Source organism: Geotrypetes seraphini, chromosome 5 (assembly GCF_902459505.1).
Source record: "Geotrypetes seraphini chromosome 5, aGeoSer1.1, whole genome shotgun sequence".
NCBI classification, from domain to species: domain Eukaryota; kingdom Metazoa; phylum Chordata; class Amphibia; order Gymnophiona; family Dermophiidae; genus Geotrypetes; species Geotrypetes seraphini.
Genome location: NC_047088.1, coordinates 208,535,406 through 208,785,854, shown reverse-complemented (window position 1 = coordinate 208,785,854; position 250,449 = coordinate 208,535,406). Strand labels below are relative to the sequence as shown.

At 43.8% G+C, this 250,449-nt stretch overlaps 1 protein-coding gene across 7 annotated transcripts; it reads right to left on the bottom strand.

Moving 5' to 3' along the window:
- Window positions 1–45,722: 45,722 nt before the first annotated feature.
- On the bottom strand, window positions 45,723–249,893 carry COBLL1 (cordon-bleu WH2 repeat protein like 1). Of its 7 annotated transcripts, XM_033945070.1 has the most exons (16): window positions 249,433–249,893; window positions 249,207–249,291; window positions 249,021–249,122; window positions 134,678–134,866; window positions 115,890–116,097; window positions 115,115–115,343; window positions 114,181–114,216; window positions 110,474–110,574; window positions 110,139–110,378; window positions 100,496–100,652; window positions 93,037–93,099; window positions 83,884–84,103; window positions 80,875–80,963; window positions 76,329–77,941; window positions 62,411–62,587; window positions 45,723–47,022 (listed from the first exon to the last, which is right to left on the bottom strand). In XM_033945070.1, the coding sequence occupies exons 3-16, from the start codon at window positions 249,065–249,067 to the stop codon at window positions 46,936–46,938; spliced, it is 3,456 nt and encodes a 1,151-aa protein (XP_033800961.1). In that variant the 5' UTR covers window positions 249,068–249,122; window positions 249,207–249,291; window positions 249,433–249,893; the 3' UTR covers window positions 45,723–46,935. The 7 variants fall into 7 exon arrangements, with proteins under 7 accessions (XP_033800961.1, XP_033800960.1, XP_033800957.1 ...); XM_033945069.1 differs by lacking the exon at window positions 249,207–249,291; XM_033945066.1 differs by lacking the exons at window positions 249,021–249,122; window positions 249,207–249,291; window positions 249,433–249,893 and adding an exon at window positions 224,319–224,408.
- Between the last annotated feature and the right edge of the window lie 556 nt (window positions 249,894–250,449).

Genomic DNA, 250,449 nt, shown 5'->3' with positions numbered 1-250,449 from the left:
TAATTCAAGTCTCTACAGACCTGTACTGGGGACAATTCTGTATAGATCGCCCAAAGTTAGGCATGCACAATTGCCTTTATAGAATGCTAGTGTATGGCTGATGTAAATACAAAGGTCACTTAATCTCCCCCCCCCCCCCATTGCCCAAGGTACATTGTTTGAGTACCTGAATAAATTAATGTAAACCGTTCTGAGCTCCCTTGGGAGAACGGTATAGAAAATTGAATAAATAAATAAATGTAGGAAGTTAGGTGCATATTTGCTAGTATTCTATAACCCACATCGATAACTGCAAGGTGTGTTCCTGACCCAACTATGTCCTCCCAGGTACAAACCCTTGCAGTTCTACTTTCTCGATTATGCACATATAATTTATAGAATTCCAACTAATGGCTGTTATGTGAACAATCAATGCCAGTTAGCAGCTAATTAAATAATAATAATAATAATTTATTTTCTTGTATACCGCCCAACCAGTAGTTCTGGGCGGTTCACAACAGGAGAATACTGAGACATTTCAGCACATGATACAGTTTCATAGAACACACTATCTACGTACAATCTAAAATTATATAATAAAAGTAATACAATTGTTAAAAACATTCAAGTACAATGTTAATAATCATTAAAAAATTAAAACATACTATGACAATAAGAATAGAAACAAAAGACCTCATTTAAATATATCAAAATTAATATTCTTATTTGTCAAATAAATAGGTCTTTAATGATTTCCTAAATGTGAAGTGAGAATTAGATTGAACTTAGTCAGGAGTTCATCCTCCCAGGATACTCCAAAGTCCTGTCTAAAAAAGTCTTAAAACGACAGGCCTTTGGAGTAGGGAAGATGAACTTTCCAGAATTTCTAGTTCCTTTTGTTGAATAAGAAAGTTTCAGATAGGGGGACAAATATGAGGGAGATAATCCAAAAAGCACCTTATAACAAATGCATCCGAACTTAAAAAGCACTCTGGCCCCAAAAGGCAACCAATGCAACTTGGTATAAAAAGGGCTAACATGATTAAAAATCAGGCGAACTGCAGCATTTTGCACCAACCGAAGTCTTAATATAATCTTTTTTAGGTAACCCCAAATAAATTACATTACAATAGTCTAAAGTTGATAATACAATAGATTGAACCAGTAACCAAAAAGATTCGCTGTCAAAAACCCTTTTACTTTGTTAGGTGCCAAACACATACTGAATGCAGTTAAAATACCTTATTTCAGAATGTGTTCCCTCTGAACTGGGCAGGAGTCCTCCAACCGCATTGCTGCCAGTGGGGGGTGATGTTTCAATTGTCAGTCCTATTGGAAATGCACCTCCACAATGGCAGAACCGTAGGAGGAGGACTCACACACAGTTTAGATGGAACAGTGGTGCTATAAGCATCCTGTGTTACTTTTGACATTTGTGCTCTCTAAGCCTATATCTGTAGGGTTTTTTGTTGTTTTTTTTTAGGGGGGGATTTTTTTTTAGGAATGCATGGCAGGGGTGGAGAGTTTGTGTGAAAGCATAAACCAGTGAGCATGTACACATTAGCATGCTAGGAAAGGTCTTTAGCATTAATGTGTATTTTTTTTTAATGGCCACATAGGTAGCAGTAGGGAAGTGTAGCCAATGCTGAACAAATTTCTATGGTCTGTCTAGATGGCAAAATGGATCAGGATGGGCTGGAGTTAGTTTTGACGGTAAGTCCAGCAGGGAGGAAGTTAAGCCAATGCCAGAAGGTCTTCTACAGTCTGTGTTCCATATCCGGCAAGATAGATCAGAATGGGCTGGAGTAGGTTCTGACAGCACCTCAGTGGCTTGAAAGGGCAGACTTATTTACAGTCTGAGCCCTGAAGATGGCAAGCATGGCATGACATTCATATTCATATTGTCAGAGTCCAGGTCTTGCATATCTTGGTTGGGAGGGAGGGGAAGCTTGCCGAGGCTGCGTTTGATTCACACGTTTTCTGTTTGTGTCCACACAAGCATTTATAAGAACACAGAACAGCTATTATAGACTCTTGACAAAGTCAGGATTGCCGAAATACTGCCACAGGCGAGTCCAGTCCACTTGTTTGATTCTCCAATAAAGTACACTGTGGAACAACCCATCGCTGGGTGCTCATCCATTGCCTCACGACTTCTCCTTTTCGGGGAGGGGAAGGCATCATATAATGAAACTTAGAAAGTAAAATGTAAATAATGCATCGGGTTGTTGGTTCAACATTGCCTTGATAATGACTATGACTGTTAGGCAGACTGGATGGACTATGCTGGTCTTTATCTGCCATCATTTACTATGTTATTATGTAACATTAATGAACGTTCATAAATGATACAAACACAAAAAAGGCTGTCCCACAGTCGTGCAAGAAATGACCTGCATAAGGGCATGCTAAGCCCATTTCCTAAGAACATAAGAATTGCCGCTGTTGGGTCAGACCAGTGGTCCATCGTGCCCCAGCAGTCCGCTCCCTAACTGAGTCTAGCCTTACCTGCGTACGTTCTGGTTCAGCAGGAACTTGTTTAACTTTGTCTTGAATCCCTGAAGGGTGTTTTCCCGTATAACAGCCTCCAGAAGAGCATTCTAGTTTTCAACCACTCTCTGGGTGAAGAAGAACTTCCTTACGTTATTAAGTTATGCATACAAGTGACCTTATTCTCTAACTTGCTTGTGCGTCTTTACACACTAAGGGGGCCCTTTTTCAAAAGCTTTTAGTGTGCATGCTACAGGAAATGCTAAGAAGTCCATTTTGTTCCTATAAGTTTCCTATCACTTAGCATGAGCTAAAAGAATTAGCACTCACTAAGCTTTCACAAAAGGGACCTTAAATGTAAAATTGTGTATGCAGATTTATAGAATTAGAGGGATGGTGCAAGTCTATAACTTGTTATCTCCTATTAGGCACTTGCAGATAATGTGGCAGGAGCCCATTCCATGACGGACTACTTTGGGTTCTTACTATTTGGAGGATCAGTGGTGCTTTAGCAAGCTTGTTTTTATTCCACTGCTAGTTTACCAATTGTGGGCCTACTGGGATTCCTGAGGAAACACGGACCATGTCGGGTTCTCTGTGTTGGCTTTACCAGCTACATTGGATTTCCTTGCATTGAAGGATTGTTTTTATACATTAGACACTGTATTAATAAAGGCCCCCTTTTATGAAGCCACATTGCCGGCCACGGTGGTATTAGCTCTAATGCTCATAGGAATTCTAGGAGCATCAGAGTTTTTACCGCCATAGCCAGTGATTAAAAAGCCTAATGTAGCTTTATAAAAAAAATAAAAAAAAAGGGGGGGGGGATTTTTTGTATCTATCCAGATATGCTTTTCCCACTGAGATCTGTTGGTTTTTCATCTTAAGTGGGTTTTTAACAGACCCCCTTTTTTTTTTTTCTTGTGACTGTTATTAAATGAGTATTTATGGATGTAGTTTCTAAGCTACACAAATAACTGCTAATAGTATTCTAAACATTTCCATGTGCAATACATCCATAAATGTGTACACCTCAATCACAGAAAACCATTTTTGCGAAGAATATGAAAAATGATTTTAAAAAAATGCCAAGATTACATTGTGCAGGAGAAACTGTTCTTTTCCTTGAGACATGGCGATGTTTCGATGTCATGCTTTTTACAAATCTCAGCCCCAAGGAAATATAAGATAACACAATCACCTTGAACTTTTTCTTTGGAATTAAATGATTTGGGCTTGTCCTTGAGTCCTTGTTAGTCACTGAAGCACTGCAAGCACAAGTTATTTCTCATAAGAGCAAAACATAGTGACATATTTAGATTTACGTGCAATTTTGGAAGCTAAATAAAAAGATATTTCTGTGATTTTAATTTTCCATTACTCCTGTGACTTCTAAAAAGACTTCATATAGGTGTTCTTTTACTAAGGCACGCTAGCCGTTTTTTGTCTGCGCTAAATATTAGTGTGTGCTAAATGCTAATGCGTCCTTTATAGTCCATGGACATGTTAGCAAGTGCTAAAAAGGCTAGCGTGCCTTAGTAAAAGGACCCCATAGCTAGGCGAAATCATCTATAAAAGAACAAATATTCATATAGGCAGCCAAGAAGAAGTGTCTGTGAGAGTACGCCAGAGGTGTGTGATTGGATTTTGTGTTAAACTTGGTAAGAGTGGTAATGAAACTCTTAAGAACATAAGCAGTGCCTCTGCTAGATCAGACCAGAGGTCCATCATGCCCAGCAGTCCGCTCACACGGCGGCCCATCAGGTCCAGGACCTGTATAGTAATCCTCTATCTATACCCTTCTATACCTTTTTCTTCAGGAAATCATCCAATCCCCTCTTGAACCCCTATCACACCCTCTGGAAGCGCATTCCAGTTGTCCACCACCCTTTGGGTGAAGAAGAACTTCCTAGCATTGGTTCTGAATCTGTCCCCTTTTAATTTTGCCGAATGCCCTGTTGTTCTTGTAGTTTTCGAAAGTTTGAAGAATCTATCCCTCTCCACTTTCTCTATGCTCTTCATGATCTTGTAAGTCTCTATCATGTTCCCTCTAAGTCTCCGCTTTTCCAGGGAAAAGAGCCCCAGTTTATCTAATCTTTCAGCATATGAAAGGTTTTCCATACCTTTTATCAATTGCATCACTCTTTTCTGAACCCTCTCGAGTAACGCCATAGCCTTCTTAAGGTATGGCGACCAATATTGTTATGGCAAGTATATGGTGGTGAAACAATTAGCTATGCTGGTGTACTCTCACAGGACATCTTCCTCATCTTCCTTCCTCTTGCTTTGACCCAGCTATGAAGACTACGGCAATCCAACTGCAGATTCAGAAACATTGATGTATGAGCTTCACGATAGCCTGCGTAGCATTCAATCAGCCCTCATTTACATATAAAGAAATCCCCTCCTTTGCCACATTGATGAAAGCTCCCTTAAAACACATAACTTTCCAATTACTCCTCTCTTCATCAAAACATGATAAAATGCAACCAATCAAAAAAAAACAAACTCAGATTAGATAAACTGTGTTTTAAGTGGTATAGAACCTATATTTCTAACTTACTAGTTTTTAGCCATTGTGTCTGCTGATTAGGTGGAGAAGGGAGGGGCTCTGTTTTACTTCTAAGGCTAACTGCATTATCTTTGGGACAGTGCTGTGAACAAAGCTGCCCTGTGAACTTCAAAATGCTAAGTTGCTCAACATTTCATATTCTGCTCTTTTCACTGGTTTTCAGCATTATATCTGCTTAATTTCTCTCCTCCCTGTTTCTTACTTTAAAAAAAACCAAAAAAGCACAAAAAATAAAAACTTCTCTATCCTCTGTTAAATCTTATTTCCTCTTCCTCTTCATAGGAATAAGGGTAAGACTTTATTAACTCTAATTAAATCCTGGTGCCTGTGGCTCAGGGTGACTAAAGTAGGGAAAATCCTGTTATAAATCCTGTGTTTTAGGGTAGCCACTGATTTGTTATAGAACCTGCATTTTTGTTTAAAATACTGTGTTTTAGGTGGTATAGAGCCTATATTTCTGACTTACTAGTTTTTAGCCATTGTGTCTGCTGATTAGGTGGAGAAGGGAGGAGCTCTGTTTTACTTCTAAGGTTAACTGCATTATCTTTGGGACAGTGCTGTGAACAAGGCTGCCCTGTGAACTTCAATAAGATAAGTTGCTCAACATTTCATATTCTGCTCTTTTCACTGGTTTTCAGCATTATATCTGCTTAATTTCTCTTCTCCTCCCTGTTTCTTACTTAAAAAAAAAACAAGCACAAAAAAATTAACCCTTGTCTTTCCTTTGTTAAATTGTATTTCCTCTTTCCCTTTCCCTTCATAGGAATAAGGGTAAGAATTATAGTCCCACCAATCCCAGGGACCACTTTCCATATATAGAGACCCAAATAATCAGGACTACTCAAATCAAGTCACTTCACAACCAATCAAGATGACCTTTATTCTATGCAATCACTGCGGTGCTTTATTTCCAAGACATACTATTTGGAGGCTTAAGGCTTGCCCCATCTGTCTTCAACTTGCTAGTATTAAGGAGGAGCTCTGCAAACTTAAACAGGAATTGAATACAATTAAAGCAGCTTCCATCACTCCACAAAATCATACCAACTTACCACCTCTACCTCAAAGAATAAAACAGCCCAGGAATAAATGGGTCACAGTAGGCTCAGGAAGACTGCGACATGTAACACAGAAACATCCACCTTCACAAATATTATCTCTACAGAATTCCTTCGCTCCACTAGTGCACTGCGATACTCAAGAACACAGAAGGGAGTTGGGACTGGAACCAATGAAGGTAACTCAAGAGAGCAAGCACACCCTAAGCACAAATAAAAAGGCCAAAAACAGAAAACTATTACTGTTGGGGGATTCCATCATCAGAAGCATTAACCTTGGAACACAAGGCGAGGAGACCAAAATAGTGAAATGTCTTCCAGGATCCTCAGCTACCAGGAGTTCCAGGCAAATACAGACTATAATTAAGGAAGAAACTAAGGATTTTAACACTGATGTTGTTATCCATCTGGGAACAAATGACCTGGCCAACAACTCCACACTTGCAGCACAGAAAGCTTTTCGGAAGCTTGGTGAGGGAGTGAAACCTTTTGTAAAGACTTTAGCTTTTTCTGAAATACTGCCTGCATATGGAAAGGGAGAGCAAAGAGTGAAAAACACAGAGGACTTTAATAGATGGCTCAAAGCCTGGTGTCATCAAGAAGGCTTCAGGTACATAGGAGGATGGGGAAATACATGGAAGGACAAGAAGCTACATTGCACTGATGGGCTACATATTACTACAGCAGGAAAAAGAAACCTTGCAGAGAAATTTAGACAATATTTTTCTAGGCATTTAAACTAGAAGGTGGGGGTGGTGTATATACGAAGGACAATTATAGAGACCACCCACGGCAAAAGAAAAGATGTGATAGTAATAAAGACTGCAACATAAGCAATATCAGCAACTCATTTCTTAGTATTGCAACAGAAAGTAAAACGAAACAAAAACCATACGAAAAAGGAGATTATCACTGAAAAACACCTGGAAAGCAATGACCACAAATGCTCGCAGTCTAAGCAACAAAGTTCATGATCTGCAAGCCCTGATGTTAGAGGCAGATCTAGATATTGTCGCTATCACAGAGACATGGTTCAGTGAATCACATGGATGGGATGCAAACATACCAGGATATAATCTTTTTAGAAAGGACAGAGATGGTCAAAAAGGTGGAGGAGTAGCTCTCTCTGTAAAGATCAATATCCAAGCGACCGAAATGCAAGGGACCTGGGGAGAGGAAGAAGCGATATGGATTGCTCTGAAAAGAGAAGATGGAACTTCTATCTATGTGGGTGTAGTCTACAGACCTCCAACTCAATCACAGCAAATTGATAAGGATCTGATTGTGGATATCCAAAAGTTTGGAAGGAAAGAGGAGGTTCTATTGTTGGAAGATTTCAACCTGCCGGATGCGGTCTGGAATGTTCCGTCTGCAGAATCGGAAAGAAGTAGGGAGATTGTGGATGCCTTTCAAGAGGCTCTGCTCAGACAAATGGTGACAGAACCCACAATGGAAAAAGCGATATTGGATCTGGTCCTCACAAATGGAGAGAGTATCTCTAATGTTCGAGTGGGTGCTCACCTGGGAAGTAGCGATCATCAAACGGTTTGGTTTGATATAACGGCTAAAGTGGAGAGCGGCCGCACGATACTTAAAGTCCTAGATTTCAAACGTACGGACTTTAATGCTATGGGAGAGTACCTGAAGAAACAGCTGTTAGGATGGGAGGACATAAGAGAAGTGGAAAGACAGTGGTCTAAGCTGAAAGAAGCAATAAAAATGGTTACGGACCTTTATGTGAAGAAAATCAATAAAAACAAGAGAAAAAGGTTCTCCATCCTAGTGGCTGAGAAAATAAAGGCGAAAGAGTTGGCGTTCGTGAAATATAAAAAAAACCAAGAAGAGGAGAGCAGAAAGGACTACAGGGTGAAACTGAAAGAAGCCAAGAGAGAGATACGTCTGGCGAAAGCACAGGCGGAAGAACAAATGGCTAAAAATGTAAAAAAGGGAGACAAAAATTTTTTCAGATATATTAGTGCAGTGTTTTTCAACCGCTGTTCCGCGGCACACTAGTGTGCCGCGAGATGTTGCCTGGTGTGCCGTACTGTCAGGGCCGCCATCAGGGCAGTACCACCAGTCTAGGGAGAGGGGCGGTCCGCCCCACGTGGACAGGAGAGAGCTGGACGGGGGACCCGCGGAGTTCAATACATCTCCAGCCGCGAGGCTCGTCTTCTGTTCCTGCCTGCCCTGCAGCTAACATATAGCCAATCGCAAGCGTTCCCCGATGTCAGCGCTGACGTCGGAGGGAGGGCTTAAGCAAAGCCTGCCCTCCGACGTCAGCGCTGACGTCGGAGAATACTTCCGTTCGGCTATTTGTGTGCGGCAGGGCAGGCAGGAAGCAGAAGACAAGCCTCGCGGCTTGAACTTCGTTTTGCTGAGAAAGTTGCAAAGATGGGCTGGGAGGCAAACACGGAACACAAAAGGGGGGAGGGAGTGCGTTTTGGACACAAGGCATGAACTTGGGAGAGAGGAAGGGAGGGAAAGAGATGCTGAGGTGGGGGAGGGAATGGGTTTTTGGACACAGAAGGCATGGACTTGGGAGAGAGGAAGGGAGGGAAAGAGATGCTGAGGTGGGGGAGGGAATGCGTTTTTGGACACAGAAGAAATGGACTTGGGAGAGAGGAAGGGAGGGAAAGAGATGCTGAGGTGGGGGAGGGAATGAGTGTTTGGACACAGAAGGCATGGACTTTGGAGAGAGGAAGGGAGGGAAAGAGATGGTTGTGTACACGGGGAATAGAAGAAAGGAGAACTTTTGGTCATAGGGAGGGAGTGAGGTACAGATAGTGGCATACCAGGGTGGGGGGGGGCGGTCTGCCCCACCCCGGGTTTACGTCCCAAGGGGGTGCACAGCTGGCCACCCTCCAGTGTTGTCCCTAGGCCGGCAAACTGCGGCTCTTTAGCCATTGAGTGCCACCGCCGCCAACGGTGTTGTTGGCGGTGGCAGCATTATAAAATACTTTCTTTGTGTTTATTTGATTCCTATTCAAGAGAATTACTTTATATATAGTCAATATAGGCACAGAGTTAAATTTTTTAACATTTTCTAATGGTGGTGTGCCTCGTGATTTTTTTCATGAAACAAGTGTGCCTTTGCCCAAAAAAGGTTGAAAAACACTGTATTAGTGAAAGGAGGAAGATGAAAAATGGAATTGCTTGGCTAAAAGATGTTGGGAACCAATATGTGAAAAGTGATGAGGAGAAAGCGAATGTGCTAAACAAATACTTCTGTTCTGTGTTCACAGAAGAAAATCCTGGAGAAGGACTGAGATTGTCTAGCAAAGTTACACGAGAAAATGGAGTAGATTCTGCGCCGTTCACGGAGGAGGGTGTTTATGAGCAACTTGAAAAACTGAAGGTGGACAAAGCGATGGGACCAGACGGGATCCATCCCAGGATACTAAGGGAGCTCAGAGAGGTTCTGGCGAGTCCTATTAAAGACTTGTTCAACAAATCTCTGGAGACGGGAGTGATTCCTGGGGTTTGGAGGAGAGCAGATGTGGTCCCTATTCATAATAGTGGTCACAGGGATGAAGCAGGAAACTACAGGCCAGTGAGCCTCACTTCAGTTGTTGGAAAAATAATGGAAGTTTTGCTGAAAGAAAGGATAGTGTACTTCCTTGAATCTAAAGGGTTACAGGATCCGAGGCAGCATGGCTTTACACAAGGTAAATCGTGCCAAACGAACCTGATTGAATTTTTTGATTGGGTGACCAGAGAGCTGGATCGAGGACATATGCTAGATGTAATTTACTTGGATTTCAGCAAAGCCTTTGATACAGTTCCTCATAGGAGGCTGTTGAACAAACTTTAAGGGCTGAAGTTAGGACCCAAAGTGGTGAACTGGGTCAGAAACTGGCTGTCGGACAGAAGCCAGAGCGTGGTGGTTAATGGAAGTTGCTCGAAGGAAGGAAAGGTGAGTAATGGAGTCCCTCAGGGATCGGTGCTGGGGCCAATCCTGTTCAATATGTTTGTGAGTGACATTGCTGAAGGGTTAGAAGGAAAAGTGTGCCTTTTTGCAGATGATACCAAGATTTGTAACAGAGTAGACACCGAAGAGGGAGTGGAAAATATGAAAAAGGATCTGCAAAAGTTAGAGGAATGGTCTAATGCCTGGCAACTAAAATTCAATGCAAAGAAATGCAGAGTAATGCATTTGGGGATTAATAATAGGAAGGAACCGTATATGCTGGGAGGAGAGAAGCTGATATGCACGGACGGGGAGAGGGACCTTGGGGTGATAGTGTCCGAAGATCTAAAGGTGAAAAAACAGTGTGATAAGACAGTGGCTGCTGCCAAACGGATGCTGGGCTGTATAAGAGAGGCGTAGTCAGTAGAAGGAAGAAGGTGTTGATGCCCCTGTATAGGTTATTGGTAAGGCCCCACTTTGAGTATTGTGTTCAATTTTGGAGACCATATCTGGCGAAGGACGTAAGAAGACTTGAGGCGGTCCAGAGGAGGGCAACGAAAATGATAGGAGGCTTGTGCCAGAAGACGTATGAGGAGAGACTGGAAGCCCTGAATATGTATACCCTAGAGCAGTGTTTTTCAACCGATGTTCCGCGGCACACTAGTGTGCCGCGAGATGTTGCCTGGTGTGCCGCAGGGCCGCCATCAGGGCAGTACTACCAGTCCTGCATTCAGGGGCCCGGAGCTGACACGGGGCCCGAGGCAGGGGTGCCAGTAGCTCGCCAAGGCAAAGTGAGTCGATCACCCAGGACTCACTTTGTCTTGGCGATCTAATCTATCGAGCCGATAAGTCTTCTTCTCCCCGACGTCAATTCTGCAGTCGGAGAGGAAGTTCGGGCCAGCCAATCGCTGCCTGGCTGGGCAGAACTTCCTCTCCGATTGCAGAATTGACGTCAGGGAGAGCATGCGTCGGCGTCGGCTTTGGGGCCTGTTATCCATTGGTGGGTCCTGTTCCCCGATGGCAGCGGCAGTGGCAGTGGCTTGGGGAACGGCAGGGAGAAAGAAAGAAAGGGGCAGGCAGGGAAACAGAAGGAAAGAAGAGAAACAGAAAAAAAGAAAGAAAGGTCAGGGAGAGAGGAAGAAAAAGTTGAGGGAGGGAATGAGGTGTGGAGGAGAGAAAGCATACAGGCTGATAGAAGGGAAGAAAGATTGGATGCACAGTCAGAAGAAGAAAGTGCAACCAGAAATCACCAGACAAGGTAGGAAAAATGATTTTATTTTAAATTTAGCAAAGTGGAGGCAGTATTACCACAGTTTTCAAAGGAATTTGCCCAAATAACTTAATAGTTAACTGGGTAAATTCCCAGAGATGAAAACTTCCCTTCACTTACTATGCACAGTTCTGAATTTATATCTGCTGTCTATATTTTACAATATGGTCACCTTTTACTAAACCGCAATAGTGGTTTTTAGCGCAGGGAGCCTATGAGCGTCAAGAGCAGCGCTGGGCATTCAGCGCAGCTCCATGCGCTAAAAACTGCTATTGTGGTTTAATAAAAAGGATGGAGGGTATATTTGTCTATTTTTGTATGCTATAAAAACCAAATACAGAGAGAGACTGAGAGCTGTTGACGAAGAGCTACGTGTGTGTCTTTCTTCGATTCCAGCCAGAATATCAGCTTTGTGTTCAGCCAAACAGGCCCAGGTTTCGCACTGAATAAAGTATTTTATAATTTTTCACTATTCTGTTTACTTAATGTTTCATAATAAAGTAATTATAAAATACTTTCTTTGTGTTTATTTGATTCCTATTCAAGAGAATTACTTTATATAAAGTCAATATAGGCACAGAGTTAAATTTTTTAACATTTTCTAATGGTGGTGTGCCTCATGATTTTTTTCATGAAACAAGTGTGCCTTTGCCCAAAAAAGGTTGAAAAACACTGCCCTAGAGGAAAAGAGAGACAGGGGAGATATGATTCAGACGTTCAAATACTTGAAGGGTATTAACGTAGAACAAAATCTTTTTCAGAAAAAGGAAAATGGTAAAACCAGAGGACATAATTTGAGGTTGAGGGGTGGTAGATTCAAAGGCAATGTTAGGAAATTCTACTTTACGGAGAGGGTGGTGGATGCCTGGAATGCGCTCCCGAGAGAGGTGGTGGAGAGTAAAACTGTGACTGAGTTCAAAGAAGCATGGGATGAATACAAAGGATCTAGAATCAGAAAATAAGATTAAATATTGAACTAAGGCCAGTACTGGGCAGACTTGCACGGTCTGTGTCTGTATATGGCCGTTTGGTGGAGGATGGGCTGGGGAGGGCTTCAATGGCTGGGAGGGTGTAGATGGGCTGGAGTAAGTCTTAACAGAGATTTTGGCAGTGCAGGGTAAAGCTTTGGATTCTTGCCCAGAAATAGCTAAGAAGAAAAAATTAAAAATTTAAATTGAATCAGGTTGGGCAGACTGGATGGACCATTTGGGTCTTTATCTGCCGTCATCTACTATGTTACTATGTTATGTTATTGGAAATGTTGCATAGTTTAACAATGTTCTGATTTAGTTGAGTGTTATCAATTGATATCTCAGAACTGTTCCAGTACAGAACAACACATGACTGACCTCTGTTATCACCACTAAAGAGAATTTCAAACTCCTTAATTGTTATTTTACCACGTTTCTAAATTTGTATTTAGTCATGCTTGTGTTAAATTCTTCTGTGTGAAACTACTACTACTTAACAATTGTGCTTTCAATTCCTCATTTGGTTCCTTTTACCTTTTATAAAAATCTAATTTACCCCCCTTTTACTAAGCCATAGTAGAGGTTTCTATTGCAGCCTAGAGCACTAGATTCTCCAACGTTGCTCCGATGCTCAAAGTATTCCTATGAGCATCAGAGCCTTTTGTGTCCCAGGCTGTGGTAGAAACCTCTATCATAGCTTAGTAAAAGAAGGCATTAGTTTTTCCCAATATAAACATAAGAAATCCTCTATGAATAAATTGTTATTGGATTTGGCAAGGTATATACATATATACACTTTTGAAATGTTAATATATGGCACAAGATAACACAGGAGAATCAAATCCACAAACAGAACACTCAGAAGTGAAGGAGTGGAAAAGTCCAAACGAGGCTGGTGAACTCAAGATATTTTACACAACTTTTCCACTCCTTCGCTTCTGAATATATGGCACAACACACACATATTTTTTAGACAGGGCTTGATTTTATTACAGGATGCCAATGTGAGAAGTCCGAAAAGGATCCTTGTGGCAGAGGAGGGATTTCCTCTCTTTGGGACTGCTGTTATGCTATTGGGCAGCAGAGGGCACCATATATTTGAGAAGGACTACAGGTCCCAGAGTGGGTGAGTCTCAGGGAGGAGTGTTTCTGCCCAGGCTTGACTCAGTTAGGGAAGGTCCAAGGAGAAAGGAGAGGTCTGAGGTAGAAACAAGTTGGCTGAGGTAAGCCAAGCTTTATTATAATGTGTGAAGCAAATGAACAGAATAAAAGTTATTGCATAGAATTGTGTATGGTTATGTCATGACCCTCCTAAAAATACAAGCCAGCCTGCACCATCAGGTGGTCTGTTACATATGGTGTTTCTGACTATTTTTATTTTAGCTTCTGCTGCAGAGAAGCTGACCAGGTAACTCCAGAAGGAGTGGGACCTCAGGAAGCGAACAAGTTTTATTATAAAATAAGGCCTAAGAAGGATAGCTTCAGCCTAGGCAGGGACTGGAAGAAGTCTAGTAAGGGCCGGAAAGGCATGTTTTTTGTTTCCTTTTATTTTAATTTTCTGAAAAGTAAAACCCAAGATGGGAATCTGGGAACAGGAGTGGCATGCAACATGGCTAGCCATGCAGAGAAATCCTCCAAGGATAGAAGACTGCCATCCTGGGAGGAAAGACACAGGGAAGGCTTCAGAAAAAAAAATAAATAAATAAAAAAAAGAAGTCTCCACAAGGGAGGAAGCCATGTAATTTGCCAGCAGCCAGTGCACTTAAGGAGTGCAAAGAGCTGAAAAAACTGTTTGAGGGAGTCTGTCAGCATAAGGAGGACCTCAAATGGGAACTGAGCAAGGCTCAGTAGGCAAGACGCTGCAGGAAAGCATGAGAGAAAGGCAGCACCAAAGCTTAAGACCAAATACCCCAGGAAGGAGGGAAAACAAGGGCATAAACACCAGTCTGCAAAATAAAGACACTGAATGTCGCTTTATTCAATGGCCTGCTTGAGAGCTAGACTGAAGGACTGCTGGAGGCAGGTACAGGCCTTGTAGGCCCAGTTGTAGAACAGTGCTCCCATGAAGCAGTACAATAAGAACATAATAAATGCCATACTAGGACAGACTGAAGGTCCATCAAGTCCAGTATCCTGTTTCCAACAGTGGCCAACCCAGGTCCCAAGTACCTAGCAGTTGGCTGTGAGGTCCAAGAATGGATGGAGCAAGCCAACGTGTTGTCAGCCTAGAGAGTGGACTACCAAGCTCAACAGGAGCGTGCCAGGCTTGCAGAAGCAAACAGGGTGTTAACCCAGCTGATGACCACTCTGCAAGGGGAGTTGTGGGCCACATCTGCCAGAGAGCGTAAGCATCAGTGCTGAGAGCACAGTTAAAGCCAAAGAGAGCCTCTAAGGAAGAGGTCTTAAAGAACTGGAAAGTATGGCTATCGAGCGCAAAAGGAGTTCATGGATAAGGGTTCAGCTGGAGTGCCAGCTTCAGGATATGGAAAAGAGTGTAACCCAGAAGTGGCAAATGCTAGGGAGATGTCCCTACATATGAAAAAATTAATGAAGCAGCTGGAAAAGCAGGCTGAAGAAAAGGAGGCCATGCCCTGACCAGTCAAGAACAAGAGAGAGTTCAGCCAGAATTACAGACCAGAAATGACTGCTAGGGAGCATTAGTGAGAGCCATTATCGAGATGGCTCAGGGACAACCCAGCCCACCATCAAAGGAACTACCGGAACCCAAATAACCACAACTGGGACAGGGTGACTGGATTCTCAGGAGCGAAAGTGCCCATCTTCAGGTCCCAGAGTTCTGGAGAACTTTCACGGAGAAGACTGATACCCTGAAGGAGCTGCTAAAAGCCTATGAGGCTGCCACTGGAAAAAAAGATAATGGACATTAACTAACTCACTGGGACACAGGAGAGGCTGGCATTTTTAGCAGACTGATCACACATATACATCCCAGCAGAACAGTGGGGCATCCTAGGGGACACGACTATGAATGTCACATAAAAGGTCCAAAGTACACATCTCACCATATCCCCTTATATTATATGGTAAGCCCTCCAAACTCACTCACAACCTACTGTACCCGACGGTGCACAACAATAATCCTTCTGCCTGCATGTCACCTACTGTATGTGTTGGTACTGTAGGTTTTGGTTGGGCTCACAATTTTCACGAAAAGTGTACTAGAATAGGATATGAGCCAGGTCACTGACCACCAGGCTACTCCTGAGACCTGCTTGCTGTTCTAATAGGACTGAAGCTGTCATGCAGGCTGGTATTGTTTCAGTGATCATCTGATCAGTTTGGCCACCTTTTGGCACTTATTCGTTATTGAAACAGATCTAGCCTAAAATGTCCAAGTTTTGCCCTGGACGTTTTCTTCGATGTTCCATTAATGCAGAATATGTACATATCATAAGTCCACCTTAATCCTGCCTAAAATATGACCAACACACACCCTCTTGAAATTTAGATGCATTTCAGACAAACAGTACAGAAAAAAGTTTTTTTTAAAAAAATGTGCTTCAAAAATGGCAATTTGGACATTTTAGCAAATAAAACATCCAAATGCCACTTTAAGCCATTTTCAGATGTTTTTGTCTTTTGAAAATGAGCCCCATAGATAATAAAGAGTAACAGGAGTAAGAAAATAAGGAGGACAATTTATAGAAAGTTGTACATGAAGTTAGATAGGTGCTTGAATATTATCTTACCTAAGGCAGAAGTAGATTAACATGTTCTGCTATGCCGATGACATCCTCGTCCTCCTCGAGACTGACTCGAACCTCACCAACCTTTCCGGGAACATAGCCTCCTGCATAACGAACTTCCAATCCTGGGCCCACACTGTTCAAATGAAACTGAACGAGTCCAAAACTAGACCAACTACCCTCCTCCATCTCACTGTCCTCTGGCTCCACTCTGCAGCTTGAGTTCTCAAGCAATGTTCTGAGCATCATCATTGATTCTACATTGTCCTTCAACGACCACCTCAATTCCTTGGTAAAAAAAAAATGCTTTTTCAGCCTTCACATGCTGAGGAAAGTCAGATCCTGCTTTCATCAAAATCACTTTACCGTCCTTGTCCAATCCATCATACTTTCCAGATTGGACTATTGCAACTCTATTTACTTAAGCCTAACTAAGAAAAACCTCCATAGACTCCAGCGGATACAGAATGCTGCGGCCAAGCTTATCTTCGTAAAAAATAAATTTGACCACGTCTCTCCACTTCTGTCCAAGCTTCACTGGCTTCTGATAATCACCAGGGTCCACTTTAAATGTGCCTGCCTAGCTTTCAAAATCCTACACGGCATCCTCCCTCTCTGTATCCCTCTTTCTTGGAACTCCTCTAACCCTAATACCACCAGATCTACCCACAAATTTCAACTATCCTTCCCCTCATTAAGAGGCATTTCCCATACAGGAAAACTAGGGACCTCCCTCCCCTTCAGAGTCACCGAACTCTGGAACAAATTTTCCTCCCCTCTTCGGAACCTGAGCTCTCTCCAACTTTTCCGCAAACATCTGAAGACCTGGCTATTCTCAAAAATCTGATACCTATTCCATCTCTGGCACTCTAAGCCCTCTAAAAACCCTTCATACTTGTTAGTTCTTTTCTATCCCATCTCCTGTAAACCGTGCAGAGCTCTACGAATGTGGAGATGATGCGGTATACAAACCTAAGGTTTAGTTTAGTTTAGTTTAGTTTGGTGTCACACCTTGCATGTGTGCAACTAGCAAGTTAGTTACTACTTCCATTAAAGTGAAGAGGTAAGCTTTACCTGCTTCCACATAAAAGTAGGTGCAGTGGTGTAGTGAGGGAGGTTGGCGCCCAGGCTAGTGGCACCCAGCATCGCCACACCGTGCACCTCGCACCCTTCTCCGCTGCTTCAGCACCCCACCCCCCAGCGTACCTCTTGAAATGTTTACTGGTGCAAGCAGCATCTTCCACCTGCTGCTCGTACTGACCTTGGCTCCCATCCAATGACACAATGTATTGGGAGGGGCAAGGCCCGCCATTCGCAGCATGCAGCCCTATAGACAGGAGGGAGTTGGCTTCCCTCCTACCGATCTGCAGGTATGAGGGGGGGGGGGTTGGGGATGTGGGTCCAACAAAGTTGAGGGATGTGGGAGGAAGTTGAGGGTCCAGCAATGTTGAAGGATGTGGGGTGATATTGGCGAGGATCTAGGGATGTTGTGGAGGTCTACAAATATTGGGGTTTGTGGGGGGATGTAGAGAAGTCAGGGGGAGGGGTTTAGGATTTCACGGCTTAGCTGATCATGGCAGGGTGAATCCCCGTCAGCTGTGCCAGCAGGAATACCCGAAACCAGCTCAGACATAGATGTCCTTTTGAAAATGCCCCTCCATGCATCTAAATTTGCATGCATAAGTTTTTATTAAAACCAATTATTACCAATAATTGCTCATTAAAGATCCCAATTATCAGGACTAATTGTCTTTTTAGACAATTAAATTGTACATGCAAATTGGGTATGTGCCTGAACTTGCACATGCAATTTTTAGTGCTTTTTATAGAATTTGGGGATAGATGTCCAGATCTGAAATGATCAATCCACAATGATTAATTTGTCTGATAAAGACTTGACTTCAACTCAGATTTTATCTTTTAAATAAAGGCTTACCTTTTTTACCTATCAGTTATTTGGATGTTTATGCACATCTGTTTAAATTATATACACCTTGAAAGTTAAATATCTTTTTGCATTGCATGGGTCAAGTGCTGACATTTCAGTAATTAGCAAGTGATTCTTTTGGTCTCCTCCAGGACAAACAGATCTCATTATTTATACTTTTCAGCAATTGGTTTTGCATGAACTGCCAGGTCTAGAACAACATGTGAAATATAAATACCATAATATTTATAGAGTTGAAAAATGAGCATTGAAGCACAATTTGTCTTTCGCTATTAAACCAGCTGATAAGCGTGACTCTGTCATCATGATGAATACTTTGGATTATGTACATGAAATGAGACACCAATTTTCAGTCTTTTTATTTGAAGAGAGAGCTTATGACCCTATTAGTATCCAATCGATAAGGTTTCTTGACTTCCAGGGGATGTGAATTTTCCATGTAAAAACAAGCAAGGATATCTAGTCTTTATATTTTGCCTAAAGTCTACCATATTCCCCCCTCCCCATATTTCAGCCAAGAATTCATTGTTAAAATCCCTGTTTGTGGATGTTTTTACATATCTTTTCTAAATGACTCACCTCATCTTGTTACTATACTAATTTTCTGATACCTGCTGTAGCTTGATTCACTTGCATCGCTGAAAGCATAATTTTAGAAAGGACATCCAGCTCAGAATATGGATGGCCAAGTCTGTACATCAGCTATGGACATCGATGTCTCATATTTTAAAACAAGATCTGCTGACATACAGTTTGTTATAAAATTAATGAGTAATGGGCATCCATGTGCTAGTTATATCCAGCAGTGGCGTACCTAGCATATGTAACACCCGGGGCCCATCATTTTTTGACCCCCCCCCCATCTATATGAAAAATATTATTTTTAGTAACAATCCACATATCGCACAAGAGTGTACCTAGGAAAAGGCAGCATCTTAAACACTGCACTGAACACCAACACATACATTGTAAAACTAAACAAGCCAGATCCCGCACAGTCAATTGATCCTGCAGTCAATGCCAACTGAAAACTATGTTCTTTTCATACACACAGAACAGAGATACCCTCGCCCAATATAGAATAATCACAAACTAAAAATAGAAATATGTAGACAAAAGTTAAACTGAACCGCCAAGAAACCAGACTCTGCATACAATGCAACACCACAAAAACAGTAACACATGTCTTCTAATACTGTGCAAAATATAAAGACAGTAGATGTAAATTTTAAAAAACTGATACATAACAATCACCACTTTACAAATTAACAAATAAAAATAAAACAAATAATGAGCAATAAGAAAATTGGACTAATCCCTGTAAGCTCGGTCCCCATTCCCGCAAACCACCTGATTCCATCCACACAAGCCTTGAATTGTTTTATATTGAACTTATTATAGTAAAGTATAAAAAGAAACAATATTCTGTACAATTGTCAATTTATAAATCAGCGTCTTCTCCCCACTCTCTCGTCCCCATTTCCCTTCAGCGTCCTCAGCCCACTCTCTCTCCACTTTCCTTCAGCGCACGCACATAAAAACAAGCAAGTAATTGTATATCATTTTCATTCTATTCATTCATAGAAATTAAATAATGCCAGTCACATAACAAAACATGATTTTACAAAAATAATTCCTTGCACAGTCAAGCCTGCAAGGATTACTAGATGTCTTTCAGCAGCTCCCCTCCCTCCCTCCCTCCCCTTTAACTTTGTAGCCAAGTCAAAATGATCTACCAACAATAAAAATTTAAAAACACAAAGCACACTGTACACAGAGAAAATGTGAATTATCATTTATATTCGGCGGGTTTTCAAAGAGGTCAAGGCAGATGACTTTATGCAATGTCACCTCAGTAACAACTATATAAAAATAGACAAATATACCCCCTCCCATTTTACTAAACTGTGATAGTGGTTTTTAGCACAGGGAGCTGCTCTTGACGCTCATAGGCTCCCTGTGCTAAAAACCGCTATTGCGGTTTAGTAAAAGGGGGTCATAGTGCAAAATATAGACAGCATATATAAATTCTCAAAATGGACACATTTTGATCACTAAATTGAAAATAAAATTATTTTTCCTACCTTTGTTTGGTAATTTCATCAGTCTCTGGTTGCACTTTATTCTTCTGACTGTGCATCCAATATTTCTTCCCTTCTTTCAGTCTCCTGTATCCTTCCTCTCCTCCAGACCTCATTCCCTCCCTTGTTTTCTTTGTTTCATTCTGCCCCCTTCTTTCTTTCTCTCTCTATGCCCCCTTTCTTTCTGTATGTCTGTCTTTCTCTCTCTCTCTGCCCCATTTCTTTCTTTCTTTCACCCTGCCCCCTTCTTTCTTTCTCTCTCCATGCCCCCTTTCTTTCTCTATGTCTGTCTTTCTCTCTCTCCAGGCCCCCTTTCTTTCTTTCTTTCTCCCTGCCCTCCCCCATGCCACCACCATTGGGAAACATGCTGCTGCCACTGCCACCGGGGAAAGGCTGCCACTGCAGCCATCGGGAACAGGCCAGCGCCCAGTTCTCCCTCCCTGCTTTTCTTCCCCGCGGGGCCGACCAACTCTCGCCGCCCGACGTCAATTCTAACGTTGGAGAGGACGTTCCGGGCTAGCCAGGCAGCGATTGGCTGGCCCAGAATGTCCTCTCCAATGTCAGAATTGACGTTGGGTGGCGAGAGTTGGTCAGCCCCGCGGGGAAGAAAAGCAGGGAGGGAGAACTCGGCGCTGGCCTGTTCCCGATGGCGGCAGTGGTAGCCTTTCCCCGGCGGCAGCCTATTTCCCGGTGGGTGGCCAGTTGTGCACCCCCTTGGGGCAAAGCAGAGGACATGGATGTACTGTCTTCTCTCAAATTTCTACAAATTTTCTATTTCATTTTAAGCACAATGCTAATAATGAACAAATAAAAAACCATAGTGTTAGTTTGGACATAGGCTTCTTCTCCAAAATTGCCTATCATCTGAAGGGCCACAAAAATTTATATCCAAGTGAGTGTCCGATGGTGGTGTAAATTTGTTCTTTCATGGGCATTTAAAATTCACCAAATTTGGAGTTCTTATAATTTATGCCTATACTTTGTGACTTCACCCGTGTTTTGCCCAAACTACATCCTTAAACATGCCTACAACTAAGTTACATACAACTACAGGCCTACTTATATAGGGGGGTAGATGGATATGGAGGTAATGTTATTAAAGGGCTTTTAGTTAGTTAGTTAGTTAGGTACCATTGACTTGTGTTAGAGTCCTAGAAGTGACTCGATGAATTACAGATCTAAAAAGAAATCCGTTTTGTGCTAGTCTGGTAAGGTCCTCCAATGTCATTCCCGTGGCTGCTTTCAATGTGTCCAGTCATCTAGTTTCAGGTTGCCCTCTTTGTCTGGTTCCTTCAATTTTCCCACACATGATGTCCTTCTCCAATGATCTTTCTCTTCTGACGGTATGACCAAAATAAGATAGCTGTAACTTCATCATTTGGGCTTCAAGCGACATAACCAGTTTGATCTGTTCCAGAATTGATTTGTTAGTTCTCCTCGCAGTCCATGGCATGCATAAAATCCTTCTCCAGCACCAAAGCTCAAATGAGTCAAACTTCTATCTTGTTTCCGTACTGTCCAGCTTTCATATCCATAATTGGGCACTGAGAAAATGAGTGTGGGGACAAGTCTCATCCTCATTTGGAGTGTTATTTCCTTGCCTTTATAAAATCATCTCATTTTTCCTCATAAAGAAAATGAAAGAAAAAAATGTTAGTCCTGGCTGTTCATGTCACTATTGTTCTGCTCTACTTTTGGAGACCTGCTGCCTGGCATGATCAACTGTCCGGCCATTCTCTTGTTTATATTGGAGTGCTTTGTTTACTATGGCAGGGGTGCTATCTCTCCCCCCCTCCACCTCAAAAGTATCCCCATAACTCTTGGAACAGCTGGGGCTGGGAACATGACTGACCTGTCCCCAGAGTCATGCTACTGCAGATCACTCCTATTTCCTTCTAAAGCAAGGGTAAGAACTTTGCTTGCCCTTCTATCCTTGAGCCACAAGTCCCTCCTGCCTTGTTTGTTGGCAGAGAGTTGGAACCACACCCACACATCTGCCAGCATGTGTAGATTGTTTCCAATTCTTACGGGATTAACTTGCATTAACATGTCAATGTGCATAAATTCAAGTTGAGTGCATAGATAGCAAATAGACCCCACTGTCATATTGGTAAATAAACATGGTGAAGGAGGCATCAAGAGAGAAAAGGGGAATACAGTCAAACCTTGGTTTGCAAGCATAATTCGTTCCAGAAGCATGCTTGTAATCCAAAGCACTCATATATGAAAGCGAATTTCCCCATAGGAAATAATGGAAACTCAGACGATTCGTTCCACAACCCTAAAACCCTATACTTGTATTGCAAGACCTCACTCATTTAGAACAGTCACTATACTCCTGCAGCGTCAGAGAGAGATGAACCACCAGGTCAGTTGTGACGAAGTGACACATGTTTACTGTATGTACTCGTATTGCAAGAGTTTGCTTGTTTGGAACAGTCACTACACTCTTGCAGTGTCAGAGAGAGAAGAGCTATCGACTCAGTTGTGATATGTGTATATGGTATGTATTTGTATTGCATGACAGTGTTTGTATATCAAGTTAAAATTTAATCAAATGTTTTGCTTGGCTTGCAAAACACTTACAAACCAAGTTACTTGCAATCCAAGATTTTACTGTATATAATTTACCACTAAACAACCAAGGAGTTCTTACACAGTGTGGTGGGGAGGAGGGGGGAGATAGAGAGTGCCATCTCATACCTGTGTGGCCAGGGAACACAGAATATTCCGGGTTGCATGAATACATGCAAAATTACCATGTGATTTACTAATCTGTAGTACTCATATTCAACCTGGTAGTACTCCTCATGTAGTTTTAATAAATGGGCTTTGTTGTAGCTTATTTGTTTGTCACAAGTGCACTGAGAGATTTGTGGAAAAAGCACAGTTACTTACCGTAACAGGTGTTATCCAGGGACAGCAGGCAGATATTCTTTACGCAAGGGTGACGTCACCGACGGAGCCCTCGGTACGGACCTTTTTACTAGAAAGTTCTAGTTGGCCGCACCGCGCGTGCGCGAGTGCCTTCCCGCCCGACGGAGGAGTGCGTGGTCCCCAGTTAGTATAAGCCAGCTAAGAAGCCAACCCGGGGAGGAGGGTGGGACGTAAGAATATCTGCCTGCTGTCCCTGGATAACACCTGTTACGGTAAGTAACTGTGCTTTATCCCAGGACAAGCAGGCAGCATATTCTTTACGCATGGGTGACCTCCAAGCTAACAAAGAGGGAGGAGGGATGGTTGGCCATTAGGAAAATAAATTCTGAAGTACAGATTGGCCGAAGAGCCCATCCCGTCTGGAGAAAACATCCAGACAGTAGTGAGTAGTGAATGTGTGAACTGAGGACCAGGTGGCCGCTTTGCAGATCTCCTCAATGGGTGTGGAACGGAGGAAAGCAACAGAAGCGGCCATAGCTCTCACTCTGTGGGCCGTGACAGCACCGTCCAGTGACAGACCGGCCCGAGCATAACAGAACGCGATGCAAGCTGCAAGCCAGTTGGATAGCGTTCGTTTAGAGACCGGTCGACCCAAACGATTCGGGTCAAAGGTCAGGAAGAGCTGAGGGGACAAGCGGTGAGCCCTTGTACGATCAAGATAGTAAGCCAGGGCACGCTTGCAGTCAAGAGTGTGCAGTGCCTGTTCCCCGGGGTGGGAATGGGGTTTCGGGAAGAAAACAGGCAACACTATGGATTGGTTAAGGTGAAAGGCCGAGACCACCTTGGGGAGGAACTTTGGATGGGTACGCAGAACCACCTTGTCATGATGAAAGATAGTGAACGGTGGATCAGCTACCAGTGCATGAAGCTCACTGACCCTCCTGGCAGAGGTGATGGCAATGAGGAAAAGCACCTTCCAGGTTAGAAATTTGAGCGAAGTTGTGGCAAGAGGCTCAAAAGGAGGTTTCATGAGGGCAGACAAAACCACATTCAGGTCCCAGACGACCGGAGGAGGTTGTAGAGGTGGTTTGATGTTGAAGAGACCCCTCATGAATCGGGAAACCAGAGGGTGAGCCGTGAGGGGTTTTCCTAGGACAGGTTCATGAAAAGCCGTGATGGCACTGAGATGGACTCTGATTGAGGTAGACTTGAGGCCTGCGTTGGACAGGGAGAGCAAGTAGTCCAGAACAGGTTCCACCGCTAAGGAGGTGGGATTGTGATGATGCCGGAGACACCAAGAGGAGAACCTGGTCCACTTCTGATGGTAGCATTGAAGGGTGGCTGGTTTCCTGGAGGCGTCTAAAACGAGACGAACAGGCTGAGACAGATTTCCTGGAGAGGTCAGCCCGAGAGAAACCAAGCTGTCAGGTGGAGTGAAGACAGATTGGGATGTAGTAGAGACTGATGCTGCTGTGTAAGTAGAGTAGGAAACACAGGTAGAGGAATGGGCTCCCTGGAGCTGAGTTGAAGCAGGAGGGAGAACCAGTGTTGACGAGGCCACCGGGGGGCTATGAGGATCATGGTGGCTCTGTCCCTGCGGAGTTTGAATAAAGTCCGCAACATCAGAGGTAGTGGAGGAAAGGCATAGAGGAACCGATCCGTCCAGTCGAGTAGGAATGCATCCGGGGCCAGACGGCGAGGAGAGAAGAGTCTGGAGCAGAACTGGGGCAGCTGATGGTTGTGAGGAGCTGCGAATAAGTCCACTTGCGGAGTGCCCCAGCGAGCAAAGATGGAGTGGAGCGTGGGAGGATCTAAAGTCCACTCGTGAGGTTGAAGGATGCGGCTGAGATTGTCGGCCAGGGAGTTCTGTTCGCCCTGGATATAGACCGCCTTGAGGAAGAGACTGCGGGCCGTGGCCCAGGTCCAAATACGAAGAGCCTCCTGACAAAGGAGGCGAGATCCTGTGCCGCCCTGTTTGTTTATGTAGTACATGGCGACTTGGTTGTCCGTGCACAGGAGCAGAACCTGAGGACAAAGAAGGTGCTGGAAGGCCTTGAGAGCATAGAACATGGCTCGTAGTTCTAGAAAATTGATGTGATGTCGACGCTCCTGTGGGGTCCAAAGACCCTGGGTGCGTAGGTCTCCCAGGTGAGCTCCCCATGCATAAGGGGAGGCATCCGTGGTGATGATCATGGAATGTGGGGGCAGATGCAACAGAAGGCCCCTGGAAAGATTTGAGGAGTTCAACCACCATTGTAGAGATCGCTGAAGAGATGATGTCACAGAGATGGGATGAGAAAGAAGATTCGAGGTCTGTGACCACTGGTCGGCCAGAGTCCATTGAGGTGTCCTGAGGTGGAGTCGTGCTAAGGGAAGCACATGCACCGTTGATGCCATGTGTCCCAGGAGGACCATCATCTGTCGAGCTGGGATGGTGTGATGAAGGAGCACCTGATGACAGAGGTGGAGCAGAGTCCGTCGACGATCGGAGGGGAGGAATGCCCTCATTAGTGTGGTATCGAGAACTGCTCCGATGAACTGAAGGCGCTGTGTGGGAAGCAGATGCGACTTGGGGTAGTTGATCTCGAACCCCAGTAGATGGAGAAGAGAGATGGTATGTTGAGTGGCTTGTAGCACAAGAGGAGACGTAGGAGCTTTCACTAACCAATCGTCCAAGTAGGGAAACACTTGGAGGTTGTGAGACCTGAGGAAGGCCGCCGCCACAATGAGGCATTTGGTGAACACCCTGGGTGATGAAGCGAGGCCAAAAGGTAGCACCTTGTACTGATAATGGCGATGGTGCACCTGGAATCGCAGGTAGCGACGTGAAGTTGGATTGATTGGTATGTGAGTGTAGGCCTCTTTGAGGTCCAGGGAACATAGCCAGTCGTTGTGAGAGAGATGAGGGTAAAGCGTGGCAAGGGAGAGCATTCTGAACTTCTCCTTGACTAGACACTTGTTGAGGTCCCTGAGATCGAGAATGGGACGAAGGTCTCCTGTCTTTTTGGGTACCAGGAAGTAGCGGGAGTAGAATCCCTGACCCCTTTGATCTGGAGGTACTTCTTCGATGGCATTGAGAAGGAGGAGGGATTGAACCTCCCTCAGGAGGAGGGGGGTTTGAGTTGAGAGAGAAGCAGACTCGACGGGAGGATTGTCTGGCGGAAGAGTCTGGAAGTTGAGGGAGTAGCCGTGGCGGATGATGTTGAGGACCCACTGGTCCGATGTGATGACCTCCCAACGGCTGAAGAAAATGTGGAGCCTGCCTCCGATTGGCTGAGGAAGAGGCAATGAGGGTGGAAGACTGGCTAAGCCCTGGAGAGAGGAGTCAAAAGGGCTGAGAAGGTTTGGCAGGAGGAAGAGGCTTTGCAGGTTGATTAGGCTGGGCACGAGCCTGGGTGTGTTGGTGCTGGCGGGCCCGCCTAGGTTGCTGTGCAGGTGGGTTGAGCGGTCTGGCAGAGAACCTGCGTTGATATGATGTCTGCGGTCTATAAGGACGAGCAGGAGGAGTCTTTTTCTTTGGTTTAATGAGAGTATCCCATCTGGTCTCATGGGCGGAGAGCTTCTGAGTGGTGGTATCCAGGGACTCTCCGAATAGTTCATCTCCCAGACATGGGGCGTTGGCTAGACGGTCCTGATGGTTGACGTCTAGATCAGAGACCCTGAGCCAGGCCAGGCGGCGCATAGCCACAGCGATGGCAGATGCACGGGAGGATAGCTCAAAGGAGTCATAGACAGAGCGCACCATGAACTTCCTCAGTTGAAGCAGGCTGGAGATGTGCTGCTGGAAAAGAGGGACCTTGTGCTCCGGCATGTATTTTTGCATGGAGGAGAGTTGCATTACCAGATGTTTCAGGTAGAAGGAAAAATGGAAGGAGTAGTTGTTTGCCCTATTGGCAAGCATGGCATTTTGGTAGAGCCGTTTGCCAAATTTGTCCATAGTTTTTCCTTCTCTGCCAGGAGGGGTGGAGGCATACACACTGGTGCCCTGAGTCTTTTTCAAGGTGGATTCTACCAGGAGAGACTCGTGGGGCAGTTGGGGTTTATCAAAACCTGGGATTGGTATGACCCTATAGAGACTGTCCAATTTACGGGGGGCCCCAGGGACAGTTAGCGGGTTCTCCCAATTTTTATAAAAAGTTTCCCGTAGGATATCGTGAACAGGTAACTTTAGGAACTCCTTGGGAGGTTGATCGAAATCCAGAGCCTCCAGGAAAGCTTGTGACTTTTTGGAGTCAGATTCCAATGGCAAAGACAAAGCCCCTGACAACTCCCTGAGAAATTTAGAGAAGGAAGATTGTTCAGGTTTGGAAGTGGTCTCGGGTGCGGAAGGCTCTTCGTCCGACGACGATGCATCCTCCTCGGTACCGGGGGGGGATTCTTCCCATAGGTCCGGGTCTCTGACATCGGTGGTTGCGTGTCGAGAGACCGGAGTGGACGGGTCGGCATGGTGAGTCTTAGACAAAGACTTGCCTGAGCGTACCGAGACATTTCCTGGCGATGTAGACCTGTGTCTGTCCCGATCCCGGGAAGAACGGTGCCGGTCCGGGTCTTGGGAAGACCGGTGCCGGTCCGGGTCATGGGAAGACCGGTGTCCTGCTCGGTCCCGAGGAGGATCCGTCGTCGTTAAGGCGACTGGCTCGGTATGGGAATGGAGATGCGGTGCCGAGAGAATGGGCATGGAAGAGTCCATAGGTACCAATGGAGTGGATACCGGTTGGACGGTGCGGGGCTCGGGCCGGTCTGGTACCGAGAGCAGCGGTGCCAAGATAGATGGTAAGAGCTGCTGAAGTTGCTGGTGGAGTTGCTCTTGCAACTTGTCCTGGAGGATGGCCGCAATGCGGTCATCCAGGGGAGGCACCGGAACCACTTTTTTCTTTTTTGGTTCCTTGGGTGCCGCTCTACACTCCGGCGATGAGGGTGCCGATGACGAGGCACTCACCGATATCGGAGTGGAGCGTTTCTTGGCCCGGCGTGGAGCCGAGAGGACTGGTGCCGTCCCCGAGGTGGGAGGGCGCTCAAGGGTGGAAGGCTTCTTAGCCGGCTTACCTGGCGCCGGAGGCGCCGACGTCGTCTCAGGCGGCGTCGAAGTGGTCGGTGTCGATTTCGACGGTGCCGCAGATGAAGATGTCGAATCCATAGACGGGCCGGTGCCGAAAAGTAAATTTTGTTGGATTTGACGATTCTTCAACGTGCGCTTTTTGAGAGTGGCACAGCGGGTGCAGGAGTCCGCCCGATGCTCTGGTCCCAGACACTGCAAGCACCAATTGTGTGGGTCAGTGAGGGAGATCGGGCGTGCACACCGCTGGCACTTCTTAAAACCTGGCTGCGGGGGCATGAATGGAAACACGGCCTCCGCAAAATCAAACCCCGAGGCCTGGATCGTGGCAATAGGCCCCGCCGGGGTAGGAACGAAAAAATAAAACAAAAGAAAGATTTTTTTTTTTTTTTTTTGGAATTGGGAAGAAAAAAGTACCCGAAGGTGAAAAACCGAAAAAAATAACGCGAGCGGGAAGGCAAAAGGAGGATTTCAACTCTGTTGAAAAAACACACGTCTTCTTCGCTCCGCGGAAACGAAGAAACTGGGGACCACGCACTCCTCCGTCGGGCGGGAAGGCACTCGCGCACGCGCGGTGCGGCCAACTAGAACTTTCTAGTAAAAAGGTCCGTACCGAGGGCTCCGTCGGTGACGTCACCCTTGCGTAAAGAATATGCTGCCTGCTTGTCCTGGGATAATAGTCAAAACAGTCTAAAGTTGCAATAGAGAAGGAAGAACTACCTGGGAACAGAGGGCAAACTATGGTAAGTTCTTTCACAGAACTTGCAGACACATTATTTAAGGCTGTAGTGAATATGTGAATGATTGTGGTTGCATGTGTTTATCCTTGGCTGTAAATGATTTTACATGCTGTCTGTCTTATGCATGGTCACATTTTCTTGAGTTATAAGACTCCAGTTTTTATTTTCTGTTTTGGCTGGCTATAGGAGGTTAATTAATATTTCTGCTTTTTCTATATTTTGACTTCTGTTTCTCTGATATTTTTCCCAGTTCCTGAAATGGAATGTATTACACATAAGTGTCAACCCTGCTAAGAGGTGTGGGTGCTAGAGCATCCCCAACATGTGACTTGCCTCCCTTGCCCCTCCCCCCCAACTCAATCACCCATACCCACCGCAGTGGAAAATAGAAGAGACTGAGGTGACAAGTGAGGAAGATCAAGACAGTTATCTGATGCTGGGGCTCTTTGATACTCACAGCTGGCATCTATGAAGAATCAAGCACTGACATTTTGAAAAAGGGATATTTCAGTACCACGTGCCACATCAATGTATGACATAAAGGCTATTGCTTTAGAAACTTATCAATGTGTAACTTTATAGCCCTAGTGCATAGTGTCCTGCTGGAAGTTGCACATTAACATCTAAATTCTATATATGGTGCCCAAAAAGCGCTATTCTATAAGTAGTGCTTAAAGTTATAATTACACGCATAACTTAAAAGTAACGACCCTGGACCACCCATGACCCACTCATTTCTGCGTACCTTTTTTTTTCACTCGTGCCTAAATTTACACATTGAATTAGATTGATTTTAATTGGCATCAATAATTGCTTGTTAAAAAGCCAATTATTGGCACTAATTAGCTTATTATACAATTAGATTGTGTGCATAATTTTTAGCACTTTTTTTATAGAATTTGGGGGAAGAGTATACTTTTACAGGTAAGAGCTAATTCTCTGTACATACATTCCAATTTCCAGCTCTGTCAATCTAAGCTGTGCCGGATTATTTGGAGGGTCACAGCGCAGTCCAGCAGTTCCTGAAGAAGGGGGTGTGCACCCCCGAAACGGAGTCCCGTTGGACGAATTAAGAATCAAGATCTTTGCTGGCTGTTTGTTTCCACTGAGAAGCTAAGTACTTCCTGTTGGCTTTTTCACTTTGCTGGTTTTGGACGTTTGTATTTGACCCCCCGGACAAGGGGCAGAGACTATTGCTGTTTATGGTGGAACGAGTGTGTGTGTTTTTTTGATTTATTATCTTTTTTCACACCGAGTACTGTTGGGTACACTTTATTATAAATTATACACAGAGTAAAAGCCCAGGGATGTTTCACAGTTAACACCCTGTTGGGTGTAAGCCAGTGACAGCCTGTTCCGCTGGATTTCCAGTGAGTGGCTGTGTGACTGAGGGCTTTCCTGTGTTTATCACTCATTCATTAGAGATAGTTATATACTAGTCATTCCACCTGCTCCGCTCTAGTCTCTCCCCCCTATCTGGTTCCAGTTCTTGGGGTCCGGGAGGTTCACTTTTTTTGACGTACAATATAGTGTAACATTAAACAGTATCTTTTATCATGACAAATAATATTTGATTTTAAAAATATGCATGCACATGCATAGAGAAGAAATGATATTTCTTTAAATCTATTTAAAAGGTAGTTTTGTTGAAAGGTGTCAAATGGTATAAAAATCTATAACTTTGCACCGTCACCAGCTATACATGGTCCAAGGGTTCAGCTGAGCTTGGTTTCAAGGAAAACTATCCCCTTCTTCAGGCCACCAGCAGTGTGAGTGACACAACAGACTGAAATGGTAATATATTCTGTTACTGATATGAGATAAGACACATTTTATAATGGCAGTAAACTGTGTCTTATCTCATTTGAAAGCCTTAGAGCTTCAGCCATTTTGGTGTTGTGCTCTCATAGCTTATGACTATACACAACAAATATATAATTCTTTCACACTAGTGATTTTGAAGTGGTTATAGGTTACTGGATGTGCCCCTTGTGAAATTGGTATTGTCTGAACTTGTGAAGAATTTTTGGTTTTATTACATTCATCTTTGTCATTAACTTTTAATATTTAACTTTCTTCAATTTTTCTGCTTCCATATCAAATCTATCTACTTTTCCATGTCTTCCCTTCCCATGTATCCATGTTCCTCCATATATCTGCCTTTCCCCTCTCCTCCATCCGTGTATACCATCTGCTCTCTCTTTCTCCCCTGTTCCCATCTTTTCTAAAAAAACATTTTCCATCTCTCTTCCCTTCTTCATCACTCCCATCTTTGTAAACCACCTCCTCCCTCCCTCTCCCCTTCTTCTCTATCCCTGTGCAGCATCTCCTCCCTCTTTCTCCCTTTGGTGGTCTGACATCTTTCTCCTCTCCTTCCTACAGTCTGGCATCTCTCTTTATTTCCCTCCCCATTCCAGTAGTCTGGCATGTCTCTCTTTCCCTTTCTCCCTTCTTGTGGTCTGTTATCTCTCTCCTTCCCTTCCCCTCCAGTAGTCCAACATCTCTCTCCATTCCTTTCCCCCGTCTTGTGGTCTGTTATCTCTCTCCTATCCTTCTTCCTCCCTTAGTCTGGAATCTCAATCTCTCTCTCCTTCCCTCCTCCTTCCAGTAGTCTGACATTTCTCTCCTTCCCTTTCTCCCTTCTTGTGGTCTGGTATCTCCTCTTCTCTCCTTCCTACCATAGTCTTTCATCTCTGTCCTCCTACGGAGGTCTGGCATGTCTTTTTCCTCCACATCCCCACAGGCCAGCATCTCTTAACCACCTCCCTTCAAACCCCCCCTCCCCCACTGGATCCAGTAGTTCCTCACCCTTTTCCTTCCTGGCAATCGCTCTTTCACTCTTTGGGCCACCACCAGCATGAGTGAAGTAAACATGCTGCCTTTGGTGGCCCAGAAGCTTTCCCTCTGCTACCGCTTCCCGCCTATTTGGGGACAGGAAGTAGTAGCAAAGGGAAAGCTTCTGGGTTGCCGAAGGCAGTGTGTTTACCTCACTTACACTGCTGGTGGCCTGAAGAGTGAAAGAGCCTCTGCTGGGAAGGAGAACTGTTGGATCCCACCGTGGAGGAAGGGGGAAGGAACCCTGGACTGTATTGCAGGCTGCTCAGATCTCTGTGGGTCTTCAATGAAGACCACTGGCTGAAAGCATCAGGGTCCAGTTTCAGCTGATTTATTTAGCAGGTCAGGTTGTTACCAGCTTCCCCCCCCCCAAAAAAAAAAAAAAAAAAAAAAGGCAAAACCTGGACAAAAAAAAGAGAGCTACAGAAAAAGCTGCCCAGATACCTGATGGGGCGCCAAAAAGAGGGCATGTCTGGGGAAATCCAAACATATGGCAACCCTACACCAGTCACAACTTCTGATCCACTCTGAATGCCCAATGGATCACTTAAAAAATAGCCTAGTCAAGGGCTTACAAGAGTGTCTTTATTTTAATTCAGTCTATGATTTTTCATGGATAAGAAATGAGACTCCTCTTTCCATTTTCCTCGTTAACCCTTTAATTGGCAGATTGTGAAATGGCTGCTTTATGTAACTTGATGTTGAACGAGAGCAACAGTGCCAAGTAACAGCCATTTGGAGATACAGATCTCCCATAACAGCCATAGAAAACACATGTTGGTTCTGAGCAACATTGCCAAATACAGGATTAAAGATGAGTATTGAGGACAAGATGGCGTCTGGAGCAGGACGCTGAGAGAAGCACTCCCGTTCTGAAGGGAAAATTTCTTCATTTTCACGTCTTAATAAAGATATTTCTATGCCTAAAAGAAGAGGGAAACCGAGGGGTATCCCTCCACCTACCCCGGGCTTCTCGACGCCGAGGCAGACTGTGATGACAGCTTACACAGTCCCTATTTCCACATCGGGTGTTTCCGCTGCTGTGGAACGGGAAATCCACAGCTTGGACGGAGAGATGTCGCTCTCTCTGAGCCCGCGAGGACCGCACACCCCTCCCATTCCCGGAGAATCTGCGTTGCAGCGGAGCTGGCGGGAGGGCTCCCCCGGAGTATGGGGTGAGGCTTGCTCTCTCTCCGTAGTTGACCCGGAAGTCGAACACGCAGCAGATACGCTGATCCCGACGTTGGAAAGGCAGCGTTCTGGGGGAGAGGAGCCGTCGGTGACCAGCGGTGGGGAGGTTGCAGGAGCCCAGATTTCCAACGCTGGAGCAGGAGCCGTGCTTGGGTCGGCTGATGTCCCCCTCCTTGGACCGTTGGTGAAACCACAGGCTGTTACCCTGGATTCCATCTGGTCTGCAATTGAGAATCTTCACCTGGTATGTTCTAACTTTGTTACTATGACTCAGAATTCTACCTCCAGGATAAGCTCCTTAGAGACTATTACCCAGCAACACCAAGTTGAATTAAAAAATTTGGATAAAGTAACAATAGAGACTAAGAATTTGATTACCAAACAAACAACAGAAAAGATAATGATTTTGAGGAAGATTGAAAACCTGGAAAATCAGCAGAAAAACTTAAATTTGAGGATTCTTAATTTTCCGGTTGCCAAGTTTATGTCTCCTCAAGAACTCTTTAAGAACTTTATGTTGAATGTTTTAAAGGTACCTGAAGTAAGTCTTCCCCCGATACAAAGAATTTACTATATAAAACAAATGCAGAAAGAAAAAGCTACAGCGGATGAAAATGTTCAATTAGATGTTTCTGCTATCCTGCAGTCTTCTGATATTGAAATTCAGGGAAGAGCAACTTTATTGGTCTCATTGGTATTTCTTCAGGATAAAGAGATGTTGCTGAAATTATATTTCAATTTAAAGCAGATTTCCTATTTGGGGGAAAGGATATATATATTTCCTGATGTTTCGAGGTGGACGCAGTCCAGAAGGAAAGAATTTCTGTTATATAGATCAAAGGTGATTGCTTTGGGGGCAAGTTTTCAGTTGCGATTTCCTTGTAAATGTTTTATTTCTTATCAGGGAAGTAAATATATTTTCTTTGAACCTGCCCAATTAGGTTTTTTCCTTGAAGGTAAAGGTATCTCTACACAGACCGGATGATACAGGTTAATAATATTGCGGTTAATTTTATTTTGGATAGGTAAGATCTGACTGCTCCATTTCTTAAAGTTTTTTGTTTCCTTTGTATATTCCCCTTTCCCGAGGGGTGTTACTTTCATCTTGTCTCTTCTCCACAAGTTGTGGACTGTATTATATGATTTATATGGATGTTTAAATTTCAATTCTTGGTATGTAAAATGACTAAGAGAATTATATATTTCTGTATTTCTTAAACATCTTGTATAGGATGCATTAAAATGATAAATAAATAAATTAAAAAAAAAAAAAAAAAAAGATGAGTATTGAAAACTATATAACATAAAACATTTTGATGAAAAAAAAGAGAGATGTACAAATAAAAGCATACAATTGAAAGTTTATTGAGACCAATGATGAGAAAGGTGCAATAAGTCCGTATGTGGAAAGTTTGTTTATACAGCTACATCACCGAGGTCTGAACTCTCAGTTCAGAGTACAGTGTGTGTGAATGCCTTTCATGGATAACAGCACAATTGCATTCCATGCTCTTAACATACCAAGGTCACATTGGACATTACATCATGCATTTGAAAACAGACTGGTATAAATTAAGTGGCAATCCTCTTCATTTCCCTGACACACACACACACACTTTTCTCTGTTGCTCTCTATCATATTGTTATTCCCATGTCACAAACACTCTTTTACAGTAGTTGTTCTGACTACCTGACATTGCCACTTTCCTCCATTAAAAAGACTCTTCTGCACTATGAATAATCTTGATCACAGTCAGGTATACCAGTTGGCCAAACTTCCTCGGAGTTCCTTCATCAGTACTGGCTTTATATTGTCTTCCTGTACTACAATTCCCAGCATCCTTCTCTTCTCTGTCCATCTCTTTCTTAAAGTAACATGGTTTCTTTTACTAAAGATCTTTATCATCTGTCATTTCCTATACAATGCTATCTAGCTTTCTGGTTAGCTACTTTCTGCCCAAGTCTGGTCTGTTTATGAGTGGTGATATCTCCAAATGGTTAGGTTTTGCACATATCAAATCAGTAATGAACCTCACTCCTAAGCCAGGGTATGTGGGATATGATCCCAGTCTCAAGTTTACTGCTAATGCTGGCTTTAGAACTCACATTGTGTGTCTTGCTATTGGAGGTACTCACCTGATCAGGCACAGCTGATAGTAGATGAGACTGGAAAACTCCAGTAACCAGTTGTCAAAGTCCCTCCTTGAGAGCTGCAATCCAGTCGGGTTTTCAGGATTTCCCCCACTGAATATGTATTGAAAGCAGTGCATGCAAATAGATCTCATGCATATTCATTGGGGAAATCCTGAAAACCCGACTGGATTGTGGCCCTTGAGGATCGACTTTGACACCTCATTCCCTCAGCTGCCAGACTCAGTGAGGACAGGGCATTATATGCAGCTGCAACATGACCTTGTTCATGCTATTAGAGAGTTGAGTTTTGCTTTGGTTTTTTTTTGGAGGGGAAGGTTAACTGAAAATTTGGCTGCAATGTGGTAGATTTGTGTTTGTCATATTGTTATGGCTGGCTTGGATCCTTGTCAAGTGTTTAGAAAGTAAAAATTGCAATGCTATCACTTTTAAATTATATGTTTTTATTCCTTTGGGGACTAGTCAAGATGCCATTTTGGGGGTAAATTGGGATATGAGCAAGAGGAAGTCAAGAAAGTCCTAGCTGCCCAGTTTTGCATGCTGTAATATAAATGAACCTAAAATATCATGCATATTTTTTTAAATAAAAGAAACATGTCTACAACTCACATTGTAGAAGAAAAATGAAAGATAAGTGGAAAAGCAAAGATCAAAGGAATGAAAAATATATTATGAATTGTGGAGGCTAAAAAGTCCCTGTTCTCAAACAATTAAGAAAAACAATAAATGTTGACTTGTGCTCATGTCAAAAATATACTCTGTGAAAAAATATTATTATATTCTCTAACTATTGGAAATGGAATCCAAAATGACTAATGAGAAAGGTTCTCACGACCAATCTCAAACAGTTCATAACATAGCAAACAACAGTTGCCAAGTACCAACCTGCTTATGCTGTATTGAGCTACTTAATACTACTGTGTTTGTACACTTTATGTAGGAGACCTAAAGGGTGGCAAGCGTTAGATGCAAAACTTAAGCTGCAAAGCCTGCATGGTAAATTATTTTATCATTTTATTTAATTTCTTATATAACATAACATTTATATACCGCATTATCCTTCAGATCTATGTGGTTTAACAACAGTAAAATTCTGCTACAACACAGAACGAAATACATTTTCAATCTTTCAAAAATGTCCTGCATAAATAAGCCTTTAATAGTTTCCTAAAATTTTTGACATTGTAGATGTAAAGAATAATTGATGAAAATCAGTATCCTTAGTAGCTGCTTGAAATGACAGTAGACGATTATGATATCTTTTATAGCGGCAACATTTGGGTGATGGAAAACCAAAAGAGGAAGCTATCCAAGTAGAACGTCTATGATGGGAAAAAAATTAATTGATTAACTAAATAGGCCACAGTCATACCAGATATTACTTTGTAACACAGGCAGCTGAACTTAAACTGCACTCTAGCTTCCATGCGGAGCCAATGCAGCTCCCTGTAATAAAGCATTATGTGGTCTGATTTTTTGAATTTAAAAATCAGATGCTATCAAAGTGGTGGCCATGCACGTAATCTAGGCATTTTCCTGTTCTCCAGAGAATGTACAGTCTAATGGAGTCCTTTTACTAAAGCTTAGTATGTGCCAAATGATAAGAAGCCCATTTTATACATATGGGCTTCTTAGCATTTAGGCTCTGATTCTATAAAAACCGCCTGTTAGACACCTAGATCAGTGCGCCTAGACGATCTAGGTGCCTAACTTACCGTATTTTTCACTCCTTAAGATGCACCCACCTGTAGAAGAGGAAAAGCCAAGAAAAAAAATCTGAACTAAATGGTGTGCCCTGTAACTTATCCCCCTCTGGTGGTCTAGTGGTAGGCCGGGACAGGGTACAGGGCACATCTAGTGGTGGGCACGTCTAACGGTAGCCAGCCATCCAGACCACCCCCCGGTACCTTTTTAAATCCCTCTCTCCCTCCCTAGACAGCTGTCTCAGTATTTTTATCATCCCCCAGGTACCTTTCTAAAACACCCCCCTCCCCCCGCAGGTACAATTTTTTTAACAGCCCCCTTACCATTTAAAAAATACCCTCCTGTCACAAACCCCCTTTTAAAATATCCCCCTTCACATGCCTGCCACCACACCTTTTTAAAACATCCCTCCTGCAAACACCCACCGCTGCACCTTTTTTACACACACACCCCTGCAAACACCCATCACCGCACCTTTTTAAAACATTCCCCCCCCTCGCAAACACCCGCTGCTGTCATACCTTGTTAAAAACATCTTGATGTTTCTTCCCTGGCTAACCGTCTCCTATTTCCCAGACAGGAGCAGCAGAGGCCAGGCGTGAGAACTGACGGAAACAATCAGAAAGCAGCGCAGGGCCAGGCAGGAGTGTGGAAAGCTCTCGCCTGACCTCCGCTGCTCTGGTCCGGCAAATAGGAGACGGCTAGTGAGGGAGGAATCACGCTAGACCACCAGGATGTTTTTAACAAGGTACGACGGCGGTGGTGGGTGTTTGCTGAGGGGGAGATGTTTTTAAAAGGTGCAGTGGCGGGTGTATGTGGAGGGGTGTGTGTGTAAAAAAGGTGCGGTGGTGGGTGTTTACTGGGGGCGGTTTTAAAAAGGTGCAGCGGCAGGCATATGGGGGGTGTTTTAGAAAGGGGCATGCAGCGGGGGGATTTTTAAACGGTATGGGGGGGGTAAAAATTATACCTTTGCTCTATAAGACGCACCGAATTTCCACCCACTTTTGGGTGGAAAAAAGTGCATCTTATGGAGCGAAAAATACAATAATTTTTAATTGGTTCAATTGGTGCTGTTAATTGAATAGTGCCATTAAAAAGCAATTAGAAAAAATGTTTTTAAAATTAATTTACCAGTAGGCACCATGTAGGTGTCTACACTGAGACATCTAGTGGCACCTACTTGAAAAGTAGGGGTGATTAGGGGTGGAGTTTGGGCATGGGTTGAGTTAGACCAAGAAAACCCTGGCCTAATATACCAACGCCTAACTCGACAGGCACTGGTAGGCACAGTTCTATAAATGGCACCTAACTTTAATTGATAAGTTAGGTGCCACTTTTAGAATTGGGCCCTTAGAGCAGACTACATTTCATCAGTGCACACTAAGCAAAACTAAAAGGGCTCCTAGGTTTGTACCTTTAATTGTTGGGGGTGTAGCCAGCATCTGCCCTACATATACTGCACAAGGAAGACACGTGGAGCGGCATAATAATAATAAAACAAACCAACATCTAAGTCCGTTTTGGGCCTAGGGCATAGTAGTCCAAAGCTGGCAGCATCTAAAGTCTATTCTTGAAAAATATGTCCAAAATTTTTTTCCCCAAGAATCGTATCCTTATATGTCCAGCCGTTTGCAGCCAAGTCATCTATCTTTATAACACATTCTCACCCAAAAATTTGTCCATGTCCCAAATGCCCAGAACAAGACCTTTTGGAAATGGAAGGGCCAACAAAGTGATGGAGTGGACACCCAGACATAGCAAGAGTAGTGGTGCACCTTACAGGGCACTGCTGTGAACTTCACAAAAAGGTGCCACATAAACATCTCACAACTCCCTTGCAGGTCATGGTGAGCCCTCCAAAACCCACTATATCCAACTGTCTACAACTCCAATAACCCTTATGGCTGAAGGTGGCACTTGTATGGCAGTACAGTAGGGTTTTGGTGGGCTATTTTCTACCATGAATGCAGTGGCTATAGTGGCTTATGGGCCTGGGTCTTCCTCTCTATGGTTCAATAGCCCACCCCTCAGACTATTTAAGCCACTTCTGTGCAGCTCTACTAGGCTTTCCTATGCCAGGTGCCGATGTTCTGGAGGTAGGTTTGTAAGCTTTTAATTCCGATTTTTATGGCACTGTATGGGGGTCAGTAATCACTGGGGGAGTGTGTGGGGTTCTGTACTTTGTTCATGCAGTGGTTATCTGAAACATAGAAACATAGAATATGACGGCAGAAAAAGGGACTTTGGCCCAACAAATCTGCCCACTCAAAGAACCCTCCCTCCTAGGTTCTTCCTTGAAGAGAACCCACATGTTGATCCCATTTGTTCTTAAAGTCAGTCACATTATTGGCCTCAACTACCTGAAGTGGAAGATCATTCCAACAGTCAACCACCCTTTCAGTGAAGAAGTACTTCCTAGTGTCACTATAAAATCTCCTGCCCATGATTTTTAGCGGATGCCCTCTTGTCGCCATAGGTCATGTAAGGAAAAAGATGTCTTCTTCCACCTCAATACGGCCAGTAACGTATTTGTACGTCTCTATCATGTCACCCCTCTCTGCATTCCTCGAAAGTATAGCCGCAATTTACCTAGACATTCTTCATATGGGATATCTTTGAGTCCTGAGACCATCCTGTTGGCCAACCGTTGAACCGATTTTATTCTCAGAACCTCCTTCTGATAATGCGTCCTCCAAAATTGTACACAGTATTCCAAATGTGGTCTCACCATGGACCTGTATAGCAGCATTACCACTTTGGGCTTTCGGCTGACAAAACTTCTTCGGATGCAACCCAGCATCTGTCTAGCCTTGGATGAGGCTTTCTCCACTTGATTGGCTCTGGTCACTTTGATTACCATCTGGGCACTTGATTACCTTCTGGGCACTTGATTGATCTGGTCACTTTGATTACCTTCTGGGCACTTATACCTGTTTTTAGATTGCCTAAGTCACAACATATAAGTTCCGTCCAGGCAGTTTCGTTAAACTTTCGATTATCCCTGCAGGATGACTAAGTCTAGGTCTGCCCACCTCCCACCCTAACCATTCCTTGAAAAATGCCCCTTTGAGCTCTGGACACACAGCGGCACTCAGAAGCCCAAAATGCCTCTAGATGTGTCTAAAAACCCATTTCGATTATCGGGACTTGGACGACCTGTCTTTTAGGTTGTCCAAGTGCTGATTTAGGCAGGTTTTTAGACATATTTGTTTCGATTTATGAACCTCTTAGCTATCAACTTCTCTGTAACTTTTTGTAATTATTACTATATTGTAAACCACTCAGACATTTCTCTGAGTGGCATAGCAAATTTAAACAACATTTGAAAACTTAGCACATGATAAATGCTTTCTTCCAATTTATGTACCATAGTCATGTAGATGCATTTCTATGAGATAAAAAGTTCCAGCTTCTGTAACATAGACACTTAGAGGGAAAGGTAACAATCAGAGAACAGGGCAAGGCAGTTTAGATGGAATTCCTATTCTTCCAACCCTCCAGGCTACACCTTCCCCCATTGTAAGTGCCACAATTCTAAAATTGTTCACCTAAACTGCCACACCACCTCACATACTGCCCAATTGCCAAAACCTAGCCTTGGAATTGCAACACTACCCTATAAACTACCCCCCACTCTCAAAAAAATGTCCACTGCAATTGCTCTACTACCTTGCAAATTGCCATCCCCAAAATATACAACCCTTCCATTGTCTCTCACTCAGAAACCACCCCAACTCCCTCATCCCCAAAACTTACCTCTACAAATGCTCCATCATCCTGCAAACTACCCCATCCCCAAAACTACCCTTACCTACAGCTGAAATGACACCTCTTAAACTGCCCAACACCAAAAGCTAACTCCTGCAAATGCCCCACCACTCCAACTGCCCCATTCCTGACCTAGTCCCCTACAACTACCTCTACATGCTCCAAACTGACTCTACCCATAAACTGTGCCTCCCTACATATGCTCTTCCCCAGACACAACAAATGCCCAGCACACATAGGATGCATATATACACACAAACACATGCAGACTCCACAGCTACACACACACAGGGAATTTAAATAATGTCCTATCCTTTTTTCATCATTATTGTTAATTCCACTGGGAAAACTAGTTCAAGAATCATATAGTTATGGTTGCTATTATATTGCCAGGTAACATCAATTCCTGTGGGTTGGGCCAGATTAAGCTACCCTTTCCCATTATCTGTGTTAACTTTCTGACTCAAAGTCTTCAGTTTTTTTCCTCCTTCCATGCACCAATACATACCCTACTACACCTAAAAATTAGAAGTAATGGTCCAACCATGACATTTTTTTGCCCATCCCTGGTTGCAAACCTACAAGTGATCCAAAATTCTGCAGCAAGGATTATGGGTAGTGCTAAATCTGAACTTGCAACACCAGTTCTAAAACAGCTACACTGGTTACCATTTGTGCAGCGATTACAATATAAGGTGCCAACATTGATCCATCAGGCATTACATCAAACAGTGCCTTGGTATTTATCATAGATGGTGAAGTTATATTGATCTCCACATCAGTTGAGATCAGAGTATATGAGATATCTTTCTGTGGCAGTATCAAGTGCTTTGAATTATGCTGATAACAAAAGCAAGTATTTTTTCAATAGAAGATATTGCTATGGAATAAGCTCCCTTGACACGTGTCTTTGTTTTAATTTGTTAGTTTAAAAGATTTTTAAACTTGCTTTTGCAAGCATTTTCCAGTACATGATTTTACAGCTGCTGCATTAATGTCAGATCTGAAGGATTGTTGGTTTGTTTTATGCAGAACATTTTTATGTATGTTTTTATTGTGTCACTTAGTTTTAAGCGGGATATAAATTTTATACAGCTACATTTTGATTAAAATTTTTAATTGTGATTAATCACACAAGGTGTATTTATTTATTTCCCACTGCACTTCCTTTTGATTCTGGACAAATCAATTAATAATAACTATTTTTATATACCGCCATACCACAAACAGTTCTAAGCGGTTTACAAGGGAAGAGACTGTATACAGACAATGGCATTACAGGGAACTTTCAAAATTACATTGGCTTGTTAAGTTTAGTCAAGTTTGTCTGAAAGTGTTTTGAAAGTACATCAAGGTTTAAGTGGGGGTCAGAGAAATTTGTCAAAGAGATAAGTTTTGATTGACTTCCTAAACGTTTGGTACGAAAGTGCATTTGAGATGAAGTTGGTTAAACATAATGTTCTATCGAGGTATCTCTTGTAGGTATAGCCCTTTAGGGATGGAAAGCGAACAAGTAGGTACTGCGTGCATTAGTTGTGCCTCGGAATTCGAATTGGTGAGACAGATAGGTTGAGGATGAACCTGTCATGGTTTTGAAGCAAAGGCAAGCATACTTAAAAATGACCCTTGTGATTTCTTGAGGCCATGAGACGGACTGCAGCATTTTGGACGACTCTCCATTGCCCCAGTACAAAACAAGTACCTGCACGTAATATGTAAACCGTTTTGACGGTAGCCACAGAAATGCAGTATATCAAAATCCCATCCCCCTTCCCTTCTATAAAGATCTGATGATCTCCCTCCCTCTTCAAACCACCATCTCAACAGTAGATTCTACTGGTGGCCCTAGTTTTGCTCATGGATCACTCCCATCTTTCTACCCAAAGTTTGGCATCTGCTCCCCCACCCCTTTAAGGGTCTATTTTAAGGTCGTCTTCTGTTGGTCCCCAGCAGTGATAGTTTTGCACATATACTGCCTGCTGCCAGCAACTAAACTTTATCTCTAGCCTATCTCGATCCTTTGACATCACTCCTTGTTCCTGCATGGGCAGGAACGGTCAGAGGGAAAGCTTCAGACTAGGATGCAGACAGCAAATGTGCAATGTTGTCACTGCCATGGAGCAACTGAAGACCATCTTTAAGGTACACTGGTGTGTGTTGGGGGGGGGGGGGGGGGGGGGAATGCCGGTGATATTGAATTGCAGGATGTAAACCATTCATAGCTACCCCATGAAGAGACTTTCCAGCTTTTCAAGTTATATGACACAGGCTCATATTTATTTTTGTTGCGGATCTATTTGATACCATCACAAATTAGAGACCCCTGATGAAGGCGTATTAACCAAAACACGGACCGTGTCGGGTCCTCTATTTTGTGTAAAAGTGGTGACATTAACAGCACAAATTATTGTTTTAATAAACTTAGCCTGCATCTTGTACTCGTGTCTGCAGTTTTTCCTTGTTCGTTCAGATTGTTTCACTGCAGATCAGATGGATTGTGTAACACCACCCCCATTCTCCTTAGTCCTAAATACTTAAATCCTGGAAGGCACATTAAGCTTTATGGGTCATATCTTTGATCACCCAAATCTAGGTTTGAAAGATATAGGGCCGCTTCTATTAAACTGCGCTAGCAGTTTTTAGCACAGAAAGCCACGCTGAATGACCCATTGGGAGCAGCGTGGGCCATTAAGCGAGGCTCACCGCTCTACAAACTGCTAACGCAGTTTGATAGAAGAGGCCCATAATCTAGGCTTTCATCTTGAAGCACCTCTGAAACTAAGTGCCATTTATTCATAACTGATCTGATTCAATTTACTCTCTGTAGCTAACAACATGAGGTATTTCTTTTTTTTAAACTCCAATCATCATAACACTCTCATCCTAACACACATTCAAATCTAATAGCGCTAGCCTCCATATGTTCCAATATCAATTCTATTTAAAAAAAAAAAAATTATGATACTGTCCTTAGATGAGTACTTTTGGTATGGCCTGCACAAGGAAGCCATCTTGTCACAATGTCCCAGCACTGCCCAGACTAACATTGGCATGGGTGTGGCTAAGCAAATGTTATCTCTTGCTAAGCAATTGAGCATCTTTAGGAGAATTGTTGTTAGAAGTTGAAGACAACAGACTGTTACAGAGACAGTTACAGGATGCCAGCTTGGTGGAGTTGATAAGAAACATGCAGATTTTGCAGAATGGAACTGGGAAGTAGTTGTATCTCTTTGCTGGGTGTGAGGTGGTGGTGTCAGAAAACTTATATACTGAAAGGCACAATGAAGTAGCATAGCTTATCAATTAGAATCTATGCAATATTGCCAGGCCAGAAATATACTGGGATCCTAACCCTGACAGAACTGTGAAGAATGAATGCCTATGTACAAAACCTCAATAACAGAAAACAAAACATTGAGTAAAAGGAGAAAAGTACAAGAACAGCATTAGAAACAGAAGTTTGAGCACCATGCAGACAGAGATGAAAAAAAAATGTGAACATACATAAATTGTCAGCTATATGGGGTACCTTTCAAACAGTATCTTGATTTATTGCCTGAACCACTGTAAGTGTTCAGATGAGCATTAGGAATGACTCAGAGACTGAAATTCTCTCTCATACATTGGCATGATGAGGATCAATCCTGCCATTTTATGTGCAAAGTTAATTCATTTGGAGACATCATACAGAGAAATTTTGCATCACACATGCATACATACACACACACAAATGCATAGCATAGTTCATCAAAAAGACATGATATGGCTTCAAAAAATAATTTTAAATTGCACCATTTAAATAGTAAATAGAATTACTTTTATTTAACTAGCTTTTCTTTAAGAAAATAACAATTATCCCAGTAATTGCAGTGAAAATCTGCATATACAATCAAACTGTAGGCACAAGAAATTATGCAGTTATTAAATTCTCTGAAATGTATTATGTGAAGAAAAAGCATGGGCATATCCCATTTTAAAAAAAAAGGCCACTAACTTAATTAAGTACATTGCTTGGCATATGATCCATATTTTACTTCTTGATTCATGGCCTCAGTTATAGAATTTGAAAGCTCAGTAACACTACTATAAAATCAGTCCAAGAACACAAGTGATCAATCCATGAATAGATATTCATTTAGATACAGCAGTTCTTCAAAAACATCAGCACATCTAGAAGACCATTTATGTGTACTGTCAGTGAACTATGTGCCACAATAGAATAAAATGGGCCCTGCGCTATATATGTGCACTTTTGGTTAATGACCTCCTCTATCAAGTGCTTTATTAAAAAAAAAAGAATAAAATAATGTGTGCATAAAAGTGCTAAAAGGAAAAACTTCTCTGAAGGTGAATCCTTCATTACTTATTTCTTGCTGGCAGATCCCCCCTGCCCCCCACCCCATGCAGAATGCAATTGTGTTTTCACCACACAGTGCACTTCCTAAATAATACATTTGGGTCCTCTATAAAAGACGCTTACACTTAGGTGCCTAGATTGATGTTCCCAGCCGATCTAGGCACCTTCATTTTTTAACTGGCTTAATTGGCACTGATAATTGAAAGTGCCATTATAAACCAATCAAAAAATGTATTTGCTGGTAAGCGCCTACCACTTTAATGTAGGCATTTACACTGAGACAGCTACCGGGCAAGTAGGTATTGTTAGGGGCAGATTCAGTGCAGAGTTTGGGCGCGGATTGAGTTAGGCACTGGTAGGCGCTTACCTTAGGTGTACTCATTTAGGCCAAGAAAACGCTGGCCTAAATATCAGTACACCTAAGGATTTAACGCCTTCTGTTGCCTTAGAACGCTAAGGCGCTGCAAGGCATGATTCTATAAATGGTGCTTAGCGGTTCATTAACAACCACACTGAATGGCGCCAGTTAAATGCCATTTACATGTGGGTCTCCAGCATGGCAGAATGACTTCTTAGACCATTAGGCTGGTCTCCATGACTACTTTAATTGACACCTATTAGATGCCTCAACTGGCATCCCCGAGATTTTTCTTTTGAGTGTATAACTTGCTTTTCCTATTCATGCATATTTTATTAAGTATGAGAATGCCATCCTTGATTTTCTATTTTCCTTTTTCACATGGCTGATCTGTATATTTTTTTCTAGAGGCAAAGCAATTAAAAGTCTATCACTTGGCACCTGCAGATCTGTATTTTTTTAATAGATGATTTCTTTTAAGAAGATATTTGGTTTAGCCCACTGCCACAGAGGCATCTGCCACCACTCACTTTTGCAATGCACCCACTTCTGCTGTGTTCATTAAAATTAACAAACAGTGCAAACATGCCAAATAGTGAAATGTCAGGAACAACAAAATAAAACTGATGTATTTCATAGGTGGCCAACTAAATATTATAGAAAATATTCTCATTTAACACAAGTCTCCATAAAACTTGTGTGTGTGACATAGTACCATACTGTCCATATATTCATATTTTCTATGCATTTGCTCTACTATATCTAGATTGTAAGTTCTTTGGTCAAAGAGACTTCCCTCTTACTGTGTCAATCATTTGATGGATGACATATCATTGTAACTACAATATTATATAACTGTATTTATATTGCTGTATATACTGAGCATCATATTTATTTTTTTAAACAAATAGAAAATATTATTATGTCCTACTTTGGCCAACACAATTAGTGCATTCCGCTTAATGAACTCTATTAACAATTGATCCCTCAAAGTACAATGTTGCTTGAATCAAATAATTCTCCAAAGAGCACAATCAAATTTTGCAGAAACACTGTTTAAAGATTTATGATACTGTATTAGGGACAATATATCAAATGTAGATCTCCAACACAGCCTGGCATACTTGTTGAATTTGCATTTCATCAGCCTAGCTTTGACTCATTTAAAGACTTAAATTAATCTCTTTGGTCCTTAATCCTGCACTTGTTTATTCAGTGGTATTAAAACAGATGACAAGATCATCATAGATATTTGGATACTTCCTGCCTTTGACCATTGTATAACTTTCTTACCAGGTTTCCTCAAGGGGAATTATGTATTCTGCAACGACTGCTTTGCTAATGAGTTTTACAAAAAATATAAATAAAGAAATGAAAAGGTAAAATAAAAGATTTCTAGTTAAAAATAAAACTGCATACTTGGCTTTCTTTCTAGATTGTGTATGCATTGTATATCTCAGTTATAACTCCTAATTACAGTTTTTAACTTAACATCATTGAAGGCAGTGAGAATTACAAATAATGCTCATATATGCATTACATAGTATGTTAACACAAATATTACACAATTTCAGATTTTAAAACTTAAGGAATTATAGACATCTAAACCATTTTACATCGCTCAACCAATTCAACCATGAATATACAAAATTGAAACTAATGATGTCCAAGATATTTCTTAAAAGAAAATCAAAATAAGCACTATAGCAGCAATTTTTAGCTTTTGAGAAAGAAAATATTGCTATAAATTATATACTCCAATAAGTTTTCCCCAAGGTGAACATCTTCAGCAATGATATTTCCTTGACTTAATATATATTAACCTACAAATGAATTTCCATTTGAAATACTTTGTAATCAGTATTTAGTTGCTTTGTGCAGTGGTGTCTAAAGTGCTAAACATTAGATAAAATCTCTAGTGCTCGTATTGCTCTTCTGAAGAGACTTGACGGCTGAGCCTGGATCTTCCATTTATTGACACAGTGTTTGATGGAACATAAACCTAGAAGAGAAGAAAACTTGTTACAATATTGCCACATTTCCCAGGGTAACAAACAGCAGTTTGACCTTCAATGATTTTATCAGCTACAAGTTCAAGTGTCTCTACTGGATCAAGAGAAAAACTGGAGGCTTTATCAGTTCTAACACCTCGTAAAGGTTCAACAACAAAAAAATTGCAATCCATGAAATTTCAAAACCATAAAAAGGCCCCTTTTTCATTGAGAGACACCTTACATCAGTCAACAGTTATGAATGTTTTCCCTTGGCAGAACATTTCTCTCACTGAAGGATGCAAAATGAAGTTTTAGAACGAATAAAGCTGATGGGAAGAAAAAGAAAAAAAAAAGATGGATTTATGAACAGGATACAGTTAAATCATTCTGAGGCATGGCTCGTAGTAATGAGCAGAATTTTGCACTTCTAAGTTTTCTGTTTGAGTTCATATGCAAATGATTTCAGTGGACAAATCAAATGCATAAGTTTCCAATTGACAATTTTACAGCTTATGGATATCTTCAATCAGATCCTTGTTCAGCTTCTCCATTTGTGCCTGAGATATGTTGATGATACCCATGTAAATACAGGTACCACCTAGTCTTTCCAAGACCATCCACATTGCTTCCTCTTTTCTCTAGGTTCCTTCTATTTTAGCCACTGTAATATTGTTTTTCACAAACAACACAACTTACCCAATCAGTCTTCCTTATCCTTTCTAAAGAAATTATAGTGTTATGGCTGCATGCCATTCATGGGAATCACTGAACTATGTCTCCAATAGCAACAATATCCAAATTTGCCTCTTAAATCAGGGCTTCCAGATCCTGAACTTTTTTACTTACACTGCAAGCATTTGTGCTCAGTGTTTTCCATTTCTTGCTTATGAATGAGCTGTTTTGATTTTTTAAAATGTGTATATTAACTAATGCCTTTCTCACTGCTGTCCTATTTTTGCTGGGGGGGGGTGACTTCCTGAATTATCTTCCTTTTGTCACCACCAGTCTCTAGTTTAAATGCCTAGAGAATGCAAGTGACAAAAGGAACCAAGGAAAGTCAGAAAGTAACTCCAACAAAATCATGGAGAGATACAGGAAATTACAGACCAGTAAGCCCAAGTTCAGAGCTGGGCAAAATAGTGAAAACAATTATAAAAAAATAAAATTATGGAACACATAGACAAACATAATTTAATGGGACAGAGTCAGCATGGGTTCAGCCAAAGGAGGCCTTTCTTCGCCAATTTGCTTGACTTCTTTAAAGGTGTGAATAAACATGTGGATTAAAGTGAGCTGGTTGATGTAGTGTATTTAAATTTTCAGAAAGCTTTTGACAAAGTTCCTCATAAGAGGCTCCTGGGAAAATGAAAGAGTCATGGGATAGGAGGCAACATTCAGTTGTGGGTTAGAAATTGGCTATTGAACAGAAAACAGAGGGTAGGGTTAAATAGCCATTTTTCTCAATGGAGAAAGGTAAATAGTGGAGTGCCGCAGGGATCTGTTCTGGGACTGGAGCTATTTAACTTATTTATAAATAATCTGGAAATTGGAATGATGAGTGAGGTGATTAAATTTGCAGATGACAATAAACTGTTCAAATTTGTTAAAATGCATGCAGACTGTGAAAAACTGCATGCAGACCGTAGGAAATTACAAGACTATGAGACTCATAATAATAATTTAAAAAAACATCCAAAAAGCGGCCTAAGTTGGTACTTGGATGATCAAAAAGACAGATCATGCAAGTACCGATAATCAAAACTGAATGGCGGGCCTGCCCCTTCCCGGTGCATCGTGGGATGCTCAGGGAGGGGCCTAGGGCCTGATTGGCCTAGGCACCTAAGGCCCCGCCCATAGGAAGGGCCTTAGTCACCTGGGCCAACTGTCTGGGAAACCAACAGGGTTGGAGGGAAGCTGGCTTTTAAGTGGAAAATAAATTTTGTAGAACTGTTTTGGTTGAACTGACTAACTCTTCTGGAATGAATCTCTAAGTAGTAGTGGGATGTGAAAGTAAGAACTGAGAATCAAGTGGCTGCTTTACAGATTTCCTCAATGGGAGTGGAACACAGATGAATTACTGAAGTTAGCATTGCTTGAACTTTATGTGCCATAATATGGTCTTCAAGCATCAGCTCAGCCCGAGCACAGCAAAAGGAGATACAGTCTGCCAACCATGTGGAGATTGTTCTTTTTGTGACAGGAGCTTCTAGTTTGTTAGGATCGAATGACAGGAACAGTTGAATTGAAGTCCTGTGAGGTTTAGTGCAATCCAAGTAATAAGCAAGAGCGTGTTTACAATCCAATGCGTGGAGTGCTGTTTCACTAGGGTGAGATATGGTTTTTGAAAAAAGACAGGGAGAACTACAGATTGGTTTAGATGAAATTCCGAGACTAGTCTTTGGGAGGAATTTCAGAGGAGTTCAAAGAACTACCCTGTCATGGTTGAATCTTGTGTTAGGTGGATCTGATACAAGCACTTGAAGTTTATTGATGTGACAAACTGACGTAATATCTATAAGGAATATCACTTTCCAAATTAGATATTTCAACGATGAAGTCGAAAGAGGTTCAATAGAAGCTTCATAAGAACTGAAAGTACAACATTAAGGTCCCAAGGTACTGGAGGAGGTTTAATTGATGGTCTGGTATGGAGAAGGCCTTTCATGAATCTGGAAACTAAAGGATGTATAAAACAAAGGCATTTTGTCTAATTGAGTATGAAAAGCACTAATAGCACTGAGATGAACTCTGATTGAATTAGTTTTTAGACCAGAGTCAGAGAAGTTAGTCTAGGACCAATGGAAGATGAACGGAGATTGAATCTAATGATTTGTTATTGCACAAGACTATGAAACGAGTCCATTTTAAAGTGGATGGCTTTCTAGAGGCTTAAATGATGGCTGACACTGGTGCAAATAGAAACATAGAAACATAGAAGATGACGGCAGAAAAGGGCTACAGCCCATCAAGTCTGCCCACTCTGCTTACCCACCCCCTGTCTATGCCGTAATGACCCAATTTCCTTATCTTGACCCTCGTAGGGATCCCAAATGGGTATCCCATTTATTCTTAAAGTCTGGCACGCTGTCTGCCTCGATCACCTGCACTGGAAGCTTGTTCCAATGATCAACCACTCTCTCTGTGAAGAAATACTTTCTGGTGTCGCCATGAAATTTTCCGCCCCTGAGTTTGAGCGGGTGCCCTCTTGTGGCCAAGGGTCCCTTGAGAAAGAAAATATCTTCTTCCACTTCGACACGTCCCGTGAGGTACTTAAATGTTTCGATCATGTCTCCCCTCTCCCTAAGTTCCTCGAGAGTGTAGAGCTGCAATTTGTTCAGTCTCTCTTTGTACGAGAGACCCTTGAGCCCCGAGATCATCCTGGTGGCCGTCCGTTGAACCGATTCAATTCTGCGCACATCTTTACTGTAATGTGGCCTCCATAATTGCACACAGTACTCCAGATGAGGTCTCACCATGGCCCTGTACAATGGCATTATGACTTCAGGCTTTCGGCTGACGAAACTTCTATTGATACAATCCAATATCTGCCTTGCCTTAGATGAAGCCTTCTCCACTTGATTGGCAGTTTTCATGTCTGCACTGATGATTACTCCTAAATCTCGTTCTGCTGAAGCCCTAGTTAAAGTTTCTCCGTTCAAGAAGTACGTCCTGCATGGATTTCCACTTACTAGGTGCATGACCTTACATTTCTTAGCATTGAAGCCTAGCTGCCAGGTTGAGGACCAACTTTCCAATGTAAGCAGGTCCTGCGCCATATAATTCTGTAAACTGCATTCACTTACTATATTACATAGTTTGGCGTCATCGGTGAATAGTGTTATTTTACCTTGAAGCCCTTGAGTCAGATCCCCTATGAATATGTTGAAAAGGAGTGGACCCAGGACCGAGCCCTGCGGCACTCCACTGGTCACCTCCGATGTTTTAGAGAGGGTACCATTAACCACCACCCTCTGAAGTCTGCCACTCAGCCAATCATTGACCCATGCAGTTAGTGTCTCTGCTAACCCCATCGATTCCATCTTGCTTAGCAGCCTGCGGTGTGGGACACTGTCAAAAGCTTTACTGAAGTCCAGGTACACGACGTCCAAACACTCTCCCAAGTCCAACTTTCTTGTTACCCAGTCAAAGAAGCTGATGAGATTGGATTGGCAGGACCTACCCTTGGTGAATCCATGCTGACTGGGATCCCGAAGATTCCCTTCATTCAAGATCGTGTCCAATTTGCTTTTAATTAGTGTTTCCATGAGTTTGCACACTATTGATGTGAGACTCACCGGTCTATAATTCGCAGCCTCTGCCCTGCAACCCTTTTTATGCAGAGGAACGACATTAGCTAATTTCCAGACCAGGGGAACTTTCCCCTTACTTAGGGAGAGATTGAATAGCTCAGCCAACGGTTTCGCCAGGACATCGCTCAATTCTCTGAGCACTCTTGGGTGCAAATTGTCTGATCCCATGGCTTTGTTCACCTTGAGTCTTGCCAGTTCACTGTAAACTTCACCTGGTGTGAACTCAAAATTCTGAAACGGGTCTTCTGTGCTTTGTGTTGCCTTCAACTGCGGACCGTGTCCCGGTGCCTCACAGGTGAAGACTGAGCAGAAGTATTCATTCAGTAGTTCGGCTTTATCGGAATCTGCTTCCACATAACTTCCGTCTGGTCTTCTAAGGCGTACTATCCCGCCTGTGTTCCTTTTTCTGTCACTAATATACCTGAAGAAGGATTTGTCCCCCTTTTTAATGTTTTTTGCCAGAATTTCTTCCACTCGAAGTTTTGCCTCCCTAACTGCCATTTTGACCGCTGTAGACCTGGTCCTATATTCTACTTTTGCCTCTCTTTTCTCCGTGCGCTTGTAGGAGAGAAACGCTTTTTTCTTCTCCTTAATGAGGTGCGAGATCTCCGCGGTGAACCATTGGGGTTTATTGTTTCTTTGTCGTTTATTTACTGATTTTATGAAGCGGCTAGTTGCTTCATGTATGGTTGATTTCAGTGTTAACCACTTAGCTTCTACATCATCGGTCTCCGCTTGGTCCTGCAGCGTCTGATGGATGAAATCTCCCATGCGTGCGAAGTCTGTGCCCCGGAAATTGAGTACCTTTGTTTTTGTGTTTGATCTAGGGAAGCCTTTCCTAAGGTTGAACCATACAATGTTGTGGTCGCTGGAGGCTAGCGTATCTCCTACTGAGACCTCTGAGACGCTTTCCCCATTAGTGAGTACCAGGTCGAGGATCGCCTGGGCCCTAGTGGGCTCCGTTACCATTTGTTTGAGACGTGCTCCCTTTATGGAGGTTAAGAGCCTCCTGCTACCGTTGGTTGTCGCTGAAAATAAGTTCCAGTCTGCATCAGGCATATTGAAGTCCCCTAGCAGTACAGCTTCTCCTCGTAGAGTGATATTTTCTATGTCTTCAATTAATTCTGCTAAGACATTTACCCCCTCTTTTACTAAGGTGTGCTATACTTTTTAGCATGCAATAATGCTATACACGTGCTAAACGCTAACACTTGCATGTTACCCTATGGACGCATTAACAGTTAGCGTACATATTGATTTAGCGCGCACTAAAATGCTTAGCACACCTTAGTAAAAGAGGGACTTAGTGGCTGAAAGACAGATACCATGTTGTGAGAGCCAATGAGCATAGTTTGGGATGGAGAAGAGACCTTGTGTTCTATGTCAGCAAGGTAGGAAATATTTGAAGTTTGATGGTTTCCCCGAACACTGAGTTGTAAGAGGAGAGGGAACCATGATTATCTTGGACACCGAGGTGCTATTAGAATCAAAGTGGCTTGTTCCTTAAGTACAAGTAGAGTAATTGTTAAAAGAAAGCATACAGGAACTTGTTCTGCTAGTCAAGGAGAAAAGCCAACTCCAAATGATTGGGAGTGTAGAGTCTTGAACAGAAGACTGGAAGTTTGTGATTGTAGGGGGAAGAAAACATCTATTTCTGGGGCCCTCAAGTCTCAAAGATCTGATGTAGAGTGGTTGACCACTCGTGCAGCTTCAGGAGTCTGCTTAATCTATCTGCTAAGAATTCTATTTTCCTGCTAAATAAACAGCTTTGAGAAAAATGTTGAAAGATATCACCCACGACCAGATCTTGATTGCTTCTTGGCAGAGCAGATAAGAGCCTGTTCCTCCCCATTTGCTAATGTAGTACATGGCCACCTGATAATGGGTGAGTAGTTCCTTAGTAGGTAGAGTCTGAAGTGAAGGTTGAGAAATACTGACTATGTTCTCCAGAAGAAAGTCAAATGGACTGTTGTGGTTTGGATGGAGAAGGCCCAGAAACTTTCTGCTGCTTTTGTTTTTTGGGCCATCGTTGAGTTGTTGGTTGAGTATTTATAAATGATCTGGAAATTGGAACGATGAGTGAGTTGATTAAATTTGCAGATGATACTAAACTGTTCACAGTTGTTAAAATACATGTGGATTGTGGAACATTGCAGGCATCCAAATGGCAGATGAAATTTAATATGGACAAATGCAAAGTGATGCACATTAGGAAGAATAACCTGAATCACAGTTAACGGATACTAGGGTTCACCTTGGGGATTAGCGCCCAAGAAAAGGATCTGGGGGTCATCGTAAACAATACCATGAAACCTTCTGCCCAATGTGCGGCTGTGGCCAAAAAAGTAAACAGGAAGCTAGGAATTATTTAAAAAGGGATGGTTATAATGCCCCTGTATCGCTCCATGGTGCAACCTCATCTGGAATATTGCGTTCAATTCTGATCTCCTTATCTCAAAAAAGATTTAGCGATGCTAGAAAAGAAGAGTGACCAAGATGATAAAGGGGATGGAACTCCTCTCATATGAGGAAAGACTAAAAAGGTTAGAGTTCTTCAGCTTGGAAGAGACGGCTGAGGGGAGATATGTATGAAGTCTACAAAATCCTGAATGGAGTAGAAAGGGTACAAGTGGATTGATTTTTCACTCTTGTCAAAAATTACAAAGATTAGGGGACATTCAATGAGGTTATAGGGAAATACTTTAAAAATCAATAGTAGGAAAAAAAAAAATTTTTTTTACTCAGAGAATAGTTAATCTCTGGAATGCATTGCCAGAGGTTGTGGTAAGAGCGGATACCATAGCTGGTTTTAAGAAAGGTTTAGACAATTTCCTGAAGAAAAGTCTATAGTCTGGGTGGGAAGGAATTTGCGCATACACAGTAAGGGCAGTTCAAGACTTTTCTTTTAAAAAGTGACAGCACACTTTTGCACTATCCGTACCAGGCTCCGTGGATGACGTTACCTACATGTGAGAATAGATTACCCAAGGACAAACAGGCAGCATAATCTACTTACTTATAGACCACTTAATCCAAATTGGTCCAAAGTGGTTCACCAAAGAGAACAAATTATAATAAAAAAGAGAAATTATTACAAGGCTAAAATAGATATTTTTGAAACATATATTTAATTGTTTATGAAAAGCAACACAGCAAGGGTCCTGAGTTTTAAAAAAAAAATGGTAAGAAATCAAAACAAACTGCTTGATAGAAAAAAAAAAAAACCTAGACCTTTCATAAATCCTTGTGTATGGATTTCAATGATGGAAAACATAAAACATAAAATTATCCTTTAATCTAGATGGGCATCTAACCAAATGGTAAAAAAATTAGACCAGAAAGTAGCTGAGTTGTACGATCCCAAATATTAAAAACAAAACAATCTATTTTGATCACTTACATACATTATTTATCACCTGTTTGTTGGTATCCTCTTTCTAGAAACAGAGAAAAATGAAGGCAGATAAAGACCATAAGAGCTTATGTAGTCTGCCAGCCACGCCATCCCCTATTCTCCTCCTCTCCCTTAGAGATACTTGTCACAAGCTATTTTAAATTCAGATACACTCTTCGTCTTCACCATCTCCACCAGGAGGCCATTCCACAAATTTGCCACCCTTTCCATGATAAAGTATTTTTTGAAGTTACTTCTGAATCTATCCCCTTTATTTATTTACATTTATTATATACAGCTTCTATTCACCTTCATCCTATGCACCCTCATTTCAGAATTTTCTCTCAATTGAAAGAAACTTGCCTCATATGTATTTATGCTACATATTTAAACATCTCTATCCTATCTTCCCCATTCCGCATTCCTATAAATTATACATATTGAGATCTTTTAAGTCTGTCTCCATACACCTTATGCAGAAGACAACTGAACATTTTAGTAGTTTCCTCTGGACTGACTCCATCCTGTTTATATCTTTTTAAAGGTCAGGTTTCCAGAATTGTACACATTATTCTAAATGAGGTCTTATCAGATTCTTATATAAAATTATTCCATAAATGAGTAAGGGGCTCTTTTAGAAAAAGGTGTTAAGTCTTAACACACAGTCTACACAAAAAGGCTTATTGCAAAATACATTAAAGAGATAGGGACTTGTACACTGCCTTTTTGTAAGTTATATGACCCACACTGAAAGCAATTCACACACAGGTACCTTATTTATTTATTACGTTTTCTATATCGTTCTCCCAAAGGAGTTCAGAATGGTTTACGTAAATATATTCAGGTACTCAAACATTTTTCCGTCTATCTTCAATCATTTTCCCTGTCTGTCCTGGTGGGCTCACTATGTAATATACCTGGAGCAATGGAGGATTAAGGGCTAGATGCACTAAACAGGGTTGGTAAGATTACATGGGTCCATTCTGATCCAATCCAATTTTTGACCGATTTAAAAAAAACTATTGATACATGACAAAGTTTGCATACAAATGATTTGAATGGAGGTTCATTGTAATCCCTGACTAATCCTGTCAATGAATAACTTTGAGAGCAACTCTCACACATGCAAAGAGCCAACAGGGGAAGCCGGAACAGCTGAGAGGTAAGGGAAGCCCCGAAGCAGCCTCCTGCCATTTAGATGTTTGGGGCAAGAAACTTTTTTTTTTTTTACTGGATGCAGATGTTGTGCATGTGTTCCACACACAAAATATCTGTCTCAAAAAAAAAAAAGGAGGACCCCCCCCCCACTGATGTTGGACCTCACCAACACCCCCCCTCCCCGATGAACTGGCACTGGGGACTAATCGCCCCACCTGTGCCAATGAAAAGCGGCAGGAGGAATGCTCACTACCCCCTGCCATGCAGACCCCCCTCCCCCCACATAAGAAAAAAATCCCTTAACTCCCTTTCCCCCTCACCAAAAGGAGGGATTCCCACTCCCTCCTGCCACTGGATGCTCACCTGAACCTCTCCAACCCCCTGAACCCTCCCCTGTACCTTTGTCCAAAGAGAGCAGGAGGGAGGCTCGCCAGCTTCCAGGTTTGCTGGTCCAAAATTGTGGGCCTTCCCCTCCTCGGTACATCATGTGATGCACAGAGAGGGGCCTAAGGTGTTTGAGCCAATCAGGACCTTAGGCCCCTTCCCGTGCCTCACAGAAAAGGGCATGACATGGGCAGGGAGTGAGCTTTTCTGTGCTATCTGGATAGTGTTATGATTACCGTATTTTCATGTAGATAACGCGCACCCGTGTAAAACGCGCACACGGGTATAGCGCGCAAAAAAACACAAATCTATGTACAGAAATTTTTATATACCGCGCACACCCGTATACCGCGCATGCTGCCCGACTCTCCGGTCGCCGCCCGACTCTCCTTTCCTCCGCCCCGACTCTCCTTTCGCCCGCCCCGACTCTCCTCTCCCCCTTGAAGTCCTGTCCCCACCCTGAAAGCCTGATGCCCCCCCCGACGTCCGATTCCCCCCCCCCCCCCCGCAGGACCGTTCGCACCCCCACCGCGAAGGACCGCTCGCACGCACCCGCACCCCGAAGGACCGCTCGCACGCACTCCCACCCGCACCCCCACCCTGAAGGACCGCTCACACCCCTACAGGCTCTCAACCCCCCCCCCATCATGTAGAAGCTCCTACCGGTGTCCTGCTGCTTCCTCTTGGCGGTCCCGACTCCCCAACACGATCGGGGCAAAAGGGAGCTCAAGCCCTCTTGCCCCAGCCAACCGCGGCACTCCCGACATGATCGGGGTAAGAGGGAGCTCAAGCCCTCTTGCCCCAGCCAACCGCGGCACCCCTGACACGATCGGGGCAAGAGGGAGCTCAAGCCCTCTTGCCCCCCCCGACACGATCGAAGCAAGAGGGAGCTCAAGCCCTCTTGCCCCAGCCAACTGCGGCACCCCCAACACGATCGGGGCAAAAGGGAGCCCAAGCCCTCTTGCCCCGCCAACTCCCCGACAATATCGGGACAGGAGGGAGCCCAAGTCCTCCTGGCCCTGGCGACCCCCCCCCCCCCCCCCCGCTAGTTGTTCGGGCCAGGAGGGAGCCCAAACCCTCCTGGCCACGTGACCCCCTACCCTCACCCCGCACTACATTACGGGCAGGAGGGATCCCAGGCCCTCCTGCCCTTGACGCAATCCCCCCTCCCAACGATCGCCCCCCCAAGAACCTCCGACCGCCCCCCCAGCTGACCCGCGACCCCCCTGGCCGACCCCCACGACACCCCCACCCCCTTCCCCGTACCTTTGTGTAGTTGGCCGGACAGACGGGAGCCAAACCCGCCTGTCCGGCAGGCAGCCAACGACGGAATGAGGCCGGATTGGCCCATCCGTCCCAAAGCTCCGCCTACTGGTGGGGCCTAAGGCGCCTGGGCCAATCAGAATAGGGGCGGGGCCTTGGGCACATGGTCGGGCTGGGGCAAGAGGGCTTGAGCTCCCTCTTGCCCCGATCGTGTCGGGTGTGCCGCGGTTGGCTGGGGCAAGAGGGCTTGAGTTCCCTCTTGCCCCGATCGTGTCGGGTGTCGGGACCGCCAAGAGGAAGCAGCAGGACACCGGTAGGAGCTTCTACATGATGGGGGGGGGGGTTGGGAGGCTGTGGGGGTGCGGGTGGGAGTGCGTGCGGGGGGTGAATCGGACGTCGGGGGGGGGGAACTATGTAAAAAAAAATTTGTACAACGCGCTCACGCGTATAATGTGCGAGGGTATGCGCGGTAAGTAAAAACCACGTATAACGTGCACGTTATATGCGAGAAAATACGGTAGAGTGTGCTAACCAGATAATGCAGTGTTAATGTGGGAATACCTACCACCTCCTAAACATTGAATGTCCCGCAGTAGTGAACTCTAGCAGTTAGTGTGTGTCCTGCATAAAAATACCGTATTTGCCGGCGTATAAGACGACTTTTCAGTACCTTAAAATCCTCCCCAAAGTCGGGGGTCGTCTTATACGCCGGGTACTGTTTACATGCCCTTACTTTACATTAGAGAGCTGCACGGGGACGCCCCTAGGGTCGCGGGGATCCCGTGGGGACGCCCCCTAGGGTCGCGGGGATCCCATGGGGACGCCTCCGAGGGTCGCGGGGCTCCTGCGGGGCTGGATGTACTCAGTCTTCTGGATGTACGCGGCTCTTCTTCTCCCTACCTTCTCTGCTTGCAGCACAGAGCCGAACGGAAGTCTTCCCGACGTCAGCGCTGACGTCGGAGGGGAGGGAGGGCTTAAACAAAGCTTAAACAAAGCCCTCCCTCCCTTCGACGTCAGCGCTGACGTCGGGAAGACTTCCGTTCGGCTCTGTGCTGCAGGCAGGGCAGATAAGGAGAAGGAGAGTAGCCTCGCGGTTCGAGTGGCTACCAAGGGAGAGGGGCGGCCCGCCCCGCCCCGGTTGCAGCACAGCCGGCCAGGTTCCCTTACTTTTGTGGCACTTCCCCGACCGACCGACAACAGCCCGGGTCCGACAATCCTCCCTGCCCTGTAGCCGCAAATCTAAATTACCTTCTTACAGCAGCTGTAAGAAGGTAATTTAGATTCGCGGTTAAGGGCAGGGAGGTTTGTCGGACCGGGGCTGTTGTCGGTCAGTCGGGGAAGTGCCACAAAAGTAAGGGGACCTGGCCGGCTGTGCTGCACCCGGGGCGGTAGAGAAGTTGTGCGGAAGAAGGGGTAGTCTTATACGGCGAGTATATAACAAACTCTATATTTTAACTGTAAAAGTTGGGGGGGTCGTCTTATACGCCCAGTCGTCTTATACGCCGGCAAATACGGTATATTTTTAAAAAAATCTACAATGTGCTGCATAAAATCTGTGCTTAGCATACATGAAAATCTCAAGTTAAAAACACACTAAGCCAGATTTTAACATACTTTAATAAAAGTCCTACGTTAGGTGTTATCTTAGAACACTACTTAGAACAGATAATGCCATGGAATATACAAAGTTAAGCAGAGACAATGCTTAACTTATACTGTGACTGACTCATGCAGGAAGTTTAGTTCCACAAACCATGTAAAACTGAGTCATGCCCTTTGATATCATGACAAAAAGAAAACTGACTAAAGAGAAACAACTTTTCACTGTGCTTCTGGGATCCACGTGTCATTCACATTCAGTTCTCCTGGAGCCACCTTTAATATTTGCCAAAGGACACAAGAGGTTTATATTCTTGGGTTCCAATTTGGAAGAATAAAAATACCCAAAAAACTTTCTTCAAAATAAATCTCTGCTGCATACAGAATGACCCAGTCAGTGCAGGACAGATAATATAAAGTGATGCTTATGGGATCAAGTCATCACCAAATGCTGGAAAGAGTAACACACAATCATGCAATGTTTGTTGGTTTGTTCTTTTTTTTTGTCTAAACAAATTTATTCAATTATAAATAAAATGTCCTGCTAGACTATTACTACTGTATTCTTTTGTGGTACGCTGACAGGGTCAGCTGTGTAAGTATATTAATTAGAATGCAAAGCACAAAATTATGTATCGCACAAAGTATTGAGCAGCTTTTCTTGCCATTGTTTTTAATTTCCTATGTCAGCCTAGTTTTGTTTTGTTTTTTGTTTAACAGAAATACATTTAATGGTCAATGATTTTCAGTCAGATAACAGATCGAGCATGGAAACACCACATTTTAAACCATACACAGTTCTTTTTCAAGTTCTGAGACATTAATGGGGTCTATTTATAAACTGTTAAGATGTTCAGTGCAGGAATTACCACATACAAAGACTTAATACAACACCTTGTTAGTTCATGCTCATTCCTGATGTTAAACAATTAACAGACCTCTGTTCTGGTACTTTTTGAGGTGTGGAATGTGCAGAAACCATACCTTACAATTGATGCAAAGATTATTCTGTTCATTAAATGTAAAACTGGAAAAGATGCAAAGCAATTAGCTACACAACCTCAGGTGAGATTAACAGCATTATTAATTGCTATACAGGCCACATATGGTCGCTGTCATATGTGAATTGCATGGCAGCCCTCCCTTAAGTGTTATGAACATGCCCAACAGTTAAATACAGATATTTTCTATCATCATGTGGTAGCTAAAGAACCTTACCACACTTTGGTGTTCTCTTACTAAGCTGTACTAAAAAGTGGCCATAGCACAACTTTGTACAGGGTTTTCTTGTATGCTAAGGCCATTTATTTTTAACCATAGCTGTAAAAAAGCAAACAACAAACCAGCCTATTTTTGTATTATGGCCATATGCTAATGTTGCTACAGTATACTCTCAATCCTTGGGGATTGGTAGATGCTGGATAACTGCAGTTTCTGGTTGCTTGAGAGTTACTCCAAAAACAGTTTTGTCTCCCTTCCCACCTCACTCTCTTCCTCTCTATCATCATCCCCACTTGTAGATCCAGCAACTGTTCTTCTCTTACCTCCCTCCTTTCTTGTCTAGGTCACTTCCACTGCTGCTGCTTTAGGTTAGTGGGGGGGGGGGGGGGAGGAGAGGAGGGGTGGTTTGGAGGGTCAGGACTACTGCTACTTCAGGGGTTGTAGAAAAGGACGAAGTGGAGGGGAGTTTTCCGGTAAGTACTGCTGCCACTTTGGGGAATGGAGGGGATGACGATTTGTTTTTACCTCCATTTGGGTGAGAATGCCGGTTGCTTGAGTATCAGATAATCGGGATTTTACTGTATTAGCATATGGCTATTAAAAAGAAAGTTATAATGTGCTCACTTACCACCACCCATTTTGTAGGTAGTAAGGGCCAGATTCTGTATACGACGCCTACATTAGGTACTGCTGAGCACCCTAATCAAAGACGCCTAACTTCAGAATTGACCACACCAGTTTTCAGCCAAACTCTTAGAACCCCTAGCAACGCCTATCTGAAAAATAGGTTTGGTTGGCTTAGGCATCACTAGTCATCCAAGTTAGACGCTGGTAAATTAGGCCAAATAAAACCTTGCCTAATATATCAGCAACCACCTCCAGTATGTCTAGCGATGCCTAAGCACTCCTAGGTGGGATTCTATAAGCCAGTCTCTCTCAAACTGTATGCCATAGCACAGTGGTGTGCCCCAAAGAGATTCCAGGTGTGTGACGAGAGATTCCATAATTTTACTTTATTTTTTAAAAATTCCCTTCATAAGTATATACTAGAATAGATGACATAAACGTGGAATACACAAGAGTTTTTCAATGTTATGAGCTTCTGTATGCGTAAGGATACAACCACCCGGACAAGCATCATTCATTGACGTGATTGATCCTTGAAAACTAAAGGCAAGTAATTTTAGTTTTTGTTTTTATGCAGTAGTTATCTTAACTTGAGCAACAAAGCAATCAAGACTTTGTTACCGTTTAGATCTTCTTATCTTTGCAACCTTAAAATTTTCAGGTCTGGCTGAAATTAAATAGAAAAGAGAATGACTGCAGATGGAAGATGATGAAATGTGTGTTTGCTTGTCAACTATTGAGCCGTGTTTTGAGTTAATTTGCACTCAAAACCGAGCGATTCTATTTTATCTACTTTAGGTTCACTATTGTTACAATTACCAATACGTACCTTAAAGAACTTTAAATAAATAACTCTCAAATCTAATTTTTTATTGGTTTTGCAATTTTATAATTATGTGTCACAAAAAACATTTGCTCCGTTTAGTGTGCCGATGCTAAAAAATTTGAGACACACTAGTATAAAGCAGTGTCTAGAGTTGATTGACAACTGTGCTGAGAGGTGTCTACAATGTAGGCGCTGCTAGACACTGTTTATAGAATCCGGCCCTAATGGCTCAAATGCTATTCTTATGCAGGAATGCATGTCTGCCATCAGACATGCTGCCTCAAAAAATAACTAAATAAATAAATCTTTATGTTATTTATTACACACATGTCTGCAGTATACAAACATAGCATAGTGATAGGGCTATGTGAAAGATTTCTTTTTATTTGAATTGATTTTTCAACTTTGTACAGAGGACTACAAATCACATGAAATAAATACAAATTATAGGATATAAGTCTTTAAGATAACAGATATGCATTTAAAAAGCTAGTCAATAGAGGATCATTTGTGCAGGAGATTTAGCTTATCAGACCCAGTGCCAGGCTAAACTGCTTTAAGGTATGCAGTTCCCAATTTTGAAATGAACAAATCCTCTCTTGAAATGAACTCACCCTTTTTAATCTGGCAGCAGTTTCTCCTGAACGAATCGCAGCCATCAAGCTTTGGTGGATCTGCTCTGGGTCAGAATTTTGAAATGGTAAAGTAGTCTTTTTCTCAAGGACAGAAGATGAGTGGTGAGTTGAGCATGGAACCTGGCTGTTAAATTGACTGCTTGCAGTGTTAGCTTTCTAGTATTTAAAAACAAAATAAAGAGCTTTAGCCAGCTGAGAAGAAAATATGATTCTGGAGCAGCCCTTTAGTTAGTGCTGGTTAGATATTATACACACACAATTCACATAACTCTTCCATGCTGTATTGAAGAACTACAACAGAAGCATGAAGGATGGATTATTTTTGACTAGTAAAATATCACGTTAAAACATGGTTTTAAAGCATTTTTAGTGCATTAAATTGTTTGCTTTTTATTAATACAGACTATTTTCAAACTGAATGTAATTTGGCTACAGAGCTCTATTCAAATATTGAAGACATGCATTGCAATTCTGTTACAGAGGAAGTTAATTCATGCACACTTGACTGGTCAATATAGTTTCCACGTTACTGAGCAGAAAAGGCACATGCATATATTGAACTCATGATAACAGAACAAATGGCTTAAATACTACAAAAAGAAGGGAAAAAGGTATCGCAGAGTCACTGAAAATTGTTGCCAGGTAAGAAACTGCAGTGGAGCACTGACATTTATAAGCTCATCTCAATACCTGAGTAACCTTCCCAGGGCCAGCGCTAGGTTTTCTATTGCTACCCCTCCCCCCTCTCAATACAAATTTTGTTGGTTTTTATTAATACTGTCCAATTTGCCGATTCAAATCGATTCACTTCGTTGAATCAATTTGAATCGATCCGTTGTATGAAAAAATCAGACTCACTGATTCAGCAACCAACACCCAACCCTGGTGAGACCTGACATACCTCTGAGGCCTCCTATTGCAGCATTAGTGGCAGCAGCCTTCAGCAGTGGCAGCACTTTCAACGAGCTGCTTCGCAGCTTGCCCCTCCGGGGCCTTCTCTCTGATGCATCACTGATGACATCATCAGTGATGTGGCAGAGGGAAACTCTAGAGGGGCAGGCTGCGAAACAGCCTTGTTCAGAGTGATGCCGCTTCTGAAGGCCACCACCGCTGCTGCTTCTTTAGGAGGCCTGGAGGTATGTCAGGTCTCACGGTGGGAATGTCAATGGGGCGCTGTTGTACAGGGTGATGGGAGAGAGGGATGGATGGGAAGGAAGGATGAAAAGCTGCTGCATAGGGGGATGGGAGGGAGGGAGGGATGGAAAACTACTGCATAGGGGGATGGGAGGGAAGGAAGGATGGAAAGCTACTACACATAGGGGGATAGGTGGGAAGGGAGAAAAGCTGCTGCTCAGAGGGATGGGAGAGGAGGAAAGATGATGCACATTGGGGGAGAGGAGAGGAAGAATTGTTGGGGTGGAGGAGAGGAAGAGAGAGATGAAACAAAGAGGTAGAAAGGGGTGAGAGGGAGAAATCCTGTACATAGTAGAGGGGAGGGGACATGCATGGAGGAGAGAGGAGACATGTTGGACATAGGGTGGAGGGCAGAAACAGATGATGTATATGGAGAGGGATGGAAAGAAATGTTGCAAATGATAATGGAGGGAATGAAGGGGGAGATGCTGCATGGCAGGAAATAGAGAAGCTTGACCCAGAGCATAAGGCATGGGAAGAGAGGGAAAGAAACAAATGTTGGATATGGCAGTGGAAAGTAGAAAAAAATCTATTTTCTATTTTGAGATTACAATATGTCAGATTTGAAATGTGTATCCTGCCAGAGCTGGTGTTAGACAGTAAGTGTGAGCAAGATAGAGAGGAAAATTATTTTTGTTTGTTTACACTACAGCACTGGCATGAGGTTGGAAAGGGCAAAGTGGGTGGGGTGGGTGGAAAGGCTACAAAATAAATAAATAATCAGTAATTAAGAAAGCGTATAAATATGCTTTTTATGATGACCGTTCAGTACTTACAACCTCAACAGAAAGTGTCAGATTCTCCTATAGTAGATGCTTTTCAGATCAAACGCATACTAAAGTCACATTGAACATTATGCAGTATCATCCCATGTTTCAGGAAATTCTTACATTTGCCTTTGCTAAGAGATAGAACTTAAAACATTATTTAATGAGATCACAATTTACAGCAGATTCAGGATCATTGTTAGTACACCCAATGCTCATCGTGCCTGTGGACACTGTAAAATAGATCAGCACAGTGCTGCACTATGTGATCCTAATGTACCTGAGTGGGTTAGCAAGACAGCGAACTGAGGGCAAGATTCTCAAAATCTTAAACTGTTTTCCGGTGGTTTAGCCTGTACTCAGTTTAGCGGCCGATTATCAAAACGGATTATCTCCGTCTTTAGCAAGGTTTCTAGCAGTCTCTGACACTGACATGCAAATGGGCTCTTCAAAATTGAAATGAGCCCTCTGGTGGATTCTTAAAAAATGCCAAGCCATTGGGTGACTAAAAAAAAGCAACTGATCCAGGGGTGCTGGTCAGTATCAGAGACTGCTAGAAAACCATCTGTGTTGTGATGCAGTGGGAGAGATGCCTATTCTCTCCGCTGCATCACAATACCCCTTCCCTAACATCCTGGCTGTGACCTTCCCCCCCTCCTCCGCAGCAGGAGAGATGCCCACTCTCTCCTGCTGCACTAAACTACCTGCCCTGACTAGTAGTGACCCCCCCTCCCCCGTTACCTAATCATCGAGATGGATATCCTCACCGAATCTGCTGCTGCGTCATCTAAACTGGGTATATCCCTCCCCAGTGTACCTTGGGATGCACTGGGGAGGGGCATGAAGCTATAATTGGCCCGGATGCCTAAGGCCCCGCCTATGGGGTATCTGTGCCAATCAGAGTCCTAGGAGCCTTCATGATGCATCCGGGGAGGGGCCTGAGGCTCTGATTGGCCCAGGGTGTTTAAGGCCCCTCCTATATGCCCTATTATGGGAGAGTTGGGCCAATCAGAGCCTCAGGCCCCTCCCTGGATGCATCAGGAAGGCTCCTAGGGCTCTGATTGGCCTGGATACCCCGTAGGTGGGGTCTTAGGCCCCTGGGCCAATCAGAGCCTCAGGCCCATGCCTGGTGCATCCCAAGATGAACCGGCAAGGGGAATATCCAGTTTAGATGACTTTGCTGTGGTGAGGATGTACAGCTCCATGTTCAGGTAAAGGGAGGGGTGCTGGGAGGGGGTCACTACTAGTCAGGGTGGGTAGTTTAGTACAGCAGGAGAGAGTGGGCATCTCTCCTGCTGCTGGGGTTAGGGCGCGCATTCAGGTCTAGACGGGCATGATTTTTTTTTTTAGTGCAGCAGGAGAGTGGGCATCTCTCCTGCTGCCGGAGGGGGGGGGAAAGGGGGGCAGAATGTTAGGGAAGGGGGTGTTATGATGCAGTGGAGAGAATGGGCATCTCTCCCACTGCATCACAACACAGGGGCAGAGGGAGAGTGTTTTTGTTTTTTTACAGGATTTTTCTGCACATGTGCCCATCAGCGATGGGCACATGCAACTGTAGGAAATCTTTGCTGCTGTCTGCCAATCTTATTTGCATGTGTGATTTTTAAAGAATGTCTTGGGCTTTTAGATTCGGTATCGAAATGGCTGCTTTAGCAGACCGTCACTTTTTAACATGGGTTTTTGAAAATCCTGGCCCAAATGACTTCCAATTGCACTATTAGCGGCGGTATATATATCATACAGTGCCCGTGTCCCTTTCAGTATGTGGGGAAACTACTAGAAGTACTAAGATACAGATTGAGGAGCTTTTGAGTAAGATCAGAACTAGGGTGAATGAGGCACCTCTAGTGCAAGATTGGGTCAATAAGCAACACACTACTGAGGATTTAAGGTTTTCTATCTTAAATATCCTGAACATGACAAGGGTGATCTGATATAGGAGTTAAGGATCTGGGAACAGTGTTGGATTTACAAACTAGGGACTCTCCAACCCAGTGGTCTCAACAATGAAATTGAATGGCAGACATTTTTGAAATGCCCACAAGTCTGGAGTGTGACGACGTCAAAGTTTTTTGAAAAAGGTTGACAGCATCTAGTGCTCATTATAATTTTGAAACAGAGAAGAAGTGATTTTGGAACTAGCTCACTGACAGGTACCCGCCCAATCTAGCCTGAAAGAGTGAAACAGCTTTGATGTAGTATTTATTGCCTATGATGTTACATTATTACAATATTTTTGAGCATTTCTTTTTTGAAAAAATTGTAACCAGTTCACCGTTTTGTTTTCTAGTTAATTATGTGGAAACATACAAGGTTTCATTGGGCTCCCTGAAAAACAGAGCAAAACATGGTCTGTGTCTGGACCTTTCAGACCCTTTGAGGTAAGTTATTTGCTTTTGATTTTTTTGAGAAAAGAGGATACAAATCCATGAATACCATTTGTGAGATACCTACTATTTTCAATTGCAAGCTTTATACATATGTGGTGATTGGTAGGAGAGTCCATCAACAGAGGTATTATCCCTAGAAGGGCTTCGTGTCTCTGAGCATATGTTATAACGTTGGCATAAGATTGATATTACATATTTTTCAGTGGCTCTTTTTATTTTTAGAACACAGAATCATTTATGCATGTTTACAAAATAAACCCGCTAGGACGTTTGAAAAAAAAAAAAAAAAAAATGCCCAACTGGGTGGGAAAAGTGAATTGAAAAATAGATCAATAGTCTGAATCGAATTAAATAATTTTTCCCTGAATCGGGCAGTACTAGTTTTTACCTATGTCTGTTATTGCATGGTACGCTAACCATATGTTAAAGGAGGGGTTCTCAGCTCAGTGCTCAGGACACACCTAGCCAGTCAGCTTTTCAGGATACCCACAATGAATACTCGTATGCATGAGATAAACTTGAATACACTACCTTCATGTAAACCTCTCTCATGCATATTCATTGTGGGTATCTTGAAAAAATGACTTGCTAAGCATGTCCCAAGGACTGAGTTGAGAACCCCTGCATTAAAAGGCTTTAATGCTCTTTTGTTTCCCCGGATGCTGAGAAGGGGCACACAAAGCTATTTTTATTTGATTTGGGTACCAAAGCTGGGACCATCTTAGTAGCTGGAATCCAACAAGCTTGCACCAGACTTCCACTCATGCTCCAGAATAACTGCAGACCACACTGGGTTGAACTGTTAACTCCAAACTTTACTTCTCCTTAGCAAACAAGAGGCACTCTCTTGAACAGTTTCTTTACGGACACAGTCCAACTACGTACAGTCTTTCCTACACACCAAAAAGATATTTCCATTTCCACAGGTCAGTATATAGAATTTGATCAAAAAGACCCCAAACTTTCAAATCAGCTCTTGCACTGGTCAGTTTGAGTACTCTGACCAAAAGTCAAAAAGCATGCCAAGACTTAGGTCTTAAATCTCCTCTGGAGTGAGGTCACATTGCTGGAGACCACCTCCCAGGAAGTCCAAGAGATACGCTTGGCTTCTCACTTTTCTTTAGGCTGCTGGGGCTCCATGACAGTTTCCAGAGGTGCCAGCAAATAACACATGTTAAGAACAAGCACTATAGAAAGAACAGGTGATCTAGATATTAAGAAGATCCGTCGATTTAACTAACAATGCATGATTAAGGAAAAATAGGTGATTTATTTTCCGTTTAATGCCTTTTCTTTAAAGTTTGTTTCTTTTTACTTATGAATCTCCTTTTATTTTCACTTGTCTCACCCCTTTATTTCTTGTTTTTATTGGTGGTCTAAGGAAGAGTAAATTTTTTCTTTTGGGGAATATGATAATTGCTTATTGTTTATAATTGCTCTCTGTTTCTCTTGAACAAGGTGTAAATACTTGTATAATTTAAAAAAATTATTAATAAAATTATTAAAAAAAAAAATAATAATAGGTGATCACAAGCTGTGTTAAGCCAAGTAAAAAAAAACAAAAAACCCCTTAACAGAATAACAGCAGAAAAAAAGTGACCTGAAAATGCAAGTGACTGCTACCAGAATATACAGTCATTACCAGAAGCAGTATAATAAAACAAAGAACAGAAAAAATATTACCTCTGTTAAAAGAGAGAGGTCTTATGGCCTAATTTTTAGAGAGAAGTTAGCAGGGTTTTTTTTAAATAGCAATCATGAAGGAGACTTTATTGAACAGCATTTACTATTACCCAAAAATAACAGGGAGCTTTGGAGGCACAAACCCTCTGCTACAAGATACTACAAAGCATGATAAAACAATCAGCAGAAAAGATGTAGCAGGTCAAGTTGCTTATCATTTAAACAGACCAAGGGCCCATTTTAAAAGAAACAAAATGATCGTGTCAGACGCAGATGCACAACGGCAAGCTGATTTAGTTGATATGTCTTCCTTGGCCCGTTGTAACAACAGTTACAAATACATCTTAACAGTTGTAGATATCCTGTCAAAATATGCTTGGGTTGTGAGTTTAAAAACAAAAATTGGTCATGAAGTTGCCAAAGCTTTTGAAACAATATTTAATCTAGGTCGTACACCTGAAAAAATATATACAGAAAAGGGTAATTTTTTAATAGGTCTGAAGAATTTATCCCCCTTTCAACCCCTCTTACATTCCCTCCCCTACAACCCTTTTCTTCTGTAACATTCCCCTCATGCATTTGTAATTCGCTGAATGTCCAGCCTTCTTTCGATGTGAACTGCCTAGAAGTCATCTGACTATGGCGATATAGAAAAATAAAGTTATTATTATTATTTTGTAACCAATAACGATGTTAAAGCAGCTATAGTAAAAAGGTTTAACAGGACTTTAAATTCCAAAATGTGGCATTATTAGACAGCACACAATATCTTTTAGTTATAAAATACATCTTGAGACATGTCCTAATGTGCCCTGCTGGCTGTTTGGGGGGGGGGGGAGGGGGGTAGCAGTCATGGTGAGGGCTTAAAGACAAATAGCACATAGTTAGAATAAGCACTTTAGAAAGAATAGTTGATCACAGGCTGTGTTAAATCAAAGTAGCCAGTGTGGGAAAAAAGCTCTCACACAGACTTTTTATAGCATGATACTTCCCTTTTAAAACCTTTTAACTGACGTTATGAAAATGGGATGTTACTTTTTAAGATGGTGAGCAATTTCAGCTATAATGGCCACCATATCATTAGAAGCTGTATTCAGGTTGGCTTTTCTGTGCTGCGGTGAGGCTTGGACGAAGCAGCATCTAAGAATCCTGCAAGTTGCCCAAAATGCCACTGCATGTATCATCATCAAAACAGCGAAACATTCCTATATAACCCCTGCTCTTATCTAACTCCACTGGCTTCCAATAGAAGAGAATCATCTATGCCTGACTTACAAAGCTCTACAGAACTTATGTGTGTGTGGTGTGTGGTGTGGTGTGTGTGTGTGTGTGTGTGTTTTGGGGGGATGGGGATATCTCCACATTGTTACAACGATACCAGCCTACCAGGACGCTGCTTTCCTTGGACGATTTTCTTCTGGAAGTCTCATCCTCACGACTAGTTTGACTGGAAACTTACAGAGGATCTCTTCAGTATTGTTGGACCCAAACTCTGGAATGCTCTGCCCACAACTCTGCACTTATGTGCTATATAAAATTTTACACACCATTGCAGAACAGAGCTTAAGCACCTTGCTGACACTTTTACAGGTATATGTATTCTATACATTTGTGCATGCAAAAAGGCTTAAGTTATAGAATTGCCTTTTATAAGGATTAGTGAACAGATTCCAGATGTTCCCTTTTATTTCTTATTTCTATGGAATTGTTTAATGGCAAGGCCATGTACTAGCCTGTACTTTATGTCCACAATTTGAACTTTATAGATTTTTACATTTTAATTTTTAATGGGGGGTATATTTCTTTAATCTTGTTTTGTGTTTTTTTTAATCTTTTCTTTTGTTAATGGAGTTCCTTTTCTTGGAGTTAAAATTGTAAACCGCTCTGCAGTTGTGAAGGGCAGTATATAAGTGCTAATAAACAAACATAAAAAAAAACAAAATTCACAGAAAAGACCCTAAAATATATATGTTTGGGTCGTCTAAAACCACATTTCTGAAAAGGAAAAAAAAAAAAAAAGGCAGATTTTGACCTTCACAGAAAGAAAAATTTTGGGGAAGTATGCTACTTTGTGCAAAATTTTATTCAAATTCCTGTTGCAATTAAATACCATTCATTAATCCAAAATTCAGCAAAAGCTGGTATGTAAAAGTATCTGTATGGGATCATTTCACTCCCTCCCCCTCCTCCCCACACACACACAAAAAAAAGGAAAATAAATGAAGTATACTCTTACCACCTTCTCTGTAGTTATGTTTCTCACTATTTGTCTATGCATTATGTATGTCAATCTGTAACCTGATCTGAGCTCGTTGAAGAAAATGGGGTTATAAAATGAATCAAATTAAAAAATAAGGTTTGCTACCAAGCTCATATGAATCCACCGCAAACTATCATGAGAAAATCTGTTAATCTGTGAGAAATTCTACACACTAATGTATCAGTCTATTAACTCATCATCCTCCTAGTGACTTTTAGGAGGGATATAGAAAAACAACTACAACAATGATTTCCTTATATATTATCTAACAAAGTAATGAACAGCCAAGCAAGCAGCTGGAAATTCAGCAAGAGTAAACATAGTATCCTAGGATGGTCTCTGTGACATATCTGAGCATGGGAACAAACGTTCACTCCCATGCTCTTGCATAGAGGTCAAGAATATCCTATCCTGTCTTCCAATTTCTTACTTGAAAGCACATTAGTAGCAACTATAAAATATAAGCATTCTCTATACGAGGGGTTCTTAACCATTGTTGCCCATAACCCCGAGGAGATCAAATGAGGTATGGAGAAGGGTCTTGAAATGTGAGGCAATTTATTGAAACTCTCTGGCAGAGTAAAGACAGCTATTAGAATTATTGGTAATGTAATTATATTGCTGTAATTTTTGTGATAAGTTAGCACTATTAGCAACTAACATTAACATATGTAGTTTCTTACTAGTCATTACTGCACACGTTTTAGAAAGGAAAAGGGATGGGTCCATTGATCAGTTAAAGCAGGGGTGTCAAACTCAGGCCCGCAGGGTAACTAAATTTGGCCCTCCAGAAAATACCCCGTTCCTTCCCTCCCTCCATCTCATTGTCCACCATCTCTCTCCCAGCTTCCTGATCTCATCTTCAAAGCAGCCTGCAGAGGATCGCCGGTCGGCTGTAGCGATTCTAGCAGGCTGCCGTAGTCTCCGCAGCATGTTCCTTCTGCTGTGGTCTCATACATCAGAGGAGGAGTGGGCTACAGCAGAGAGAACATGCTGCGGAGACCGAAGGCAGTCTGCTAGGATCGCTACAGCCGACCAACAATCCTCTGAAGGCTGCTTTGAAGGTGAGACTGGGAAGCCGGAGGACACTAGAGAGATGGAAACACACAGGCCTTTGGGGGGGGGGGGGAGGAGGCAGATGTAGAAGTACACAGAGGGAGGGAAGGAGGGGTCCAAAGAGACATGCATATGCCGGACTGAGGGTAGGGGGGGAGGAGAAGAAATAATGGGTCTAAAAACAGAAGAGAGAGAGAGATGGTGGACAATGGGAGGGAGGGAGGGAAGGAACAGAAAGGGAGAGAAGTTGGACACAAAGGATGGTGTGGAAGGGGGATAGAGAAAGGGAGAGATGGTGGACCCATGGGGTGGTTGGGAAGGAGGGAGAAATGCTGGATGAAAGGGTAGTTGAGAAAAAGAGAGATGGTGGATCTGGGGATGGTAGGGTCTATCATTGCAGCTGCGGGCATGGAGACAAAAAAATGCTAGTTGCTAGACCTTCGGAGGGGGGGGGGGGGGGGGAAGGGAAACAGAATGGGAAGACAGAGATGTAAGATGGATGGTTAGCATGGAGAAGGAAGAAAACGAGAAATGGGCAGGAGACCCTGGCAAGCGAGTTATCAGAAGACAACCAGAGCCTGGGACCAACATGATTTGAAGAATGACCAGACAACAAAAGGTAGAAAAAATAATTTTATTTTCTGTTTTGTGATTACAATATGTCAGATTTGAAATGTGTATCCTGCCAGAGCTGGTGTTAGACAGCAAATGCGAACTAGGACCTAAAAGAGAGAGGTAGTCTTTTTTATTTATTTTGTTTACATTACAGAGCCGGGGAGATTGGAGAGGTTGTAACTCTATACTTCTACTAAGACTAAGGGATCCTTTTATTAAGGTACGCATTTAGAGTGTGCTAATCTTTAGCACGTGCTAAATCGGTTAGCATACCTTAATAAAGGGACCCTTAAGTATCTTAATAAAAAATTTGGCCCATGACTTAGCCTATGTTTTAGATTTCGGCCCTTATGTGATTGAGTTCGACACTCCTGAGTTAGAGGCACAGAATTTAAAAAGGGGTTTAAGAAACACTACTCTAGCTATAAATGTGTGTTATTTGCATCTCAATATGTGTTATATAGGGCACCAACAAATGGTATTTAAAGTTAATACAGTTTACATAAAATGAAATGCAAAGCATGTAAATGTATTCAAAACGCCTCAATACTATGCAGATTCTATGATATGACTTGCAGTGAACACCACAAGCCACATTATTGCTAGAAAAATAATGCCAGCAAAAAGTTGTGGTTGTTTTTCTCTTCCAGGACAATGAAATCCCACAGCAATGGCCTAATACTCCTGGGTGCCTTTAAAGGGTCTGGAATACAAATCAAAACAGCTGCCTCCTCTCCTCCCCTCCTCTACCTGATGACCATTCCAAGGCCAGACTCTCCTCCCACTCCAAAGCTTCCTTCTAGTCAAGTAATCTCCCCAAATCCCCCGTTCCAAACCTTCCCTCCAATGAAGAACCTCTGAAGTCTTTAATTCCTAACTCCCTTAAAAACAAACCATTCGAAAAGTAGAGCCATACAGCTTGAGATCTAGTAGTACTAAAAGATTACACCTAGGGATTGCCAGCATCCCACTTATCACTAGACATCAGCTGGGTGATTTTCAGTCAATGGCAGACAACACAGAATATCCAAAAATGCATTTCTTCCTTGTCTGTTAATTTAGGGTGCCCTGTCACACTGTTGCAACTGGAGGGCCTATTTTCTTTCTTTGTTCACCTGACATATTTTGTGGTTATAATATAAGAGATACATGTAGTATTTTGCTTTTCTTTTTTTAGTAATTCCCTTTTACATTACATTGGACACTTATAACCTGCACTAGCCTCAGGAGTAAGTTTACAAATGAAATTAGACTGTGTATTGCCAGGATCCTTACACAAAAGTTTTCAATTCTGATATGTCACTTTGCTTCTAACAAAATTTTGAAACAGTAAGGTTTTTAAACATTTTCTGGAATAATTTATCATTGTCTTAAGTCAAAGGTATAGAATTTTCCCATCTCAACGATTGATATTGGAGTAGTAATGAAAGCACAGTTTTTAATACTATTTTACTAGGATTTTCCCAAAGAAAATTAAAAAGATAAAAATAAAAATCTGTGTGTGTCATAATTCCTTAGTGGTAAATTAATTAGATCTGACATATAGGGCTCCTTTTACAAAGCCATGAAAGTGATTCCCCAGCGGCAAATTCACCAAAGCCCATTCAGTTCCTCCTGGCTTTGGTGCATTCGCCATAGGTAAATCGCTACCTTGGCTTTATAAAAGGGGCTCATAGTTAGCTCAACTACAAAGAATATGAAAAACTAAAGTGCATAATTTTAAAAAAGTTTAAGATTCAACTGGGAGCTAATACAGTTTTAACAATGGTGAAACTGTCAAACTGAGGCTCTACATATCAAACTTGCAGCTGTGTTCTCTAATGTTTGAATGAAGTCTTTTCAAGACAGACTCTTTGTATCCCACATGTTACAATAATCAAGATGGTCTACTCTAAGTTATTATTATTTGCACAATAAGCTAAAATGAATCAGGTTGAAATTAAGCTCCGATTCATCTAAGCTTCTGTATTAACTTAAAGACCTTAGCAGTGATCACCTATACTTGAGAACCAAATTAAAGAAAATTGTCTAATATTACTCCAAAAATTTTGAGTTGGTATTCCAATTTGTATGCAATGCCACCGACAAAATGGATTACTTAATATAAACAATATTGTTGTTTCTCTATTTAATTTAAATTTAAATGCAGTTGCCCAGGTTTCCAAGATATCTAGCCCTCTTTTGATATTAGGCAATATTTTCTGAAGATCATAAGTAAATGGAATAGAATAAAATCAGCATATATACATGGATGAAAGTCCATATTGGATAGTTTGTTCATAATGACACCATTAGTCCGTTAAACAAGACATTTTTACTTAATATGATCAATTTGCTTTTTTTAAAAAAACAAAACAAAAACCTCTTGAACCAATGATAAACTGCCCCTCTAATATTATAGTGGCCCAACAAGCTCAGCAATATTCCAAGATCCACTAGGTCAAAAGCCTTTAATATTTTAAATTGCATCAAGAGAACTCATCTGCCTAAACTGATTTTCCTAATATCAGATAAAGTACCCCAAACTGTGTCAGTGCTGCAACCATTCCCAAATCTAGGTTGAGTGTCATGTAGATTATTATATTGTTCTAATTTGTGTTGCAGTCATTCCGTTACTATTCCCTTCTTTAGTTTTTGCTTTTTTTCTAAGCGAACTCCTGTTTTTGAGGGCTGTTGGTGCCTTATTTTCATTGCTTCTATTAGGTATTACCTTCAATTATCTATATAGTGAACCACTGTCTTTTATCTATTTTGTTAATTAAATGTGACAGTTTCAATAGAGGACAAAGGGAATGTGCCTATCACCAGCAACTATGGCAGGGAATGAGGTAGTAAATATCTATAATGAAAGTACGCATTTTGAAAGCTATTTCTGCAGGTACAGCAATGTTTTACCAAAAGAGATAGGCTGCATTCAGAGACAGCATTGTCAGAATGGAGCTGGGTAGAGATTGCAATGTATTTGGTTTTGTATTTTCAAAATAATGTGCCTAGAAAAAAAGTGAAAGTCTCTGTGAATATTTTTTCCTTAGGTACTTTCACCTTGAAAACTGGGGCAAAGATCATAGTAAAAATGAACCATGAAGTAGTTTGAAATTGCTCTTGTGCTAACAGCCAGTACCAGAGTGAAAATAACTGTCACGTTATGACAGAGTTGACTACAAAAAGCGCATGGACAAAGAGGGTGCTTGAAACAACAGCTTTATCAGACACCATGTTCAACTGGACTCTGGTAGCAAACAATTTAATACTAAAATGCAAGTTGGTTTCACTCAAAGCAACAAACAGTAATCCCTCTTAAGATAAAGCCTAACTAATTTTAAGAGAAATGGTGTGGCAGCCATGTTTGTCCACTCTTAAAGATATGTACAAATAAAAAAGAAATAAAGCAAAACAGAAAGAATCCAATAACTGATCATTTTTTATTGGATTAACTAGGACATGGTTAGATTAGCTTTCTAAAGTTAATCTAACCATGCTCTAGTCTAATTAAAAAAAAAAGTATCACTTGGATTCTTTTTGTTTTGTGTCTCTTAATGTCTACATATTAATTAAAAAAAAAAAGGAAAAATTTCACATACCAGTGGGAAGGTCAAGTTTCAAAATGCTTTATGTGTGCAAACAAGTTTACCTAAATAATGGCATATAAAACTGACCATCTTGTACAGGTTAAGTGTGAGTGGAGTTAGGTCGAGAAAGGAAAGTATTTATGGAGATTTAATTTTGCAATTCATGTATGCTTTCACATGCATAGTTCTCAACCTGAATGTGGGTTACAAAAGTATCTGAGCTCCCCCTTTGAAATAACTAATGAACCTGCCGCCCCCTTAAGAGATTTGTTACTATTTTGACATATATGAATGTACCTTAAATTTTTTGTGTAATAATGTACTATATATATATATATATATATATATTTTATTTTTTTTTACCTGTTCAGGAGCACTCTCTTTTGAATTTCCAAACAACTTGGGTGATAAAGGATTTTTCATTTCAGTAGATGAAGTTGCAGGAAAAAATGTATTAAAAGATTCCTCTTCCAACAGTTGGATGACTGGGGTATATGATTGACTGAATGACTGGGATCTTTTGACAGCCGATGATACAGCACGTGCAAAGGGTGAGGGTGTGGTATTAGAATATGGTCTTGGGGTCATAAAAGTTCTCAGCTTTTCCAAGTTTAATGGTACAGACTGACTTGCATTAAAATGTGAAGAGCTGTCTACTTTGATGGGAGATATGACAGAAATCTCAGATTTCTTTTCACCATGGACACAATCAGAATTTTTTTCAACTAATTCTGTAGGCAGTTGACTTAAGTTATTAACAAACTGTATTGCTTTATGAGGTGATATTACATTCTTTTCCTGAGGTAATAATACATTATTTTCCATCTCTTTCTTTGGGTTATTTTGAGTTGGGCTGGTAACAATATTGGCACTCTTGGCCACTGCAGAGTCCACATAAAGCCCCGATACTCTTTTCTGCATCTGCAAATAAAATGAATTCTGTCTTATTTTAGGATATGCAGAATTTTGTTTTTCTTTTGTCTCAAAAGTATTTGTATTATTTGATTTTTCTAGCACAGCTGCCAATTCCTTCTTGAAGTCATTATTCATTTCTGTTTCACTAGTTGCAACAGCATATTTAAAAGAGGTTTTAGCAAGACTGTCACTAAAGTTACTAGTACCATTCGGATGATCATTTGCTGTCACTGCAGATTCATACTGTTTGCCAGAATGTGACAGTCCTTCAGAAACAAAATGATTTCCAGACTGAAATCCAAATTCATTTGGGTTATACTTCAAAGAATCTGAATTCTGTGACTGAGTTTCAAATGGCACATTCTTCTTGTTCATGACAGCGTCATTTGCAAAACACTTAAGTGCTTCCAAGGCGCCCTGTGGCACTATTTTGTAAGTAGTCATTCCAATCTTTGGTATGTACTCTCTTGTAATCTCATTGGATGGCTTTGGTTTAGGTTCCGAGTTTTGATTATACACTGGATATATTTTTGAAGGTGACAGAAGTGGAGTTTGTGCAAATTTCCCATCTGAGGTAAAATCAGTATCAACAGCTTTCATGTTAGTTTTCTGTCTTGTGAAAAGTGAATCATGATGAACATTTTCTTGATCTGGACTACGACAAACTTGGACAGATTTTTCTACAGTTGACTCTTGTAAAAAGTTTAAGGGAACTGTGTTTTGTATACCACCTTTATTTTGTAAGGCCAGTAAATGCCAATCCTGAGGACAAACTGTTTCATTTAACATGTTATTGTCAACACCAACACCATTATAACATGAAGGAGTCTGAATTGCAACATCTTGAGTTTTCATCATCTTTCTGCTTGCTTCATTTGGTTTATGCTGTGTTTGCTGTAGAATTAATTTAGAGCTATCCTTTTCACTTTCTTGGTAGTGTGACAGTCTGTCATCTTGAACTCTGACATTTTCTCCAGTATCAGTTACAATCACCTCTGTGGTTTTATCTATGCTTTCCTCTTTTCCATTAGAGATTCCAATGGTGATGTCTTTACTGTAGGCTTTAAACAAATATAATGATAATAATTTAGGGAAAAAACAGTACTCTTAAGTTGACCTGCCTCTTCCTGACTGTATAATCTTACATTACCATGCTATCAAACTTCAAAGCTAATTAACCACCAATTAACTGAAGACATGGCTAAAAATTTTCTTGAATTCTTTCGCCCTTTTCTACAATAGTCTCAAGTGATCATAATGTCTAGATACTGAAATAAGTAAAATAGTTTGACCCAATTATCTACAAGGAATTCTGCTTTCTGCCTTGAAGGGAACCTGCATTGATCTCCTGAGTCAACTTCTGTCCATCAGCTCAGTGGATGAGAAATATGAAAGCAACATTCACAGCCTTCACAACAGCCAATACAAATGAGTGTGATTTGGAATAAGCTTATAAGGTTCCCAAGATGGCTATGAAGTGTAGATCACTGTAAGAACCAGCCTTGTGAAGGGTCATCTCATTTTGAATTTAGACCAACAGTCCTGTGCCTTAAATGATAATCAGTTTTGACTAAAACAATTTAATCAGCAATTCCTCAGTCTTAAGAGTGTTAAACTAATTATCCACAGAACTATAGAATTCAATTTTTATTAATATTTTTCTAGCAAAAACAAACACACAACACATTTTATGAGGTTCTCAACAAGGAAGCAATTCCATAAGTGGGTTCCTCTTCCTAGCCAACCCAATGTCATGCTTTGAAAGCCTATTCTCTAATGGTTCCTGGGTGCCCAGATTTCATGATCGAATACTAGTGTAACCCAGTAGCAGTGCATATTACCTTTAGGCACCACAAAACTGTGGGTACCCAAATGCTGCAAGGGCCCATGCAAATTACAGAATTTTTTAAGTTGCACATGTAAGTAGCAGCCCTGCCCATGCTCCACATCCTTACATTTATATTTTATTCCACTTATACACCCTTACAGAATAGTGCTTAAATATTTTGCTGCCACTTATGAATACAAGTGTACACTTATCCATAAAAGTGTCAGTATTCTGTACACTTCTATAACAGAGACCCCAGCTTTATGCGATTGCAGACTGAAAACCCACCTTTTTTATACAGCCTTTAATCCATAACCCTTCTCCCCATTGCCCACCAACCTAGACAACAGATTAAACATTCCCCTTAACTGTATCCATAGCATCCTATTTGTCTGTCTTGTCTGTTTAGATTGCAAGCTCCTTTGAGCAGGGACTATCTTCTTTGTGACTCTGTACAGCACTGCATACGTAGTAGTAGTATATGGCCAGCTTTTTCACTGGGTCACAATAAATACACATACTTACATGGAGCTCTGTTGGATTGTTAATATAAATATTGTGGGACATTTTGGCCCTGATTCTCCAAAAGTGCGTTCCGATTTTAGGCAGCTGTATACGTCCTACAGCTGTCTAATCAGCCAATCGGGATGCACGTTTTTTTTAAAAAAATGCTCCCCAGGCAGGCCGCCCGGGAGAGGCGTCCTATACTAAACGCCAATTCTGTAACTGGCGTCTTTAGAGAATCGGGTTAAATTAGACGCGGCCACTATACTTATGGCAGCAAGGGATCTCCCTGCTGCAATATGTATAGCGGCCGCGGTTGTTGCGGCCGCCTGTCCCATCACCGACAGGAGAATGCCTAACTCCTCCTGTCGGAACCCCGAGCCCCCTCCCCCCCAAACTCGTAATCGCCGACAGGAGGATGCCCAACTCCTCCTGTCGGAACCCCGGAACCCTCTCCCCCCCCAAACTCGTAATCGCCGACAGGAGGATGCCCAACTCCTCATGTCGGAACCCCGGAACCTCCTCCCCCCCAAACTCGTAATCGCCGACAGGAGGATGCCCAACTCCTCCTGCCGGAAAGCCCAACGACCCCCCGCCCCAACTAATCTCCCTCCCCCAACTAACCTTTCAATGTTGGTCAGCTGGACGGGTCTTGCTGCCGTCCAGCCGACGGGTCTGCCTCGTGGAAATGAGACGGCACGCCCCTTCCCGGCCCATCCCCGCTAAATCTAAGGCCTGGTTGGCCCAGGCTAGGCACCTTGGCCAATCAGGCCTTAGGATTAGTGGGGATGGGCGGACCCGCTATGCCTAAGGCCTGATTGGTCCAGGCTTCTACAGCCTGGGCCAATCAGGCCTTAGATTTAGCGGGGATGGGCCGGGAAGGGGCGTGCCGTCTCATTTCCACGAGGCAGACCCGTCGGCTGGACGGCAGCAAGACCCGTCCAGCTGACCAACATTGAAAGGTTAGTTGGGGGAGGGAGATTAGTTGGGGCGGGGGATCGTTGGACTTTCCGGCAGGAGGAGTTGGGCATCCTCCTGTCGGCGATTACGAGTTTGGGGGGGAGGGGGTTCCGACAGGAGGAGTTGGGCATCCTCCTGTCGGCGATTATGAGTTTGGGGGGGGGAGGGTGTTCCGGGGTTCGGGGTTCCGATAGGAGGAGTTAGGCATCCTCCTGTCGGTGATGGGACAGGCGGCCGCGGCCGCTATACTTTATTGCAGCAGGGAGATCCCTTGCCGCGATCAGTATAGCGGCCGCGTCTACTTACAATGTAGACCAGCATTTTGCTGGCCTACATTTTAAGCGTCTCTTCCTCTACTAGGGAGACGCGTAGGGCCGCCTAAGTTCGCCTAAGGCCTGTAGGCGAGCTTAGGCATCTTGCGGGTCTCCCTAGGCTCCCGGAGGCGCCTTCAGGCCTGCCTGGGGAGCATTTTTTTTAAAAAAACGTGCATCCCGATTGGCTGATTAGACAGCTGTAGGACGTCTACAGCTGCCTAAAATCGGGACGCACTTTTGGAGAATCAGGGCCTTTGTGTTGACTTGAATGGGAAGGGGGAGAAGAAACAAGTCTTAGCTATTCCTATCCATCTGAAATTGATATTTAACTATTTCCTAAAATCAAGATTAGAAAACAAAACAAAAAAAAACAAACAACAAAACTTACCATCTTCATCTAGGTCCAGTACTAACTGTTTGTTTTTTTCCAGTGTAACATTTTCACCATCTTTTCTGTCTGCTTCAGAATGTAGCTCCCTGAAAAATATAGTGTTATAGTAACATTCAATACATTGATAATTAAACCATTACAGGTAAGTTAAAACACTGAAATGTTGAATCATGGTGTTAAATCCTTTTCATACTATTGGTATTTACTGGCAAAAGGTTTTATTATAGCACAGGACTCAAACTGGACAGAATTGATAAGGAAAAGAGTTTTGATTTATTGACTTGATATACTGAACACTATTATAAAATTTTAAAGTGGTTCATAACAGAGAATATCAACAGTACTAATTCATAAAAATGTATGCAACAGATCATTAGAATATTGTCCACAATACATCAGTCAACAAAATATGACCCCAATCCTTATCAAAATTGATGTTACTAGCCTCTGCCATGGGTATGTTTTACAATTGAGATTAAAAAAAAAAAAAATCCAATGTTTTAAGCCACCGCTATAAGCCATTTGAATCAAATACTTTCTACTTTTTGACTACTTCCAAACACCATATCTTTTTAAACTCTATTAACTAAAACACAAGGGAAGAAATCCCTGTGGAACTCCACCTTCTAGCATCGCCTTCTGAATTAGGAAAGAAAAAACAACTCTAGAAATGAATGTTTCTTTTCTATAGAAGTTCAAGTACTTTAACACTAAACCTTTTTTCCCCTCTTATTATGTAAATACCAGATAAAGGGGCAACACTATACATGAAATGTGCCATTATTTATTGCAATTTACACCAGACTATTGATTTAAAAAAAAAAAAGTAACAGCTGAAAAAGAATAAATATGTTGATTCAAACACTTTTTGTATATAAGCTTTTGTTTGCTCATACAGTCGTACTAGTGCAGTGTTTCCCAATGCGGTCCTAGAGTATCCCCTTACCAATCAGGTCTCCAGATGTCCAAAATGAATATACAATCAACTGATTTGTATGCACTGCCTCCATTTTCTAATTACAGATGTGACAGGCATGCAGATCTGTCTCATGTATATTCTTAGGGGAATCCTGAAAAGCTGACTGGCTGGTGGTCCCCCTAGGAAAAGTTTGAGAACTACTGGGACAGAATACAAGAGAGATGTCTGACCTATTGGTACTGTTGAAAGTAAACTTTAGAAATAACCAGAAGTAGAATGTAAAATTTTTAACTCAAATTTCCTCCCTCTTTAAACTTTCTCTTTCAAAAATAAACAGTATGCCCGGGTGACATACAAAACTCCTTTCTGACTAAGAGGAGATTCTAGGCTCTTTCAATTGGAAAGGGAAGCTGCAGTAGCAGCAATTATCTTTCCTCCCTAGGATCAAGCTATGTCATCTCAGTAGTATACTCATCCTCAGTGGACAGATAAACTGAAGCTTCATCAGTATGAAAAGACTAAGGGGCAGATTCTGTATAGGATGCCTGTCTCAGCAGATGCCTAAGCAGCAGCTGAAAATCACACATCAGCGTCTTATACAGAATCGTGTCAACTCTAATAGACAGATGCCTAACCCTCCGATTCTCTGGCATTCATGTTTCCATTGCCGGTTAGAGAATCGTGCCTGCCTGATCGAAGGATCCTTTGCCATCAGCTGATTGTGGCAAGGGAATTCCCAATCAGCTGAGCCAGCAGGCCTTGCCGAAGCTTCAAAGAGGCCTGATGGCTCAGATGATTGGGGGGAAAATACCCCTGCCACAATCAGCTGAATGGCTCTGGCAAGGGATTTTGCCCCCCCCCCCCATGTACCACAAAACTGGCAGGAGGGATGCACACTACCTCCTGCTGCTGATCCCCTCCCCTCCCCCCCCCCGAAGTAGCCTGGCAGGAGTGATGACAAATCCCTCCTGCCACCACCACCCGCCGACATTCCCAGAACCTTCACCCCTCCACTCCCTCCTGCAGCCAATCCCCTCCCCCCGAAGCAGCCCAGCAGAAAGGATGACCACTCACTCCTGCTACCACATCCGAATCCCCGCCACCCCACAAACCATAAGCCAGTCTCCCAACACCCCTAAAATCTGCAGACCCACACCCCGAAGTCGAACCCAACACCCCCCTCCCCCGGTATCTCTTAGAAGAAAGACTGGCTGGAGGGATGCTTACTCCCTCTGGCTGGCAGGCTTCCCAGTCTAAAATAGTGGGCCTTCCCTTTCCCAATGCATTCTGGGATGCACTGGGGAGGGGCCTAAGGACCCTGGGCCAATCGGAGTCTTAGGCCTACTTGCCGGTGCATCCTGGGATGCACTGGGGGCAGTCTAAGACTCTGACTGGCCAGGATTTGGGGAAGCCATGTTGGCTCAACTGACCAGGGTTTCCCTTGCCACAATCAGCTCAGCGGCAGCTCAGCGGTAGGCCAGGAGTATGTTTTGGCCTTTGGGAGATGCATAGGGCCACTCAAACTCGCCCAAGGTCACTTTTGGGATATCTTAAGAGTCCCTAAGTATCTCCCTAGACCCGCAACAAATGCCTAGTGTGGGCATCCTGCCTCGTGGTGTTTTTTTAAAATGTGCGTCCCGATTGGCTGCCAGACAGTGTATCCCAATTGGCTGCCAAACGCCTATCGCTGCCTACAATTGGGATGCCCACTTATAGAATTAATCCCTAAACCTTTTAGCAATAAAAGTAGAAGCACTTAGTTTCCAAACAAATAAGTTTGGTTTCATTGCCTTGGAATAGGATTAAAGAATGAAATCTCAGAAGACTTACAAATATACAAGAGGTATTTGTTCTAATGTGAACTGAGAACAGGACCATTGCCATGAACAGCAGTGAGAAAATTCAGTGAGTGGGAATGATGAAGACAGACTGTGTGGGACAGGAAACCCAATAGTTTACTTTAAAAAGTTTGATGAAAAAATGCTAGACAAAATTAAAACAAAGCTTTTGAAGATTATCTCATACATAGTTTTAATAGTTGCATTCCACATTTGCTATAGATACTACTGTTTTGTTTGACTACTTACTTGTTATCCAAGTCCATGCTATCTATTTTTACTTCCTCAGAGTCTTTCAAATTATTTTCAGTAGCTTGTTCAGGTACAGATACAGTAGGTTCAGTAGATACGACTGAGGTAGAAAGCTCTTGAGCCTCAAAAGCAATACCTGTACTTTCTTCATTATGATGTGCATTGGTCTCTTCCTTTTCATCAATCTCTTTCAGGCTATATTCATAGCCAAGTACATCTGTACCCAAAGAGAAATAAATATGCTACCTATTGAGACAATGGACAACTGCAGTTATTGTATAAATATCCCAAGTACAGCACTTTTATGTAATCAGAAAAATATGTGATGTTTTATCTTCATATCTTACAGGGGCAAATGGGTACTGGAGGGGGGAAATAGACAACTTCAGGACCCTATCAATCAGATAAGAGTTTTAAAATTTCAGTGAATGAAGTCAAAGATTAATGGGGAAGCAGCTGTGCATCTTCCTTAGAATTTACTGCATGCAGTATTTGTTTAGATTATTTGTCAGCCAGAGGTCACTTATTAAGAAAAAAACCCAGTTACTGCGCATATCTTACAAATATAAAGCTATATGTGAAAAGAATCAATAATAATAAAGAACATTAATCAATTAACTTACAGGTTCTTTTACTAAGCTGCGGTAAATAATGGCATTAAGCCCTTAAGCAGGTTTCCATGCACTAAAGTCACTTTTACTGTAGCCAAAAGGCTGATTATCTATTTCTTTTCTATTAATGGCCATGTGCTAATGTTAAACGGCAAACAATAAGGGTTTCAATATAACAACAATACTAATTTACTATTGAAAAGGATTAAAACTACAGAGAGCGCGAATACCAATCTATCTGCAATGGTAGCAGCTGGAGAAAAAAGCCTCAGAATAAAGTGACAAGTCATAAATATAAGTAGTATAATGCTGTCATGAAATCAGTGGGCTGGAGGGGGGGAGTGGTCCGGCTGGGCTAAGGGTATCTGGCTGGGGGGTCGGCAGCCTACTCTCGCCGGGGGACACACTCCTGGGCGCGGTAATTACGGGGGAGTGGGGAGGTACCTGGCAGGAAGGACAAGGCATCCCACCTACCAAGGGATGTGTAAGCGGGGTGGCAGCAGAAGGAATTGGCACTCCTACTGTGAACATTTGCTGGGGTAGGGGCGGCTTTGGGAGTCCCAGCATGAGGGACTGGGCATCTGTGAGCTCCCGCCGTAGTCTCGAGAGACTACAGGAACTCACGGCAGCCATTTTCTATTGCCGATCTGCACGAGGCAGGAGCATAGGTAGATCGCTCCTGCCCCGAAAGCCCGCTAGACCACCAGATAAGGCCGAGATGCTGAGGGAAGACAGGAGGGAGGCGGAGGTGGGTCAGAGCCAAATATTTGCGGTATTTCCCTATTCGCAGTCCGGCTCTGCCCCTATCCCCCGCAAATAACAAGGGAGATGTGTATTGATACATTGCTATACTGATATACTGTACTGTGTATACTAAAGACACTGATTGAACTACATATCTACAGTATTACAGTCTACACCCCTCTCATTTGAAAAATAGCCTCCCGGCCTCACAATTTTTTAGGATCAGGAAAATCTGCTCCTCAAATGAAAAATTTCTGGATAAAGCTAAAGTGTTATCTAATAAATTTACTTCATGAGGTTATCCTCAGAGAACTGTGGAGAAAGCACGAAAGAGAACATGGTTTAGCCCAGTGGTTTCAAACTCAAACCCTTTGCGGGGCCACATTTTGGATTTGTAGGTACTTGGAGGGCCGCAGAAAAATGTCTTATTAAAGAAATGACAATTTTGCATATGGTTAAACTCTTTATAGTTTATAAAACTTTCCTTTAACAGTTAAAAGGAAAGATATATAAACTATAAAGAGTTTTACCTCATGCAAAATTGTCATTTCTTTAATAAGATATTAACTATTTGTTCTGCGGCCCTCCAAGTGCTCTATTTTTTTCTGCAGCCCTCACATTTAAAGTTTAATATCTTTTCTTTCTCAAAACTGGCACATTTCAATCACTAAATTGAAAATAAAATCATTTTCCTACCTTTGTTTGGTAATTTCATCAGTCTCTGACTATGCATCCAATATTTCTTCTCTTCTTTCAGCCGCCTGTATGCTTCCTCTCCTCCAGACCTCATTCCCTCCCCAAACTTTTTCTTTCTTTCTCTATGTCTGTCTTTCTTTGATTCCGTGTCCCATTTTTTGCTTTGTTTCTGGCTCCCTGTCCCCCCCCCCTTCTTTCTTTCTTTCTTACTTCCTGCCCTCCCCCATGCCACTGCTGCCGGGGAATAGGCTGCTGCCACTGCCACCATCAGGAACAGGCCAAGATCTCCCTCTTTCTCTTTTCCACGGGGCCGACCAACTCTCGCCGCCCGTCAATTCTAACGTCGGAAAGGATGTTCCGGGCAGCCAGGCAGCGATTGGCTAGCCAGAACGTCCTCTCGAAGTCAGAATTGACGTCGGGCGGCGAGAGTTGGTCGGCCCCGAAGAGAAGCAGGGAGATCAAATAACACGGAGCCGGCCTGAGAAGGGAAGGGAAGCAGGTTGGGCACCACTGCTCTAGACGAGCCGCACTCTTGGTACGCCACTGGAGCAGCAGCGTGTCTGGCCGGCTCTTCCGTGGATAGTGCAAGGAGCCGCCAACCCATGGCTTTGAACGGAACGAGCCGGCCAGACACGCTGCTGCTCCAAAAGGAAGATAATGATCCAGTCCAGCCGCTGGCCGCAAATAAAATCTAGAGAGCGTGTTTGAGACCGCTGGTTTAGCCCAAGGCCAGCACTGCTGGAATATAGGACAAAATGTAGTGAACAAGAGAAAATTAATTGTGTCCTGAAATTCTCCCCATTAACTTTGTCTATTAATAAGATTTTTTTTAAAAAGCCACTAGAGAATGCAGGAATTTGAAGAATGTTTCAGTAGAGTGAAATGTGTAACTACATACAGTAGGCATTGAAATCTTAAAAGATCTATTGTGCCTGATTTATGGTCTGCAAGGTCGAATAAAGATAAATCAGGACATTATATCCACTGTAATATCATGATTGAAGGGGAATGTAATATCCAGTGTAACATCATGATTGAAGGGGAATGTATTATGATCCTAGTACACCAGTCTTAGAAATTGAAATGCAGCACTGCTTGTCTAGGTGGGTAGTTTATGTGCTTATTTGCTCTTGCCAATTGAAGTATATAGGGCATACATCGCTTCCCTTGAAGATCAGACTTTCAGAACATAAGTATAACAACCAGAATGCACATACAGTGGATATTTTTGTAAACCACTGTCTTGAGAAATCACATGATTTTTCAGACTTTAAATGCACTGTGTTGCAAGCTATTGACACAAATGCACGCTGTGATGATTATAAAATAAGATTGTGCCAAATGGAAAAGAAACACATATTTGATTTGAGGAGTCTGGCTGGAAAGACTTGGGGCTAGATTCACTAACCTGAGATCCGTGCCCGATTGCTTGCAGGCCGACTAATTCACTAAAGGTCTGCATGCAAATGGAGGCCATCGTTGGTACGCCTCCCTCAGACTGCACAGATCGCGTGAGAGTGATCCTTGAGTATGCGCAGACCATCTTCCTTGATTGTAGATGGTCTGCGCATGCGCCGGCCCTTTGTGCCTGTGTTTTTTTCTTTTTTTTACTTACTTTACTTTTTTTACTTCGAAACCCATGGGTTAAAACCACAGGCTCGCACTGTGGAGAAGGGCAGGAGAGTTGAGGCAGAGAGTAGGGCGACCAGAGCAGAAGAATCGAGGCAGAGAAGAGAGCAGGGTGGCCAGAGCAGGAGAATCGGGGCAGAGAGCAGGAAGCAGGGCAGCCAGAGCAGGAGAATCAGGGCAACGAAGAGAGCAGGGCGGCCAGAGCAGGAGAATCAGGGCAAAGAAGAGAGCAGGGAGCAGGGTGGCTAGAGCAGGAGGATCAGGGCAAAAAAGCGAGCAGGAAGCAGGGCAGCTAGAGCAGGAGAATCAGGGCAAAGAGCAGGGCAGCCAGAGCAGGAGAATCAGGGCAAAGAGCAGGGCAGCCAGAGCAGGAGAATCAGGGCAAAGAGCAGGGCGGCCAGAGCAGGAGAACCAGGGCAAAGAAGAGAGCAGAGAGCAGGGCGGCCAGAGTAGGAGAATTGGGGCAGAGCAGGGCGGCCAGAGCAGCAGAATCACGGCAGACAGCAGGGTTTTAGCACATGCAACTGGTCCTTGCCAGTCGCTAATTTTAAGATCGGCCAGCCAGTCAGTGTGCCAGAAGAAGTTTTGTGAATCGCGTCCTTCCTGCTTTGCATGCTAATTCCCCTCATTTACATGCACGGATCGGGTCAGTACACAGGTTAATGAATCGGGTCGGAGGGAAATCGGGTCGCAAAGGGCTCGCAAACCAAATGGTACACAATCGGTTTGCTTAGTGAATCTAGCCCTTAGGGCTCCTTTTACTAAGCTGCGGTAGCATTTTTATAACGCGTGCTGCAGATTAGTGCTCACTGCCCCCCACGCTATACATAAAAACTAACACCAGCTCAATGGAGGTGTTAGCGTCTAGTGCGCGCTAAAACCGCTAGCGCAGCTTAGTAAAAGGAGCCCTTAATGTCAGGACCGAATAGAATGCATTCTTTTGAGTATATCTCTAAATTCTCCTTGCTTTTTCATTGGAGCAAGTAGACAGGAAGTGCTTAGTGGTTCCTGCCATTCTCCTTTTATAAACAGGCGCCATTGTTGGGAGGACTAGTTCACAGGGTTGGTAGATTTCCCCTGAAGCAGCCGGCTTGACTGGTGAAACAAGATTTCTTATTCGGTTTTCATCTGATCCTTGGGCAGTGTTTGGAAGTTATATAGCTGTGAGAAGTAGCCCAAATTTACAGGACTGTACTAGATAAGTGATCTTTAGTGTACCTTTAACCCAGTTGTGAGTGTTTCAACTATGCTGCAAGGTTTGGTCATACAGGTTGAAGTTTTTTATGATAATGACTGATTTCATGACAGTATTATACTACTTATGTTTATGGCTGTCACTTTATTCCGAGGCATTTTCTCCACCTGCTATCATTGCAGATAGATTGTTATTTGCTCTCTCTTTGGTTTTAATCCTTTTGAACAGTAGTTAGCATGTGATAATATTGCCATTAGTGCATGACCATTAGAAAGTATTAACATAGAAGCACTTACCTATTTTGTAGGTGGCAGCGTGGATAAAAAGCAAAAATTTTTTAAATTTAAATTTTTTTTTAAATAAAATACATTTTTAAGGAAGTATCTATTTAAAGATAGTTTTCTATTTAAGATACATTATAGTTCAAAAGTTATTCATCATGAAATAAGGATTCGTTTTTAATTATGTAACATGAGGCTGTACACACTGTATTCATGCAATGTTTAAATTTTTTGGTAAATGAATTCCATTAACCCATTCATGATGTCACAGGCAATTTTCTATCTAGAAGATATCAAACTTGGTTTTGCATTTCTCAAAATTGTGAATTTGTGTTTGTAGAGAACATACTTCTTCACAGCAAAAATGTTATAAAATATACAGTTGAGAAAAAGACCTTAGTCCCACTGTTCCTTTGCAAATCAATGAACACAGAATCAACCCCTTACTTCTTAAGTTTTAAGTTTATATATTATTCTCTCCTTGGAGGCGAAAACCTATAATGGCAGCAGGCCGTTAAGAAAGAGGAACTTCATTAATATATTCCCAAACTGGGTCTATCTATAGGTAAGATGTGCATGAGTGCAAAATGCAAACACTGCAACAAAGAAATGCAAGGTCTGGGTGGCCCATCATGAGACATGCCTTGATGAAAATGACAAAAGGAACATGTTTGAACAGGCAGGATCTTCAGGTTAGTAAATGTTTTTAGTGTAGCACAGTGGTTAGAAAGCAATTCCATGTCAACTAGTCCAATTTCAAGGAGGGTCCCCAGTTGACATTCTACATGGATATAAAATAGTGGCCCAAATAAAGGGTACCCTAACTCTGGACATAGTTGAGATCATGCCCCAAAACATCCTCTAAAAAAAATGTCATCAATTTCTGAGATGGTTGAGTTGGGAGCTCTGGACCATTTGACATGGAATGAGAGCTTTAGCCTCAGGTTAAGGGTTCAAAACCCCGTTCTGAGCTCCTTTGGGAGGATGGGCTAAATAAAAAATCAAATAAATAAATGAATAGAGGAATTGACATATTTGAACCAAAATATATTTGCTAAGATAACATATGTTACCGTTATTCTGATATAGGTTTTATGAAGAAAAAGAGTTGAAACAGGCTAATATTCCTTTTTTGATCAGTACTAAGTAGCAGTGAGTATAATGAGTAATACTAAATAAGCAGAAATGGTAACAATAATAAAATAACATCACTGATTTTTGTTTAGGGGAATCTATCATCAACCTAAAGGATTCTTGAAAATATCCACCTTTGAGATCACCATCAGACAGTTTCAGAGTTATCTGTTAAGGATAGTGTTTCAGTCATATTTTATACATCATATATCCACAGTATATCACCTAAAGGAAAGAAAAAAATCCGACCATCCAGCAGATTAGAAAAAGAGGTAATTGATGAAAAAAAAAAATTGCCCAGTTTGTTTATGCGACAAACTCTTCTTTCCGCCCAATTGAAAACCTACATTTCATTAATATGGTTCAGTCACTGAAAACAGGATACAGTCCACCCAGTAGAACAGATGTTGCAGAGAAACTGCTGAAGTATATGACAGAGAAATGGAACAATGTGCAACAAGTCTAGCGGATAAAATTGATAACCTAAGTCTTGAGGGTGGAGTAATGTCAACAATAATGCTATTGTATGTGTTTGTATAACAGAAGGGATTTTTTTTTTTTTTTGCAAGAACAACTGATATCTAAAGAAATGCACATACAGCAGAAAACTTATAGCAGCTCTGAAAAGAATGGGTGGAACCAAGCTAACACTCCCATAAGATGTTAGATGGAACTCTGTAAAGGACTGTTTTGAACAGTATATCAAGAATTGGCCTATTCTGATGACAGTTTGTGAATCAAAAGAAAATAGATAGTACCATTACAGACAAAACATTGGGCCCAATAGAAACGTTTAAGATATGCTGAGAATCCTGAAACCTATTTCTGAAGCTTTAAACACAATACAGAAAAATAGCAAGTACAAAGGACAGAGATGGAGGTTAGAGTATAAAGAATAGGAGACTTGAGAAGGAATGAGAGTGGGAAGTGGGCTGGAAAGAAGGTAAGAGATGGAAAGTTGTGGATAAAGTGAGAAGTGAAAGAAAGTAAGAGACTTAACTAGAAAACGAAAGTGTGAAATCTAGCTATAAACTGAATAGAGGCAGAAAAAAGGAAATGATGTGAATATTAAAGATCTCAAGGGACAAATGTAGATGAGGAAATGGGCAGTAGAACAGTGAAGAAAATGAAAATAGAAAGGAAACCATGGACAATATCTCAGGAGAAGATTGACAAGGAGAGGAAACTAAGATTAACACAATTAGACAAATAGTGAAGTTACGTGCCTGTAGCAGGTGTTATCCAAAGACAGCAGGCAGATATTCTCACATGTAGATGATATCATCCATGGAGCTCAGAATGGACAGTGAAAAAGTGTACTGTAGTATCAGTCTTTTCCCTAGTCAACGGTACATTGTTTTTTAGCATACTATTTAACAGCGATGATAGCGACACTACAGTTTGCCATTACTATTGATCACATTCATATTGTGATACCACCACTCAAAGCCGTGCTCTTTTGAGAAGACTTACTGACCCCTGATGCAGGCAATACACTGAAACAAGGGCTGTGTCGGGTCCCCAAATAAAATTGGCTCCCTAAATCCCATTGTCCATCATCTCTCTCCCTCTCCTCTATTTTTAGACCCATTATTTCTTCCCCCCAAAGTCCAGCATATGCAGTCTCTTTGAACCCCCCTTCCCTCCCTCCATGTACTTTTACACCAGGTACCCCCTCCCCTGAAGGTCTGTCCCCCCTGAAGGCCTGCACCTGCCCCCTGAAGGCCTGTACCTCCATCCCTGAAGGCCTGTCTCCCCCCCTTGAAGGCCTGCTTGTCCCCCCTGAAGGCCTATGCCGCCATCCCTGGCCTGTCCCCGCTTTGAAGGCCTGTCTCCCCCTTAAAGGTCTGCACCTTCCCCTTAAAGGCCTGTACCCCCCCAAGGCCAGTCCCACCCCCTGAAGGACTTCCCCCACCCAAAGGCCTGCTTGTCCCCGCTGAAGGCCTGTGCCACCATCCCTGGCCTGTCCCCCCCCCCCCCTTAAAGGCCTGTTCCTCCCTTAAAGGCCTGTTCCCCCCTTAAAGGCCTGTACCTCCCCAAGACCTGTCCCATCCCCTGAAGGACTGCCCTCCCCCCTGAAGGTCTGCCCCCCCCCCCCCGGGGAGGCCTCTGTGTTCCCCCTGGTCTCCCTGAACTGTTTACCTTATAGCTTCAGCCTACAGCAAATATTGCAGTTACAGCGTCTTTGCAAAGTGCTTTAAGCTGTTTCCTCCACCGCGATCCTGCCTCTGACGTCAGAGGAGGGGCAGGACCGCAGCAGAGGAAACAGCTCAAAGCACTACAAAGAAGCTGTAACCGCGATCTTCGGCTGAAGCTATAAGGTAAACGGTTCGGGGAGGCCAGGGGGAACACGGAGGCATTCCCGGGGAGGGGGGTGCACAGTTTTTCAGGGGGGAAGTCCTTCGGGGAGGCCAGGAGGGAAGCCGGACAGCAGCACTTCCCAGCTGACCCTCCCTCCTCGCCCTCTAAAACAGGTGGGGCAGCAGCCAGCCAGCAAGAGCAGCTCTGCCGCTCCTGCTTTAGGGGGCAAGGGGAGAGGGTCCGAATCGGAAAGCCGATTTTTTTAAAATTTAAATTGATTCGAATCGATTCACCTGAAGTGAATCGGTGAACCGATTCAAATCGTGAATCGGGCAGCACTACTATTCAGAGAAACAAATGCAATGACTGAACAAAAAATTATCATCTCATTTTAAATAAAATCCTTTATCAATATTGCTCTGTGATAGTATGTCTCTGCTTCCTACTATACATCACCAGCAACCAGTGTTCTTTTCCTGTTCTTAGTTTTGTAAATTGCTTTGATGTTAAAGTGAAAGGCGATCTATAGATTCTAATAAATAAACATTATGACAAGTACCTGTTGGAGTTTGTACTTCAGCACATGCCTCTTCACTGTCAACTTTCTGATGCACTACTTCTTCTATTTCAGATCAAAACATAAGAATATTTAGAGCATAAACAGCTAAACAAATGTCATAATGTATTTCCTAAGTCAATTTGCAACATGAAATGTGATTAGTATAGTCTACAAATAGCAACAAATTCAATCAGATAAAATGTAAAAAACTAATGCTAACACATACAGTTTTCAACTCTGGTCCTTGAAGATTGTAAGGGGCCACAAGAGACACACCCAAGACCCCTTGCCCAATTACAAACATTACACGCTCACAGTGTCCAAAATATCATTCATGCATGATCGACATGCCTAACACACACCTGCGCTCAGGAATTACCCAATACCTTTTCTCTCTGAAAATATTTTATTTCCAGAAGCACATGTCTTACATACATACAAAGAGAGAGAATATCATATATGAAAAATACACAAGCAAGCCAACCATTTTATAATCCAGTTTATGTATTACAAACTAGAACAAAAAAAACAGGGAGGAATGGAGGGAAATACAAAAATCCAAAACGTGGTGTGTGTGGTACTGCATTGTACAGATAATTTTATCTTGGGGTGGCAGTTAGCCAGTCAACAGAAGAAAGCAAAGAAACATGGTCGTCCATCCAAAAGAAAAAAATATCATCAATGTACTGCATCCATTTCAAAACGAAATAAAACTGAGGGAACTGATGAAGCCAATGATCTTCAAAGTCTGACATAAAAAGATTTGCCATGGACGGAGCCATAGTGGCCCTCATGGCAACACCAAAAGTTTGTTTATGATATAATATTGTCCATCATACATGAAAAAGTTCTCACACATGGCAAATCTAGCTAAGTCAACTAGAAAATCAGTGGGTATTTGTGTAGGAGAGGGACGATGGTTCAAAAATTTAGAAATCACCCTCAGAGCCTCCTCCTGAGGAATGACAGTGTAGAGAGAGTGAACGTCTAGCGTAACCATCCTGCACTGGAGCTGAAGTCTTCTATTGCCGCCCCAGGATGAATTGGAATCTGATCAAGTACCAGACAGCGTAGTTGAAAAAAATCATGCTGTCAGCATTTCTACAGTTAATCATGTCATTATTTTAGTTTTGTCTTGTCTGCAGCATTTCTCTAGTATGCTCTCTTTTGTGTATCAGCTGTTTCTAGCTCATGTGATTTCAATCATTCTGTTTTGTGAATGAGCCGACATGGTCTGCCCGGATTGGCTGGTTCGCGTTCAGCTGACCTGTCACGTGATTTTTCTCCTGACAGGGCTGGACGTAGTTATAAGCCCCACAACAGTGCTTTGGAAGTTGTGGTTGCTGCGTATTGTAAGTAGTTGAATGAGCTTTTGCTCTTTTTCAACTTTCAGCAGGTGAGCATTTTCATTTCTCTTTTGGGGTTGTTTTGTGTTATAGGATAGCCTGGATTTGGCGCTAAGACCCTAAAGCAATGGTTACCGGCCACGAAACGATCGTGTTCAGTGGTTTTTACCATTAATCATTCTCGGCTATTTTTTTCTCCCACCTGTTAACTTTAAACTTGTGCAAAAGTTTTTTGCCTATGATGCTTGGGTGGAAGAGAGTGGGAACACCTCTCCATTTGTCTGAGGCTTTTCTTTTGCTTAAGTAATAAGCTAGCTTTCTTGGCTTATGTGGTGCTTTTGTCTTGGAGTGATAGTTTTGGATTTTTGTATTACACTTCCCTCCATTCCTCCCTGTTTTTCGTGTTCTACTATTCAAGAAATTCATCCTAATTTCCTAACCCCCTCTCTTCTCCCCTCTCTCCCCCTCTTAGGATCCTCCCTTCAAAATGTTATTTAGACCTAACGCCTTTAACTGTATTCCTCTTCCTGAAAACGTCCAGCTATCATTTTGATGTATTAGGCCCAACGTCTTTGATTGTATTCCTCTTCCTGGAAATGTCCAGTTATCTTTTTGATGTAATCCACCTAGAACTGAAAGGTACAGGCGGAATAGAAGTCATTAATGTAATGTAATGTAATAAACTGTATTATAAAATGTTTGGCTTGCTTGTGTAAAATTTGATATATTGTCTTACAACCAAAATAAACCAAGGTAGTTTACAACCCAGGATATCAATAAGGCACTCATAAATAAAATCAATAAAAACAAAAACACAACACAAGACACAACAATTTCTTCCAAACACAGAGAAACAACAACAGGAATATTTACAAACAGTCCAACTTGTCTTGTCTTGCACAGTCTTCTCACCCCGTCAGGGAATCAGGCATACTGCACAGCCGTAAGAGAAGAGAAACAAGGTTGTAAGTTACCCAGAGGATTAAGGTGTTTACAGGAGGCGATCAATAAAGTTCCAGCGTTCCTCCACTTTGATGTGTTTTTCAAAAATGAGCTGCACTTTAGCAGGATACTGCAAGGAAAATTTCAGTCCCAGGGCAAATAGTTGGAAACAAAAGGGTGCAAATGCCCGCCGATGCTCCTCCGCCACTCTGTAAAAAGTCTTGTAAAAGGAGGATTTTGGTGCCATTGTACTCCAAGCTGCGGTTTCATTTAAAGAGATCCAGTAAGCATGCTTTAACTGCATATTTAAGGAAACGGGCTAATATTGGTTTCAGACTGCCACTCACTTCTTGCCTTTGACCAACATGGTGCACACACTCCACCACGACAGGCCCTCCAGCCTGTGGGAAACTGAGAGCCTGAGGCAGCAGACTCCACAAATGGTAGCCGTTCTGTTTCTTTCATGCTCTCCTGGAGGCCAATGATTCAAATGTTTTTCCTCTTGCTGTGGTTCTCTTAGTCCTCGACCCACTCCATGAGGGTCTTTATCTGGGCTTCTACCTCTCCCAATCGGTTCTCATCCTCAGTCGCTGACACCAATTCCTCCATGTGCTGCAGCCACGTAGCCTGGACCATAAAAGAGTCCGAGTTCCTCCATGGACGTGTGGAGCTTGACCAGCTTGTCATCAAGCAGCTGTGATAAATGCTGCATAGAGACCCGCATGTTATTATCCAACACTGCTGGAGTAGGGTTTTCAGTCTGGGATGCCACTGCCATTTTCCCTGATGTACACATCACTTTTTCTTTTTCACAGTTTCTGCACCTTCAAAGACATACCAAGTCACCACAACTTTATAAAAATAGTGGTCATTCTCTGCATTGCAGGGATGAATCTAGATTCACTGATTAAAGTAAGTGACATATTTCACTTCCAAAAAATAATATAAGTTAGGGGTTAGTAGGGGAGATGGTAGTGGAGCCAAGAAATCAGACATCCATTCAGGAAGCAGCCATTATATGATCCCATTAGAAGACTTTTAATCTTTGATTTAGAATGCATAGAAGTTTTCACAACAACCTTTAGACTTTTTTTTTTTTTGCTGTTTTGTTGCCTGTGAGTATCTTGCTCTCTCTGCTTCTGACTTGACAGCTCTCCCAGAGCTCTGAGCTTGGTGTAAAGATCTGAACATTTGTGGTTGTTCCCATGCCCAGCATTCTCCTCAGCTTCTCTATTAGTTCCCAAGTTCATGTCGTAATACAATAATTGGTTGGGTAGGAGGAATTATATGATAAATCCTGCTGTTTACAGAAAATATCTGTTACATGTGAGCAGCATTGCTTTTTTTCTGTCAACAATAGAAATAAGTCAGGTACTCAAGTGAGTGACTATTAAGCCCCGAGTGGTTCATCTCTGTATTTTGCCTATTTTCAGGAGCATCTGGCAAACAGAACAGCGTGAGAGTTGTAATATCAGACAGACTGGCCAGTACAGCTCAGGCCCAAGCAGTAGTACAAGGTGAAGGTATGAAGGCAAGGATTAGACTGCTGCATTTTTTTTAATAAATATGTAGTGTTCAGTGACATAGACTTCAGGAGGGGTACAATAGCTGAAGTGTTTCTGATATGATAAGATTTCATTTTAGTAGTTAGGAGAACATAAGAACAGCCATACCAGGTCAAACCAATGGTGCATCTAGTCCAATTTCCGGTTTCCAACAGTGGTCAATTCAGGTCACAGTATGTGGCAGAAACCCATATAGTAGCAACATTCCATGCTACTGATCCAGGGCAAACAGTGGCTTCCCCCATGTCTGTTTCAATAGCAGATTATGAATTTTCCCTCCAGGAGCTTGTCCAAACCTTTCTTAAACTGAGCTACACTAACTGCTGCTCCTCTTGCAACAAGTTCCAGAGCTTAACTAATTCTTTGAGGAACATCTGTTCATTCATAAGAAAATTGAATACAGAATGCTAGCCAACTTGCTAGAGTTCATTTGTTGACTAAAATTCTGGATGATTCTGTTGAGGTCAAAGGAGAAAAAGACCTGTGTAGACTTTCTAATGGGTTCAGTTATTTTGAGATAAGCAATAAGAGCACATTTACAGTCCAGAGAATGGAGAACTATAAATTGATTTTGGTGAGTCTTTGGATAAAAAGTAGGTAGCACCATTTTCTTGCTTACAAGGAGGGACATATTAAAGAAAGAAAAGAAAATGGACAATAACATTGGATGACACAGCGGTAAAAACCTCTTAAAAAATAGGAAAACCTTTGTTTATGCAAAATGATAAGCTTATGGCTTCCCTATATCAATCACAGGCAGATTAGAAAAAAAATCAAAATGTTAGAGCTGAGGAGACTGCTATGCATGAGAATAACCATTCATATTCAGAACTCTACAACTCTGTAAGAGCTGTACCATCCTGGTAACATATGACATCATCCACTTGTGTGCCTGATACATTCCTACATTTTGATGGGAAATCACCACTAGAGTAAATCATCATCCTATATAATAAAACGCTAGCCGCGCATGCGCACTCAGACCTGCGTGATCTGTGATCCCTGTTCCGTGATCTGTAGGTCCGTGGCCAGAGTGCGTATGCGGCGGCCAGACAAAGCGCGAGAAACAGATTCGAGCGCTGTGGCTGACTCAGGATCATGGGAGGATGTGCCGGAGGGATGCCGGAGGGGGAGGTACATATCGCTTCTGCACATACCGCTACAAACCTTCCTCCAGCGTTGGCCGCCGCAGCACGTTAAACAGGCTGCTTCCCGGCTTTCTCCTGCAGTTGAGTCCCTCTGCCGCGTCACTGATGACGTCATCAATGACGCGACAGAGAAACTCAACGGCAGAAGAAAGCCGGGAAGCAGCCTGTTTAACGTGCTGCAGCGGCCAACGCTGGAGGGAGGTTTGTTATTAAAAGTCATCTCGCTGGGAGGGTCGCAGAGTCAGCAGGGGTTGGGCTGGGAGGGGAGAGAAGCGTCTGCCTCGGGTGCTTCAGGCAGCAGCAGCGTTTGCAATTCGCTGCTGTTGGGGCTTCAGGCCTTCCTCTCTGGCCGGTCCTGCCTACTTCCTGTTTTCATGAAGACAGGACCCGTCAGAGAGAAAGACCTGAAGCCAGCAACAGCAATGCATTGTGAATGCTGCTGCTGCCCGATGAAGTAGTTCAAGGAGGAAAGGGAGCAGAGAGGGAGATAATGGCTTGGAGGGAAGAAGAGATGGCAGGGCATGGAGGGAAGTCTGACTGACTTAGTCCCTTGTCGCCCCCCTTCCCTTCCTGCGGTTCCGACAAACCTGCCCACTCCAGCAGTGTCCAAAGCACTCTACACATTCTGCTTCGGGGTCTTCTACTGCCCTGATTTGCTCTGCTGCATCTCTGATGATGTCATCAGGGATGTGCCACAGTAAATCAGAGCAATAGAAGTCCCCGAAGCAGCGTGTGTAGAGTCCTGCGCTGCTTCAGTCGGCAGGTTTGTCGGGACCACGGGAAGGGAAGGGAAGGGGGGGCGGCAAGGGACTAAGGGAGCCAGCCAGACCGCGGGAAGGGAAAGGGGTGGTAGGGGAAAATGCTGCTGCTGCACAGGGAAGTGGTGTGGGGGAAGGGAAATGGAGGGGGAGGGAATGCTGGTGCGGCTGCTATACAGGGAAGTGGGGGGAAGGGAAATGCTGGTGCGGCTGCACAGGGAAGTGGGGTGGGGGGAGGAAAATACTGCTGCTGCACAGAAAAATGGAGGGGGAGGGATAGAAGGAAACACAGACAGTGGGAGGGAGACAGAAAGAAAAGAAGAAAGATACAGGGGCAGGGAGAGACACAGAAAGACAGAGACAAAGGGGGCCAGGGAGAGACAAACAGAAAGAAAAACAGTGGGAGGGAGAGACAGAAATAAAGAAAGACAGACAGACATAGATTCTAGCACCCGTTAATGTAATGGGCTTAAATACTAGGGGCTCACAGAGAGACAGTCAGGGAGGGGGAGAAGGAAAGGGGGCTGCTTTCTAGCACCCATTAATGTAACGGACTTTAACACTAGTTATCTATAAACAAAGTTTTTTTAAAAGAGCTATATTGCCCCAATAACACATATGCTAATGATCAAAATCATTCAACGAACCACACTACCCTCTTGGGTTGGGTGTTTTTTTTTAAATTGTATGTCCTGTAAAATTAGAAGCAAGGAGTAGGAAGTCTTCAATATGGGGCATGTTTACTATAGTCTGTTAAGTACAAAATTCAAGGTACATCAGCAGATAGTGCACAACTTGTATTAACTTCTAATGCATGTAACACAAGCTCAAGGCTCAAAAGAGAGTCACAGTTCAACCCTCATCGTATCACTCCCCATGTCTGATATTGCACCCTTCAACATCTCCCCCCCTCCAAAAAAACAAAAACAAAACCAAAACACCTCACACACACACAAGGGATTACCTTGTGGAAGCCTAGTAGAAGTGACAGGAGCAATACTTTTCCTTCTCCACCCTGTAGATACTCCAAATTCAAACTGGGGCCATGACTACTGCTAGAAGTCATAGCCACCATTTTGGATCAGGAACTATGGGGTGGGAATAGATTGATTTGCTCCTGTTCCATACTTTAGACTACCAGGGTGTCTCCTGTGAGAGTTCTAACAGGAAGAAAGTTGGGATTGGGGGGGAACCAGATAGGATTGCCTGATAAGTGAGAGGGGTATTGCTTAGCAGGGATGGGGGAAGGATGATCAGAGGTGTTTCTCTCTGGACCATAGCCATTCTGACTGCCAGTAGCCCAATAGTCCTTGAGATGATGTTAGGTTCAGATGTGCTATAAGTAGTCAAGCCAGCTAATATTTGGCTAGGTAACACATTAGTTGTCAGTGCTGATCTTGTCCTATCTCTGTCTGTGACCCACTCTGACCCCTAATCCACCCCTACCTATTTTAAGCAGCTAAGAAGGGATTTTTATAGTGCTGGCTGGCTGGCTTTAGCACCCATACTAACAGCTACCACATGCTAACAGCTGTGCAAGCTATTTAGCACAGCTTAGTAAACAAGCTTCTGTGTATTTCTATAAAGTGCTATGCTGCTTTTTCATTTGTTACTACCACATAAAACTACAATGTATCTGTACAAGTAATGTTAAGATGTACAGTTCCCTAGATTTAAGAAACAGAAAAAACAGTGATTACCAGTTTCATTACTATTTTCATCATATTGGTCTTGCTGGATTTTTGATGTTGGAGAAGGTGGGAGTGGGGCTTTGCGTTTTGTTCTTTTCAAAGAAGAGTTGGATGAGGATGTGGAACTGAGCTGTAGAGAACCTGTTCTTATTATTCTCGACATATCCTAAATAAATAAAGTTGAAAGTGTTATAAGAGACAAGACAGAAATGCTATGCAAAACAGAGATGTATTTAAGTTTAAAGTAAGGAGACAGGTGGTTAATTTAGCTATTCAAAAAGTGAACCACTCAGAAGGAATTCCTAGAGACGGAGGAGAATTTAGCAATCTATCACTGACTTTTTAGTACTACAAGACTAGATTTAGGTGTATAGCCCATAGTGTACAAATAACTCACCTGAAACTAAAATATTTCAGGTAGCCTGGTACCCAGTCATCGTTCTCTGGCCCACCTCAATACGGCTTACAGCTTCCTCTCACACATCCAAATCTTTAAAATACTATCCTCCAAATCATCTTATCTCTGGTTCTAACTTTCTAGATCCCCACCACACCAATAACCCTTTAAAAATGAATTTGGAATAGGTCATTCCCATCATGAAATGGGCTCCTCAATTGTGACAGAGCCATAGTCTTTTGGCAAAAGCTAGCAATTCCCTCCCCTTGTCCCCCTCAGACAAAGGTCACAGCCAGTGACCCTTAAGCCCACAATCCAAATCCCGAGAGTTGTTTTTCTAGTTCCATAATCAATATCTCTAGTAGTTTAGAGGGCCCAGCACACCAAGACCCCAACTAAGTTTATGCACTGAACTTACTTCAAACCTCCACTCCCATCTCTAATCCTTTAAAGATGGTGGTAGAATTACAGTATATATTACCTACCCCTTGCCATATCAAACTCAAAATTATGAAAGCTGCCCTAATTCTGCACTACGCACCACATACAAGTGAGGCATAGTGCAGTGTCAAATGCCACCCTGTTTCATTTTAATGTGGTGTTACCAGATACCAGCTTTCAAGAGAGATCAGTTGTGATTATAAGTTTATTTATCCTTGGAAGAATTTGTAAAGTGTGAACCATTTGTAAAATATGAGTGATCAGACAAAACATTTATTCTGATGTATTTCCAATTAAACCATTATGCATCACTGAATAGCATGACCATTAGACAAAGCAAAGTAATAAAGGAAATTTATTTATTTTATTTATTTATTTAAAAATGGTCCTGTTCAAAAGCTGTATACCCTTAGTATTTAATATCATTTATTGGTCCCTTTTGCACCAATGATGGCTTGCATTCTTTTCTGATAGTTGTGAATGAGGCCCTTTATTTTCTCATGTGGTAAACCTGTCCATTCTTCTTGGCAAAAATCCTCCAGATCCTGTAAACTCTAGTTGTCAAGCATGAACTGCTTTGTTTGAGCTCTCCCCACAGTGGTTCAATGATGTTGAGATGAGGAAACTGATGGCCACTCCAGAAGATTCACTTTTTTCTGCTGCATCCATTTAAGGGACAGCTTGGCCTTATGTTTTGGATCATTGTCATGCTGGGAAAGTCCAAGTGTGCCCCATGTGCAGCTTCCTGGCTGATGAATGCAAATTCTCCTCCAATATTTTCTGATAAGATGCAACATTCACCCTGCCATCAATTTTGACTAAATCCCCCCTCAATAGCAGAGTTCTACTTCCATGCTTCATGGCAGGGATGGTGTGCTTCTTTTTATAAGCCTTGTTGACTTCTCCAAACATAGCATTTATGGTTGTAACTATAAAGTTCAATTTTGGTCTCATCACTCCAAATTATTTCATTCCAAAAGTTTGAGGTTTCCCTAGGGGCTGTTGAGGCACATTGTAAGCATGATGTTTTGTGGCGTTAGTGCAGCAATGGCTTTTTTCTGGCAGCTCTATCATACAGTCCATTTTTGTTCATGCTCAAACAGCCACACCACTGTTTCAGAGAAGCCTATATTTCAGAAGTTGCTTGTAGGTTTTTCTTTGCATCTCTACAAAGTTTCCTGGCAGTTGTATCTGAAATATTTCTTGGTCTATCTGACCGTGGTTTGGTATTAACAAAACTCATAATTTTACACTTGATCAGAATTTGAACAGTACTGATTAGCATTTTCAAATCTTTGTATCCTCCTTCTGATTTATAAAGTTGAACTACTTTTGCTCACAGACCCTTTGACAGTTTTTTCTTTCTCCATGCTTCAGTAACCAAAAAAGTCAGTGCAGCCTTGGATGAAGTGCACAAGGGTTTCTCAAGAGCTAAGAAACTGATTAACTAGTTATACACAGACACTAATTACAAACAAGCACGGGTGTGGATGCTTACCCTTCTTTGCCATCTCAAGCAGAGTGTGTTAATTGTGAGTGTATCAGCATAAGCATTCAAAGGTATGTAAACTTTTAATCAGCACAATCTGTGTGAATTCAGTTATCATTACGATTACTAAAGGACACACAATTCTGTGATGATAAATAGCTTCACCTGACCAATATTCTTAAATTAAAGACCGGTGTTTTCCAGGATCACTCATTTTCCACAAATGGTACACAGCTTACAAATTCTGCTAGGGTATGTAACTTGAAAAGTAAAAAATGGTTCTAGTGGAGGAACAGGAGGGTTCCTAAAATCTTATAGTGGTGTTGACTACTAGACTAACAAGAAGTTTGATTATGGGAGTGAGGGAACCAACAAACTAGAGAGGATTTGAATTGTGGGAGTGAAGGCAATCAGAATACCAAACATTTAAAGTCTAAAATCTACTTTTGAATGAGTCCTCTCTACACCTATCTTAATATTAAACCACACTATGTGATAATCACTGAATGCAGGATGATCACCCACTGTATGTTAAAAGGGGATCGATTCCGTACAAACATAATGAAGTTCTTCTTCACCCAGAGAGTGGTAGAAATCTGGAATGCTCTTCCAGAGGCTGTTATAGGGGAAAGCACCCTCCAGGGATTCAAGAAAAGGTTAGATAAGTTCCTGTTGAACCAGAACGTACGCAGGTAAGGCTAGACTCAAATAGGACACTGGTCTTTGTCCTAAGGGCCGCCGCGTGAGCGGACTACTGGGCACAATGGACCACTGGTCTGACCCAGTAGCGGCAATTCTTATCTTCTTATCAGCCACAACCCTGTTGCTGGAACCTGGGAGGAGGGGGGCTTGATATTTTTAGGGCCCACAAGTTGTTGAACTCAGGCTAAGGGCTTAAACACTAGGGTTAGGAAGATGGGGTACCAGGCAACAGTTGCACTATTTTAAAATTAGACTGCCATGGCAAACAGGTAAATTTGGAGTATGCTGTTCAGCTGCTAGATATCCAGCTAAATTACTTCAAGCATTTGAGTAACACTGTGCATACATTTAGGTATCCATTCTGTAAAGGAAAATAGATGGCTAGAAAACTATTTCAACCGAGTATACATGCATACGTGCTCAGGCATAAGCACTTATACCAACCATAGGAGCTGGCTTAAGTGTGTAAACCTTAATGCTAGAGTCCTGCTCACACTCTAGCCAAGCTCTGCCTATGTAATATATGTGCAGATTTACCAAAGTGCTTAGCCTGGTTTTAGGTATTTGCTTGTGTATGTATACATATCTCTGAATACGCCATTATTCTAGTTTACATGCATAATCAGCATGGACAACTGTAACACACTATTCAATGGGCTGACAGCACAAAAAAAAAAAGTCTCCAGCACCTACAACAGGTACAAAATGCAGCAATTAGACTTCTAAAAAACCTTTGTACTCGAGACTATATCTCAGAAGCACTACCCATCACCAAACGCTGGATCTTCAAGGGCTTAGTAACAGCATACAAATCCATACACAACTTGGCACCAAACTACATATCAGTCAAACTTCCTCCATACGCCCCAAACAGACCACTCCACTCCAAAGAGGCAACATTTGCAAATACCACCTGGGCACGCCCTCCAACTCCAAACCGCCAGACATCATTCTTACTCCCACTTCATACCTGCTATTGAAACCAACTACCCCCCACACACATCAGGAGATCAACTGTATGTTAACTTAAAATGATCAGATTGTATACTAACTTTGACCCTCTGTATGTGTCAAACTAAAACGACCAAAGACTACTGTACACATGTAAATTCCCAATCTGTTTTTCTGCAGATTTATGTTTATAAATAATGGCCAGATTGTATGCTATCTTTTGACCCTTTGTTAAACCAAGACAACCTAAGACTACTGTACACATGGAAACCTACAATCTGTTTGTCTTCACATTATGTATGTTAACTTGTAACCTGTTCTGAGCTCGTTGGCAAGGACAGGATATAAAACAAATCACCTAAACAAATAAATGTAAATGTTAGCACCTATTTTACAGAATTATCACTTTCAGTCATAGACTAGCCAACTTTTCATCTCAGATGCAAATTCTAGCAGAGCAAGTAAACAATTCTTGTTATAATTTTGCTGCTGAAGCAAATAAAGGGGTCCTTTTACTAAGGTGCACTAACAGATTTAGTGCACACTAAATGCTAATTCATCCATAGGAATAAAATGGACTGCATGGCACTTAACGCACATTATTTCGGTACCATATATTGAATCCATTATCGCATCTTAGGAAAAGGAGTTTAAAATAATTATTAAATCCTATAGTATAAATATTTACAGATATTTTTTCAAAAAGAAATTCAACTATCATTACAAAAAAATATCCTAGCCCTCTGATAGAGCAAAAATCTGACTTGATTCACAAGCAATTATTCTACTTGGTGATGCTAAACACATATTGAGAATTGGGAGTGTTTGGTGCAGTGGTTAGAGCTACAGCCTTGTTACCCTGAGGTTGTGGGTTCGAATCTCGCACTGCTCCTTGAGACCCTAGGCATGTCATTTAACCTCCATTGCCCAAGGTACATTAGATAGAGTGGGAGCCTGTCGAAACAGTTAGGGATAAATGCTTGAGAACCTGAATAATTTGTAATCCGCATATAATTGTAGGATATGCCCAATATAAATTATTTAAAAAAAAACAACAAAAAACCAAAACTTTAGAAGACCACTGATTCTTGGATTTATTCCTGCAGGAACCCAGTCAGTCAGATTTTCAGACTATCCAAAGTGACCATGTACTAGATAAATTTGAATGCATGGCCTCCAATGCAAATTTCCCTCATGCATATTCATTGCAGAAATTGCCAAAACCTAGCTCATTGGAAATTCTCCAAGATAGTTTAGGAAACCACTGCTCTAGAAACAGAACTTCTAAAAAGACAGAACATAGCACTATAAATTGATATGGGATCCTCAGTGGAATTAATCAATTTCATTTAAAAATATATGTTATAGTTTCCAACTACTGGCCTAGAGGAGTGGTTCAAAAATCCTGGGGGTCAGAATATCTGTAGTGAGCATACATGAGTTAAATGGAGGCAGTGCATGCAGACCTCTGTCATGCATACTAATTGTATATATCCAGAAAACTGATATGCAAGGAATCTTTCTCAAGAATAGGTTTGAAAATCCACCATCCTAAAGATTTGTCCTTTACTATAAACTATTTTCGACAAGAAAAATCAAGTAGATGTATACTTTCACTAGGGAAAAAGTGCCAATAAGACCTGCACCTACTTTTCTGTGGGGATTTTCTGACTTAGACAATGGATATTATGCTTTTGCTATATCATTAGATTTGGCCTCAGCTTTTGACTTAATCATCAGCTCGATTAATTTCAATAGGAATTACAGGAAATACTCTAAATTGGTTTATTACCTTCCTCCACAATAGAAGTTCTTCAGTTGTAACACCATGTTCAATATCTAAAAAAATTGATTTATCATGTGGAGTAAAACAGGGATAAGCATTATCCCTTACTCTGTTCAATATTTTTATAGCTCTGCTTTTAACAATAACACAAGAATTTGCAATCCAAGTGTATTGTTATTACATTACATTAGTGATTTCTATTCCACCATTACCTTGCGGTTCAAGGCGGATTACATCCAAACTAAAACAAAAATTGCATTCAAAATTTGAAGGAATACAATAAATGATGACGATGTTATGCAGACGATATTCTTTTAGTTGCAAAAATTGATCCTGCAAATTACAACTTGACAAAGTGTATGATTGTCTTAGATCAATCTACACTTGGTTAGATAATAAATTAGTTCTAAGTGTTGAGAAATGTTTCTCCTGTTGGATTACCGGTCAATGGTCTAAATTGCAGCTGTCATTGCTAGATAAACAAAAACCATTGGTACAGAAATTTAAATACTTGGGGATCATTATAGATTCAGAACTTACATTTAATGATCAAATTTCAGAAATTGTGAATAAAGGTTTCCATACACTGAGATTGCTAAGATCAGTATGACATTATTTTACAAATGCTGATTTACATTATCTAATTCACACTTTCTTTGCATCAAAAATTGACTATTATAACAGTTTATGCAGGAATTTCTTAAATTTAAGATGTCTTCAAACATTACAAAATGCAGCTTTAAAAATTGTTAGATCATAAACAAAAATTTGATCATGTCACACCATTATTTTTCCAATATCATTGGCTTCCTATTGCATATAAGTAAAATACAAAATACTTATATTAACGCATGAAGTATTATATCACCAAGGACCGACCTACTTGAATTCTTTGATTATACCGTATATACCTTCTAGATCATTACAAGTTAATAGATTAGTAATACCAGCAGCAAAAAGGTAAAGTGGGAAAATACTAGATTTAAAGCATTTTTTTTATTTGGGTCCCTATTTATGGAATCAATTACCAAATTATCTGCGACTAGAATCTAATTTCATGACATTCAAAAGGTTACTGATAGGTTTTTTTTTTTTCACAAGCCTTTGGTAAAGAGATACCTACCAACGATCATATTTATTAATTGCTGATACTTTGACAGACAGTGAGGTTTCACCAGAAAAAATAGCTAGTTACTGTTTTTATATACCGTATTTTCACGCATATAACGCGCGCGTTATACGCGTTTTTACCTACCGCGCATACCCCTCGCGCGTTATATGCGTGAGCGCGGTATACAAAAGTTTTAAAACATAGTTCCCACCCCGCCCGACGCCCGATTCACCCCCCCAGCAGGACCGCTCGCACCCCCACCCCGAACGACCGCTCGCACGCGCTCCCACCCGCACCCGCATCCACGATCGGAGCAAGAGGGAGCCCAAGCCCTCTTGCCCGGCCGACTCCCCGACGTCCGATACACCCCCCCCCCCCGGCAGGACCACTCGCACCCCCACCCCGAAGGACCGCCGACTTCCCGACAATATCGGGCCTGAAGGGAGCCCAAACCCTCCTGGCCACGGCGACCCCCTAACCCCACCCCGCACTACATTACGGGCAGGAGGGATCCCAGGCCCTCCTGCCCTCGACGCAAACCCCCCTCCCCCCCAACGACCGCCCCCCAGCCGACCCGCGATCCCCCTGGCGACCCCCCCGACCCCCCCACCCCCCTTCCCCGTACCTTTGGTAGTTGGCCGGACAGACGGGAGCCAAACCCGCCTGTCCGGCAGGCAGCCAACGAAGGAATGAGGCCGGATTGGCCCATCCATCCTAAAGCTCCGCCTACTGGTGGGGCCTAAGGCGCGTGGGCCAATCAGAATAGGCCCTGGAGCCTTAGGTCCCACCTGGGGGCGCGGCCTGAGGCACATGGGCCCAACCCGACCATGTGCCTCAGGCCGCGCCCCCAGGTGGGACCTAAGGCTCCAGGGCCTATTCTGATTGGCCCACGCGCCTTAGGCCCCACCAGTAGGCGGAGCTTTAGGATGGATGGGCCAATCCGGCCTCATTCCTTCGTTGGCTGCCTGCCGGACAGGCGGGTTTGGCTCCCGTCTGTCCGGCCAACTACCAAAGGTACGGGGAAGGGGGGTGGGGGGGTCGGGGGGGGCGCCAGGGGGATCGCGGGTCGGCTGGGGGGCGGTCGGAGGTTTTTGGGGGGGACGGTCGTTGGGGGGGAGGGGGGGTTTGCGTCGAGGGCAGGAGGGCCTGGGATCCCTCCTGCCCGTAATGTAGTGCGGGGTGGGGTTAGGGGGTCGCCGTGGCCAGGAGGGTTTGGGCTCCCTTCTGGCCCAACTACCAAAGGTAAGGGGGGTGGGGGGGTCGTGGGGGTCGCCAGGGGGGTCGCGGGTCGGCTGGGGGGGCGGTCGGAGGTTCTTGGGGGGGCGGTCGTTGGGGGGAGGGGGGTTTGCGTCGAGGGCAGGAGGGCCTGGGATCCCTCCTGCCCGTAATGTAGTGCGGGGTGGGGTTAGGGGATCGCCGTGGCCAGGAGGATTTGGGCTCCCTCCTGGCCCGATATTGTTGGGGAGTCGGCGGTCCTTCGGAGGGAGGGATGTATCGGACGTCGGGGGGGGCATCAGGCTTTCAGGATGGGGACAGACCTTCAAGGGGGGACAGTGCACGGAAGTCAGGGGGGGTGAACGGAGAGTAGGGACAGCGCACGGAAAGTCAGGGCGGGCGAAAGGAGCGTCGGGCAGCATGCGCGGTATACCCGTGAGCGCGGTATACCAAAGTTTTTGTACATATCATCGTGATTTCTGCGCGCTATACCCGTGTGCGCGTTTTATACGGGTGCGCGTTATTTGCGTGAAAATACGGTAGGTACCATGTATGAGTGGATTAGGTCTTTCCTTTAATTCAGGGGTAGGGAACTTCGGTCCTCGAGAGCTGTATTCCAGTCAGGTTTTCAGGATTTCCCCAATGAATATGCATGAGATCTATTTGCATGCACTGCTTTCAAGGCATATTCATTGGGGAAATCCTGAAAACCTGACTGGAATACAGCTCTCGAAGACCAGAGTTCCCTACCCGCGCTTTAATTGTATGGAGTTCTTTTCTTATTTTAATTGTTTATAATTTTGTTAACCACTTAGATATATTGAAAGCTGGAGCAGTATATCAAATTTTAATAAAACATAAAACACGTATACTCAAATAGACCCTATCCGAGTATAAACCAAGATACCATTTTTACCCCTGTTTTTAGGGGAAAAATGGTAACTCAAATATAAACAAAGAGTTTATAGTAACATAGTAAATGATGGCAGATAAAGGCTTGAATGGTCCATCCAGTCTGCCCTGTAATCACATGCATTACAGGGCAGATTGTCGAGACTGCTGCTGGAAGTCTCAGGAAACATTTTCAGTGTGGAGAAAACATAGGCAGGAGCAAGTGAGAATTGCTCCTGCCCCAACACCCTGCTAGATCACCAGGGAAGCACGGTAGGTGTAGGGATCCTACTGCTGGGTCTAGGAGGGGGCTGTCTTTGATGTGGGGGTGAAGAGGGAGGGAGGGGCATGCTGATGGCAGGTAAATTGCTGGGTTGTGGGGTGGGGGGCTGACGGTGGAGGAACTGCCAGTTCTGGGTAAAGAAGGGACACTACTGGGTGGTAGACACTAATCTAAACCGAGACCCCCCATTTTTAACCACACATAGGATATACAGTTTTCAAATAGCTATTTTTTTTATGTGAGAAGGCTTTTGAAAATGATCTTCCAAAAGTACTGCAACAGCAGCAAACAAAAATTCCCATATAATTGCCTATTATAACAACTCACAATAACATTCTCAGTGGCTTATAATTTGATAAGGAAAATAACATTTTTCTGGTACTGACCTTATCTGCTCCATCAACACTGACAGATTTGACAATTAAGGATCCTGATTGAACCAGTTTGGGAACCATATCCCTTTGAGCATTTTGAGAATCATGCATTGGTGGCAAGGGGGCTCGTCTCTTCTTTTGCATCTCAAATGGCAGTGTGTTTGAATCATATTGCCTGATGAGAGTACTGGATCTTGTTAAACTTGCTGGTCTTTGTTTGCTGAGTAGAGGTGTTGCAGGGGCACTTGAAGTCTTGTGGGATTAAGGAAACTAATTTAAATATCAGAACAGACATTAACACAATATTCACAATTATTTATTACGCATTAACACCATAATGTTAATACCTGTTCCCTTTTCTTTTTACTCCTCCGAAAAAAGCTGAAGAATCCTCTCTCATTTTCTTTCTGCATTAGCATATCTAAATGTTGAGAGATTTGGTAAGAGTCTAAAATGAGAAACATGATTTACTATCATGAATGCTCCTATTTCTTAAAAGATACAATTCTGGAAACCAAACTTACAGAAAGGACATTGTCTCTACCTTTTAATTCAAAGATGATCCACCAAAATTGGACATGGTCTACACCAGTGGTCTCAAACTCGCAGCTCATGGGCCACATGCGGCCAGCCAGGTACTATTTTGAGGCTCTCAGTATGTTTATCATAATCACAAAAGTAAAATAAAATAGTTTCTTGATCATTTGTCTCTTTAGCTATAAATTACAATATTATTATTAAGACTTGGCCAAAAGGAAAGATTTATAAACTATAAAGAGTTTTACCGAATGCAAAATTGTAATTTCTTTAATAAAACATTAACTATGTTTTGTGAGGCCCTCCAAGTACCTACAAATCCAAAATGTGGCCCTGCAAATGGCTTGAGTTTGAGGCCACTGGTCTACACTATATACCATGTATAAAGGCTATCCTGTGAGGATGAGTGTGAATTGGGAAGCCTGCTCTAGGACCTGCACTTTAGGAGGCTCCCATCATTTTGTGGCAGCTCTACCCATAATATTGAGATCATTCCTTTTCATTGGGAGCACTGGCAGGGCAGGAGCAACAACAACTTGCACTGAAGTAAAGTTCCTTATCTCTCTTTTCACACAGGAAAATCCAACTTCCACTCTTCAGTCTCTTGAGGTTAGGGGTACTCAGACAATCAATTCAAGCCCCACATTCCCCTAAAGTCAACCCTACATTATGCATACATGCTCAAGCAGCTCTCCAGATGAAAGGATAAAAGGAAAAACTCCTCTTCAAATGTTTAGTATTTGAAAAGATATTTTTCTACGTGAAAATCATGGGAGAGAGGGAAACACATAAGAGTTGTTAAAAATAGTTTTCACAAAGATGGTGATGGACATTTGGAATAAACAACGCCTGACAGAATTCTGCACATGATTTTCTACTCAAATTCCTCCAGTGAAGAATTTTCTTTTAGTGCCCAGAATTTCTCAAGAGCCAGTTCACATGAGCATGGCAATGTAAACAGTTGGTTGGCTCCCTTAACCATCCAGAAGAGAAACCAGCACAGTTGAAGCCTCTACCATCTTCTTCCTGCACTGCACAAATCTTAAAGTGTAAGCTGGGCAGTGCCCAAACTTATGCAACTCTTGTCAGACTGAGAACAGTGCCAGATTTTGGGCATCAAATTGCTCACACTCAGGGCTGCACCAACACAAGAAACTGTTCCAATGTGGTGCTTAAGCTTGTGAGAAGGAGAAATAGGAATTGGCTGGTGGAGGCTTTTTCCCTTGTTGGTTCCATCACCATTTGTCTGAGCAGTGCTCCTTCAAAGGCATCCATTATCTCTCTACTTCTTTCCGATTCTACAGATGGAACTTTCCAATCGGCATCCGGCAAGTTGAAATCACCAAGCAACAGTACTTCTCCTTTCTTCCCCAGCTTTTGGATATCTACAACAAGATCTTTATTAATTTGCTGTGCTTGAGTCGGAGGTCTGTAGACAACACCCATGCAGATAGAAGTTCCATTTTCTCTTTTCAAAGCTATTCATATCACTTCTTCTTTTCCCCAGACCTCCTGCATTTCAGTCGCTTGGATATCGGTCTTCTCATAGAGATCTACTCCTCCACCCTTTCAACCATCTCTGAGCAGATTACGGTAAAGCAAACATAATAGATGAAATTCTATAATGTATGATATTGTATTGTTGATTGTTATACGTTTCATGTTGTATGTATTTTGTACAGAAAGCCAGAACATTTTCATTTTGTGTCATTTCCTATCAGGTATGTTTTTATTTGGCTTTTTTTTCTCATTCTTACCCTGATAGTTGGTGCACATGCCCTCTTATTGGCTAAAGAAAAACCAAAAAATGTCATGTTTTTATATTCAATTTAATTTAATCCAATTAAATAGGTCTCCATATTTATCAGTGGGAGTAATCACACTAACCTATACTCCAACAACCCAGCAAAAATGTCAAGAGCACAGTTATCCATAATAATCTAGTCTGACTAATTATAAGGGATATGTCATTGATATTTTTCATGTTGTTGCAAATAACTGCCCATCTCTAGTATGTACTGCTCGTCAAGTGCCATTTAAGATAAAAATTAAATAATCAAGCTAACAATAAAATAACCCAAGTTTGGTTGAGCTCAGAAGAAGAGACTATCCAGAGAGTTCTCCTGAAGTCCCCTTTGCCTTTGAGGCTGGTTCACTTCTGATTTAGCTGCCACATCTCCTCCTCCCCCAAGGCAACCAAGTGTTCTTGTTCTAGAAACTTCAGAAATGTATTTCAGAAAGATCTACACAACTGCACTTGTACAGCCCATACCAACACAGTCCATCTATCCATCCTCTCCAGTTCTCAGTGAAGAAAATGAAAATGCAACTTGTGCTCCTCATTTTTTCACCCTCCCATGGTCATGCACAGTATACCATTAAAAAAAGCTGCAAGAGGTAGCCTCTGCCAGCTCATAGTCTGAATGCATATGCTCAGAGGTGAGCGCCGTAGTTAAAAAGGGTAGACCCCTGATGAAACTCTCGTGAAACATGTCGGGTCTCACCGCTAGCCTATATGGAGAACTGAAAGTTCACCATTACTGAGATAAGTGCATACTAAAATCTCTTTATAAAAATGATAAGAACTGCACATTATTTAAATTGAATAGACCGGCGAGGAGTTCACCACTTGAATCTCTCCGTTGAGACACATTTGTGGGACGGAGGAGTGGTGGTTCCGAGGTCTATTGAAATTTATTGAAATGTTTAGAGAACCATTTGAAGCATTCATTGAAGTGGGGTAAAGTATTTGAAGAACACCTTAGAAATATATTTAGAAATGACATATTGAACTAAGGAGACGGCATGCAAGTGAGCATATAACACAAGACGGCAGAAAGGGCTGTTTCCAGGGCTCCAGTTTGTCTACTCAGTATTGAAACAATTTGTAGATTTCAGTTTAATGCACTTGGAGAAACAAAGGGGAATACACTCCTCTTGAGAATATAGGTGTCTTGCACAGACATAGCAGTGCTTTTGGAATAAAACAAATTTGGACATGAAAGGCATCCATCTATGAAAAGAATGGCAATCATTCATACAATCTTGCAAATTTTTCTAAATGGATAAACAAACCACCTCCTCACCCACCATAGCCATCCCCAACCTCCCCTCTAAAACCATAACCCCTCCCCCCAGCCTTCCTGTCATTCAAACCTGTTCTTAGTATAGCAGGGGCCAGTGCAAGGCTTGATTATAGGAGAAAACTGTAGCAGGGGACCCAACATCACCCATGAAAATTAGAAGTCAGCTTACTTCCCAAATACCGGTACATCCAAATAACAGATCTCTTTGTTCATACTAACTGTATGAATTAGTACAAACTGTTAAAAAGTATACCAGCATCTATCCACTAGGACTGAAAACACCAAATCATTTCACACAGACTGGCAATTTTTAGGTAATACTTTAATTCAAGAACATATGGGTCATGTGCTTTACGTCAAATTTTAAAAAAAAATGCATGAGGCATGGAATTGCATGTAACTGTTTCACCTATTTAAATAGGCAAACTTACCATGTAAAGATGAATGCACATCATCAACTGAAGTGCCTAGTTAAAAGAAAATAGATAAATGGGTCATGGACTTGATATACCTCCTGTCTGTGGATACAATTAAAGCAGTTTACATATACTATAAGCAGGTACTTTCTGTCCTTAGTGGTCTCATAATCTAAGTTCTGTACCTGGAGCAATGGAGGATTAAGTGACTTACCCAGGATCACAAGGAGCAGATGTAAGAATTGAACCCAGTTCCCTAGGTTCTTGCCCACTACCATGCAGGAGTATCAAAGCACCCAGAAGTGATATCTGTTGCCCACAGGCCAGGACAGGTGCAACCACTACAGGCCAGAAGAAAGGAATCCACAGGCTATTTCTCTTGTTCATAATCCAGTCATCAGAACACACCCATCCAGTTAAGTTTCCAGGATCTCCACAATGAACGTGTGTGTTGGGACAGTACATGCATAAATCATTTTATTTGATATATCACCAGTCATTTGTCTCACACACATTCAATTCTGGATATCCTGAAAATCTGACTGGTGGGTATGACCTGAAGGCTGGGTTGAGAACTCTTGCTCTAAGAGGAACGGGATTTGGATTTAGCCTATGCCTTTTCAGAAGTAGTTTGAGGTGTTTTACAGTCAAGAACATTCAGACCTGGGGCAGGTTTAGGGAACACTGATCTAAGCAATAAAGGGTTAACTGACTCACCCAAGACCATAAGGAACATCAGTGAAATTTAAATCCTGGCTTATCTAGCTCTTAGCTCACTGATCTAATCATTAGGCAATGCCTCCACTCCTGCTCTGTTAAAAAAATGTTTTCTTAAGCAGAGTCAACAAGCCCATTAACATAAAATGCTGAATTCTTAGGAATGTCAAAATATTAGTTCTATTTTGATATGCCACAAGGTGTGCAACAGAAAAGCAGTACAAAATCTTACCTCTGCTGTTATCTATTGCATATAATTCCCTTAATCCAAGATCATTAAGAGACTTTGTCAAATCCAGAGGCTCCCGAGACTGATAGTCCTTTAACAAGACAGTGTGCAGAGGGTCAAACTCGCATTTACTACAGATGGTTGGAGTAAGTTCTTGAAGTGACACATGTGGAGAAACCCTCATTACAGTTTTCTGCGTTTTCTTGTAGTTTATTACTACACGTACAGTTTGCTGAAGACAAAAATAAATGAAAATGACTCCATTATAAAATCATTCTGTTTTCTAGCTCCTGAAGAGTCATTGAGAAAGGCTATGTCACTGACTTATATCACATTCTACATTCCATATGGACCAATACCGCTGTTCTTGTTATTACAGTCGATGGATATGCTTGGTAGTTGCGTAACACCAAAAAAGAGCAGCTGTGCCAATAGACACATCCCCAAGCACACACACAGCAGCCAAAAATTGTCCCACAATTTTAAATAAACAATGAAAATAATAATAAATTTTTGTGTTACGCTTCCTCAGTGCGGAGAAGTAAGCTAACAGAGTAGGCAAACAACTTCCTCTCACAGGCTTAAATCAAAGTAACATGAGCATAGTCACAAAGATCACTACTACTGCACGCCATCATAGGGCACGAGTGTGTGCTTAATTAAAGTGCAACTAAAAGTGTAAAAATCACTTATTTTAAACAAATAGTGGTGGAACAGTTATCTTCATTTTGTAGATGAGAGGACAAAAGAAATCTGTAAAATGCAAAGTAAATCTCACCTCAGGCACAACAGGAGTAGATCTTTTATTCTTCTCATCTATATTTTTAGGCTTTAAAATTGCTCTTTCTACTTCAAGCATCCCAATTGGTGTATTTGGTTTGAATTTGATCTGACTTTTGTCTGCTGAAATCAGATCTACAGTGTATGTTGATGGGTTTAAATGATATTGTCCACAGAGAAAGACCAACAAGTCCATCATGGGTTTGCTTCAAAAACAAAACATACAGAAATTCATAATTATATTCTTTATGAATCTTTTAAAAGAACTGTTTAGAACAAGCACAATGAAACTATGTACAAATTAAATAAATCTTAATTCAAATTGCCAAACCTGACACACAAAGGTAAGAAACATTAGAAAAAAAAAATCAAGATAGTTTTATAAGGTCTAAAAGTGCTGAGGGTTGTGCCTCAAACTCAATAAATTGTATACATAGCATAGGCTGACTCTACTTCATTATATAGAAAAATTAGAAAAATGCCACACTGAGCCATATCAAAGGTCCTTGAGTCCAATATCCTATTTCCAACAAGTATTAGGGAAAATCCCAAACATCAAGATGCAAGACTGTCCAACCATCACCAACTTCCACCCCCAACAAAATCCAAACACCAAATAGCACAGTTACTTACCGTAACAGGTGTTATCCAGGGACAGCAGGCAGATATTGTCAACATGTGGGTGACATCATCGACGGAGCCCCCTAGCGGACGTTTTCGCAAGCAAACTTGCTTGAAGACCTTCAAGTTTGCGATTGGCCAGCACAATCGCGCGTGCCCCTCCCGCCCGACCCAGGGCATGCATCTCCTCAACGTGGCCTCAGTTCAGATAGCAAGCAAAGAAGCCAACCACGGGGAGGTGGGTGGGTTGCGAGAATATCTGCCTGCTGTCCCTGGATAGCACCTGTTACGGTAAGTAACTGTGCTTTATCCCAGGACAAGCAGGCAGCATATTCTCAACATGTGGGAGACCTCCAAGCTAACCAGAATGGGATGGTGGGAGAGTTGGCAAATTAGGAGAATAGATTTTGCAACACGGACTGGCCAAAGTGGCCGTCACGCCTGGAGAAAGCATCCAGACAGTAGTGAGAGGTGAATGTATGAACCAAGTGGCAGCCTTACAGATTTCCTCAATGGGAGTGGAGTGGAGGAAAGCAACAGACGCCGCCATCGCTTGGACCTTGTGGCCTGTGACTCGACCTGGCAGGGCGAGACCAGCCCGAGCATAGCAGAAAGAAATATAAGCAGCCAACAAGTTAGAAATGGTCCGCTTAGAGACAGAGTGACCCCAAACGATTAGGGTCGAAAGAGAGGAACAGCTGTGGATCCGAACGGTGAGGAGTGGTGCGCTTCAAGTAGAAGGCCAGCGCACGCTTGCAATCAAGAGAATGCAGAGCCACTTCTCCAAGGTGAGAATGGGGCTTCGGGAAAAACACAGGAAGAATAATGGATTGGTTGATATGAAACTCCGAAACAACCTTAGGCAAGAACTTAGGATGGGTACAGAGAACCATACCTTATCATGATGGAAGACAGTGAAAGGCGGGTCCGCCACCAAGGTTTGAAGCTCACTGACCCGACGGGCAGAAGTGAGAGCAATAAGAAACACAACCTTCCAAGTGGTTCAAGTGAGCACTCGCCAGTGGCTCGAACGGAGGTTTCATCAAATGAGCAAGGACCACGTTAAGATCCCAAACCACGGAAGGTGGTTTAAAGGGCAGATGAACGTAGAAAAGGCCTTTCATGAAGCGGGAAACCACAGGATGAACAGAGATAGGCTTCCCATCAATCGGCTGATGAAAAACAGTAATAGCACTAAGATGGACTCGAACCGAAGAGGACTTGAGTCCAGCGCCAGACAAGTGTAACAGATAATCCAGGACAGCAGACAAGGAGGCAGAGATCGGCTCCAGCTGCCGAGTAGCACACCAGGAAGAAAAGCGGGTCCATTTCTGAAGGTAGCACTGGTGAGTGGACTCCTTCCGAGACGCCTCCAGGACATCCAGCACAGGCTGGGAGAATTGTAACGAGGACATTAAGTCTCGAGGAACCAAGCTGTTAAGTGCAGAGACTGTAGGTTGGGATGAAGAAGAGAACCTTGACTCCACGTAAGTAGAGAAGGAAAAACAGGCAGAAGAAGGGGCTCCCTGGAACTGAGTTGTAATAGAAGGGAGAACCACGGTTGTCGGGGCCACCGAGGAGCTATCAGAATCATGGTGGCACACATGGAGTTGAGCCTGACGAGAGTCTTCAGAATCAGAGGGAATAGAGGGAATGTATACAGAAACAGGTTCATCCAATCCAGTAGAAAGGCATCTGCCTCGAGCCTGAGAGGGGTGTAAACCCTGGAGCAGAAACGGGGCAACTTGTGATTGAGGGGGGACGTGAACAGATCGACATCCGGAGTCCCCCAACAAGCAAACACCTGACATAGAGTCAAGGAATGGATGGACCATTCGTGAGGCTGCAGAAGACGACTCAACCTGTCCGCCAGACAATTGTGCTGGCCTTGAACGTAGACCGCTCGAAGGAAAATGTTGCGGCGAATGGCCCAATCCCAAAGCCGCATCGCCTCTTGGCACAGGGACAGGGACCCCGTGCCCCCCCTGTTTGTTGATATAATACATGGCGACCTGGTTGTTCGTGTGGATCAGCACCACTCAGTCGCGAAGCAGGTGACAGAAAGCTTTCAGGGCAAAGAAAATTGCTCGGAGCTCCAGCAGATTGATGTGACAAAGGCGGTCGGCACTGGACCAAACACCCTGAGTGCGAAGACCATCCATATGAGCCCCCCAAACATAGGTCGACGAGTCCATCGTGAGGACCTTCTGCAGAAGAGCATGAAACAGAAAACCTCTGGAAAGATTGGAAGACAGCATCCACCAACGGAGAGCCTGCCTCAACAAAGGAGTCACGACAATGAGACGAGAAACAGGATCTCAATCCTGGATCCACTGGGACGCTAGAGTCCATTGAGGAATATGGAGGTGTGAAGTCTGGCAAAAGGAGTCATGTGAACCATGAAGGCCATGTGACCTAGTAGGACCATCAAGAGCCGAGCCGGGGCCGAGGACAGATGGGCCACTCTCTGGCATAAACGAATAAGGGCCTCCTGATGAGGCCGAAGCAAGAAGGAGCGGAGACGAATCGTGTCTAGGACCGCTCCAATGAACTCTAGAGACTGGGACGGACAGAGGTGAGACTTGGGGAAGTTCACCTCGAAGCCGAGACTCTGAAGGAGCAAGATGGTTTGATTCGTTGCTCACAGAACTTCATGGCAAGAGGACGCCTTGATCAACCAGTCGTTGAGGTAGGGAAACACCTGCAGGCCACGGAGACGCAGGGCCACAGCTACCACAACCAAGCATTTCGTGAAAACCCTCAGAGAGGCCGCCAGGCCGAAGGGAAGAACACGATACTGGAGATGGAGATCCCCCACACGGAATCTCAGATACTGGCGAGAGGCCGGGTGTATTTGGAATGTGCATGTATGCTTCTTTGAGGTCCAGTGAGCACAGCCAGTCCCCCTTGTCCAAGAGGGGATACAACGTAGGAAGGGTGAGCATTCTGAACTGTTCCCTGACCAGAAACTTGTTCAGAGCATGGAGGTCCAGGATCGGATGCAGATCCCCCGTCTTCTTGGGTACCAGAAAGTACAGGGAATAAAATCCCATATTCCACTGGTCTGGAGGCACCTCCTCGATCTCCCGAAGGCGAAGAAGGGCCCGAGCTTCCCGCAGAAGGAGAGGCAGCTGAGACTGGGCCGAAGGAAACTCTTTTGGAGAAAGGTCGGGGGGTACGTGACTGATGTGAAGGGAGTACCCCTCCTGGAAGATGGAGAGCACCCAACTGTCGGTGGTAAGACTTTCCCACTGGGTGTAGAAATGATGGAGACGTCCCCTGATGGGGAGGGGAGAAGTCTCCAGAAGGAAGGGAGCCCGAAGGCTCACACCGGAATTGTCAAAAAGACAGCCCAGGCTTCTGGGCCTTAGCTTGCCGTTGCTGCAGTTGTTGCGGCCGCTACGAAGAAGGCTGAGAGAACGCAGGAGTAGTTTTCTGTGGATATCTCTGGAGAGGGATTTTGTATTGCCGAGCCGGAGGGATCTTCGGCTTAAGTCTCACCAGAGAGGCGAAGGACCATTCGTGTTCCGAGAGGCACTTGGTGGCCGCCTCAATGGAATCATCAAAGAGCTCATTACCCACGCAAAGGAGATTGGCTAGACGATCCTGGAGATTCCGATCCATATCCACAATCTTGAGCCAAGCAAGATGACATATGGCGATCGCAAAGGCCGTGACCCTCGAGGACAACTCAAAGGCGTCGTAGGCCGCCTGAAACATATAGAGGTGGAGCTGGGAGAGAGTCTCCTCGAGGAGACGAAACTCCTGACAACGAGAATCCGGCATATCCGCCCGGAACGAGTGGAGGGCTTCCACACAGAACCGGAGATAGGACGTGAAGATAAAGTTATAGTTGAGGACACAGTTCACCATCATTGAGTTCTGATAAAGACGGCGACCAACTTGTCCATCGTACGGCCCTCCCGGCCCGGTGGACGGCTGCGTACACCTTCGAGGGGTTGGATTTCTTCAAGGAAGATTCAACCACTAAGGATTGGTGAGAAAGCTGAGAACTTTCGAACCCCTTGACCGGGATCGTCCGGTAATAGGATTCCAACTTGGAGGGAATAGCCAGGACCACATAAGGGATCTCCAGGTTCCGGAGAAATGTCCGCCGGAGAACCTGGTGCAACGGCAAGTGCAGCACCTCACGGGGCGGATGAGCAACACCCATTTTCGCCAGGAATTCCTGAGTATAGCGGGACTGAGACTGGAGGTCCAGGTTCAAGGCCCTGCCCATGTCAGCAATGAAACAAGTGAAGGAGGAGTTTCGAGAAGAAGACTCATCTTCCTGAGATGACGCCGAGTGAGACCTGGGGGCAGCAGAGAAAGAGGGAGAAATTTCCCTTGAATAGCATGCCGGAGCCTCGGAGTCCCGCAAATGGGATATCGAGGAGGCTCTACTAAAGCGCCTCGGGGGCATCGAGGAACGCCCCCGCATAAGGTGGGTCGGGGAGGACCCCGGAGTATGAGGGCCCATCTTGTGGAGCTCTGGAGAAGATGGGGCAAAGGAAAATTCCTCCACCGGTTTAGAAAACCCTTGAGAGGAGGTCATTTGCTTTGAGGGGGAATGCACAGTAGAGTCCAACTCGAGGACAAGGGTGTGCCTGGAAGGCTTCGTGGTCGGAGACCTGCCCCAAAGGGGCGGAGAAGACCACAGCTTTTTAGAAGGGACAAACCTCAGCAAAGTAGCGGGCGAGAAGTGGGTTCCTGTCATGGGCCCCCGTAAAGTCACAGGTCCAGATTCCGGAGACGAAGAATCGCTCGAGGGAATCCTGCGAGTCTTGCAGGCATGGGCCCGAGACACAAGAGAAGGACGCTCAGGCTGGTCAGACTGGGGCTGGGTCGAGACCGAGGGCAGAGACGTCGAGGTCGGGACCAGTTGGCTCACGACTGAGGAAAGCTGCGAGGTAAGAACGGTCTTAAACATGTCCTCGAATATAAGCACCGAGACCAGAGGATATTGGGTCACAGGTGCAGCAGTGCGCTCCTTCGGGGCCGACCTCGAGGAAGAGTATTCCCTACTTGAGGAGGCATGCTTAGATCGAGGTCTCGAATATGCCGACGAGGTGGCACTCGCATGACTCAGAGCTAGGCTTCTTTGCCGGCACACCTGAGGAGGAAAGAGGAGACTTACCCGAGGCCAGAGTAGTAGGAGGAGCCGAGGCCGGAGCCTTGGAGGTTGAGGAGGACTTTGAGGCCGAGGATTTTGAGGCCGAGGAACCTAACAAGTGTCGAGGTCGAGCTCGAGGCCTGTCCCTCAAGATCCATCACACCAAAAAGTTGAAGAATCTTGGCCACCCTCTGATGAAGAGCCCGCGGTTGCAAAGTCGCACAACGCGGACACGACAACGCAGTGCTCCACACCCAGGTACTCCACACACCAACAATGAGGATCGATGATGGAGATAACCCGGTTGAACTTAGTGCAGTTCTTGAACCCGGTGCGAAGCCGGGACATTAAAAAAACATGGCCGCAGCCTCGTGAGGCTAAGCAACCAGAAAACCGGAGGTCCAGTCAAAAAGACACGAGCACAGCGACTCAAACAAAAACAACAAAGAAAGCTGCGGTGCAAGAGGGACAATGAGATCGCGCGCAAGGGAGCAGTGCTTCTGGCTTCACGGAAAACATAGAACTGAGGCCACACTGAGGAGACACATGCCCTAGGTCTTCAAGCAAGTTTGCTTGCAAAAACATCCACTAGGGGGCTCCGTCGGTGACGTCACCCACATGTTGAGAATATGCTTTCTGCTTGTCCTGGGATAAGCTTAGCCTCTTCCCAAAGCAGGCAAATCACTAAGTAACATGATTTTTTGCTCCTAACCATTAAGGCTGGATTCTACAACAGAAGCCAAAAGTTGATAATTGGTTGTGCCATTAAAATACAATTAAAACTCATTAAAAAAAGTCACTGCTATGCAGCCTCTGGGACCAGCACCTAGGTACCAAAGCCCAGAAGCGGGTATGGCTAGGGGGCAGCACCAGACTTCAGCATCACTATACGCCGCTAACCATGAGTGATTCAGGAAGGATCCTGGGCACCGGAAATATAGGCCTGTAAAACCCCGACCTACTTTTCTGCCACCTAAGGTCCTAGAGAGATGTGATTTAGAGAATGACACGGTGGCGGTTTACCCGCGGCCACCGCATTTTAGCCGCGGGTCACCCGCCGAAAACGGGGAAGAAAACTAGCAGTCGCTGCGGCGACGGGGACAAGGCCATTCACCGCCCGCGGGGCGGTGAATGGTCTTGTCTCCGCAGTGAGGTATCAAGGATCGCGCGGTCCCCGCAGCCACCGCCCGCCCGCCCGTAGCATTTAGCCAGCTCCCTCCCTCCACCTCACCTTAAATTTCGAGTTTTCCGGCTTCTTTTTTTCCGAGCCGCACATGTTCAAAAATCCGTGCACGCGCGGCTGCGCGAGTCAATCAATCTTCTCCTCTGACGCAACCGGAAACAGGAAGTTGCAGGAGAGGAGAAGTTTGATTGACTCGCGCAGCCGCGCGTGCACGGATTTTTGAACACGTGCGGCTCGGAAAAAAGGAAGCCGGAAAACTCGAAATTTAAGGTGAGGTGGAGGGAGGGAGCTGGCTAAATGCACGGCTTTTTGAACGCGTGCGGCTAGGGAAAAAGGAAGCCGGCAAACTCGGAACGAATATAAGGTGAGGTGGAGGGAGGGTGGGGGCTGCTGGACCATTCTTCATTACTTTGCCATACTAATTCCATTCTATGTTAGGTGCCACGGACTCAGATTCGAGTCCTAGCGATGATGAGTTAAAGATCCCAAAAGAAGCCAACTTCTAAATCCAGTGGTTAGAGCTACACTACACTCCTTGTGACCCTGGGCAAGTCACTTAATCCCTATTGCTTCTGACACAATGGGCAGTTCCAAAGACCAAGACTGGCCAGTGTCAAAGACAGGATGCTGAGCTTGATAGACCCTTAGTCTCCACTGTTTTTAGTGATCAACAAAGTTCTATGTTTCTATAATCACCCTAATTCTGTTATCATTGGACTAGATATTCAAAATGATTTAAATGGCCAGGACAGGCTCCTGGCTGTTCAAATCATCTGTCCAGGGCTAACCAGGCATTTTCAATCTTCATGTTCAGCCCAAATGGTGTCACACAATTCAGCAAAAATACCCAATGTTGTTCCTCATAATTTAAATATTGCTCATAGAAGGAACAACATTGGGTATTTTTGCAAATGGAAGTTGGAGGGTTAATTCCCTTGAAACAGTCAATTGAGTGAAACATGAATTCATGCTGGGACACAAGATAGGTTGAATTTGTTTTGAATTTAAAAAGAAAAATGATCAATGAAGAATACTATAATGGCAAGAAAATATAATGATAAAACAGCAACTAATTTTGCCTATTTTTATATATTAAAAAAGTACTACATAAGGTGAATGTCCATATTGCTGTCTGTTGTTCTGCTGAGCACTGGCATTGAAACAGCAAAATGCATTTATTGCATACTTGTCCTCTGTCGGAAACATTATGGTGGTATATTAGTTGTGTTAATAAAAATTTATAAACAAAGCCCTGCCAGCTGAACATCTCTTTCTCTAGTTCAGCAGCAGGAACTTTGATTTATAAGAATGGAATACGCTAAATATTAGAGTACTAAGGCTTATATGGATGCTGCGGGGACAGTGACAGGGCGGTGAATGGGATGGCAGTGGCGGTGACGGGGCGGTGAAAGGGATGGCAGTGACGGTGACGGGGCGGTGAATGGAATGGCGGTGACGGGGCGGTGCAGAGGATGGTGGGCCGGGGACGGGGCGGTGACGGGGACAGATTTTTTCCCCGTGTCATTCTCTAATGTGATTGTAGAAGCAGCACCTGTCGGTGATTGACAAGTATATCAAGAATATAGGTCACTCCTCTAAAAAAATTAACAACCTTGTGCACATAGCATTAGACTTCTCATATATATAATTCAAAGGCTGAATATGCTCAGAGACAGAGGCAAAAACGAGGGGTATTTACCTGAAGAATATTGCCTCACCACCCAAACATCTTTGAGTGCTGTATATCACAGTCTAATCGTTTTCAAAAAGTGTTCAATTAGAATGACAAGACACTTAGCTTTGTCAGGAACCTCTCTTTAAGGTCCCCTTCATAGCTCCAGAGCAGTGATTGCCCTGCAGCTTCTGAGGCAACTTCCCCAGCAAGTGTATACTCACTGAAATGATTGGATTCATAAGACATAAGGAGCCAATTAGTGCCAATAACTGGGTGTTAATTGGCATTAACTGACACCAATTTAGAACTGTGCACACATGTTGCTACATGCAATTCTATAACAATATGCACCGAAATCCCATACTGTACAATCCAAAAGGGGGCATGGCATTGGAAGGTGCATGGGTGGGTGAGCCCTATAAGTCTAAATATAGTCCTGTAAGTCTAAATTTTTTCCTACAGCACATTTTAATGTTATGCATCAAGGAAATTTTTTAAATTATCTTTTCGCCCTATTTGATGAAGAGTTCAGAATTGCTTTAACATAATGTTTAGCTACTATTTTCAGTTTTAGAAAGCACTTTTGTTGCACTATTAAAAGTAGTCTGGTAAACTCATTTCTTGTTCACCAAATTAATTAAGCTCAGTTTCTTAAATCAGCCAATGCCATATGTAAGAGAGTATTGTCATAGTAACCAAAGTTTCTGGAAGCTCATATATTGCTCTGAGTTTACAATGCAGTGAAAGTAACCTGAAAGTCCAAGTAAACAAGATAAATGGCAAGTAAACATTGCATCAGAAAGACCAAAAGGCAGTGTTATAAGCAAATATTTGCAAGAAAGTAACTTTACAACTAAAATGCCATCAGCGTAATATTTCTAAAACAATCTAGAGAGGTTGTGGTTTCCAACATAGCAAATAATGACAATCTACTCAAAGTGGTGAAGGATTTTAAAGCTGACCTATAAATGTCTTTGCTTAATATTGTTAACTGAAACTGTCTAGGTTATTTACACACACCCCTCATGCCCAATTTATTTACTGCATTTATTTATTCAATTTTCTATACCGTTCTCCCAGTGGAGCTCAGAAAAGTTTACATGGATTTATTCAGGATACTCAAGCATTTTTACTGTCCTTTGCAGTAAACAAACAAAACAAAAGTTTTGAGCTGATATGCTCACTTTAGTTTCTATCCTCTTGCTATTAGGGATCCTCCTTATACCCCAATTCCTCCTATGAATTCCATTATTGGGAGGGAATTCATAGCATTACAACTCTTATGTTTTATTTTTCCAAGAAAAGCTCAATATTGCTCCTGTGTCTACTTCCTTACAGTTTCATTATCAAGTGCTCTAGTTCTTCTACTTTCTTCCTTTGGAAAAAGATTACATTTTGTGCAATTCAAGTATTTAAACATCGCCATTCCCCCCTCTTTTCTAGGGCAGTGGGTCTCAACCTTTTTTCAGTTGGGACACACCTGACAAGACAGTGCTCACACATATGGCACACCTCATACATCACCTTAACGGACCTTTAATCTGATACAGTATGGCATTTGGTATGAATTAAATGCAGATGTGCCTGCATCCAGAAAAATCTCCCAACAGATGCAGAAGTTATCATGCAAAAAATTCTGATTTTCATGCCATCTAAAAAACAGCAATCCAAGCCTCTCCACTACCAGGCACACTATGAAATAAAATCTTGAAAAAGATCTTAACTATACAACTGTAGCATTAATCCCTATAATTCAAACATGAACCCTATCTACAAATAGGCAGCACTACTATATTATATGGAATCCCAGCACACTAATACATGTACCATTAATAAAACAGAACAAGCAGGGCTGCTACAGAGTTCTACACAGAAACTAAAAGCCAATAGAATACAGCACCTCAATCACATGCAAAAACACATAGACCCTCATCAAATACAGAACAAGGGTTCAAAAAATTTACATCTATATATATATATATATATATATATAAAATCGGAGGTATGTATGTGTGTATGTATGTATGTGTGTGTGTGTGTATGTGCCGCGATCACGCAAAAACGGATTGACCGATTTGAACGAAACTTGGTATGCAGATCCCTCACTACCTGGGATGATATGTTCTGGGGGTCTCGCGGCCCACCTGCACACGTGGGCGGAGCTACAAACATAAAATCAGATTTCACCCATTCATGTCAATGGAAAAAATATAAAAAGCTGCCATTCTCACAGTAATTCAAAAACGGCTTGACCGATTTGAACGAAACTTGGTATGCAGATCCCTCACTACCTGGGGTGATATGTTCTGGGGGTCTCGCGGCCCACCTGCACACGTGGGCGGAGCTACAAACAGAAAATCAGATTTCACACATTCATGTCAATGGAAAAAAAGTAAAAAGCTGCCATTCTCACAGTAATTCAAAAACAGCTTGACCGATTAGAACGAAACTTGGTATGCAGATCCCTCACTACCTGGGGTGATATGTTCTGGGGGTCTCGCAGCCCACCTGCACACGTGGGCGGAGATACAAACAGCAAATCAGATTTCACCCATTCATGTCAATGGAAAAAATGTAAACAGCTGCCATTCTCACAGTAAATCAAAACCGGCTTGACCGATTTCAATGAAACTTTGTATGCAGATCCCTCACTACCTGGGGTGATATGTTCTGGGGGTCTCTTCACCCAAGAATTTATATGTTCTTGCTCCTGGAGGTGAAACTAAAAATGTTGTTTATAATCACATTTTGCGTTAGTTGTATTGTATTCATTTTGTCAAATATTTCACATTATAATTTGAATATTGTACTTTTTATTAAGCTGTAAAAAAATAATTTCATTCACCACTATAAAGTATCTTTATTTGAATCCATTTACAGTGTTATTGCTATAATTAAATACCCGTGCAACGCCGGGGCATCAGCTAGTAGAAATATAAAGATAAAAATTGAACTGGGAATCCCAAGAAGGCAAATTAGGTATGTACCAAGAGAGGATCCAAGATGACGACTTAGCAGCATGTACCTGAAGGAGTTCTGGTCTGTCTTGAGGATTTATCACTGTTCTAACACGTGTCTCTCCTGCCTCAGATGGAGAAAATGAGATGAGAGTCCAGAGAACATCTTGTTCCTGGGACTGGTCCAGCAAACCATCATTGGGCTAGTTCCAGATGAAGCTAGTTGCAGGCACAGCTGGTGCTTTGGCCGTCCCTGCTGAGATTTCAGTGATGAGCAGCGTAGATAAAGTCTCCGAGTCTTGTTGAAAGGATGCACCCCCCCCCCTTCCAATTCAGATGTATTAGCGCCACAGAGAGTCTCTGGTTGCAGACCCCACAAAGGGTGATTCTGGAAGCTGTGGAAGGAACTCCTGTTACCACACCTTCCACCTGTGAGCTGGAAATTTCCTTTTCTACTTTGTCTATGTCACAGAAGGTAAATGATATAATTGCCAAGCATGGTCAAATGCTTCCTTCTGAATTAAACCAACGATTTGAGGAAAAACCAGATGCCATGATTATGGAGTCACTTTGGGATGCGATTCAAAATATCAACTCTTATCTTAAAAATCTGCTTGTTTTTCTGTGGATATAGTTATTGTTTCTCAAGCAGTGATTGCTCAGGCTCAAGCAACAGGTCAAAAGGCTGACAGGATTGAGACTCTTGATGCTAAAGTCCAGGAGATTCAAATCTGGGAACATCTGTACTTAAAGACAGTGGCTACATTCATAAAAGAATGGAGAACCTGGAAAATCATGCGAGGAAAAATAATTTAAGATTTCTAAACTTACCGAGATCTCCACTGATTACACCAATTGATATGGCTAAAAAGTATATGATAGGACGTCCTGAGAATGCCACCTGATACTAAGGCTTATTATTTAATAGGAACAACTAAGGCAGGAAAATTAGAATTGCAAGCATGAGAGCAAGGTGAAGGTGAAGTTTTGAACTTAACAGAGTTTCTAGAATCATCATTGGAACTTAGTACGCAAAGAACCACCTTGATCGCCACATCTGCATTTAAGCCAGATCAAAATACTGTGGTTTGGATGTATTTCTGCAACATGCTTGAATGTTTCTGGGGTCAAAAATAAATGTTTTTTCCTGACCTTTCCAGGGTGTCTCAAAAACAACACCAAAAGTTTTTACAGTTGAAAACCAGGATATTAGCCTTAGGTGCTTCCTATATATTAAGATGTACATTGCTGTGCTAGCAACAATAATGACGTAGTTATCACATGCTATTTAGTTTTGCTCCTGTTACTAGCTATTTTATTAGGTTTATGACATTATTTAATTTATTAGTAAACATACATAGTTATTACATCTTTATGTTTCAGTGCCAGCTTGAGGAAGGCACTGTGGTTAGAAAAAAAATGAAAAAACAAGAGATCGCTGTATAAGGCAGAAGATACGTACCAAGGATCCAAAGCTTTCTCCATTTCTGCTTTTGTCAGCACTCTCAGCTTCTTCAATGTATGAGGAGGAGAGATTCCGATTGTGAAAGCAGCTACATCCTGTTCTATTAACAGAGTAGAGGAAGTGCCTAAGTCCTAGAACAGGGAACACATCAGTGTGCCCTAAATGAACATGTTGTTACAAGATGTGTGATGCACTGAAATAGAACATCCCCTCTATTACTGACAGGAGCGAAACTAAATAGCATGTAATAACTAAGTCTGTTTCTAGGAAAATTTACTATAAAATAAGATTGACAAGAAATCATGTGATTGAAACTAACCAAAAGGATATTTCTGGAGTATGGAATTTATCACTAAACCTTAATGAAGCAATTGTGTTGCATTTGAAAGATGTACTAACTACATATATTTACTAATGAATTAAGTGATGTCATAAACTTAATAAAATGGCCAAGTCACTTGTAATTCAGGGAGATTCTTGATTGGTATTCTAACAGTTACTAGGACACCAAGAACTCCCAAGGCCTTGAATATTTAAACTACACATTTGTGTCTGATAGGTTTTTTCCTTGGACTCCTCCAGAGATGGAAGAAAGGGCTGAGGGGTATGAAACCTGTTCATGTAGGTATTCAGAGCAAACACAGCCATTGCATGGACTGTTGTTTTGTTTCAGGAACACAGTGGTGTATCTCTGTTTAGTTAATAGTAAACTAGTCATTCCAAAAGGTTGGCACCAGCTTGCTTAAAATGTTGCAAACTCAACATGGAAGCACAAATCCAGAATTAAAATTATTTTAACTGTTTGCTAAAGCAGATATAAGAAAATTCTAGCTGTAATTAATTTGGTAAATTGTTCCAAAGCAAAGGATCTACTGCACTGAAAACAGACTCAATAAAATAGATTCTAAATAAATACATTAAAATAAAGGTACTACTAAAAGATTCTGTTGGTGTGATCTCAGCATTCTAGATGGAATATACTTGGTGTGATCTCAGCATATACAGAATGATATATATAGCAAGACAGTTATGGAGTTCCAAGATGAAACAGTTTGAATACCAAATTATCTTAAGAGATACTATGATTTACTGGCAGCCAAATCATATATGCCCCTTTGATTTATCTAGGAGCAAAACTTTAAAGCAATGTAGGCAACACATATTGGCAATACAGATTCCTATTAATAGAGTTGCAGTAATCAACTCATTTTTATCCATGAAAAGGCAGAATATAAAATTGATTAGTGAATGTGGATATAGTTGGTAAGGCATGGGATTTGTTGAAATCTTTGATGGATAGTTCTGAAGTGCTTTCTTTAAAGAATATACTGTAATTTCTAACCCAGCAAAACTTGTGTGAAATTGCACAAGGTTTGGTATGTTATCATATCCTTTTTAATGTTTTGAATACGAGTGTCTTGCTTGCTGAGCTTCAAGATTAGCTGTCATTTTTATGCTAATGACAATCAGCTTTGTGTCATAGTTGGTTACAACCAAGAGATTACAATATCAACATTGAATCTTTTTGTTTTGTAGCCATGATGGACTGGTTAGAGATTCATCAAGTTACTGGGTAAGTAGATATGCTTGATAGTTGAGCCAGATGCCTATCATTAAATATCCTGTCTGAATGATTTTGTCCAGTACTTAGGGCTTTTGCTAGATTTAAATCTTATAATGGAAACCCAAAACTTAGATGTGATGGTGCCCCAACCACTATATTATGTTTATCTGTGTAATGCAAGGGTTTATTGGAGAATAGTGACTTGATTACTTTGATTTAAGCCTAAATACAACTCATACTACTGTAACAGTATATTCATAGGTTCAGTTACTTCAAAATACATCTGCCTGGCAACATGTAAAAAGGATAACAATCTTATCTTTCCAGTTTTTAGGGAGGTTCATTGGTTGCCTGTTGATTCATTAACACTTATACAATTCTCATAACCCTCCTATACCTAACATCATAAGAATAGCCTTACTAGGTCAGACCAATGGTCCATCTAGCCCAGTATCCCATCCTCATGGAGGCAAATCCAAGATGCAAGTACTTGGCAAAAACCCAGATAACAGCAGCATTCCATGTAGAGAATGACACGGTGGCGGTTACCCGCGGCTAGCCACGTTTAGCCGCGGGTAACCCGCCAAAACGGGGAATGAAAACTAGCAGTCGCTGCGGGGATGGGGACAAGGCCATTCACCGCCTCGTGGAGCGGTGAATGGTCTTGTCTCCGCAGAGAGGCAAAAGGATCACGCGGTCCCCGCAGCCACCACCCGCCTGCCCAATCGATTCTAGTGTTTAGCCAGCACTCTCCCTTCTCCTCACCTTAGTTTGTAGGTTTTCTTTTTCGGCAACCCGCACACTATCAAAGAACCGTGCACCCGCTGCTGCTCAGTTTCGATCTTCTGCTCTGACGCAACCGGAAACAGGAAGTTGCAGCAGAGCAGAAGATTGAACACTGAGCAGCCGCGCATGCGCGGCTCTTTGGGAAAGCGTGCAGGTCGCCGAAAAAGAAAGCCTGCAAACTAAGGTGAGGAGAAGGGAGAGAGCTGGCTAAACACTAGGATCGATTGGGCAGGCGGGTGGGGGCTGCAGGGACCACGCAATCCATCTGTAAGATATGTTACATGCATTTCTACTAGAGAGCATCGTTTTTTGGTTAACGCTGAGAACAACATGTGCCACATCAATCGCCTGTAATGCACTAGTTGCCATTGTTCATTATTTGTTGGAGTAGTGGTTGGTACTTAAGGTGTAAGAAGAATGAATGTTTTGTACTAAATAACACCATCTACCCTACCTGCTTATTTGGAACTTTGGTTATCTAGATGTGCAGTTCTAGAAACCGCTTTCACTATTATGAGCTGTCTACCTCTATTGCATGTTGAGGGAAGAGGAAGTGGTGGTTGCAAACTTACCAGGTGCAATACCACATTAATATAGCATATTACCTTGGAGATGAAGGAACAGCGCATTGCTTCTGCCCAACCAGGCTCAAACTGGAAGGAGGGAGTGAAAGGGAAAAGGATTCTGGGCCAAGGGGATTAAGACGGAAAGAAAAACCCACAGCAGGAAAGAAAGGGAAGGACAGGCATGTGAGCCAGATGCTAGAAGCAAGGGGTGGGGGAAGAAAAAGGGAAAAAAGCTAGATGGAGTTGAAAGAAGAGACACACTGGTATGGAAGAGGAAGATAGGGGAAATCTGGACACAGGAAGGTAACAGAAAGAGGGGAAATTATGTGCATGGGGCATAGTGACAGAGACATAAAGGGGACATGCCATGGGGATGGTATATGGACACAGGGGGGGGGCAATGGCAGATACATAGGGGAGATATTAGAAATGGGGAAAATAGGAGCACAGAAGCGAAATGGTTTGTGGGGATGGGACAGGGACCGAGCTCGCAGGCTCCAGTGGCTTGCACAAATTACATTGTAACGTGCCATGAAAATAAGAGGGAGGAAGCTAGATAGATAGGCCAAGTGAGAGGAGCTGAAGGGAGGTATAAAGGAATAGATGGTAAAGGAGGGAGGGAAGGGTGGTGGTGGAAAGGAATAGGATAGACATTGAAGGAGGGTGGAGAGGAACAGATCCTGAAGGGAAATGTGGAAGACAGAGTGGGAAGAAGACAGATGCCAGACTATGGGGGAGCAGAGAGAAGAAGATGGGTGCTAGACCAATTGGGGGGGGAGGGGTGAAGGGAGAGGCACAGTAACAGCAAATGGAAGACAAAGAGAGAAGACACACAGTGGATGGAAGGAATTGAATGAGAAGATGTGGAAAGCAGAGACCAGACAACAAAGGTAGAAAAAAAAAATTATATTTTTTAATTTATTTTTTGCTTTAGGATAAAGTAGTATATTAGTTGTGTTGATAAAAATTTATAAACAAAGCCCTGCCAGCTGAACATCTCTTTCTCTAGTTCAGCAGCAGGAACTTTGATTTATAAGAAAGGAATAAGCTAAATATTAATAAGCTAAATATTACAGTACTAAGGCTTATATGGATGCAGCAGGGATGGTGAATGGGATGGCAGTGGCGGTGACGGGGTGGTGAAGGGAATGGCGGTGACGGGGCGGTGCAGAGGATGGTGTGACGGGGACAGATTTTTTTCCCCGTGTCATTCTCTAATTCCATGCAACTGTCCCATGTCTGTCTCAACAGCAGACTATGGGTTTTTCCTCCAGGAACTTGTCCAAACCTTTTTTTAAAAGCAGCTACATTAACTACTCATACCACATCCTCTGGCAATGCATTCTAGAGATTAATTATTCTCCGAGTGAAAAAATATTTCCTACTATTAGTTTTAAAGGCATTACTCTAACTTCAAATGTCCGCTAGTCTTTGTAAATCTGGTTGCAGGAAAAAAAAAAAAAAAAGAAAATCGATCCACTTGTACCTGTTCTACATCACTCAGGATTTTGTAGACTTCAATCATATCTCCCCTCCCAAACTGAAGAGCCCTAACCTTTTTAGTCTTTCCTCATATGATAGGAGTTCCATCCCCTTTATCATCTTGGTCAATCTTCTTTGAACTTCTTGTAGTGCCGCTATATCTTTTTTGAGATAAAGAGACCAGAACTGAGCACAATACTCAAGGTGAGGTCGGCACCATTGAGCGATAAAGAGGCATTTCTAATATTTTAAATCTTGTTAACCATCCTTTTTCTAATAATTCCTAGCATCCTGTTTGCCTTCTTGTCCACCACCACACATTGGGCGGAAGGCTTCAGCATATTGTCTACGATGATACCCAGATTCTTTTCTTGAGTGCTGACCCTCAAGTGTGTGTGTGTGTTGAGGGGGGGGGATCATTGCAGGTTAAAACCAAAGGAATAAGCACACCTAGGAAGTACATTTAATTTCTATAACAATACAGCCTAAATTTCAGTTAAAACAAGTTGATGAAATAAGAAAGTTTTCAAATATTTCTGAAACAATATATACTTGGGAATTAATCTGCATTCCAAAGGTAAACTATTCCACAACTCACTGCCTGATTGTAAAATGTTGACATATCCAAGTCATATCATCAACTTGGGCACAATATTTTGCTGAATGGTTTAAATGAATATTCTGCCAATACTTGGTATTAAGTTGCTTGACTATGAGCAGATAAAGGGAAGCAGCATTCTTCCCATCTAACACAGCTGGAACATCTTAAATTTCTTCACCTCCCCCTGTTCCATGTATGCTCAAGTTGACTCAACTATCTACGTTTTTCTTCATTGCCCCTTCCCTCTGAAACTCTCTCCCTACCTCCCTTTATGCTTAATCCAACTATACGCAATTCAAAATTGGTTTTGCCATTAGTGAGCAGCCATTAAAAAAAAATTACTCTGTGGGCACTTACCACCATCCATTTAGTAGGGGGTAAAGCTCACACAGTATTCCTGTGCCAAACAGTTAGCATACGCTAATATAAATGCACTAACTGTTTAGCGAAGGAATAACCACACTCTGCCCCCAATATGCTCTCAACAACAAAAAAATTAGCATGAAATTAGTATGCACACATTTGCCAATTACCACAGGACACTTGAGTATGTCCTGCAGTATTGTCATTTTAAACTGCGTTAGGAGCATATAGCATCTAATACAGTTTAGTAAAAGGGCTTCTAGGTAAGCAACCTTAAGCAATAGTAGAAAAGGCTGGACTCCTTGGAATTCCCTAAATATTTGCTTGCATTTCTGCAGAAGACAGCAAGACAGAAGGTGGCAGAGAGCAACTGGAAACCATGGCCTTTAAAAAAGGGGTTAAAAACATACCTGCCATTAACAGTGGTTGATGTTGTTACGTCCCCTGGCAGAACCACTGTTAATTCTATCTCTTTATCAATCATATTCTCTTTTTGCTCCATTATGTAACTGTTAGATTGTAACACATCAGATGATGTTGATTTGCCAATGTATTTTACTTCAGTTGGTGGGAGAGGAGCTTTGCCTTTAGTTCTTCTTCTGAGGAATTAAAAAATAAAAAAAGAAATAGTAGATCGATCATAAATAAACCTGAACAAGCTGCTAAAATTCATCAAGCATGCAGAAAAAAACTGTTGGTATTAAGTAATATTATAATCAAAAGACCTGTATGCTTATTTGGCGTGGAGGAGTAGCAGGTTGAGAACAGAGGAAATGAGGGTTGAAATCTTACTAATGTACTTTGTGACTTTGGAAAAATAATTTCACCCACCACCATCTCACATACAAAGTTTGCCCCAAACTTACTAATACATGCAAATGTGCTATTTTACCATAGGAAAATTGTGAGACTCACTAACCCACAGTACCTCAATATTGCAGGCTAGTGAATACAACATTTGAATTGGGCTGAGGCATTGTCTTAATGAACTGAAAGCCTGCCTCACCAAAGCCCTTCTCAACAGTAGCAACTTTCCTCCTGCTTCTCTGTCCAGCTCTGCTGGCACAATGGAAGAACTTTAAAAAAGCGATATCTAGCACTTCCTGTTTCTCACAACAGACAAGAAGTGCCAGTTCTTGTTAGTTAAGCTCTCCTGCAGTGCTGGCAGAGCCGGATGAAGAACTGCAGAGTGGCAGGAATAGAAAGCACCCGTTCTCATGAATGCAAAAAACAAACAAACATCAAATTCTTCCACAAGTCAGGGGCCAGAAGGATTGTAAGTGATGCTGGGAGTGAGAGCAATAGCATATACAGCTGCATAAAGGGCAGATTGATGGATTTTGTGAAAAGGAGGAGGCATGGTAGGATACTGGATAAGGAGAGAAGGGGTGTGTGTGTGTGTGGGGGGGGGGGGGTAATGGATACTGGGGACATGGGGATGCAGGAGAGACAGGACTCACCACTTAGGCACAGATTCAGGGTTAAACAGGAAGACCAGAAAAGACAAGCTTTTTTTTTTTTCAGTTCCAAAAGTTTTACTTATTAATATATAGTAAAGAACACAACATGGTACAAAAAAAAAAAAAGATAGAGGTCACACAGTGTCAAGAGATATAGAAAGCAATAAGATAATTAAGAGTCTCACAGGGAAAAACATGAGAAGTTTATGGCAAACGATGTACCTGAAACAATTAAAATTATGATTACAATTACAAGTCATTCAGAAAGTTTCAATATCAAAGAATGCACATTGTTGCATTTCCATGCTTTTTACTCTCCCCCCCCCCCCCACCCCCATCTAAGAAAGCACATCATTGTCCTCTCATATGAGGAAACACTAAAATGGTTAGGGCTCTTCAGTTTGGAAAAGAGATGGCTGATGGGAGATATTATTGCAGTCTACAAAATCCTGAGTGGAGTAGAAGGGGTATGAGTGGATCGATTTTCACTCCATCAAAAATTACAAAGACTAGGGGGACACTCGAAGTTACAGAGAAATACTTTTAAAATCAATTGAAGGAAATTTTTTTTCACTCAGAGAATAGTTAAGCTCTGGAACATGTTGCCAGAAGATGTGGTAAGAGTGGATAACGTAGTTGGTTTTAAGAAATGTTTGGAGGAAAAGTCCATAGTCTGTTATTGAGAAAGACACAGGGGAAGCCACTGCTTGCTCTGGATCGGTAGCATGGAATATTGCTACACCTGAAATGGCCTGAAGTGGGAACGGGCTACTGGGCTTGATGGACCATTGGTCTGACCCGGTGAGGCTATTCTTATGTTCTTTTCTAGTGCTGCTATATATTTCTTGAGATAAGGAGACCGGAACTGATCACAATACTCCAGGTGAGATCGCACCATAGAGCGATACAGAGGCATTATAACATTCTTAGTCTTGTTAACCATCCTTTTCTAAATAATTCCTAGCATCCTGTATGCTTTTTTGGCCAACACACATTGGATGGAAGGTTTCATCATACTGTCTATGACTATACCCATATCCTTTTCTTGGGCACTAACCCCCAAGGTGGACCCTAGGATCCAGTAACTGTGATTTGGATTATTATTCCCAATGTGCATCACTTTGCATTTGTACACTTATATTTCATCTGGCCAGTCTTCCAATTTCCTAAGGTCTGCCTGCAATTTTTCACAACTTTGAATAGTTTAGTGTCGTTGCAAATTTAATCACCTCACTCATCGTTTCAATTTCCAGATTATTTATAAATAAGTTAAATAGCACCAGTCCCAGTACAGATTTCTGCAGCCCTCCACTGTTTACTCTCCTCCATTGAGAAAAATGACTATTTAACCCTGCCTTCTGTTTTCTATCCAATAACCAATTCATAATCCACAACTGAATTTTGACACCTATCCCATGACTCTTTAATTTACTCAGGAGCCTCTCATGAGGAACATTGTCAAGAGCTTTCTGAAAATCTAGATACATTACATCAACCGACTCTCCTTTATTCATGTTTATTCACACCTTCAAAGAAGTGAAGCAAATTGGTGAGGCAAGACCTCCCTCGGCTGAACTCTGTCTATGTGTTCCACAATTTTATTTTTTATAATTGTTTCCATCATTTTGCCTGACACTGAAGTCAGGCTTACTGGTCTGTAATTTCCCAGATCTCCCCTGGAACCCTTTTCTTCCGAAAGAGTGGTTAACGTAAGAACATAAGAATTGCCACTGCTGGGTCAGACTAGTGGTCCATCGTGCCCAGCAGTCCGCTCATGCGGCAGCCCTTAGGTCAAAGACCAGTGCCCTAACTGAGACTAGCCTTACCTGCATACGTTTTGGTTCAGCAGGAACTTATCTAACTTTGTCTAAAATCCCTGGAGGGTGTTTTCCCCTATAACAGCTTCTGGAAGAGCATTCCAGTTTTCTACCACTCTCTGGGTGAAGAACTTCCTTACGTTTGTACGGAATCTATCCCCTTTTAACTTTAGAGAGTGTCCTCTCGTTCTCTCTACCTTGGATTGATTGAACAACCTGTTTTTATATACTAAGTCTATTCCCTTCATTATCTTGAATGTTTCAATCATGTCCCCTTTCAGTCTCCTCTTTTCAAGGGAGAAGAGGCCCAGTTTCTCTACTCTCTCACTGTACGGCAACTCCTCCTGCCCCTTAACCATTTTAGTATCCACTGATATTATGTAGGTGTCTTGCTATGCCACAAATGATCTTTCACCATGAACCTGTGTTCTCAAATCTAATCATATGACCAGTTTTAGCAAGGAGAGCTAAAGCTGATTTTTCTGTGGTATGTCTCATACTTTTGCAGCCTTTTTTCTATGGTGCAGCCAGTTTTACGAAGGTACAACTGGCCACAATGGCAGGGATTTCATAAACTTAATAAGAATCTACGCACAAAAGAATTGCTATACTGGAACAAACTGAAAGCCCATCAAGCCCAGTACACTGTTTCCAACAGTGTCCAACCCAGGTCCCAAGTACCTAACTAGATCCCAAATATGCTGCTTAGCCTAGGAATAAAGCTGTTCATTTTCCCAAGCCATTTCAATAATGGCCTATGGACTTCTCTTTTAAGAAACTATCCAACCCTTTTTTAAAACCTGCTAAGCTAACTGATTTCACCACATTCTCCGGCAACGAATTCCAGAGTTTAATTACACATTGTGTGAAGAAATATTTTCTCTGGTTTGTTTTAAATCTACTACTAAATAGCTTCATTGCATGCCCCCTAGTTCTAGTATTTTTTGAAAGAGTAAACCCTTTCCACTTCACTCAGTATTTTATAGACCTCATTATATCATCCCTGAGCCATCTCTTCTCCAAACTGAAGAGCCCTAGCCACTTTAGCCTTTCCTCTGTATATTTTCTAATTTCGCTATATCTTTTTTTAGATACAATGACCAGAATTGCACATAGTGTTCAAGGTGTGGCCTTTCCATAGAGCGATAAAAGAACATTATAAAATTTTCATCTTTCTTTTTCATTCCTTTTCTGATAATTCCTAACATTCTATTTGCCACAGCACATTGAGCTGAAGGTTTCAATGTATCCTCAACAATGAGACCTAGATCCTTTTCTTGGGCAGTGACTTCTAACGTGGAACCCTGCATCATGCAGCTATAAGTGCAGGTTCCTCTTTCCCACATGCATCACTTTGTACCTGCTCACATTAAATGTCATCTGACATTTTGACTCCCAGTCTTACAAGGTCCTCTTTCAATTTTTCACAACTTTGTGGGTTTGGGGTGCAGAAGTAGTTGTTTTTTCATATGTAAGTATAGATTCTAGCTTTTGTGGTGCACTGTAAGCTGTTCTTTAGCCATTTATCTATGCAGTCCATCACTCTTCGGACATAGGGAAGCACTATGAGTTTGTGCTCTGTCATGGGTTTGTCATCTATTGGTTGGTCTAACTTATGAAAAGCTCAGGATGGCTCTGTGAACATCCAGCTTATGAAAGGTCTAAGTGGAACCAAGACCCTTCTGATTCAGTTGAGAGGGGAGAAACACCTTTAGAAGAAAAGGTGGCACCATCCTATTGGAAAGAACAGTTAGCCATCAAAAAGAATGTCTTTAACTAGAACAAATCCTTCAGTGAGACCTGCTTAAAAAGCTCAAAGGTGCTTGGTTAGGGACCACAGGATCAAACTTAAGGCCTCAATGGGGTACAACCCTCCCCCGCCTCCCACAAGGGGATCAAACTTGCTTGATTTCTTACCAAAAAAGGCACACAGCTGGCTGAGCTTCTACTAATCATTTCTATAGCACTACTAGACATACACAGTAAGAGACAATACCTGCTCGACAGAATTTACAATTTAATCAAAACAGACAAACAGGACAAATAAGGGATTAGAGGCTTGCTTATTGTGTGAGTGATTAAAACAGACATGGATGAGCTACCTGAGTCCTTCAACCCTACCTATAAAACAAGATCCCTTAAAAATTGCATTCCACCCAGAAGCAAATCCAGACAACCCTCTTTGTAATACTGCTACACTCTTAGTACCACTTGTCTCAGATAATGGGCCCCCTATCCATGCAAGCTGATATCAATGATAAGTACCAACCAGATCAGAGGATCCAGGGGATCCCTCTCGGTAAATATACCGTATTTGATATCAATGATAAGTACCAACCAGATCAGAGGATCCAGGGGATCCCTCTCGGTAAATATACCGTATTTTCACGCATATAACGCGCGCATTATACACGATTTTTACAAACCGCGCATAACCTTGCGCGTTATACGTGTGAGCGCGTTGTACAAAATTTTTTTTACATAGTTCCCCCCCGACGTCCGATTCACCCCCCCCCCGCACCACTCGCACCCCCACCCCGAAGGACCGCTTGCACGCACCCGCACCCCCACCCCGAAGGACCGCTCGCACGCACTCCCACCCGCACCCGCACCCCCAGCCTGAAGGACCGCTCGCACCCCCACAGCCTCCGGACCCCCCCCCCCATCATGTAGAAGCTCCTACCGGTGTCCTGCTGCTTCCTCTTGGCGGTCCCGGCCCTTCTGTGTGCCTTGCGCCTGCGCTGCTTCCTCTTCCGGCGGTCCCGCCCTTTCTCTGACGTCAAGCCCTCTTGCCCCCCCCGACTCCCCGACACGACAGGGGCAAAAGGGAGCACAAGCCCTCTTGCCCCGCCGACTCCCCAACTCCCCGACAATATCGGGCCAGGAGGGAGCCCAAGCCCTCCTGGCTCTGGCGACCCCCCCCCCCCCCGCTAGTTGTTCGGGCCAGGAGGGAGCCCAAGTCCTCCTGGCCCTGGCGACCCCCACCCCGCTAGTTGTTCAGGCCAGGAGGGAGCCCAAACCTTCCTGGCCATGGCGACCCCCAACCCCCACCCCGCACTACATTACGGGCAGGAGGGATCCCAGGCTCTCCTGCCCTCGACGCAAACCCCCATCCCCCCAATGACCGCCAACCGCCCCCCTAGCCGACCCGCGACCCCCCTGGCCGACCCCCACGACACCCCCACCCCCCTTCCCCGTACCTTTGTGTAGTTGGCCGGACAGACGGGAGCCAAACCCGCCTGTCCGGCAGCCAGCCAATGACGGAATGAGGCCGGATTGGCCCATCCGTCCCAAAACTCCGCCTACTGGTGGGGCCTAAGGCGCCTGGGCCAATCAGAATAGGCCCGGAAGCCTTAGGTCCCTCCTGGGGGCGGGGCCTTGGGCACATGGTCGGGTTGGGCCCATGTGCATCAGGCCCCGCCCCCAGGAGGGACCTAAGGCTCCCGGGCCTATTCTGATTGGCCCAGGCGCCTTAGGCCCCACCAGTAGGCGGAGCTTTGGGACAGATGGGCCATTCCGGCCTCATTCCGTTGTTGGCTGCCTGCCGGACAGGCGGGTTTGGCTCCCGTCTGTCCGGCCAACTACACAAAGGTACGGGGAAGGGGTGTGTGGGTGTCATGGGGGTCGACCAGGGGGGTCGCGGGTCAGCTGGGGGGGCGGTCGTTGGGGGAGGGGGGTTTGCGTCAAGGGCAGGAGAGCCTGGGATCCCTCCTGCCCGTAATGTAGTGCGGGGTGGCGGTAGGGGGTCGCCATGGCCAGGAAGGTTTGGGCTCCCTCCAGGCCCGAACAACTAGCGGGGTGGGGGTCGCCAGGGCCAGGAGGACTTGGGCTTCCTTCTGGCCCGAACAACTAACGGGGGGGTCGCCAGAGCCAGGAGGGCTTGGGCTCCCTCCTGGCCCGAACTAGCAGGGGGGGGTCGCCAGAGCCAGGAGGGCTTGGGCTCCCTCCTGGCCCGATATTGTCGGGGAGTTGGGGAGTCGGTGGGGCAAGAGGGCTTGGGCTCCCTTTTGCCCCGATTGTGTCGGGGAGTCGGGGGGGGGGGCAAGAGGGCTTGAGCTCCCTCTTACCCCAATCATGTGGGGGGTGCCGCGGTTGGCTGGGGCAAGAGGGCTTGAGCTCCCTCTTGTCCCGATCGTGTCAGGGAGTCGGCGGGGCAAGAGGGCTTGACGTCAGAGAAAGGGCGGGACTGCCAAGAGGAAGCAGCAGGACACCGGTAGGAGCTTCTACATGATGGGGGGGGGGGGTCGGGAGGCTGTGGGGGTGCGAGCAGTCCTTCAGGGTGGGGGTGCGGATGCGTGCGAGTGGTCCTGAGGGGGGGGGGTGAATCGGATGTCGGGGGTGCATCAGGCTTTCAGGGTGGGGACAGGACTTCAAGGGGGAGAGGAGAGTCGGGGCGGGCAAAAGGAGAGTCGGGGTGGCCAGAGGAGAGTCGGGCAGCATGCGCGGTATACGGGTGTGCGCGGTATATAAAAATTTCTGTACATAAATTTGTGTTTTCCGCGCGCTATACCCATGTGCGCGTTTTACACGGGTGCGCGTTATCTACGTGAAAATACGGTACTTGATAATTCCACCATGCCAGCTAACTAAGATCTCAAATGGAAGCCGCTTCTCACAATTTAACTATACCCAACACATAAATCAGAGAAAGAAAAGCGTTTACTCTAGATAGGCAGATCTGAATACTATCAAGATAAAACTATATATTCATTAAAATTTACTGGTTTACTCAGTCAAATATCTGTAAGCTTGAAAGGGTTTCATCTGATAAAGAAAAATCTAATGGAACTTTGCAATCCTGAAATATCAGTCAAATTAAAATACATTTCTAAAGTTTCCCTCTCTTTTAAATAATTCATTTCCTAAAAACAAATTTGTCTTTGACAAATGAACATAATACTTGGGTATATGTATTTAGTCTATTTGTAGTTAGTTCCAATATCTGAATCAATAGCAAATATCTACCAATTTAAATTAGCACTCTTTCTGCATTTAGTTTAAATTTCTTTCAAATTAATTCTGCAACTTAAGACAATAGTGAAAACGGATATACTGTATAAAGCCTAAGTGAAAAATAAATTAAAGCCCCTTGGGAAAAAAAATGACATTGACGGCAAGATCACATTACACTTGCATACAGCTATATCAAGATTTACAAACCCACGATGATAGATATTTAAAACAAACTGTAGTAAATGTTTACAAGTTATTAATCATTAACCTCTACAAATGCTGCACCAGCAACTTCCTCGTAAAAGGAAACAGCCTATTTCATAAGCAAGAACGAACAGAAAGAAGTATCTTACAACTAAAATCTCAAAACTCAATTTTTGTACAGAAGTCATACAGAGGAGTGAAATAATTCCTCTTGTTCAAAGGGATAAGAAGAAAGAAATCCAGGCCCAGAAATAGCTAAGAAGGAGGAAAATTTAAATTAAATCAGTAATTTTAAAGAGAGGGTAAGTTTGGGCAGATTGGATGGACCATTTGGGTCTTTATCTGCCTTCACCTATTTTGTTACTATGATAGCTTATTTGGTTCCCTAAAACATCAATAAATAAAAGCAGTGCAGAGGTTGACTAATCAATAACATTCTTATTATTAAGAACAACATAAGAGTTGCCATACTAGGACAGACCAAAGGTCCATCAAGTTCAATATCCTATTTCCAATAGTGGCCAATCCTGACAACATTCCAAAAGAGTAAAACAGATTTTATGCTGGTTATCCTAGAAATAAGCAGAGGATTTTCCCAAGCTTAATGGCTTATGTACTTTTGTTTGGTTTTTTTTAGATATGTGGAAAAAAAAAAAAAAAAAAAAAAAGAAAAGAAGGTACCAAGCCTTGGAGAAAAACAGAACAAAAGAAGAGGCACTGGAGATGTCAAAACCAACCTGCAGTTACAAATACTTTATTAATAGTTTGTCCAAAGTTCAAGAAAAAGTCCTTGACCACATTTGTTTTGCACTTCTAGGACTTTTTCTTGAACTTTGGACAAACTATTAATAAAGTATTTGTAACTGCAGGTTGGTTTTGACATCTCCAGTTCTTTCGTTGTTCCTTTTTTTTTTTTTTTTAGGAAATTATGCAATCCTTTTTTAAACTAGCTAATGACTGATTGCTGGGGTGAGCATGGTAAGTAAATGCGTTTTGTTGGCCTGAATGAATTCACCTGCATAAACGGAAAGTAGGAATAAAAGGCACAAATGTCTGCTTCTTTTAAATATTTACATGAAGATGTGTAACACCTATAACAGCAATGCCAAGGGGGAAAAAATCCATTAATCCACCAAAAAACAGCATACATAAGCAAACTGTACCAACAGCTTTATCTTTTAAATTTCATCTGGGGTTATCAAGCTGTAAATTCTGCATGGCAAACATTGTAATATGATGAACTAGAGGTTGCTTCCATATCATTCCACCCTCCATCCCACCCAAATCACTACCCCTATAACAGACCAAGAAGATAATGTTGATGAATTTAGCCCACAGTAAAATATCACCACATGCCATAGTAAATTCTCAATTATTCCGCTCAACAAAGGTAAAACAAGAAGCTTTCAGACATATCTACAGATATATCCTGAAAATTTGGACACACCATGATACAATAAACTTGATTTTTCTCTATGTGGAAAAGACCATACACTTTGGTTGTATCACAGAAAGACAGTATATCAAAGGCATGATCTATTATACATATAAGCCCAAATTCTCCTTTTATTCTATTTATTGGGATTCTACTATTCTATTTATTGGGATTTATTAACTGCCTTTATTAAAAGATTCACTCAAGGCTTTGCTTTCCTAAAAATACGTACAGTTGCATCAAAGTCAAACTGTGACTAAAATATATTACATTACATTAAACTCTGAGTATAAAAAGCTATTCTGATGTTTGAATAAGGAAACAAATCAAAACAAGTCAGCACACTATATGCTATGACAAATGAGATAAACCATGAATTAGAAAACACATACCTTCTCTTCTCTATTACAGGAAGAAAGGCTACAGCAGGCCAGTCAGACTTAAATTCAAACAGCATGAGCCACCTAGCTTCACAAAGCACAATGTTGTCTGGCTAAAATGTGACTAGATTTCACATGACTGATCATTATGCCTTTGAAAGAAAGGTTTTCTGAACTTCAGAACTGACAGTACTGGACGGTTAACTATTTCTTAACTAATTTAAAGCAAATTCAAGTTTTCTTAAAGCAATCTCAGAATCAGAGTCTCTGTACATAAAAGGTTAGATAGTGTGAAATTTACCACTGAAACACCACTCCACCACATTGTTGCATAATTACTTATTGAACAAACTATACTTATATACTGTACTTCCATATGTAACTATAATAAGCTGCATTTAAGGATAAGCGCCCCACCCTATAGGGGGCAGTGGCGACTAAATGGCCAAGGCCGTTGCCCGGGGAGGAAAGAGAAAGAAGGGGAGGAAAGAGGAAACAGAGGTAAAGAATAGACAGGGTCAGAGGGCCAATTAGGGACGGGGGCGGGGCGAGTGACCCGAACTGAGGCGGAAGTTTCAGTTCGGCCTTTACCATGGGATCAGCTTTTCCCTGGGTGTAGAGCATCGGACAGTGAGACAAGGGCCACTGCGAGCATGAGGCAGTACAAGGTAGGCAGCGGAGGAAGTTTTGTTCTTTTCGCAGGTTGGGACCTCGCAAACGCTCCAGCTGGCATGCTGTCCTTGGGGGGGAGGGAGTGTTGCACAGCACACGGGTGTTCCAGGCCTGTGTGGGGTGACCTGGGCCAGAATAGCGGCTGCAGTCCAGCCTTCAGTAGGCAGGAGAGGAAGCTCCTGCTGGTATGCTGTCTCGGGGGGTGTTGCACAGCACGAGGGTGTTCCAGGGTGACCTGGGCTGGGACAGAGGCTGCAGTACAGCCTTCAGGCGTCCTGATGTCCTGCTGTGGTTGCCCTGCATCCGGTGTCTTCACTCTGCGTGTGCCATCAGCTGGCGGTTGTCTGGTTATGCGCCAGGACCATATAGGGCCGGGCAAGCAGGCAGGCCAGTCAGCTGGGGAATGTGTATTGGTGTTCAGAGCACTGAAGTGTGAGGAGGAACATGCTGTTGTCTGCCTTGGTTGTGTGCCACCGCACTATCATTGTGATGCAGCTGGGGCCGTGAGGGAGGCAGCTGTTTGCCAGGCCAAGGGGTGGAGGCCATTTGATTCGTTTTCTCTTTCCAAGCATTGCCGTCCCCCTCATCGGCATGCTCTGGTGGACTGCAGCCGTACAAAATGACTTAAACTCTTCACTTAGAGTATTCCAACACTGCTTCAAACATATATACTCTAAGATCTTCTCCTCTCCTTAATTCTCCTTCATACCCTATTTATTACCATCATATCATATCTTGTAACAGAACAGACATACGAATGAGCGGTTTGGATGGCAGCGGTAATGAGTGGATCCCTGACGAAGCTGAGGCGAAACATGTCGGGTCCTACCACTAAAAGCTAAATCAAAGATAAAGATAAGTGAAAGTCTAAAAAAATTAAAATTTAATATTTAAAGATTAAAATAAGTAATGTGTATTGAGAACGGAAAGCTACATAAGTAATGCTGTAAAACTTTTGACCAATGGCGACTGGTGTAGTAAGCTCCCCAGAAAAGTAAGCTATATGGAAGGAGGAGCGGTGGTTCTGAGGTCTTTGGGGAATCAGCTGATATGATGGTGATAAATATGGTATGAAGGAGAATTAAGGAGAGGAGAAGATCACATCCGGATGAGCAGCCAAAGAGCATCTCAGGTATTCAGGACCAAAACAAGAAAGACTGGCAATCTGAACTCTCAGAGAGTTGATGGCCAGACCCTCTTCCAGCCCATCTTGAAGGAACGTGAAAATCAGTGGTACTGACAGCAAGGTTGGATCCTCATTCTTCTGGATGCACCAAGATTGATAACATCTCCAAACCTTCACATAGGCTGCCACAGTTGACTTCTTTTTGCTGCGCAAGAGAGTAACTATCACTCCTGAAGAGTAGCCTCTGCAGACTAAGGCTGCATGCTTAACGGCCATGTCGTAAGACTACAGCAGTCTGATCCTGGAGTGCAATCGGGCCCTGAATAAGGAGACAATGATGAGAGGGAAGCCTGAGCCCCTGATCCAGCTGTCAGCGAACAAGGTCAGATTTTAGGAATGGGGGACCTAGGGCTAACTGCCCAAAAACTACTTTGGGAGACCCCCCCCCCCCAAAAAAAATAAATTGCTGTGACAGGCTGTCAGCTCTGTACTCACTGTGCCATGCTGTGCTGAGAACTGTAGTAAAGGAAGCTAGAAAAGGTTCAAAGAAGAGCGACCAAGATGGTAAAGGGGATGGAACTCCTCTCGTATGAAGAAAGATTAAAATGGTTAGGGCTCTTCAGCTTGGAAAAAAGACAGCCGAGGGGAGATATGATTGAAGTCTACAAAATCCTGAGTGGAGTATAACGGGTACAAGTGGATCAATTTTTCACTCCGTCAAAAATTACAAAGACTACGGGACACTCAAAGTTACAGGGAAATACTTTTAAAACCAATTGGAGGAAAAAAAATTTCACTCGGGGAATAGTTAAGATCTGGAACGCGTTGCCAGAGGATGTGGTAAGAGCAGATAGCGTAGCTGGTTTTAACAAAGGTTTGGACAAGTTCCTGGAGGAAAAGTCCATAGTATGTTATTGAGAAAGACACAGGGGAAGCTACTGCTTGCCCTGTATCGGTACTATGGAATATTGCTACACTTTGGGTTTTGGCTAGGTACTAGTGACCTGGATTGGCCACCGTGAGAATGGGCTACTAGGCTTGACGGACCACCGGTCTGACCCAGTAAGACTATTCTTATAGTTTATGGTTTATTTAGTTATATCACCCCTTTAACAAGGTGGGTTACAATACCACATTCACAATAAGCATTACAAACAGCCATAAGATACACATGTATAAATAATTGTTTACTCACTACCATTTCCAGGTTTCCTCTTAAATTACATGGTTCAAGAATTTGACAATTTATTTATTCTGCATCAAAATAATTTTCTACACATATGCAAATTTTCTGGTAAATTAAATATTAAAAGTTGTATCATGTGGTCTTATTCTTCTATTAAAAGACTGAGATAGCTATTTACTGAAGTAAAGCAATTTATGGAAGCTCTTCCCCAAAAAATAGAGATGTAGTCTAAAAACCATTAGCTATTCAGCATATTTTGCATCAGCTATATCAGAAGAATTTCACACAATGTTCAGGTTCAAATGATGCATCCTATTCTACACATATCAAAACCTTCAAAAACTCACCATTGATACATGATGCACCACAGTACTATAATTTCTTTCAGAAATAGTTAAGAACATAAGAGTTGCCATACTGGGACAGATCAAAGTTCCACCAAGTTCAGTATCTTGTTTCCAACAGTGTCAATCCAGGTCATAAATACCTTGCAAGATCCCAAAAGAGTAAAACAGATTTTATGCTGTTTATCCTAGAAATAAGCAACAGATTTTCCCAAGTCCATCTTAATAATAATATTTTTTTTTTTTTTTGGGGGGGGGGTTATCTCCAAACCTTGTTTAAACCCTGCTGTGCTAACTGCTTTTGCCACATTCTGTGGCACTGAATTCCAGAATTTAATTACATAGGGGTCCTTTTACTAAGGTGCGCTAGCCGTTTTAGCACGTGCTAAATGCTAGCTTGCCCATAGACTATAATGGACACGTTATTTAGTGCGCGCCTAAATGGCTAGTGCGCCTTAGTAAAAGGACCCCATATTGAGTGAAGAAATATTTTTTCTGGTTTGTTTTAAATTTACTACTTAATAGTTTCATTGCACGTCCCCCTAGTCTTAGTATTTTTTGAAAGAGTAAATAAGTGTTTCATGTCTACCCATTCCACTCCACTCAGTATTTTATAGACCTCTATCATATCTCCTCTAAGTTATCTCTTCTCCAAGCTGAAGAGCCCTAACCGCTTTAATCTTTCCTCATAGGAAATTGGCCCTTTTTAAAAAAAAAAACACAAAAAAAAAAAACCCACACATTTTCGTCACCCTTCTCTATACCTTTCTTAATTCCGCTACATCTTTTTTGTGATGTCGTGACCAGAATTACACATAGTATTTGAGGCGTGGTTGCACCATGTAGCGATACAAAAGCACTATAACATTCTCATTTTTGTTTTCAATTCCTTTCCCGATAATTCATAATATTCTATTTGCTTCCTTAACCACCACTGTACACCAAGCAGAGGGTTTAATGTATTATCAACTATGACATCATTTTCCTGGGTGGTGAGTCCTAACGTGAAACCTTGCATCATATAGCTATAGTTCGAGTTCCTCTTTCATATGCTAGAACTCAGTCTGTTACAAAAACAAAAAAAACCCACATTTACAGCAAAATTATAAAATAATTATAAAATAAGTCCTATTTTAAATATGATACAGATACTTATAATCGTACAGTTTCTCACATATCACATCTGTCTATTGTTAAATCTGGATATGCTCCAGCTGTTCATGTTAAAATAAATAAATAAAAACCTTGCTTCTGAATCAATGCTTAAAAGTGCTCCAACTTAAATAAAAACAAACCAAGAATCTCTCTCAGGGTCTCCTAGCTCCCTTTCCTATCCCATGCAGTTTCAGTCCTAGTTTTTTTTTTTTCTTCTTTCACTGCTCTTAAACCACTTCTTTCAGTAAGCATGCTTATTTAAAATGTCCTTTACAACTAGTGCTCAAAAGTTTTGCCACTGGATTAGTAGTGAACCATATATCCACACATGAAAAGTACTAATTACACATCGGACTACAGCTCCCTTAACTGTTCCCCTAGACCCTGAAGAAAGTTTATTTTGAAACATGCATGTCGGGAGAGGTAGCGTAAATGAAATTTAAGATTCCACTATAAGCTAAGTGGTTTATATTAATTTTATGGATAAAGTACGAAAATAGCTTCAATTTCTTCTTTATTTTCTTATTTTCTAACCTAACAGCTATTTAAAAAAAAGTTTCAATAAAAGTTTAGGCTGACGAAGACCCTAGCAACCAGTAGTATGAAATACCTGGCTGCACTCTGAAGGTCCAAACAAAAATGTCTTACATATGTAGCCGCTATATGCTAAGTGGTGAACATATAGCTCTGTATAAAGTGTGATAAGGTTTCAGTATTAATAATTAGTACTTTACACGTCTGTACAACTAGTGGGCATCCCATCTGCTGGGCTACTTCAGGTGGGTGTTAGGGGTTCGAGGGGGTGGTAATAGGAGGGAGTGGGCATCCCTCCTACCAATGGTGCTTCAAGGGAGGGTGTCAGAGAATCATGGCTGGAGGTAGGAGGGAGTGGGCATATTGCTGGCCTACATTTCAGGCATCTGTCGCAGCCCTAGAGAGATGCCTAGGGCTGCTTAAGCTCACCCATTTCTGGGAGAAACCACGCCCAGCCTTGGGTGAGCTTAAGTATGTCCCTACTCATCTCCCTAGACCTGTAAACGTGCATCCCGATTGGCTGCCAGACGTAGGATACCTACGACCACCTAGAATCGGGACACCCGTTTATAGAATCAGCCACCAAGTGAAGAAATATTTTCTTGGATTTGTTTTAAATTTTCTATTTAATAGCTTCATTGCTTGCCCCTTATTCCTAGTATTTTTGGAAAGAGTAAACATATGATTGATTACCAATTCCACTCCACTCAGTATTTTATACATCTCTATCATATCTCTCACTAGCCATCTCTTCTCCAAGCTGGAGTCCTAGCCGCTTTAGCCTGTCTTCATAGGGAAGTCGTCCTATTCCATTTATTAATTTTGTTGACCTTTTCTGTACCTTTTCTAATTCTGCTATATCTTTTATTTATTTATAAAACTTATATGCTGCATAAAGCCTAAGTGGGTTACAGAGGTATATACGTAGAAAACAAATAAAATCAATTAACATAAAATAAACAATAATATAACATAAGAATTACTGATCCTGCATCTACCGCTTCCTATTAAACAGTACTGCTCTTCTATTTTAAAAAGTTTTCACAAATAAAGTACAGTGGAACCTCGGTTTGCGAGTAACCCAGTTTGCGAGTGTTTTGCAAGACGAGCAAAACACTCAGCAAACTTTTGCCTCGCAAACCGAGCATGTTCCGGTGTACGAGCACCTCCCCCCCTCCCCGCTCTAACCGGCATCGCCCCCCCCCCGAACCGGCACCGCAAAACACCCCCCCCCCCGCGAGAACCGCAGCATCCGCCCGCCCTTCCTCCCAAACACGGTCCTTACCCCTTCTACTCGTTGTAAGGGTGAATGCGAGCTCCCGCCTCTTGCCTGGCTGGGCCTTGAGCATCTGTGCATGCTCAAGGCCTTCTGGCTCTTGTTCTCTCGGAGATCTCGTGTTCTCCGAGAGAACGAGAGCTAGAAGGCCTTGAGCATGCGCAGATGCTCAAGGCCCAGCCCAGGCAAGAGGCGGGAGCTTGCATTCACCCTTACAACGAGCAGAAGGGGTAAGGACCGTGTTTGGGAGGAAGGGCGGGCGGATGCCGCTTTCAGCACGGGGGTGCTTTGTGGTTCTCGCGGGGGGCGTTCGCGGAGGGGGGCTTGCGAGCCAGTTTGGGGGGGTGCGATGCCGATTAGAGCAGGGGGAGGGGGTGATGGAGCAGTGCCGGTAGCCTCGGAGGGGGGGGTTGGTGGAACGAATCAAAGCGAGTTTCCATTCATTCATATGGGGAAACTCGCTTTGATATATGAGTAACTTGATTTACGAGCATGCTTCTGGAAATTATGCTCGTAAACCAAGGTTCCAATGTACATTATCCACCATCCTCAACTGTCCAACTAAGTTGTTCCATAATTTCACCCCAGATACCAAAATGGCCTTAGTTTCGGTATCAGCATATTTCACCAATTGCAGTTAAAATTGTCCCCCTCCTTTACAAAGCCGTGCTAGCATTTTTAGCACCGGCTGCAACAATAACAGTTTCAACACTCTTAGCGTTCGAGCTGTTACCATGGTAGCCAGCACTAAAAACACTATCGCAGCTTTGTAAAGGAGGGGGTTTACGAGATACAGTGACCATAATTGCACACAGTATTCGAGGTATGGTCGCGCCATGGAGCAATACAAAAGCATTATAACATTCTCATTTTTGTTTCCATTTCTTTCCTAATAATTCCCAAAATTATTTTCTATTTTAATTATGAAATCAACAAATGAATACAAAAGTGTAATCATTACCAATTCAACTCATTTGGTTTTTAAAAAAAAAATTGTTACTAATTAATTAGATCACTTTTAATCCTAAGTACCAGACTTAAGTGGAAGAAAGTCTGGGTTTCCTAATCCGTAGATTCTAAACCACAATAAATAGCTGAAATGTAATTTTGTTTTAATTAAATTCCACCTTAAATTTTACTACTTGACTGACTTAACTCTAATAAACCCTGTGGGAACAAGCACTCAGCACCACAAATGGAATTATCAAGGAAAAAATAAGTAAAGATCAAAGAGAATGCATAATCTCAATACAGGTTTTGAATATGAACAGAGTTGCCCTTTATCAAGGTCAGAATGTTATACTAAAAAGTTGTACATTTCTATTCAGTAAAAGTACATCCACAAACAATATTGGTAACCTTCAAAAGAAGGGTTTTCAATATAAATTGAACCTTGTTCTCAAACTGTCATTTCATCTGCATTATTAGTGCTAACTTATGTCTGTTTTTCTTAAACTTCAATTCCTACACAGAATTCTACACAGAGCATACCCCCTTTTTTGAGAAATCTCATCATCTCTATAAGTAAGCAAACCATGAAGGCAGAAACCACAGGGTGGCAGTGCAGACATTTTATTTTAAAAAAACATTCAAAGTTTGTACAAGTGTACACTATGTACAAACCAAAGCCCTTCCTGGATCCAACAGTGCACATCAGTCAGAAAAAGAAGCTCAGTATTTTCTTTCTGGATAAATGTTATTTTGTGCCAAATATAGCATGTTATTTTGAAGCATCATTTAATACAAAACAATACTATATTGTGGTCTTGTGTACTACTGTGTCTTGTGTACTTATTACTACTGTGTAAAATCAAAGTTGGCCACATCAATGAAATGCTCAAGAAAATGTTTGACAATAGGATGTCAAACCAGTGGTGTTTCCTAAATGTATTTTAGGACAGATAGCGACAAAAAACACAAGACAGGGTAAAACGAAACTTACCATATATACTCGAATACGAGGGTCATTTCATAAATAATGCATACTTTTTTAAAATTTACATGTTTGTTTGTTTTTTTCAAGTATTTCTTTACAATCCTTCAATATAGTCTCCTTGCTTTGCAATGACCAAGTCCCCAAATCCGGAAATCATTATTTCATCCAAGACACCATTTTTGTTCAGTTGCCGAATGGCTCAGGTAACGGAGAAAGAAAGCTCTTCCAGAGATGCAAAACGATGTCCAAGCATAGGTTGTTTCAACTTTGGAAAAAGGTCGAAGTCTGGTGGACTCATGTCTGGACTGTAGGGAGCATAAGGTAACGCCTCCCAGCCGTATTTGCGTAGTTTTTCAATGACATTCCCTATGTGCAGGCGAGAATTGTTGTGAAGAATGAGTGGCCCAGCCAAAAGCAACCGAGGTCGGGTTTTGTGCATTTTTCTGAGCATTTTTTTTTTTACAAAAAATCACGATAATACACTGCTGTGACACTTCTTCCACATGGAACTTTGTCTGTTCAAGAGCATCAGCCACGAGTTTCACACATCATTCATCAGTTATTGATTTTGGCCACGACCACTCTGAAAACAAGTTGCCCACTGAGAAACTGTGGATTTCTGTTAGGTTTTTGCCACATAGAGTTTCAATCTTAATGTACGAACTCTGATCGTCAACAGACACAGTACCTGAGACACCTGCAGCCTCCATTTCCCACACATATCACAACCACACTATGCACACTACAGAGCTCCTAAGCACACGTCCTGCTTCAAGCACGAAAGTGAAACAAGGTTTACTGCAATTGCATCATCCCCAATGTTGCCAATCTGTGCATTATTTATGAAATGACCCTCGTATAAACCGATCTGAATATAAACTGAGGTGACCTCCCCCCCCCCAAAAAAAAGGAGGAAAAAAGGACTAGAGTATAAACCAAAATAAACCAAAATTAGAAATTTGGGTGATCCTGGTGAGCCAGTCTACAAAAACTTGAAAATATCCACTGTTTTTTTTTCTAGGCTAAGCAGCATAGAAACAGGATACAGGCTTGATAGACCTTCAGTCTATCCCAGTATGCAACTCTTATGATCTTACTTAAAAGAATAGGCAACAAGATCTGATGTCCCTTTCCATGTATTAAAATTAGTCCAATAAAAGGGATTACCTTATTTCCATTTTCTATTTATAAACGTTTTATCAATGTAGCTAAATAAATAAATAGAAATTTGTTTCTACCTTTGTTGTCTGGTTTCTTCTGCTTTCCTCATTTTCTGATCATTCTCTTCAATCCATCCACTGTCTGTCCTCTCTCTGCCTCTTCCATATGGCATCTGTTCTCTTTCTATGCCTCTTCCAGAAACTGCCTCTCCCTTCCACTTCTCCCTCCCTCCCCCTTTAGGTCTGACATCCATTTTCTTCCCTTTGCTCCCCCCATGGTCTAGTATCTCTGTCTTCTTCTCTTCCATCTCTCCCTCCCAGGTGGTTTTTAGCATCTCTCTCCTCCTTTCCTCCCCTCAGATCTGGTTATCTGTCTACTCTCCCTTCCCTTTTCTTCCCTGGTCTCAATTTATTTTCTGCCTCTGTCTAAATTAAATTCTTACTATCCAGTTCTCAATTTCCTTATTTTCACTGTGTCTACCTATAGCTTGCCACCTCTTTCCCTCACCCCTTCCAGTATTTCACTAACTCTAGCCTCTTCCCCCAATACAGCATGTTCCCTTTTATCTTTATCCCCTCCTTCCATCCAGTATATGATCTCTCTCTCTCTTCTCCATTTCCTTCCAGTGTCTGCGAGGCTTGTGTGGTTAAAGCAGAGCTTACAAGAATGGGGCAGGAACAAGGATAAAACTCACGGGGACGGGACGGGAAATTGAGTTCCTGCAGGGACGGGGACAAATATGTTCCCGTATCATTCTCTATTTGAGATCTCATATCGACCAGCAGAGAAAACTTGCTCTGTGACAGCAAAGGCATACGAACTGATCCCTCACCCTCTGAGTCCCTATCAGAAAGGTCCACAGCCTCTGCCAATGACCCTGATGCATCCTGGGAGCCCAATTCCCTTTGCATGACCCCCGGCTCGTTGCCAGACCTCATGTGAGCATCCCGGCTATTCAAATAAGTTCTCCACATCAAACTAAGAAATTCAGAGAAAAAAAACTTTGAGGCAGCACTGAGATCCCCTTAGGTAACTCCACCCTATGTTTCTTGGGCTCCGTGGCTTCAATGCTCTTATGCTTAGGTATGCCTCTGTTCTAGGGCTTCGGGAGGAATTTTCTCCCAGTAGACAGGCCTCCCCAAAAGGACCCACAGCCCTGGTTGGGCTCATTCTCAACCTATGCAGAACTACACACACAAAAGGGAAGGAGGCAAAATTACAGCTGACACCCTGAAAAGCCCCACTGAGTCCCCTGTGGATGCCTAACAGCCTGTGCTCAAGCCTCTGTGATTCAGTAGGCAAGCTAAGCTACTAGGGAATGGACCTTGAGCTCCACAACGTTCTCTGCAGGCTGGCCAAACAGGTCCCCAAGGGATTAACCTGCCAGCAGCAGGCCCTCCCCAATGACAAGTTTTCAAAGTTTATTAAAATTTTTGATAAAACGCAAATCAAGATTTCTAAGCATTTTACAAATTGTATTAAAATAAGGGGAAAACACTGAACATATAAATACCGACTAAACAGTATATCACAAACGTGAAATGATAGGAATGTGGGGGGGGGGGGGGAAACTACAATTTAAAAGTAAAGAGAACATAAAGGGTAAACACTACAATGGGGAAGCAGGAGAATGAAGATTATTTGATAACCTTGGCTATTTCTAAGTCTATTCAGCAGTTGTAAGCATCTCGGAAGAGGTAGCTCTTTAGATTTCCCTTAAATCTGTCTAAATTTTTTTCCGCCCTAATATGAAGTGGCAAGGAATTCCATATTGTAGGGGCTGTAATTGCAAATGAAGTGGCCTGATGCATCCTAATGTTTGGAGGGGGGAGGGGGGTTGCCATCATCCTTTTTACCTGTTTAACTACCTTAAGATCATAAGATATAATTATCCCAGACTTCTTGTTCTTTCAGGCACAAAAGTATGTCATCCCTATACTGTACAGCTCCTTCAGGGTTTTTTCAGCCCAAATGCATGACCCTTCATTTTTTTAGCATTAAATCTTAGCTGACAAATTCTACATAATTCTTCAAGCTTCACTAGATCTCTCAGGTCCTGCAAATCCTCTGTTCTAAAAGTATAGCTTCCAAACACCTTCTTTCAACATCCATCCTTCTCCAATCTTCTAGGGTAACTCACTTACTTGTAAGAGCAGAGGAATTTACATTCTGATCCACAGAATTTTTGTTATATCCATGGTAAAATTATATAGTAAACCTAAGAACCACTTTACTTATTTTAGATGTGAAATATCTTTGAGTTTGAAACAATACAGAAGTCACCCTTCATCACCCCATCTTCTTCCCTACAAAAGTACATCATCTGACAAATTAGGAGTCCAAAATTAAAAATTATACAGCTTGTAAACAATAGTCATAGGTTTATTTTTCTGCTCTATATTTTATAAAATTCAAACTATCAAAAGTTTCATTGTGTTTCCAACCCTGAAATCTTTATACTATATATTAAGAGACTAAAATTTTTACCTTAATTCTATTCTTGATGGATCAATAGATCACATACACCTCCCCCCCTTTATAAAACCGTGAAAGCGGTTTTTAGCGCAGTCCAACATGCTGAATGCTCTGCGCCGTTCCCAACAGTCAGAGTTTCTATGGGCATTGGGAACAACACAGAGAATTCATTGCACCGGCCTGCGCTAAAAATTGCATCCGCAGTTTTGTAAAATGGGGCCTAGATCTCTACTGGCAATAGACCCTCCTAGCAACTTGAAGAATTAGATTTATTTTAGACCCACAGACTCGGGTGTCTGACAGCAAACACTACCCTGTATCAGGAAAAGTACTTTTATTCCCCAATGCATAAATCCTAAAACAGGATCCCCTATATCTTTGTTCTCTGAAACAAAAACACCTTGGAGAGGATGAACAATCTGTCTTTGTCTACTAAGTCTATTCCCTTAATTATCTTGAACGTTTCGATCATGTCCCTTCTCAGTCTAGGGGCTCAAATGGAGGTTTCATTAGTTGAGCCAGAACCACGTTAAGGTCCCAAACCACCGGAGGGGGTTTGAGAGGAGGGTGGACATTCAGCAGACCCTTCATGAAGCGAGAGACTAAGGGGTGGAGCGAGAGGGCTTTTCCTTCCAGGGGCTGATGGAAGGCCGCAATCGCACTGAGGTGTACTCGAATGGAGTTGGTCTTTAGGCCGGAGTGAGATAATTGAAGTAAATAGTCAAGGACCAGAGGGTCGGGGACCGACACCGGGTTCTGGCTGTGAGAAGAGCACCAGGCTGAGAATCTGGTCCACTTTTGGGAATAGCAGGTTCTCGTCGAGGTCTTTCTAGAGGCCTCCAATATCTCCTTGACTGATTGAGACACGGGGAGAGAAATCAGGGGGAAAGAAACCAAGCATTCAGATGAAGAGATAGAAAATTTGGATGTAACAGCGAACCCTGACTCTGTGATAGGCAGAGGCAGTGGATCTCTGACACTGAGTTGAAGTAGAAGGGAAAACCAAGGCTGGCGTGGCCAGCGAGGAGCAATCAGGATCAGGGTGGCTTTCACCGTTTTCAGGTGGACCAGCGTCCGCAGGATCAGAGGAAACGGCGGAAACGCGTACAGAAACCTTCCTTCCCAGTCGAGGAGGAAGGCGTCGGCCTCGAGTCGGTCCGGGGAGTATATCCGGGAGCAGAAGAGGGGCAGTTTGTGAATGTGGGGGGATGCGAACAGATCTATTTGAGGCGTCCCCCACTTTTCGAACACTTGTCGTAGGGTCTGAGTGTGCAGTGACCATTCGTGCGGCTGGAGGAGGCGGCTGAGTCTGTCCGCCAGACAGTTTTGTTCTCCTTGTATGTACACCGCTCGAAGGAAGGTGTTGTTGGAGATTGCCCATGTCCAGAGGCGCATGGCTTCCCGACAGAGGGGCCAAGACCCTGTCCCCCCTTGTTTGTTTACGTAGTACATTGCTACCTGGTTGTCGGTTCGGATGAGGACCACCCGGTCGTGAAGCAGGTGTTGAAAAGCTACAGCTGCGAGATAGATGGCCCGGAGCTCTAGCACGTTGATGTGACAGCGGCGGTCTTCTGCTGACCCTGAGTGCGGAGGCCGTCCAGGTGGGCTCCCCAAGCATACTCCGACGAGTCCGTGGTGAGTACCTTGCTGTGGGGAGGGGCGAGGAAGAGCAAACCTTTGGAAAGATTTGAAGAGTCGGCCCACCAGCGGAGCGATCGTTGCAAGGAAGGAGTCACTGTCACGGGGCGATCGATCGGGTCCCGGTCTTGACGCCATTGAGAGGCCAGGGTCCATTGAGGGATTCTCAGATGGAGGCGGGTGAAGGGTGTGACATGGACGGTGGAGGCCATGTGGCCCAGGAGAGTCATCATCTGTTGCGCTGATACCGAGGTCAGCAGTGAGATCCTTCGGCTCAGACTTACTAACACCTCTCGACGCGGAAGGGGGAGGGGGGAGAGGGGAGGAAGGAGGGGGGAGAAAGGAACGGAGGCGAACCGTGTCCAGCGTTGCCCCGATGAATTGTAGGGACTGCGAGGTGCGTAGTTGGGATTTCGGGAAGTTTATCTCGAACTCCAGACTCTGTAGGTAGGTAATAGTCTGTTGGGTCGCTGAGATAACCCCTTCCCTGGATGGGGCTTTGATCAGCCAGTCGTCCAGGTAGGGGAATACCTGAAGACCTCGGGAGCGTAAGGTCGCTGCAACCACTACGAGGCACTTGGTGAAGACCCAAGGTGACAATGCTAGGCCGAAGGGGAGGACTCGGTATTGCAGGTGCAGGTCTCCCACCTGAAATCGCAAGAACTTGCGGTGAGCGGGGTGCACTGGAACATGTGTGTACGCCTCCTTCAGATCGAGGGAGCAGAGCCAGTCGCCCTCGTCGATCAGGGGGTAGAGGGTCGGTAGGGAAAGCATCCAAAATTTTTCCCGTACCAGAAATTTGTTGAGGCGTCTCAAGTCTAGTATTGGGCGCAGGTCTCCCGTTTTTTTCGGTACCAGGAAGTAACGGGAGTAGAAGCCCTTCCCCCGTTGGCCAGGGGAACCTCCTCTACTGCTCTCAGGCGAAGCAGATCTCGAGCTTCGGAGAGGAGTAGGGGTAGCTGCGTCCGGTTGGGAGGGCAATTCCTTGGGGGGTTGTCTGGAGGAATGGCTCGAAAGTTGAGAGAGTATCCTGATGAGATCACGTCTGACGTGACTTGTTCCCAGTGAGGGTAAAAGGCTTTGAGGCGACCCCCGATGGGAAGGAGGCTTGGGACTATGGCGGAGGGGGCCCGCCCCCTTCCGCGTATCCCGTCAAAAGGACAGGGATGGTTTGGTAGTCGCAGGCGGTTGGGACTTGGGCATGGCCCGATGGTGTGCTTGCGGACGCCTGGGCGGGGGCTGCGAGAAGGCAGGAGTGGATTTTTGTGGGTAGCGGCGCGGAGGGGCCCTGAATGGCCTGGACGCGGGCGGTTTAGGCTTTTGCCGCACGAGGGAGGCAAACGAGCGTTCATGTTCGGAGAGGCGTTTTGTAGCCGCCTCGATAGTGTCATCGAACAGTTCTTTACCCACGCAAGTGAGGTTAGCCAACCGGTCCTGTAAGTTGTGGTCCATGTCGACCAGGCGCAGCCAGGCTAGGCGGCGCATGGCGATAGCAAAGGCTGCCTCTCTGGAGGAGAGTTCGAAGCCATCGTAGGCCGCATGGAATAGATGGAGGCGTAGGTTGGAGAGGGACTCTGAAAGCAGGTTAAACGCTCCTTGGCGGGAGGCCAGTAGGTCAGTCTCAAAGGCTCTCAGTAGTCCAATGAGGTGTTTGAGGTAGGATGTGAAGGTGAAGGTGTAGCTTTGCACCCTATAGGCCATCATCGCATTTTGATATAGTCTCCTGCCGAAATTGTCTAGGGTTCGGCCTTCTTGGCCTGGGGGGACCGCCGCTGAGACCCTGGAGGGGTGGGCCTTTTTCAAGGAGGATTCTACTAACAGCGACTGGTGGGAGAGCTGCGGTTGTTCAAATCCAGGGAAGGGTACTGTACAGTACTTGGCCTCCATTTTGGAGGGTACAGCTGTGACCATATAAGGGGTCTCCAGGTTCCTGAAGAAAGCCTGTTGGAGTACCGGGTTAGGCGGTAAGCGAAGGGACTCCCTGGGCAGTGATGGCATATCCAGCTCCGCTAGGTACTCCTTAGAGTATCTGGAGTCGGATTGGAGGTCCAAGTCCAAAGCGTGGCCCATGTCTTGGACAAAGCATGAGAAGGATGGGCGGGATGTTCCCGAGGCCTCGTGCGGGGTTGGTGAACGAGACCTCCGTCGGGTGGAGAAGGATGGGGAGGCTTCCCTCGAGTATCGAGGCTCTTGCTCCGATCCATGCTCCGAGACTGGGGACGCACTGTGAAAGTGTTCCGGGGTCGTGGATCTCCGACGTCTCGAGGAGCCCCTCGTAGACGATGCCGGGGTTCGGGGTACCGATCGATGTCGAATCGGTGACCTCGACCCGGACTCCCTCAGTGAAAGCCCAAAGCCTCGGATCGGAGCCCCGGTCCGAGGGGGAGTTCGGAGGATGCGCGGGTTGGAGAGTGATAGCTCCGTTACCCTGAGCGGTCCCGTACGAGGTGTAGGTGAACGGCCTCATAGAGTGGGGGAACCCCGGGCCTTCTTGGAGGTACGGCGGTTCGAGGTTTCTGTCGTTTTAGCACGACGTTTTGCCCCGCGGCGGTCTGTGGAGGGAGAGCGCCTCGGGTGTCTCGGCGAGGAGTCCAAGGAGGATGGGATGCGGCGAAGCTTGCGCGCTTTTCCTCGAGGAGGCTCGACGCGAGGCTCAGGCTGGTCTTGCACATGCGGGGTCGAGGTCGAGGCCGGTTGTAGGTGGGCCATTGCAGCGGACAGCTCCGATGAGATCATCGCTCGGAGTAGGTCCTGGAAAATGGGCACGGACAGCATCGAGGGCATGTCCACTGCCTCGGTGCGCTCCACCGGGGGCGACCTCGTATCAGAGTATTCCCGTGTGGTGGAGGCACGGCCCGAAGGCTTGGAGGACTTGGCCGGGGCTGTAAGCATGGGACTTCCGCCATGCGTTGCCGGTGTCCCCGAGGCTGGCTTCTTCGCTGTTACGGGACCTGAAGAGGGGACTTACCCGGAGCCGAGGCTTTCTGTTGTCCCAAGGGCTTCGGATTCGAGTCTCGAGGCGATGCCGATGTATTCGGCGACCTCGAGGCCGAGGTAGAGGGTTGGTCAGCGGCGAAGAGATCCGCCATGCGGGCTTTTCTTCGGCGAAGGGCCCAGTTCTGGAAAGTAGCGCACTGGGGGCAGGAGTCGGTTGGATGAGCGGCCCCCAGGCAGAGGATGCACCGGCGATGCGAGTCTGTGAGGGAAAGAAGCCGCTCACACCGGGTGCACTTTTTAAAGCCGGTCAAAGGCCGGGATATAGAATCGAAAGTGGCCGCGGCTCGAGTAGCCACGCGGCCACGGGGACCCGGAAGCCTCCGGTTCGGTCAAAATGAAGCAGGAACAAGTTGAAACAAGAAAAAATTCGCGCACAGCGACTTAATCGAGAAAAATAAGAAAAAAATTGCGGTGCTAGAAGGCAGTTGTGGCAGAGCCTGAAAAAAACACGACTTCTAGGCTCAGCGGAAAATTTTGAACTGGAGACCACGAGGGGATGCGCCCCCTAGTGGAGCAGGAAGGCACGCATGCGTGGAGCAGCAGAGCAAACTTAAATCTTCAATCAAGTTTGCTTGAAAATGCTTCCACATCGGGGCTCCGTAGATGACGTCACCCCACATGTGAGAATATCATGCCTGCTTGTCCTGGGATAATGATTATTTTGGCCTCTGAATTATTTTTGGTATTTCTAAAATTGTAAGAAAGAGTATTTGTGGAAGAGAGCAAACTAGGAGCTTAGTTAAGTAACTTTCTGGCTTCCAAGAATGGGGAAATTAGATCTTACCTGCTAATTTGTTACTTACCCTTTTGTCCCTCTAGTCCGGCACAGATGGGGTATTATGCACTCGTACCAGCAGATAGAGAACGAGATCTACTGAGCTTCTAATTACCTATAAGTGGGCTATGCAGTCTCCTGGAAGCCAGTCATCAAATAGCAGGAGATTCCTGCTGAGATAATCTACCTATGCATTGTCCACCAAATCCATCTGCAGGGCCACCTCCCAACTACTGTGAGACTCTTTGCCCCCCCCCACCCCCCCACACACACATAGACCATAGTCATGGCACTGTGACAGCATGTGGACTGCCTTGCCACAAAGGGTGCTTCTGAAGGCAAGGCCAGCTAAATCGCTCTGGTTTCCAAGACACTGATTGACAAACCGACCTCCTCTTCCAACCAGCGACCTTGAGCTACCTGATCGTCAATGGGCCACCTAACTAGAAAGACTGGCATTCGTGGAGACTAAGGTCCACCAGGGCAGATCGAGTTCTATGCTCCTCACCAGATGACTCTCCACCAACGAAGACTGTGATGGGCCAGGATCCTGAGGAAAAGACAAACCTCCAAGTCCTGAAAATGCAGGAACCACCTGGCAAGAACAGCCGCCTGAAAAGGCCTCATGTTTGCTCTGGCCCATTGTACCACCTCCAGGGAAGCATTTGCAGAAATTCTCGAACTTGAGGACTACATGACCGAAGCAAAGTTATGATCCAGTACTGCAGCTTGCAAACTCTTGGCTGTGGTAAAAAAAATAATATAAAACCTATCCTTTTGATATCGAACAGCACCCTCAAACACTCCAGAGTCTGTTACAGCTGAAAATAACTCTTAGCTAGGTTGACTACCCAGCCCAACAAATGCAAGAGTTCCATCACTCTGGAACCACTGCCTGTAAAGCAATGTAATGACACCAAAGCCGAACCACTCGTACCTTCCAGCAAAAACAAAGAGATGCCATGAAGGCATCCCGCAAGATCCACAAGATCACAGGCTTGATGTCCTCTAAGGCTCCATGCAAACTCACAAGCATAGCACTCTTGAACCACCTCTAGCATCCATTGGTCCGAGGTAATGTAGGTCTATCCTTGACAGAAATCTCTCAACCTTGTTCCCACTGGAATCAGAGGGTGGCCTCGCATACTTTCATTGACCAGCATGATCTTGGGCAGATGAGGAGGGACCCAAATCCTGGCCACCCTGTAGACCACCCTGAAAGGACTGGACCTCTGAAAAAACCTGCTACACTGTGGTCCAGATCTCTGTCTAGTCTGTATCTTCTAGCTTCTTGAAAATGACCTCCATTTGGAACACCATGACCTACCAACTTAGGCCTGTTCTCTGGAAGCTGAGGGACTTTAAACTCACTTAGACTCAACTAGTTTGTCCAATTCTTCTCCAAAGAGGAGGGAATCACAAAAATGAAATTTGCTTGGCTTAGCCTTAGATGCAACATCCACTAACTTACCTTGGAGCCACACTGAGGGCCATGGACTTAGAAGCAGTACGGAGCAGGTCATAAAGAGCATCCGTGAGAAAGGAAGACTCCCATCTCCAATTTAGCCACTTCCTAATCTACCGGGTTCCAATCAGGATCTCTATCCAGAATCCTTTTGGCCCAACAAACACAGGCCTTGACCATTAAGCCGCTACACACAGCAGCCTACACTGTTAGCACCACCACATCAAAATTCTGCCTTAGGAGGGCCTCAAGCCTGTGATCTTGTGGATCTCGAAGGATTGTCCCCCCATCGACTGGAACAGTATTCCTCTTTGTGACAGCTGACACTACTGCATCCACTATACAAGACTTTGATGCAGGAGCATCCAACCTCGACCCTCACCAGGTCAGGTTTTCAGGATTTCCCAAATGAATATACACAAAATCTATTTGCATACAATGGAAGCAGTGCATGCAAATAAATCTCACACAAATTCATTGGGGAAATCCTGAAAATTCAACTGGATTGTGACCCTCAAGGACAAACATTGCTTTAATGGCTCCTGAAAATTCAACTGGATTGTGACCCTCGAGGACAGACATTGCTTTAATGGCTCCCTGTCCTGTTCCAGAATAGGGTAAAGTTGAGATATGGACTTCGCTATCCGGAAGGAAACATCTGAGGACTTCCACCGAGCTTGAATTATGTCCCTAATGATGCATAGGGAAGGCACAAGAGGAAGATCGAATGCCCTTTAGGCTAGATGTTTATAGCATAGCAGAGCTAACTAGTCAAGGCCTTTTGTTTTATTATCTTTTATTCTCTTCTTGATATTTAATACTGAGAACTTCTCCAAAGGGAAACAAGGAGGGGGAATGGGGGGGGGAGGAACCCAGCTTCCTGGATTTAACATTACCTGAGCAACAGGGACCCCCATAGGCCTCAGCCAGCAGCTAGAAAGCAAAATAAAAGGCAAAGAAAGGTAGTTCTTTACCCATAAAAAGGAAGAAGGGAGAAAAAAATCCTACCCCCCCCCTTAAAACTCCAAACAATGCCTTAGGAGACTGCAGTCTTACCACATCTACCATCTGCTGAGTGAGAACCGACTGGCTTCCAGAGGACTGCACAGCCCACTCGTAGGTTATTGGAAGCTCATTAATTCTCAGTCTCCATCTGCTGGTAGGAGTGCATAATACCACATATGTTCCAGTCTAGAGAGATGTGATGGAATTTTTTTCTTTTTGCTAGTAAGTTTTATTGCCATTTTTCCCCCAATATTGTTGCCATTCATGGGGCTAATTCTCCTCACAAATCTGAACACAAGGGCTGTCCCTAGTACCCTTCAGATTAGATCTAGAGCAGGAATCTCAAAGTCCCTTCTTGAGTGCCGCAATCCGGTCGGGTTTTCAGGATTTCCCCAATGAATATCCATTGAAAGCAGTGCATGCACATAGATTTCATGCATATTCATTGGGGAAATCCTGAAAACCAGACTGGACTGCGGCCCTCAAGGAGGGACTTTGAGACCCCTGATCTAGAGCTTTTACCTCATCTGATTCAACATAAAATTTCAAGATATAACACTTTCAAATTTTTCACATACAGTGTCTCTGTACTCTAATATTTTATTGTACATGTCTAATGTTAAAACCTCTGAACTTGCTTTGCTTAATTTTCTGGACATCTATATTCTGATTCATTTGAAAACACTGGAATTTAAACTGCTTAAAATTACAATTACCATTATAAACTAAAGTATTCTCTGACACTGACATCTGCTCTTGAGAGCTTAACATCTATCTAAGGCAGGGGTCTCAAAGTCCCTCCTTGAGGGCCACAATCTAGTCAAGTTTTCTGGATTTCCCCAATGAATATGCATTGAAAGCAGTGTATGCACATAGATCTCATGCATATTCATTGGGGAAATCTTGAAAACCCGAATGGATTGCGGCCCTCAAGGAGGGACTTTGAGACCCCTGATCTTAGGGGTCCTTTTACAAAGATGTGCTAACTGATTTAGTGTTTAGGTTTATTTTTGTTATTCCACTTTTTCTAATAATCCCATGAAGTGGGATTGAAGCTACTGGTTAGTAATTCTTGACATTGCCCATCTCATTTATGCCCATGAAAGTAAAAAATGAAACTTGTATCCATTAAAAACTTCAGAAATGAAAGCACTATCATCAACATCAATGTTCAACCAGTCAAATGGTAACACAGCTACATACAAGATCCATGATTTCCTTTACATCAGAAACATAGTCCTTCAATAGTTAGTCCATGTGAAATTCATTAGCATTTCCTAATATACTAATGTTCAAATCTGAGAAAATAAAATGATTTAACAATCATTATGGATTTTCTCACTTCTGTCTTTCGCTAAAAAGAGGTACTTGGCTCAGAGGACCAACTATGTGTATTATTTACAAGTGTACATTTTTTCAAATAAAACTGCTAAAAAAAAGAGTCAACTTGGATATATTTCAATATGAATCAGAATGCCAAAATGTACTTCTTCCAGTTCTCAAAGACGTCAGTTTTGGCTCTAGCCTTTAAATGCCTGTAAGTAATTAATAGTAAACAACATGTATAAATAATGAAGGATCAGCTTTAGAAGGAAGGGATTTGAGACTATTGCCACAGCACTGCTTACTTATACTAAACAGACCACACTAAAAGTACTACATTTTAAATATAGATAGTCATATAATCCAAACAACAGTCTTACATTGCAATTGTATTCAGAGGTCAAGTAAAATTTATTAACTAAAGAAGTAATTCAATGATACATATACAGATATTCCAAGATTACTGAGAGCTTAATTGGAGATTACATTGGTTAGCAGGAAAAATATCATGGCACTTAATATTCATATATAGAAATTCATGTATAGTCTGGTTGAAAAGTAGGGTGGCCATGCCTAATTTCAAAGCTGTCAAGAAAAGTACAGTTTATAGAACATGAACAGAGAATACTATATTATTACATGGATTTGTCTGGTTTCTCTCCAGGTTATAAAGGGAGAATTGCACTCCCTCCTCCATATTTTCAGGTTTAGAATTAGCAAATTTGGGTTTTTGAGAGTCTCTAAACCACCCCACCTCCCAGACCTCTCCACACCTTACTTTTAAAACCTGGTGGTTTTTTTTTTTTTTTCCCATGACTCTGCATGGAGCAGGAGCATAGGAAGATCACTCCTGTCCCACTTCACTGCTGGAACATCAGGCTTTAAAATAAGGTGTGGAGAGGTCCAGAAGGCAGAAGGGAGGCCAGGGTGGTTCAGAGTAGAGAATGACAAGGGGAAAAATTCTGTCCCCGTCACCGTCCCACCATCCTCTGCACCGCCCCGTCCCCGCTGGTCCTTTCACTGCCCCATCCCTGTCTCTGCCGTCCCCTTCACCGCCCTGTCACCGTCCCCGCTGTCTCTTTCACCGCCCTGTCACCGTCCCCGTCTTCAGCGTCTTCTCCTCTCCATCCCCCATCCCCAGCACCCTTCACGCAGTCCAGCAGCTCCCTCCCACTGGCCAACTGTGCATTTCCCTCCCTCCCTCCTTTTCCCTTACCTTTTCTTCTTGTTTCAAGAAGAAAAGGTAAGGGAAAAGGAGGGAGGGAGATGCATGGACGGACAGCGGGAGAGAGTGGGCTGCCGGATCGAACCCTCGTTCACCGCGCAAACCCTACTTGTTCACCGCCCCATGCTACCATTCATCGCTCCACGGGGCAGTGAATGGCCTTGTCCCCGAACTCACGGTGACCTTTTTTTTTTTGTTACCGTTTTGGCAGGTTACCCGCAGCTAGCTACGGGTAACAACCACCGTGTCATTCTCTAGTTCAGTCTTCCATAAAATTATTCACAAATTGTTCTTATTTGTGAGGGGGTTGTGCCCCTAATCCCCATGAATATGGAGGGGGGAGTTTACTAAAAAAACACATTTTAAGCATAGGTACACATGAAATATTCATAATATCAAGTGGAGGAGTGGTTAGAGCAGCTGCCACAGCACCCTGAGGTTATGAGTTTGATTATCACTGCAGCTCCTTGTGACTCTGGGAAAGTCATGTAACTTCATTACCCCAGGTACAAAATAAGTACCCGTCTAAAATATGTAAACCACTTTGATTGTAAACCACACAGAAAAAAAAAGTGTATACAAGTCCCAATCCCCCTTACCCATCAGAAAAATGGCACAAGACATCCATCCATCAGAAAAGTCATTATTCCAAGGATGCCTAAAACTATGGGCTCCTTTTACTAAGGTGCGCTAGTGTTTTTAGCGCGTGCTGAATTGCCGCTTGCGCTAAACCCGCACTACGCAGCTAGAACTAACACCAGCTCAATGCTGGCATTAGCATCTAGCACATGCGGCAATTCAGCGCGCACTAAAACCACTATCGCAGCTTAGTAAAAGGAGCCCTATGATCCTCAAAGCAGAGTTGAAGATAGACAAAGTATACAAGATTCCCTGCTTAATGGAATACATTCAAATATATATTCATTGTTGAAATCCTTAAATACTGTAGAGGGCCTGTCTATGATACTTTAGGTCCAGAGTTTACCATTACTGTTATAGTATAAAAGATGAATCCTGCATCAATACACATGCTAGTCAAAAAAAAAAAAAAGGGCCAATAAAGTTTCATGAGCTTAAGGCTAGGCTCAAGGAGACAACAGCACAAAAGATTTCCTGGGTTGTCATTAAACACACATTTCAAATTTGATGAAGCATCTGAAATAGCTATAGAAAAAGCTTTAATTTCAATCTAACTAAACTAAACCTTAAGTTTATATACCGCATCATCTCCACGGATGTTGTGGAGCTCGGCACGGTTTACAAGAACTTAAAATATAGGAAGAGAAGGAAAAAAAAGGTTTACATGAACTTATATATAGAAGAGAAGAGTAAGAGGGATAGAATTACATTTTAGTGAAAAGCCAGGTTTTCAATTGCTTGCGGAATAACTGGAGGGAGCCCAGGTTCCGCAGCGGGGTAGTAAGGTGGTTCCAAAGACCTGTGATTCTGAAGAGAAGGGATTTTCCCAGTTTGCCTGCATAGCGAATACCATGTAGAGAGGGGAAGGATAATTTATACCTTTGGGCGGGTCTAGTAGAGTCAGGACTCGAGGAGTTATAAGATAGTGGGATTAAGGGAGGAAGGATGCCGTGAATGATCTTAAAAGCCAGGCAGGAGCATTTGAAATGGATCTCTCAAGTTTTGTGGGGAAAAAAAAGCTCCTGGAAAACTATTTAACAATCAGTGGGAAATAGAATCATTTCCCAAATATATCTTAAAAGTGGGTGTCCTTTTGTTAATGTTACAAAATGTTTATTAGTGTATGTTATAGCAATTATTCCAATATAGGATCTAAGCAATGTATGAGGGTAAATCAAAAAATAAAGGCAAAATATATTTAATGGCTTTAATAGAAGTAACTGTAAGCAACTGAACAAATATCTTTTCTACATTATCCCCATCCAAGACGACACATTTATTGTATCATTCAACTAGCTTCTGCATTCCTGCATAAACGTTTTTGGGCTATTCCCAAAGCCAGGTAAGCACTGCTTCCTTTACTTCATCATGCTTTGTCTTTTGTTCTCCGGGTCGCAGTGATGCACCCATGTCTCTTCACCAGTGACAATTTTCTTCAGAATACTTTACTCTTCATACCATCTCAGGAACTGGGTTGCAACCTCCACACACTGTTGCATGTGCAGATCAGTAAGCTGTTTAGGAACCCATCGTGCGCAGACTTTCCTGTATCACAAGTCATCATGCAGTATGGCAAATGCAGATCCATAACTGATATCCAAATTTGCAGCCAACTGAGACACCATTATTCATCTGTCTTCTCTAATCAAAGCATCCGCCCTGTCAATGTGCTCTTGTGTGCACGATGTTGATGGGTGATCAGAATGACCCTCTTCGGTTACACCTGTTCTTCCCGCTTTAATCCTTTTTATCCACTCATAAACCTTTCATTGATTCATGGTGCTATGTCCATACTGAGTCAATATCCAATGGTTAATTTCCACAGGTTTTTCAATCCTGCAGTGGAGCATCCGTTTCTGACTTCGTGACTGTCACACGACTAAAGGAATATTAAAAAGCTTGATGGAAGTAAAAGTGACTTAAATTTAGGGAAAGATTCCTCAATGCAAATTTCCTTCAGTGTGAGTAGCATATCTTCCACAACATATCAAAATCTGTACAGTTTGAGTTCTGAATGGTAAGGCTCATCACAAAAATATTTCATCACTAAAACCACAAACTACTATAAATGATTCTGCTACTCTATCGTGAGATTAATTCATTGGATCTTTTGCTTATTTATTTGGTTTTATATCCCATCCTCCCAGGAGAGCTCAAAATGAGTTACAAGTTTACATACATAATAAAGCGTATTTATACAAAGTGATGGCAAAAAATGGCAAGGCAGAACAATTTCAGTCAAAAATGGCAAAACATAGTTATAAGCACAGTTAAGGAAAAATCCTCTATGAATGAGGTCCAGTTGACAAAGAAAGTTCTATATACACACATTCGTACAAATTTTATTTTGCTTATATTGTTCTACTGTATAATAAAACAGAACTGAAGTCACAAAGAGCTATGACTAATGCACAAAAAAAATTGTGGAAGAGAATTTTATAAGATAAATCTCCAATGTAAACTAAAAGCATAAAAATAGTTTAAAATGTTTTTCCTCAGATTAACATATTTTCAGGTTTTAAGTGATAAACACTGATAAGAAACTCCGATGCAAAAAAAAAAAAAAAAATTTGAAATAAGTGTTCCCCTAGAATTAGCCCCCACACCCCAGTTCATCTTCTATCTTCAAATCAGTTTTGCTGGCTTTTGCAAAGCTGTGGTAGAGGTTTCTACTGTGAGCCAGCAAGGTAAATGCTCCAATGCTTATAGAATTCCTAAGAGCATCGAAGCATTTACCTCACTGGCCCATGGTAGAAACCTCTACTGCAGCTTTGTAGAAGGAGACCTTTATATGCCTATTCTGTGCCAAAGACACCTAATGGCACAAACAAATATTTCATCAATCTTTCAATCTTTCAAAATTATAAATCAACCATCCTTGGGCATAATCAAGGAATATACTCAGCATCTACCGGCATCCATATGGCTGGCTCCTATTATTTGATTCAAAAGAAAAAGGTATCCAGCAGTAGTACATGTGGCATTACAATGCTGATTAACAATGACTTTTGTACCCCAAAGAACTCCTAATTAGATGAAAATTTAATGGCTACATATAGTTTACCACCACCTAAGAACAAAAGCCCTACCTATGTTTTTAGGTATCATAAATATTAATTGCTCACATACACTGATTAAATAGAAAGAGAAACAAAGAAAATGAATGCTCATAAAAGACATTTAAATTTTATTTATATTATAAACTTTATACCGCTCTATTCACTGTACAAGGCAGTGTACAGTAAAACATGCACAATTCATAATCATAAACCAAAAAGAAATACATAGTTTAAATAAACTTTTAATAAAAAACAACTTTAAAACAGTTATAACTTCAGTTATAAGTTTGCCGGAACACAAAAGTTTAACAGCTGTAATCCTCTATTTTTATTTGCTGAAATGATAGCAGTCAATATCTGCTTAACTGCAGACTACAATGCTCATGTTGGGAAAGACTCTTAGCATGGTTGCAAGAGATAGATGGACTGCACCATTTTAAGCTTTAAAAAATCAGTTTCAGTATTTTAAATTGTATCCGCCCACCTATACCAACTACTACTAAATCTCCACTATCTTTTCTTTTCTTGCCCTCAGAGATCCTTTACACTCGATCCACACTTTCTTCAATTAAGATACAGCCATCTCCATCATCTCCACTGAGAGCCATTCTATATATCTACCATCCCTTCTGTAAAGAAATATTACTCCAGAGTCTATCCCCTTTCACCTTCATCTATGGTTCAAAAGTTTCCTTTCAATTGAGAGGCCCACCTACTATAATTTAAAACCACAGAAGTATTTAAGTGTCCATCACATATCCTTTCTCCTTTCTTCAAAAATATATATATTGAGATTTTATGTCTGTCCCCACTGACTTCATAAAATGGTCAGTGGTTTTCATTATAGCCACCCTCTGGACCAACTCTATTTCATTTATATATTTTTGAAGATGTGATCTCCACAATTGTACAAGGTACTCTAAAACGAGGTTTCATTACACTTATATGTACAGAGGTGGCCATTCCTCTCTCCATGCGCCCAAGCATCACTTGACCACCTAAAGATAGTCTCAACACCATTCTAGCATAGGGCTCCTTTTACAAAGATGTGCTAGCGTTTTTAGCACACGCTATAGCGCGCGCTACCTGAAAAATTACCACCTGCTCAAGAAGAGGCGGTAGCGGCTAGCGCGCGCTATTCAGCGTGTTAAGTCCCTAACGAACCTTTGGAAAAGGAGCCCATAGTAAATATCGGCAGATAAAGACCTGAATGGTCCATCCAGTATACCCATTAGTTATAGCCATTAAAAATACATGATTAAATTAACTTGGCTCTTTTACATGCCACATAATGCCAAGTGGTTAGGAAGCCTTAGAACAAGGGAAGGACTCATCGCCTATAAGTATTCCTCCTTTGGGTTTTTGTCAACCGTGTATTTTTAGCATTAAATTTTAAATGCCAATTTCTAGATCTTTCTTCAAGTTTCACTAGATTTGTTCTCATATTATCCCTGCCACTAAGGATATCTTCAGTTCCATGCTACAGATTCTGATATCATCTGCAAAGAGGCAAATTTTACCAGACATCCCTTTTGCAATAATTATAAAAATGTTAAAAAAAACTAGGCCAAGAACTGATCTTTCCAGCAAATCACTAATAACACTTTTTCCTCAGAATGAAAGTGAATCAATTTTTAACCTCTTTCAAAAATTACAAAGACTAGAGGACACTCAAAGTTACATAGAAATACCTTTGAACTATTTTTTCACTAAATGAACAGTTAAGCTCTGGCACTCGTTACCAGAGGATGTTATCAGCAGTTAACGTAGCTGGGTTTAAAAAAGGTTTGGACAAATTTCTGAAGGAAAAGTCCATAGTCTTGCCCTTGCACAGAATGTTGCTACTATCTGAATTTCTGCCAGGTACTGGTGACCTGAATGCGCCAGTTGGAAACAGGATACTGGCCTAAATGGACCATTGTTCTAACCCAGTATGGCTATTCTTATATTCAAAATATAACAAAAGAATGGTAGATTACAAGTTTTTTAAATACATAAGAACAATCTGCACAAAGAAAAAGGAAAAAACTAAAAGGGAAGAGAAAGCAGAGTTACTTACCATTAACAGGTGTTATCCAGGGACAGCAGGCAGATATTCTCACACATGATGACGTCACCGACGGAGCCCCGGTACGGACACTTGAAAAGTGAATCGCAACTTTAAATTTAGAAAGTTTGCAATCAGCCTGCACTGCGCATGCGCAAGTGCCTTCCTGCCCAATGTAGGAGCGCGGTCCCTTGTTAAGATAAGCCTGCTAAGAAGCCAACCAGGGGATGTGGGAGGGTTGTGAGACTATCTGCCTGCTGTCCCCGGATGACACCTGTTACGGTAAGTAACAACAATTTATATACTGCAGGACCATGAAGTTCTATGCGATTTACAATGATTAGAAATGTTACAGATTGAATGGAATAAACAAAGTACAGACTTAGTGATTGATAGTTCTAGGGACTAAGATTTTACAGGTTGGTTTCCTAAGTATTTCAGGAACAGATGTATTTTTAGGCGTTTCCTGAATTCACCATAGGTAGTAGGCACAAGCAATTGTTCAAGGTCTTTATCCCATGATGCTGCTTGATGTGAAGTGAATGTATGACCTGAGGACCAGGTGGCAGCCTTTCAGATTTTCTCAATAGGAGTGGATCTGAGGAAAGCAACAGAAGCTGCCATAGCTCAGACTTTGTGAGCAGTGATACGACTCTCCAGGGGCAGCCCGGTCTGAGTGTAGGAGAATGATATACAGGCAGCCAACCAGTTGGAAATTATCCTTTTGGTAACAGGATGACCCAACTTATTTAGGATCAAAAGAGACAAAAAGTTGAGGAGATGTTCTATGCAGCTTTGTCCAGTCAATGTAATAGACCAAAGCGCGTTTACAGTCCAGAGTGTGTAGCGCCGTTTCTCCAACATGAGAATGAGGCTTAGGGAAAAAAAACTGGGAAAACAATTGACTGATTTAGATGAAACTCCGTAACCACTTTTGGAAGAAATTTAGAATGCATGTGTAGAACCACTTTATTATGGTGAAAAGCTGTGAAGGGTGGATCTGCGACCATTGCCTGCAACTCACTGACCCTCCTGGCTGAAGTGAGCGAGATGAGAAAAACTACTTTCCAGGTGAGAAACTTGAGATGAGTTGTTGCCATTGGTTCAAATGGTGTCTTCATCAACCTGGAAAGAACCACATTAAGGTCCCAGACAACAGGTGGAGGCTTGAGAAGTGGTTTAACATTGAAAAGCCCTTTCATGAATCTGGAGACCAATGGATGAGCAGTTAGAGGTTTATCCTCGACTGGTATGTGAAAAGCTGTAATAGCGCTGAGATGGACTTTGATAGATGTAGATTTGAGACCAGAATCAGACAGATGGAGGAGATAATCCAAGACCAATTCCACCGACAAGGAAGTTGGATCATGATGATGACAGAGACACCAGGAAGAAAACCCGAGTCCACTTTTGTTGATAACACTGTTGAGTGGCCAGCTTTCTGGAAGCGTCAATAATACAGAGTACAGGCTGAGAAAGATGTGATGAAGTCAGCCTGAGAGATACCAAGCTGTCAGGTTCAACGATTGCAGGTTGGGATGAAGAAGAGCTCCTTGATTCTGTGTAAGCAGAGAAGGAAATATTGGAAGAGGCATGGGATCCCTGGTGCTGAGCTGAAGTAGAAGGGAGTACCAATGTTGTCTGGGCCACCGAGGAGCTATGAGTTTCATAGTGACTGATTCCTGTTTGAGTTTGAAAAGAGTTTTCAAGATGAGAGGAGTGGGAGGAAACGCATAGAGGAACATGTGCGTCCAATCTAGAAGAAATGCATCTGCTTCCAGTCGGTGAGGCGAGTAAAGCCTGGAGCAGAACTGGGGCAATTTGTGATTGTGGGGAGCTGCAAATAAGTCCACTTGAGGAGTGCCCTACTGCGTGAAGATGGACTGAAGAGTTGTCGAATTGAGTGTCCATTCATGAGGTTTAAGAATTTTGCTGAGGTTGTCTGCCAAGGAATTCTGTTCGCCCTGTATGTAGACTGCTCTCAGAAAAAGGTTGCGGGTGGTTGCCCAAAGCCAAATCTTTTGCGCTTCTTGACAAAGAGGAAGAGAGCCTGTGCCTCCTTGATTGTTTATGTAGTACATTGCTACTTGATTGTCTTTGCAAAGGGAGGACTTGATCGCTCAGAAGATGTTGGAAAGCTTACAGTGCATAATACATCGCTCTGAGCTCTAGCAAATTGATGTGAAATTTGCATTCTTTGGAAGTCCAATGACCTTGCGTCTGAAGACTGCTCATGTGCGCCCCCAAGGCGTAAGTTGAAGCATCTATCGTGAGTACTTGGTGATGAGGCAGAAGATGGAAAAGGAGACCTCTGGATAGATTGAAGGAGGTCATCCACCAGTGGAGCAACTGTAGAAGAAATGAGATGACAGAGATATGCTGTGAGAGCGGATCTGTCACTTGAGACCACTGAGAAGTGAGGGTCCACTGAGGAGGGCGTAGATGCAATCTGGCAAGTGGTGTGACATGAACTGTTGATGCCATGTGGCCTAGGAGAACCATCATGCATCTCGCAGAGATTGTTTGAAGCTGAAACATCTGCTGACAGAGGTGAAGGCAAAGCGGTTAGGGTAGTATCCAGAATAGCCCCGATGAACTGAAGACGTTGAGTCGGCTGCAGGTTAGACTTTGAGAAATTGATTTTGAAGCCCAAGATTTGAAGGAAAGAAATGGAGTGAGTCAATGCCAGAGCCACCTCCTGAGACGATGAAGCCTTGATCAACCAGTCGTCCAGATAAGGAAACACCTGAAAAGCTAGAAAGAGAAACAAGCCTTCAAATAATTTGGCTGGTGGTTGGCTGGAACTGAAGACCATAGAGATACTTAGAAAGGTATTATCTGGAAAAAAAAGATTACTTAGAAATTAGGCACTTTGAAGTTTATTATATGCTGTTGTGGATTGATGGTGTATATTACATAGACGTCATAAACAACATTGGACTATTTTAATACATCAGTTGAGATTATTTGTATGCACTGCCTCCATTAGGGAAAACTTGACTATGTGAAGGCTGCAGTTGGACTCCCCTGGTTTAGACCAATTTATCAGTGGTTATGAAGTCCCTTTCAACTTGACCTTACAATGTTATTCAATATTTCACTTGCTGTAGAATTTAACTTGTATCCTTGGCCCATAAGTAGGATAGTCAATGTGTCAGTAACATAAGTAGGATGATGGATTATGCTGGTATTAATATCTCTGTATTTCAACACCACCACAGAGCTCCCTGTATTTCAGTATAGAACCCATGCATTGTAACACCTCACAGAAGCTCTATGCAACTACGTATGGTAACATCTCTACAGAAGCTCATGTATTGTAGCTCCTTGTATTGTAGACTCCCCAGTCATTAGTAGCAGTATAAAAGCTCTCAATAAACAATAATCATTGTAAGTTAATAATGTAATGTCAATGCATGTGTGTTAAGCTGCAAGCTGATTATGAGAGAAGCACATGATATGCTTGCTCAAACATGACTAATTTACCACATACCAGGATTATCAGACAGGGAACAGGATGCATTCTTTTGAAATATGCAACAAGATGTGGCAGTAAAGGAAAAAATGCTGAAGTATGACTGAACTCTTTGATCTGGCTTCACCTTCATATATCATGGTGGAATATACACTATTAAGCAGACAATCTACATCTAAAAAGCAGAAATGATCATGAGAGAATTTATATAGCCTACGGAATAAAACAAATTCTTACTTTATGAAAATCAGTTTTAACAACAGGATTCACAGCTGGTGCCATTCTTCCAGAACAAATTAAATCAAGGTCTGATTTTATGCTATTACATACATACACATTTTGTACCCACTTTTAAATAGGAAAATAAAGTGGTTAGAATCAAGAATGGATCAACAGTGCCTGAAAAAAATAAAAGCCCACTCAACCATAGATTGGCAAAAGTGTACAAATTTACTATAAGTAGTATTCATAAAGTCTACCAATTATAATGTTGGTTTCTAGTCATTTATGCATGTTATAAACACATAAGTACATAAATGAGCAGTTTCTGGATAAGCAGTGTGCTGTAAGAACACACTGGGATGTAATGGTGTGTACTTTGTAGGTAGACATTCACAATGAGCAGTTTTCAAGTTTCAAGCTTATTTAAGTTTTGATATACCGCTCATTATAATACTAAGGGTGTACAATAAAATTAAAGGAGAAAAAAAGAATTAAATAAGAAAGAGGGATAAACACAACAATAATAAACTTAGGATACGCATATTTACGTATATAACTAGAGGGGCATATTCAAAACATACGTCTAAGTCTGATTTGGATGTATAATGCTGGATGTCTAAAGTCGGCAATAAGAAAATGCCCATTTTCTAAAAGCAAAAGACCCCATACATCTAGAAATTTTTTTTATATGGCAGTAGAGTAGGGTTTTGGGGGATTTTGGAGGGCACACATTTTCCACCATAAATGTAGTGGTTGGAGTGGCTTATAGGCCTGATTCCTCCTCTCTATGGTTTACTAGCCAACCCACTAGGCTACTTAAGACACCTATGTGCAGCTCTACTAGGATGCCCCATACGAGATGCTGCTGTTTTAGAGACAAGTATGTACATTTTTGTTCTCATTTTTATATGGTGGAAGGTGGTCAGTAAGTACTGGGCGAGTGTGGGGATGTCTTACCTTGATGTATGCAGTGGTCATCTGGTCAGTTTGGGCACCTCTGTGGCACTTAGACCCTTCTAAATCAGGTCTAGTTCCAAATGTATAAGTTCCGTCCAGGATGTCTTGCAAAATATTTGATTATTTATTGCTGCAAGACGTCCATGTCTAACCCGCCCTTGACACTGCCTAAAGCACACCAATAACACGCTTCCACCATGCCCATCTCGTGCTCTGAATGTACAGAAGCTGGAATATCTTGCTAGACAAATAAAATGACGATTTTGATTATCGGCACTTGGATGACCTGGCGATAGGAAGTGCTGATTTAGGATGTTTTTTGGACATTTATGTTTTTTGATTATGGGCCCCATAGGCTACAAAAATTATAATTTGATCATACAAATGGGCTCTTACAATCTAGGCTTATGCATTTACATCAGCTCTATGGCTGGTGTAGTTATGTATACCTTGAATAAAGGTGCATTTTCTGTCACTTCCACAAGTATTCTATAAAGAAAAGAAGGTGCCTGCTTTAAGGTTTCCCTCTGAAAATGTTCAACTCACAGACATTCAACTCCTTTTAGATCCAGGATGGGTTGAAAGGAACTGCCCTGCTTTAGGATCACAAAATAAATGGGATTGAACTGAGCATGCACGAGGAATCCTGGCACTGGCCTCTGGAGGACACCACCAGCTTCCTGTTTCCTGCAGCAGCAGCAAGAGGAGGGGGGGGGGGGGAACAGCTCAACAGTGAATTCTGTTGGCTGGAAGGGCTTTAGCATCCCCGCCAATCATTTAATGGGTGCTGCAGGTTTGGAGGGGGGCCTGAGCCCAAAGAGGGGGGAGGGGCAAGCCTTCCCCCCCAACCCCTTTCTGGTGGCTACACAATTGCTCTAAATAGCAGTTGATTGAAAGGCTTCTTAGAGGCTGCATCTGCAACTCAATGACAGAGCCATAGCAAGTACTGCCCCTTCACCACAGTGGCCACTGACAGGGAAGAAAGGCAAACTAGGTTGTACCAGGACTTGAATCAGAAAGGCTGCCCCAGACTCTAGGCAAAAGACCATAGCATACACCAAAGCAGTATAGCTCACCACATAGCCACCATAAACAACAGCCTGAACAATGGAAGTTCCCACAGAAAAGGCTAGGCAAAACTACTGTTCCACCCACTTTTCATGGAGCTCTCGGAGGGCTGAGTTCCTTAAATAGGCACCACAGTTACTTTGGTGATCACTGTGACTGATGCATCCACCACAGGGAAGGACCAATACTTCTCGACCTCCTCAAGAGCAAGGGTATAAAGGTGCTCAAGAACCCTGGCCAACTTGAGGACCCAATCCAGGGTCTCTGACTCTGCCAGCATCATGCAAGCGAGGACCTTATAAAGTAGGAAATGTTTCAAGGGTCCCAGGCGGCCTTCCAGGAGAGGATCCTCTTCAGAAAGGCCCATGGCAGATGACGTTTAATGTGAGCAAGTGCAAAGTGATGTATATGGGAAAGAGGAACCCAAACTATATCTACTTGATGCAAGGTTCTATGTTATGAGCCACTGCCCAGGAAAAGGATCTAGGTGTCATTGTTAAGGATACATTAAAACCCTCAGCTCAATGTGCGAGGGTGGCTAAGAAAGCAAATAGAATGTTAGGAATTATCAGGAAAGGAATGGAAAACAAAGATGGAAATGTTATGATACCCTTGTATCGCTCTATGGTACGGCCGTACCTCGAATACTGTGTGCAATTCTGGTTGTATCTCGAAAAAGATAACAAAATTAGAAAAGGTACAGAGAAAGGCAACGAAAATGATAAAAAGGATAGGATCACTTCCCTATGAGGAAAGGCTAAAGCTGCTATGGCTCTTCAGCTTGGAGAAGAGATGGCTCAGCAGTGATGTGATAAGAGGTCTATAAAATATTGAGTGGAATGGAAAGGGAAGATGTGAATCACTTGTTTACTCTTTCCAAAAATACTAGGAGCATGTGATGAAGCAAGTAAGCAGTAGGAGAAAATATTTCTTCATACAACGTGCAATTAAATTCTGGAATTCGTTGCTGGAGAATGTGGTAAAATCAGTTAGCTTAGTGGGGTTTAAAAAAAGGTTAGAATAAATTCCTAAAAGGGAAGTCCATAGGCCATTACTGAGATGGCTTGGAGAAATTTGCTGCTTATTCCTAGGATAAGCAGGATAAAATCTGTTTTACTACTTGGGATCTAGCTGGGTACTTGAGTTGGCCACTGTTGAAAACAGGATACTGGGCTGTCCCAGTATAGCAATTCTTATGTTCTTATGGCAAGAGTCTTGAGCATCTCAAGGGTTTATGTAATCTCATCAAAGAGCTAGATCACCTTGAGACCTCTCTTCTTCCTCCTCCTCCAAGGAGAAAACCTGTGTCCAAGGGGGACTGGGAGTCCAAGAGGACATAAAGAGTCAGGACTGCCACTGCTTCTGAAATAACCGGGACCTCCAGGATATCCTGATCCCCCACGTCACTTGGCCCCCAAAATAGGGCCCTGGCCAGACTCCTGAGGTTCTCAGTAATGGGCAGGGCCTGCTTCTACCTACAGGGATTCTTAACTATTTGTGCTAAGCTCTGGAATCAAAATATCCCCTGGGACACCCCACTCACAGAGACAGACACACACACAAAAACGCAAATCCAAGGTGCATAGGAAGGAAAAGTCCCCCACTCAACAAGGTCCTTATGGGGACTGAGCAGAATCCTGTTTGTACTCACTCATGGTTATGAGGAAAGCAAGTTTATTTTTCAGGACATTCACACATCTGTGCATGCACTTAATCCCAGAAGCAGCTTAATTTTCATAACTTTAGTTATCCCAAACAGTAGACATGTTTTTAGCTCTTAGTCACAAAGATTCCCAAGCACAGCAACTGGAAAATTATACTAGTCAATTTTAAACCAAGAGCCTGTTACACAGCTTTCAGTCATCATGCTTTGAGTTCTGGCTGCCTGAATAAAGTAATGGTAGCATCCTGAAGTAAAATTTATTATTAAAACCAGTCATGCCCATATCTAAATGAAATCAATTCAGTATAAACACAAACCATTTAAAACCATACACACACAAATCACTAACCAGAAAATAATTGCTCCCAAAATATTTGGCAAAACAATTTAACATTTGCTAGTTGTGACTTGGGCACATGTAGTTTAACAGACCCATGATACATGATTTTTACAGCACACAAAGGACTACAGAATGTTATTGCAAAAGCAACTAAAACAGCTTATGATCCTGGTCTCCTGTTACACGTGATTATACTCATATGCAATGCAATCTCAGAAAACTAAACTATTTCATTCATACTGATAACTGAACAAACAAAGCAAAACACAACATGCTTTAAAACTTAACTTGGAAGAAATGGATGATAACTTTGGCATTCATTATCTACTGTTGAGAAGCAGCTCCATCATAAATGCTACAGCATGAGCAGCCTTCATTTTCAATTATGACCAAGAGAGAGGAGTGATGGGAGCTATTTTTTCTCTCCCAGTATCATAGCAACAATCATCCACCAATGACCACAAATCCCAATTCCCTCCAGAACTCAGTTAAAGAAGAACCTAAATCTAGCTACTAACCATTAAGCAATGGCACCCAGATATTTTGAACATTGCTTTTGAAGTATCTGCAGCCATCCCAGAAATAGAAGTCAATCCAGACATCGACCAGGTCTTCACACTTCAATCCATAGCACTTCAAACTGACCCACTAGGCAGGCTCAATTTGACATATTTCTCCTGGGAAGTGTAGCTTCCAGAGCTTCTTAAGGAATGTGGTATGAGCATTTAATGTAGCTGGTTTTAAAAAAGGTTTGGACAAATTCCTGGAGGAAAAGTCCATAGTCTGCTGTTGAGACAGAAATGGGACGGTAGTGATAGGAAAAAGAACACAGACGGGATAGTACGCCTTAGCAAACCGGACGGGAATTACGTGGAAGCAGATTCCGATAAAGCCGAACTACTAAATGAATACTTTTGCTCAGTCTTCACCTGCGAGGCACCAGGACACGGTCCACATTTGATGGCAAAGTCAAGCACGGAAGACCCGTTTCAGAATTTTGAGTTCACACCAGGTGACGTTTACAGCGAACTGGCAAGACTCAAGGTGAACAAAGCCATGGGACCGGACAATTTGCACCCAAGAGTGCTCAGAGAGTTGTGTGATGTCCTGGCGGAACCGCTAGCAGTGCTCTTCAATCTCTCCCTAAGTATGGGGAGTGTACCCTTGGACTGGAAAACAGCCAATGTCATTCCTCTGCACAAAAAGGGTTTCAGGGCAGAGGCTGCGAATTACAGATCGATGAGTTTCACATCAATAGTGTGTAAACTCATGGAAACATTAATTAAACGCAAATTAGACACGATCTTGAATGAAGGGAATCTACGGGATCCCAGTCAACATGGATTCACCAAGGGTAGGTCCTGCCAATCCAATCTCATCAGCTTCTTTGACTGGGTAACAAGGAAACTGGACTTGGGAGAGTCTATGGAAGTGGTGTACCTGGACTTCAGCAAAGCTTTTGACAGCGTCCCTCACTGCAGGCTGTTGAGCAAAATGAAATTGATGGGGTTAAGAGAGACACTAATTGCATGGGTTAATGATTGGCTAAGTGGCAGACTTCAAAGGGTGGTGGTTAACGGTACCCTCTCTAAAACATCGGAGGTGACCAGCGGAGTACCGCAGGGCTCAGTCCTGGGTCCACTCCTTTTCAACATATTCATAGGGGATCTGACTCAGGGGCTTCAGGGTAAGATAACATTATTCGCTGATGACGCCAAACTATGGAATACAGTAAGTGGATGCAATTTGCAGGATAGTATGGCACAGGACCTGCTTACATTGGAAAGATGGTCCTCGACCTGGCAGCTGAGCTTCAACGCTAAGAAATGTAAGGTCATGCACCTCGGTAGCGGAAATCCATGCAGAACTTACACCTTGAAAGGAGAAACTATAACTAGGACTTCAGCAGAATGAGATTTAGGAGTAATCATCAGTGCAGACATGAAAACTGCCAATCAAGTGGATAAGGCTTCATCTAATGATGATGGGTTGTATCAGTAGAAGCTTCGTCAGCCGGAAGCATGAAGTCATAATGCCATTGTACAAAACTATGGTGAGATCTCATCTGGAATACTGTGTGCAATTCTGGAGGCCACATTACCGTAAAGATGTACTCAGAGTCGAATCGGTTCAGCGGATGGCCACCAGGATGATCCCGGGGCTCAAGGGTCTCTCGTACGAAGAGAGACTGAACAAATTGCAGCTCTACACTCTCGAGGAACGTAGGGAGAGGGGAAGACATGATTAAGACATTTAAATACATCACAGGACGTATCGAGGTGGAAGATGATATCTTCTTTCTCAAAGGACCCTCTGCCACAAGAGGGCATTCGCTCAAACTCAGTGGCGGAAAATTTCATGGCGACATCAGGAAGTATTTCTTCACGGAAAGAGTGGCTGACCATTGGAATAAGCTTCCAGTGCAGGTGATCGAAGCCAGCAGCGTGCTAGACTTTAAGAATAAATGGGATGCCTCTGTGGGATCCCTACAAGGGTCGAGCTGAGGAATTGGTCATTAGAAACATAGAAACATGGAAAGAAGACGAAACACTTTCCTTTCCTATTTCTATTAAGGGTATTCCTTTGCAAATGGCCAAAAACATTAGGATCTTAGGAGTAATATTTGACAACAAATTATCTTTTCATGATCATATAAGTCAAGTGGTCAAGTCAACCTTTTACAGACTCCGTCAGATTTGATCTATATCAAAATTTTTATGTACACAATCTCTGAATATCCTACTTCATTCTCTTGTAATTTCTAAACTTGACTATTGTAATTCCCTATTCATTGGTTTGCCTCAAAAAGAGCTTAGACGATTACAGATAATACAGAACGCCTCCATTAAAATTATATATAATGCCAAAAAATTTGACCATGTGTCACCTTTACTCAAGAAAGCACATTGGCTTCCGGTCGCACACCGTATCATTTACAAACAATGCCTACTTACACATAAAACTTTAGAATCTAAAACTCCAGCCTTTATCTACAGAGTATTAATACCATATACTTCCTCTAGATCTCTCAGATCACAGGATCAACATCTCTTAGCTATCCCCTCATTGAAAGTCATTAACACAAGACGTACCACAATATTCTCTATAACAGCCCCTCAGTCCTGGAATAACCTCCCACTTTACCTAAGACTAGAAAAAAATTTAGGAAAATTTAAAGCTCATCTTAAAAGTTTCTTATTTACAGATGCATTTAATGATTAAGTATATTAATGACTAAATCTCTCTGTGTTATCAAATTAATTCTCTCAATTTATTGTTTACCCCTCCTAATGTATTTCCCTTGAATTTTTAAACATAATAACTGTATATAACCTTCGAATTAAATAACTTTCCTTATGTTTTAGTATTGTCAGTTAAATCCCATTTAAGGTTTAATTTTCCTTTATTGTGTTTGTTTTTATTGTAAATGATATATTAATTAATTTTTTGAACAATTTGTACATCGCCTAGAAATGTGAATAGGCGATAAATCAAGACATTTAATAAACTTGGAAACTTGGATAAACATAGAAATTGACGGCAGAAAAGGGCCATAGCCCATCGAGTCTGCCCATACCAATGACCCACTCCCTGACTTTTACTCCCCTATAGATCCCACGTGAATATCCCATTTTCTCTTAAAATCTGACACGCTGTTGGCCTCAATCACCTGCTGAGGCAACTCGTTCCAATGATCGACCACCCTTTCGGTGAAGAAGTACTTCCTAGCATCACCTTGAAATTTCCCTCCCCTGATTTTCAGCGAGTGTCCTCTGGTTACCGAGGGCCCTGTAAGACTAAAGATATCATCTTTCACCTCTATACGCCCCGTGATATACTTAAAGGTCTCAATCATGTCCCCCCTCTCTCTTCGCTCCTCCAGCGAGTACATCCGCAGTTTTTTTAGCCTTTCTTCATACGTGTGATCCCTGAGCCCCAAGACCATCCTGGTTGCCATTCGCTGAACTGACTCAATTCTCAACACATCTTTCCGATAGTGTGGTCTCCAGAATTGAACACAATACTCGAGATGAGGTCTCACCATGGATCTGTATAGTGGCATTATGACTTCAGGTTTTCTGCTGACAAAACCCTTACGGATGCAGCCCATCATTTGTCTTGCCCTAGACGAAGCCTTCTCCACCTGATTGGCAGCCTTCATATCATCGCTAATGATCACTCCTAAATCACGTTCCACCATGGTCCTGGACAAGGTTTCACCATTTAGTGTGTAAGTTCTGTGTGGATTTTTTTTGCCTAGGTGCATTACTTTACATTTTTTAGCATTGAAGCCTAGCTGCCAAGTTGATGACCACTGTTCCAGATGCCGTAGGTCCTGCGTCATAAAGTCCGGAACATTGCTTTTGCCTACTATGTTGCATAGTTTGGCGGCGTCGGCAAACAGTGATACTTTTCCTCTAAGCCCTTGGGTCAAATCTCCTATGAATAAATTGAATAGAATCGGCCCTAAGACGGAGCCCTGAGGTACTCCACTCGTCACTGCTGACGTTTTGGAGGGGGTACCGTTTACCATCACCCTTTGAAGCCTACCATCTAGCCAATCCTTTACCCATGTAGTGAATGTATCCCCTAATCCCATCGATTTTAGTTTGTTCAACAGCCTGCGGTGTGGGACGCTATCAAAAGCTTTGCTGAAGTCCAAATATATCACATCCAGGGACTCCCCGGCATCCAGATGACTGGTCACCCAGTCAAAGAAGTCAATCAGATTAGATTGGCAAGACCTTCCCCTGGTAAATCCGTGTTGGTGTGGATCACGTAAATTTTCTTCATCTAGAATTTTGTCGAGTTTCTGTTTGATCAGTGTTTCCATGAGTTTGCACACTATGGATGTAAGACTCACCGGTCTGTAATTTTCTGTCTCTGTTCTGCAGCCCTTTTTGTGGAGTGGAATTACGTTAGCTGTTTTCCAGTCTAGGGGTACTTTTCCCGTGCGCATGGAAAAATTGAAGAGCACGGATAGTGGTTCAGCCAGAACTTCACTCAGCTCTCTGAGTACCCTGGGGTGTAGATTGTCAGGTCCCATGGCTTTGTCTACTTTGAGTCTTGAAAGTTCGTGGTAGACGCTACTGGGTGTAAACTCGTAATCATGAAACAGGTCATTTTGGCTGTCCCTTATCTGTAGTTGTGGACCAGCTCCCGGTGCTTCACAGGTGAATACTGAGCAGAAGTATTCGTTTAGCAGTTCTGCCTTGGTATTATCCGATTCTGCGTAGTTTCCATCTGATTGCCTAAGGCGTACTATCCCATCTTTGTTTGTCTTCCTGTCGCTAATGTACCTGAAGAAGGATTTGTCCCCTTTTTTAATATTCCATGCTAGATCTTCCTCTGTTCGAAGTTTGGCTTCCCTGACTGCCTTTTTGACAGCCTTAGATCTGGCCAGATAGTCTTCTTTTGCCTCCCTTTTCCCAAGATGTTTGTAGGTGATAAAAGCTTCTTTTTTCTTTTTAATGAGGTCTGAAATTTCCTTGCTGAACCATTGTGTTTTTTTGTTTCTCCGGCGTTTGCTTACTGTATTTATATAGCGGCTAGATGCTTCGTTCTGGATGAATTTTAGATCTGACCACATAGTTTCCGATTTGTCAGTTTCTGCATGGTTTTGCAGCTCCTGATGGACAAAGTCTCTCATGTGGTAGAAATCTGCGCCCCTAAAGTTGAGGACCCTCGTTGCTGTGATTGATTTAGAGAAGCCTTTCCTGAGGTTGAGCCATACCATGTTGTGGTCACTGGAAGCCAGCGTGTCTCCCACTGATACTTCCGAGACACTGTCTCCATTTGTGAGTACCAGGTCCAGTATTGCCTTTTCCCTGGTGGGCTCTAAAGCACAGTTACTTACCGTAACAGGTGTTATCCAGGGACAGCAGGCATATATTCTCACATGTGGGTGACGTCATCTACGGAGCCCCGATGCGGAAGCATTTTCAAGCAAACTTGATTGAAGATTTAAGTTTGCTCTGCTGCTCCACGCATGCGTGCCTTCCTGCTCCACTAGGGGGCGCATCCCCTCGTGGCCTCCAGTTCACTTAACTAGCAAAGAAGCCAACCTCTGGGAGGTGGGCGGGTTGTGAGAAAATATGCCTGCTGTCCCTGGATAACACCTGTTACGGTAAGTAACTGTGCTTTATCCCAGGACAAGCAGGCATGATATTCTCACATGTGGGTGACCTCCAAGCTAACTGAAAAGGGATGGAGGGAAGTTGGCAATTTAAGCAAATAGATTTCGCAAAACCGATTGGCCGAACCGGCCATCGCTCCTGGACAGTGAGTCCAGACAGTAGTGGGAGGTGAAAGTATGAACCGAAGACCACGTGGCAGCCTTGCAGATTTCCTCAATAGGTGTGGACCTGAGGAACGCTACGGAGGCTGCCATCGCTCGGACCTTGTGTCCCATTACTCGACCATGCAGTGTGAGACCAGCCTGAGCGTAGCAGAAGGAGATGCAATCGGCCAACCAGTTGGACAAGGTGCGCTTGGAGACTGGGTGACCTAACCGGTTTGGGTCGAAGGACAAAAACAATTGTGGGACTTTCCGGTGTGGCTGAGTGCGTTGGAGGTAGAAGGCCAACGCTCTCTTACAGTCAAGAGTAAGGAGCGCCATCTCTCCGGGGTGAGAGTGGGGCTTGGGAAAAAACACAGGTAAGACAATGGACTGATTGAGGTGAAAATCAGACACTACTTTAGGCAAGAACTTTGGATGGGTGCGGAGTACCATCTTGTCGTGATGGAATACCGTGAAGGGTGGGTCCGCTACCAGAGCCTGTAACTCACTAACCCGCTGAGCGGAAGTGAGCACAAGCAGGAAAATTACCTTCCAAGTGAGGAATTTTGGATGGCATTTGTCTAGGGGCTCAAATGGAGGTTTCATTAGTTGAGCCAGAACCACGTTGAGGTCCCAAACCACCGGAGGGGGTTTGAGAGGAGGGTGGACATTCAGAAGACCCTTCATAAAGCGAGAGACTAAGGGATGGAGCGAGAGGGCTTTCCCTTCCAGGGGCTGATGAAAGGCCGCAATCGCACTGAGGTGTACTCGAATGGAGTTGGTCTTTAGGCCGAAATGAGATAATTGAAGAAAATAGTCAAGGACCAGAGGGACGGGGACCGACACCGGGTCCTGTCTGTGGGAGGAGCACCAGGTTGAGAATCTGGTCCACTTTTGGGAGTAGCAGGTTCTCGTTGAGGTCTTTCTAGAGGCCTCCAATATCTCCTTGACTGATTGAGACACGGGGAGAGAAGTCAGGGGGAAAGAAACCAAGCATTCAGATGAAGAGATTGAAGATTGGGATGTAACAGCGAACCCTGACCCTGTGACAGTAGAGAGGGAAACCGAGGCAGAGGCAGTGGATCTCTGACACTGAGTTGAAGTAGAAGGGAAAACCAAGGCTGGCGTGGCCAGTGAGGAGCAATCAGGATCAGGGTGGCTTGTACTGTTTTCAGGTGGACAAGCGTCCGCACGATCAGGGGAAACGGCGGAAACGCGTACAGGAACCTTCCCTCCCAGTCGAGGAGGAAGGCGTCGGCCTCGAGCCAGTCCGGGGAGTATATCCGGGAGCAGAAGAGAGGCAGTTTGTGATTGTGGGGGGATGCGAACAGATCTATTTGAGGAGTCCCCCACTGTTCGAACACCTGTCGTAGGGTCTGAGAGTGCAGTGACCACTCGTGTGGCTGGAGGAGGCGGCTGAGTCTGTCCGCCAGACAGTTTTGTTCTCCTTGTATGTACACCGCTCGAAGGAAGGTGTTGTTGGAGATTGCCCATTTCCAGAGGCGCAGGGCTTCCCGACAGAGGGGCCAAGACCCTGTTCCCCCTTGTTTGTTTACGCAGTACATTGCTACCTGGTTGTCGGTTCGGATGAGAACCACCCGGTCGTGGAGCAGATGTTGAAAAGCTACAGCTGCGAGATAGATGGCCCGAAGCTCTAGCACGTTGATGTGGCAGCGACGGTCCTCTGCTGACCACATCCCTTGAGTGCGTAGGCCATCCAGATGGGCTCCCCAAGCGTACTCCGATGAGTCCGTGGTGAGTACCTTGTTGTGTGGGGGGGCGAGGAGAGCAAACCTTTGGAAAGATTTGAAGAGTCGGCCCACCAGCGGAGCGATCGTTGCAAGGAAGGAGTCACTGTCACGGGCAGTGTTCCCGCTAAGCTGCGTTGACGTGCGCACGCGCACAAAATATTACCTCGCAGCGCACATGTTTCTCGTCACAGCGCACACAGTGTAGAGCACAGTTCTTCAACCGCCGGTCCGCAAACAAAATCTTGCCGGTCCGCGAAGGATTCGGTCCCCGCCGCAACGAAAGGCCGGCGTCAGCTGACTTGCAACTTCCTGTTGCAGTCGCTGTGCCGGGACTCCTGCCTTCCACCGCGTTTGCCTCCTGCCTTGTCTCCGCACCTCCAGACCAGCAGCGGCAGCTGTGTATGCTTTTAACTTCGGCACAGAGCTGCCCCTAATCAATAGTTTAGCGCGGTTTCATAAGGCAGCCTCGGGGCCTTTGCTAGGCCGGCCCACATCGCATCATCGAAGCGGGCCGGCTATCAAAGGCCCCGAGGCTGCCTTATGAAACCGCGCTAAACTATTGATTAGGGGCAGCTCTGTGCCGAAGTTAAAAGCATACACAGCTGCCGCTGCTGGTCTGGAGGTGCGGAGACAAGGCAGGAGGCAAACGCGGTGGAAGGCAGGAGTCCCGGCAGTTAAAAGCATACAGAGCTGCCGCTGCTGGTCTGAACTCTTGGGCCGCTGAAGGAGGGCAAAAAGCAGCTGTCCTGGAGGTTTCCCTTCCTCTCGCCTTTACAGGTTCCTTTTTTCCACCTTTTTTTTTTTTCCTTCAAACGGCAACGGGCCCCAGCATCGACATCAATCAAGTAAGTTCCACTGTCAATCAAGCGGTTCTGCTCGGCCAAAGCTTCCCCTGTGACATGAGCCACCCTCAGGGGAAAGAAAGTGACCCACAAAGGTGAGGGGAAGGGGGGCAGATGATGGAAGTTGGGGGGGGGGGGGGGAGAGAGAGAGAGAGAGAAGGGGCAGATGATGGAATGGAGGAGATGAGAGAGAGAGAGAAGGGGACAGATGATGGAAGTGAGAAGAAGGGAGAGAGAGCAGAAGGCAGATGGATGTCAGTTGAGAAGGGAGAGCAGATGCTGAATGGAAGTGGGGAAAGAACACATACTGGATGGAAGGAGGAGATAAATAAAGGGGGAAGAAAATAGTAAGATAATGGAGGGGTGAGGGAAAGGGGTGACAAGCTGTGTGTAGACACAGTGAAAAGAGGGAAACGGGACTAAATAGTAAGAAAGAATTTAATTTAGATGGAGGCAGAAAATAGAGAAGGAAGACCAGAGAAGAAAAGGGAAGAGAGAGCAGAGAATGATCAGATCTGAGTGGAGGAAATGAGAAGAGAGATATGCTAAAAACCACAGGGGGGAGGGAAGGATAGAGATGCCAGACCATGAGGGGAACAGAAGGAAGATGATGGATGCTAGACCAAATTGGGGGGTGGGGGGGGGCAGGAGGAGAGATGGCAGGGAAAGACAGACAGTGAATGGAAGGGGCAGATGCTGGACTGAAGAGACAGAGAAGGTTATCATGCTGCTGTACCGGGCCATGGTACGCCCTCACCTGGAGTACTGCGTCCAGCACTGGTACTTTAAGAAGGACACGGTACTACTCGAAAGGATCCAGAGAAGAGCAACTAAAATGGTTAAGGGGCTGGAGGAGTTGCCGTACAGCGAAAGATTAGAGAAACTGGGCCTCTTCTCCCTTGAGCAGAGGAGATTGAGAGGGGACATGATAGAAACATTCAAGGTACTGAAGGGAATAGACTTAGTAGCTAAGGCAGGGAGAACGAGAGGGCACTCTCTAAAGTTGAAAGGGGATAGATTCCATACAAACGTAAGGAAGTTCTGTGGTAGAAAGCAACATATTTATTTGGCTCATAACTTGCTGGCGCCCGATATTTTTAGCTCACAGTGAAAAAAGTTTGCTCACAACACCCGCCCGCTTAGAGGGAACACTGGTCACGGGGCGATCGATCGAGTCCCGATCTTGACGCCATTGAGAGGCTAGGGTCCATTGAGGGATTCTCAGGTGGAGACGGGCGAATGGTGTGACGTGGACGGTGGAGGCCATGTGGCCTAGTAGAATCATCATCTGTCGAGCTGATACCGAGGGTAGCAGTGAGATCCTTCGACTCAGATTTACTAACGCCTCTAGACGCGGAGGGGGGAGGAAGGAACGGAGGCGAACCGTGTCCAGCATGGCCCCGATGAACTGCAGGGACTGCGAGGGGCTCAGTTGGGATTGTGGGAAGTTTACCTCGAACCCCAGACTCTGTAGGTAGATAACAGTCTGTTGGGTCGCTGAGATAACCCCTTCTCTGGACGGTGCTTTGATCAGCCAGTCGTCCAGGTAGGGGAATACCTGAAGACCCTGGGAGCGTAAGGCAGCTGCGACCACGACGAGGCACTTTATGAAGACCCGGGGTGACGATGCTAGGCCGAAGGGGAGGACTCGGTATTGTAGGTGCAGGTCCCCTACTTGGAAACGCAAGAACTTGCGGTGAGCGGGGTGCACTGGAACATGTGTGTACGCCTCCTTCAGATCGAGGGAGCAGAGCCAATCGCCTTTTTCGATCAGGGGGTAGAGGATCGGTAGGGAAAGCATCCGAAATTTTTCCCGTACCAGAATTTGTTGAGTCGTCTCAAGTCTAATATTGGGCGTAGGTCTCCCGTTTTCTTCGGTACCAGGAAGTAACGGGAGTAGAAACCCTTCCCCCGTTGGTCGGGGGGGAACCTCCTCCACTGCTCACAGGCGAAGCAGATCTCGAGCTTCTGAGAGGAGTAGGGGTAGCAGCGTGCGGTTGGGAGGGCACTTCCCTGGGGGGCTGTCTGGAGGAATTGCTCGAAAGTTGAGAGAGTATCCTGATGAGATCACGCCAAGGACCCATGCGTCCGACGTGAGTTGTTCCCAGTGAGGGTAAAAAGCTCTGAGGCGGCCCCCGATGGGCAGGGAGCCTGGGACTCTGTCAAAAGGACGGGGATGGTTTGGTAGTTGCAGGTGGTTGGGATTTGGGTGGGGCCCGATGGTGGGCTTGCGGACGCCTTGGCGGAGGCCGGGAGTAGTCGGGAGTGGATTTTTGCGGGTAGCGGAGCGGAGGGGCCCTGAACGGCCTGGACGCAGGCGGTTTTGGCTTTTGCCGGACGAGGGAGGCAAATGAGCGTTCGTGTTCAAAGAGGTGTTTTGTAGCCGCCTCTATAGTGTCGTCAAATAGCTCTTTTCCCACGCAGGGGAGGTTAGCCAACCGGTCTTGTAAGTTGGGGTCCATGTCGACCAGGCGCAGCCAAGCTAGTCGGCGCATGGCGACAGCAAAGGCTGCCTCTCTGGAGGAGAGTTCGAAGCCATCATAGGCCGCGTGGAATAGATGGAGGCGTAGGTTGGAGAGGGACTCTACAAGCAGGCTAAACGCTCCTTGGCGAGAGGCTGGTAAGTCAGTCTCAAAGGCTCTCAGTAGTCCGATGAGGTGTTTGAGGTAGGATGTGAAGGTGAAAGTGTAGCTTTGCACCCTAGAAGCCATCATCGCATTTTGATATAGTCTCCTGCCGAACTTGTCCAGGGTTCGGCCTTCCCGACCTGGGGGGACCGTGGCTAAGACCCGGGAGGGGTGAGCCTTTTTCAGGGATGATTCTACCAGCAGCGACTGGTGGGAGAGCTGCGGTTGTTCAAACCCCGGGTAGGATACCGTACGGTACTTGGCCTCCATTTTGGAGGGGACGGCTGTGACCATATAGGGGGGTCTCCAGGTTCCTGAAGAAAGCCTGTTGGAGTACCGGATTAGGTGGTAAACGAAGGGACTCTCTGGGCAGTGATGGCATGTCCAGCTCCGCTAGGTACTCTTTTGAGTATCTGGAGTCGGACTGGAGGTCTAAGTCCAGAGCGTGGCCCATGTCCTGGATAAAGCGAGTGAAGGATGGGCGGGATGTTCCCGAGGCCCCGTGTGGGGTCGGTGAACGAGACATCCGTCGGGTGCAGAAGGACGGGGAGGCTTCCCTCGAGTATCGAGGTTCCTGATCCGATCCACGTTCCGAGACCGGGGAAGCACTGTGGAAGTGTTCCGGGGTCGGGGATCTCCGACGTCTCGAGGAGCCCCTCGTAGACGATGCCGGGGTTCGGGGTACCGATCGATGTCGAATCGGTGACCTCGACCCGGACTCCCTCAGTGAAAACCTGGCACCTCAGACCGGAGCCCCGGTCCGAGGGGGAGTTCGGAGGATGCGCGGGTTGGAGAGTGATAACTCCGCCACCCTGAGCGGTCCCGTACGAGGTGTAGGGGAACGGTCCCGTACGAGGTGTAGGGGAACGGCCTCGTAGAGTGGGGGAACCCCGGGCCTTCTTGGAGGTACGGCGGTTCGAGGTTTCTGTCGGTTTAGCACGACGTTTTGCCCTGTGGCGGTCTGTGGGGGGAGAGCGCCTCGGGTGCCTCGGCGAGGAGTCCGAGGAGGATGAGATGCGGTGAAGTTTGCGCACTTTTCCCTGAGGTGGCTCGACGCGAGGCTCAGGCTGGTCTGGCACATGCGGGGTCGAGGTCGAGGTTGAGGCCGGTTGTAGATGGGCCATTGCAGCGGACAGCTCCGACGAGATCATTGCTCGGAGTAGGTCCTGGAAGACGGGCACGGACAGCATCGAAGGCATGTCCCCTGCCTCGGTGCACTCCACCGGGGGCGACCTCGTATCAGAGTATTCCCGTGTGGAGGCACGGCCCGAAGGCTTGGAGGGATTCGCCAGGGCTGTAAGCATTGGACTTCCGCCATGCGTCGCCGGTGTCCCCGAGGTTGGTTTCTTTGCTGGTACAGAACCTGAAGAGGGGACTTACCCGGAGCCAAGGCTTTCTGTTGTCCCGAGGACTTCGGAGTCGAGTCTCGAGGCGATGCCGAGGTATTCGGGGCCGAGGTCAAGGCCGGGGCCGAGGCCGGGGCCGACCTCAAGGCCGAGGTAGAGGGTTGGTCTGGGGCGAAAAGATCCTCCATGCGGGCTTTCCTTCGACGGAGGGCCCGATTCTGGAAAGTAGCACACTGGGGGCAGGAGTCGGTTGGATGAGCGGCCCCCAGGCAAAGGATGCACCGGCGATGCGGGTCTGTGATGGAAAGAAGCCGCTCGCACCGGGTGCACTTTTTAAAGCCGGTCAAAGGCCGGGACATAGAATCGAAAGTGGCCGCGGCTCAAGTAGCCACGCAGCCACGGGGACCCGGAAGCCTCCGGGTTGGTCAAAACGAAGCAGGAATCAAGTTGAAGAAGAAGAATTTCGCGCACAGCGACTTAAACGAGGAAAAACAAGAAAATTTGCGGTGCTAGAAGGCAGTTGGGGCAGAGCCTGAAAAAACACGACTTCTAGGCTCAGCGGAAAATTTTGAACTGGAGACCACGAGGGGATGCGCCCCCTAGTGGAGCAGGAAGGCACGCATGCGTGGAGCAGCAGAGCAAACTTAAATCTTCAATCAAGTTTGCTTGAAAATGCTTCCGTATCGGGGCTCCGTAGATGACGTCACCCACATGTGAGAATATCATGCCTGCTTGTCCTGGGATAATACCATTTGTTTGAGTTGTGTACCCTTAATGGAGGTTAATATTCTTCTGCTACCACTCGTAGTCGCGGAGAGGGTGTTCCAGTCTGCATCTGGCATGTTGAAGTCCCCTAACAGTACTGTGTCACCACGCAAAGTGATGTTCTCTATGTCCTCAATCAATTCCTTGTCTTTGTCTTCCTGTTGTCTCGGAGGCCTGTATACCACACCGAGGTAAAGGCATTTTTCATTCCCTCTGGCCAGGTTTACCCAAAGTGATTCCCCTGTGTATCTAATCTCTGTGATCCTGGTAGTTTTGATATTATCCTTAGTGTATAGTGCTACCCCCCTCCTAATTTGCCCTCTCTGTCCCGACGAAGTAGATTGTAGCCTGGTATAACCATATCCCACCCATGCGAGTCCGTGAACCAGGTCTCGGATATCGCTACTATGTCAAGGTCAGCATTCCTTATCTCTGTTTCTAGTTCCAGGATTTTGTTGCCCAAGCTATGTGCATTAACATACATTGCTCTCCAAATTTGTGATGAGATGCCTATCCCCGTTAGTGTGACTCCTGTTTTTTTGTGTATACTATGGGCACTTACCTTAGGCTCAGAAGTGTGGGTTTTACTTGCTTCCCCAAGGCAGATCTTTGCTGCTCTGGTATGTATGTATGAACCCTCCCCCAACTTACCTAGTTTAAAGCCTTCCGAAGTAGGTGTGCTAGTCGATGTCCAAAAACTTTCTTGCCTCTCTTTGTTAGGTGTAGTCCGTCAGGTCCCTGTAGTCCTTGTAGCGCCTCTCCGTGGTCTAGGAATCCAAAGTTCATCTCTAAACACCATTCGCAAAGCCACTCATAGGCATAGACTTAGGGCATAGACTTAAGAGGATGGGTCAGTAGAGTGGGCAGACTTGATGGGCTATAGCCCTTTTCTGCTGTCATCTTTCTATGTTTCTATGTTTCTAGAATGGAATGCTGCTACTATTTCGGTTTTTGCCAGGTACTTGTGACTTGGATTGATCTCCGCGAAGACAGCGTACTGGGTTAGATGGACCATTGGTCTGACCCAGTAAGGCTATTCTTATGTTCTTATGCTTGTGTGAAGACCAAGATCTAGTTCTGACTTGCTTTCACTATGAAACACAGTGGAGTAAAACCAGCATCGTTGCAGCTTATCTCCCTAGATATGAAGTTATATGAGCACTATAACTACTGAATTTCCTCTTAACTATCTGTTGAACCCTGCACATACTACAATTCAAGGAATAATCTGGACAAAGAGCTTTTCAATAATCCAGCCAGGAAAGATTAAAGGCATACATTAAGCTACTGACTACTTGACAAACAGCCCATACCTCAATAATGTCCTTTCTAGTAGAAAGGCATAAGAGTCTTGAACCAGTGGGTTATTCATAGTGTGACCATATGGCTCCAGAAAAAAGGGGACGGATTGAGACATCCGGGTTTTACTTCCATTGAAAGCAATGGAAGTAAGGAGAACAGATTGAGACATCTTGGTTGCTTTCAATGGAAGTAAAACCCGGATGTCTCAATCCGTCCCCTTTTTTCTGGAGCCGTATGGTCACACTAGTTATTCACCTCTACTCACAAATTTATGTAGAAGACATCATAACATAACCTAAAACTCACTTGTATATTACAAATATCATTAGGTGCTATGCGGTTCACAAAGACTAGTAATACAAATAAATATCCAATATCTAAGTTCCGAAAAATTCCCTAAAAAGATACTTTTTAAGGCACGTCAAAATTGTTGAAATGAATTTGGGAATATGAATATATGAGATAAATCCCTAGTCCATAAGGCTGCCTGAAAAAAATATCAATCGTTCCTGAAATTTCTTATATTTACATCCACCTCCCCTTTCTTTGCTCTGTACTCTGCTCCTCAGTTCGCACCATAGCAGTTGACAGCCAGTACAACAATAAAGAAAGAAGACAGGTACAGGAACCTCCTCACAAAGCCAAATCTGTTCTGCTCTTAATCAACTACCATTAAAGAAAACCAATGTCAAACATCTGTAAACGGCAAAGACCTCATCCTACTAGATGCCATATCAGACAACAGATGGGACCTCCTATTAGTGACTGAAATGTGGCTCAAAGACAACGACAGGGCCACCTTGGGTGCACCTTGGGTGCACCTCAAGGTTACCAAGCATGCTCCACAAAAAGAGGGGGTAGGGTGGCAGCCATCACAAAATCCAAATTAAACCTAAGACATATAAACTCCATCTCAATAGGCCACGACTGGAAAACCATATTCATATTAATCTACAGAGCTGCCTCCTCCCCAATATCTGTACTTGATTGCAGCCATTCAGACAACAGCGCCAGCCCAAGCAGGAGCACAGAAAGCTTTACTCCTGACCACCACACCCACCTGTTAGGAAAGCTATGTTACCTCCATGTTATATCTACACTTTCATCCACCCTATGCCTACTAAGTCTGTATTTTAAGTATGTTATGTTTTTACTGTAAATGCTGTAACCTAAACCCCTTTATCTATACTGTAAATGCTGTAACCTAAACCCCTTTGTCTATACTGTAAATGCTGTAACCTAAACCCCTTTGTCTATACTGTAAATGCTGTAAAGTCTGTATTTCTCACTAAAGTTTGTCCTACCCATACTATGAATGTACTCCTGTAACCCATTCTACTGCTCATCTTCTAAATCAGTGCTTTGATTTGCCACCCATGAAATTTGCTACACCAGTGGAAGATCATTTTTGGCTGGCATGTACCACATAAACAGACTGAAAAAAAAGCCCTGGCTATTACAAAGGTATCCCTAGATTGCCCAGACATAACCCATCAAAAACAAGGGACAACTGCTCCAACAAATTCTGCAAGCTGTTCCACCATGAGTTGATATTTTAGCATTCTACTTCTACATTATGGGCCTTGAAAAGATTATAGGATCATGTATAGAAAAATATATTAACCTATATCTTGGTATTTTCATGACTGAAACATATCAAACAATGTTGCCCAATTAAATGTTGTTTGATTTTAATCACAATATACTGCTTTTCATAAGTTTTGAATCAGTTTGTATGTAACTCATTTTTTTATTAGCATAAAAAATAATAATGTTCATAATTTTTATTGTAGTTTGAAATATCCAAAGACAAACTTTGTAATTACCATACAGGTACAGTATTTCTCAGGTTTATAAAGTGAGACAAATAAAAAAATTAAGGAATAAAGACTATCTGGCCATGAAACAATAATGAAGTGCTGACCTTGAACTGCAAGGCTAAAATGATTTATTCTATAAATGGAAAAATTATGTTCTTACCTGTTAATTTTCTTTCCACTAGACGCAGCAGATAAATCTAGAGACTAGTGGGATAGTACACCTCTACCAGCAGGTGGAGATAGAGAACTGATTAACAGGTGGTTCTATTGGTTGGCACCCTCCCTGTATCCTCAGTATCGCTCCTTGCCCAAGCAGTCGGAATCAGCATATGTCCAACAAGTGTCTCACTTCCGGTTCACCACACAATTGTTTCCCACGTACACACCTTTATAGGACCCCCAGGGACCCCTGAAGAAGACTTTTTGTCGAAACGCGGACCGTGTTGGGTCCTGTATCCCTAGCAGACTAGGTCCTTTAAGGCTCTTATGTGGATGATTTACTTTTATGTGGATGGAATTATTTTATGTGGATGATTTTAGTGTACCTTTGGAACTTTGATACTTTCAAATAAAGTCCATTTAGGAACATCGTCACTCCACAGAGTTTTTTTGGTTTTCTCAACATGTAAAAAACACAAATTGCAAAAGTAATAATAGAGAGAACTACCACCAACAATAACAAAACCGGGGGAAAAAAAGCGAAATACGAACAGAGATCCAAGAGCCAGAAAGTGTAGGACTCTGGATTCATCTGCTGCGTCTAGAGGAAAGAAAATTAACAGGTAAGAACATAATTTTTCCTTCCTCAGCAACAGCAGCAGATGAATCCAGAAACTAGTGGAATGTAGCAAAGCAATCCTCAATCAGGATGGGAAGCAAATGTCGCCTCGGCAATAACCGACGCACCAAAGCAGCCTCTGCACGCACCGCCACATCCAAACAATAATGCTTAGAAAAAGTATTCTTAGAAGACCAAGTAGCCATGTGACAAATCTCCTCCAAAGAAAAACCTCTGGACTCCGCCCAAGAAGTAGCCATCGCTCGAGTGGAATGAGCATGAAGCTTGTCGGGCAACCGCTTACCAGACATTAAGTAAGTGGAAGCAATGGTCTCCTTGACCCAGCGAGCAATGGAAGCCTTAGACGCTGCCATACCCTTGTTGCGGCCCGCGAACCACACAAAGAGATGATCAGAAAGACGAAAGTCGTTAGTAAGTTGAAAATAATGTAGAAGTATCCTACAGACATCTAAAAACTACAGAGAAGAGAACTTCTCCCCCCAGTCCTCTTTTCTGAAGGTTGGAAGACTGGTTAACATGAAAGGTGGAGACCACTTTAGGAAGAAACGACGGAACAGTCTGCACCGACACACCCGAATCCGAAATACGCAAAAAAGGATCTCTATAAGAAAACGCCTGCAACTCAGACACTCGCCAAGCTGAAGCCATCGTGACAAAAAAAAACCGCTTTCAACGTCACATCCTTTAAAGTCGCTTTGGACAAAGGCTCAAAGGGAGGCTTTTGTAACCCACCAAGGACTACTTTAAGACTCCATTCCGGACAGATCTTTTTAATAGGACGACAAATATGATGCACCTCTTTCAGAAATCGAACCACATCAGCTTGAGACACCAGGGAAGAACGCACCACGCGGCCCCTGTAACAAGCAATAGCAGCCACTTGAACTTTAAGAGAATTAAAGGCCAATCCCTTGGCAACTCCATCCTGAAGGAAGGAAAGAATGTTAGAAAGCGAAGCCCGGAAGGGCGACAGACCCTGAGCAGCACACCAAGAATCGAAAACCCTCCAGACTCTAGCATATGAGGCAGAGGTTGATCTCTTTTTTGCTTGAAGAAGATTGGAAATAACTGGGTCGGAATAACCCCTACATCTCAGACGCGACCTTTCAAGAGCCAGGCCGTAAGACCAAAGCAGGATGGATTTTCCATGGGGATGTGATCCAGAGTCACCGGAAAGGGCAACCGATCGCCCGTCGACAGACGTACCAGGTCCGCATACCGAGGACGACGCGGCCAATCCGGAACTACCAAAATCACCGTACCCGAATAGCAAGTTATGCGATGCAACACACACCCTATCATCGGCCAAGGAGGAAACACATCAAGGGAGACAACCCGGAGGCCAAGCAAGAGCCAACACGTCTACCCCCTCTGACCCCTGCTCCCTGTGTCTGCTGAAGAACTGAGGAAGCTTTGCATTTTTGGACGAGGTCATGAGATCTATATCCGGTAGACCCCACCATCACACAATGAGGTGGAACGCCTGAGCGGAGAGTCCCCATTCTCCGGGATCTAGAAAATTTCTGCTGAGAAAGTCCACCTGAATGTTGGCTTGACCTGCAATGTGAGCCGCCGACAGTAGAGGAAGATGAAGTTCTGCCCATTGAAGGAGAAGCATCGCCTCTGTCGCCAACTGAGGACTGCGGGTACCGCCCTGCCTGTTGATATATGCCACCGGCATGACACTGTCCGAAAAACCCTCGTCGGAGGGCCCCGAATCATATGCAAGAACGCTTGAAGGGCTAGCCTGGTCGCTCTCAATTCCAGAAGATTGATGGGCCACTGAGCCTCCTCCGGAGACCAGACTCCCTGCACTGTGGACTGAAGGCTGTGAGCTCCCCAGCCCAACAGACTGGCATCCGTCGTAACCACCATCCAATCCGGAGTCACCAGAGGCATGCCCTTGAACAAACTGAGATCGCTGAGCCACCAAGACATGCTGAGTGACGCCTGCGGCATCCAATGCAGACGAGAATTGTAATCATGAGATACTGGGGACCGAGAGAGAAGGGACTGTTGCAGCGGCCTCATGTCAGAGCGTGCCCACGGCACCACTTCCATTGTAGCCACCATCGAGCCGAGAACTTGCACATAATCCCACACTCTCGGCCTAGGCGACTGTAGAAGCAGGTGAACCTGCAAGCGTAACTTCTCTCCCAGGTCGCAGGGAAAAAACACTTTCCCCACCTCCGTGTTGGACAGCACCCCCAGATGTTCCAATGACTGGGACGGAGTAAGAGAGCTCTTTGGAAAGTTGATCACCCATCCCAAGGATTGGAGAAGAGCAATCACCCTCTGGGTTGCCAACAAGTAAGGATGTACTCTAATTCCCTCCTGGCGAAGAAAAGCTGCCACCACAACCATGACCTTTGAGAACGTCCATGGAGCTGTGGCTAGGCCAAATGGCATGGCTCGAAACTGATAGTGCTGACTCAGGATTGCAAAGCGAAGATACTTCTGATGCGGTGGCCATATGGGGATGTGCAGATAAGCCTCCTTGAGGTCGAGCGCCATCAGAAATTCCCCCAGCTGAACCGCCGCAATGACCGACCTCACCGTTTCCATCTGGAAATGCCTAACCCACAGAAAGCAATTGACCCTCTAGAGATCCAACACAGGCCTGACTGAACACCCCTTTTTGGGCACAATGAAATAAATGGAATACCTCCCCTGCCCCCTCTCCGCCGGAGGGACAGGAATAACTGCCCCAATCTCCAAAAGAACTTGAAGACTGCACTGCACCGAATCTCTCTTGGCAGCCCCCGTACAAGGGGAGACCAAGAAAGAATCTGAGACGGGAGAGGAAATTTCTAACTTGTAACCATCTTGAATAATGACCAAAACCCACCAATCTGAAGTGATCCAGGCCCACTCCGCCAGAAAGGAAGACAGCCGCCCCCCAATGGTCACGACGGAGGGAGCCGACCTCCCGTCATTGGGAATTACGCAAGGCCAGGGTTCGCGCTGGTGGGGCAGGCTGGGGCTTTGAAGGACGAAATGAACTTTTAGGCGAAAACTGAGTCCTAGAATTATAGGAAGAACTGGAAGATGGTGGAAAGGACGGTTTCCCAGATCTATATCTCCTAACATCACGGAAACGATTTCTGGCAGACAACGCCCTCAAAGGTGTCTTAGGTTTATCTTCCGGCAACCTTTGCATTTTGGTATCCCCAAAATCCTTAACCAATTTTTCCAAATCATCACCGAAGAGTAAATGACCCTTAAAAGGAAGCCGCACGAGTCTAAGCTTGGAAGCCGCATCCGCCGCTCAGTGACGAAGCCACAAGGAACCACCGAGAGCGCCATTTGTTTCGCCAAACCTCTAATATCATCATAGAGGGCATCCGCCATATACGCCAGACCCGTTTCCACATCTGGAAAGTCAGATGGTACCAGCACCCCGGTCTCCATCCACCTATCCGCCATACCTTGAATCCTTGCCCATGCCGCATAGTAACACAACACTGCCGCTTGTAAGGTAACTGCTGCCACCTCAAAGGACAGCTTAAGGGAAGATTCAATCTTTCTATCCTGTATGTCTTTGAGGGCAATACCTCCCTCGACCAGCAAGGTAGTCTTCTTGGTAACCACGGCCACCAAAGCGTCCACCCTGGGGTTCCTGAACCTGTCAAGTTCATCCTGAGAGACAGGATACAACTGGCGCATAGCCTTCGACACCCGGAGACCAGCCTCAGGCGTGTCCCACTGGGCAGAAATAAGCTCAAGCATCGCTTCGTGTACCGGGAACGTTTTAGTCGGCTTTTTCGTGCCCGCCATAAGAGGATTAACAGAACCTGACGCCTGCGCATCCCGTTGAGAGATATTAAGGCCCTGTAGCGCCTTGGTAATAAAGGAAGGCAATTCCTCTCTATGAAAAAGCCGAAGCGCAGAAAGATTATCTACCTCCCTCGTCAGCGCATCCTCAAGCTCCAAATCTTCTACCTCACCGTCTTCCAGCGAATCTGGACGAGATAGAGAAAGCGTCATCGGAGAAAAGGTCACCGCCGTCCACAGGTGTCACCCTGCGCCTCTTAGCAACTTGAGACTCCAGAGAAGGTCGACTGGCCTGAAGGACCGACCCCTGGCCCAACATACTGGCCTGATGCTGAACAGGCTGAGAGGACTGCATTAAATAGGCCTTGTGCATTAACATCACAAACTCTGGAGAAAAAACCACCGGAGTCGAATGGGCCTGGGTGGAAAAGGTCATCTCCTGCCTCGAAATCGGACCCGCAGCAGAAGACAATGAAGCAAAATCGCCGACAGCCTGCGCAGCCGCCGACGTACAACGAAGCGGAACGGCTGCAGCCACGAGCGCGGGAAACGCAGGGCCGCCTTCGTCAGCATGGGAAATGGCCGACACAGCGTCTGCACACCCCGCTGCACATAGGCCTGACGGTGTTCGCCACTTCCCACAGCGGGAACACCTTTTAACTGCCTCAGCCGCCATGAAAATACCACCGCCGATCACCACGTGGCAAAGAACCCCCGCGACTAACCCGGCAGAACCAATAACACCAACGATCAGAAAAAAAACAGCACTCACCCCGAAGTTCACCGTTGTTAATGCCGGTAGCTGCAGACTGGAACAGACAGCCAAGCTCTTTCCAGTAACAGCACAGTGGCCTCTCTGCACTAGGTTGTTTTCTTTTTTTCTTTTTTTTAAATGGGAAAGAAGAAAAACACAAAGGACCATAAAGAACCCTCAATCCAGGGGAGAGGAGGGTGGAGCAGGGACCTGGGGGGGCCCAGGTGTGACTCCCAAAGTTGGCACCGCTCAGCCAAACACCCCAAACTGTCTGAAGAGAAAAATTCTCAACAGCAGAATACACCAAAATCCAGCCAGAAACCATGAGCTCGTGGAACAGCAACCATCACCTGCTGGGAGATAGAGAATACTGAGGATACAGGGAGGGTGCCAACCAATAGGACCTGTTAATCAGTTCTCTATCTCCACCTGCTGGTAGATGTGTACTATCCCACTAGTCTCTGGATTCATCTGCTACTGTTGCTGAGGAAATCTTATTCTAAATGTATCATCAACAGTGTCCTTGCCAGAAATTCTAGCCATCCAGGTAGAACAAAGGAATAGCTATGTGGGGTTGAGGGAGTACTGTGCATACAATTTTCAGACAGCTGGGTGATCAGAGCACTCGCCCTGTAGTCCCCAGGGTCCCAGGCTGGACCCGGTTCAAACCCCGCCTCCGCAAGGGAAATTCAAGGTGGTCACCATTCAAAAGGTCCTGGAGAGAATACAGACCGTAAACCTGCATTTACCATGTTTTAGCCAGAGTAGTAATAGTTCACTCTCTAGTATTTATTACAGAATTTGTGTTTACATACACTGGATTTCCCATTTTTAATCAGCAAAACTGGAGATCTGTACTGGTCTCCGTGTTAACTACATTACTATACAAATATGAATTATTGTAATTTTGCATTTGTTATCATAACCAGCAATCACATATAATTAGATTTTCAAAAAGGTAATAATCCACACATTCTGGACAAGGATAAGAAGCTGGTCCACATTTAGGCACTGATGGCAGAGGAAACTGCCTAGTGTGCCACTTTTAAAGGTACCAAATATCTGAGCCTGATTCCACTTCCTTTAGGGACTATGTACTATGGTCTCTGGGTTAGAAACCTCCCTCTCCAACATTTTAAATTTAATCCTGATAACAAGAACTTGATAGCTCTGCTAACATACCTCAGTACAGATCTATTAATCAGGCCCTAGAACCCACAGAAAAAAAATTGGCAACAGCATAAATTAATTTAAAATAGAACAGTATTAATTATTAATTTTGCCAATAGGTAGTGTCACAGGCTAGCTACTCTAGAAAAGTTCTCTGGGTCAGGAGCTCCGCAATGTCTTTCTCTTTTCCATAAATGAACAGGATTACCTTCTTGCACACCTTAATTTAGAGTGCACTTCAAATTTACAGCATTTCATATGTTTAACTCTCCATAATACAGATTTTATCTTATCCACTTTAATCAGTTATGTGGCTGCTTTACTGTAGGCTTCCAATCAATAATCTTCACAGCCAATGTACAGGCTTCCTATGCACACCTTAACCCAGGCTTCATTCCCTCAGACAAAGTTACAGCTCCCAGTTTGACTCTTCTGACTTCAATGCATGTAGCTTAATCTGTCCTTCCATCAGATTCCAAAACACTATTTCTTAATTACCCAGTACACATCTGTTACATGGCAACATTCTTTCCTTCAAGCTCCTACTTCAATTTAGGGTCTAACATTCCTGAAGTTAAGCCCTTTTGCCTTTACTTCTTCCTTTCCCTCCACAATTTGTCTTTTTTTCATTTCAGCAGCCTTCTAAATTTGTTCCAGGTGTCCAATTAAACTCTAAATGCTTGCTCACTACATCTCCCAGCTTGCCCTTCTCCAATATAAATTAATTTCCTGTCAATTCAGAACCTTGATGAACTGCTACTCTCGGAATTGCCAGGGGATTACTTCCTTTCTAAGCTCACAAATATTTTTGAACTCTTTCTGGTATTTATAACCAGTGAACCTACATAACTTTTCACTGCAACAAGGTAATGAAAATGATTTAAATCTGTTTGCATAAATCACACACACCAAGTTATCTTGGAACATTTTAATACCTTAAAACTGTGAAAGCAGAACACTTTTCAAAACATCCCCCTAAGAACATTTAACAACAGCTTTCATAACCTAATCTAATCTTTAGTTTTATATACTGATTCATCCCAGCAGGAGGGCTCGACTCAGTCAACAAAATATTAGAAAATTATACAAGAGATTAGAACAGAAACTATATCTTTTAGGCCAAAACTATCTTTTATGATTATTTGAAAAATAAACACATGATTTGAGACTATTTTAAAGAAATGTGACTTCATACCTCAACACACATTGACTAGCCTACAGTACTGCAGTTTATAAAATATCAGAGCTAGATTCTTAAAACTTCACAGTAAAATCCGATGGGTTGCTATCGCAGCCATTATTGTAGCAATTTCAAAAAGGCGAGTCATTCTCCAAAAACCTCACATTCAAATGAAGTTGGTGGAGAGTAGTGAAGATTTGCTAGATTTGCTAAATTTGCATGTGCCCAACACTGTTGATAGAGATGAGCATATGCGCAGAATGCAAAAAATTAGACAAAGAAAAAACAACCCAAATCAAAGTTTGACAGGAGGGATGCCCACTCCCTCCCACTGCCAGTCAAGCAAACCCCCCCCCCCAACTCCAGCAAGAGAGATGCCCACTCCTTCCCACCACTGAAGTCAAGCACTCTGCTGCTGCCTAAGTCAAGCACCCCCCCCCCACCCTTCTCATCATCAAGCAACATCCCCCCCCCCCCGACATCCCTCCCCCGGCTGAGGGAGATATGCCCATGCCCACTCCCGCTGCCAAGCAATGTCCCCCGATGACCCCCTGCTCCCTCCCCTTACCTTATTTATGATGGCTGGCTGGAGGGATACTCCCGCTGGCCAACCATCGTAAATAAGGTAAGGGGGAGGGAGTGGGGGGTATAGTCGTAGGCACGGGGGTGTCGCTTTGTAGCGGGAGTGGGCATCTCTCCCACTGCTGGGGGAGGGGTGTCTGGGGGCGTTGCTTGGACGCGGGAGGAAGTGAACATCTCTCCCACTGCCATGGAGGGGGGTGCTTGACTTCAACAGCAGGAGTGAGCATCTCTCCCACTGCCTTGGGGAGGAGGAGCTCGACTTCAGTGGCCAGAGGGAGTGGGCATCTCTCCCACTGCCGTGGGATTGGGGGGGAATGAGCAGTGTTGGGTGATTGCGCTACGTGGCAGAAGAGAGTGGGCATCTCTCCTGCCAATCTTCGATTTGGGGTTTGCTTGTTTTTTATTTTAATTTGCATGGGGGGGAGAATTTCTGAGCTGTCAAGCCTTACTTTCCTGTCGGTGCCTGAGCCAATCAGCGCTCAGGCACTGATCAGAAAGGCAATGACAGTTCAGACCTGTTGGCAAATTATGGCTGCAAATGTGGCACAAGGAGGTTAGAGAATTATTCAGCGATTATAAAGAATCGCTCAGAGTGCTCATTTTAATAGTAATGACCTCATTGTACTACATTTGCATGCCAGTGTCGGAGACTGCCAGAAAACTCAGAGAAGACCACAGTGAAGTCATTTTAATAATCAGCCGCTAAAATACATGCACACTAAACTGGCTGGAACCGGTTTAGTGAGCACATTAAAGGCAGATTTTAGTATTGAGAATCTGACCCACTGTGAGCATTAAAACAACTTTTCTATAAAGGTTGGACCACTGGCAAATATAAATTAATATAATAGAGAAACAGTGGTTGGAATTAAAATCTTGTGCCTTATTAAACACCTTTCATCTGAACAGAGAGAAAACATTTAAGACGTGTAATGAGAAAAAGTTGAATGCTATGGTGTGTGGACCATATCTATATCTATTTGTTGGAATCAAAGTATTGTCCTATTATTCCTGCTGTAGTGGAATGTAACTCAAGTTTATGGAAAGATTTTTTGTGGTGTTGCAATAAAAATGGGTAACATTATAAAGGTTTTCAGTATACGCAGAAAGGAGTTTTTTTTTTAAATAAAGCTTTCTGGCTTGTTAGGTAGTTTTATAGCTATCTGTATGAATAATTACTGGAGTCCCAGCAAGTGCTTGCTTCCGTGCTCTTACTGACGTGTGCTGTACCCTAGGTCTCAGGCACTGACTCTACTGGTTCCTTTCCTTGTCCTCTGCCCTTTCTTCTCTTCCTCCTACTACTACACAGTAGGCAAATCTAATTAATTTCTTTGACTGGGTAACCAGACAGTTGGATCAATGGAGACACCTAGATGTGGTGTATTTAGATTTAAGCCAGGGATGTCCAATGTCGGTCCTCGAGGGCCGCAATCCAGTCGGGTTTTCAGGATTTCCCCAATGAATATGCATGAGATCTATTAACATACAATGAAAGCAGTGCATGCAAATAGACCTCATGTATATTCATTGGGGAAATCCTGAAAATCCGACTGGACTGCGGCCCTCGTGGACCGACATTGGACACCCCTGATTTAAGCAAAGCTTTTGACATGAGTCAACATAGGTAAATGAAAGTGCAGTAGTTTCAGGAATAATCAAGGAAATACTTCCTTACAGAAAGGGTGGCAATGTATGGAAAAGGTACCACTTTTTCTCTAGGATCCTGCCTTCCTTAGACTTCTCTCTGCTGAGTTGTACTATTTATTGGTATATGATCTGCAAACCACATCCCCTCCTCCCTAGTTGCTGGAGAACTGAGAACTGCAGGTTACCTTGATTGAAAAGGGTGTTACAGTTTTCAGACCACCTTTCTCCATGGGTGCAATGCTTGCCTTTTCTCCTACTACTTCTAAAAGGCAAGCATTATGAGTTTTCCTTTTTGCAATGGTTAAGTCCTGGTATTTGTCTGCGAGACAGGGGGATCTTTTTCCTTCCAGGATTGTCTTATCCACTTCAACATTGTCATTTATAGGCATCTAACTTCCCAAAAGAGTTTCCTTTTTGCTCCTCTCCCAGGGAGGCAACAGTTTCCGTCTGTCACAACTTCAAGTACTTTTGTGCCAGGATGATCAATTCACATACATTTATCAATGATTGCAAAACTAGAAGACAAGCATTATGGGGCTCATAATCAAAAAATAAATACATCTAAAAACCCACCTAAATTGGTACTTGGACGATCTAAAAGACAAGTCGTCCAAGTGCCAATAATCGAAACGGGTCTTAGATGTACCTAAAAACAACTTAGGCCTTATCAGTGTTGCTGTACAACCAGAGCTAAAAGAGGTGTTTTAGGAGTGGTGAGGGCGGGATTTGGGTGGGATGTGGGCTGATAAACTTAGTCTTACTGCAAGTATAACCGAAACTTTAACGAGGCTGCCTGGACGGAAGTTGTACGTTGTAACTTAGGCCATGTAAAAACAGGTCTAAGTGGCAAAAAAGTATCCAAAGTGACCAGATAAGCACTGCAGACACAAAGTACAGACCCCCACACACACTGCCCCAGTAATCACTGACCCCCCCCCCCCCCAAACACCATAAAAATCATAATATAAACATACACATCTGCCTCCAGAACATCAGCACCTGGCAGCCTGGCATAGGAAAGCTTAGTAGAGCTGCACAGAGGTAGCTTAAGTGGTCTTGGGGGTGGGTTAGTGAACCATGGAGAGGAGGATCCAGGCCTATAAGCCACTCTAATCACTGCATTCATGGTGAAACATGTGCACTCCTCAAAATCCTTTTGTACTTCCATATAAGTGGCACCTGCAGCCATAAGGGCTATTGGGGTGGTAGACAGGTGGGTCTAGTAAGTTCTGGGGGTATTTTAGGGGGCTCACCATGACCAATAAGGAAGTTGTGGTGAGATGTTAATGTGGCACCCTTTTTGTGAAGTTCACAGCAATGCCTTGTAAGGTACCCCACTAACTCTAGTGCGATGTTTGGGTGTCCAGTCCATCACTTCGCTGACCCGGCCCACATCCAAAAGGTCTTGTTCTGGGTGTTTTTAGTGTATATCAATAGATAACTTAGCGGTCTGGATGAAGTGGCAATGTATGTGAATGTCAGTTGGTTCATTTTAGTCTTTGTTGGGTTGTTTGTTTGTTTTTCCCCAAAGCTGACAAGCCAACCCAGATCTTCCAGCACCTGGAGCACCCGTTCCGTGTGGCATCCCTCAGCCAATGAGAGAGTTCTGATCAGCCAGCCGTCCAAATAAGGGTGCACCTGGAGACCCATCTGCCATAGGTAAGCCGCCACCACTACAATCAACTTAGTGATGGTCTGGGGTGCTGAAGCCAGCCCAAAGGGCAGGGCCGAGAACTGATAATGCTGTTTCAAAACATGAAACTGCAAAACTTTGCGGTGGGCTAAAAAAATGGGATTGTGCAAGCATGTCTATGTAAGATCCAGAGAGGCAAGAAACTGTCCTGGAGACACTGCTGCAATGACCAAACGCTCAGGCTCCATTTGGAATCGTGGCATCTTGAGAGCTGCTGTCATGTGCTGAAGATCCAGAATAGGCCTCCACTCTTCAGAGCCATTCTTTGGCATGAGAAAATATATGGAGTATCTGCCTGAGCCCGAGAGGTCGGGCGGTACTGGCTCCAAAGCATGAATATCCAGCAAGTGCTGAACGGTTGCCGGAATCCTGAGCGCTTTGTCCGGGCAATCTGAGCAGAGCCCACTAACCAACCTGTCAGAGATCAAGCAAATTCCAGTTTGTAACTGACCAAAGAATGTCTAAGACCCACTGGTCAGATGAAATGCACAACCAGACAGGCAGAAATGTTTCCAGCCATCCCCCAATCCACAGCGGGGCATCCTTCAACCTGATGCCATTATGCCTGTGCATCAAGAGATGCAGCACTGGAATCGGAAGGCTGGGAACGTTTATAGTCATTACTCCATCAGTGGTAGCCCCGAGAAAATACCTGCAATGTTTCACTTGCACACGGTTGGAAGCAATGGGTGCCACAACATCAGAATGACCAGAACCCCAGGAGGATCAGGTCTGCTATCAAGCAGAGTCATAGAGCGACAGTCCAGGCTAGAATCCATGAAGTCGTCCAGATTGCCAAACAATCACAGCTCCTGAAAAGGCATTCAAACCAAAGGAGCCTTGGAAGTGAAAACAGCAGCAAGCAGAGATAGAGTACTCTGATACCTTAGTCAAACTCGCATAAGGGCATACAACGCATCTGGCATAGAAACTGTGTCTGCCAAAAAAACATGAGGAGCGAGAACTACTGCTTCACTTTCCAGAGAGTACTTTTGAGCGTGACAGGTGCGTGTGACACAAGACATCGCCAAAGCAGCTTTAATGCCTAAAGCAGCTGCGTCAAAGAGCTTCCTGAGGACCACCTCCACATGGTAGTCCTGCATAACTTCCAATAGTAAACCACCCACTTTGGGAAGAAAGGTGCATTTTGTCACCTGTGCCACCAAAAATCCACCCAGAGCTGACCCAAAAGTTGCTGACATTCCCATGCCAGCAAATCCCAGAATGGCATATCTCTAGAAATATTCAGATCACATCAGGGCACCAGGGGAAGGAAGTAAACTACAAGCATACACCACAAAGCCAGAAAAAGGAAGTGAATGGAGCAGACTGACCAGAAAGAAGGTCTAGCAGACGCAAAATCCAATAGGTGCAGGCTCGTGAAAGCATTTTCAGGCTCTTGAAACCCCAGAGGGATCCACGATCCAGCACACAGTCCCTGATCCCCTGCACCTGTAAAGATGGGGGGTCAAGAAGCAAATCATCCGCAATCGGATGCACCCTGATCAGGGACAGGCAGTGCAAGCAAAGTGGCAGGGAGAATCTAGGATGTAGCCAAAGGAGTAACGCCACTGATAGACGCCGTGTAGGCATATTGAGATTGCGAAGGGGGAGAACACTGATCAGAAATCCAAAGCACAAAAATTTCTAAAAATCGTGAAAAGGTGTCCAGCTCCTAGGATATAGATCACCCTAAGGTGGTTAAACTGAGCCTCTCAGAAGCAGCGCCGAGTCAGCAGCCTGACAGAGGGAATTACTAGCCTTGCCAAGCCCCCAAAGCATGAAAGCTGCTCCACCAGCTAGCTAAGCGTTTGGGCACCTCCTTCATCAGAAAAGAGGCTAAGCTAGACATTGCAGCCCCCCCCCCCCCCCCGACTGTGCCAAAAACGCTCTAAAAGCACAATTGCACAATCCTGGCATGAATCCACAAGAGGAGAGCTCAAGGACTCCATTCCAGCAAGTTTCCAGACAAAATTTACAGTTTTGAAGCAGGGAGCTTTAGAAAATAAAATTGCTAAAAATTCAAGATGGCCACCATCACAAAATTCACACCAAAATCACAATATTTTCAAACTTTCCAGAAACCTTCAAAACCCCACTTTTCAAACCTCCCCCGACGTCTCTCACGGGCTGTCAGCCTGTGTACTCACTGTGACCTGAGAGGATAAGTCAGAAGTGCTGCCAGCCTGCTTTCAGCTCTCTCACAGTAGCTGGATGAGAATAATCACTGCCTCAATGTTGGGAATGCTGCTACAAAGCTGATCTTTGAATTGTCAGACTCCAATGTCTGACTATACCTCCACCCTTGCAGACCATCGAATTTGCACCAGAATGGGCAGAGGCGCAATGACGCAGCCAGCACCCTGCAAGACATCGCCAAGCCTCCTAAGAGCTCTAAACAGCCTGTGCTAGACCCCTGATTAACATAAGGTGAGACCACTTCAAGGATTGCCCAGAGCTCCAGAGAAAACTATGCAGGCTGGCCAACAGGTACCCAGAGAGATCGGCTTGTCAGCTACAGTCCAAAGTTTGTGAATTTTCAAGCAAGCAGAGCTTCAAAATCACTCCAAGCACTAATTCACCCGAAAAGGGGATGAAATTACACCGAATTAAAATAATAAAATGGGGAGAGCAGAACATATACAACTGCGTGCAAAAGGAAAGCATTGGGCAAAATGAAGTACTATAGAGGCAGAATGAAAAATCCAGAGTGGATTCCTTCTGCAACCATGCGGCTAAAGGGAAATAACCCTACTGTCTAGAATGTCTCACCTATTGAACTGGAAGAGGCATTTAAGTTATTCTGGTTAAGGTGCTTTACAAGGAATACCACTTAAGGTAACCCCAAACCACCAACCAACACATATCTTGCTCAATTTATTGAAATATTTAAAATTATACACACCGACACACATAATTCTAAACCCTCCCATTTTAGTTTCAAGTTTATTAAAAAAAAATTTATACCGCTTAATCAAATTTCTAAGCGTGTACAATGTAAAATATTCCATAAAAACAAATTAAAATTAGAAGTACTAAACAAGACCAGGGTAAGCTAATAAAACACATAACAAAGCATATGAACTAACTTCACACAGATGGGGAAGAAGGGCTAGAACTACAATCTTTGAGGAAAAGAGCACAGTAAAGGGGGAAAAACAATAAGTAAGGGTAATAAAGCTTGTTTTGGTCCTTAAAAGTACAGTTATTGTCCAAAAGGATCCTGGAACAAGAATGCTTTTAATTTTGATTTAAATTGATTTAATACAGATTCAATGCGTAAATGATTAGGCAGCGAATTCCAAAGAGAAGGTGCAGTGACAGCGAAATTATTGGATCTCAACATGTTGATTGATTTTAGTGATGGTATGACAAGGAGATTCTGTGACACTGAACGAAGCGATTTAGAAGGACTGTAAGGAATTAAGAGTCTATCAATGAACTCTGGTTGATTGTTTGAATGTGTTGTAAAAGTAAGATTTTATAACTAATTCTATGTTCAACGGGTAGCCAGTGTGCGTTGAACAGGAGAGGTGAAACATGATCATATTTCTTAGCACCATGGATAATCTTGATAGATGCACTATCTGAAGGCATCTTATTTCCTTTTTAGTAATGCCCTTATAAAGGGCATTACAATAATCTATACAAGAAATTACCAGAGAGTGGATCAATATATTCAAGGAAGCTGGTTCTAGTAATTTTAGAGAGAGCTTATCATTCTAAGAGGATGAAAACATTTCTGGACAACAGTACTAATATGATTGTGGTAAGAAAATTTACTGTCAAAAGTGACTCCTAACAGCTTTAAAGTGGGTACAATTTTGATTGGAAACAAAATATTTTAATAATCTAATGTCACCAAAATACCATGTGCTGTTACATAGCAAGCCCCGAGTACTCCCATAAAAACATACATAGCTTTAAAAACAGAGAAAAAAAGAAAGTTTTCCTAAAAGCATATATTTAAAGTAAAAACAAACTGCTTTATTTATTCTTAGAATCAGTTTGTTTTTAAACTTTATAGCACACAAGAAAACCACTACTGGATAAGATAGATACTAGGCAATGACAAAAAGCAGTGTAATCACTGGCATTTCAGAGATTTAAAGATCATAAAACTTTTCTAGTTCCAGAACAGAATAAGCATTGTTTGCACTGCTCCGGGGGTTGCTCAAAGATGCCTTTTTCAATAGTATGGAAAATATGTCTCAAATCATAACAAAAAGACTATAGTCAGATTGCAGATGCATGAAAGGAACAATTTCTCAATGTCAACATTACAGCTCATATTTAACTTCACTTCTGGAAAAGATGTGTTTCTAAAAATACTGCTCTACATACTTCCAAAGCATCATTGCTGTAGCAGGACTCCCACCTCCAGACAATGTGGGGACCAGGGAGCTGACATATTGACTTTCTTTATAATATTCTGAAGATGTGTCCTGGCTTCCTTTGAGTCCGCCTTATTTACCTTAGGAAGTCAATAATTTCATTTTCTATTTTGTGATTTCAATATGTCAGATTTGAAATGCGTATCCTGCCAGAGCTGGCATTAGACAGCGAGCGTGAGCTATGACCTAACAGAGAAGGGAAACGTCTTTTTTGTTTGTTTACACCACAGTACCGTGTGGGGTTGGAGAGGGCAAAGGGTGGGTGAAGAGGCTACAAAATAAACCCACCAGAATGTTTGGAAAAAAAACAAAAAAACCAAACACACACACAAATAGGCAGTTAAAACAAATCTAATCAAATCAAAAAAATTGATTCAATAGGCTGAATTAAATCAAAAAATGTTTCCCTGAATCAGGAAGTACTACTGTGCCCATTAAAACAAAAAGTAGTTGTAAGTTGCCATTATCAGCTGGTCGCAACAGGGGAATCCCCAATCAACTGAGCTGGCAGGAATTATCAAAGCCACTCATCAAAGTCCTGCTGGCTCAGCTGATGAGTATTCCCTTGCCACAATCAAATGAGCCTGCAGGGAGAGAAGCAACAGGGCAGAAAATTTTGACAAGAGTAATAGAGGAAGGAGTTGTGCTTAGCAGTTGCTCTTCTGAGCACGTGCTAGGCACAGTTCCTCCCCCTTTTACCAGGGCTGCTCCACACGAAGAGAATGCATATCATTTGCATGCTATTTGTGCTGAGCATCACCCATTCCTGAAAAATTGCTCCCATCACAGTACTTTTATTGTGGTGTGATCTGACTTAACAGCCTCCCAGAATCTTATCAGTCCCAGCCCCAGTCCTAGCCAAATATTATGCAAGCAGTTTCCATACATTGCTATTGATTTTTACAGCGCTCTTCTCTCCACATATCAGTTCTACCATGTATTTACCATCATAGGACCTTTTTGGGACCCCTGAAGAAGACATTTTGTTGAAACGCGGACCAAGTTGGTACCTGCGCTACCAGCGGACTAGGTCCTTTAGGTTTTTATGTGGATTATTTTATTGTATATTTGGAACTTTGTTTCTTTTCATTAAAGTCCTTTTCAGGACCATCGTCACTCCACAGTGTTTTTCTTGGTTTCTCTAGGTCGCTCCTGTTCAATATCTACATAAACGACCTAGAGGCGGGAACCAAGTGTGAAGTCATTAAATTTGCAGATGACACCAAACTATACAGCAGGGCTCAAACCAGGGAAGACTGCGAAGATCTCCAAAAGGATCTAACGCAGCTGGAAAAGTGGGCCGAAAAATGGCAGATGAGCTTCAACGTGGGGAAATGCAAGGTCATGCACGTGGGGAAAAAGAACCGGATGTTCACATACAAAATGGGGGGAACACCACTAGGGGTCAGTAACCTGGAGAGAGACCTGGGAGTGATGGTAGACGCAACACTGAAGGCATCGGCGCAATGCGCCACGGCCTCAAGGAAAGCAAACAGAATGTTGGGTATCATTAAGAAGGGTATTACGACCAGGACGAAGGAAGTCATCATGCCGCTGTATCGTGCAATGGTACAGCCGCGTCTGGAGTACTGTGTCCAGTACTGGTCACCGTACCTCAAGAAAGACATGGCGGTACTTGAGGGAGTACAAAGAAGAGCAACTAAACTGATAAAGGGAATGGAAAATCTCCCATATACCGACAGATTGAAGCAGTTGGGACTTTTCTCCCTGGAGAAGCGAAGACTTAGAGGAGACATGATAGAAACCTTCAAGATCCTGAAGGGCATAGAAAAAGTAGACAGGGACAGATTTTTCAAATTAAGGGGCACCACAAGTCCAAGGGGGCACTCGGAGAAATTGAAAGGGGACAGGTTTAGAACAAACGCTAGGAAGTTCTTTTTCACTCAGAGGGTGGTGGATACATGGAACGTGCTTCCAGAGGCTGTTGTAGACAAGAAAACATTAAATGGTTTCAAAGAAGGTTTGGATAGATTCCTAGAAGAAAAAGGGATTGAGGGGTATAGATAGGTATAGACCATTGCTCAGGCAATGGGCCTGATGGGCCGCCGCGGGAGCGGACCGCTGGGCAGGATGAACCTATGGTCTGCCTCAGCGGAGGCAACTTCTTATGTTCTTGGATTTTCTTCTCTGTGGAATTCTTGGAGTCAACTTTTGTGGTTTGTCCGATTGGCATACAAGAGGACCTACCTTATATATTGATAATATATAAATAACACAATCCAACTGTGTAGATTGCTTTACAAAATTATATCTTTTCATCAACATTTTTTTGTCTTTTCTTAGGGAAAAAAGGGATTGTTTATCAATGTCTTTCTCCACTGACAGTTGTATACCTCCTGTGCTTTAAAATGTTGCAAACTAAGAAGTGAATTCTGGCTGGCAAGCATGATAGGGAGCATGCCAAACTTAGAATTCCAAGTTATCCTGTTAATAAAATTCATATTTCTTTCATACATGCCACCACAGATGAACAATGGCAATGGCCTTTAACAGGATCTCACACCAAGATTGGAATTTCATATCAAAGGATTTGTGTGTTAGCTATAAACCTTTAGAACTTTAATACAGGTACCACCTGACCCATTTCTAAGCAACCAAAAATGTTTTGAAAGATTCAAGGACTCTAATAACATAAGTTATTTGGTTTGAAAGTTTAAATGAAAGGTCTTCAACATTGTGAACTGCTGGAACTATTAAATCTCTTTTGCTACACAAAGCTGAAATTTATATAAACACTAAACATTGTGATAGTTTAATTAGGGATTATCACTCCTGGCAGAATTCTGCACAAATATGTGATACAGAATTTGTGCAGAATTCCCTAGGCTTGCAGAATATACAGGCACAGGTTCTGCAGGATTCCCTCTACCGCATTCCTGCCCTTGATGATGTCACTTCCTCTTTTTTTCAGCCAGGAACACAGTAGAGCCTGAAGAGCCGGCGGCAGGTTGCTGATTGGAATCATCGCTGAGGTACCCCGAATGTTGGATTGAGGACAGGGAAGATAGTGCTGGCTGGGGAGGATAGGGAAGAGAGTTGCTGACTGGAGGGGGAAGGGACAGGGGTGAGAAAGATGCTGACTTGGGGGGGATAGAGGTGAAAGAGATGCTAGCTCAGGAAGGACAGGGAGAAGACACTAAACTCTGTAGAAGGGTTAGAACTACGGAAGAGTGTGAGGACCTACAAAGGGACCTAAACAAACTGGAGGAGTGGGCGAATAAATGGCAGATGAACTTCAATGTAGGGAAATGTAAGGTCATGCATATAGGGAGAAAGAACCCGATGTTCAGCTACCAAATGGGGGGATTAGTATTAGAGGGAAGTAACCTTGAAAGAGATTTGGGTGTACTGGTGGATACAACAATGAAGTCAACGGCACAATGTGCAGCAGCCGCGAAGAAGGCAAACAGAATGTTGGGTATTATTAAGAAGGGTATTACGACCAGAACAAAAGAAGTCATCCTGCCGTTGTTATCGGGCAATGGTGAGCCCGCACCTGGAGTACTGTGTTCAGTATTGGTCACCGCACCTTAAGAAGGATATGGCAATACTTGAGAGGGTCCAGAGGAGAGCGACACGAATGATTAAGGGCATGGAAAACCTTACATACACTGAAAGATTGGAGAGGCTGGGGCTCTTCTCCCTGGAAAAGCGAAAACTCAGAGGAGACATGATAGAGACCTACAAGATCATGAAGGGCATAGAGAAAGTAGAGAGGGATAGATTCTTCAAACTTTCAAAACATATAAGAACAAGAGGGCAGTCGGAAAAATTGGAAGGGGACAGATTCAAAACAAATGCTAGGAAGTTTTTCTTTACCCAGCGTGTGGTGGACACCTGGAATGCACTTCCAGAGGACGTAATAGGACAGAGTACGGTACTGGAGTTCAAGAAAGGATTGGACAATTTCTTGCTGGAAAAAGGGATAGAGGGGTATAGATAGGGAGCTAATGCGCAGGTCCTGGACCTGTTGGGCCGCCGCGTGAGCGGACTGCTGGGCATGATGGACCTCGGGTCTAACCCAGTGGAGGCATTGCTTATGTTCTTAAGACAGAGTGCTGGCTAGGGACGAATGGGAAGAGAGATGTTGGCTTGAGAGGGCAACAGGGGGATAGGGAGAGATAGCATGAGATGCTGGCTGGTGGTGTTGGGGGAAGAAAGAAATTCTGGCTTAGGAGGGAATAGAGAAGAGGGAGAAGGATGAGTGAGATGAATACTTGAGGGAGTAGGGGAAAGAGGCTGGCTCAGGGTGGAGATTCTGCATACCAAGAAGCACAGAAACATAGAGAAGAGATTCTAGATGTAGACCGAGCATAGAGACAGAGACACTGAAGCAATGTGGACATGGAGAGGGACAGACATGGAGAAAAATGCTTGATGGGGAGAGAACATTCAAACAGGGACAAAGAAGAACTGCTAGACACAGGGACATTGCTTGAAAAGGGATGATGGATGCAGGAGAATGGAGAGGGACACAGAGGGGAGAAGCTCAGGATAGAGATCTGTATTAACTGGCAGAATTTCTGCTCTGTTAATAGCACTTCTAGATCTAATGTACTCAAAATACTACACACAAATATCAAACAGCACAAACAAGAACACAAATCTCTCTCATACAGAAAAAAAATGAAGAAAACACTAAGAAGACACTCATGTCCATCCACTCCATGCATACATGAAATCTACTCATAAAAGCCTCTGGCTGGCAATAATGGAACACTGCACACACATAAATTTATGCATGTCAAGCACATCCATCTGCATATAAGTCTGTGGAGAAGTAAAAGAACCATTCAAAAATTGAATGGTCCAGATGCATACATCTTTTCCACCTTTCTTTCTTTCGCATGTCCCCTAGTCCTAGTATTTTGGGAAAGCGTGAACAAGCAATACACATCTAACCTTTCTACTCCATTCATTATTTTATAGACCTCTATCGTATCACTCCTGAGCCGTCTCTTCTCCAAGCTGAAGAGCCCTAGCCACTTTAGCCTTTCCTCATAGGGAAGACACCCCATCCCTTTATCATTGTTGTCGGCTTTCTCTGTACCTTTTCTAATTCCGCTATATCTTTTTTGAGATACGGCGATCAGAACTGCACATAGTATTTGAGGTGCAGCCATACCATAGTGTGATACAAGGGCATTATAACATTTTCATCTTTATTGATAATTCCTAACATTCTATTTGCTTTCTTAGCAGCTGCCACACATTGAGCTGAGGGTTTAAACATATCCTCAACAATGACACCTAGATCCTTTTCCTGAGTAGTGACTCCCAACACAAAATCCAGCATTCCATAGCTATAGTTCGGGTTCCTGATTTTCACATGTATCACTTATATCAACCGGTTCACCATTATCCATATGTTCATTCACCCCTTCAAAAAAATGCAGTAATTAGGTGAAGCAAGGTTTCCCGCAACTAATACCATGTTGCCTTTCTCTCATTAATCCATGTTTATGTTTATATTCTGTCATTTTGTTAGGTTTTGTGGTTTCTCCTGTTTTTATGGAACATTGAGGTCATTTTGGTTTCTGTATTAAAACTATCTACAGTACCTAGAAATTGACAGGTGGCCAACATAAATTTTTAGAAAGGGCACTGGGAGTAATCTGGAAAGCTACAGACCAGAGAGCCTGACATCGGTACTATGTAAAATGGTAGGAACCATTATAAAAAATACATGTAGCTGATCTCTCCGATTACTCAGATTAGTGGGCAAGTTAGCCCAGAGGCCAGTGTGCAAACAATTTAATAGGGTCTGTGACCAAATGCACATCCAGTCTCCACTCTCAATGCATACAGTGTAATAAGACTTTTTTTTGTTAATAATAGCGGTATATCAAATAAAATAATTGTAACTCTAATGTCAGGTTTAGTAGTAATAGATGGAACGTATTGTACCAAAGGCAAAAAAAAAGTACCTAGGAGACTGCTGATTATTATTATAATAAAAATCCAATTTTCTGGGCTCTATATAGTTCCTGTTGCAGGAGGGGGTCACGACCAGGATTTTAGGGAAGTGATGTTGTGATGCAGTGGAGAAAATGGGCATCTCTACCGCTGCATCACAACACATGGTTTTCTAGCAGTTTCTGACACTGACCTGCACCCCTGGACCAGTCGCTTTTTTGGTCACCAAAAGCCAACACCGCCTTTTGAAAACGGCTTGGCATTTTATTTTTTTTTGTTCAAATATATTTTATTAATTTTCAACTACAAAATCAGTAAACAGACAAGTACAGTTAGCAGAGTCATTCACCAGAACAAAACTTCAATCTCACCCCCCCCCCTTTCCCTTTCCCACCCCAGGAGTCCATTGTCATGTCGAAACTGAGAGTCAAACTTAAAGATTCAACAATCTACTACGAGCATGTGGGGTCTGACAGAATCTGCGGCCCAGACCTCGATCCAGGTCTCCCACCAGTCTCCGCTCCAGCATAGCATGTATTATCATCAAGGATCGCCACTGGGCATAAGACGGGGGATCCCAGGACAGCCAGTTAGTGAGTATTGCTTTCTTTCCCATCAGGAGCACTCTGGTTACGAAGGCTGACATTCCTTTAGGTTTAGGCGTGGCTATATTGTAATAGCCGAATAATGCTCTCGGCTGCGGGAGCCATCGCCTCCCCCAAAGTAATATAATGTAGTGTCCTAAATGTCTCCAAAACTGTAAAATTTGGGGGCAGGTCCAAAGCATATGACCCAAAGAAGCATGAGCCTGATCACATTTCAGACAGGAATGAGATGCAGTAATCCCCATCCGAGCTGCACGTTCCGGAGAAATATAGAGTCTCAAAACAATCTTCAATTGTAGTTCCCAATGAGTAATATTAGGAGACACCTTCTGAATATGCTTCAGCACCCGCTGCATCTGCGGTGCCATTAAAGCACATTGTAAATCCTCTGCCCACGTTGCCGCTAAAATGGCCAAGTTCGGGCCAGGTTGGCAGTCCCGGACACCCACAATGTGAAATCGAAGAGGAATCCTCTGTTGTGCAGAGAGACTGAAGAGTTCCGAAAGAGCATCCCAGTTGTCCTCGGTAAGGTAATCCACTGGTAGAGATTGAACGTAATGTCAGATCTGATAATAGGCAAAAAGATCAGTGTTCAGTAAATCAAAAGTCTGGTGTAATTATGCAAAGGTTGCCATTCTCCCCTCCTCCGAAAACAAGTGGAAAAGATATTGTAATCCATGTATACTCCACCTTTTGAAGGATGTATTTTGTAGTCCAGGCTGAAAGGCTCCATTGCCCTGAATGGGTAAATACAAAGAAACCCCAGAGGACAACTTAGCAGATTTACACACCCACTTCCAGGTTCGCAGAGCCGGCACAAATATCCGGTAATGTGACACCAAGGGACGTATCTGCGGGTCTGCCACATGTAAAAAATAGCTGACATGAAAAGGAGCCAACAAAGATAATTCCAGTGGCGTGGCAGTAAAATCAGATATCCCCCTAAACCAATCATTAATAGGTCTCATCTGGCAGGCCATAGTGTACCAGCGAACATTCAATAAACCATATCCCTCCCATCCCTGGGCAAGCACATCCTAAGAAATTGCATATGGGGGTCGCTTATCTCCCCAGAGGAAGCATTGCAAACCTTTGGTTAAACGTGCATTATGGGTGTAAGATAATAACAGAGATAGCACCTGAAAGCGAACAACCATTTGGGAAAGAGTACCATATTGAAAAGAGCTACCCATCCCGCCACCGAAAGGGGGAAAGTGGACCAGTTTTATATGTTTTGTAAGGTGTCTTGCATCAGTGGTGAAATATTACTGTCATAAAGAGTCTTAAGGTCTCTAGGAATCCAAGTTCCCAAATATTGAATCGATGTCGTCGCCCCAAGTAAAGGGAAAGTGTCCCACCCATGTCTGTTGCAGAGCCACCGGACTAGCTAGAGCAATAGATTTCTGATAGTTCAAAGTAAAGCCCGAATAAAATCTAAATTCATTTAGCGCTTGCAGAAGATGCATAATAAGAACATAAGAAGTTGCCTCCGCTGAGGCAGACCAGAGGTCCATCTCACCCAGCGGTCCGCTCCCGCGGTGGCCCATCAGGCCCATTGCCTGAGCAGTGGTCCCAGACTATCCCTATAACCTACCTCTACTCCTATCTGTACCCCTCAATTCCTTTATCCTCTAGGAACCTATCCAAATCTTCTTTGAAGCCTTGTAACGTGCTCCGGCCTATCACAGCCTCCGAAAACGCGTTCCATGTATCCACCACCCTCTGGGTGAAAAAGAACTTTCTGGCATTTGTTCTAAACCTGTCCCCTGTGGTTGGAGTTGGTTAGCGTAAATAATAAATCGTCCGCAAAGGCTAGCACTTTTATAGAGTGGTCCCCAAAGGCCACTCCTACAATATCAGGGTCCAGAGACACTGTACGCAGAAATGGTTCGAAGTACAACAAGAAAAGGAGGGGGGACAAAGGACACCCCTGTCGGGTACCTCTTTCAATTAGTATAGGATCTGTAATAATCTCATTAACAAGCAATCTCGCCCTCGGTGTCGAGTACAACGTGCATAACGCTGCAGCGTACCAGCCAGTCATTCCTATAAAGTCTAACACCTCAAATAAATAAGTCCAATTGACCTGGTCAAAAGCTTGGGCGGCGTCTAAACTAAACAAAAGCATTGGGGTATTATGAGATTGCGTATGAGCCAATGATAATAAGGCCTTGCGAACATTGTGTACCGCCTGTCGGCTTTTTACGAAACCCACCTGTGTCGAAACGATAATGTTTGGGAGAAGAGTTGCTAGTCTATCAGCCAATATTTTAGATAAAATTTTAATATCTACATTTAGAAGAGAAATAGGACGATAGGACTCGGGGGCAGTGCTCTCCTTTCCAGGCTTCAATATCAAAGTAATTAAGGCCTCATTCGCTTCTATGGGAAAGTGTTCATCCTGTATCGCCTGAGAGTAATAGTCCCGCAAAAAGGGCCCCAGCTGCATTGAGAGAAGCTTGTAAAATTCTGCCGTAAAGCCATCCAGCCCTGAGGCAGAAAAATTTCTTTGGTGGTGAATTGCCTTTTGTAATTCTTTAGGGGTAATGGCTGCATTTAAATATTCTACATCTATAGCAGAGAGTGGCAATAAACCAGAATCCATCAAATAGTCCCTAATAAGGGGTTCAGCCCCCGAGTCTTGGCGACCGTATATCCTCTGAAAATGAGCATTGAAAATCTGAGCTATGTGAGCAGTGGAATTCTGCAGGTGACCCGTAGCATCCTTCAATCCCAAAACATAACGATGTCCCTGGGCCTGTTTTGTCAACCCCACCAATAGCTTCCCTGTGCGGTTGCCATATCGATGATAGCGATACTTTTGATACAAAAGCATTTTGACTGTACGCTCGTGTATATAGGAATTAAGGGTCGTTTCCACTGAAATTAAGTGTTCCCTAGAAGTTTGTGTCGGGTGTTGTGTATAGTGGCGTTTGCTAATTCCTTTTCCAACCTAATGATGCCCCGGGACAAACGTCGGTTTCGAGCTATAACATAGGCTATACAGTCTCCTCTGAGCACCACCTTTGCAGTGCTCCAAAATAGCGCCGGATTATTACAATGTTGACCATTAAATTCAAGGAATTCTTCCCATTTAGATGTTAAATAAGTTTTGAAATGGTCATCAGAAAATAAGTAACTAGGAAAGCACCAGCGTACTGGTCCCCGTATACCAAAGCCCACATTCACATCAAGCCAAATCAACGCATGGTCTGAGATTACGGCCGGGTCTATTTCCGCTGAATCCACATTCTGAAACGCCCTATTCGTAGTAAGAATATAATCTATTCTAGATTGTGTATTGTGCGCCCTGGAGCGATGGGTATAATCCCTTTCTGAGGTATGTAGAAGTCTCCAGGGATCAACTAAATCTAAGGTGGCACAAAGATAAGGAATACCTCTAGTTTGTGGAACTCTTGTGCTTTGTCCCGGCGTAGAGCGATCACAGTTTGGGTCCATAACTTGATTGAAATCTCCCGCTAAATAGATTGGCATTTTTTAAGAATCAAATGGAGGGCTCATTTCAATGCTGAAAATCTCATTTGCATGTCAGTGTCAAAGACTGCTAGAAACCTTGCTAAAGATAGAGATAATACCTTTTGATAATCCGCTGCTAAACCGCTGGAAAACAGTTTAGCAATGGTGTTAAACTTTAGGTATTTGTTGAGAGCATGGAGGTCTAGAATTGGCCAGAGACCTCCCTTCTTTTTTGGTATCAAGAAATACTTGAAGTAGAACCCTCAGCCCCACTTCTGCAGAGGAATAGTTCTACTGCATTGAGCTTAACAAGGACTGAGCTCTTGATAAAGGAGGATCTTCTGAAAGAAACTGAAGAGACTCTCTCAGTGGATAGTTTGAAGGTTTTCTCAGTAAACACAGGGCATAACCCTGAGCCACTACCTGGTATACCCAATGATCCTGATCCGATGTTATAAGACACAGCACTGAAATACTTTTCAAACGGAAGCTTGCAGGCTTTCAGCAACCACTTTTCCATGCAAGAGCAGAGGGCACAGTCAATGTCCCGATTCTCAGGACAGAGAGTCTGAACTTACCAGTTGTGTGGGTCAGTAGCCAAGATAGTCCTATTACATCAAGAGCATCTCTTGATGTTGCTTGCTGTTTATGACATGGAGGGGAAAACGGCTAACGCAAAAATCAAATAGAGAATGGCATGGGGAAAAATTTGGCCCCATTTCCGCACGTCCCCACGAGCCCAGGCCCCATCCCTGCAAACTATTGATCCTATCCACACAAGCCTTGAATAGTTCATACTGAACTTATTTTATTAAAGTATAAAAAGAAACAATATTTATTCTGTACAATTGTCATTTTATAAATCAGAGCTCTGGCTGCCAAACTAGAGGAAGAGATCTTCAGCTGGCAGGGTTTTGTTTATAAATATTTATCAACGCAGCTACAATGTCTATAACCCAAAACAAAAAAATAAAATAAAATCACCACAAGTAAAAACCAAAGATGAAAGCTGAAGGAAGATATTAACAGACTACACAGTGATACTAGCAGTTTGTCACAGAATTATGTGAAACCAAAACCTGTTTGATTTTGTTTTTGTCCGAGATCACAGAATTATGGGCCAGACCCACAACGCTGTGATGTTTTTCTTCTGCTATCCTAAAACAGCTGGAGAAATCTTGCAAAGCTATAACAAATCTTGAGTGGAAAAAGTAAATTCTGACTGGAAAATGCTCACACACTGTCCAAAATGCATATAACATAACTCATGATTAACAGGAAACATTTTTTGTACCTTTCCAGAAGTGTGGTACGACAATGGAATTGTGAAGGTATCATCACTAACATTATGAAACAAAACACGGGCACAGCCATCTGAACTTTCCATCTGACCTATGATCAACAGAAAATAGTGGATCCCTGCCATTAAGACTTATATGAAAAAAATAATTAGCAGTACCCTGCTATCTATCACAAATTTCTCTAAAGACCCAGTGACAACAAAATGTTAAATTTCTACACAAATATATACTACAATGTTCATACTGTGTATGAACTGTGGTCTTTATATTATTTATTTATTTTAAGAATTTTTATACCATTTACAGCTAAAGGTTAACAGAATAAACATACGTAATCTCAAAAACATAATAAAAATAAACATACAAACAAGCTTTAAAATTCATAGCTAAAAAATCCTAAAATGAGTTTGCATAGAAACTATTAGCTTATTTAGAAAGCTTTCTGGTCTTTAGAAATTATTTGATTTTACATATAAAGTTTACTGTTTATTTTGGTATCATTCATATAGCAAATTCTCCTCATAAATTGGGTAACTACATACTGTACTTGCCCTACTCGACTGCTGCTACACTTCTTATTCTCCAGTGCTTCATGGCTCAGAAGCTACCAGCAGGCACAGGAATAAAATTTTAGTAATAAGTGACCAGGATTTTTCCATCCTTGCTTTATGCTACTTTCTATTAACACGTGGCAGACAGAAGTTTACAGCAGTCTTGTGTTACTCCATCTACTATACGACTTTCAAAAGGGTATTGAATCTTTCAACATGTACTGTCTTTTTAAAAGAATGCCACAACTTTTAGCAAGACCAGATATACACAGTAATGCTCAACAGAGATATAACTGTTTACAGTAAATATTCATTTATTTATTTAGGTCGTCCTCCCAAAGGACCCCAGAATGAGTTACAAGAGTACATTCACAATATACTGTAGACAGGACATGACTTAAGTGATAATACAGACTTGGCGGATATATCATAGTTGAAAATGCAGCATTTCCAGTACAGACATAACAAATGTGGCATAGCTTTTGTGTTACAGGTCTAAAACATGGTTGATAGTATAGCAAGAACTCATGGCAGCCAATTAGCTAATTGTTTCTGCATGGGCAGGAGCGAAGGAAGGTTGCAACTGCCACCATTCACCGCTGGACCACCATGGATACTTAAGGTACGCGGAGGAGGGAAAGAGATAAAAATAATTAGAATTGGGCTGGGACAGGAGCGGAAGAGATCCCTACTGTCCCGGCCACTACTGGACCACCAGGGAGATTTAAGAGGCGGGGGAGGCTGGAGGGATCCCTCTTGTCTCAGCTAACACTGGACCACCAGGTCTCGCCTTAGGCCAGGTCTCTACAATAGGCCTGGCAGAGTCCTACAAACATGTTCGGGAGGGGGAGTGAGTCAGTGCTGATCCGAATATAAACTGAGACTCCCATTTTTGGGAGCGCAGGGAAACGTGGGAGAGACTTCGGGGTAGCGGCGAGAGTAGCTCCGCCCACCCCCACCGCGTCAGCGACTCGCGACCGGGCTCCTCCATTAAAGGAGGAGAGCCAACGGCGCGCAGCCGTTCGGCGCGCAGCGAAGGCGAGCAGCAAAGGCGCTCGCCTTAGCGAGAGCGCCTTTGCGAAGAGCCAAACTACACTCAACTAGGATATCTTAGAGCAGCATCCTATCCCTTTACCTTAAACCCTCCCCCTAATCTCACAAACCCTCATACTTAACTTGCTATTCTCACACTAACTCACAGAGAGCCACCCCTTCATACCCTCAGCTCTTAACTTCTTAATCTCTCAGACAATCAAAACCTTCACAATCTCGCATTAATCTCTCAGACACCCTAATCTCTCAGACATCAATATCTTTCGCAATCTCACACTAGCTCTCAGTCGGCTTTTTCTAACTTTCTCTCTTTTTCTAATTTACTGACAGGCAGACTGTTATGCCTATGGCCAGGGGGTAACTGAAACTCAACATACTACGTGATATGTCTCCTCAAGTCTGCTTATCTGACCTCCTTGGCCTGGGTGTTGCCAAAACAACATCAAAAGGACAGTAAAACCAGATGGAAAGCTGGTTTCTGCAACAAGTTTGCTGATCTGCTATCCTGACCTCCTTGACCTGGGTGTTGCCAAAACAACAAAGAACAAAAGACCAGGACCGGGTGTGCCTGAATCGTAATGAAGGACGCTGGTTACTGCAGGACCAGCTGTTTAGCTATGAACTCAGCAGCTTTCACCCTTTATAAGGACGGGACTGTGCCCCTAACATTAGAATCCAAGACGTCTAAAGGTCTAAAGGGACAGTCTCCCGTGTCCACCCACCTATCAATTGCAGGGATTCCCAATTGTAAAGGATGGTCGTTGCCTGGGATTACGGTGAAGCTATTTATATATATATATATATATATATATATATAATAAAGGGTTATTGTTTATGCTTTTATATTGTCTGTGTGCTTTTCTGAGTGTCACTGATCATCCCATCTGACAGAAATAAGTGGCGGAACACAGACCTAAATCACAACTTGGAAATGGCAGGGAGGACTAGAAGCGCCAAGGCTACAATCATATCCAGCATTCCAGCCACCATGGGAATCCAGGAGGAGAACACGGACGGCGTGCAGAGGGAGGAGGATCCAGGACGATGGACAGAGGTCTCCGTGCAGAACGAGTCCATCCCTCGGCATTACACTACAGTTTCCACGCAGACAGAGGAGGCCGCTCAGCTGGATGGGGCCCTCATGCAGGAACTGTGGAGCCTCAGGGAGGAGGTGGAACGCCTGAGAAGCATCCGAGAGGATGAAGCCTACATCGACGGAGTCGTTCAGGAGTTGTCCCAAGTCACAGAACATGCCCACGACAAGTCCATTCTCGAGACGCCCAAATCATCAGCTTTGAAACCAACATTTGGGATACAGGCAATGGCTAGCGACAATGGCACCTGACAGCTGGTGACCTCTTCCACAAGCAAACATAGGAGATCCCCCCCTTTTTCAATCTCTTCATCCTCTTCTTTTTCTTCCCAACAGGCCAACCCTAAGTCAACCCCTCACCTCGTCCTGAGGAACAGATTCCAGATTCTTCAAGAAGAAGCTGCCGACGACGAACAAGAACAGACCCAACACGAAGAACAGGAGCAGACCCAACAAGCAGCTCCATCTGATGACCGGCTCCCCCCCCCCCCCCCCACAACGAAAGAAGTGCAGAGTTATAGTCATTGGGGACTCCATGCTGAGGGGCACCGAGGGACCAATCTGCAGACCGGATACACACTCGAGGGAGGTTTGCTGTCTGCCTGGAGCCAGGATACGGGACGTCACCACCAACCTGGGTAAACTACTCACACCTCGACACTGCCAGAAACACCCAGGAGACCATCACCAGAGACACCCAGGAGACCATCACCAGAGACTTCGGAGCCTTGGGTGCAAGGCTGAAGCAGACGGGTGCGCAGGTGGTCTTCTCTTCAATCTTCCCAGTTAGAGGCAAGGGAAGAGCCAGAGATGAATGTATCCTAAGAACCAACGAATGGCTACAAGGATGGTGTCGGGATATGAACTTCGGATTCCTGAATCATGGAGAGGCGCTACAAGAACTTCTGGGACCAGACGGACTCCACTTGACCAGCAGAGGTAAGAAAATCTTCGGACACCGACTAGCCCGCCTGCTTCGTTGGGCTTTAAACTAGGTAAGTTGAGGGAGGGTACCTACTCATGTACTGGTGCGGAAAGGAACTATCCTGATGGGATGAGTCGACACTCTGCTTCCGAGGTAAGGGCCCACATAGCAAACAGTTCTCTAGGAGCCACACAGACTCAGGTGGAAAACGCCTTACAGCGACCTAGCATACACAAAGTGTGGAGGGCCATGTATGTTAATGCTCACAGTTTAGGCAATAAAATTCTAGAGCTGGAAACTGAAATAAGGGATGCCAACCTAGACGTGGTGGCAATAACCGAAACTTGGTTTACGGACTCACATGAGTGGGATATGGCTATACCGGGGTACAATCTACTTCGTCAGGACAGAGAGGGCAGGTTAGGTGGAGGGGTAGCACTATACATTAAAGAAGACATCAAAACCACCAGGATCACAGATGTCAAGTACACCGGGGAGTCCCTCTGGGTTAACCTGGCAAGAGGTGGCAATAAATGTCTGTATCTTGGTGTGGTATACAGACCCCTAAGACAACTGGAAGACATGGACGCGGAATTAATTGAAGACATAGAGAATATCACTCTACGGGGCGACACTGTACTGCTAGGGGACTTCAACATGCCTGATGCAGACTGGGACATATTTTCAGCAACAACCAGTAGCAGCAAGAGGCTTTTGACCTCCATAAAGGGTGCACAACTAAAACAGATGGTAACGGAGCCCACTAGGGCCCAGGCGGTCCTTGACCTGGTACTCACCAATGGGGAAAGCGTCTCAAGAGGTCTCGGTAGGAGATACGCTAGCCTCCAGCGACCATAACATGGTATGGTTCAACCTTAGGAAAGGATTCCCTAAATCAATCACAAAAACAAAGGTACTTAATTTCCGGGGCACCGACTTCACACGCATGGGAGATTTCGTCCATCAGACGCTGCAGGACCAAGCAGAGTCCGGTAATGTGGAAGCTATGTGGTCGTACCTGAAATCATCCATACACGAAGCTACTAATCGCTACATAAAATCGGTAGACAAACGACAAAGAAACAATAAACCCCAATGGTTCACTGAGGAGATCTCGCACCTCATTAAGGAGAAGAAAAAAGCATTTCTTTCCTACAAACGTACGCAGAGAAGAGAAACTAAAGTAGAATATAAGACCAGGTCTGCAGCGGTCAAAACAGCAGTTAGGGAGGCCAAACTTCGAGTGGAAGAAACTTTGGCAAAAACCATTAAAAAAGGGGACAAATCTTTCTTCAGGTATATTAGTGATAGGAAAAGGAACACAGACGGTATAGTACGCCTTAGAAGACCGGACGGAAACTACGCGGTGGCGGATTCCGAAAAAGCCGAAATACTAAATGAATATTTCTGCTCAGTCTTCACCTGTGAGGCACCGGGACACGGACCACAGTTGAAGGCAAAACAAATTGCGGAAGACCCATTTCAGAATTTTGAGTTCACACCTGAAGACGTCTACAGCGAGCTGACAAGGCTCAAGGAGAACAAGGCCATGGGACCGGACAATTTACACCCAAGAGTGCTTAGAGAATTGAGAGATGTTCTGGCGGAACCATTGGCCGTGCTCTTCAATCTCTCACTAAGCACGGGGAAAGTTCCGTTGGACTGGAAAACAGCCAACGTCATTCCTCTGCATAAAAAGGGTTGCAAGACTGAGGCTGCGAACTATAGACCGGTGAGTCTCACTTCAATAGTGTGTAAACTCATGGAAACACTAATTAAGCATAAATTAGATACGATCTTGAATGAGGGGAATCTCCGGGACCCCAGTCAACATGGATTCACCAAGGGCAGATCCTGCCAGTCCAATCTTATCAGCTTCTTTGACTGGGTAACAAGAAGGCTGGACTCGGGAGAGTCCTTGGACGTCATATACCTAGACTTCAGCAAGGCTTTTGACAGCGTCCCACACCGCAGACTGCTGAACAAGATGGAATCGATGGGGTTAGGGGTAACACTAACTGCATGGGTTAAAGATTGGCTAAGTGGCAGACTTCAGAGGGTAATGGTTAACGGTACCCTCTCTAGAACGTCGGAGGTGACCAGCGGAGTGCCGCAGGGCTCAGTCCTGGGTCCACTCCTCTTCAACATATTCATTAGGGATTTGATTCAAGGGCTTCAAGGTAAGGTAACCTTATTCGCTGATGACGCCAAACTATGAAATATCGTAAACGGCTACAATCTACAGGATACTATGGAACAGAACCTCCGTACTTTAGAAAGTTGGTCCTCTATCTGGCAGCTGGGCTTCAACGCCAAGAAATGTAAGGTCATGCATCTCGGAAATGGAAATCCATGCAGAACTTACACTTTGAATGGAGAAACTTTAACCAGGACTACGGCAGAACGAGACTTGGGAGTGATCATCAGTGCAGACATGAAAACTGCCACTCAAGTGGAGAAGGCTTCATCTAAGGCACGTCAGATGATGGGTTGTATCAAGAGAAGTTTTGTCAACAGGAAGCCTGAAGTCATGATGCCATTGTACAGAGCCATGGTGAGACCTCATCTGGAATACTGTGTGCAATTCTGGAGACCACATTACCATAAAGATGTGCTCAGAATTGAGTCGGTTCAGCGGATGGCCACCAGGATGGTCTCGGGGCTAAAGGGTCTCTCGTACGAAGAAAGACTGAACAAATTGCAGCTCTACACTCTCGAGGAGCGTAGGGAGAGGGGAGACATGATTGAGACATTTAAGTACATCACGGGACGGGTCGAGGTGGAAGATGATATCTTTCTTCTCAAAGGACCCTCGAACACAAGAGGACATCCGCTCAAACTCAGGGGAGGGAAGTTTCGTGGAGACGTCAGGAAGTACTTCTTCACGGAAAGAGTGATAGAGCATTGGAACAAGCTTCCAGTACAGGTGATCGAGGCCCGCAGCATCCCAGACTTCAAGAATAAATGAGATACCTATGTGGGATCACTGCGAGGGTCATACCAATGAATAGGGTCGCTAGGGTATAGACTTAATAGAGCAGGCCAGTAGAGTGGCAGTATGATCTGACTTAAGGGGGCCAGTAGACTTAAAAGGGTGGGTCAATGGTGTGGGCAGACTTGATGGGCTGTAGCCCTTATCTGCCGTCATCTTTCTATGTTTCTATACGGTACTTTCATAATAGCCACTCCAACAGTTTGTTTCCATCGTTTTTAGTTACTTATTTCATCACAGGTAGTCTATGGAGCTCTGGACAGAGAACATCTGCTAGATGTAGTAGTCTACCTAGATTTCAGCAAAGCCTTTGACACAGTTCCTCATAGGTCTTATGCTTGGCAGTTAAAATTTAATGCAGAGTGATGCACTTGGGGAATAAAAATCCAAAGGAGCTGTATGTGCTAGGGGATGAGCAGCTAATATACATAGATCTCAAAGCTGCAAAACAATGTGACAAAGAAGACCATAGATGGAAGGATGCTGGGCTGCATGGAGAGAGAAGAATCACTACCAGAAAAAGTGTGGTGTTAATAACTTTGTACAAGTCATTGGTAAGGCTCCACTGTGTTCAGTTCTAGAGACCTTATCTTGCTAAGGATACAAGACAACAGTGGTCCAGGGGAAGGCTATGAAAATGATATTGGGATTGTGCCAAGAGACATATGATAAAAAGGAAGTATTAGGATTGTGTCAATCCCATGCATTTTTAACTCTATCACTGTTATTTTGTCTCCACTATCTTCAGCAGGAGGGCATTCCAGACATTCACCACCCTCTCCATGAAAAAGTATTTCCTGATGTCACTCATAAATCTTCGATCCCACAATCTCATAATATGTCCTCTAGTTTTACTGCTTCTCCTTCTCTGGAAAATATTTGTTTGTAGATTAATACAATTGAAGAATTTAAACGTCTATCATATCTCCTCTATCCATTCTTTCCACTAGGGTATACATATTAGTGATACCCAGTTTAGGGCAAAATTTTTTGATTTGATTCAGCCTATTGAAATCGATTTTTTGAGTTTATTTTTATTTATTTATTTATTTAAAAAAATTTCTTCTCCGCTTAGTACCTAAGCAGATTACAATACATACCGACATGACATAAAGACAACATAGTCTCATTAAATCTTGATCATCAATCCTACACACAACTAGTAAAATAGCACACAACCAATAAAAGTATGCTCTGCACAAAAGTTCTAAAACAGCCCTAATACCCAACTAATGAAAGGCTTTAACAAATAAATAAGTTTTCAGTTGTTTTTTTTAAAACACATTTTATCTCTACACAGTCTCAGATACCCTGGTAATGCATTCCACAAACATGGACCCACTACTGAAATGGCTGTCATTTGTGTTTTCTTATAATGTGTCTCTCCAAGTGCTTCAATCGATAACCTCATTGCAGACTGCGATCTCAAAGCTCTGCGAGGAATGTATTGTTTCAACACCTATATCAGATATCGGGAGGCTAACCCATAAAGTACCTGGTACATAATTGTCATGACTTTATAGTCAATCCTCATTTGAATTGGCAACCAGTATAGCTGCTTCAATATTAGTATTACCGCATGTGATCATTCCAAACAACCCCTGTAATCATTCTTGCTGCAGCATTTTGTAGAACCTGTTAACACTTTGATCTTAACTTTTGCAATTCCCATCAGCAGTGCATTACAAAAATCCAACTTAGACACTACAGTACTTTGTACCACAGTCCAAAATCAGTTATAGACATCATTGTTTTTCACTTTTGACAATAATCTCAACTGAAAAAATGCTCCCTTTATAATATGCATAATTTGGGTCTGCATAGAAAGTTGCGATTCCAACTGTACACCCAACACTAACATGAGATGAAATAGGAAATGTCATATCTTGTACCCTCAACTCTCTCAAACTAAACAGTGACTTGTCATTCCCTATAAACATCATTCTAACAGGACAATGAGGAGTCTCAATAGCATTAATCCCAGCTCCTTTGCTGGGACAGAGACTTCAAGTGGAAAAATAAGCCAAAATGAAATGTAAACTTTAGAAGTTGAATAGTTCTCTCACTCCTTCCAACACAATGTAGGTTTGTTCCCTCTCTCGTATTAACAGCTGTATCCTATCATCCACTGAGGTAAAAAGATGGACATAATATACTTTGAAATGAAAGTCTTCATAGATTTCAACTAATTCAGAACACTGCGGCCAAGTTGATCTTCGCAAAACGTAAATTTGACAATGTCTCCCCACTTTTGTCCAAACTCCACTGGCTCCCAATAATCGCCAGGTTTCATTTTAAATGTTCCTGCCTAGCTTTTAAAATCCTACACGGCATCCTCCCTCCTCCAATCCCTCTATCTTGGAACTCCCCGAGTCCCGACATTACCAGGCCCACCCAAAAACTTAAACTTTCCTTCCCCTCACTAAAAGGTATCCTCTTTGCAGGAAAATCTCTCTTCTTCAGAATTGCAGGGCTTTGGAACAACCTTACTACCCCCACTGCAGACTCAGGTCTCCTTCCAACTATTCCGTAAGCACCTGAAAACCAGTCTTTCCCCCCTATACTCAATCCACCAAACTCAATGTGCTATTCTTTTCCTTTATTAAGCTCTTGTAAACCGTGCCAAGCTCTATATTCATGGAGAGGATGTGGTATATAAACTTAAGGTTTAGTTTAGTTAGTTTAGTTTAGAAGATATAGGCACTTTATGGAGTCATAAGTTAATAAAATAGCTGGCAGTATAAGGGAAACTACAGGCTGATGATCGAACTAAGAACATAAGAACCACCATCTCCGGATCAGACCTTCGGTCCATCAAGTCCGGCGATCCACACACGCGGAGACCCAGCCAGGGTCATTTTAGTCACCCATATCCTTCTATGCCTCTCATAAGGAGATGTGCATCTAGTTTGCTTTTGAATCCTAGGACGGTGGATTCCGCAATAACCTCCTCTGGGAGAGCATTCCAGGTGTTCACCACTCGCTGCGTGAAGCAGAACTTCCTGATATTTGTCCTGGACTTGTCCCTCCCCAGCTTCAGTCCATGTCCTCTTGTCCGTGTCACATTGGACATTGTAAATAATTTATTTTCCCGCTCTATTTTGTCGATTCCTTTCAGTATTTTGAAAGTCTCGATTATATCTCCTCGTAGTCTCCTCTTCCCAAGGGAGAACAATCCCAGTCTCCTAAGTCGTTCCTCGTATTCCAAGTTCTCCATACCTTCAACCAGCTTCGTTGCTCATCTCTGCACCCTCTCCAGCAGTTTTATATCCTTCTTTAGGTCGGGATACCAAGGTAAAATTATGTTCTCACCTGTTAATTTTCTTTCCTTTAGAAGCAGCAGATGAATCCAGACAAGTGGGGAATAGCTCACATCGACCAGCAGGTGGAGATAGAGAAACTGATTAACCGTTGGCCTTATAGCCCGGTATTCTCTCTGTCCATTCAGTTATGCTCCTTGCCCAAGCATCCCGAGATAGGAGAATGAGCAGCTTAAAAAACTTCTTTCCAGTATCAAACGCAACAATGAGACATTACTGAACAACTACCAACAATAACTCAATTGGAAAATAAACAAAGACTGCCCCCGAACACCTATATAGAGATTGAAGTTAAAGGGTGGGGCTCTGGATTCATCTGCTGCTTCTAAAGGAAAGAAAATTAACAGGTGAGAACATAATTTTACCTTCCTTAGCAAAGCAGCAGATGAATCCAGACAAGTGGGATGTAGCAAAGCAAAACTTAAATCGGGTGGGAAGTTAATGCCGCTTCCGCAATCACTGAAGCGCCAAAACTAACCTCCTCACTGGCTGCCACATCTAACCGGTAATGCTTTGAAAAGGTATTTCTCGACGACCAAGTAGCCGCCCTGCAAATCTCCTCTAAGGAAAGACCCCCGGACTCCGCCCATGACGTAGCTAAAGCCCGAGTTGAATGAGCACGAAGTTGCTCTGGTACTTGCTTCCCTGTCAACAAATAAGCCGAAGCAATCGTCTCCTTGACCCAACGCGCAATGGAAGCTTTCGACGCGGCCATTCCTTTGTTTTTCCCCGCGAACAAAACAAAGAGGTGATCCGACCGGCGAAAGTCGTTAGTCACCCCCAAATAATGTAGAATCATCCGGCGCACATCCAGGAGACGCAACAACGAGTACTGCTCCCCCCAATCTTCCTTCCGAAAGGCCGGGAGGAATAAACACTGGTTCATATGAAAGGAAGACACCACTTTCGGCAAGAAGGACGGTACTGTTCGAACCGATACACCAGCATCCGAAATCCGCAAAAAAGGATCCCTACAAGATAGCGCCTGCAATTCAGACACCCGTCTTGCCGAAGCCATAGCTACCAAAAACACAGTTTTCAAAGTGACATCTTTTAGCGTAGCCATGGATAAAGGCTCAAAAGGCACCATTCGTAACCTCCCAAGGACCAGCTTAAGACTCCATGAGGGACACGGTCTCTTCATAGGAGGTCTAATATGGTGAACTCCTTTTAAAAATTGGACTACATCGGGCTGTGATGCCAGCGCCAAACGAGAAATCCGGCCCCTGTAACAAGCAATGGCCGCTACCTGAACCTTCAGAGAATTATAGGCCAACCCTTTAGCTACGCCCTCTTGCAGAAAGGAAAGAATAGCCGATAGAGACGCCCGAAAGGGCGAAATCCCGTGCCTCCCACACCACGAGTCAAAAACTTTCCAGACTCTAGCATAGGAGGTAGACGTGGAAAGCTTCTTTGCTTGAAGAAGCGTGGCAATCACCTGCTCAGAATAACCTCTATTCCTTAGCCGTGACCGTTCAATAGCCAGGCCGTAAGACCAAAGTGGGACGGATCTTCTATGGAGATTGGACCCTGAGTTAGTAAGTCCCGAGTCACCTGAAATTTCAAACGATCGCCCGCATATAGTTGCATCAGATCTGCGTACCACGGACGACGTGGCCAATCCGGAGCTACCAGGATCACCTGTCCCTGAAAGAGAGCGATGCGTTGTAACACCCGACTTATCATCGGCCAAGGAGGAAATATGTATAGGAGGGAATTTGGAGGCCACGGGAGAGATAACGCGTCTACCCCCTCCGAGTTTGGTTCCTTTCGTCGGCTGAAGAACCGAGGCAGCTTTGCATTGCGAGACGAGGCCATGAGATCTATCTCCGGGAGCCCCCACTTTAGGACAAGCATATCGAACGCCTGAGCGGACAGCTCCCACTCCCCTGGATCGAGACGATTTCTGCTGAGGAAGTCTGCCTGAATATTTTCGTGACCCGCAATGTATGCCGCCGAGAGGAGAGGCACATGCGTCTCTGCCCACTGAAACAACAGCCTTGCCTCTTCGGCTAACTGAGCACTTCGGGTACCCCCCTGCCGATTGATATACGCCACTGCTGTGACGCTGTCCGAAAAGATCCTGGTTGGACGATCCTGAATCCTGGACTGAAATGCCAGAAGCGCCAGCCTGATAGCTCTCAACTCCAGCATATTGATCGACCACTGGGCCTCTACCGAGGACCAAACCCCCTGGATCGATGCTTGTAGGCACTGAGCCCCCCAGCCCCGAAGACTGGCATCTGTCGTGATTACGACCCAATCCGGCGTCGCCAACGGCATGCCCCGAAAAAGATTGAACTCGTTGAGCCACCACTGCATGCTGGAAGCCGCTCGAGGAGTCCATTGGAGACGCAGATCGTAATCCTGGGACGCCGGGGACCACCGTGAAAGAAGAGACATTTGCAACGGCCTCATGTGGAACCGAGCCCAGGGTACCACCTCTATAGCCGCCACCATCGAGCCTAGAACCTGTACATAATCCCAAACCCGAGGTCTCGGGGATTCGAGAAGTAGACGAACCTGAGACTGTAACTTCTCTCCCCGCTCTCGGGGTAGAAACACCTTTCCCCGACAAGTATCGAACATCACCCCTAAATGCACTAAGGATTGGGACGGGGACAGCGAACTCTTTGGAAAGTTGATGATCCACCCCAAAGACTGAAGGAGAGAAATCACGCTCTGAGTCACCGACAAACTTTCCTGCCTTGAAGAGGCGCGGATCAACCAATCGTCTAAGTAAGGGTGAACTCGAATCCCCTCCTTGCGGAGAAATGCTGCCACAACCACCATCACCTTTGAAAAAGTGCGAGGAGCTGTTGCCAGACCAAAGGGCATCGCCCGAAATTGATAATGCTGGCCTAGGATCGCAAACCGCAGAAACCTCTGATGCGGGGGCCAAATCGGAATGTGGAGGTACGCCTCCTTGAGATCGAGGGAAGTGAGGAACTCCCCCGGCCTCACCGCCGCAATGACAGACCGAACTGTCTCCATCCGAAAATGACGGATACTGAGAAATTCGTTGACTCGTTTGAGATCCAGCACCGGTCTGAACGACCCCCCTTTCTTTGGCACAATGAAGTAAATGGAATATCTGCCGAGTCCCACTTCTACCTGTGGCACCGGCACCACCGCCCCCAGATCTAGAAGCACCTGAAGGGTCATTCGTACCGAGTCCCTTTTGGTTACCCCATTGCATGGGGACACCAAGAAAGAATCGGCGACGGGAGAGGCGAACTCTAACTTGTAACCGTCTCGAATGATTTCTAGCACCCACTGATCCGACGTGATATTGGCCCACTCCGCTACAAAAGCCGACAGCCTTCCCCCTAAGGGAATAGCGGAGGGAGCCAAGACCCCGTCATTGTGAAGACCGATTTGCTGGGGCACGGGCTGACTGAGCTGAAGGAGGTTTCGCTGCACGAAAGGAACCTTTCTGCGGAAACCTAGGCCTTGAAGAAGAGAAGGAACCATACGTGGACCTAAAACCCGGTTTACCTGTCCGATATCGGAAACGCTGTCTCGAGGTGGAGGATTTCAACGTGGGTCTAGGCCTATCTTCCGGCAACCGTTGGGTTTTGGTATCCCCAAAATCCTTAATTAATTTATCCAAATCTTCCCCAAAAAGCAAACGGCCTTTAAAAGGGAGCTTTATGAGCCGGAGCTTAGACGCTGCATCTGCTGCCCAATTACGGAGCCATAAAGATCTACGAGAAACCACCGCCAGAGACATTTGTTTTGAGGAAGCCCGAATAATATCATATAAAGCATCTGCTAAATATGCCAGACCTGACTCCAAATCAGCCAGTTCTACTGGAACCGAACCACCCGACTCGATTAAATTATCAGTCATTAACTGAGACCACTGCAGACACGCTCGTGCCGCGTATGAACTACAAATTGCGGCCTGTAGAGTGACCGCAGCTACCTCGAAGGACATTTTCAGAGAAGATTCAAGCTTCCTGTCCTGAGTATCCTTTAAAGCAACTCCCCCTTCAACCGGTAAGGTAGTCTTTTTGGTAACTGCGGCCACCAGCGCGTCAACCCTGGGTAATTGAAATTTTTCAAGTTCTTTCTGAGCCACCGGGTACAATAGCCGCATGGCCTTTGCTACCCTCAGACTTGCCTCCGGCGTGTCCCACTGCGCCGTAATAAGTTCCTGCATAGCCTCATGCACTGGGAAGGACCTGGGTGGCTTTCGTGTCCCTGTCATAAGGGGATTGGTGGAACCAGAATTAGCAGCCTCATCTTGCGAGATGTTTAAGCCTTGCAGCGCTTTAGAAATTAATGAAGAAAGTTCTTCCCTATGAAAAAGACGTAGAGCGGACGGATCATCTACTTCCCTACCCGGGGTATCGTCCAAGTCCAATACCTCACCCTCTTCCAGGGAGTCCGGAAGAGATAACGGAGAGACTGGAATAGTATCTCCCTCGTCCGCGGCTGCGAGTCTGCGCTTTTTTGCTACCCGTGAATTTCCGGGAGAAGCCGCAAGAACCGCAGCCGCACACAAAGGTTTGGCAGCAAAACCAGAAGTGGAAGTAGATGGAACCGGACGCTCCGACATACTCATAGGCACCGGCTGAGCAGGCTGCGAGCCCTGCAACATAAACGCTCGGTGCATTAACATTACAAATTCTGGCGAAAATGAAGGTAGCCCAAATCCAGCCAACCCAGTCTGATCCGAACAGAGTAGCGGACCCGCGGCTCCTCCCAGCGTCCCTGACGCTACTACCTCCGCTGGCTTCCCCTCCTCTGTCCCAGCAGTCTGGTGTTTGGCCGACTCAACCACAAGGGAAGGGAAAACCACTTGCGCTTCCCCAACGCGGGACTGAGCCACTTCTGCTGCCTGAGAAGCCTCAGCCGGTGTATCTGAACACCCGGCTGAGCACAGACCTAGCAGTGTCCTTCGCTTACCACAGCGAGAACACCGCTTTGCAGCTTCTGCCGCCATTATCTTTCTGCTCGTTTACAAACCCGCCCTTAACCCGCGACCCCGACCCGCCCCGGTCAACGTCGCAACTCGGTCGGATAGTCGGAACGCGGAGCGGGGAAACAAATATCAGCAGAAGTACTCACCCCAAAAAACGCGACTTCTAAAACGCGAAGTTATGGCTGGCAGTTGTAATTCTAGCTGACCAAACAGGAACAGCACAGTACTAACAGGCTCTGTCTTTTTTTTTTTTTTTTTTTTTATACTGGAAAGAAGACAGCAGAGCCCAATGAATCCCTCAATCCTCCGGAGGGTAGGGTGGAGAAGGGACCTGGGAGGGCCCAGGTGTTCACCTAAAGCCGGCACCGCTCAGCCAGGCACCCCTGTCTGTTAGAAGAGAGCTAGTCTCAACAGCAGACTCAAGTCGCTCAGAAATGCACTCAGTACAGCAAAATCCAGGAGCTAGAGGACTAGCTCACATTCCTGCTGGGAGATAGAGCAAACTGAATGGACAGAGAGAATACCGGGCTATAAGGCCAACGGTTAATCAGTTTCTCTATCTCCACCTGCTGGTCGATGTGAGCTATTCCCCACTTGTCTGGATTCATCTGCTGCTTTGCTAAGGAATGTTGGACACAGTATTCCAAGTGTGGTCTGACCATTGTTCTATAAAGCGGCATTATAACCCTCTCTGATCTACTCGTGATTCCCTTCTTTATCATGCCTAACATTCTATTTGCTTTCTTTGCCGCTGCCACGCATTGTGCCGACGGTTTCAGGGTCCTATCTATCAGTAAACCCAGGTCCTTTTCTTGTTCGCTCTTACCCAGAGTTGCACCTGACATTTTATACTCGTGTTCCCTGTTCTTTCTGCCTAAATGCATTTCTTTGCACTTTTCCACATTAAACTTCATCTGCCATTTCTCTGCCCATTTCTCTAACTGACACAAGTCACTCTGGAGTTCCTCGCTATCCTTCTGAGATTTGATTGCCCGGCATAGCTTTGTGTCGTCTATAAACTTGATGATCTTACTGGATGTTCCTTCTTCCAGGTCATTGATGAAAATATTAAATAAGATGGGCCCAAGTACCGAGCCCAGAGGCACACCGCTAGTCACCTTCTCCCAGTCAGAGAACTTCCCATTTATGCCTACTCTCTGCTTTCTGTTCTCCAGCCATTTGCCTACCCATCTTAGTATATCTCCCTCTATTCCATGGCTTTGTAGAGAAGTCTTTTATGTGGAAGTCCAAGTATATTATGTCCACCGGTTCTCCACTATCAATTTGTTTGTTCACTGTCTCAAAAAACTGAAGTAAATTCATCAAACATGATTTTCCTTTCCTGAAGCCATGTTGACTGGCTCTCATCAGGTCATGTGTATCCAAATGCCGGACTATGCTATCTTTAATCAGTGCTTCAACTATCTTTCCAGGGACAGACGTAAGACTCACAGGTCTGTAGTTGCCCGGTTCTCCTCTTGATCCTTTTTTGAAAATCGGCATGACATTCGCTATCTTCCAGTTCTAATTGACAGATTGGCAAGTTTTTGCAATAGTTCTCCGATTTCAACCTTCAGTTCTTTTAAGACTCTCGGGTGTATTCCATCTAATAAAAGGCGAACTGGACAAGGATTAATTTTTTTATTTATTCAATTTTCTATACCGTTCTCCCAAGGGAGCTCAGAATGGTTTACATTAATTTATTCAGGTACTTGAGCATTAAATGGCTATCTGGTATATACAGATGACTATATGCTCAACTACAGTGGGATTCCTTGATCTCCAACCTTCCTCCCCTAAACCTTAAAAGGTAGCAAGCTTCTCTAGTGATCCCAGCCTATAGGGTCTGTCTGCAAAATGAGGGGTATTTTATTGCTTACCAGACAGCTGACAAAGGACAAAATCCTAACAAACAGGTCTTGCAGAAAAACAGCAATATGAGAATATTTGGAAAGCTAATCCATCCAGCTGCAGTTAACACAGCTGCAAGGCCCACTCCTTATCCCCAGCTCCCTACACAGAAAGTGTTGGAGGGGAGAAGAGGGCATTAGAGGTGACATGATAGGTATTGTGAGGCTATTAAAGGTAAAGTTCAATGTCAAATTAACAGCAAGAGCTGTGACCCTGTTCTAGCATATCTGCGGTATACAAATATGTTTTTATGGTTAACTGTGGTTTTAAAGTATGAAGGAGAGGGAAAATGAGGTGCAGAGGATAGGTGTGTTGAGATGCCCATGTTAAGTCTCCAGTTCTCTCCATAACTCATAAGCCACTGGTACTCTTCACTGCTATCTCCATTTAAAGAGTGTGCACGTGTATAAGTACCATATATACTTGAATACAAGACAAGATTTTTGGGCCCAAAAAATGGGGGTTTCATCCTATATTCGGGTCATCACCAAGTGACCACCAACCCCTTCCCAGACTTGTTAAAGGCCTCTGCCAGCCTGCCGTATGATCTGGTAGGCCGGGACAGGAAGGATCCTTCCCGTCTCCCATCCCGGCCAACTAACAATTTTTCTAGCCCCTCCCCCGTGTACCTTTTTTCACTTTTTTAAATCCCTGCCCTGCGCTGAGCCTTTCTCTCCCTGGATGGCTATCTTAGATCTCGCGGCCAGTGGCGCACCCAGTAGGAGTGAGCTTTTCGAGCTCATGCTGGCCCTATACTGCTCCCTGAATGGCTGCCATCAGTTCTCGCAATAAGAAATTACTGCCTCATCCAGAATGTCTCTCCAACGTCTGACTGAACCTCTACCCCCACAGAGTGACAGATGCACAACTAGAAGGGGGGAGGCAAAAACGCAGCCAGCACCCTACAAGGTACCACTGAGCCTCCTATGGATGCCTGACAGCCTATGCTCTAACCCCTACCAAGCAGTAGGGTGCCTGTCAGCTGCAGATCACTGTTTGCTTCTTCTCCTAACAGGTAGAGCTGCGCCCACAAACAGAGAAGCTCCAAACACCAAAAACTGAAGAAGGAGGAGGGGGGGAGAAAAAGGAAGGGACGCCTACTGCTGGACAGGGGGAGAAGGAAAGAGGTGCTGATGGACAGGGGGTGAAGAAAAAGGAACAGAGGCCTAATGTTGGACAGGGGGAGAAGGAAAGAGGTGCTGCTGGACAGGGGGGGAGGTAAAACAAAAGGAGAAGGGCTGTTGCTGCATAAGGAGAGCAGTGAAGGGGTGGTGGTGGACACAGGGGAGGTAAAAGGAAGGGACAATGGACAGGGGGAGCAGGCAAGGGGTGGTGATGGACAGCCAAGGAAAAAGAAAGACAGAAAGAAAGAAAGCGGCTAAGGAGAGAGAGAGAAAGAAATAAAGACAGACATACACACATATATTCTAGCACCCGTTAATGTAAAGGGCTATAGGACTAGTTTTTATATAAATCACCAACACAAGAAATCCAAAAAGGCACCTATTTTACAAAGGTGACAGAGGTGCCTTAATAAACTAAGTACCAGAACTGGTGCTTGTAGCATGCATATGCTGATGCTCACATTTACAATTTTACAGTTTTAGTGTGTAACCACTTTATAGTGGCAACACTGACAGGCGGTATAATAAATACCTAATAAATAAACAATTACTCCAAATTTGGTATAAATGAGAACATACACCCTACACTTGTCCCGATGATGTGTTTTGTAAAATATATAACGTATTTTTCGCTCCGTAAGACACACTTTATCCCCCCAAAAAGAGAGTGAAAATAAAGGTGTGTCTTATGGAGCGAATACCCAAGCCCCCCTCCCTCCCCCCCTACCACCACCGGTACCTTTTTAAAATTACTGCCATTTAGCATTGTATTCTGAATTCCTGCCCTTTCATCTGGCTGACTCTTCTGGCAGCGTCAGAGACACCACCAAGTCACACACACTTGTGATCACTTCACCACCCTCCCGTGTGCATCATCTGGCATCCCTCCACCCACCTCTCTCCTTCCCTCTTCCTTCATCTATCTTACCTTCAAACTCACCAGTTTTTTTTTGCTCCTGGATAGCGGCAGCGACTTACATGGGTTGCCTGCAGCAGCCCTGGAGCCTTTCCCCCCCACACACACACACATCTGCCAAGTCCCGTCCCATCCCACCCAAAACAAGAAACTGCGTCAGAGAGGGGCAAAACCTGGCTGTGGGAGAAAAAAGTTGCATTGAAGGGGTCGGGATGGTAGCGCGGGGGTCGCACGCGGACAGTTTCTGCGACTTGACACCAGGGACCTCAAAGACAGTTTGAAGGTAGGCAGGGGAGGGGGAAATGCTGGACAGAGGGCAGCTGGGTTGATTGTTCAACTTCTGCGACTTGATGCCAGGGACCTCAAAGACAGTTTGAAGGTGGGAGGGGAGTTGATCGACAGGTTCAGGGGAAAATGCTGGACAGAGGGCTGCTGGTCAGTTTTTCAGCTTCTGCGGCCTCCTATTTGCCTGTCATTGCTCTTGAAGGTGTCCATGTGTTGGGGTTGCCCAGGGGGGGGGCCCTGCCTACCTGCCTGGGGGTGGGGGGCTCTGCCTGCCACTAGGCCTGCCTACCCTGGCCTAGCACTAGACCACCAGAGGGGACAGGGTAAAGAGCCTGTCAGGGAGGGTGGACAGGGTGCAGAGCCTGGCAAAGAGTGTGGGGTTGGGTGCAAAGCCTGGCAGGAAGAATTTGGTTCAGAATGTTTTTTATATCTTTGTTTTCCTCCTCTAAATCTAGGGTGCATCTTAGGGGCAGATGCGCCTTATGGAGCGAAAAATACAGTACCTACTTTATGCCCTGCTCTATCCAAACTATACCCATATAGCACACAATGAGAAGTATTTTAGAAAGAACATCCAAGTCAGAATTGAGATGTCCTGCTCATAATATCCCCTAAAAAGTCCATCTCTCAGCCATTTTTGAACAGAAGAGAGTCAGGATTTCCTGTTCAAAAATACATGAGGATGACGTTCTTAGCTGTTGATTTGGACATTCTCAGCACATCTTCCAAAATGAAATGTCCCAAATATGAATGCCAAAAAAGCAGACATAAAAATGTTTATCTAACATCATTGCAGAAAAATGGCCACAAAGATGTCCCTGCAGAGCAGAAAGACAGCCTAGAGGTCAGTGCAATGTTTTTAAACAATGGGATCCCAGTACAAATCCAACCTTAATTCTTTTATATGTTACTGTGAGCCCCCCAGGAACAGATAAAAATCTAATGTATCTAAAGGTATGCCACTACAATCATGCTTCTAAATTCAGGTACAGTAGATTCTAGGAGGGCTCACTAATTTGTACAGTAATAAGAGTTAAAGTGGGAGTTAAACCTGGGTCCTGTTGTTCCTCTGCACTGACCACTAAGCTACACCTTACCCTTGCATGCTGCTCTATTAGGAGTGGCCACAGTACCTGAAGTTATCATAAAGTCTGGTATCTACCTTCACTTTCACTTTAGTGGGGAAGGAAGTAGAGAGGGGTCAATAACCACTGGGAGATAAGGAGGGGGTGGTCACACTTCATCCCTCCAGTGGTCAACTGCTCAGTCAGGACACCTTTTTGTACCCTGAATTTGTATGAAACAAGTCTCGATAAAAACATCCTTTTTTACCTTAGACATTTCTTCTCATTCCATTATTAATGAAAAAATGTCCTAATTTTGGGCCCACCCAAAACATGTCCCTATTGTGTAAAACATCCAAATTCTGCCTTTTGAAAAATCGCAATTTGGATATTTTCAGCAGATGGATGACTCAAAGTGGCCAAAAAAATCCATCTGCTTCAAAAGTATGTACCAATGTGTTGCTGCCTCATATACCTATACTGCCAAATAACTTTCTAAAATGCCTTTTCCAAATGTCAATCCTTTATAAAATTACTACAAGGCCAATTTTTAAATTTATTGCAAGCATGTTCACGGCCGGTCTCATAGCTAATTCAAAATAAGGCAATTTCTAGAAACAGCTGAATAGGCCCATAAATTAAACAAAGCCTGCTTATGACCAAATCACAGTAGTTGAGATGATTTTATACTCCTCTGCTATAAAGGTCCCTTCCTCAGAACCCATGAGAAAGCAGCACAAGATAATGTTTAGGCATCCATGGGAGCAAACTTAAACCCACTGGTCAGCGATGCACCAGCTTTCACCGAATCTCAGAACCCCACCTCCTCACTTGAACAAAGCCCCTGGATGAGGGAAGGGGCCCACAACCACAATCTAGTAAGCTAGATACTTCAGGAGAAACAGGTGGCGCTAAGGGAAGGCCCTGGCTTCTTCCACACCATTGTAAAGCCCAAGAAATAAATAAGACACTTCTTAGGCATGCATCAGCCTAGAAGGGAGGGTGAGAAAAAGCCAGGTCTCCTCTCCCAGGAGGAAGAGGCCAATGTACAACAGTAGATAATGTAGGTACTTTGTACTTAGTAATTATCAAAGCAGAAACAATGCAAGCAATTGCAAATTACATGCATTAAAGTGTCTGTAATTTGCACCTACACCTACACAGGCTAGTAGTCTGTCTGAAAACTGCATATTATAAAAGCATGTATTATAAAATGGGATAGAAAATTAAATAAATATATATAAATAGATCAGAAAATACTCTTGAGACAAATAAACTAGTCAATACTACATATACTGTGCACAAAACCTGCAAAGAGTGAGCATGCTATAATCAGCAGTATTCAGCTTGCCCTCATAAAGGGGAAAGAAAAGGGGTTATAGGGGTTTTTTTTGAGATTACACATTCATAGCAATTTACATATATATAGATAGAGAGAGAGAAATGGAGGATTAAGTAACTTGCCCAGGGTCACAAGAAGAAGCTGATTTGATCCCACAGCCCCAGGGTGATGAGGCAGGAGTTCTACCACTGGGCCACTCCTCACAGCTGGCACTGTGGTCTAGTAGTGAAGAACACAAAAGAGACCTAAGGGGGCATGGTTTAGGTATTCTCACTAGTGCTGCCCGATTTGCAATTCAAATCAATTAAGCAATTCACTTCGGGTGAATCGATTCAAATTGATTTGTTTTTGCAATAAATCGAACTCACTGATTCAGAGGCCCCCTTGCTAGAGACCCGTTCGGGCTTTCCCTATACCACTGGAATCCTTCCGTCTAATGTAACTTCCGGTGTTGCGAAACCGAAGTTACATCAGAAGCAAGGACTCTGGTGGCAGAGGGAAAGCCGAGCAGACCTCTGCTTGCAGATCGGTAGCAGCAAGGAGATTTTTAATTGGTTGGTTGGCTGGCAGCAAATGCCTGCACCTCATCTTCCCGCATGCTTCCCCCAGAGCCCGGCAAACACCCCCAATCCGCCACTTGCATGCACTGCTCTTGCTGCTACTGCTCAGTGGTGCGTGTCTGCTCTCCCGGGTCCCGCCAGCAGCTGGCCTTTCATTGGCCACCACATGACGGTCAGAGCCCTGCGCACCTGGCACACCGGGCGATGTGGTGGCGCACGGGGGCTCACGAGGAGTGGCATAAGCGCACTGGAAGTGTTGTGGAGATGCTTCTCGCTTGGCTTTTGCAAGGCCGCATCTTCTGTAGCTCGCGGGAAAGCATTTGTCCGCTGTGCGAAACACCCGGAGCTTTTGGTAGGTGCAACATGAGTGTTGCCCTGTGCCAGCCAAATACTGGGCTTCTGTGTTGGGGTCAGAGCTGTGGGGAGAGAGACTTGTTGGAGTTGGTGGACTGGAGAAGGAGAGATGGGGAGAAGATGGATGGGAAAGAGGAACTTGGTGGGGGGAAGATGGATGGTGGGGGGTAGATGGACTTGGGGGAGTTTGTGGACTCCTTTTCTCAACTCCAGCATCCAGCATCTCTCCCTCCTTCTCCACCACCCCAGGTTCCACCAGCTCTCCCTTTCTCTTCCCAACTACCCTCCTATCCAGTATCTCTATTCCCCTCTACACCATCCCTTGTGTACAGCTTCTCTCCCTTTCTGTTTCTTCCCTCCCTAAATCCCATTGTCTACCATCTCTCTCCCTCTCTTGTTTTTAGATCCATTTTTTCTTCTATTCCTCCCCCCATTAAGGTCAACAGCTAGCACTTAACCAGCCAAGCTGAATTTTAATGACTGGTTGGCTAAAGCTAATGGTCAAAGAGACCAGCATGGAATATTGCTACTCCTTGGGTTTTGGCCAGATACTAGTGACCTGGATTGCTACTAGTGACCTGGATTGGCCACGGTGAGAATGGGCTACTGGGCTTGATGGACCATTTGTCTGATCCAGTAAGGCTATTCTTATGTTATGTTCTTTTAGGTATGTCTGTCTATCTGGCCACCTGCCCATACGCCCGATATTCAGGAGGAGACAGCTGGCTATCGACAAATAGCCAGCAGAGAGCCATTCCCGACTGGCTAAGTCCCACTTAATATTAAGGGGATGATGGTTAACTCCTTGGACTACTAAGATAACTTGGTGAATTACAAGAGCCCAGCTTTGTATATGGCACTATCTAAACACATAATTTTATACTAATATTATATTTTTTTTACTAATATTTACTAATATTTAGCCAATTATCCTTTTATCATGACCTAAAGCAAGAATATAACAAATGCTGGTGGAATTTAAGTTATTCATGTTTCATAGCCAAAGGAAATTCTTCACTAACACAAGAAACTGTTAGGGATTGATTTGAAAATAATTGTATTACTGTACTTAACTGTCAAAAAATGGTCATTATTATAGGCAAATTTTCAGCCATCTGGCCTGATTCAAAAAACTATTTCTTATACAGGCACAAAACAGGAAAAGCCCTTTATAAAACAAAACTGCAGTAATTCTTAGCACTGAGGTAGACTACCTGAAAGGCCTACAGGTTTTGACATGCTTTCATTTTGTCATTTTCCAAGTTGCAAATCACTGTACTTCCAAATGCATTTTGTACAAATAAAAGTCATTAACCATACCTACCTACTAGCTCCCAAATTATACTTTTCTACTAACAGAACAAAATAGCAAACATATTTTTTAAAAGTGCATACAAGATGCGATTTTGAGGACAATATGTTTACAGTACAAGTTGTTTGATGAAAATTTCACAACAAATCTCTCTGGTACTCCGTTATTACAAGATACCTTTCCTTCAAGCACTTACAAATCTAATCATGTGCAGAATGCCCTGTTATTCTTTTTTACAGAAACTGTAACTCAAAATATATTAAGGTATGGTTAGACAAAATCGTCTTATACTAAATCTTCCACTTCCCCCCAAAACAGTTCAGCCAAAATTACATTCCAAAAATTTAGCACGATATTCTCTTTCCAAGGGTATTTTGATTTTCAATTTGATGCTGGTTTTAATAGAACTTTCAAACATGTAACAAATATTAGGATTTCTATATGACACATGAATTTTTTTAAGCAAACATAAGTACAGTAATTGTAACTTCACTGAAACCTCTCCAACTGGCCACGTGAGTCTAGCCAAGGACCACCACTGCAGTAAAACAACTTCAAGGAAACATTTAGATCATGGGCATGTTTATATCAGATCTATGTTACCATATTAGAGAGTCTGTCCTCCTAGTAACATTTTTTATAAACAAGATAACATGTCCCAGCCCCGGAGTGCAGGTGTAAACAATCGTTTGCAGGTACAGTATTGCTTTTTCTCCCTAAGCAATCCATTCTCCAGAATTTCGATTCACTTCTATGCAGCGGTTCAAAAGTAACAGCTGACAATCGTCTACTTTTCCCAAACATCAGGTTCTGCCCCAAGATACTCAGACGACGCGCTTCTGGTACCGATTGATATAAAGGAAAGACTAGCGACGAGAACAGTTTGCAGAGAAAGTGACTGGGACAACGGGGGCGGGGGGGGGGGGGGGGGGGGGACACCGATCAGGTGCCTTTAGATCTTACCCCGAGGGCGCTGGAACTGTTTGAGCCGACCCGCCCGGCTCGTCCATTGCTCTAGAAGCCTGTGCAAATCAATCCTGCGCAGTGTCCTCTCTCTCTCTATGACTATAAGCAAAAAATGAAAAGGAGGTTAGTTTTTCACGAACAACGCCATAGCTACTCTTACAGGCAGCAGCTTCCTCCTTTCACCTGTTAAACGCTCCTCGCAATGCCCGTTTCCCTTTCTCTTTTACACACTGTCCCTGCTGCTCGGGCGGTGAATCCGAGTGGCTCACTAGCAGTAAAAAAAAAAAAAAGTACAAACTCAGGAAGGAGCCCGCAGGGCGCCACGGCTCCCGACCGTCGCGAGCCACTGTGGCACGTCTCTCCAGCCACACCTCAGTAAACTTTCTCGGCAGAAACTTGAAACACTAACCTCTCTTCCCACTGCCGCACAAACAGAGCCCGTCTGTTCTTCCCCCACTGCAGGCTGCCAGCCTGCTTCTCCCGCTCTCCTTCGGTCGTTGGCTTCTCTCTCCGCTGCCGCTTTCAAGTCCTGCCTTGACTCATTGGAGCGGCTAAAACTTACCCCCTCCCCATTAGGTATCTTCCACCCCCACCCCTCTCTCCACAGAGCAATACTGTCGGAGCGTTCTGTGCGAGTAGTTTCAGATCGAGCCAAACTGTAGGTTTCGGGGGGGTGGGGGTGGAGAAAAGGACTACAAAGCAACCAACAGCCGCGTCCTCAGCAGAAATCTCAGTTTTTTTGGTTTTTAACCAGTTGCTGTTACGAGTCGAACGGCTTCTTTTCAACAGTGAAACTGGCGGGGAGGCAGGGCTCGGGAAGAGCCCACCAGGTGCCGAGACTGGGGGGGGGGGGGGACGAAGCGGCAAAGGTGCGGCGTTCCCAGCGTGCGCGCGGCCCGTGACTGATGAAGGGGGAGGGTACAATTGCTTTCTCTCCGCGAGAAGCCTCTGCGGTGTAGTTCGCGCTCGCTCACGTTCATTCCTCCGGTTCTTCAAAGGTGCTGAACCTTTATTGAAGTTTAAAAGCTGTGTTTTAAAAACTAAACTATTGAGAGAGCGTATACACTGAGCAAGAGAGGGAGGGCGATGTTCCTGGACAGAGCAGTTACCTTCGAATAATAATAGATCAGCTATAGGAGACGGTGCCTCTGTCAAAAGGAGGCGTTAGGGCAAAGGTGCAGAGACTGTGCCCTGCGGCTCACAAGACGCTCTTCCCTTTTAGCTGGGTCCCTATTCGAAAGGCAGTGATTCACTAATTACCTAAGTGCCTATGCAGTACTGTAGCAGGATGTTTTTTGAGACTTATGTAACTAAAAGTCTTTTAAATACTTTGAGACATACCAAGGACTCCGCTTTATTTACCTGATACAAAGAACTCTTTGTAGGTGAGGCTGTTGGCCAAGTTTAAAGATCCTAGAGGAAAAAT

What these genes read in the sequence shown, in the direction of transcription:
- COBLL1 (XM_033945066.1), bottom strand. Translation starts at nt 224,398, where the DNA reads ATGGCTGTGCCCGTGTTTTGTTTCATAATGTTAGTGATGATACCTTCA. An exon ending in TCAACCACTGTTAATGGCAG is followed by an intron (nt 116,098 to 134,677) that starts GTATGTTTTTAA and finishes TTGTTTTTGAAG; the next exon opens with CAAACCCATGATGGACTTGT. An exon ending in TGAAGTACAAACTCCAACAG is followed by an intron (nt 84,104 to 93,036) that starts GTACTTGTCATA and finishes CTTTGGGTACAG; the next exon opens with ATGTACTTGGCTATGAATAT.